This window comes from Cadophora gregata (assembly GCF_030347475.1).
Source record: "Cadophora gregata isolate MNR1 chromosome Unknown scaffold_9, whole genome shotgun sequence".
Lineage (NCBI taxonomy): Eukaryota > Fungi > Ascomycota > Leotiomycetes > Helotiales > Ploettnerulaceae > Cadophora > Cadophora gregata.
In genome coordinates this window covers 1,722,602-1,996,982 of record NW_026695932.1, presented here as the reverse complement: position 1 = coordinate 1,996,982, position 274,381 = coordinate 1,722,602, and the positions used below count along the sequence as shown (strand labels likewise).

At 45.0% G+C, this 274,381-nt stretch overlaps 62 protein-coding genes across 66 annotated transcripts; 24 read left to right on the top strand and 38 right to left on the bottom strand.

Moving 5' to 3' along the window:
* The first annotated feature begins 4,996 nt into the window (after positions 1–4,996).
* On the top strand, positions 4,997–10,298 carry CDC4 (SCF ubiquitin ligase complex subunit cdc4). The gene is made up of 3 exons (XM_058508590.1): positions 4,997–7,320; positions 7,381–10,068; positions 10,121–10,298. Exons 1-3 carry the CDS (start codon positions 6,874–6,876, stop codon positions 10,229–10,231), a joined length of 3,246 nt encoding a protein of 1,081 aa, XP_058356277.1. The 5' UTR covers positions 4,997–6,873; the 3' UTR covers positions 10,232–10,298.
* An 890-nt stretch (positions 10,299–11,188) lies between these two features.
* Positions 11,189–11,650, bottom strand: ONS95_014904 (uncharacterized protein; the record flags this gene model as incomplete). Its single annotated transcript, XM_058508589.1, has 1 exon — positions 11,189–11,650. One exon carries the CDS (start codon positions 11,648–11,650, stop codon positions 11,189–11,191), a length of 462 nt encoding a protein of 153 aa, XP_058356276.1.
* Positions 11,651–12,161: 511 nt separating this feature from the next.
* ONS95_014903 (uncharacterized protein) lies at positions 12,162–13,089 on the bottom strand (the record flags this gene model as incomplete). The annotated part of the gene is made up of 4 exons (XM_058508588.1): positions 12,162–12,336; positions 12,398–12,561; positions 12,610–12,860; positions 12,921–13,089. The coding sequence occupies 4 exons, from the start codon at positions 13,087–13,089 to the stop codon at positions 12,162–12,164; spliced, it is 759 nt and encodes a 252-aa protein (XP_058356275.1).
* A 1,745-nt stretch (positions 13,090–14,834) lies between these two features.
* Positions 14,835–15,613, bottom strand: ONS95_014902 (uncharacterized protein; the record flags this gene model as incomplete). The annotated part of the gene is made up of 3 exons (XM_058508587.1): positions 14,835–14,911; positions 14,957–15,307; positions 15,367–15,613. The coding sequence occupies 3 exons, from the start codon at positions 15,611–15,613 to the stop codon at positions 14,835–14,837; spliced, it is 675 nt and encodes a 224-aa protein (XP_058356274.1).
* Positions 15,614–17,501: 1,888 nt separating this feature from the next.
* ONS95_014901 (uncharacterized protein) lies at positions 17,502–17,822 on the top strand (the record flags this gene model as incomplete). The annotated part of the gene is made up of 1 exon (XM_058508586.1): positions 17,502–17,822. One exon carries the CDS (start codon positions 17,502–17,504, stop codon positions 17,820–17,822), a length of 321 nt encoding a protein of 106 aa, XP_058356273.1.
* A 765-nt stretch (positions 17,823–18,587) lies between these two features.
* ONS95_014900 (uncharacterized protein) lies at positions 18,588–19,051 on the bottom strand (the record flags this gene model as incomplete). Its single annotated transcript, XM_058508585.1, has 2 exons — positions 18,588–18,954; positions 19,008–19,051. The coding sequence occupies 2 exons, from the start codon at positions 19,049–19,051 to the stop codon at positions 18,588–18,590; spliced, it is 411 nt and encodes a 136-aa protein (XP_058356272.1).
* Positions 19,052–19,368: 317 nt separating this feature from the next.
* Positions 19,369–20,453, bottom strand: ONS95_014899 (uncharacterized protein; the record flags this gene model as incomplete). The annotated part of the gene is made up of 4 exons (XM_058508584.1): positions 19,369–19,448; positions 19,494–19,781; positions 19,832–20,269; positions 20,330–20,453. The coding sequence occupies 4 exons, from the start codon at positions 20,451–20,453 to the stop codon at positions 19,369–19,371; spliced, it is 930 nt and encodes a 309-aa protein (XP_058356271.1).
* Positions 20,454–20,596: 143 nt separating this feature from the next.
* SMD3 (small nuclear ribonucleoprotein Sm D3) lies at positions 20,597–21,474 on the bottom strand. Its single transcript, XM_058508583.1, has 4 exons — positions 21,328–21,474; positions 21,176–21,236; positions 20,948–21,077; positions 20,597–20,864 (listed from the first exon to the last, which is right to left on the bottom strand). The coding sequence occupies exons 1-4, from the start codon at positions 21,373–21,375 to the stop codon at positions 20,747–20,749; spliced, it is 357 nt and encodes a 118-aa protein (XP_058356270.1). The 5' UTR covers positions 21,376–21,474; the 3' UTR covers positions 20,597–20,746.
* A 96-nt stretch (positions 21,475–21,570) lies between these two features.
* On the top strand, positions 21,571–24,294 carry ONS95_014897 (uncharacterized protein). Of its 2 annotated transcripts, none has more exons than XM_058508582.1 (3): positions 21,571–21,840; positions 21,996–22,278; positions 22,401–24,294. In XM_058508582.1, the coding sequence occupies exons 1-3, from the start codon at positions 21,613–21,615 to the stop codon at positions 22,406–22,408; spliced, it is 519 nt and encodes a 172-aa protein (XP_058356269.1). In that variant the 5' UTR covers positions 21,571–21,612; the 3' UTR covers positions 22,409–24,294. The 2 variants fall into 2 exon arrangements, with proteins under 2 accessions (XP_058356269.1, XP_058356268.1); XM_058508581.1 differs by having other exon boundaries at positions 21,996–22,334.
* Positions 24,295–28,147: 3,853 nt separating this feature from the next.
* Positions 28,148–31,979, top strand: TRF2 (Transcription elongation factor SPT4). Its single transcript, XM_058508580.1, has 3 exons — positions 28,148–29,174; positions 29,224–29,435; positions 29,492–31,979. Exons 1-3 carry the CDS (start codon positions 28,858–28,860, stop codon positions 30,760–30,762), a joined length of 1,800 nt encoding a protein of 599 aa, XP_058356267.1. The 5' UTR covers positions 28,148–28,857; the 3' UTR covers positions 30,763–31,979.
* A 59-nt stretch (positions 31,980–32,038) lies between these two features.
* ONS95_014895 (uncharacterized protein) lies at positions 32,039–37,525 on the top strand (the record flags this gene model as incomplete). Its single annotated transcript, XM_058508579.1, has 5 exons — positions 32,039–34,166; positions 34,232–34,280; positions 34,367–35,632; positions 35,699–36,815; positions 36,874–37,525. The coding sequence occupies exons 1-5, from the start codon at positions 32,226–32,228 to the stop codon at positions 37,523–37,525; spliced, it is 5,025 nt and encodes a 1,674-aa protein (XP_058356266.1). The 5' UTR covers positions 32,039–32,225.
* On the bottom strand, positions 37,481–39,655 carry ONS95_014894 (uncharacterized protein). Its single transcript, XM_058508578.1, has 6 exons — positions 39,491–39,655; positions 39,026–39,291; positions 38,888–38,970; positions 38,186–38,832; positions 38,028–38,130; positions 37,481–37,957 (listed from the first exon to the last, which is right to left on the bottom strand). Exons 2-5 carry the CDS (start codon positions 39,243–39,245, stop codon positions 38,112–38,114), a joined length of 969 nt encoding a protein of 322 aa, XP_058356265.1. The 5' UTR covers positions 39,246–39,291; positions 39,491–39,655; the 3' UTR covers positions 37,481–37,957; positions 38,028–38,111.
* Positions 39,656–42,019: 2,364 nt separating this feature from the next.
* ONS95_014893 (uncharacterized protein) lies at positions 42,020–43,550 on the top strand (the record flags this gene model as incomplete). Its single annotated transcript, XM_058508577.1, has 3 exons — positions 42,020–42,214; positions 42,267–43,001; positions 43,047–43,550. The coding sequence occupies 3 exons, from the start codon at positions 42,020–42,022 to the stop codon at positions 43,548–43,550; spliced, it is 1,434 nt and encodes a 477-aa protein (XP_058356264.1).
* Positions 43,551–50,048: 6,498 nt separating this feature from the next.
* Positions 50,049–55,393, top strand: ONS95_014892 (uncharacterized protein). Of its 2 annotated transcripts, none has more exons than XM_058508576.1 (3): positions 50,049–50,547; positions 50,703–51,275; positions 51,336–55,393. In XM_058508576.1, the coding sequence occupies exons 2-3, from the start codon at positions 50,862–50,864 to the stop codon at positions 53,502–53,504; spliced, it is 2,583 nt and encodes an 860-aa protein (XP_058356263.1). In that variant the 5' UTR covers positions 50,049–50,547; positions 50,703–50,861; the 3' UTR covers positions 53,505–55,393. The 2 variants fall into 2 exon arrangements, with proteins under 2 accessions (XP_058356263.1, XP_058356262.1); XM_058508575.1 differs by lacking the exon at positions 50,049–50,547 and having other exon boundaries at positions 50,558–51,275; positions 51,336–53,500; positions 53,552–55,393.
* A 428-nt stretch (positions 55,394–55,821) lies between these two features.
* RIM21 (pH-response regulator protein palH/rim21) lies at positions 55,822–59,061 on the bottom strand. Its single transcript, XM_058508574.1, has one exon. The coding sequence runs from the start codon at positions 58,679–58,681 to the stop codon at positions 56,312–56,314; it is 2,370 nt and encodes a 789-aa protein (XP_058356261.1). The 5' UTR covers positions 58,682–59,061; the 3' UTR covers positions 55,822–56,311.
* Positions 59,062–63,018: 3,957 nt separating this feature from the next.
* PAC1_2 (protein with putative role during mitosis) lies at positions 63,019–65,523 on the top strand. The gene is made up of 3 exons (XM_058508573.1): positions 63,019–63,674; positions 63,762–63,849; positions 63,938–65,523. Exon 3 carries the CDS (start codon positions 63,976–63,978, stop codon positions 65,233–65,235), a length of 1,260 nt encoding a protein of 419 aa, XP_058356260.1. The 5' UTR covers positions 63,019–63,674; positions 63,762–63,849; positions 63,938–63,975; the 3' UTR covers positions 65,236–65,523.
* Positions 65,524–78,048: 12,525 nt separating this feature from the next.
* ONS95_014889 (uncharacterized protein) lies at positions 78,049–81,507 on the bottom strand. 2 transcript variants are annotated; one of them, XM_058508571.1, is made up of 3 exons: positions 81,272–81,507; positions 78,678–81,051; positions 78,049–78,623 (listed from the first exon to the last, which is right to left on the bottom strand). In XM_058508571.1, exons 1-3 carry the CDS (start codon positions 81,292–81,294, stop codon positions 78,480–78,482), a joined length of 2,541 nt encoding a protein of 846 aa, XP_058356258.1. In that variant the 5' UTR covers positions 81,295–81,507; the 3' UTR covers positions 78,049–78,479. The 2 variants fall into 2 exon arrangements, with proteins under 2 accessions (XP_058356258.1, XP_058356259.1); XM_058508572.1 differs by having other exon boundaries at positions 78,678–81,507.
* Positions 81,508–82,134: 627 nt separating this feature from the next.
* On the bottom strand, positions 82,135–83,347 carry ONS95_014888 (uncharacterized protein; the record flags this gene model as incomplete). The annotated part of the gene is made up of 4 exons (XM_058508570.1): positions 82,135–82,479; positions 82,584–82,916; positions 82,974–83,055; positions 83,106–83,347. 4 exons carry the CDS (start codon positions 83,345–83,347, stop codon positions 82,135–82,137), a joined length of 1,002 nt encoding a protein of 333 aa, XP_058356257.1.
* A 687-nt stretch (positions 83,348–84,034) lies between these two features.
* Positions 84,035–85,593, bottom strand: ONS95_014887 (uncharacterized protein; the record flags this gene model as incomplete). Its single annotated transcript, XM_058508569.1, has 3 exons — positions 84,035–84,815; positions 84,951–85,510; positions 85,579–85,593. The coding sequence occupies 3 exons, from the start codon at positions 85,591–85,593 to the stop codon at positions 84,035–84,037; spliced, it is 1,356 nt and encodes a 451-aa protein (XP_058356256.1).
* A 3,138-nt stretch (positions 85,594–88,731) lies between these two features.
* ONS95_014886 (uncharacterized protein) lies at positions 88,732–91,275 on the top strand (the record flags this gene model as incomplete). Its single annotated transcript, XM_058508568.1, has 3 exons — positions 88,732–90,480; positions 90,567–90,738; positions 90,868–91,275. Exons 2-3 carry the CDS (start codon positions 90,655–90,657, stop codon positions 91,273–91,275), a joined length of 492 nt encoding a protein of 163 aa, XP_058356255.1. The 5' UTR covers positions 88,732–90,480; positions 90,567–90,654.
* A 485-nt stretch (positions 91,276–91,760) lies between these two features.
* On the bottom strand, positions 91,761–94,146 carry MFS2 (MFS siderochrome iron transporter 1). Of its 2 annotated transcripts, XM_058508566.1 has the most exons (4): positions 93,690–94,146; positions 93,199–93,595; positions 92,375–93,139; positions 91,761–92,264 (listed from the first exon to the last, which is right to left on the bottom strand). In XM_058508566.1, exons 1-4 carry the CDS (start codon positions 93,972–93,974, stop codon positions 91,945–91,947), a joined length of 1,767 nt encoding a protein of 588 aa, XP_058356253.1. In that variant the 5' UTR covers positions 93,975–94,146; the 3' UTR covers positions 91,761–91,944. The 2 variants fall into 2 exon arrangements, with proteins under 2 accessions (XP_058356253.1, XP_058356254.1); XM_058508567.1 differs by having other exon boundaries at positions 93,199–94,146.
* Positions 94,147–97,094, bottom strand: ONS95_014884 (uncharacterized protein). Its single transcript, XM_058508565.1, has 2 exons — positions 97,042–97,094; positions 94,147–96,984 (listed from the first exon to the last, which is right to left on the bottom strand). Exon 2 carries the CDS (start codon positions 96,511–96,513, stop codon positions 95,074–95,076), a length of 1,440 nt encoding a protein of 479 aa, XP_058356252.1. The 5' UTR covers positions 96,514–96,984; positions 97,042–97,094; the 3' UTR covers positions 94,147–95,073.
* A 49-nt stretch (positions 97,095–97,143) lies between these two features.
* ONS95_014883 (uncharacterized protein) lies at positions 97,144–98,932 on the bottom strand (the record flags this gene model as incomplete). Its single annotated transcript, XM_058508564.1, has 2 exons — positions 97,144–98,850; positions 98,900–98,932. The coding sequence occupies 2 exons, from the start codon at positions 98,930–98,932 to the stop codon at positions 97,144–97,146; spliced, it is 1,740 nt and encodes a 579-aa protein (XP_058356251.1).
* A 1,387-nt stretch (positions 98,933–100,319) lies between these two features.
* Positions 100,320–100,844, bottom strand: ONS95_014882 (uncharacterized protein; the record flags this gene model as incomplete). Its single annotated transcript, XM_058508563.1, has 4 exons — positions 100,320–100,502; positions 100,555–100,610; positions 100,661–100,706; positions 100,758–100,844. The coding sequence occupies 4 exons, from the start codon at positions 100,842–100,844 to the stop codon at positions 100,320–100,322; spliced, it is 372 nt and encodes a 123-aa protein (XP_058356250.1).
* Positions 100,845–101,309: 465 nt separating this feature from the next.
* PRP18 (mRNA splicing protein prp18) lies at positions 101,310–102,388 on the bottom strand (the record flags this gene model as incomplete). Its single annotated transcript, XM_058508562.1, has 2 exons — positions 101,310–101,633; positions 101,681–102,388. 2 exons carry the CDS (start codon positions 102,386–102,388, stop codon positions 101,310–101,312), a joined length of 1,032 nt encoding a protein of 343 aa, XP_058356249.1.
* Positions 102,389–102,786: 398 nt separating this feature from the next.
* On the top strand, positions 102,787–103,621 carry ONS95_014880 (uncharacterized protein; the record flags this gene model as incomplete). Its single annotated transcript, XM_058508561.1, has 2 exons — positions 102,787–102,872; positions 102,925–103,621. 2 exons carry the CDS (start codon positions 102,787–102,789, stop codon positions 103,619–103,621), a joined length of 783 nt encoding a protein of 260 aa, XP_058356248.1.
* A 237-nt stretch (positions 103,622–103,858) lies between these two features.
* ONS95_014879 (uncharacterized protein) lies at positions 103,859–104,399 on the bottom strand. The gene is made up of 4 exons (XM_058508560.1): positions 104,328–104,399; positions 104,240–104,275; positions 104,022–104,137; positions 103,859–103,971 (listed from the first exon to the last, which is right to left on the bottom strand). The coding sequence occupies exons 1-4, from the start codon at positions 104,347–104,349 to the stop codon at positions 103,918–103,920; spliced, it is 228 nt and encodes a 75-aa protein (XP_058356247.1). The 5' UTR covers positions 104,350–104,399; the 3' UTR covers positions 103,859–103,917.
* Positions 104,400–104,431: 32 nt separating this feature from the next.
* Positions 104,432–106,093, top strand: ONS95_014878 (uncharacterized protein). The gene is made up of 3 exons (XM_058508559.1): positions 104,432–104,855; positions 104,986–105,273; positions 105,344–106,093. Exons 1-3 carry the CDS (start codon positions 104,705–104,707, stop codon positions 105,691–105,693), a joined length of 789 nt encoding a protein of 262 aa, XP_058356246.1. The 5' UTR covers positions 104,432–104,704; the 3' UTR covers positions 105,694–106,093.
* A 139-nt stretch (positions 106,094–106,232) lies between these two features.
* On the bottom strand, positions 106,233–109,269 carry ONS95_014877 (uncharacterized protein; the record flags this gene model as incomplete). The annotated part of the gene is made up of 3 exons (XM_058508558.1): positions 106,233–106,531; positions 106,611–107,374; positions 107,492–109,269. 3 exons carry the CDS (start codon positions 109,267–109,269, stop codon positions 106,233–106,235), a joined length of 2,841 nt encoding a protein of 946 aa, XP_058356245.1.
* Positions 109,270–111,075: 1,806 nt separating this feature from the next.
* Positions 111,076–111,805, bottom strand: ONS95_014876 (uncharacterized protein; the record flags this gene model as incomplete). The annotated part of the gene is made up of 3 exons (XM_058508557.1): positions 111,076–111,215; positions 111,278–111,636; positions 111,711–111,805. The coding sequence occupies 3 exons, from the start codon at positions 111,803–111,805 to the stop codon at positions 111,076–111,078; spliced, it is 594 nt and encodes a 197-aa protein (XP_058356244.1).
* A 3,686-nt stretch (positions 111,806–115,491) lies between these two features.
* On the bottom strand, positions 115,492–119,053 carry TFC4 (transcription factor TFIIIC subunit tfc4; the record flags this gene model as incomplete). The annotated part of the gene is made up of 6 exons (XM_058508556.1): positions 115,492–115,904; positions 115,956–116,312; positions 116,364–116,591; positions 116,645–117,455; positions 117,502–118,708; positions 118,761–119,053. 6 exons carry the CDS (start codon positions 119,051–119,053, stop codon positions 115,492–115,494), a joined length of 3,309 nt encoding a protein of 1,102 aa, XP_058356243.1.
* A 791-nt stretch (positions 119,054–119,844) lies between these two features.
* On the bottom strand, positions 119,845–121,777 carry VTS1 (Flap-structured DNA-binding and RNA-binding protein; the record flags this gene model as incomplete). The annotated part of the gene is made up of 3 exons (XM_058508555.1): positions 119,845–119,873; positions 119,926–121,221; positions 121,270–121,777. 3 exons carry the CDS (start codon positions 121,775–121,777, stop codon positions 119,845–119,847), a joined length of 1,833 nt encoding a protein of 610 aa, XP_058356242.1.
* A 1,727-nt stretch (positions 121,778–123,504) lies between these two features.
* RPL29 (60S ribosomal protein L29) lies at positions 123,505–123,926 on the bottom strand (the record flags this gene model as incomplete). The annotated part of the gene is made up of 3 exons (XM_058508554.1): positions 123,505–123,540; positions 123,595–123,749; positions 123,920–123,926. 3 exons carry the CDS (start codon positions 123,924–123,926, stop codon positions 123,505–123,507), a joined length of 198 nt encoding a protein of 65 aa, XP_058356241.1.
* A 2,164-nt stretch (positions 123,927–126,090) lies between these two features.
* On the bottom strand, positions 126,091–127,303 carry ANT1 (ADP/ATP carrier protein; the record flags this gene model as incomplete). Its single annotated transcript, XM_058508553.1, has 4 exons — positions 126,091–126,214; positions 126,263–126,500; positions 126,550–127,097; positions 127,200–127,303. 4 exons carry the CDS (start codon positions 127,301–127,303, stop codon positions 126,091–126,093), a joined length of 1,014 nt encoding a protein of 337 aa, XP_058356240.1.
* Positions 127,304–128,080: 777 nt separating this feature from the next.
* Positions 128,081–130,962, bottom strand: ONS95_014871 (uncharacterized protein). Its single transcript, XM_058508552.1, has 2 exons — positions 129,577–130,962; positions 128,081–129,527 (listed from the first exon to the last, which is right to left on the bottom strand). Exons 1-2 carry the CDS (start codon positions 130,789–130,791, stop codon positions 129,279–129,281), a joined length of 1,464 nt encoding a protein of 487 aa, XP_058356239.1. The 5' UTR covers positions 130,792–130,962; the 3' UTR covers positions 128,081–129,278.
* Positions 130,963–133,379: 2,417 nt separating this feature from the next.
* ONS95_014870 (uncharacterized protein) lies at positions 133,380–133,883 on the top strand (the record flags this gene model as incomplete). The annotated part of the gene is made up of 1 exon (XM_058508551.1): positions 133,380–133,883. One exon carries the CDS (start codon positions 133,380–133,382, stop codon positions 133,881–133,883), a length of 504 nt encoding a protein of 167 aa, XP_058356238.1.
* A 4,604-nt stretch (positions 133,884–138,487) lies between these two features.
* ONS95_014869 (uncharacterized protein) lies at positions 138,488–141,703 on the bottom strand. Its single transcript, XM_058508550.1, has 3 exons — positions 141,198–141,703; positions 140,218–141,146; positions 138,488–140,164 (listed from the first exon to the last, which is right to left on the bottom strand). The coding sequence occupies exons 1-3, from the start codon at positions 141,279–141,281 to the stop codon at positions 139,900–139,902; spliced, it is 1,278 nt and encodes a 425-aa protein (XP_058356237.1). The 5' UTR covers positions 141,282–141,703; the 3' UTR covers positions 138,488–139,899.
* ONS95_014868 (uncharacterized protein) lies at positions 141,704–143,914 on the bottom strand. The gene has a single exon (XM_058508549.1). It carries the CDS (start codon positions 143,463–143,465, stop codon positions 141,861–141,863), a length of 1,605 nt encoding a protein of 534 aa, XP_058356236.1. The 5' UTR covers positions 143,466–143,914; the 3' UTR covers positions 141,704–141,860.
* Positions 143,915–153,548: 9,634 nt separating this feature from the next.
* On the top strand, positions 153,549–154,124 carry ONS95_014867 (uncharacterized protein; the record flags this gene model as incomplete). Its single annotated transcript, XM_058508548.1, has 1 exon — positions 153,549–154,124. The coding sequence occupies one exon, from the start codon at positions 153,549–153,551 to the stop codon at positions 154,122–154,124; it is 576 nt and encodes a 191-aa protein (XP_058356235.1).
* A 1,541-nt stretch (positions 154,125–155,665) lies between these two features.
* Positions 155,666–156,117, bottom strand: ONS95_014866 (uncharacterized protein; the record flags this gene model as incomplete). The annotated part of the gene is made up of 2 exons (XM_058508547.1): positions 155,666–155,899; positions 156,019–156,117. 2 exons carry the CDS (start codon positions 156,115–156,117, stop codon positions 155,666–155,668), a joined length of 333 nt encoding a protein of 110 aa, XP_058356234.1.
* A 1,139-nt stretch (positions 156,118–157,256) lies between these two features.
* Positions 157,257–159,207, bottom strand: ONS95_014865 (uncharacterized protein; the record flags this gene model as incomplete). Its single annotated transcript, XM_058508546.1, has 4 exons — positions 157,257–157,721; positions 157,769–158,359; positions 158,405–158,626; positions 158,677–159,207. 4 exons carry the CDS (start codon positions 159,205–159,207, stop codon positions 157,257–157,259), a joined length of 1,809 nt encoding a protein of 602 aa, XP_058356233.1.
* A 1,938-nt stretch (positions 159,208–161,145) lies between these two features.
* On the bottom strand, positions 161,146–165,392 carry ONS95_014864 (uncharacterized protein). Its single transcript, XM_058508545.1, has 2 exons — positions 165,255–165,392; positions 161,146–165,198 (listed from the first exon to the last, which is right to left on the bottom strand). The coding sequence occupies exon 2, from the start codon at positions 165,190–165,192 to the stop codon at positions 162,349–162,351; it is 2,844 nt and encodes a 947-aa protein (XP_058356232.1). The 5' UTR covers positions 165,193–165,198; positions 165,255–165,392; the 3' UTR covers positions 161,146–162,348.
* Positions 165,393–165,697: 305 nt separating this feature from the next.
* CLU1 (Intracellular distribution of mitochondria) lies at positions 165,698–169,777 on the top strand (the record flags this gene model as incomplete). The annotated part of the gene is made up of 4 exons (XM_058508544.1): positions 165,698–165,734; positions 165,838–165,933; positions 166,010–166,065; positions 166,112–169,777. The coding sequence occupies 4 exons, from the start codon at positions 165,698–165,700 to the stop codon at positions 169,775–169,777; spliced, it is 3,855 nt and encodes a 1,284-aa protein (XP_058356231.1).
* A 1,792-nt stretch (positions 169,778–171,569) lies between these two features.
* FKH2 (transcription factor) lies at positions 171,570–173,700 on the top strand (the record flags this gene model as incomplete). Its single annotated transcript, XM_058508543.1, has 4 exons — positions 171,570–171,680; positions 171,732–172,742; positions 172,797–173,566; positions 173,625–173,700. The coding sequence occupies 4 exons, from the start codon at positions 171,570–171,572 to the stop codon at positions 173,698–173,700; spliced, it is 1,968 nt and encodes a 655-aa protein (XP_058356230.1).
* Positions 173,701–178,619: 4,919 nt separating this feature from the next.
* Positions 178,620–180,141, top strand: ONS95_014861 (uncharacterized protein; the record flags this gene model as incomplete). The annotated part of the gene is made up of 2 exons (XM_058508542.1): positions 178,620–179,049; positions 179,102–180,141. The coding sequence occupies 2 exons, from the start codon at positions 178,620–178,622 to the stop codon at positions 180,139–180,141; spliced, it is 1,470 nt and encodes a 489-aa protein (XP_058356229.1).
* Positions 180,142–182,330: 2,189 nt separating this feature from the next.
* On the bottom strand, positions 182,331–183,046 carry ONS95_014860 (uncharacterized protein; the record flags this gene model as incomplete). The annotated part of the gene is made up of 2 exons (XM_058508541.1): positions 182,331–182,830; positions 182,881–183,046. 2 exons carry the CDS (start codon positions 183,044–183,046, stop codon positions 182,418–182,420), a joined length of 579 nt encoding a protein of 192 aa, XP_058356228.1. The 3' UTR covers positions 182,331–182,417.
* Positions 183,047–183,688: 642 nt separating this feature from the next.
* Positions 183,689–185,573, top strand: DML1 (mtDNA inheritance, partitioning of the mitochondrial organelle; the record flags this gene model as incomplete). Its single annotated transcript, XM_058508540.1, has 5 exons — positions 183,689–183,760; positions 183,819–184,018; positions 184,065–184,506; positions 184,564–185,192; positions 185,312–185,573. 5 exons carry the CDS (start codon positions 183,689–183,691, stop codon positions 185,571–185,573), a joined length of 1,605 nt encoding a protein of 534 aa, XP_058356227.1.
* A 5,994-nt stretch (positions 185,574–191,567) lies between these two features.
* ONS95_014858 (uncharacterized protein) lies at positions 191,568–192,892 on the top strand (the record flags this gene model as incomplete). Its single annotated transcript, XM_058508539.1, has 7 exons — positions 191,568–191,698; positions 191,747–191,805; positions 191,860–192,052; positions 192,101–192,247; positions 192,298–192,349; positions 192,400–192,546; positions 192,602–192,892. 7 exons carry the CDS (start codon positions 191,568–191,570, stop codon positions 192,890–192,892), a joined length of 1,020 nt encoding a protein of 339 aa, XP_058356226.1.
* Positions 192,893–194,746: 1,854 nt separating this feature from the next.
* Positions 194,747–196,788, bottom strand: ONS95_014857 (uncharacterized protein; the record flags this gene model as incomplete). The annotated part of the gene is made up of 4 exons (XM_058508538.1): positions 194,747–194,979; positions 195,097–196,247; positions 196,298–196,471; positions 196,580–196,788. 4 exons carry the CDS (start codon positions 196,786–196,788, stop codon positions 194,747–194,749), a joined length of 1,767 nt encoding a protein of 588 aa, XP_058356225.1.
* A 1,451-nt stretch (positions 196,789–198,239) lies between these two features.
* ONS95_014856 (uncharacterized protein) lies at positions 198,240–199,010 on the top strand (the record flags this gene model as incomplete). The annotated part of the gene is made up of 1 exon (XM_058508537.1): positions 198,240–199,010. One exon carries the CDS (start codon positions 198,240–198,242, stop codon positions 199,008–199,010), a length of 771 nt encoding a protein of 256 aa, XP_058356224.1.
* A 2,894-nt stretch (positions 199,011–201,904) lies between these two features.
* ONS95_014855 (uncharacterized protein) lies at positions 201,905–203,931 on the top strand (the record flags this gene model as incomplete). The annotated part of the gene is made up of 4 exons (XM_058508536.1): positions 201,905–201,927; positions 201,984–202,330; positions 202,391–203,640; positions 203,701–203,931. 4 exons carry the CDS (start codon positions 201,905–201,907, stop codon positions 203,929–203,931), a joined length of 1,851 nt encoding a protein of 616 aa, XP_058356223.1.
* Positions 203,932–209,831: 5,900 nt separating this feature from the next.
* Positions 209,832–212,383, top strand: ONS95_014854 (uncharacterized protein; the record flags this gene model as incomplete). Its single annotated transcript, XM_058508535.1, has 4 exons — positions 209,832–209,857; positions 209,905–210,055; positions 210,252–211,407; positions 211,461–212,383. The coding sequence occupies 4 exons, from the start codon at positions 209,832–209,834 to the stop codon at positions 212,381–212,383; spliced, it is 2,256 nt and encodes a 751-aa protein (XP_058356222.1).
* Positions 212,384–213,656: 1,273 nt separating this feature from the next.
* LEU2_2 (3-isopropylmalate dehydrogenase) lies at positions 213,657–215,082 on the top strand (the record flags this gene model as incomplete). The annotated part of the gene is made up of 5 exons (XM_058508534.1): positions 213,657–213,707; positions 213,786–213,806; positions 213,936–214,007; positions 214,067–214,790; positions 214,841–215,082. 5 exons carry the CDS (start codon positions 213,657–213,659, stop codon positions 215,080–215,082), a joined length of 1,110 nt encoding a protein of 369 aa, XP_058356221.1.
* A 2,378-nt stretch (positions 215,083–217,460) lies between these two features.
* Positions 217,461–218,152, bottom strand: NUT2 (RNA polymerase II mediator complex subunit; the record flags this gene model as incomplete). Its single annotated transcript, XM_058508533.1, has 3 exons — positions 217,461–217,788; positions 217,884–217,986; positions 218,038–218,152. The coding sequence occupies 3 exons, from the start codon at positions 218,150–218,152 to the stop codon at positions 217,461–217,463; spliced, it is 546 nt and encodes a 181-aa protein (XP_058356220.1).
* Positions 218,153–218,653: 501 nt separating this feature from the next.
* Positions 218,654–220,480, bottom strand: ONS95_014851 (uncharacterized protein; the record flags this gene model as incomplete). Its single annotated transcript, XM_058508532.1, has 2 exons — positions 218,654–219,766; positions 219,815–220,480. The coding sequence occupies 2 exons, from the start codon at positions 220,478–220,480 to the stop codon at positions 218,654–218,656; spliced, it is 1,779 nt and encodes a 592-aa protein (XP_058356219.1).
* Positions 220,481–221,164: 684 nt separating this feature from the next.
* On the bottom strand, positions 221,165–223,215 carry ONS95_014850 (uncharacterized protein; the record flags this gene model as incomplete). The annotated part of the gene is made up of 2 exons (XM_058508531.1): positions 221,165–223,096; positions 223,171–223,215. 2 exons carry the CDS (start codon positions 223,213–223,215, stop codon positions 221,165–221,167), a joined length of 1,977 nt encoding a protein of 658 aa, XP_058356218.1.
* A 1,370-nt stretch (positions 223,216–224,585) lies between these two features.
* On the top strand, positions 224,586–225,937 carry ONS95_014849 (uncharacterized protein; the record flags this gene model as incomplete). Its single annotated transcript, XM_058508530.1, has 5 exons — positions 224,586–224,606; positions 224,732–224,750; positions 224,821–224,997; positions 225,087–225,255; positions 225,316–225,937. The coding sequence occupies 5 exons, from the start codon at positions 224,586–224,588 to the stop codon at positions 225,935–225,937; spliced, it is 1,008 nt and encodes a 335-aa protein (XP_058356217.1).
* A 6,839-nt stretch (positions 225,938–232,776) lies between these two features.
* Positions 232,777–233,277, bottom strand: ONS95_014848 (uncharacterized protein; the record flags this gene model as incomplete). Its single annotated transcript, XM_058508529.1, has 1 exon — positions 232,777–233,277. One exon carries the CDS (start codon positions 233,275–233,277, stop codon positions 232,777–232,779), a length of 501 nt encoding a protein of 166 aa, XP_058356216.1.
* An 8,665-nt stretch (positions 233,278–241,942) lies between these two features.
* On the top strand, positions 241,943–242,911 carry ONS95_014847 (uncharacterized protein; the record flags this gene model as incomplete). Its single annotated transcript, XM_058508528.1, has 1 exon — positions 241,943–242,911. One exon carries the CDS (start codon positions 241,943–241,945, stop codon positions 242,909–242,911), a length of 969 nt encoding a protein of 322 aa, XP_058356215.1.
* Positions 242,912–244,823: 1,912 nt separating this feature from the next.
* Positions 244,824–249,878, bottom strand: ONS95_014846 (uncharacterized protein; the record flags this gene model as incomplete). The annotated part of the gene is made up of 4 exons (XM_058508527.1): positions 244,824–245,459; positions 245,512–246,118; positions 246,171–248,183; positions 248,236–249,878. The coding sequence occupies 4 exons, from the start codon at positions 249,876–249,878 to the stop codon at positions 244,824–244,826; spliced, it is 4,899 nt and encodes a 1,632-aa protein (XP_058356214.1).
* A 1,269-nt stretch (positions 249,879–251,147) lies between these two features.
* Positions 251,148–251,868, bottom strand: RPL12 (60S ribosomal protein L12; the record flags this gene model as incomplete). Its single annotated transcript, XM_058508526.1, has 4 exons — positions 251,148–251,510; positions 251,572–251,692; positions 251,775–251,808; positions 251,865–251,868. 4 exons carry the CDS (start codon positions 251,866–251,868, stop codon positions 251,148–251,150), a joined length of 522 nt encoding a protein of 173 aa, XP_058356213.1.
* Positions 251,869–252,760: 892 nt separating this feature from the next.
* SEC23 (GTPase-activating protein S23) lies at positions 252,761–255,385 on the bottom strand (the record flags this gene model as incomplete). Its single annotated transcript, XM_058508525.1, has 7 exons — positions 252,761–252,785; positions 252,832–253,031; positions 253,079–254,176; positions 254,236–254,718; positions 254,770–255,064; positions 255,114–255,244; positions 255,293–255,385. 7 exons carry the CDS (start codon positions 255,383–255,385, stop codon positions 252,761–252,763), a joined length of 2,325 nt encoding a protein of 774 aa, XP_058356212.1.
* Positions 255,386–274,381: the final 18,996 nt, after the last annotated feature.

Below are 274,381 nucleotides of genomic sequence, written 5' to 3'. Positions count from 1 at the left end.
AATACTAGAATCTAATACTTAATAATATTAAAGCTCTAAATCTATATCTTAAGTAGTAGATAAATAACCTAAGAAGAGATCTATAATATATTTCTATAGACTTAAGTTCTATAAAGATCTACGCTTTTATTAATAGATCTTTTATAAATAATAAAGATCTTAGCTCTTAGATTAGTTTTATACTAATAATTAGAACTAAATTAAAGGAGTTTTAAGGGTTCTCTTTTTCTAGTAACTTAATTTATATAAGTTCTATAAAGTATAAGAGAGTTATTTAAGTAGTACTTACTTTAGAATTATATACTATAGTAGTAAGGATTAATATATTAATATCTCTAGTAATTATAGTTAATATAGTAACTAATAAGCTAGGTCTCCTAAGGCTTCCTACTATAGTTTATACTAATTCTCTATCTCTTTATAAATATATTATTAAACTTAGTACTATAAAGGAGAAACATTTAATAATTAATATTATAATAATTTGTTAATTATATAAGTATAAAGAACTAATAGAGATATAATAGATTAATAGAATAAGTAACTCTGCTAATACTATAATAAAAGCTAGTCTAAATAAAGCTCTTTAAGAGTTTATTAATACTAACTAGTTAATAATAAAAGTAGAGAGATAAGTAAAGAAGTTAAATAGAGTTAATTCAGACTTATAGTAGAGGTATTCTAATATATTCACTTATTTTTCCTATATTAATTTCCTTATAACTCTCTTTTATTACTTATTTATTTCTTTATAATTAAGTAAAATATTATAATAAGAATAACTTTTATTTTAAGATAATTACTCTCTAATTTAAAGCGCTAATAGGTAGCCTTATAATAATACCTTAATAGGGACTAATTACTAGTTTCACTATAGAGAGCTACTTTTATATAAAAGTATAAAGAAGATACTACTATAAAGAACTAACTATAAAACTAATTTAAAATAAAGCTAAAAAACCGTTACTTCTATATATTATTCTCTTTAAGATTACTATTAGTAGTTTCTCTTTTCTCTTAAGGAAGAGAAAGTAGAGAAGTTAAGTTAAGTACTAAAGTATTATTACTACTCTCTTTTACTTTAAAGAGCTAATTAATTATAGTAAAGCTAGAAAAGTAAGTACTTAAGCTACTTCTATTATTAGAACTACTACTAGAACTAGAACTATTAGAACTACTAGCTAAATTCTCCTTTAAATCGCTTTTAAAAGTCCTCTAAGTACTTATCCTTATATAATACTTTAATAGACTCGGATTATTTAGTAGAGTCTTCCGCTTCCTTAATATAATTCCTAACTTCTATAGCGTTATAAGTATTACTTATAATATAAGGTATTAGATTATATCTTATAAAGGAAAGTAAGAGGAGTTAGTTAAGGAAAAGGAAATACTTATAGTATTCTATTCTATAATTCTAGCTATCTTATTATATATAGTATAGACCTCTACTAATATAACTTCTATAGCTAATAGTATATCCCTTAGTATATTAGTTTTAGTAATAGAGATAATATTTTATAAAGTAGTTCTAGCTTCAAGGAGGTTAACTATATTTTTACTAGTAAGGGTATTAATAAAAGTGTAATACTTAAGGGCCGCGTATACTAAGATCTACTTCCGTTAGTTATAAAGAATTATTATTAGAGAGGTTATAGAAAGGACTTAGATTAAGGGATACTTATAAGTTTATATTTATCCTTATTCTTAGTATAATACTAGTATTTTAAGCTTATAAAACTCTAGAATTCATATAGTTTTAGATTACTTTTCTTCTAATAGTTAATATATCTATAGTACTATATACGGAATATAGCTGGAAAAGCACTAAGGGAGTAAGGAATTAGTACTAATTAGTATTAGTAAAAAGCTCTACTACTACGCTAGTGTCACGAACCAGGCTCAGTCTTAGTACAAGTCACGGGTTGGCACCATAATACTGATGGTACTACCAAGTGGATGGCACCAGTCGGTGTTTAGTACCAAAGGGTTGATGGTACCATTGAGAGAATAGCACCAACAAGAGAATGGTACGAATTAGCGAGTAGTACCATACTCCACGCTCATTGTCATAATAATAGTTATGTTGATCACGGTGGACATGGGTCACGTGATATGCTAGCTTGCTAGACGGGCTTGCGGGCTTGCGCGCCCTGCAAGACGTCTTGCACGGCTTGCACAGGAAGTCGGAAGTTCTATATAACGAGTAGGTAGTTTCCTAGATAGTAGAGCTTCGTGCTCAAATCAAATAGCAAGTTTACACCTAGTTTACCACTGCTTGTAACGTCTCAATTCCTATTGAGAATCGAGCGTCTTGTTACCTTACTTCATAGCTGATACCAACCGACGAGTCTGTACTCACGACACCGACCGAGTTAGAAACGTTACAGCTAGCTCTTAGAATAAGATATACTTACTTTTAAATTACTTAAATTATTTAATATCTTTTAAAGAAATCTTATAGTTAGTAAGAATCTCTAAGGTAAATACTATTAATTCTAAACTTATAGTTATTATTATTATTATTATTTAATAGAGAAAAGAAAAGGTTTTAAAAGGGAAGTTATCTTTATATAGATAGATATATACGATTCAGGCCTAATTCAGATATAATATAATATTATTTACTATTATCGCTTAGCTATTACTATTATCTTTTACCTCTATATTATTAATTACTACTAGATAAAATATTAACTTTCTAACTTCTTAGAACCTTATATTAACTTAATAATAATATTATTTAATTCTCTATAAGTTTATACGTATTCTCTATGTTCTAAGATATAGTTTAGTTATGAATTACGATTTATTTATATTCTTATATAATAGGAGAGGTGCTTTCAGATAGTAACTAGAGATATTCTAGCTACTAATATATATAAGTTAGATATTTATTATTTTATTATATCTTTAGTTCTTATTATTATATCTATATTCTCTCTTTTATTTCTTTTATAGTTATTAGAAACCTTTTATTTCTAAAAGAAGTTTTACTAGTATTAGTCTATAGACTTTTACTATAAAGATATAAGAGGAAATTAAGAGTACAGGTAATCTTAGTTAAGAGATAGACCTTTTTCGGATACGAACCGAGGGTTATTCGGAAGGTAGTATATATTCTAACTTATAAATACTCTTTATAAGATACTTTTTAAACACCTTTAAACTAAACCTTAGATTTTAATATATATTAATATATACGTATTATTTATTTACTAGTATAATACTAATAAATGTATAATCACTTCTACTTTATTTTTTTTTAATTATTTTATTACGCTTTTAGGCTTATAACTCGATTTTTTCAAAGAGGGGGGTGATATAAAGGTAGTGGTAACCACTTCTTTACTATACCCGATTAGGAAGAGTCTAGAGCTTAGTAAAGCTCGGTAAGACTCGGTAGAGCTCGGTTAACTCTAAAGGGGTTTACCGATAGTTACTCACTTAGTTATACGCAAAGGGAAATAGCTCTATAGTACTATAGGAGTTTACGTCAAGTTTTACATCAAGTGTAATTAGGCCTAATCGAGAATAGCCCGGGGAATTTGTCTATATAGGCTTAAGCGCCCTCCACGGAATCGAAGGCTCCTTAGCTTGATATTCGCGCTAATAGAGAGGTTATCACCTGATCCGTAGTTATTTCACTCACGTGCTAGCTAACGCTAAACCGTGCTATTACACCCTACTTTTAAACTGTTTAATACGCACCCGACAGATTTTTAATCTGTAGACGTGAAATCGTTCTAATTAGGTTTCTTATAAATACCTACTTTATAGCTTATTAATAAGTATTATAGTTGTAAAGTAATAAAGAGGTTTCTAGTTAAATTAATAGTTTTCTTTTAGAAATATCACCTAACCTTTCGTTTTGAAATACACACTTAACAGATTTCTAATCTATAAACGTGAGATTATTCTAATTAGGTCTCTTATAGATAGATAGTTTACTATTTATTAATAAGAGTTATAGTTATAAAATAATAAAGACGTTTCCAGTTGAACTTTTACTAAGTGCGAGTAAGAAATCAATACCTTAGTCTTCATCAGCAAAAAGATCTGGCTCCAGGTAGCCGCCGGCTGACCGCTGTAAGCGCTATTTTCGCTATTTCAGCCTAAGTTGCATATCGATTAATTTAACAGCTAGCGACCCCTATAGCTATATATAGTAATTTAAATTGACGACGTAGGCGCCTAAGGCGACCAAGGCGCTATAGGTGCTTATAAGCCTAATTAGGACTAGCGTATAAAATAAAAGTAGGTCCGATTTTTTATTTATTATATAAGATATATTAGTAAGCTTAGAAAGCTTAATAATACTAATCCTAAGGATATTAAAGGTACTTATAAAGGTATACCTTATAAGGGGGTATTATTAGGCTTATATCGCCCGATTAGGCAAGGCGGCGACTCACCCTTGCATAGAATTTACCCGAATCGAATTATAAGCTTATTAGCGATTTTTTAGCGTGGATATTTATAGCGTTAAAGGCTTAGCGAGACTAATTTTAAGGACGTGCGTAGAAAGTGCAGGTCTTTTTAAATTCTCAGTTAAAATCCACGCTAGTCTAACTGTTTTTAGTTAGTTTAAAATCTAAAAATAAACTTAACTTTTAATTTTTAATTCTAATTAAAAATATTATATCTTTCCTAATTAGGTCTAGCTTATATATAAAAGTGGGTCTTATAAAGGGCGCCTAGAGCGTATAAGGCGGCCTTTTATTATTTAAGGCCGACGTACGATAGCCTCTTATATTTTAAGGCGCCTTAAGCGTAAAAAGCGACTATTCGGCGAAAACAGCGAAAATAGCGGGTGGCACGTGCACCCGGCGTCAGAATTTTTTACTGATGTTAGCACGTGTACTTTATTATTAAAGAAATTAATACAAATAAAAAAAAATTAATCGATAGATAAATAGATTACCTACTATTTATAATATACCCGAAGTTATTTAAATAGTTATATATTAAGTTATTAGAAAGTAACTAAAGAATTAAAGTCAGCTCGAAATTAATCTCTATATAAATCGGCACTATTTTCCCTCAGACGCTTCGTAGCCTTTCAATCGTGGACGCACTGACTAAGCAGCCTAAAGCAGTTAGATCGGGAGTCCACGTAGAGAAGGCAAGCGAGGCGTTCTATCTGAGATAAATGAAAATGAGATATTTCCGATCAGCATACCGTGACCTCGGAGAAACGTCCAAGCAACAACCAATGCTATAATTTTGAGATGGCTTGTTTGACGAGCGGAGTCCTGGAGCAAACCTATAAGATATCGCAAACAAATGGATGGTCAAGCAGCAACAGAATTCGCTCTAAGGAAGTTGAGAATAAGAATACAAGCGGAAATTACAGAAGCAAGAATAGGCCACTCTTGACTTCTGTCTAAGCTAGACCGCTGAAAAGTTTTGACATTCGAGGCTCCAGAACTTGTTTTTGTCATATACCCGAGGTACTAGTACTTAACGATGTGATAAAAGTTTGTACTTCTGTACCTCAAAGGGTAAGGCATGCCAAGAGTGGAGCGAAAGTTCGCCGCTCAGTGGCAACCAAGGGCTGAAGCGACTGGGAAAGAACTAGTCATTGTGTCCTGAGAAGTTGTCTCGTCGTCGGAGGTAAAGCGTCATAAACTTCTGCGAGCCTTGTATACTAAACAAGCGGAACAAGCGATATCCAGTGCACGTTGGAATCCAGACAGTTGAGGTCTCCGTGTTTCAGGGGAAGGCTGAGGGAGGGAGGAGGCGGTATCGAGCACGCGAGGAGGGAGGGTTGAAGCAACAGGTAAAAAGAATCAAACGACACATAGTCTTCGGCTTCCCTTACCCTTACCCTTGCCCTTACCGGAATATATGTGGGTAGAATTACCTCCCTACTCTAGGCATGCATGTATTCGTAAGACTGTACTACGCTGCTGCACTGCACTGCACTGAACTGCATGGCGATAGAGAGTGAGTAAGATATTATACTTTTTCTCTCGCGCGGGCGGACCGAAGTGCTATGCACTGCAGTGCAGAAATATTATATTAATGAGGCCGAGTGAGCGTAAGGAGCGGCACAGCTTCGGGAACGGCAGGCGGGGGCGTAGCGAGCGGCGAGTGCCCTGGTTGGTGGCAGGGAGGCAGGCGGGGCAGGAGGCAGGAGGCAGGGCAGGAAAGAGAGAGGCAGAGAGCGAGAGGGAGGGAGACGGAGACGGAGACGGAGACGGAGAGGGAGAGGAGAGGGAGAGGAGAGGGAGAGGAGAGGGAGAGGAGAGGGAGAGGAGAGGGGAGGGACAGGCAACGCAGCCAAGCGAAGCGAGGCGAGGCGAGGCGAGGACGACCGAGAGGACTGGACTGGACTGGAACTGGAGAGGAGAGGGCGAGGAGACGAGAGAGGCTGACTTCGATCCATCGAGCATCCCCGTCGTCAACTTCTCCACGCCCACCTCCCTCCCTTTCCCATTACTCACCCTTGACGTGACGACACGACCCGACCCGGCCACCCTTTCGCAGGCGACTTCTACTTCCAAGATTTGTTCTGTTTCTTCGAGCTTTGCTTTTCTAGTTCCCACGATTTTTCTCGACGATCGCAGCCCACAGTGAAAGTCTCCTTTGCTTCGATATCCGGCAGTATTCGGCCTACCCGCCTACGATAGAAAACCGCCCCCGCACTGCCCAACACAACTTCTAATTGTCAACACGACTTGGCTATGGTGTGTCCGATAGCAGCCTAGGATAGCGGTGGAAGTGAATAGCTGTGAGCTTTCAACGCGTTCGTGGTCTCGTGTAGACGCGTCCTGCTGCACGAAAGGAGAGGGGCAGGCAATACATCAACTCGACCTTCTGAACCTATCTCGAAATCCTACCACGTCGATCCGTCATAACACAACCAAAGTCATGGATCCTCCGACACGTTCGTTTCCCAAGCGTCGTGCCTCTGCGCAGACTAGCACCATGGCACCACAGCAGAACTTCGGATCAGATGGCTCTCCGAGTCCCTTGCCCTCGAATCCCAGACACCTTCAAAGCCCTGCAGATGGCCAACCGTCTCGTCTGCGGAGTCAAACAGTCTCGGTCGGTTGGATAGAAGGAGATGACATAGTCTCTCGTCGGACTTCAAGACTACAGATAGAGCTAGCTGAGTGTGTGGAGACTAAAACAGTGACGACAACCACGACCACGAAACGATCATATCCGCCTCTCCTAATCCAACAACAATCGCTTGAGCAGCTTAACGCCAAGGAGTATCCCCTTGCAATGAAGCCTCCTCCAGCAGAGCTTATGAAGTTCTCATACGAGATTGGAAGAGAAGCAACTCCGGACCAGGTAGATAAAGTCCATGAGGTCAGAATCCCAACATCCACCTTACTAGCACAAAGATTACATGCTAATTGTTTGCTGTAGGACCTTCAGATTTCTACTCGCCCGCACACTAACACCATGAACGAATTGAACAATTATTCTAACGGCCGACCATACAAGGGCTCTTCAGTTGAGAAGGGAGGTTCTCAACGAAATTCCAGACGTGCCGACCGACTCAACCAGGAATTGGCTTCAGCGTTGCAGAAAAGATCGACTAGCCGCCTGCGAGAAATGCTTCCCGATTCCCCAATGTCGATGGGCGGGATACATAGATCTCATAACAAGGATGCTAAAAAGGCAGCAGGGTCCGATCTCGATATGCCCAACGGAGGACGTCGTCGACATAACCATGGACTAGGTATGCAAATATCTGGAGATCCTGCATTTCCTGCCACACCTGATATATCCGAACACGACGTTTCCACAGATCGCACTCAACCCCCCTTTTTTGAAAACACATACACTCCACAGTCTGGACTGAGTCAGAATGACTCTTTCGATGATGTACCAAGCCCATCTGAAGCATTAGACCAAGAATCATTTGCCAATGCAGTTGCTACGCCTCCTATTGCCGAGTCCGACCTTGAACCTGTTGAGGGTGCCAATGCCACCTTCAATCAAGGATCTGCACGACCAACTTTGAATACAGCAGCAGCTCAAAATGCAAGCCTACCGAGCCCTGGACTTTCACCAACGTTTGCTTCTGCTGAACTACACCAAGATCCATTTCCTGGCGCTGGATCAGCCGAAGATGACGAAGTTGCTGCAAGTCCTGGAACACAATCTGGAGACAGCCAAGAAGTTAATGAGGATGAAATATTGTGTCTTACGAATTCTCAGGCTCTTTCCGTTTTCCGACCTGACGCGGGCGAGCTCTCTGATGTCCGAGAGGCGCATACACCCTCAGTCATGGATACACACTCAATGCTCCATACCTTTGATGCTATGCCTCCCGAGATGCAATCTCTGATGATGTACCAACTGCTCCGACGGTGCTCCAGGAAGACCCTTCATATGATTGCCGACGTTGTTAATCCCGCATTAAAGTGCGATTTTTTGGACCAACTCCCGATGGAATTGAGTCTCCATGTTCTTAGCTTCCTGAACCACAGGGATCTATGCCGAGCAGCTCAAGTATCGAAACGCTGGAGAGACATTATCGATACCAACGAAACTGGCTGGAAGGAACTATTCGACCATGATGGTTTTCTTTTACCTGCTGGGGAGCTTGATAGAGCTATTCAACAAGGTTGGGGATGGCAGGATCCCGTTGGCCCAGATGGCTTTGAGCAGGACTTGAGCGTTGAGCGATCTCCAGATGGAGAATATGCCAACGCTCCTACCGTCAAAGTCGAGGCTGGCCCGGTTCGGAAGGGTCGCTCCGCTACGAAGAGAAAGCGGGCAACAGGAGGATCAGGTCTCGACCGATCGAAACGCAGAGCAATCAGCCATGAGTTCGCTGACAAGGCTCATGGAATGCTAGCGAAATACCCCCAATCAGCCAAGTTCCACAAATCAGAAGGCCCGATCAGTGCTGCCAGTGCTGCTGCTTTGGCAGTCCCAGATCCAGAATCGAGCTTACCAGGACTCCGGAAATTGCACCTGTTCAAATCGCTGTACCGCCGCCATTACATGCTGCAGAACAGCTGGATGAATGGCAAAGTTGCGCCTCATCATTTTGCATTTCCAGCTCATCCCGCACATGTCATTACCTGTCTCCAGTTCGATGATGACAAGATCTTAACAGGCTCTGATGATACACTTATCCATGTTTATGACACTAAGACTGGAGTTTTGAGAAAGAAGCTTGCTGGCCACGAAGGAGGCGTCTGGGCACTGCAATACGAAGGAAACGTTCTCGTTTCTGGATCTACAGACCGATCTGTTCGAGTCTGGGATATAGAGAAGGGTCTCTGTACCCAAGTATTCCATGGACATACCTCCACAGTTCGTTGCCTGCAGATTCTCATGCCTGAAATGACAGGAAAGTTGGATAATGGTAGACCGCTCATGGTTCCCGAAAAGCCACTTATCATCACAGGCTCTCGCGACTCCCAGCTCCGGGTATGGAGGCTGCCTGAGCAAGGATCGAAGCGATACATCCAAACCGGACCTCCAGCCAATGATGCCGACTGCCCTTACTTTGTTCGTACCTTGACTGGCCACCTTCACTCGGTGCGCGCCATCGCTGCTCATCAAGATACACTTGTCAGTGGCAGCTATGACAATACTGTCCGAGTTTGGAAGATCTCTACCGGAGAAACAGTTCATCGTCTTCAAGGACATGCCATGAAAGTCTACAGTGTTGTACTTGACCACCAGAGAAATCGTTGTATCAGTGGCTCCATGGACACCTTTGTCAAGATTTGGTCTCTAGACACTGGTGCGTGTCTTTTCACACTGGAAGGTCATACTTCTCTGGTAGGTTTGCTGGATCTTCGAGATGAACGACTTGTGTCTGCTGCAGCCGACTCAACTCTCAGAATCTGGGATCCTGAGAGTGGACAATGCAAGAGCACACTCAGCGCCCACACTGGTGCAATTACATGCTTTCAACATGATGGCCAGAAAGTTATATCCGGATCTGACAGAACTCTGAAGCTGTGGAACATTAAGACTGGCGAATGCATCAAGGACCTTTTGACCGATCTCAGTGGGGTTTGGCAAGTCAAATTCGACGAACGAAGATGTGTAGCTGCAGTCCAGCGGGACAATTTGACATATGTTGAGGTTAGTGGGCCCGCAATCACCCAGTGAGTATGTAGCTAAGTGTGTGTTGTAGGTTCTTGACTTTGGTGCTTCTCGTGATGGCATTCCTGCTTCCCAACGTGGTGCTCGGAGACTTCTGCCAGATAGCGAAGACCGTGTCATTATCGAAGAAGAAGACTCATGAGAGTTGAAACGTAATGCTAATGAGAACGACAAGGAAAGGGGACAATGCTTCCGGCGTTACTCCCGAGTAGCTTTTATTTGTAATTGATATGCTACGGCGTATACCCCGGGGACTTATTTTGCTCAAATGCATAGCGACGGATTTTGGTTTGGCTCACGGCCGGGTATTGTTTCATGTATACATCTCTATATTGGTGTTAGGATCAACTGCAATGAACCTACGGGAAAGGAGGTTCATTTGCATGGTGTGAAGGGCATTGCTGACGGACGACCTGGTTGTCGAATTTGGGCTGGCGTTGCTTACGCTGGACCAAACGGACTGCATAACTGACTGATAAGCGACAACTTGCTGAAATTTTGGTAGAAAGACATTTCTATACCAATCAACAGCAGTTACTCAGCATTCTCTGCTTATTCTTTTTGTTGACTGACAAGCGAACCATCCTCGCTTGGCTCCTAGGACCCCTTCCATATGTTGTCAAGCGAGATTCAGTTCGCATTCCCTGTCCTTTGCTGAACAAGCTCACCTTATTCCCCATCCCCAACCCCAATCCTACCTCACGTCACCTCATAACAGCATCCCTCTTCATCCACCTCCACGTATATATTCCCCATCCCCCCTTGCCCTTCCCACTGTCCGGATTCGGCACTCTTCGCCCATCGACCCCAATGGCAAACTCATTCAGATCCACCGCCAACCTCCCCACTTCCCTGAACCCAGCTTTCTCAAAAACAGGATACCCGCCATCAGATGAGCTAACCCAGCAGAATACACCGTGCCTATCAGCGATGCGTGTCCCCCAGTTTATGAGGATGGCGCCGAGGCCCTGGCCTTGGTGGAGGGGGTGGATCGTGAGGGCAATGAGTATTAGATGGGATGGAGGTTGGGGCGGTGCAGAGGAACTTGCTGGGGGTTTGGAAGAGGGATATGGGGTAGAGAAATGTGATGCCCAGAAGCTCATGGTGTTATCTGTGAGGGTTTCGAGGGCGAGGATTTGGGGTGAGGGCTTTGCCACCTCGGTTTCTTCTTCGACATGCTCTCCCTCGCCCTCGACTTCACTCTCTGCCTTCCGATTCTCATCCGTGTCTTCTCGATTCTCATTCGCATCCTCACCTTCCCAACAAGGTCAACACCTTTACCCGCCCATGCAGCCCAGCCTACAATCTCTCCACTCTCTTCTTGTACGGCTTGCAAGACGACGATTTTTCCTTTTGAACTGGATTTCCAGGATGAGAGGGCTGAGGCCATGGATGCGGCATGGCTACTGGTTCCGGACTGAGGTTTGGGGCTAGGTTTGCAGAGTTCTTTTAGTTGGGTGTGGGTATCGGTTTTGAATGCTGCATGGGATATGTGCGCGAGGGTTGGGATGGAGGAGGGTGGTGCGGGAGTGATTTTGTAGGTTTTGGTTGAGGGAGGCATGGTGAATGGGGAGTAGGTATGGAGATTTTGGTTATTAACCGAAAGGTAACCTGATGTTTTAGAAATGAATGATTATTCTTCCCATCAAACTCGGAGCGGCTGTCAGTTATATTTGTTTCTCGGCATAGCATATTAGCATTTGCTGAAGCTCTTCGGCATAGGAAAGTCTACAGGTGAACGGTCGAGTCACCGGCGAAGTATCATGCACTGAAGCGGGGAACTTAGGGAGGGGTGGCCAGTTAGCGCTGACGTACATATCATAATAGCCTTCTAAAATCCTTACGCTTGATTGGGAAAGATGCCCTTGTGGTTGGAGAGTTTTAGAGTTGTGAGATATTCGCATTTGCAATCTGGGTATCGTGAAAATAGCCAATACAAACTAGACAATGGGTATTGTACAGTCCTGTCTTCGCTCCTAAACGCTTAATAATGTTTCTTGATCAAGTCAAGAAACTCCTTAAACGCCTTGCAACAATACTTATGTGCCAGGGTATGGTTGGGTGTTCGAAGGTTATGAAGAATCTGGTGCTGGAGTAGCATCTGTCGCGCCATTGTTTACTGGGCTTGGAGCTTTTTGTGGGCCATCGATCCAAGCCTTTTCACCCGTCGGCTTTTTTGTTCTGTAGGCAGCTGCTTTGGGTCCGTGTATATCGTTGTGTTGAAGTGATTTCCACATTATATAAGTACTGAATGGGTTAGTATACTGAATATCATACCTTGTACGCAGTTCTGCTATTTACGACTTACCTTACAAATGATGCAATAACTCCCGGCCACAAGAGGACTACAGATCCAATATTATACGAGTAGTGTCGATACACTCTGTTCGGCTTTGGGTTGGAGCGGAACCAGTATGCAGCTTCTTCAGGTGATACACCTGAGATATGAGCGCTGTGGGTTGCAATGATGACCTGGAATCAATAAGCACTGGTCACTCTATATCTTAGACTCTTACTCACTGTCAATGCTAAGGCATCGGCTAAAGCCATGAATGTCACCACCACAGAACAGATTTTCCATGCCAATTTGACGGAGGGACTTTCACGTCGTTCGGGCCAAAAGAGGTCGAAGAAGAATCCTGAGCCGAAAATCGTAGCTACCGCGATGCCAACAAAGATGTTGTAACTAAAGATACCAATAATGTCATTATTGTGAACCATCGCTCGACCGCCACTACGAGTTGAGATGCCATCTTGTTGATCAACATAATCTGAAGTAGGAACCAGTTAGCAAATGTACGGCTTAATCTTCAATAGCCGTCTTAACATACCCGACAATGCCGCTGTCCCTACTGATTCTGAGCATACGCAAAGAATCATGGCGATTTGGTAGACGATCATTTTCGCTCTTCGCAGGTGGTAGACTTTGTTGAACATGTAGGAGCCCTTGAATTTACCCCACTGCATCTCCTTCAAATCCAAACCCCAGATCACAGCCATGCTGATTTCGAACTTTGCGTTGGTTGTATTGGTATCAAGCCCCAGGTGAGATTAGTGGAAAGTGAATCAATGGAATGGGCACTTCAAAGTACGGTATTGGTGGTGTAAATAGATGCAACGGCAGAGGGGCTATTCAAGCGGCAGGCAACGTTACGAAATGATTGAAGGACATGGAAGACAGCAAAGTTAAATACAATCGCGTGTTTTGGGCGAAACATCAGAATAAAAGCAATCTGATGACCGAGCCTGACACTAACACAGGTGTTGCTTAACTTTCCCTAGTCCTGTGTGTCAAAGGGAAAGAGCAGCCTGATCATACCGTATCAGATGCCGCCATCCCGGCTCGTTACGGAGCAGCATTACTGAGATAATAACGATCTGCTTAGACGTCCATCAGCCTCGCAGGCTGGACGTCATATTGCTTGTTGTGTGTAACGCAGGTGGCCACGGAGATATATCCCTTGACGAACCGGTGGCTAAGCCGGCTGTCCAGGAGCGGGAGTGGCGGCGATCTTCAATTGCTTGAAAGAGCTGACTGCAATTAGTAAGTCTTAGCTGGACTTCTACATCTCACGAACCGGCCAAAGCCCGACTTCCGGATGAGATGGATCGCCGATGCTGATGAGCATGGGATTTGCATTCTTCCATGCTTTCGAAGACGTTTCAGTTGGTATGAAAATGAGTATTGTACAGCCTCGCCTAGCAATTTGATTGGATTGCCGATATGACGTATGTTTTGCTAACATATTGAAATGAAGATATATCTAGGATCTACCTTGGCGACAAGCCGGCCTAGACGGGATCTTATAACCTTGGCGATCTTATACTTTCCAGTCTGGTAGCGACACGATAACGATACATCCACTGTGGCGCGTGACATTTTCTGCTATGGGCTTTCCATGACTTGTGCTACTTATTTTGCCAGTCTTCTGTTCTCCTCTCAGACGTAGAGCTATTCAGCAGGGAGTAGTAGGAATGCAGGTGCCGGTCTAGCCGAACAGCTCGGTCCCAAGAACCACCGTCACGCCAATCCGAAGCTATGAAAACATACAAGAAACAGACGATAGCCCCGCCGTATTATTACGAAGCATGTGCGAAGGACTGAGAAGTCCCTGCAGTAGTTTACTAGGGGAATTGTGGGAGCGATGGATCACGGCTGCTTCTTCATAGTTGAGCCGAATATTTTCTGGTTGAGTATTCGGCTCGAAGGCAACGTAGAAAAATGGGAAGGATCATGTATTTGCCGTAAGTGAACCATAACGTTGTTCCAACCCACGTTACTCGGCTCCATATACGTTGAGCGGGCATTCAAATCAAAATTACCTCCACAAGGGTGGGAATGACACCTGCCCACCGACGATTTCTCGGATGCCAGCAATGGTCCCTTCTACCGAAATACCTAGTAATGCAGCGACTGGCCCCTGGACTGGAGAAGGCAATGGGCAGTCAATGCTGATAGCTGCGAGGTTACTCTGAGTAGCTTGCTGCTAGCTTGCTTAGGACTATCGCAGAACACATATCTGAAGCCAGTATCCAGCTGTGCGAGTGTGGTTAGAGAGATATCATGGGTTTCCATACGGCCTATGAAACACCGTGGGCACTGGACTTTCGGAATCCAAGCTCTCGTTTTGCAAATCTTAAGAGCCGCTTCGACGGCTGGAAAAGGGGGTAACCTAACAGTTTTGCAACAGCATTCCGAATGTTCCACTATCCCAGGTCTAAGCCACACCTCAAGCATCTTCAAATTATTCCGCCTTCTGTTGCTTTCCCTTCATTACCTTGCGTCTCTGAGCCATCATATGTGTGAACAATATATACGATCCTATCGACCATCAGTGGAGCCCTCTCAACAGCACTAGTAAATTACCTGGAACATAGACGAAGAGAATCAGCTGCAGCAGCCACGCAAGCTCCTGGCGAATCTCCTTCGCAGGCTCAATAGCCTTGTATATCAGCCAGCATTCACTGCTGATACCCATCGGGTACAAAACGTAGAATAAGTTGTATCTCAACCATGAGATGAAGCCTGGGGAGTATCCGCTCAGTGTGAAGACAAAGTAAGAGTATCGCACCACCTCCGTGACGCTCCACGCAACCAACATGCTGGAATACCCAGCGCTTTTGGCCAGGAACGGGAATGTATCGACAACGCCCCAGACGAGGAGAATACGGCTAGCAACTTGCATGGCAGTTGTACCAATAGGAGCTCTGACGAGACCTGCAACATCCAGTCTTAGCTCACTGTTGAAAAAGAATGATGATAGCTGGGGAGCTCACCGACGGCAGCATGAACCACCTCCAATAATGCCAGCGTCTGTGTCCATTTGCAAAATCTTCCCACGCCCGGATACACTCTTCCAAATCCAACGAGTGGCACGAGAAGAAGGACACGCCCGAGTACGGTAAGCCAGAGCACAGCGTTCACGAAATTGTAGAGGATGAGGTATTGCGTTTTAGGTGAGCTGGACTGCAGAGGTTTGGTGCCTAGCTTTCGCGCTGCTCTGGCGTCTTCTTTGGGAGCCATCTTCGGAATTAGCTGGATATTGTTGATTTTCCGTAAGTTGCGTGGAGTTGCGTCAATTGAAGAAAGAAGTGCAGTTTAATTGTGTTGAGGTAGGAGGCCCAATAAATTCAAGCTTGGCGCTGAGAGCTTTGGCAACAGCAAGGTTAAGTTTTGTACCGAGGCTACGGCTCCGGGCAGCCTCTACTTGTACTCGTAGTGCCTCGAGCGTTCATCAGCAACATCAACAGCAAACAGCACAGGCAATACTTGCGAATCTGTCATCTGTCGTATTTCATCACCCGAAAGTTTTCCTCCCAAACTTCTACGATAGCGTTATATCATGTGGTCAAACGAGAATATCTCGTTCTTGAGTTGACGATCTGCGGATAGAACTGAATTTTCTCAGGCAAGGCTCCTGAAGCTCACCCTCTCAGTTTAGCTCCTGCTTGATCCGACACTCTTTGCTTTCGATCTCGTGCCTATTTATTGCACCTACTATAGGTACCTTACCTTACCTGTTGCATCGCTTCCGTCTCCATCCATGTCACAGCAAGTGCGCTATGCTATTTTCCGGCCTCGGAAATTCTGATGACAAGCAATCATTCCATTCCATGATCCTGCAGATTTCGAAATCGAGTAGGGTACTGTCCAAATATCTAGCTTCATAGACAAAGCTGAGTTATTTCTTCGGGTATTATCCTCAGTCATGTCGCAGTTATGAAGCTGTCCAGATCCAGCTCCTGCTTCCTTGCTCGGATGCCCATCTTTGCTGTTGGTTTCACAAATATGCATCCAAGATGCTCGCCCTGAGGGTCTTTCAGCTTCATATCACATTTCAGTATCAGCACCATGGTAGGCTTGCTCTTATATCGCGGCCAAGAATGGTCTGCTCGAGCTTCAGCTAGTCAGTTCCGGGGGAAACAGGAGACATGTGTTGGATAGTCCCTTCAGACGAAGTGGTGAACTGGGCGAAATTATGGACGTCTTCTCAAGGCTACGGCCATGAGAAAGCAAGGGTGCTCATGATTCCGGATCTGTACATCTGGCGCTATCGAACTGGCAAACAATGGCATTATATCCGACCGAGTTGAGAGCAGCTGCAACATGGCACTGCACAAGCTCGGCTGCCTCCCAGCACCATCAAACAACCACTTCGCGAGTCTCAGGTAAGACGATCTCGAAATTTCCCACCGATCAACATAATCATACCCATTTGTTCCCAACGGTGTAGATCGAACTTTTGCAAGCACATGTTTTCTCTCAAAATTCTCGATGCTAGTAGCATAGATCGATTGTAGGATTTGCGTGGTTTTACATCGATGTTCCCAGTATTAACTGTTTCCTTTGTTGTTCCAACCCTCCTCATACTTTTTGTGGCGGTGTAGACCCATGATCCTAGCCTCACGCTTTCACAAAGCGAATGAGATCCACCGCCCTCAGTAGGGCAGACCGCTCAATGTTTATCTTGACTTGATTCCCGTTTCCGTCCCATGCCCGATTGCTTGCGTGCAGCATCTGCCGCAAACATCAATCTGGGGGGCGTGAGCCCAATCAAGCGAGGATATTATGCCTGATGGGCAGGCGCAGCCCTTGCTCGACACCATCTTCAACTAGTGAAGAAATGAGCCGCAGCCCACTCTATATGTATATATGATCAGAATCTCTCCCCTGTCAAGTGAAACTCGGATGCCTTTACGTTCTTTCAGACAGCAAGTTTGCCCCTCAAAATTCGAGTAACTTCGTCACAAGGCTGCCAGCCTCACTACACCATCAGCACATGTTCCGAATGACCCAACGACATATAATTACCCCACTTCAGCCCAGTCCTATCTATCAATCTTCTCATAACAAGCAAAATTCAGACACGCATTCAGACTCTTCATCCAAAACCCATATCACTTCATCAAATATGGTCGGTTCCAAAACAGTTCTGCACATCGTCGAGATCCTAGGAGTCTTCTTCTGCGCCCATCATCTATGGCCAAAGGGAGTGACGTATGGCAAGCAAGAAGATTGGGAGAGGTCTTACCGTAAGCGACATGCGCACGGGTTTTCTCGTTCGAAGAACAGTCGGACAAACAGTGGAAGTTCGAGCAACGAAAGTGCTAGACATGGAGGTCGAAGCGAGAGGCGGCATCAGCATGAGCACGAGTTCGAGAGACCACGGCATGACGGTTACGAATACGATGATAGACCTCGACATGCTAGAAAGGCGAATTCGAGATACTGAAACGAAACACGGGTTCACGATGTTATGAATAACAGATATAATGAGCTATGGGCGTACGGCGCACACTTTAGGTTTGCTGGCAGTTTGGTGGATTGGACAGCATGATCATGTAAGAACTCTTACTAGAGGAGAGGACATATCTTTGTGAAGGCACCTTATGCAAATTCCATGACATTTTTCCTTTTTAACTTCTTGTTCTGTTGATCAAGCATTTGCAATTGTGAATATTTTCTTGTACCGAATCATAAATCTAGTAGCTCGAAAATACCAGACTATTGCATTCAATGTCGCACCTTTCCACTCGATAGTCACGACGTTCACAGAGGTACGACCGATTCCCGCTGAGCTGCGTTACTCGCTGACCCTCTGGTGTCACGCAAACCCGTAGGCACATGTAAGAATCTTACTACCGCACATAATCCTTCGGTTCGTCTGCAAAATCAACAGCCCCTTTGACTCCTTTTCCACTTGTCGATGGCACGTGTGGAAGTGGTGGAAAGATAGAAAATCAGGTTTAAAAACTGCTATGCCTGTTAAAGCTGCTAAGAACGTGTCTAGACGAGAACGACGCAGCCTTCTTGGAAGCCTCATTCAATTCGTATGGAACATGGTACGTGAATGGTCAAATGACTTCAACGTGAATCAATTGAACATCAGATAGCCTGAAGCCATGCCTAAATATTCAATGAGGAGTCAGAGACTGGAGACCACTACCATCTTCAGAAAATCAGCTTCACACCGCATCATACCAATAGCATCCACTCCCTACTCATAACACCTGTCGGTACCAAAAGCTCCATCAACACTCCTCTTGCACAATCCACAATACACCTGAATCTTTGCAGGACTGACAGCACTGCCGTTACATCGATACACATAGTTCGGTACGCAGTGACCGCTGAGCATGGCTGGCACGCCTGATGCTCCAGCTGCATCTTCCGTTCGGGAGCCGCAAAAGAGACCGTAATGAGTGGTTCGGCAGAAGCAGTGTTGGATTTGTGGCCGAGTTTTGGTGTACTTGGCTGCAGAGAAGGTAGTTGGGGAGCCAGTTGAGAGGGCAGATGCAAGTAGGAGGGCGAGGATGGTAGGGTTCAGTCTAGCCATGTGGAACCAGCAACTCGTGAGGCGTTTTCTGAAAGATGTTAACTTTCAACTGGGTAGTCATTCGTCATATGGGTTGCTTACCGAAACTTGTAGTGAAAGTCACGGATATGAAGAGTCTTTCCCATAGCAAGTCTTCTGGAACTCGACGTTGTTCATATATTGCCGTTGAGCTGTGTACTGATAGTATTGTACCCTGAGACCAAACTTAGCCGTCCAATTTGTCAGACCCTCAACCGTTTCTTGTGAAACTCTCATAACGAATCATGATAGCAGATTATCGGATCTAAGAATACAAACTTCATGGTTGTGGTGATTCACGGAATCGATACGTAATCCAACTTCCGCATCTGGTGGTATTCCAAAATCCTATTGGATCATAGCTTGAAAAATATGTCGCCTTCATGGGAACCTCTTGAAACGGCGAGATTGTAGGGACAAAATTCTATAACTTCTTCATGATATCTCTGACAGCCTTTGCCGCAAATTTCTTCCTCTCTACTTCAGGCATATCTGCTCCGAGATCTGTATCTTTTAGCTTGAATGCTTGGAAAGGAAGAGGTGACTCACCTCTTACGGCCTGCATCTTCAGCATGAGAGCTTGCAAGTCCTCAACATCTTTGTCGTTAGGCTCTTCCTCCTCACCATCATTACCGCTTCCATAGATAGCCTGCTTCATTCCACGCATCTCTTTTTCCATCTCCGCTTTGTCCGCAGCATCAAGACCGAACCCAACACTTCCCGCATCGTCACTACCATCCTCAAGACCATCAAGGTCAATAATTTCGCCAAGCTCATCATTGCCTTCCCAATCGTTAGCCTCTAAGGCTTCCTTCAACCGCTCCATGCCCATCGGTTCTGAGAGATCAGCACTTTGACATTCAAAATAGACTTTGGGGTTGAAGTACCTGAGTACTGATTTCTTCCCTTACTCTCGAAATCCACGAACTCGAACCCATACTCCTGACACAACTCCTCCCACTCGTCAAAGCTCTTCTCCAAATACGGCGTTGTAGACTGCGGCATCCCGACAGCCAAGCAAACTCCATCCCACATCAAGCCACAACCTTCCTTAACAACCTCCGCAACACCCTCCATCAAATTCTTCACTTCCCTCAAACCTTCCTCATTGATTGGCTTCCGAAAACAAACAACAAAGGCGCCCAGCACGGTGAGCACTTCCCTCGCCTCTGGCGCCAGGAAATCAGCTGACCAGACAGAAGCATCGGATATCTCGTCTAGCCAGATGGGAATAGTTGCGGTGTAGTAGCCCGTTGTGATGGGCCAGTTGTGCGTTGCTCCTGCTACGGTGTCTGTTGTCAGGGTTGGTGCTGAGCCTGTCAAACCTGCGTCATAAATCAACGAGTCAGACCATCTTCATGACATGCTGATCGTTGATGCCCTACCTTGAACTAGATCTAGTAGCCCAGAATCTGGCCGACTGACAGCAAGTATACGGCGGGGATGTGAGATTTCCATGTTTGATGTGTTGGTTGTTGAGAATGAAACCCGACGATTCATTGATGCCATTTAGTAAAATTAGAGATATCCACGTGATTGAATGTCAATCCCTAAAAAAGCATCCAGGGAGCTGTTTGTAATCACCATTTGCTACTAGATATGCCAGAATTGCATTTAGAAGTGAGGTCAACTAGAGTTAGAGTAGATTATGGTCTTGTAAAAGATTTTGCATTGATATTGTGGCATACGACTGCTCATGGTGTGTAGCCAATGGACCAAGCAAACGTGCCTGGCTTTTCCTCTAAACGCCGTATCAAATTGACCCAAGCCTTCATTTATACCCCCAATTCATGACCCATTCTTCAACCTGCTCTCGGTGCTCCACGTCCACTTGCTCTTGCCCTGCTGACCGTGGCTCTTCCTCGAGCCAGTCCGACACCTCTGCCCTTCACGCCTCTACTTCTGAACATAGGAGCATTTCTGCAGGCGGCAAGTTAGCATATAGATCACAGATATCCGTAGAGTATGATTATCTGTGATTTTTTGTAGGAATAGCCACGAACCTAAGCATGTCTGGCACAATGAAGAAGCGCACATGTGATCCGCGGATGTAGACCTGATCCAGATGACTGACACGGCCGTCGCGCGCAGTAACCGTAATATCCTTCAGTTGCACATTCATGTTGTCCTCCGCTATAAGCTATCAGCACCGGTCCACTCCGCATTCTACAGTCCTCGATTCGGGGGGCGGGTGGGGAAGGGGCTTGAGTTCGAGATGCGAAAAGACGAACCTTCAAGGAGCTTGCCACGGTAGACCTGGCCCGACGTGATCTCTAAAGTAACGACATGTCCCTAAGGGCGTAAACATTAGCCTGCCCATCTGCGAAGCCAACTGGAAACTGCGTGGGGTAGAAGACGGCGGGGTGGAGAAAAGGCAACGAACCTGCGCCTCGTTCAGCAGCTTGATTGGAATACCGATTGTGCTCGTCATTGTCGTTGATTATGTATCTGCGATCCCGTAGCTACCTCTCTTGATTGCGACGAATGGCTGCGGAGTGGGGTGGCTGTCGAGTTTGAGATCTGAGGTTGCCGTTGCTTGCAATCTCAAAATATTGACGCTAGCGATTTGAAGCTCTCGTCTCACTAGCGTCATTTTGAAGGTTATCTCAACGTTTACTTGCAGCCTTCTCATCTCAACTTAATAAAAGGTAATGTTACCACGAAGCTCATGGATATGAACGCTTTCAATGTCTCGGCTACGTTGAATCTCTTTCGGCTCATCACAAAGCCTTCTCTATGTCTTCCTCATGCCACTGTTTCAACGTTTAATCAGTTACCTGTTCCGTTGAACTCTGCCTTTGGAAAGTACAAAAATGTCGATATCAGAGCTGTAATTCTGGACAAGGATAATTGTTTTGCTGTTCCACATTCTAACACTGTCTATGAGCCTTATGAAGTGAGTTTCGATGACCGCTTTCTGCCTGTCTTCGAGTTAGTTTGGAAACTTTCACTCTCCAATTCTTTTGCCCCTTAGCTTCCAGAAGTAAATCGATCCACCTCTATCTCAACCATTCGTGGTAAATTATGAACCGACGTTCTAACGCAAATCAGGACAATTTCAAGCGTCTCCGCGAAGCTTACCCAGGCCGACGCCTTCTAATCGTGTCCAACACCTCAGGTGCTACATCCATCGACCCAAAAGGCAACCTCGCCAACTCAGTCACTCGAGCAACAGGTGTGACGGTCTTACCTCATAGTACGAAGAAGCCTGGCTGTGGTCCCGAGATCATGGAGTACTTCCGGCAGCATCCCGAGACAGGAGTCACGAGACCGGACCAGATAGCAGTTGTTGGTGACAGGCTGACGACGGATGTTATGTTGGCGAATCTGATGGGTAGCTATGCCGTTTTCATTAAAGATGGGGTAGTGCCGAGAGAGGAGACGAGCGTTGTGAGCCTTTATTTCACTTACGATTACTTGACTTGTACGCCTACCTTCGCTAACATTGCCCCTTAGTTTGCTAGAATAGAGCAGCGATTGGGCAATTTTCTTATCAGACGTGGATATGAAGCCCCAGACCCTTCAAGTCCGTTCGAGCGATAGAGAGATGGACGTCGGAGCGAACCCAACATCTGACAACCTTGATTCACCGGCTAAGCATTTTCAGAAAGCTACATGCATGCTTTTTCCCGTTCAGAATGAATATCTGGCATAGGCTAGCCACCACAGACCAGGGGCATATTTATCCGAACATACAGATCAGTTTTGGATCTATCAGTCGAGGGTTCTGAAGTTGTACATGTCCTGGGTTGGTGGACGAACATCCTTCATCCTCGACCTGAAACTGAAGCAACAATATCAATCAAGTTGCACCACCAGGAGCATGTCAGAAATTTTTCACCACCATATCGTGTCCTATTCATTTTCTCTCGAGTCCTCTTACCAAACTAGAAAAATTCGCCCTCCAAAACTCACCTCTCAAATCCCGCCACATGCAGAATGTACTGTACCGAATAGTGAAACTCCCCGTCACCACCCTGTATATAGCACAGTCTATTAATGTGCCTTGCCATATCCAGTACCCAGGCGTGGTAACTCCAAGCACTCGGCTCGAAATTCGATGGTTCTTTAACTTACTGCCCTTCTGATATTATGAAAAGGGGTGGCAGGCAGGGATATAACTACCCCGCCATGCCTGGCGTTTCTTTCTAGACCTTCGGAACGCATTGCGATATATATTAAGCGCGGGTCTCCCTTTTCCGTCCCCGCTCGACAGAATTTAGACTTTAGTGAGGAAACAAGTCTCTAACATTGGTATTCCTCTAGCCTGGGACCATGTTGTTCTGTGATTTTCTTGTGTTTTGGGCATGATGTTGTAGAGCAGTCGAAGTGTTGCGTTGCTCGGGTAGTCATATTCAGCAGGTGCGGTTCCAGCTTCGAAGTCTGTCGGCAGGAAGAAGACAATACACCCTCATCCGCGTCTTATGTGTTTCCTGTGTCGATTTCGCGATTCTAGGGTTGAGAATTGTGCTTCATCGAGCAATCGTTTTTAAAACACCAGGATAACTTCTAATGTTGAAGACTCATCAGCCTTTCGTGCATACACATAATCATATCTCTCATCCTCCACGTCAAGCAAGACTGACTTTAAACTCCCAGGATACTGCAATATGGTGACTCGATAACATTCTCTCTTCTACAATATAGAGAGCTGGGATATCTCCGCCTCGCCAAACTCGTGGTCCTCCGCGCATTCGAGCGTAGTCATCCCAGCAATTCGTGTAGTCTAGTCTTGGAAGCTTCTTGTAATTCCAGACCAGTCTCTTACGTTGCTGCTGGTTTCTGCAACGTTGCTAACAGTATACCAGAGATGGTGCTATCTTGAGCTTTCTCCGTCCCATTCCCTTCAATGCTGCATCATGACTACTTCTAACCTACCATTGGGGACTAGTCTAGTTGGCTTAAATAGGCAGATCCCTCTGTCGTTTTGCTATCTCTACCTACTTTCATCGTCTTTGACCATCATGCCAAAACGTCTCATATTTCCCTTCACTTAAAGTTTTACTATGATACTTCTTCAAATTCCTCGTCCCCAAAGAGCATATCTGTAAACGCATGCCAGATCGATACAACACCAGTCCTTAACTAGCGTTGGACAGAGCATGCAGATACTTTGTCAGACATCAATTGCCAAGATGACTTGTACAGAGAATTCGAAGGACCAGTCAAAGACAAGAACGATAGAATTATCGATGAATATATAGCTTGTAGTTGCAGGAAACTTCTGGTTTGAAGGCATTCAACTGAACGGTAGCAAAATGTGAAGCCACGGATTAGGAACAACTGATTTAGGTCCCACTTTATGTTGAGGAACGAAAAGCTTTAACCAGCTCATCAGGGAAAGAGAACAGACCCATATAGCCGACAAATCTGAGGCATAGATGGAGGTGCAGTACGTACTCAAGAATTCTGCCTATGATTCCAAGTCATAAACGACGAGGCATCAACAAAAAAACGACGATCTGATTTCCTCATCCAAAAACATCACTTGAGTTTCGCATTTACTCCACAACCCCACATCTCCAAAACACAACAAAACTAAATACAAACTGATCGCCAGTGTCAAGTGTCAAGTGTCAGTCGTTGACAATCGTTCAACACACATCCCTCCTCGCGGCATAAAGTTAAAGGTAAAAACGAAACTCGCAAGCACGCACACACATTCGGAGAATATCAAGCGAGGGGCTCCATCTGATCATCCAAGCTATATTCGGAGCTCTTAATATACAAGCATTAAAAAGCCCTTACCGAGTCCGCGAATCGTGCATTGACAAAGAATCCTCAGCCACTTAGCCCCTCCCGAAGTCCAGAGGAGGTTGAATTCTTACAGCCTGGTCTAGGCAAGGCGGTATCAGTTATTATGCGAATTTTGGAATGACTCGGGAGTGCAACCCAACTTAAAAGGAATATTTGTGATTGTTGGTCTTTGGGAATGCTATATTACTGGATTTTGTTAGGCGAGGAATCGGCATGTAGGGCGTGACAGCGTAGTATTTTTGTTGTTGGATTAATGCAGGGTTGTACTTTGCGATGGAGATCAAACGCGGAGCGTGGATTATGCCTTGCGTGAACCGTGGACGAGGAGTCTTGGGGAGCGTCAAGACGTCGGAGGAATTAACGCATTTTTTGGGTTGGGGTACGGTACAATGTCTTTCTAGGGTATCTTTTTCTTTTCTTTCCTTTTGGGGAGATGTGAGCCGCGTGCTGTGAGTAAGTAAGGATAGTAGCAAACATCTGGTCGGGATGGAGACGGGAAGCGACATGAAGTCCTGCCAACCTACAAAAAACCTAGCCGAACTGCAAGGTTATTGCCTAGCTGTACAAGCTCTGACTTTGGATGAAGGTCAGATAAATGAAGACCAGGCTGCATGAAAGAGGGCGTCTTACGGTGAGTTTATTCCATCCAACAGGCAAGGTACCCATAATGGGATGGTACCCTTAACGCCACTCTTCAAGTCGAGACATCCTGTTGGAGACATACCCTACCTCCGTATGTCTATGTCGACCGCGCATAAGGATCGATCTCAAGCCTAAACAATGGGAAGTATTTGTACGTGTGCGATATCTGTGCGCACAAGCTGGGAGGCCCTGCTCGGGAATCATGAGGCTGTTTCCATGAGAGGGTCGATGGGGCAAATCCATGCCGCGATCTGAATCGGGCGATACGGCGTATGGTTAATGGAGTGTTCTCAAACGACGCTCCGCGAACGTCATCGTATAAGGCTAACAGCTCAGCTGAGCAGCTCTCGGATTATGTCTATGGTTCGGAGATGTTGCTGCTTCTGTTCTCCCCGTTTGAAAGACAGCATCTTCTTCGTTGATTCTGGCGCTAGTTGTGAGATTGTAGCAGTTGACGGAGCGGTGACATGTGATGTCTCGATCGCGACAGGACTTTTGGATTTCGACGTGTTTGTCGGCTGGGCTGGCGGCGTGGTGGGCTCGGTGGGGTGTGATGGGATGGGACTCATGGGAGGTGTCCAGGTCCTGGGTCAACACGCCGATCTGATGGGCGGAAAAAAGGAAAGGGAGGGGAGGGGAGCAGCGCAGCGCAGCGAAAAGACGAAGCGGCCGCTTACCCCTATCTCGCCCGCATCTAAGGTAGTCACCGCACACCGCATTCGCTAGGTAGCGAATCAAGACCAAGATGACGCCCAAACTGGCTAGCCAGGCACAGAAACCGCACCGCAGCTTAGGGAGGGGAGGGGCGCTAGCCCAGGTACCCGTCTGGCGTTTGAACTTGAACTTGGGCTTGGGGAGCGAAGTGGGGACGCCGGACGCCGGACATCGCGTGTTCGCCGCTTCGACTGGCTGGCCTGGCCACCTCCACCTTGACCTTGACTTTGACCTTGACCTTGACCTTGACCAAGGAATACAAATACAGGCCAGGAATACAGTACAGTACGAAAGTACAGTACAGTACACCCCTGGTCCCCCTGGCTAACAGATCCAAGGCCAGGATAGTTGGCTGGAAAAATAGAAGCCGCGCAGAACAGAACAGAACAGAACATTGCCCTCGCCCTTCTTCTCGACGTCTCGCCCTTGCCCTTGCCCTTGCCCTTGCACTCGTCGTCAGGAGGCGTCGGCTTCAGCCTGTAGAATGCCTCGCATTGTGGACACGGCACCATGGCAGTCAGCCCCAACTTGCCCCAAGGATCAACTCTTCTGTGGGTGCTCGAATCGCTGACGGGATGTTGAGGGAGGGCAGCGTTCTATTTTCGTTCTGTCGGCTTCTTGAGCCCTTGTGCGAGCCCATTGGTCTGAAAGGCGGCAAGCAGAAGTCCAGGGATCTTCGTCCGAACTCTCGATTGGATGCCACTACTGTCCGTACAGTAGAAACTGAAACTAGAGAGGAACCAGCAGCTGCTCAGTCTGTGTTCGCCGTGGTGCGCCCTAACACAACCGCGCATCATCGCATCGTCAGCTTCTTGCTCGCTGACGACCAGTACTGTAGTAGGCAATAATTAGGCAGTCTTGGGAACAAAACATGGGAAGACATAGAGACCTGATCTAGCCATGGAGGTAGAATATCTTGTTGTCTCCTCCTGTACTTACAGACTCAGGATCTCCGCCACGACACATCCGACATGCAAGACACGGCCGGTTGATTATTGCAGCTGCTACGGCACGTCGGTATGTTGAGAACTTGCACTGAGGTAACAAGACAAGCCCTGAGCAGGAAAGTAACATACAGTACTATTATAGGAGCTTGAGGGAGTGGTGTGGCCTCTTCGATCTCGTGAACCATGAATTTTTCTTGGCCTCCAGAGCCCTGAGGCGCGCGCACACACAGCAGATCAGCACAGATCCAGGCGTTTAAATTCGTCTGTTGTTGGGCTGGCTAGGCTGGCTGGTCTGATGTTGGAGCCGCCAGCAAGTCCAGTCCCAGCCAGCAGTGTCGACTTCGTTCAGGGGCGGCTGCGATGCCAATGATGCCTGCGCTGCCATGCCATATCTGCCGGGATTCCTGAATCCATTGGGCCTGGGTGCGTGTCGGTCTGGTTGCGAGCCATGCACCAGCACCAGCGACGCGCGAACGTGCAAGGTTCAGGATAAAGGGCCAGGGCAAGGATGGCCAACAAGTCTCCCCTTTTCCTTCTGTGACTCTCCAGCGCTGCCGAGGGTGGGATGTGTTGTCTGTCAAGACGCAAGAGGCATCGTGGACCTGGGCGAGGCAGGCTCGCAGGTAAATTTATCTTCGTCGGAGTCCAAGTACAATAGCCATAAGGTATTGTTTCGAGACTTGAGACTTGAGACTTGAGACTTGTTGAGAGCTTCAAGGGCGCCTGTCGCCGATCGCAGACCACTCTCTACGGAGGTATTCTACTGAACCCTACTTTGCCTAGGTAGCGACAGCGGAGGTGTAAAAAGTTGAAGAAGACCAGCTGGTTCCAGTATGGACTGGAGCCACCAGGCTCACTACTGTACTGTACTGTACTGTACTGTACTGTGGTAAAGCAGGTAGGTAATTTAGGTTCTGTAGGCACTGGCAGGTACGGAGGGGAGGTACTGAGGTGCGCCAAAGCCAGGGCAGGTGCGGTGCAACATGCTGGACTTTGCAGTCCAGTAGTAGGTAGTACAGTAATAAAGCATGCGTGCTGCTGCTGCTGCCGTGCAGTACAGTAGTAGTGTGCAGCGCAGCGTGCAGAGAAGGAAGCTCCGGGCTAGCCCCCATCCCCATGCCCATGCCCATGCCCATGCCCAGGGCATGCCCATGTCCACGCCCCTGTCCCTCCTTCCATAATCCACATCCACATCGACATCGACATCGACAGCCACCCACTACACCCCCCTCCCCCTGTGCCTGCCCGCGACGAGGAACGGCGATGCTCTACTGCGCTGGTGCTCTGCTCTGCTCGCTCTGTGTGGGCAGCACAGACCACTGCGCTACTCAAACTCTTGGCATTTCTCCCTTCCCTTCCACCCTTCTTGCCTAACTAACTAACCTACCACCTACCTTACCCACCTTCGTTCCGTGATCCTCATCCTCTCCTCTTCTCTGCTCGTCCTCTCGCATCCTCACCACCGCTTGCCATCGACGCATCTACCTTGCCGTCAACTCTTCCTTTCTTTCACAGTCTTCCGGCTACAATCGGAGCCACAGTCCTTACACACCACGCTCCTTCGTCTACCTTACGAATTTCAATCTTCAACAACGATCACCCCGTTCCATTTTCAATACTTACCGTTCTCCTGTTCCTGCTAGTTCCAGCGACGCATTTCCACCACCATTGCATACACCACCCTTGATACAATCGATTTGATCACAACACCACCTCTCGACTCGCAAGTAGCGATTCGTCCACTCATTCAGTCCTTCGGAACAATTATTTGCATCCGAGGAGAGAAGGATCTAACACAGATATCACAGCAAGATAGTCTCACTTGGAAATCCGAGACACAATCGCAAGCAACGATGGATATGACTACAGAAGACCACAAGAGCATGTCGGAAATATCGCAGGAGGATGCGGCCACCAAGATGTCATCAACACCCAGTCCGACCGCGTCAAACTCGGCTGGCAGCACATCGGCATCCCGCAGACCACCCAGGAAGAGCACTCTAACCCAGCAACAGAAGAACCAGAAGAGACAACGTGCCACTCAAGATCAACTGGTGACTCTGGAGATGGAATTTAACAAGAATCCAACGCCAACTGCAACAGTCAGGGAGCGAATTGCCGAAGATATCAACATGACAGAGCGCTCCGTCCAGATCTGGTTCCAGAACAGGTGAGTTCAGCGCGGAGTTCTGCTCATGACTAGAAACTCACACTCTCAGGCGCGCAAAGATAAAATTGTTGGCCAAGAAGAGCATCGAGACGGGAGAGGATTGTGATGCCATTCCAGAATCAATGCGTCAATACCTTGCTATTCAAGCAATGGAGTCTGGGAAGTCGTTGGGAGGAAACTTCCTGGGTCGTTCAGGCCTGATGCCTTATGGTAGTGGCAGCCTCATGATGGGAGGCGATCAGGGCCCACAAGGGAAAGTCGGTAAGTGATAATAACATGCTGCATATCATGAACATCGCGTGCTAACTGATGTAAAGTTATTCACCATCTATCATGTCGATCTTTGAGCATCGGATCCTGGAGACGAGTAGGCCAAAATGCGATGGATCTCATCATCTTCTACTCACCAGAAAAGGGATGCATGACATATTACATTAACAACGATCAAGCTGGCTACAAGATTGAATACCCTTTCGCGTTCATCAAGAATATCTTCCTGGAAAATGGAGATATGGAGTCCGGAAAGCCCGGTGGATTGGTGGTTGAGCTGAATCGACCTCCTAACTTTTTCATGGACTCATCCGGATCCGGTGGTTTCTTCCAGTGTGGTGATTTTACAGAAGACCAACAGGCCTCGCAGCAAATGATTCATCATCTTGGAGGTCATCCCAAGGTTTTGAGTGGTCAACTTGCCAAGCTGGTTTCCCTCGAATCGTTCATGACCCGACACAACCCATTCGAACAGCAACAAATGTCCGTCTCGGCACCGGTCTCCCCTATTGGTCTGCGTCCAGCCTCTCAGCCAAACTATAATGCCCAGGCTCATGTTGGTATGTTCCAAGAGCAGTGGGGTGTCAATGTCAATCCAGGTCACCGCGGCGGACCTGGACATAAGAGACAGAGAAGTAGATCAGTGCCGATGGCTGTTGACTTTTCCATGTTCAACAACCCAATGCCATCCTTCCTCATTCAACATCCGAGCGAGAACCAACAACAGCACAACCCGAACATCTTTGCACCAGTCCCACAACAGCCAAATAATCTGGGGCCTCTGGGACCCAATCTCCGGATCGATACATCATCGGGATATGGAATGGACTTCAGACAGTACCCTATGTCTGCGGCTACAACCACTTCGCCATCAGAATTCGCCAGTCCTGGATTCTTCTCGCAAGGACCTGATACAGGCGCTCTTCCTGCATCTTCGTATAACAACACCCCGTTTACTGTCCCATACCTGTCACCGAATCCAATGGCGGACCAATCTGGACACATGATTCAGCCATCCGTCTCACCGCTGTCTTTCATGAGCCATGGTGACCCAGCCATCGTTGACCAATCCCCGCCTATGTCTATGATGCATCGAAGTGCATCTGCGGACGTGTATAACATGTCGCACGATCACTCGAACATCTCTGACGACGGCACTGGACTGAATGAGATGTACTCGAAACACACTCTCAACCTTCCGATGCATCCTCATTCCCCAGCATTTGCCGAGCAGTCGCAAGCAGATATGGACATGAACCAGCTCGTCTCGTTCGATGATAATCCAGCTAGCCTCTCGCCTGAAAACATCACTCAGTAGTCAATCAGGGCAGATTGCGTTCATTATTGTGGCTGGTCCAAACCCTCGGCTCCGTGTTTTATCGCACCCGGGTTTGGCTGCATTTAGCGGTGGAAGCCGAGGAAGATACCTGTCTCTTACCGAAGCTGGATTTGTTTGACGGAGCACAATATGGGAGGCGTTCTTGTGGATGGGTGTTTTGTTCAGTCGTACATAACTGACGGCCTGCGTGGACTTTTCGATTCTTGTCTGAATTATGCTCCGCCTAATTACTCGTGTCGCCACGGACACGAAGACCCTTTTTGGCCAACTTTTTTTTTTTCTGTTTAGTCTTATGCCACGAACCTACATGACGATAAATTCTATCTGGATCATGCTTGGCTGGCACAGCGATCGCTTCCTATTTTTTTTTCTTTTGGTTTTCCTGGCGCGTTTTGGGTGTTTTGTCTCTGTACCGAGGCGTATCTTCATCTTTTTTTTCTGTCTCCAGAGGAGATGCTGGTATGGAAAGGAAGTGGAGGGGGAGATAAATCTGGAAGTCTACAGGAGGGAGTGGAATTAACGTTTTTGTCAAAAATACTCGGGAGGAAGAGTTGCTGTTGCTTCGAACGGTTTGCTAGTTTGCGCGAGAGCATGATGATATCATGGTGGGCTTAATAAAGGAAAATTCATTATCGAGAACTGAGCCATGTCCTGCCAATTACACATACAATCTCGGCCTAACGTGGCTCAAATAAGCCAGCTAAGGTAGACGATATATCAGAAAAGGTCCGCACGTGAGGCGGCTACTGGTTGTGCTGGGAACGTGGGGTTTACTAGCCGGTAGGTAGGTAGGTATGTTCCGGATGAAAGTGTCACTGGGCCCCCATTGCGCGTTCGAACACGTCGTTTCGACTGTTAAGCTCTAGACCTGGTGATACTTCATATATGAGGTAAAAATGAGTTTGGAATTCTTCTACTTCCGCAGCTCGCTCCGATCTGGTTGTCAAGTGACGTCGTCGACTTTCAGATCAGACGATATAAAGGTTCGCTGTACAGTTTTCATGGGAAAGAGTTCCAAAGAGTCTGGGATCAATCCAAGGATTCCAACCAAAAGGGAGCAGTTATCACGTACAAGAATAATTAGACGGAAAAGGACTAAGTGAACAATTGATCTGGAGGAGTGGTAGTGTAGAATTCTAAAATAAAATGCTCCTTTGCACAGCCACTCTGCCGGTTGATTTAGAAGCGATCCAGAGACCACAACCATCGCTTGCGTATATACCTCAGCAATACGAGACCACCAAGCTCAATCCATTTCCCCCAGGATGATCTAGCTTATTTAAACTCCACCTCGAGAGAACGCATGATCGTTCATTCTACCAGTCGCATGGCCGCACAGTGACCTATCCGACTTGGCGGTCTCACCTAACCTCTCGGCGATTGCGCGGTAGAATCAACTTCTCGACTTCCCTTCGAATGCAGACATACAAGCCAGCATCGTCATGGCGGGCAATCTCGGTGGAGATTCGAGAACTACTCATGGTATTCGCAGGTCTGCGACAGATCCTGCGAGCGCTTCGGCCAGAACAATGGATTCGAGAGCTTCGCAAGACAGAGATGCCCACCGGGTTCGATTCTCGCAGGACGCGGAGAGGGAACTGGTAGTAATGTCTCCATCTATTCCGGAACAGGGAGCTGGAATGCCGAATTTGACGATCGATACTCAGGCGCTTCCTCAGAGGCCAGTCGAGGCTCCTAGACCCGCTGGTACCAACCCTCCGATTAGAGCCGCGAATCCAGCCTCACCCACTTCGCCTCGGACGAGAGATAGAGGGTACTCGCTGCGGCGATCGCTGTTTACGAGGGCGATAAACAGTAAACCAGACGACGGCCCATTCGAGCTTGTAGAAGCCAGCTCTTCCCAGGAGCAAAATGCGGCAGCGAGACATTTAGAGGAGGAGAAGGGCATGCGGCCATCTTCGGCTGTGACACCTATCGCTGAGGAGAATGATACGGCTGTGTCAAGAACTGAGGTATCTGGGAGCTGCACGGATTCATTACCTTCGAAGGGGAAAGAGAGGACGTTTGGGACTTTGAATTTGCCGAATTATGATGTCTGGGCAAGGAAACGGATAAGGGGGAATAAGCCCCTACAGAAGGCTAAAATGTGGAAGGATAAATTCACTATGACAGTGTTACGGCAGACGCCAATTCCTCCCTCGAAAGATGGGCGGCATATAGATCTCGATGCCTCGAGCACAAGACCTCCGCTGGATGAGAGGACTGGTAAGGATCACATCGGGAACTCGATCCGATCGAGTCGATATACAGTGTGGAATTTCCTGCCTCGACAATTGTTCTTTCAGTTTTCGAAGTTGGCAAATGCGTATTTTCTCCTGGTGTCTATTCTCCAGATGATTCCGGGTTTGAGTACGACAGGTACTTACACGACGATTGCTCCGCTATTGGTGTTCGTGGCTATTAGCATGGGCAAGGAAGGGTACGATGATTATCGACGGTACAAGCTAGACAAAGTCGAGAATAACAGGGAGACGCTGGTTCTACATTCGTTTCGTCCTGCTCATTTAGCTGGCCCGAAAGACCTCGGGAGCAAGTTGAAGGGTATGGTGCCGTCCAAAGGCCAGATGAAATCATCCTTGAAAGAGTTTTCCCGTGCTGAAGAATCTGAGGAGTCAAGGCATTGGATGATACTGAAATGGAGGGATATAAAGGTAGGAGACATCATCAAACTCCGCCGCGATGACCCCATACCTGCAGACGTGGTGCTCCTCAATGCTGATGGACCCAATGGTATCGCCTACATCGAAACTATGGCTCTAGATGGCGAGACCAATCTGAAGAGCAAGCAAGCCCCCCCTCCATTAGCCAAGCGTTGCACTACTGAAGAAGCAATCGCTGCTTGCCGAGCACACATCGTAGTTGAAGATCCCAACATCGATCTGTACAATTTCGACGGGAGAGTCACTGTCGATGGAGAGACGTTACCGCTCACGACCAACGAAGTCATTTTCCGAGGCAGTACACTGAGGAACACCTCAACAGCTATCGGTATGGTCATCAATACGGGCGAAGATTGCAAAATCCGCATGAACGCCAATAAGAACCCTCGAACCAAAGCCCCAGCCATCCAATTCGTCACCAACAAGATCGTCATCATGCTCGTAGTCTTCGTCGTCATCCTCGCGCTCTTCTGCACCATCGCCTACCAGATATGGTCGAATCAGACCGAGAGCAAGGCATGGTATCTCGAGGGTCTGCACGTCAATTTTGCACAGATTATTATTGGGTTTATTATTCTCTACAATACGCTAATTCCGCTGTCGTTGTATGTTAGTTTGGAAATCATCAAGGTGGGACAATTGGTGCTTATGAGTGATATTGAGATGTATGATCCGGTTTCCGATACGCCCATGACTTGCAACGTGAGTATGAGAGAGCTAAGATAGTGGATTCGCGTGTCACTGGGATAGTTGCTGACATTCTGTAGACTACTACTATTTTAGAAAACCTTGGTCAAGTCAATTACATATTCTCTGGTGCGTATCCCTGTGAATGTCCCTAGCTATCTTGATACTTTTAAGATTACTTCAAAGAGTCATCCTAGACTCACTTTTCATTCTAGACAAGACTGGAACCCTCACCGACAACATAATGAAATTCCGGAAGCTTAGCGTGGCTGGCTATGCGTGGTTGCACGATTTCGATTTACAAGAAGAAGCTGCAAAGCTTGAGGAGGAACGTGAAGGCGAAAAAAACCGCGCAGCCGAAAAGAGCGAAAAGAAGAAAGGCAAAGGCATTATGAAGCTGTCTTCCAAGAAGAAGACAACTATCCGGCCGGAAAATGTACGAAAAGAATCTGCCATGTCGAGCTCTACAGTCCGCCCATCGTTGTCCATTCGCCGATCTGGATCTATAAATCTATGGAAATCATCTGCCAGACCTTCCAAAGCGCAGCCAGAGATGCGAACTGAGGATTTACTCAACTTCATGCATCATAAGCCGCACAGTGTCTTCACGAAGAAAGCAAAATTCTTCCTTCTCTCACTGGCTCTTTGCCATACCTGCCTTCCCGAGGTGCAAGAGAATGGAGATATCGAATTCCAAGCTGCTTCTCCGGATGAATTGGCACTAGTCAAGGCAGCGCAGGAGCTTGGCTACCTGGTTATCGATCGACCTGCAAAGTCGATCACTTTATCGCATCCTGGTCCAGGCGGACCAGACTCTGGCGAACAAGTCACCGAAACCTATGATATTCTAGACGTTATTGAATTTTCAAGTAAACGGAAGCGCATGTCTATTGTCGTCCGCTTTCCAAATGGCAGGATATGCATTTTCTGCAAAGGAGCCGATTCGGCCATCATGCCACGTCTGAAGCTGGCCCCGTTGGCCCTTCAAAAGAAAAATGAAATCTCGAGACGGTCAAGTAAGAGGAAAAGCATTGAAGCTGAAGAAGCTTTACGGCGAATGAGCGAGAGTAGTCCTAGGAACAGCATGAGCTTGAACGGGCCCAGCATGACCGCTAACAGGAAAAGTATTGGTGGGAGGCCGAGTATGGCCAGTTCAAGGCTACAGCCTATCCGTGACGAGCTGGATACTTGGTTGAGGAGGCAAGAGAGTGATGTGGAATCCGTATCCGATGAATCTGGCGCCTATTCTCCCAGAGTATCTATGGCTAGACCGTCTTTTGGATCTGGTGACCGCAGGTTTTCGAGTATCAGCGGCATCTCGGCTATGGAAGGACGCTTGGATGATATGATTGAAGAGAGGTTGGTCCTGGATGACTCGGCTGTATTCGAACGCTGCTTCCAGCATATCGATGATTTTGCTTCCGAGGGTTTGAGGACTCTCTTGTATGGATACCGGTTCCTGGATGAGCAGGAATATCATGGTAAGCTTGTTGCTTTGCATAATTTTTAATCTAAATTTGGAGCATTGCATGCTGACAAGATCTTAGGCTGGAAGAAAATATACCTCGATGCTACAACTAGCCTTGTCGACCGCCAGGACCTGATCGAGAATGCTGGAGAGCTGATCGAGCAGAACTTTGATCTCGCTGGTGCCACTGCTATTGAGGATAAGTTGCAGAAAGGAGTTCCCGAAACAATTGACAAGCTGAGGCGAGCTAACATCAAAATCTGGATGTTGACTGGCGACAAGCGAGAAACTGCCATCAACATCGGCCACAGTGCTCGTATTTGCAAGAATTACTCGACGATTGTTGTTCTTGACTATACCACTGGTGAAGTTGAGCAACTCATGGCATCAACTTTACTTGACATCAGTAAAGGGGCAATACCTCATTCTGTAATTGTTGTTGATGGACAAACACTCTCCGAAATCGACAACAACGAGACTTTAGCTCTCCTATTCTTCGATCTGGTGGTTCTCGTAGACTCGGTCATTTGCTGTCGCGCCAGTCCAAGTCAGAAGGCTTCGCTAGTCAAGAGAGTCAGAACGAAGGTCAAGAAGTCTCTCACCCTGGCCATTGGAGACGGTGCCAATGACATCGCCATGATTACAGACGCTCACGTCGGTATTGGAATCAGCGGGAAAGAGGGACTGCAAGCCGCTAGAATTGCTGATTACTCCATCGCGCAGTTCCGCTTCCTCCAACGCCTCCTGTTTGTTCACGGCCGTTGGAACTACGTGAGAACAGCGAAATATATCTTAGCAACGTTCTGGAAAGAACTGCTCTTCTACCTCCTGCAAGCATTTTACCAGAAATGGGCTGGGTACACGGGCACATCGCTATTCGAATCCACGTCTTTGACTGTCTTCAACACGCTGTTCACGTCCCTTGCTGTTATCTTTCTCGGAATATTTGAGCAGGATCTAAACGCGTCGACGTTGCTAGCTGTACCAGAGCTTTATGTTTCTGGCCAGCGTAATGCTTCGTTCAATTTCAAAGTGTATATTGCCTGGATGTTCATGGCGACCTCAGAATCCGTCATTATTTACTTCTTGATGTTTGGGCTGTTTGGCGAAGCAATCTTCACAAGAGACGATGATTTACTTGCTATGGGAACGCTGGCATTCTCGGCAGCGGTGATTTTCATCAACACCAAATTACTGTATGTCCTTACATGCTGACAGAACTTTTCCCTTGATTCCTCTAACAATGTCTCACAGCCTCATCGAAAAACACAACAAAACTATAGTCTCCTTCCTCGGCTGGCTCATCTCAGTAGGTGGCTGGTTCTTTTGGACACTCCTGCTCTCCATCGTCTTCACGCCTGGCAAGACTTATCCGCTTTACGCCATCAAAGATGGTTTCCTGAAAGGCTACGGCCGAAATCTGCTCTGGTGGCTTGTGCTTATCCTCACACTCGCTGCACTCACTCTACTGGAGCTGGGAGTGAGTAGTGTGAGGAAGGCGTTCTGGCCTACGGATGTAGATCTGTTCCAAGAGTTGCAGAATGATCCTGCAATTCGACAGCGCTTCGAGGAGGCATTGAGGAGAGAGGAGGACGGTGTGGGTGGCGTTATGAATGGTAATACCTTGCTTGACGCAGGAAAGGAGAATATGAGTGTCGAGGATTCAGCGAGGAGGGAGGGCGAGGTCCAGGAGTTGCTGGAAAGACCGAGGGTGATGCATGTGCATACTCATGGGACGTTTGGTGATGAGCATGGCGATGTACTGAAAAGCCCGGTTGAAATGGGGGAGCAGCAGCATCTGACGAGGAGGAGGGTCTCGCTCGATCCTAATAATATCGGGGTGGGATCTGCTGGCAGGGATTCGCATGCTCGTGGGAGTTTGGACGGCGTGTCCTGCGGAGCTTAGTATCAGCACGGTCAATGCTTCATGTGGATGAGAAATGACTGCATAATACCGAGGCTAAGTCATTTGTCTTTCTTGCATATATGTATCTATATATATGTGTGTGTGCATGTGTGTGTATGTGCATTTTTGGGTACCAGGACGAGATTCGGCAAGCAGGATTGGGCTGGGCAGTATTTGTTTTACGATTCTGATTGGTATGGAGCACAAACGGTGTTTGTTGATATGGGATTTGTGGGATATTCAGGATCCGTCACGTCACCTACATTCTCGTACAAAGTGCGAGAGATAACTCATGATTCAAACCTGTGGACGTCAGTCCAGCCCTTGGCTTGGTAGTGAAAGTTTGGGTTTTCGAGATTTAGAGTTTAACAGAGTTCATCGACAGGTCAAAGTCTACTGGCGCTCTGAAGATCTCGGGTGACCCCTTGCGGGCTAAGTCAAATAAGTCTGACCGTGCAAATGCTTTCTATTCGATTGCTCTAATCTAGAACTGCACGCTTACCACCTGGACTTGATTTTGCATATCCTCATTTATGCCTCCGTCGTTATCTCATTTGTTCGTCACATCGCTCTTACCTCCACTACTTCAAAGAATTGTGCCGAAGCTGTATTTCAAATTAGTGAAAAGTTCTTCAAATGCTATACGAATAGGAAACCTACCCGAATGTCTGCTTGATGCTGCGGACGTAATACTCTCTCCAGTTACGCTTGGTAACTTCCTCTTGACCGACGGGAACACCACTCCAGCTGACACGCATGACGGTAACATTGTCTACGTCGTTCTGATCGAAATTGATCTCAAGGCGAGAGTAATGGTCCTTTGGCCATTGGTCCAATCTCCAACTCTGGACGATCTTCGTTGGCTCAACGAGCTCAAGATACTCTCCAGCAACATTGCCTCCAAACAGCTCGAACTTGCCGCCCTTCTTCGCGCCCTCAAAGAGCTTGGGTGCTGCGCGTGTGAAAGCTGAGATGCGTTGGGGGTCGGTGAAGGTTTGGTAGAGCTCTGTGGCTGGTGCGCGGAACTCTTCGGTGTCAGTGACGGTCGTAGTATTGATAGAGGAGCTGGTCTTGGTTGTCTGAGTCACAGAGGCTGCTGGGGCTGAGGTTGGAACATGCAACTTGGGAGTCGAAAATCCGCTGGATGGATTGGAGCCGGGAGCATGTTGAATATCCTTTCCGTGCTCAGCGATCAAGGCAGGGCCGAGCTTCGCAAACTCCTTTCTCAATTGTGGGAGGATCTTGGAGCGGACGAGGTCCTTAACAGGAGCTTTGGAATTGGCATCGGAGTAGATGTCTAGCTCGAACTGTGAGACTGTTAGTTTGGCCACACAAGGCGCCCATGGGGACGAAGAGACATACAACATACTCGTTTTCTTCGGTATCGTGCGCAACCTCGGGGACAGTGATTGTGCCGCTAACGTCCTCGTCGTCCTTGGTCTTGCCTGAATTGGTCAGCATTGCTCAGGGTTGGTTTTGCATTGATTCTTCCAAACATACCCGAGTATTCAAGGACAAGCTTAACATCGAAGATGGTAATGACCTTGCCCTTGCGTTGGTTGACATCGACATCTCCGTCCATGCTGATCAACTTATCCAATTGAGCAGTGACTCCATTCTCCTCGGCTTTGATACCTTTGATGTTCTGCTCCAGGTACTGCTTGGTCCAGCCCGAAGCATCCTTATTGACCCAATGCCAATTGTTCGGGTTGTGAAGCATGGTGGGCGAGGAGTATCGAAATCAGAGAGGTTTATGAACGATTTGGCTGTCCATTCAATTTGTCAGCGCAAAGAACCAGACACAGATTTGCAAGTCGGGATGGCATGTGGTTCTCGCGTCAGAGGGAAACCGAAGTCATAGCATTTTCCTCAAGAACTGAGTACAAAATCGTTCGATAGGACTGGTGCCAGCTTGTATATCATCATGAAAGAAGAGATCGGGGAATATGGGTATTATTGACATACCTTTGGTGGGGTCAGCGGTGACGAGCTAGCTTTGAAGCCTTTAGGGTTCCGACGGGAAAGCAGAGAGAGTAATCTGATATAAGGTGAGATTATGACCAGGCAGTGCCAACCTCACAATATGTAACCTGAAAACAGCAGTGGTGTGTTTGGGGAGGATTGTGAGGCTCGAGGGATGTGGAGGAATTTTGGAATGCTCGAGAAGCTGTTCAGTTTGTACGCGGATACGCCCCACCCCTCCGGAGCCGATGAAGTACCGACGCTAGTACTATTTAGCCCTTATCAACACGTGAGTCATTTAATAAACTACTTATGGCCGTCTACATGTATATGATTAATGTCTGTCCTGGCTATTTTATCAATAATAAACCAACAGATTTCATGACAGACATCACAGAATAGTCCAGACTTCTTTTCCGAGATTTCACTTTGCTAGGCTTACCAGGCGGTAGGGAAAAACTTCAATGGTGCCTATAAGTAGAGATGCATGTCAAGATCTCCCTAGTAATACTCATATGCCGTCGGATCATCTACGATGATAGACTTCTGTCTATTATTCGAACTTGAAAGGTGATGGGATAGTTGATGGGGTCGTGCGGTAAAGCTCAACTTCCATAAGTGAGACAGGGCTGGAATTAAAACATTGACATCAAAGTACATTCGGTCGTGTCATTGACACCCATCTTTGGTAGCAGAATATTACTCGTACCTTTACAGACGTGGTGTTTATTTTCCTCATATCCTTTGTCTGTCATACTAATGTCAAGATACATATATGACGACAATCGCAGGTCCTCCTGTCGTCCTTCATGCTATGCCGAACAGTATCTTAGCGGTCATGTTGTGCAACTGAAATGGAAGCTAATTCGCTGAAGACTTCCCAGTTATCTCTTACCAATGTGAGAGGAAGCGGATTTCTATAGCCAACAGCGGAGGGTTGCGTGGTTCGAGCTTAAGCACGCAAAGAGCACAATAACAACTAAGCGATTCTGCGGAAATGGAGTAGCCCACCAGCCGTTGAAGAAATACAATTCAATTCGAAAGGGGTTGAAAACATGGATCTCAACGACGGAGAAGGGTCTGACTCCATTGCTAGCGAAGAGGACCAGCCGGTCGTGGTGTTTGTACTGTTTCCATCGTCCCCCTGAATTGGCAAACGAGAACTGAAGATAAAGACCTGAGCATTTGTAGGCTCCCAAATACAGTAGGACTTCTTGCAATTCAAGAAAATAGGGCGCTTGGCACCCCACACTGCCTATTTTTGTAAGGATAAAGCGCGCCATGGTACTACATTCGCTAAAAACAGCAAGTAAACAATCTTATGACAGGCGAAGAATGAATACGAAATTGCGCAGATCCAAGATGAGTTGAAAGGCTGATATGCACTTCCGTGCCATTTCGCAAGCTTATTAGTGCGTTGCAATTTTGCGAATTGTAGCAATATTTGAAGGGAATGTGCTGGAAATACGCGCAAGGAGACAGAAACCAGAAATTCAAACAATGAATAATGTCAACGTAATATGTGTGCACAATATCAGACTTGACCACAGCTCCTGCTATCCACACCGGCCGACTCCGGTCCAACTCAATCCCGTTCGCAACGGCTATGAAATTCCAAGGAACGGGAGGTACTGGGACGGAAATTAAGGCCTCCATAGGCTCGTACTATTCAGCACCGAGATGTTCGAGTATCTTGTTGTTTCTTGCGTGAGTGCTGTGGGGAGTCGGTTGGCTGGTGAGGCATCTAGGAAACTCAAAACGGTTCAACGTGAATCATTTGCGGCCAAGTCAGACTGCCAGCTAGCCTACAGAAGGATTTGTACCGACTTTCGACGAATCAAAGATGTACTTGACTCGAGCTCGCCATTATGCCACAAATCGACTGGGAACTCCTGCTCGCTTAGTCCTAAGTTGCGTCAGATATGCTCATTGCCTACGGAGCGCTTCAAAACGGCATTGGACAAAATAAAATGCAGGAGAAGAATGTGACAAGCTTATACTGAAGCATACCATGAACAGCGATTATTCGAACAACGTCTCAGGAGCCAAACATGACATCAATTACGGCCCGTTTCGAATGATTATGTTGATCACGTGTATGTGTCGTGCTGCGCGATACCTACGCGCCAAAGGCGCCGTAGCCTCAATTCGGGGTACGAGAAGGCTGAGATGTCTTGCCGGTGCTTGGGAGGATGAGTAAGTCTACCTTATCCTTCAGGAAAAAACCCACTCTCATAGGACGGCAGACACGGCAACAGAGCCAGAGGGCAGGGGACTTGAGAGAGCCGGGTGGAGCTAAAATGGCGGACGCGGAACATTCAAGTCGGGATCCACCCCGGACGGTAATTAAAGTTGATCTCACTCTTTCTCACCCAGACTCCACCAAAAACTTGAAATCTCACAATCTTCGTATAAGTGCGTCCGCCAGCTGTCTAATTCCTTTGACCGTCTTCCGTCTTGGATACATCTTTCTATGGTATCAACGATCTGCTGAATTCTTTACTGGAGGAGGCAACCTAATTATCACGAAACATGACTGCCACAGAGGCTTTCCCGCTCTTGTCTACCGACGACAAATTGGCGCCCCTGGGAGGACACAACAGCCCCGAAAAGCCGCGGATTCGAAGACGGTCAAGTGGACTTGGGGGAGAGATCAGAGCTGGGGACACAGGTTCGCCAGCGTTAGCAACCTTAGACGTGAGACCGCCGTCTCCCGGAGCCATTAAAGTCGGCAGCCCCCTTTTGCCCCCTTCCCTTCGACACAACTGACATACAGCAGGCGCAAAAAGAGTCAGACCGCAAAAAACCATTCTCCAAACGACGGAAAGCGAAAACCCTCTTCCAGCAATGGAAACGATATGCGCTGAAGCACACCTGGGTCACCCCACTGGTGCTCCTTTCAATATTCCTCATCCTCTATGCGATTAACCCTACCGAGACGAATCCTATCCATCACTTCATCTTTCTGTCATATCCTCTCCCTCCAGATCCGAATGACCCACCAGGAACTCCGACACAATATGGAAAGGGCCGCTGGGATTTTGCTTTCGTATCTTTCTATGTTATTGTCCTCTCCTTCACTAGAGAGTTCATCATGCAGAAGTTCTTGCGACCTATGGCCAAAAACAGTGGGCTGAAAAGCAGGGCAAAACAATCCCGCTTTATGGAACAGATGTACACAGCCATCTACTTTGGGCTTCTGGGGCCCTGCGGACTGTTTGTTATGAGCCGCACACCACTTTGGTACTTCAACACAACTGCGATGTACGAGCTATTTCCACACAAGCATCATGAGGCTTACTTCAAGTTCTACTACCTCTTCCAAGCCGCATACTGGGCCCAACAAGCTATTGTGCTCATGCTAGGAATGGAGAAACCAAGAAAGGACTACAATGAATTGGTTGGACACCACGTAGTGTCCTTGTCCTTGATCTTCTTGAGCTACCGATTCCATTTTACATACATGGGTTTGGGAGTTTTTATTACCCACGATATCAGTGATTTCTTCCTCGCTGTAAGTATTTCACTTACTATTCCTAATCGGGTACTAACTTATTAGACCTCCAAAACTCTCAACTACCTGGACCACCCGCTCGTTGGACCCTATTTCGGATTCTTCGTTTGCGCCTGGATCTATCTTCGACACTACCTGAACCTTCGCATTCTCTGGTCTGAATTTAATGAATTCAAGACCGTTGGGCCCTATGGTCTGAACTGGGAAACCGAGCAATACAAGTGCGACTTGTCCTTCTATATCTCCACAGCTCTTCTAGCCAGTCTTCAGGGCTTGAATTTGTTCTGGCTATACTATATCTTACGAATCGCCTGGCGCTTTGTATTCCTCAAAACGGCAGAGGACGATCGCAGCGACAACGACGAGAACGAGTTCCAAGAAGAGCAGAGACTGGATGCTCTCGCCCGCCAGCGCAAAGAGCAGCCATCGAGCCCCAAGTTGTTGGTTAATGGACAAGCAGTGAGCAGCAATGGAAACGGAAAGACCTCCGCAACTGAGATCCGTACAAACAGCATAACGAACCGGAAGGAGAATGTCAGGAAGGCTTAAGTCGATGAACGTCCGATCCGTACTCAAAGTGGCGCACCCTTGTAGCGTTGGAGAGGCTGGTCGTGATGTAGGGAAAGCGACGTGCCTCTATTGAGGCTGTAATGTCGGAAACAAACAGTCGTTCGAGCAGCGTTCGAGATGAGCGCTGTCGTGTGAAGGATGACCGGGTTTTGCTACCTAGGACTGTCGCTTACTCTATCTATCTTGGATGATCATGAAATGGTATCATGCGCTCTCCCATATTTGGTAGTCGCCCTGAACAAGGTGTGGGCAGGTTGCGAAACTTATGTACAGTCGTTTTCACTTCTTGTATTGATTATACTGTAACGAAGTCTAATAATGAGAATGATTGTCAGTAGGATATGGCATGTCTTGGATCGATTCTTTCCTATTGCTTTCTGTAATGCTGGATCTGCTATGATATCTATTGTCTTCTGCTGTGGAATCATTTACTCATTGCTTCACACTCCAGCCAAGCATCTTACCTGCAGTATCTCATTAACCTCCCATACGATTTCAACCACTCAGTCATCCTCGGGGTCCTCTCTTCTCCGCTATCTTAACGGATCTCCCCTCCACACCACCTGTCCACATATGCACAGCGGCAGCTATCATCCCCACGATAACCTCACTGCGCTCTCCCGGGGGGGGGGAGTGGCCAGAAATCAGAGCTATCACATTTCCCCCTCTTCCCAGCACACTCACCTCGCCTTGCCATCCCGCAGATCACGGCACCCGCGTCTTCATCGGCTTTCGAGTAGCATCCGTGTGGGTTTGTGTTACGCCGCTTTGCTTAGGGAGGCTGGACGTACTGAGACGAGATGAGACCGAGCAGACCAGACCAGACCGGTGTACGGAGCGGGGGGTGTACGCGCTCGCCCTGCCCGTTATATGTAGGATCTGAATTGAGACTTTGCTTGACTTGGACGCAAGTTTTGTGGAACTGGGAACGTGGAGTTGGTAAGTGTTGGCATCTTGAGTTCTTGATTGATTGCTTTGGTGGTTTTGACTGGATAGGAATTGGAATTGGGTCAGGGAAGGCTCATGGTCACGGTTGGAGAGACACGGGTAGTGTAGTGTAGTGTTACATGGAACATCGTTGGTGCTTTTGTGCTTACTTATGTTTCCGATATCGTGTGGAGAGTGAGAGAGGAGTGGGTACCAAGTGGGAGCTGGAGGAACTTGAGCCGGCGATTGCCCTGAGCTGGAGAGGATCGCCAGATGGATCTGTCGTGCTTGCGTAAGCTGTGTTCAAACTTGCACCGGGTCTGTGGCTGTCTTTGAAGGCGATGTAGTATATATACCAGTCTCTGCATCCGTTCTTCTGGAATGTCGCCGCTGTTAGGTAGCTGGGTGCTAAAGGACAGTCCACATCGTGTGGGGTAGGATCAATGTAACTTTGGCTTTGGTGATGATATTAAGAGTTCTGAAGAAGAAAATGTTCTGGGCAGGGTGTTTTATTGCTTGTTTGTCAATTGTCATCGAGCCGAATGAAGCAATGCTTGCCTGGTAGTCCCAGATTGTTTGGAGTGGCTTGTTTTGGATGATGCCGTGGTACGACATTCTATCTCTTTTGGTTTGTTGGGCCACATAGGCAGGCAGCTTGGAAAGAAGTCTTTTACATTTGCCTTGTTCTTGACCTTCTGATTCCCCTACGCCGTTGAAGTATCTAGTAGTGTTTCAGGTGACGAGGGAAGATGGATTTAGGAGTGCGTTGCACTTGTCTCCCTTCTGCTTCTCCGTTTCGATTCCATTTTTGCTCTACTCGCTCTTGGAATTGCTGAGCGACATTTACTATCTTGTAAAACAATGACTGCCACACAGCTAGTTGCTGTGTGACTCGGAGTTGTTACTTCGCCGCTCTAGGGAGACAGCTTCTGTACTTTACGCTTCAACATATTTTTCCCACATGGAAGATCTACAATGTTCTTCTCTGATTATGAATTAACACTTGATCAAGGTTTCGACTATCAAACTCAATCATATACCACTGCTAGAGTGCCATGCCTCCGAGTCGTATCAATGAATTGATAGATACCCCACACTTCCTTCAAATGGACCGGGACTTTCCCACGCGATCCGGTATCACGTCTACTTCCCAAGGGTATATTTACTTCTCTAAGTATGGAGAATATGCAGAACAAGCTGTCGGAACTGACATCCCGCAAAACATATCCACTCTCCTCAAGATACGTCGATGCGGATCGTAACTCAAATCCCCAGCCTTCCCGTGGTAATGCTCCATTTCATCTCCAGAGTTCAGGAGGATGAAAGAACAAGATGTGGGAGGGTCAGTTGCCACTCCAAATGAAGACCTTGCAGGCTACTTACTGCACACAACGCATTGATCCTCTTCTTGTAAGTCTTTCCCCGTTCTGTGCTGGACTGAGATTGGCCCCCAAACGAATGGCAAATGGGTTCGCTGGCTGACTCGATTCTACGACCAATGTGACAAGTCTCGACTTAACCATCGATCTGATCCGCTCGATCCCTGGGTACGGCTGGTTTACAGTGGTGCGGTTTCCTATTCCTGAATGGCAAGTCCTCGGAGACCATCCGCACCGAGAGGCTTGCTTTTCGAGCCTGGAGATTGGCAAATAGGTTGGGCAAGCTCAAACCCCAGCTCTTGTACCGCTCTGTACCGTGACACGACTCTGATCATAGCTGTGGACGGTCGACGCCATGTGTGGCAAGAACGTACACTCGTCACTGCTCAAATTTATGGCCTTTGCCCAAAGACATACGTGTCAGGGGATCTGTTGATCTGAAAGCTCGCCAAAGGCAGAATGTTCAAATTTCGCGAGCAGACTAGCATCTGCAGTACAACATTGGGCAAAAATCGCATTGATGAACACGGCACGCAGGAAAGAACAGGCATGTACATCATCGCCGCCAAAAGGCAGGGAAGACAAATTGTGTGCTCGGTTGACTCATGGAAGGAGCTTGGGGGACTTCATGTTCGACCTCTGGTAACGGAGTGTAGATAACACCCCAACCATGAATGGCTGAAAGAATCCGAGAACTTGCTCTGATCCCTAACTCGATCCCGACGAGTGTGCTCTGGATAGACCAATAGCGGAGATTATGATTCGGCTACTGCTTATTCGCTCTTTGCAGTACATGTACATACGTACTGTAGGATTCCCGGGATCACAAGTTGAATCGAGGCAAGACGTGGACCATCACATCATTTTATGGAGACAACAGACTGAGCGGCGGCCCATCAGCAGCCTGCCATGCGAGCGAGGCATAGCATGGGGCAAGGGAGGGAGGGAAGGGACGGCACGTCGGGAGATGGGCTGTTGTGCTTCTTGACTTGAGGAATGGCTGGCTTGCTTTGTTTTGCGTTGCTGCTTGTTTGCCCTTCACCGCTAAATGTCAATTCTGGGAGCTCGGATATCAGACATGACAGTACGCCCCCCCAAGGCACGCCAATGGGTTGATCGCATATGCAACAGAGGGTACATCGTCACTCTTGGAGAGTGGAATATATGCATACGGACTGCGAGGTCGGACCGGAAGGCTTTTGGCTCTTTTCAAATGGCTTTCGAGGTGATCCAATTAAGGTTGGTCCCTACCGGCTGGAGATCGCTGGGATAACATAACGAACGGCGACCGTCCAGCGTCCGAGTGAAAAGCCGAGCAGACTCGCAGAGCAGGACGCATTGGACAGCAGTGCATGACGCAGGTTATGAAACTGCTGGCGTTGGCTGTAGCAGGAGATCGCTGATGTGAGGAGGCTGAGTTGAGTTAAGTATCTTTGAGCGGGTGGGAGAGTTTGTCATGTCATTTTGATGCTGCTGGCCGAAACGCCTTTTCTTAATCGCTTGAATCGACATGCCGACTGGCTGGCTGCTTGGTGGATCACATATTGATTGTCCTTTCCAGTAGCGACTCTGGGGAGCTCGGGGAAGGCCAACGAGTTCCGGACCTGCTGTTGCATTTCCTTGCAGCACGAAGTCAAGCTAGCAGACCCAGGACCCAATGCTGCGCTGCGACTGCGAGGCCTCGCGCTGCATTGCATGAGCAGCAACCTGAACACAGGCAGGTGTTTGGATAGGTAGGAGAGGTACTCCCTCCCAGTGGAGTTTGTTGATGGGGATGGGCCATTATTGAACAGAAATGGTTGCAGGCAAGCCCCGACCTCTCTCTCCCTGGCGGTGTTGGCGAAGTGCTTCTAGACCTTTGGCCGATCATGCCTTATGCCCAGGAAGCAAGAATCACACTCTCTGTTCGAGCTTGTCGTGTGCAGTTCTGAATCTGACACGCATTTGGTGACATCTGTTTGAGGTCGCTCCCAACGAATAATTGCGAGGCCAGCAGCTGCGTAGTTGTTATTGTGGCACAGGACGGACCAGCCTGAGGACGGAGCTAATAGTAATAAATGGTGCTCGAGAGTCAAGATGGACCAGTGACCGAACTTTGCGCATCCTGGCGCTCTCACATATCAACTTTCCCGGGGATTGGCGGCTGTCGAGCGAAGAGGCGTTGCATCTGGTGGAATTAGGTGGTTGCTGGCGGTTGGGTGGCCAAATCTTGGTGGCGTTCCTGATGGAGGGGGGAGGGGTCAGGATGGCGAACTGTTGTGGTTCGTATGGATGAGGATGAGGATGAGGGGCTTACCTGACCTGCCGTCACCAGCTGGAACATCGACGATGGAGAGACCTTTACGGTTCTATATATAAGAATGCGCGTGTGAGAAGCGAGTGATATGTGACCGATGTGAGACCCGGGACATAGACTCGTGGGAGGAAAGAACATACCTGGTGGGCTCGTACTCAGGTGCACGATGACGGTGTGTGCCTGAGAAGTGGAGAACCAGACAAAAGAGGCATGTCAGTGTGCCTGCGCAATTGGGGAGAGGGGGGGTGCCAGTTGGGTATGAAAATCCTGCAAATAAAGTGGTGTGGCTGGGTGGCAGTCAATAGTCCTTTCTAAATGGAGGCTTTCCAGCGACTGGAGGTATGTGGATATACGTGTACTATGATTCCTCTGAGTGTGGGTGGAGGAAGAGGTGTGTGAGAGTGTGCCATTATAGAAATATAGCTTTCTATATATTCTCCAGTGAGTACCTAAGTTTCGTATGTCTTCCCCGATGATGCATGACATCGCAGTATATCATCCAATATTTCACGGAAGAACTTGACTAGTAGCCAAGTCGTATTTCAACTTCAATAGTGCTCAACAAAATCCTGCATCTGGTCAATGATCAGGAACTGCAAAACAAACATAGCCACATTTTGGACCGACGATTCGCAGGTGAGAATACTCGGATCTCTAAGAGGTAATTCTGCGGAGCTGAAGAGAGGATTAGTAAACAACCTAGACCATCCATAATTGAAGATTGTTTGAGGGAATCGGCCAGAGTTTCCACTGACGGCCAGTATTTGGAAATAACAGGACCGAAAGGATATCTTATGCCCTTCTCAACAACAAGCGTAAAGCTCAGTACCGAGATTCCAAACTCCGACTCTCCGACTCTCCGACTGCACTTGAAGTCCAGATCTCTTGATAATAGGAGCCAGCAAGACGGGTAAGAAGAAAGCATCCACTGCAAGTCCGATAGCCATAACCAAAGGCTCATCAGACCAACATCCAACAAGACATAACAAGCCCCCATGAAACATTCGGTCTGAAGATTGGATCAAAGATCTTCGCCAAACACCAGGTATCCAAGCTCAAACATAAGAAACAGATTTATATCATAGAGTTTGGATCTAACTCTGGCACGACGCACCGGCTCCGCTTCCTGAACTTTGCTTGGCGTGGAATATACCCACTTCATCGCCCGGTACACTTACCTTACTTGTCTTGAGCCTTCCACTTCCAAGGTTTCCATTATTCTCAAGTTCCGGAAGAAGTGGGAACGACAAACACAAGTCATAGGAGATTCTAGCAACATCTCCGCCGCAGGTAATAATTTACCTGACTCTCCGGTCTGAGACGGTGAACTGGCGACTGTCCCTCATATATCCGGTAGTGTGTTCCGTAACGAAGTAAGTCAACCTAGTGGCAGAGGCGCTTGTGTTGATCAGAACTCGATTGATCCGGCTGCAGTGAATGAATCGGGTCCCGCGCGGAGCGAACAAGCGAGTCGAGTCGAGTCGAGTCGAGTCGAGTCGAATTGAGTCGGGCTTTGGATCAAGATCAAGATCGGGACTTGTCAAGTTGTCACCCAGTAGTGTCCAGTGGAGTGCAGCACTGCATTTACAGCCAAGCCAAGGCTTCTGGGTTATCTACAGTATCATAGTAGATTTACGAGTAGGTAACTTACAGTACAGTAAATACTGTACTGTACTGTACAGCACCACCACCGCCACGACCACCACCTGCAGCCTGTCTGTCTCGCCTGTCTCGCCTGTCTCGCCTGTCAATCAGACAAAACAGGGCCCCCTTGCGCCCTTGCCCTTGCCCTTGCCCTTGCCCTTGCCCCTGCTTGCTGCACGCTGCACGCTGCACGCTGCAAGACCAGAACAGAACCAGAACCCAGAGCCAGAGCCAGAACCAGAACCAGAACCAGAACCAGAACCAGAACCAGACCCAGTGAGCCAGCGAGCCAGCGAGCCAGCCCAGCACCAGGTCAGGGACGCGAAGGCGGTGAAGCAGCAGAATCCCCACCACCCACCTAGGTACCGTACCATACCTAGGTACCGAAGACTCTCTCTGGTCGCCTTCAAGCACCGCCGTACCTTACAATACTTACCTTCACTCTCTTCGAAAACTTCAAAGCCTTCGTGGAGAGGACGGTGGACGACTTGCAAATACCGGGCGCTCTCTTTGCTGTGCATTAACTGGTCGTGGCCTGCAGTCGCTGGGACTGATCGATCGATCGTTCGTTCGTTCGCTCGCTCGTTTGATTAATCTATTCTGCCCCGCGACTCTCTCTTCCTGTTCTTCCCTTTCCGTTCCTCACCTTTGCTCGATCGACCGAGGGGTCGATCTTCCACGCCGCTTTCACCCTACCACCACTTCAACTCAGTCTTCCGCATTTCTCGAGGTACCTCCCCCTTCTCCTTGCAGAACAACCCCAACACTCCTCCTGCAGAGCAATTGCAACTCGATACTCTCCACCGGTCACCGGAGCGAACTCCACATTGCCCCAGAGACATTTGTACAAGCCACACTAGCTGACACCATCTTGTGATCTTCTAGGTGGCGATTTTACCGAGGCTACAATTGCTTCGCGTTGACCTTGCACATTCTCAATTGCACCGTGTTGCACTCGAATGTGCCATGAGCTGTCTACAACCTCTTCACGAAACGGAAAACTGATGCGGGACGGAGGAATTGGGCGTATAATCAGCATTAATAATGGCGAGCGAGGAAGTTGAACTGAGTTTATTCTCAGGAATTAGTGAAGATGGCCCTCCCTCCTCAACGAAGCTTCTGGATCTGCTTCACTTCTACTATGCGTGGATTTTGTTTGCGGTCTTCCTAGTTGCATTCGTTACAAACACCTTCCTCACCGCTGAACCCTCAGCAGAAGCCAATGGTCCAGTCCGACTGGGTCCTGGCGGAAAACCTCTTCCACCTACTTCTGCTCGAAAGAACAAGAAGGCACTTGAGAAGAAGAAGAAGGACAAGGAGTTCAGTCAGAGAAAGAAGTGGCTGTTTTTTTACCTTTCTGCTGCACTTCTTTTGACATTTCTGGCCAACGGTGTCGAAATCATTGCTCATTCCCTTACCAAGAGCGAAAATGGTTGGTGGTGCGGCGAAGCTACAGCTGTAAGTGTTTAACTTTTCGAAGGATAGCCTTCAAAGGTCATACTAACTGGCTTCCCATAGATATACGTTTGTGCATCGGCATTCTTCTACAGCGTCTTTCTTATTTCCTTGGTCGACACAACTCCGTCACCCAACATCTCTCACCAAATTATATGGGGTCTTTCAGTCATCCTCGAGGTCATACTGCTTGGAGAAACCCTGGCACTCTACACTTCTCCACACAAGGAAATCAATTCTGTTCGAAAAGACATTGGGGGAAAGGTCTATCGGACACCTACAAACTGGGAGCTAGTTGAATTGGTAATCGACGTTGCACGGGTCATTGTTCTTTTGTCTCTATTTGGATTCTACGCCATCTTTTCAGTTGAACGGTTCCGCCTTGCTCGCAGTGCTTTTGAAGGCAGTTTTGATGAGCGAGCACCTCTCCTTACCAACGGCCACGCAAACTCAAACCTCCCTGTGTCTGCAAACGGATCTATTGCCAATGGAATTCCAGCTGGTCCCGAAAACGGTTCGATAGAGGGGGATCCAACCCCATCACGGAAGAACCTGGAGGAGAATGAAAATCCTGCTTTCTATAAGCCAACCACCGCTCCAGACAGGACTTGGTGGGAATATATCCGAGGATACTCCCTATTCTTCCCATATTTGTGGCCCAGCAACTCTACGAGGCTTCAAGTCGTTGTCCTATGCTGCTTCATTCTAGTTGTACTACAACGGGTCGTCAACATGTATGTGCCCGTTCAGCTTGGGCACCTGACCAACCAATTGGCAAACAGAAAGGAACATTCCGGCATGCCTTGGCTTTCCATATCTATCCTTATTGGGCTGAAGTTCTTGCAAGGCACATCTGGTATTCTGGGAGCCATCAGATCAGTACTTTGGATTCCAATTTCGCAGTACTCCTACAAGGCCTTAACTACAGCTTCATTCGAGCATGTACACAGCCTCAGCCTCGACTTCCACCTGGGAAAACGAACGGGAGAGGTCCTTTCTGCTTTGAGCAAGGGAACTGCAATCAACAACTTCTTGGAGCAAATCACCTTCTCGGTCCTTCCCATGGTGTTCGATCTAGGAGTTGCCATTGTTTACTTTGCTATCTATTACGATGCATACCATGCTCTTGTGGTTGGCATCATCACATTTGCCTACCTATATCTGACGGTCCGCATGGCCCAATGGCGATCCAAACAGCGACGACAGATGACGAATCTCAGTAGAGAAGAAGAAGCTGTCAAGAATGACTCGCTTACTTCATATGAGACTGTGAAGTATTTTAACGCTGAAGCTTACGAGTTCAACCGATATCGTAGCGCTGTCCAGGCATTCCAAAATATGGAATACCAGGTCACGATATCCTTGAATATCCTCAATATCTCCCAGAACATGGTATTCATGACTGGGCTTCTCATCACGTCTTTTATATCTGCGTACCAAGTCACAACAGGGACTCGCAAAGCCGGAGACTTCGTCACTTTATTGACCTATATGGCTCAACTCCAACAGCCGCTCAACTTCTTTGGCTCCTTTTATCGGAGCGTTCAAAACGCGATGATAAGCGGCGAGAGACTACTCGAGTTATTCAAAGAACAACCAACTGTTGTTGATGATTTCGGCGCAAAAGAAATGCCATCCTGTGAAGGTCAAATCAGCTTTCAGAATGTGAAATTTTCCTATGACGAGCGCAAGCCTGCACTGGAAAATCTCACCTTCACTTGTCGTCCAGGTACAACGACTGCTTTTGTTGGAGAGTCAGGCGGAGGAAAATCGACAGTATTCCGACTACTTTTCCGTTTTTACAACACTCAAGATGGCAGCATCCAAGTTGATAGCAACGATGTAAGAGATATCACCATCGACTCTCTAAGGCGTCACATTGGTGTGGTTCCCCAGGACACCGTTCTGTTCAACGAGACGCTCATGTACAACTTAAAGTATGCAAACCAGGATGCCACCGATGAAGACGTGTACGCTGCGTGCCGAGCTGCCTCCATCCATGACAAGATCATGGCATTTCCTGACAAATACAATACTAAAGTCGGCGAACGCGGTCTCCGTTTAAGTGGCGGCGAGAAGCAACGTGTGGCCATTGCTAGAACAATTATCAAGGATCCCCGCATCATCATGTTGGACGAAGCAACTGCAGCACTGGACTCCGAGACCGAGCAAAACATTCAACATGCTCTGACAACTTTGTCCAAGGGCAGAACTATGCTCGTTATTGCGTAAGTCACCTTGACGGTAGTATCCAGGTCCATAAGCTAAACTCTATCTAGTCACCGTTTGTCCACTATCACCAGCGCGGATCAAATCCTTGTACTACATGCCGGACAGGTTATTGAATCTGGAAACCACCATGAACTTCTTGCTAAGAAAGGTCGCTATGCCAGCATGTGGAAGAAACAGAGCAAAGCCGATAAGGCTGCCGAGCAAGCTGCTCATGCGGTCGCCAAAGCCAAAGCTCTTCAAGAAGCTGTCACAACTCGTCCTGGTAGCTCGGGCAACGAAGGCAGCCCAAGCGAGGACGTCAGTGAGAACGAGGGTGACAATCGAAGCAGTGCTACACTTGTTGGTATTGCATCCAAGTCTATGATGCGCGGTGCCAAGAATTATGGAGATGATAGTTCTTCAAGTGACGACTCCAATTACGGGGACGTCAGTACGCATGGAAAGAATGACGGCGACGATAAGTCGACTGACGGGAGGGTGGGCGAGGAGGCTTTGGCTGAGGCCGACAACGTCGATGCTCGGGACGAAGCCCAAGCAGAACAGGAGCGCCCCCGAGAAGGAGAACCGGCCAACAAGCCCACGATCTCTTAAATTTCGCTTTCAGCCCGATCCTTTTTCCTACGAAAATTTCGGTGAATTTCGATACCCAAACCGCCACAGCACGTTATCATGAAATCGAAACTCAACGACATTCATGGTCATTTGTGGCACGATACGGCGCAGCTTTGCTCATTTCTCATTTTCCTTTCTCCCTTAGATGATTCCGCAGACAACCAAACACTGGGTTGCCAATAATTGAACGACAGAAAAGATTCTCATGGCTTTACGAAAGTGGCATAAAACGGTGCATGATCGGTGGTTCAGCGTTGCTTTTTTAGTTTCCTTTTTCACATTCCGCTCTGCTTATGGTTCACAAGGGATAGAGGATGGAGCACATGGGTCTTTACTTTTATTCTTGCACTTTAATCCCACCCTCTTTTCTACTTTCTCTGTAATTACAAAAAGAAAGGCTGGCGCGCTGGTGGATGGATGGCTGGGACGGGGTGGTCTGCTCTGGCCCGCGCTGGGTTAATCGGCTGTCTATCAAGGCGTACTTAGAGCCTGGTCGATTGGTTTATGAATGCAATATGGGTGGGTGGCTGGATTGCTGATTTGAACTCTGGACAGATGTCTGGATGAATGGCTGGGCGGCTTGGGATTGATCAATGGAGTGTGCAATGGATGGATGGATGATTCGAAAGGTCGGATGAATGCCTGCCTCTCTTTAGATAGTCTGATGCAAATCAACTTCTGATCCTCTCGTTTTGATCTGCCCCGATCATGTGCAACATCTCAATGACCTTCCTTGGAAATTCTCATGTCCCAACCACGCCCCTCGCTCACATCTCTCGCAGGCGAATTCAACAACTCTGGAGAATGAGAACAGCAATACATGATTGATACCTGGCCTGACATTGTCACCCATGTTCCTTCTTCTTTGGGAAATACATGACTAGGTAATGGAAGAATAGTCCAAACCTTTGGCTCTGCTTTTTCAAACTGCAGGCATAAAAGCCTAAGCCTAGAACAAAGCTCGGGATAGAGATCCAGGCATCTCTCAGAGTCAAGAACAGACAAGTATGAGAAAATTTCTGCTAATCAAGGTTCCGTGACAGGGGGCTAAATCAGCGTGATCGAGTCAGTCAGGGTGGCTTGGGTGGGTATCAAGTGCATGAATACGCTACTCCATTCAATCAATCACTGTAGGTGGTGTTTTGCTGTTGAGCGTGGTCTAGGGGGGAAAGAGACAATAGAATGACTCTGTTTCGGGATCTGGTGAGAGATGATACATAGATGTGTTCAGTCAATCTATGTAAGCATCGGGTTTGCAATCATATAGAACACTCAAGGGGTTAAGAGGTCTGTCTTACTTTCTTACCACAGACACACTTACCTAGCACGCATAATGTAAATTTCCTTGCCTTTCTAAAAATGAAAACTTCCAGCTCACAGTGCGTGCTTCACTATGAAAATGTTGGGCTGATTCTTGAGGAGTAGCTGGCTTGTCCGCAGCCTGGTAACATGACCACCAGGAAAGGACGTAGGAGGCGTTAGTCTCCGAGAAACACCAGTTAGAAGTTTAACCACTGTTGTTGCTGAAATTTAAGATTAGGGGAACGAAGAATGGAGTTTGTGAAGTGGCTGGCTTGCGCGCTTGTAGTAGGGGTTCGCCAACAGAAAATTGAGGGCTGCTTTGTCTCGCTGTTTATCGGATGAGCGAAAGGGAGGCTGGTGAGTCTAAACATGGTTACATAGATCAAGAGGTTGAAGAGGACTGTTTACTTTTAACTTTTACTTTCTTTGTTTGAACTACAGCTTCTGCTCCGAATCGAATGGATTCCTCTCAGCATTACTGATTACTCAACTGGCTAGGTACAAGGATATCATTCCTTCCTGTCCAAACGGCGATGCAATCCGTCGTGAAGTCGTCATATTTTCTGTACAATATGCAAGTCCTGCGTATGTGCGCTTCGCCATAGGCAGAAGCCACCATCCATCTCAAGGCCCCTATATAACTTCCTCCACTATTTGCCGCAAGTCCGCCTCCTTTCCTTTCCTGTGTCGATGCAACTCTTCTATATGCAAGCCTTCCTGTACGCCGATATCCAAACAAAAACCTACTATCCAATAATCACCCTTTTCCTTTTCAACACCAATTATCCTAACCCCATTTTTGGGTTCCAGTGGTATTTTACACCCACGTGAACGCCTCGCTAAAGAAAAAACCCAGACTTAACCAGACCAGACGCCTCGCCCGCTGTACAGCACTAGTCATCTTCCTCAGGAGATCGTGGCCTTCGAGGCGGAGCTGGTATGCTCGTAACGGAAAGCCCGTCAGATCTTCGTTGTGATGTAGGTGACCGTGGTTGAACTGGGCTGTTGCGAGCGCTGTTGGTGAAGCTTAGAGGAGTTACTCTTTGTACCTCCAGTGGGGATACAGGTGAGACAGGCTCATTGGCTTCACGGTCCTGTGGTAGAGCAGTGACGAATTGAATGGCTCCACGCTGGTGAATGGAGTGTCCATTCAAGTCGTCTGGTCGGTATGGGTCGCTCAAGCGCTGCGACTGTGCGTGGCGTGAAATTTCGCCTTCCTCAACGACAGGGGAAACGGCCCTAGTTGCCACGCTCGTCGATCGCTCAGGAATCGGACGTTCTGCTGGCTGTTGTGGTAGTCTGTGCTGTTGTCTTCGCTCAGCGTCCTCAAGCTCTTCAAGGGTCGCGGCCAGATCCCTTCTGCGAGGGGGGGCTGGAATAACTGTGACAGGAAGAGGCCCTCCAGCTGCAGTGTTGACTCGATTTTTATCGCGGAGTTTCTCAGCTTGTGTTGCAGCGAAATCCTCAAGTCGTGCTCGTACATCCCATACGCTTGATGTGCCATGAGCATTGGCTGTCTCTTGGGTTTTGGCGGTGTGTGCAGACACCTGTGGCGGGGGTTCTCTGCCTCTTCTTCGAAATGGGTTGGCTTTAGCCAGAGTGTTCCATGCACTCTGTGGTTCTGGGGGCGGAGGCTCTGTGCCTAGCCCCTCTTCCATCAGCTCAATGATGGACTTCTTCTCAAGATCATCGCTGGAATCTCTGCGAAGAGGACTTGGAGGTCTGATTATTTCTGCACTGTTGTGCCTCGATGGCTCTGTCGGCCTCATACTTTCTCTGGTATTTTCTCTGACTGGTACAGCTGCTTCACTGATCGGGTGGTAGCGAATGGCATACACCGTACTTTCCGCACTTGCCGAGTCCGTTCTGCTGATCGGTGTTGCAGCAGCTGGTGGCCGTGTAGGCCACAGTGGAGGCCTGGGTCGTGGCCCCCTTTTATTTCTCGTAGTTCCTCCATCACCTCTTGCTTTGCCTCTCTCAACATCATGCTTGGCCCGTGGCCGATATCGATGTGCGAGGCCAGCGACAGTAGGCCACGATCTCCCATTGGAGCTGGTGATAGCTCCACTACCCCCGTCACGGTCTCCATCATCGTCTTTTCCGTTGGGGCTTCCGTTCTTCCAATGATCGTTCGATGGCGAATTGGCATCCAACATCTCATCACCGTCGAATACCTCTCGTCCCAGAACGCCATCTTTCTTGTCATCTCTCTCTAAAGCCTCAATTCGTTCCACCCATTCCCAAACTACAACACTGGCTGCCGCTGCTCCAACCCATCGTACATAGTCCCCCCATCCAGCCAGAGATGGCTGTGATATATCTAAGACGAAAAAGACTACCGGTATCAACACTGATGCCAATGACAAAAGTGAAACCAGACACATGTTCTTCATCTGAACATGATAGAAGGCGAATTGTTTCTTCGTAATCGAGTAATACATAACCCATGCAGCATACAGCAAACTTAGTGCCAGTTGAAAGAGGTATGCAAGTGCCGGAATCGCATCGACAAAACTTCGCGGTCGTGAGTTGCCGTTATATACGAAATTGTTGAGAATACTGAAAAGAACATCGAGACTGATAAGAGCAAAAGCGGTCCACTTGATGATGATCTTCTCTCTCTGTCGAGGAAAAAGTCTTATCAGAGTCTGGGCTTGGGCGAGCCATAGGAAGGTGTCCGAAATAACGCGTATAATCTTCAACTCCAGGCCATCTTCCACTTCACTTTGCAACGCAGCGGCATCCATGTAACCAACCTGATATTGTGCTTCGGCCACACGAAAGGTATCAGCGGTCGCAATGGTAAGGGATATCGCTACAGTCAGCGCTGCAACCTTCTGAAGCCACGGTCGTCCTCCAATTCCGATACCCGCATCACTTGCTGATGGGCCATTCGTGAAACCACGTCGACCCAAGACCACTGCACCCTCGCGTAAGAATGTCCTGGGAGTGATGAAGAGCATTATCACGAGCATATACGCAGTCACCGTCGCAGCTGCCAGCGCGTAGCATTCGGGGATCGTCGAGGCGTAAAATGGATCGCGGAAATCGGTATAACCCTTCCCGGTGAGAACCGTACCACTGAAACCGGTACATTCGGGCTGGAAAACGGCATCCGAGGTGAGGGTAATGATGTTGTCAACTGCGAGGGTAAGGACCCCATTTGAGGGAAGCGTAAAGGGAGTGCAGTGAGGCGTTGAAGTCGATGACGAGGTCCGGCTGGGCCTCGCGATGTTGATAAGCTGTCGTACTTCCATGTTCATCTTGTTGCGGCCCTGCCGCTGGTAGTCATCTACCGTTAATGGGACATTTCAATCGAGGTGGCGGAGGTCGTGAATCAGCGCGCGATCAACTGCAGTCGATGGAACGGAAGCAGACGGGCCTCTACGTGCGTACGAGAATCGGCTGGTAAATCGTTAAGAATGTTGCGGTGATGGGGAAATCGATATGGTATTCTGCTGTTTGTGTTGTATTGTGTTGAGTTGTGTTGTGTTGTGATGTATTCCTGTCGTCGTCTCCAGGAGCGGATGAGGGGATTTCGGGATTCAGATTCAGATTCAGATTTGATTGGGGGCAGGCAGGCAGGCAGGGAGGGAGGGAGAGGGAGGGCAAAAGGAGGGCAAGGAGGGCGAGGTGGGCAAGGTGGACAGCACAAGTGGTGCGGTGCGGTGGCGTGCACTGCAGTGCAGTGCAGTGCAGTGCGGCAGGCCCGGGGCTGGATTCATTATTGGCTGGGACTCTGGCTCTGGAACACGAGTGTAAGCTTTGCGCCAGACGCAGCGGCCAGTCGGCCACGACCAGATCCGATGGGCCAGGAGTCCAGCAGGACCAGCAGGACCAGCACTCCCAGAGTCCCAGTCCCAGGACCCCCAGCCAGGACTCTGCTCCCCTCTGGTCTGCTCGCACGATTAATGGGCGGGCGCGGGCGCAGGCCTCAGTAGTAGACTAGTAGTCAATGTTTCGCCTGGGAGCTGGGAGTCGGGAGTCTGGGACTGCGCTGGTGAATGATTAATCTATTATGCTTTGCGTTTTTGGAGCATCTGCGCAGATTATTATTACTGTATCATCATTGCTCCTCGAAAGCGACTCGAAAGCGAGTGTGCTCCTTCTCCTCAGTCCTCAGTCCTCAGTCCTCAGTATTCAGTACTCGGTGATCAATACAATGCCTAAGACCTCGGTGGCCTTGACTATACACAGCTGCGATGCACAGCATACTGCCTGCCACCACACTCAATCCACCATACCTTACTGTACAGTACAGTAGGTGTTGTGTTGTACCATGGCATGGGCTGACATCTGGTGACCGTTTGGGATGGATCAAACTGGTTTTGTGCAGCAAGCCTGCGGCACACCACCTCGACCAGCCCCTAAAAGGCTCGCCGGGGCAGGGCAGGGCAGGGAAGACTCCAAAGCTTCAATGGCACTTCACTTCCAAACACTCACTCCAAACACCCGCCAAGAGAGTCTTGGAATCCGCCTTGGAAAGCTTATTGCGCTTCAGCAAGCAATGAGACTGCTGCAAATCGCTGCAAATCGCTCGCGGGTCTTGGAACCACGAGGAGATCCTCTAGGCACTCTTATCGTGATGTTAATAAGTACAGACAGGACTGTGCAGTATGGAGCAAGGCCTGCAAAAGCTTGCATCAACAACCTCTGTTGAGACTTCTCTCCTGGCCTTCCCTATCTGCCTGTCTCCTCCGCGTGAGACCTCCACTACTCCAGGTCCAGGCTCTGCGCGGGAATTGTAGGTCTCTCGGGGATCGTCTCCCAGCTGGGTCATGCTTTGGACTGTTTGGGAATGGGCTCGTCAAACGCGAGATAGCCTCGGTTGGAAGGCAAATCACCTCCTCGATGCGACTGGTGGAAGAAGATGAGGAACCATGCACCTGCTTCCCGCACGACTGACTTGACATCTTGAGTCGTGTGTCCTCCCTGGCAGAGTCAACCACAACCACAACCACAACAACAACAACAAAGCTGCAATTAAATCATAGTCAACAGTCACCTATGAGACAGTTCCAATTGTGATATAGTGCACACGTATATCTCAGGCTGTTTGGGAGTTCTTCGGAATGATCTTTGGAACTCATTAAGTCTGGGTTGCATCTACTTGATTGAAGTCAAGAAAGTATGGGCGATTTGTGGCGTACAAGAACACCAAAAGTGAAGGTACTCAAGCATGATTTCAACAACGCACAACGATACAAATTACAATCGGTATTTGAAGCCACTTGATAAACAGTCTTTACGAATGGTTTTGATCCTTTTTTCTCAGACAATCTTGAACAGAAGGACGACAATTTCTTCGGTGTCCAGATCTACCGCCGAAATTTGCCTGTCTGCCTGTCCACTCTGAATCATGCTGCCTCATATGTCGGGCCGACGTAGGTATTCCCTGCAGAGATAGGCTCACGTGATTTAATCCCCTCGCTGGCGTACCTACCTACCTACCTCCCTCTTGAAGGAATGTGCTGTCCTGCCTACACTGTCCTAAAGCAATCAAGCTAAAATTGATAGGCAACAATTACCTAGAAACATATTGAGGGTAACTTGCAGTTATCATTGCCTGCGTCACAACTCTGGATATAATAGTGCCTTATACTGTGTCCCGCGCTCCGGTGCAAGGTTGGTAGAAGGCAACACAGGCAAAACAATAAATATCGCCTAAGCTCTTTATAATATCAAAATAGTGCTGTAACAAACTATGATTAGATCCATTGACTTGGAATAGTTTGATACAGAAAGTTTGCTTTTGCTTTATCAACATGAACAATACAGAAACTATTGTTTGACAAAGCTGCCTGTCAAAATGACGATATCTAGACCTGAGAGCTCTCGTTATCTTCCAATTCAAATGCAGCGAACCTGCGGGACGCAAGAAGCTTCTGACTCTGAAGCAAGTTCAAAATGATTCTGTATGGGTAGATGCAATACTAATTAGATAGCTGCGAAGAAAAATTTATCCTTCAAAACTTCTTCTAATGCCATTTATTGTAGGTACAACGTGGGTAATACTGACAGTCTATTGGGGACCTGCGGATAAGCACTCCTGATCTATCTTTGGGGGATGTGGAAAGTGTTTCTCAAACCTGAGCCTATGTTTTAACGGAGAGTCGAGTTCTCATCCCTTTGTGTTCTGTTTGTCCAGAGCCATAGAATCGTTGAGATCTTGTTTCAATGATTTGTTTAGCTGGTTAAGGACGATCGAGGAACAGGGGGACTGATGCTTTCTGAACGAAAACGATCGCGATCTGGCAGGCGAGCAACACTAAATGGAACCACCTTCTCTCTCAAGGACCTAATTCAAAGAGAACAGAACCTTCTTAACTCCGATCTTGTGCTTCGAATCCTGGAATAGTTGCTTGCTTTCTGCCTACGACTGGCCAGAAATTGCTTGTCAACATTGGCCTCTGTCATCTTACTTCCTTCAAGCATCCAAGGTGGATAAACCTGCTTCCCCGTTTTCCTTCTGTCATCAGACTCTTGGTGCTTCTTCCAATTATCCAAGATGCTCAGCCCAACCTTCCAAGCATTCCCCATCATTGGCGTCCCCAAGAGTTGTCAGCATCAAACGGCGTTGGGAGGGACGAGAGTCAAGAAATTCCACTGAGCGGAATAAAATTGGCAGAGCCAAGGGCTGGGCAAGTTCTCATCGTCGTAATGGTGCATGGCGCTTCCGGGTGGGATTGGAGTGGATTGTCTTGTCCTTTCCATTCAACGAGCCTTCTGGGGCAGGTGGTTAAATCCGATATGATCACACGGCAGAAGAAGGGTAGAACAGCTTCTTCGATGGTACAATCTATTGATAATTGTTGATAATTAGCAGTCTTGGGATGCGTTGATTGTCATGGCACAGGAGGGGAGAAGCGGCCCCCTCCTGCGTCTTCGAGAAATGGGCTCTGATAGCAGCCGAGTTCTCAACTCCTTTAGAGTTCATCTGTTACTCCCTCATGGGAGGTGGCATCCTTTACGTGACCCGATAACGAACGAGACCAGAGGAATTCTTGCAACAGACTTTCATTGGAGACGTTTCTTGTTGTCTATATTTATTTCCAGCGTTCCAAGTGTTTCCCCAGCGCTCCGATCCCTCCCTCGCACAACCGTCTCCTCTCTCCAGGCGCAACCGCCTCGACTCGTCCCTCTCCTGACCTCTTCCCCAAACGTGCAAAGACTGAGAACCGCCCCAGCCAAGTAACTCCGGTTTTCTTGGACGACGGAGGAACCAAGAAAATGCGCTGTCGGGCTAAGAATTCCGCAATTCACAGCAATTGGTAGAGACTCGGACCATGCTGGGCAGTGCTTCTTGGCAACATCTTGGCATGACACAAGACCTGTTAAATGCACGCCTGAAAGTGTGATGGTAGTCATGCCGCTTGACCGTATGGGGACGTCGCGTCTCTGCCGTATCCAGCCGCAGCCAATCCTGTGCGCCAAGGTCACCCGTATTTTATAAGTACACAGTTTCCTCTCCCCTAACCGCAGACTAGAATATCGCCAAGCCTCTAAGACTTTTAGCGCATCTTGGCAGCGAAAGCGATTCCGCCGCCCAAGTCTACAAGTATGCGAGCGTCGCGCACTTTCCCTTGGGCATTGTTCTTGACTCTGAAAGCCTCTTCTCTTCTCTTCTTTTTGCGATTCCCTCACTCTTGTCTTTCATTGACGAAGAGCAAGCGACTTTGAGCAAGCAAAACTTGAGCTCGAGTACCTTATCTACAAGATATCGACAAACACACCAGCCCACTAGTTTTCGCGCGGACCCAACCCCGACTCTTCATTCGAGTCGCGCTTGATTGGCTTACCACCTTTTACATAACCACAACCATAAACCAACCCACCCGCCATGTCTGCTGCCCCCGCCCAAGAAACGCAGCCAGAGACTGCTACTGCTCCTGCTCCTGCTGCTGAGGCTCCTCGTCCAGCCATCGCCGCTGACGATAACTTGTCCTGCCAGTGGGACAAGTGCTCTGAGCGATGCCCTTCGGCTGAAGCTCTTTTTGTAAGTATTCTATCTATTTTGCCGCTTCCTTCCAACACAAGCTAACTCTCCGTTAGGAGCATATATGTGAGAAGCATGTTGGTCGGAAAAGCACAAACAACCTCAACCTCACATGTGGTTGGAATCAGTGCCGCACCACTACTGTGAAGCGTGACCACATCACCTCTCACATCCGAGTGCATGTCCCTCTCAAGCCTCACAAATGTGACTTCTGTGGCAAAGCCTTCAAGCGCCCGCAGGATTTGAAGAAGCATGTCAAGGTACGTACCCAAACCTTCGATCGCACAGGTTGTCCTTGGGCGTTTGATGACTTTCTCTCTCTTAATCACATGCTAATCACCTGACAGACACATGCCGACGACTCCGTTCTCCTTCGCTCCCCTGAACAGCACGGTCATGCAGGTCAAAGCTCTGGATACAGGCAGGGTGGTAAAGGTATGTAGAGCAACATCAATGGTTGTTCCCCCAACATGCCCACATCTGACGTAGGAAGTAGTGATTGCTGACCTGCAAAACCTTGCAGCTACCGCCGGAGGCTACTATGATCACCATGGTGCCCAGATGCATCCCGGCCCTGCCAGTTACGGCCACCACCCCGCCCATAATGGCTATTACGCTCCTCAACAGCCAGCTTCCTACGGTCCAGTTTACTATCCCGTCAGCCATGGAGGTGACATCGGCCAGCATGCAGCTTATGACAACCGAAAGCGAAATTACGATGCCTTGAACGAGTTCTTCGGTGATGCCAAGCGCCGTCAAATCGACCCTACTTCCTATGCCCAAGTTGGCCAGCGCTTGATGGCTCTCGCCGGACTCCCAATCCACGGTGGTGGCATCGCAGACTACATGCATGCTCCCTCTATGGTCCCCGTTGATGGTCATCACGGAGGTCACGGCGGTCCAATGCCACAACACCAATACGCCCTGCCCTTGCCCAACTTGAGAACCAAGAATGATTTGATGAACATCGACCAATTCTTGGAGCAGATGCAATCAACCGTCTATGAGAACTCCAATGCCGCAGCTGCAGCCGGAATCCAGCAACCAGGTACTCACTACACTCACTCTGGGGTTAACTTCCGTCAAAGCCACTCTCCTCCTCAGACTGCTCTGCACGGTCTTGGCCACATGGGTTCTCATGTGTCCTCGTCTCACGTCACTGCTCCCATGATGGCTACCCATTCATCTCAATCCACCTCATCTGGCACCCCGGCATTGACTCCACCATCAAGCTCTGTCTCTTACACGTCAGGCCACTCTCCTGTGTCCTCTCACGGCATGTCTCCTACCTCCAGACACAGTTCAACCTCAGCAGCCTACCCGAGCCTGCCAGCTGTCTCAATCGGATACTCGCCACACTCTACCACCGCTCCTACCTCTACCCTGGGACCAAACTTTGATAGTGACCCTCGCCGTCGTTACTCTGGTGGCATGCTTCAACGCAGTGCTGTGCCCAAGTCAGAGATGATGGATACTTCAGACAACGATTCAACCCCATCACCAAAGGAAATGACACCAACCATTCGTACCTCCGTTGTTTCCAGCAATATCGATCCTGCTCTCTCCGGTGTCACTTCTCCAAGCGCCCAGTCCGAGAGCGGTGAATCTGCTAAGGACCGCGCCGAGGAAGCCTGGATCGAGAATATCCGCGTAGTTGAGGCACTTCGCAAGCTCATCCAAGATAAGCTTGAGCGTCGTGAGTACGTTGATGAGGAAGATGTCTCGATGAGCGGTACCGAGGGTGCTGAGAGTGCAGAGGTCAAGCAAGAGGAGAAGAGTTCAGAGAGCCTGTACCCAGTCCTACGTGCCGACGAGGAGTAGTTTGATGATGTTGATGATGGATGATACCTGGACGTGTGTATATGATGGAATGGTTTATGGCGTTACGGACTTGGCTTGGTTGGTGCTTATTTTGATTTGATCAATACCACCCTACGGAACATAGGCTTTCGCTTTGGCTTTTGATTTGCATGCATGCGAGTCGTCGTCTACTTTTATGGTTTTCGAGATGTGCTCTTGGCTGGAGCTAGCTCGCTACCTTATCTTCTTTGTCTGTACATGACTTCCAAAAATTTCAAACAACGTTACTGCTTCCACGATCATACCTGTATATACAAATGAATCGTGACGTGAAAATTAATTATCGCATCGACCTTCTTGAGTGTTTGCCAACAGGTCTTAAGTGATGTGGTATGTCCATCATCATAGATGTGAAACCAGTCGAAGCCGTCGCAAGAGCGCCGTGGAATCTTTGAAGAGTTAGGTAAATTCTACGTAGCATTGTTCTCCACATCCCTTGTCTCTCATCGGCATAGGATTACGATTGGGGATTCAACTACAGTGTGAATGACAAAACTACATTGACTGCATGCTTGGCTTGGGAGACCTTGAGCAAGCGGGCAAGAAAACGTGTAGAGTATTTCAAAATCTTAAACAGAGCAACAGCAGTCGAGCTACAAAGTCATTTATAGTTATTTAACTCTCTCTATAAGTACAGAGCAGTGAATCGAAGTAATAATGTATATAGTATAGCACTTTGCAAGATTAACATCCTTGCTTCAAATCTCCTTCTAGTACGGCCACATCGATTCGGCTATATTAAGCTACATGTACACAGGACCATTCTCTCTACGTATTGAGAACGTTCTAGATAGTGAGGCTTCTTTAATATAGACTTCTACTCTGTACTACGTAATAAGAACTAGGTAGAATTCTATAAGAGAGGTATATTTAGAGTGGAAAAGGTTACGTTCTATGTTTATATTCTAGAGTAAAGGAGACTACTTAAGTAGGGTTAGTACGTAAGTGTTATAAGCTAAGCTGAAAGTAGTAAGCTCTTCTCTCTTATCACGTAGCTACTTTATTCTCCTGTTAGATCGTCTTAGTAAAACAAATATAATAACCTTATATTAGTTTTACTCTTATCTTCTAATATAACCTAGTAGTCTTCGATTTACTCTAGTAATAAAGATTTTTATTATTATATATTAATTAGTGTTTTAATTAGTAACTCTTATTACTAGGTTTCTTATATCCTTAATCTATAATAAACGTAATTTTCGTGTAAGTGCTAAATTCGCTATTTTCTCTAATTTTAGTATTATCCCCTATTTATTAGATACTTCTAATCTAGCGGTCTTAGTAGTAGTAATACTAGGTAATAAGGTATTTCTCTAGTTATTATTATCTGTGTTAGTTTAATAAATAGTACCTAGGGATTAGGCGGTACTATTAATCTCTTTATTAACTTCTTTTTCTAATTCGAACTAGGATTTTACTTTTATATTATATCCTTCTAAAATACTAAGTTAGTTTAAATTTCCCTTAGGTGATATCTTAGGTATTAAGGTCTTTATAGGTGTATTTATAAGTATTTTCGTAAGTGCCTTATTAGTAAGATGTAGTGCCTCTAGCTATATCAGGGAGAAGTTGCCCTTAATACTTAGGATTTGTCCTAAGGACTTAAATACCTTATATCTAGCTTTTATTATAGTAGTAATATACTTATAAGGTTAAGCCTTATTATTATAAGTAAAAAGTAATAATCTGCTATTTAGTGACTAGGTTACTTCCGGGGGGTAGTAGATTACTAAGGTCTCTCTTAGTATTCTTTTAACTAAGGTCGTATAAGCTTAATAGAGGTAGATCTATAGTTAGTCTTTTACTTCTACTTAGGTAAAGTAAGATAAGTTATCTTCTTATAGCTTCGATACTATCCGGAGTCCTATAGCTATAAACTATAAGTAGAAAGTATCTCTTTATAGTCTAACTCGTAGATCTTCTTCTTTATATCTAACTTTCTTCTTAATAATTCTTATTACTTTATTATAACTTTCGACTTAGGACGTTCTTAGCTTAAATTATCTTTTAGTAACTTCTTTAATAAGGAGAAAAAGTTAGTATAACTAGGTATGAATATCCTTTTTTATTAATTACTTATAGGTAGGGATATCTCTGTTCTTTAAGTAGTTATATAATACTACTAGGTTTTTATATAGTAAAGTATATTCTCTGTTATTAAATATCGAGCTAAACTTAGCTATATGTAAGTTAATCTTATTAAGCGTGTCTTTATTTTCTAATAAGGTACTTAAATCTAAGTTAATAATAGTTTTAAATCTAGCTCTTTTAAGGATCCTGTTCTTACACTGATAGTAATTAGAGTTAAGATTTAAGTTAGTATCCTTAGCTATCTAAGAATCTATATCCTTAGATAATTCTGATACTTAGTCTAATATCTCTCTTAAGGCTTAAGAGACTTTATATACTACTAGTACTTCTTTATCTCTTATGTCCGGATTCTTATAGCTCTTAGTTCCTTTATATATACTATACTAGTCCTACTTATAGTAAAAGAATTAGAATTATCTTAGGTTATCTTTTATCTACTAAGTATAACTTTCTAAGTTATATATTATCTTAGGATTTAGGTTAAGCGGAAATAGTTAAGCTAGAGTTCTAAATAAGCTACTTAGTTATTATACTTTATCTGAGAACTTTTTAGGCTAGTTAACTTTAGGTATATTAACTGTCTTTAATACCTTATTAATTATCTTAGTAAGATATTTATTAATAAATTAATCTAGCTTTAATTCTTAGAACTAACTTAGACCTTATACTAAGAGTAAGTAAGTAGAAAGTTCTGCTAATAAGGTATTATCTTCTTTAGGTAGGGCTTTGTTAAGTATTACTAAGTATACTATATTAACTTTATTAATAGTACGGGACTTAGTATCTACGATCTATTAGAAGCCTCCGTCCTTATTATTAGTAATTATATTAGTCTACTAATTAACTCTTAGCTAAAGGGGGATCTCCTTCTTACTTACTTTATTAGACTAAGGAGTCTGCCCTCTTTTGTTTTACTTTTCCTTAACTTAGTTCTTTACTATACTCGGAATATATAGATTTCGTACTATAGGTAGTATCTTAAAGGTCTTTTTAATAGTATTATCTTTAGTGAATTATCTCTATTAAACTTAGTTTATCTTAGAATACTTCTTTAGATAGTATACTTCTAATTCCTCTAAAGTAGATAGTTTAATAGTATTACTAAATATAGGGATTTAGCTATACTCTACTAGTTGTTTTCCTTATTTAGTAGTATTTTATTCTTTCCGGGTTTATTAAGCTACTCCTTATTTTTAAATCTCGCGATCTTCTAATTCTACTAGGTGTTTCTTTACTATATAGAAATTAGTTTTATTTACTTATGCTTCTTAGATTAGGATATTATATAAAGTACTAGTATCGATCTTAACTAAGTTGAACTAAGCTAAGTATATACTTAGGGCGCTATTATTAAGGTATATATAGCTTTTTATATATTTATACTTTATATTATTTTCTATTATAAAGTCTATGTAATCTAGATAACTAGAGGTTAGGCTATCCTCTTATAAGGTTAATAAATCTATAACTATCTTAACTAGTCTTACGTAAAGGTATAAGGATTTCTTAAAGTTATAGTCCTTAGCTTATCTAACTAGGTATAACCCTCTCTTATAAGCTCGTTAGATCTGCTAGTAGTACTTATTAGTCTTTATTATTAAGTCGTAATTACGTAAGTTGAATTTTTTATTAACTATTAAGTCCTATTTATAGCTTTTTATTTCTAGAAGGTTTTCAGATCGAATAAGTAAGAAACTAATCTTTAGTATATCTTTTAATAGATAAAAGAACTTAATACTAACTTCGCTTTACTATTAAGCTATTAAGTGCTTAATAGTTATTATATCTACTTAGTTAAATAGGGTATTACGAGCTTTTTCCTTATTCTTAAGGGGTTTTCTCTGAGGGTACTTAGCTTATAATTAAGGGACTTTAGGAGTCGTATTACTTAGTAGATTAATCTCTATTCTACTTCCTTTATTTCCTTTATCTCTTTCTTTTACTTTCTTTACTAGCTTTATTACTTAGTTAGTTATATTAATAGAAAGTTTTCTTTTACTTAAGAAAAGAGTATATAATTATTTAGATAGTTTTATATCTAAGTTTAGTAATAGTCTTAGTTCTACTTCGGGTAAGTACTTCTTACTAGCTAATACTTCTAGAATATCTAATATAAAGTAATATAGTTAAATATTTTCTAGTCCTAGTCTTTACTACTTAAGGCTATTGAATCTATTCTAGATAATACTCTGCTCTTTTTTTATATCTTTAGTTATTATCTTACTACTATTACCCTCTTAGTTGTATTTCTTATACGGAGTATATATAGAGATATTTACTATAATTTTTAGCTAAGTCTATAATCCTACTAGATAGGTGAATCCTTCTAGGTAGACTCTATTCTTTTCGAATAAGATTATAAACTAAGATACCTTTACTTAGTAGTTAGTAAAGTTTACGAATAATATAATAACGATTTATTTAAAAGTTCTATCTTTATCTTAATTATAATTTCCTACTTATATATTCTATAACTTTCTATCTATATATAGTTCTTTCGGACTTACTAAGGCAGATAGTAACTTTCCTAGTGTATTTAAGGAGATTTAGGTACGTAGAAGATCGTATTTAAATTCTAGAAATAATATAGTAAGTTCCTTCTTATTCTTAATATTTAACTTACCTTTCTTTACTTCGAATATAGTGTTTAGGATATAATATATAAAGGAGGGTGCCTTTAAGTATTCCTTACTATTTTCTTTAGTAAAGTATCTCTTATACTTAGTGTCTAGGTAGTTACCTTCGTAGTATATACCTGCGCGATATTATTATCCTTATAATATTTCTTACTTTATATGAAGGTAGGCTTAAGCTAATAAGGCACTAATATACCTAGTCTCTCCTTCGTATATCTTATTATTAGCTAGGTATTTTAAGGCTATAACTTTTACTGCCTTAATTATATTTTAATAATAGGCTTTATAGTTGTCTATACACCCGGTACGCGTAAGTAATTCGGTATGAAAGATTTTAAACTTATTTACTTTCTTAGTCGCGAGATCGAATAATATATTCTAGTCTACTTTATTTAATTAATAAGGGCCTTTATATATAGTAGGGATTAGGACTTAGTATAATAAAGGGAAAGGTAAGCTAGCTATTTATATAGTTGATCCTTTTCCTCTCTTAATTATCTAGTCTTAAGTAAAATAGTTGAACTAAGTGACTGGTATTGTAGGTATTTTATATACTTATCTAAGAAATACTTACGTAAATACTAATAGTTTATAGTTAATAAAATCTAGTAAGATCTCTAGTAGTTTAGGTATTAGACCGAGTACTTTAAGTAGGTAGGCTTAATAAGCTCGTTCTTATTAGATCTCTATTATAACTTAGTTCTGAATAAACTATTTGTTAATTCTTTATTTATTCCTCTCTCTTTTATATTTCTTAATTACTACTTTCTACCTAGTTAAGTAGGTTTTATTTAGGACTATCCCAGGTGTTATTAATTTTAATAGGGTAGTATTTAGTGTGTTCTAGCCTAGTATATAACTACTTATTAGTTTTAGCTATTTATAGTCTTACTTAATATATAGTAGTTTTTAAGAATTAGGTTAATATACTACTAGGTAAGGTTAGTATAAGGTAAGCGCGCGGCTCCGCGCTTTTATATATAAGAAAAGTTTGAATAAGAAAGAGGAAGGAATTTATAAGCGTAGAGTAGAGGGAGCTTTTATAATTAGCGTAGTAGATTAATTCTTACTTAGAGCGGGAGTACTTACCTCTACTTATTATATACTTACTAGACACGGAAACTTAGTACACTATTCTTAAAATAGTTTATATATCGAAAGGAACTATTACTAGGTTTAAGCTACTAGGTTCCTTATAAGTATAGTCTTAAGGTTATTATTCGCTAGGTCTTCGAAAATCTTATTAAGTCCTTTCTTAACTCTTAATCTTAAAGTTTAGTCTTAAGATCGTACTAAGTATTATTATAATATTTTACTAGGTAGTGCTTTCCTAGTTTTTCTTTTTAATATATATATATATATATTTATTATAATAGTATATAATAGTGTAATATATTTAGCTAGTAGTGCTTAGTTTACTAGATAGCTCTTGTTTAATAGCTATTTAGTATAAAGGCGCGCTATCTAGGGAACCTTACGTATACTATAGCCTCTTATTCTACTATCTAATCTTATATTACTTCTCTCTTATATTTGTTAGGTCTTAAGTACTTATCTTATCTGAAATACTTTTTAATATTATTAATATAGTACTTCTTCTTATAGTTACTATATAGTTCCTTAATATACCTTACTATCTTAGATTAATTAAGCTTAACTAGGTAATAAGGCTCTTACTATCTCTTATCTAGCTTTCTTCTATAGTGTTTTTCTCTCTTAGTATCTTATATAAGTACTACGTCCTTTAGTCTTAATAGCCTTCCTATCTTAGGTCTATTTAGTTTATATTCCTCCGAGCTTTTATCTCTATTAACTATAACTATGAAGTTAGCTTATCTATGATCTTCTTCTACTAGTACTTAATAAAGTTCTATAATTCTCTTTAGGACTTAGCTAAGCTTATCTAGCTAAGTAAGTTGTTCCTTATTAGTAATAGTATAGTTATTAATTCTAGGAGTATAACCTAGTATTAATATAAATAAGGTATATCCGTGAGTTTTTACGAACTTAGTGTTAATTACTAATAATATAAGGTGAACCTACTAGGTCTAATTTCTTATACTCCCTGTTTTAATATATTTAGCTCTAATAAATACAATTACTATTTGTATTAATCTCTTAACTAACCTAGTAAACGATAAATAACTTATTAGCCTCGTAATTTAATATACTTAATATTTATAAAATATTATAGTAGTTTCTAACCTAGTAAAATAGGACCTATTATTGTAGTAATAAGCTATAAGTTACTTAAATATCGGAACTAAGTACTTATTAAAGAACTCAATTACCTCCTTCTATTTATAATTTTTATAACTCCTTCCTTAGTTGAACTTAGTAAAGTAGTCGATAGCTACTAGGATATATTTATACCTTATCCTTAAATATCCTAGTATAATTAGTCTTATAAAGTTAAGTCCTATTATTCTTATTAAGGTAAATTCTTAAATCGACCTAGTTTCCCGAGGCTTTAAGTGCTTTAAGATAAATTAGTAAGCTTTATAAGAGATTACTTAGATATATATATTATAAGTCCTAGTTAGCTAGTACGCTTAGCTTTTTAGCTTATAGAGAGTTAGTTCTGTTAAAAAATATCTATAATCTTTATAAGTATATTATAAATACACGGTTATTTTATCTTTAATAATACACTTTAATAGCGAGCTATTTTTCTTAATATATATAAGGCTTGGAATAGTACTTAATAGTAGTCGGAATCTCTTCGATTATAATCTTAGCACTCGGATCTCTCTTTGCTCTAAGCTTCTAAGTCCTTTTAATCTATAGTATAAAAGTGCTAATATCTTATAATACTAAGGACTAGTTATAAACTTTTCCTATCGCGGGTCTTCTAGCTATTTCTTATAGATTATATTTACTAGTACTATATTAGATCTTATAGTTACTAATAGTTAAAACTGAAGTCTTTCCGAGTCTTTAGCTTAGTAAATTATTAAATACTTAGTAAGTATTCGACTAAGTTTATCCGCGATTCTGATAATATATTCTCTTGAAGATATATATCTTACTATTATATTATATTTACTTAGTTAGTCCTACTACCTCGCGATTCTACCTTAAGATTCTGACTTATTATTTATTACTAATTGAAGTACTAAGTAGTTTATATAGATTATTACTAGGTATTTATTACTTAGTACTAACTACCTTACTTCTACTAAATACTTAACTATTACTAGTGCTTCCCTTTCTATTATATTATACTAAGTCTTAGTATTATTTAATCTGAAAGATATAAATATAATAATTCACTTATTTAGTTAGTCCTTAGGCGTAAAGGTAGTACCTAGTATAAAGTTTAGTACTTAGAATAATATCTCCCTTATAGATCGTTAACTGTAGTTAGTAGCTAAGTGAAATTAGAGTTCTTAGTCCGCCTCTACTATTATATTATTAATAATTTAGTCCTTAATATACTGAAATAATTATTCTTATAGATCTATCTAGTTAAAGTCTTTCTCTATTTACTTAGTCTGAATCGTAAGTTTCTTTAGGCGGACCTTCTTATTTTATTTTATTTTATCTTAGTTAAATTTTTCTAAGTCTTCTAGCTTCTTTTTAAGCGGGATAGGATCTACTAGTACTTAGTATAAATATAATATTTTTATATTTATAATATACTCTACCTTTCTAAATATAAATATCCTTAAGAACAAGGTTAATTATAAGAACCTATCTACTTTATCCTAGTTCTTTAGGGTAAGCTAGTTATTAATTTTATCCTAGTACTTTACTAATAGTCTTATTTTATCTGCTAACCTAGTAAATCTTAATATATCTAGTAAGTTAATAAAGAAATATGATTTATAGGGACTTAAGTATATAAGCTTAAACGCTACTTGTAGGAAGTATTTCTTATATAATATTCGGAATATTTTATTAAAAGTAGTTATAGATCTTATGTAGTTATCTATAAATAGAGAGAAGAACTAAGTGCTATAATTCCTTATAATTATTAGATATAAACTATCTCCTTACCTCTTTTTTTATTATTCCGTACTTAAGTAATCTATACTTAGTGCTAGGATAGGTCCGAATATTAGGTTAATGAATTATATATATATATATATAGCGCTCCTTTAAGACCTTATCTTATTCTTAGATAGATGTATTACTTATAAGGCGTAATAATCTTAGTCTTATATTTATGTCCCTGCTTTATCTTAATAGCTTAGTAACTATTCGAAGTATTAGTACTAAAGTAATAAGTATATTTATTCTTTATTATAGTATTGAGTACTTCTTTAAGCTAGTATATAAGATAGACTAACTTTATTATCTATCAGTTGATTAGAATAAAATTATAAACTATTTTAAGATCTTATAATCCTTTTTTCCTAGGTAGGAATAATATTTTCGCCCCTTAGTCTAATACTATTCTAGCTAGTATTCTAGCCTCTACTATCTATAGGAATACCTTATTAGTATGTTTATATTCTTTTACTAAGTAAAGTTTACTTTTACTAATTACTAGTTTTACTCTTAGTTTAAAGTCTATTATATATTTAATAAGATCCGTTAGTTCTATGTCTCGTATATTAGTAATAAAGAACTCTCTCTAGGTATAGTATAACTTTTATACCTTTTTAATTCTTTTAGTAGTATTAGCTATTTTTTCTATTATAATCCTTAATAACTTAAACTAAGTATCGATTAGTTCTTACGAGTTAGTTAATAGTAGTTATCCGACTAGCTTATAATAAGTTGGAAATTTACCTACTATTCGTATACTAAACAAGATTAATATTACTATAAATATAGTCTTGTTATTAATTTTAACAGGTACTTAATATAGATTTCTACTTAGTACTTTTCTCTAGGTAGTGTTATTAATAGTAGATAAGATAGTATTTATAAACACTAAGTCTTTAATATCTAGTTAGTCGAGGTATTTTTATACTCCTATGTTATATTGTAAGTTCCTTCCTATATTCTCTAGAGCTCTGTCTAAGTATTTAGTTATTAATATTCTAAGTAGGTTCTTACGACTTTTAGCTTTATAATAGAGTTCAGTTGAATACTCTACTACGTAGCTTTTCCCTCTTTTAACTCGTCTTAGTTATTATTCTAATTCTCTAATTTATCTATTACTTTATTTAGTATCTTATTTATATCTTTATCCTTACTATTCTCCTTAACTACGTCCTTATCTAGAGCTTTTAGTATATTATATATAATCTTAGCTAGCGTATACCTAAATAGTATAGTAATTAGTATTCCATTTTGCTCCTTGATTATAATATTATAAGAATAATAAGAGATATTTAAATAAACTAGGTGTACCTATAGTAATCCTAAAAGTAGGTTATACGATTACTAACTAGGTAAGATATATACTTTTATTACTACTGCTATTCCTAATATATTAACTTCGAGATATATATAGTTAGTAAGCTTTACTAGCTAGTTATTTATTATTCTTACGTGTAGTATTTTATCTTAACGAATCTTGTAGTTACTTAACCTTTTAACTATATTCTCGCTGATTAGCTCGACTATTAACCTGCTATCTAATAAGGTGTTTTCTAGCTTTATATTATATATCTACGAGGTTATATAGATAGGGTTTACTATTAGAAACTCGATAGTTTTAGCTACTACTTTAGAGATCAGGGTTAAAATAAGAGATAGCTTATAAACTAAATTAGTTACTAACCTTATGATAAGTAGGCTTATTTTTCTTATTCGTTTATATGTAGTCTTAGAAGATTATATACTTAGTGCTAGTCCCTTACAGGCTTACTTAGAGGTATTAAGGAACTAACTTATAGTTATTATAATATTAGTACTTAGTAGCTGATTAATAGTGAACTTATTCTTATTTTCTATTCCTCGGATAAGTAGTATTAGCTTAAGTTATCTTTTTAGGACTACTACTTTTCCTAGTTATTATTTAGGAGTAATAAATTGTACTTATTATTACTCTATGATCTGAGAATTTTATAGCACTTAGTATAATATTTCTTTTATATCTTCTCTAATCTTAGTATAACTTAGTTGGAGTTCTTAGTTAACAATATTTAGCTCTTTAGATAAGGTCCGGGATCAGTTATTAATTTAACTTAGAATCTCCTCTTAATACGCTTAGGCTCTTCTTTCTTAAGTAGTTTATAATATAGGTTTTCTAATAGCTGACTTAGATAGTCTAACTAGAGACTTCTCTTATTTTCTCTTATTTAAATCTCGTATATTTATTATTAAGAATTCTTCTATGATATTTATTATTATAAGAGGGTTAGTAAAGTTCTTATTACTTACTAGTACTCTATAAGTAATCTTAGGGGTATTTAGACTATAGATATATTCTTTGATAACGTTAGTAATAGCACTAGATATGATAGCTAGTGGATTTCCCTTTAATAGTAGAGATAAGCTAATACTCAGTTATCCTAACTAGGTAGGAATATAAGATTAACTTGGTTCTTATATTCCGTTTCTCTTACCTTAGTTAGTATTTATCTAGTCCTAGTTCCTTTACTATTATTCGAATAGGAGTTAGGGTTTTAAGTAATCCGAACTATAATAACTTAGTTTAAGATAATTTCTATAAGTGATATTTAGTCGAGCCCCTTAGAATCTCTGTTCTTAGTACTATATTACTAAGGGAGGAGGGTTATAGTTCTTAGTTCCGTAGGTAAAGTTACTACTAGGTCTATTACTTATAAGTCGTAGGTTCTAGTATAGTGCTATTATTCTTTATTCTTAAGCTATATGAACTCTTATAGAGACTTCTAAGGCTAATAGTAACCTAGTAAGCACTTATCCTTTAAGTACTTCCTCTGAGTAATCGTCCGCTAGCTTAGGTTATACCTTATATAGCTATTTAACTTTTCTTTTTATATCTACAAAAGTAAGCTTCTTTATATCTATTTCTATTAGCTTATAGTAGTTAGTTAATACTAACTTCTACTTATAGAGTTAGAGGCCTATTAAAAATCTAATAGCTAAAGTTGCCTTAATTATACTCTCTTAAGTGTGGATTAGCTTAGCTTAACTGATATATACTTCAATTAACTTAGTCTTACTCTACTTTAATATAGCTAGATTTATAATACTCTAAAGTATTCTTTCCGACTTAGTAAAGTTAACTACTTTATATTCTAATATAAATTCTTCTAAGATCTTTATCTAGTTATCTTAAATTTCTTAGTCCTTATTATTATACTAGTTTAGAGTTATACCTTGAAAGTTACTTTTAAATAGTTATTTATAGTATACCTCTACCTTATCTCTTAAAACACTTAGGTAGTCTATTTTCACTTTAAATTAAATATCTTAAATAAAGTATTCTAGTCGTTCCTAGTTATCTCTTTTTCTAAGAAACTTCCTAATTTTAATTCTTATTATATTTCTTAGTCGGTATTCCTATCTATTATTAGTTTAGATCTTCTAATTAATTTATTCGACTGGAGTTAGTATATATCCTAACTAAGTATTTAGCTACTTTTAGGAGCTCTCCTCTAATAAGGTAAGTTATATACTATTCTTATCTAACGTATCTTATAGATTAGGATCGATCGTGTAGCTCTAAATCGTTCTAGCTTCGTTAATAATTCTTTATCCTCTAGTGATCTTAGATTCGAACTAAGTATCTTTTCTTAGGGAATTAGGTATAGTTTATAAGTCCGAGTCCTTAGGATCTATAATACTTAATTTTCTTAGTTTTACTTCGATTAATACTACTAAGTCGGATTATCTTAATACTAGTATAAGTTCGTTTTATAGATTCTCTAACGCTTATTCTAGTTACCTCTTATATAGTTAGGAGCTACTCCTAAAGTCCTTACGCGGGGTTATCTCTAGTTTACTATATAATATAGTACTTTTTAAGCTAGTCCTAGTAGTTACTATCCGCGGTATCTCCACTAACCTAAGAATATTCTAGATAGTAAGGCTTCTTTAATATAGACTTCTACTCTATACTATATAATAGGAACTAAGTAGAATTCTATAAGGGAGGTATATTTAAAGTAGAAAAGGTTACGTTCTATATTTATATTCTAAAGTAAAGGAGACCACTTAAGTAGGGTCAGTGCTTAAGTGTTATAGGCTAAGCCGAAAGTAGTAAGCTCCCCCCTCTCATCACGTGGCTACTTTATCCCCCTGTCAGTATTCTGCCAGAAAAATAAGCGTACAAACATAGAACACATCGTCGTCTTCCCAAGAGACTTCAAATAAATATGCGATGCTAGCCTCTACCCGATTGAATATATCGTACATGATAATCCATACAGTACATAATCCATACAGCTCCGCCGATCCTAACACCCTGCACGTTCGAAGCAAAAACGTAAAAGCTAAAAAGTCATATCTGAGCGCCAAGCTGCGAAGCCTATCTGCCTGCCTGCTTATTTCACGTCCCAGATTCAATTTCCGCAACAGTGAAACAGCCTGTTCCTCCTGCCCAATCCATGATACCGTCTCCCATTAGTCCATTTGCTTCGTGGCAGGGAGAATTCACTTCTTCTTTCCGCGTGCTGTAACTTCGCCTTTCTCACCGATACCAAGCGTGACTCTGCATTCGGGACAATACCACTTTGTAGTCCGGGGTGGGATATCTGTCAAGGCGACGCATTCAAGATGGAACCATTCCTTCTCGCACTATATGCTGATTAGAGATTGCTTTCTGCTATAATCAGACTGTACAAAACTTACATCATTGTTCTCACAACCAATCATGGTCCCAAAACTAACTCGGTTGCATAGGCAATAACGAGGCTCCTTTGGATCAATAACATTGCCCTCATCATCGACCTCATCAAGGATTTCCTGAACGGCACTGCCTTCACGGCCGTCTTTCTTTTCCTTCTTGGTGCTCGCCTTCTTGCGCGTTGCTGCTTTCCTCTTGCCGACGCTGACAGAGGCCGAGCCTTCGGAACCTGCAGTGACAACTCCTGGGGCTGGACGTTTGGCGCGTTTGCTGGTCTGACGAGGATCAGCAGGAGCTGGCGTGTTGCGAGCTGTACTAGCACGACGAGGTCGATCAACGGCCGATGAGCCCGTCAGAGGAGCTGGCTCGACGCTTGGTGCTTTACTTCGAGATGAAGTCGGGCGCTTCAAGGGAAGTGGCTCGGGAATATTAAGAGGGGCAGCTGCTACATCGGCCAGTGAACTTCTTCGGGGTCTGGTATTTGTAGCTGTCTCAGTGGTCTTCTTGTTCTCCTTCTTGATGGCCTTCTTTGGCTCTCTTCCAGGAGGTAAGATAGGCGTCGAAGACTTCTTGGGAGAAGGGGCAGGGATTGGAAGAGACATTGGATCTGTAGGCACTTCGAGCGGCGTTGAGAGCGGGGCTGCCTCGGATGTTACTGACGCAGCGGATTCTGGTGGCAGGATAGGCGACTGTTTTGTAGTTATAGGTTGAGGAGCAGGAACTGGCGTTTCTGTCTTGTTTCTCTTGAGTGGTGGTCTCGTTGGCTTCGTGTCCCCTTCCGTAGGCTTTTCGCTCTCGGGTTCTCCGTCAGGTGGACTCTCCCTCTTGCGTTTCCGGGCAGGGGTTCTGCTCTTACTAGGCGTCTTTACAGTAGATTTCTTATCGTCACTTTGCGGTGCTTTGAACAGACCCTTCATAGCCTCGGCAGCTTGAGCCATCTTACGAGCAGACTGCTCTGCCTCTTCAGCGGCTAATTTCGCAAGCTCCTTCGCCTGGTTTTCTTTCTTCAATTTCTTGGCTTCATTCAACTTCATACCCCGATTGCTGAGTTGCGGGTCAGACGAGCGCAATGCTTCAACACTGATAGCTCCTTCGGCATGAACCGTTTCTCCTCTCAATTGAGGCGGCTCGGGCTTATCATAGGGAATTCCAGAAGCTTCAGCTTCAGCTCTTGCTGCTCTGTATGCCTCGATACCACGGCCCAGGACTTTCAACTCGCGGGCAATCATGGTGTCGCTTGGGCTCCATATTGCATTCTTCTTCATCCTCTTCCTGAGGATAGCTAGCTCCCAATCATTCAGCTGCAGCCATGGGAGGGCTTCGTCGCCCTTCACTGCATCTGCTGGAGGTGGACGAAGCATAGCTAGAGCATTGCTTGTAGAGATACCAGCAACAGCACTATGAACATTGGTACCCATCACTCCTGGTGGTCGAGGCTGACGGGGAGGCTTCTGAGTCTTTTCTTTCTTCACAGCTGGTTTGGGAATCTTCAGCTTGATCTTGCCTGTACCTAGATGAAGTGACACTCCAGGTGTAGCTCGTGGTGTAATAGGCTCAATATCCTCAGAGTCGCTACCATCCGAATCCGATCCGTACGATTCATAGTCAAGCTCATACGGCGCAAGAACCTCTCCCGGGACTGTGATTCGTGGGGCACGATGCTTGCGGATACGAGCTGGAACCTGTTGTTCACTTCCTACACGTAGCATTATCTTCGGCGGGCGTGCCACAGCTGGAGATTTCGCCTTTTGGGGGACTGGACTGGGCTCTCGCGAAGGTGGGTAGTTTTCAGCCATGGCTTGTAGCTTCGCCAGAATATTCTTCGCACGATTGTAGTGGCGGTCAACATTCTCGGCCATGCGACTTGCCTCCGCATGTGCCAATGTGCGGGCAGTCACAGCCTGCTCGAGATTCTGCGATATCTCCCCACGAAGCTTCACGGGATCCGGTTTCTTGTCTGGCGCGATGTTTGGAAGATCTCCATATTTCTTGGTGAGGTCGTTCACTATGCTAGAGGCATCGGTATAGGTCTCGTCGAGATTTCGTATGAGAGTAAGGGAGCGGATCATGTCGGCAGGAAGATACTCTGTGAAGTCGAGGAAGTCGGTAACAGTGGCCTGGGCATCCGGGTCGGTAGGCAGATCAAGTGCCTCCATACTGGCATTTAAATTTGACATCGACTGGATAGCCTCTGCGATCTTGCCTTTGTTGCGCCGGGAGCTTGGGCTGCCATTCTCCAGCGCGACGTCCATAGCTGTTGGGGTAACTATGTGTGATGAGGAGTCGTTCGTCTGGCTCTGATCGAGAGCTCGAGAAGCGTCGGGTTGGGACTGAGGGATCTTGATTCTACAGCTCCAAATTCCCGAACCGTCGAGCCATCTAAAAGCAACCGTGAGTTAGCAATTGCAGAAGGTCGCAGCGCGAATTGTGGAGGACGTGTAAATCTAGTGCTGCCAAATCCTTGCTGCCTTAGCGGCCGTGGAGCAGCCTCACGCTTCCCCGTCGCCGTCGCCGTCCCCGTCCCCGTCCCCGTCCTCCACCTCCAAACAAAGCACGTGCAGGCAAGGGGACGAGAGGTCAGTGAGTCCATGAGAATTACCTTCGAGACGCATCGGAGGCCATCTTGCGGCCCACAAAACCACGCGGAGGCAGCGTTGACAAACACGAGACGAGAAGGATGCTGCTGTGATGTGCTGTGTTGTGTTGTGTTGTGTTGTGGTTGCAAGAAGCCTAATAGGTAGGTAAGGTAAGGTACCTCCTACCTACCTACTACGTATTTGGTCCTCTGTCAATCTTAAGGAGTCGCGCTTGTTGTTTTGGTCACAAGATCCCGCCGTCAGAAAGGGCAGGCGTGGTGGGTGAGGCGAGGCGAGGCGAGGGCGCGGGCGAGGGCGAAGGCGCGTCTCCTCGTTCCTGCCAGCCAGCCAGCCAGCCCAGATCAACTCTCTCGCTTCGCGTGACTTGCTACCTTACGAGCTTACCTATATTAGTACCTTCCTTAGGTAAATTTACCTTAAACGCAGCCAGGCTCTGTCTGTTTCAGCAAAGGCGAAGTATGCAAATCTCCTGTCGGGTTCTTGGTTGGTCTATTCGCCGTGTTCATTCATTATCAGTACATTCACCCCTTCCATCTGAATCTCTCATCCGTATCCTGCCGCCATGAGATTGACCCCTCAGCATAAACTCCACCACTCGACCAAACAAGAAGCCCAGGACGCACACATCCACTAGTCTCCTGGAGGACCTCCCAAAAGCAGTAACAACAAAAACAAGGTTGCGAACTCCATATTACCATATTATCCGTCTCAGTCCCATCTTGATCTTACCCACGTGCATGCTCGCTATCGCTTACCTACCTAGGTATGCCGTCCATTGTATTCGGCTCCCTGGGGCAGATACCGGAGTCAACAGGCGTGCTTGCCAGGGGCGCAGGCAGGCGTTCACACTTAATCCACAGCCTAACTAAACGTCTGCAACTACACCCAACGTAAGTCCAGTGATTAGAGCAGCAGCTACCCAAACACCAGAGTAAACAACAGCTCCAGCCGCCTCGACACCCTCGATCGTGACGAAAGTCTGCACAAAGGTGTTGATCCCAGTGGCCAGCATCAGTGTGGCAGTTCTCTTAATGACCACTTTCTTGCGGCTGCTGTATCCCCAAACATTGTACCAGAAGGTCTCGCCGAATGTAGCGGTTTCTGGGTGGAAAGCAGCATTCTTTGCATCTTCCGTAGTTGGCGCAGCTGTTACGGTAGGAGTGAAGATGAATGACTTGGCTGCAAGGCCAAGGAGAAAGGTGGTTGGAAACTAGGGAGATTTGAGTTAACAAATGCCACATGAACAAAGGATAAGGCATTGACGTTATAAATATATTGAATAAGTCTGGAGGTTTATGGTTCTCAACTACTTACGAGGGCAATTGGCGAAGAGGCATGAGCGGCAGCAATCGAATGAATACCGTCGAAGTACGTGACCAGGTAGACAGGTAAGAAAGTGCTATATGACGTGAATAGAGTCACTGCGTATATCGCGCCACCTAAAATTACAGTATATGCCTGGATACTGTTGGATGTGATGATGTCCTTATTCCGAACAGAGACCGAGTATTTCGAACTGGAAGCTGAATGTGCCAGAGATAGAGGTCGAAGTAGTCTGAATGGAATGTAGGTAGTCAGGGAATCGATAACGAGAGAGGATATGACAGAGGCAGGGCTAATTTCATAGAAGCTCCCGAGTAAATACAGCTATGGTGATGTTAGTAGATACCTTCTACGAGCAAACGCGCAAACAGTTCAACTTACAGGAGGCCCATGTGAAAGCAAACTCAGAGAAACTAAATCATAGCCATCGTAGTCCCCAAACCATCCAAGGCCGAGTTCAAAGCTACGAAATCGCGTCAGTACACGCGCATAGATGGATCCTCTACTACTCACGTCCTCCAGCCCACCAGCACGCTGACCTGCCACCACTGATCCAAAGTTCTTGAAACTTTTGCCAGATCGCCCGATGTGTATTCCGCCGCGAAGGAGTAAAGCAAAGCTGACAGGGTCAAGCTCAGCGTATTGACGAGGGGAAATCGTAGGACCGCGGGGATTTTGGAAGGTCGAATAACTGCGTCGCCCTGTGCAAATACCGCAGTGGCCTTGTTACTAGCTCTAGCTCTTGATGTAGACATTTTGAAATTGCTCAATGTCGAAGTGTGCGTCGAGCGTGAAGATTTGCTGCAGCGCACTTGTGCAGTTGCATTTGTTGATTCTGGATATGATCGATTGGCGGGCAAGCTTGGAAGCTTCACGATGTTTACGACTAGTGACGTCGTTCTGACAACAGAGGGGCGGTCAACCCTAGCAAAGGAAAATATGTGGAAAAGTTTGCCTCCCCAGATTTCTCTACTTTCTCAATCAATCACAGTACATTTACAATCAACAGCCACTATCCGAGACGCCGCGTTTCATACGTAATGATCTCAGAGGAATCGATCCTTGATAGCTTTACAGATTACCAGCTTCCTTTTGCACAGATTTCTTGCAGATCGCGATGTCTATCAGTGGATTCCCGGTATCAAGTTGATACCTCGATCAAGATCACATCTACTCATCAACGTGTTCATACATGATATATATCGACTATATGACATGTCCTATGCCTCGGAAAAATAAACCCCTACAAATGCTGTGGCGTTTTCTCGACGCTTCAAGAACGAACAATCAGCTTTAACCTCGTGGACCACTGCCAATCCACAGGTGCTGAATGTCGACCGCGGAGACATGCTCGCCGAAGGTATACATCAAAATGTTACAAAGGAAATGCTATCATTATAGACCAAAGGACATGTGGCCAGTTCGAATTCTTTCGCGATGCTTCATTCTTCCATGCGACCAAAGACGCCTTCTTCGTCTTCATCGCTGCGACCTCTGGAACGTCTATCATACTCTTCGTCATCAGCGACACTGTCCTCGCTCTCCTCCATTTTGATATCACCGTCATTGACTTGGTGACGAGTGTGGCTCTCCGTGTGACGAGGCTGCTGGCTGGGAGTCAAAGTGCTGCCCGAGAAGCTCTGGTTCAAATATCTGGCAGGGATATGAGGCACTGGGGGAGCGTCTTCCGGGAGAGTAACTGGAATGCTCCTTGGAGTCCCGGTGCTGCCGAAGCTGCAAGAGAGAAGTTCGACGGCCGCCGCCAAACCATCATCTTCTTGGTTACGGCTGATACCGGATGATGGTGGACGCCTTTCTTGACTTGGTTGACGATGATGGCCAAATCCAGAATGACTGGGGACACTTCCGACACCGAGGTGATTTGCAGAAGGTGCAGATTGGTACGACCTGGAGAAACTCTGCCCACTGCTGTATCTCTTGTGCCGGCCGGTATAAGAGCCAGTGTTGTAGGCATTGAACATGTCTGCCTGTGGTGGAGGGGTGGTATCAGCAGAGCTCGTCCCGTCGCGCTGTTCAGAGGAACCAGATGCAGCGGGGGAAGCGGAATCTTGGTCGCTTTGGAAGTCCTTAGCAGAATCTGGAGGTGTAGTGCCATCCTGATTCATGGCGACGAGTACCGAGGCCGCTTCCAGAAGCTGAACCTGTTGATGCTTAGAAATAAGCAGCTTTGAAGTCAAAGACCATTCTGGAGTATGCTCCCATCTGCAGTCAAAAGTTAACACTATTCTTCCCAAAACCCGTGGATGCTAATCTCGATAGCTCTCAATTCATCTGGCAGACAAGATTCGCGGGGCCAGGTCCCGTTGGAGCACGCAGGAAAGGAAGATGGGCACGAACAAATGCTTGGACAAGCAACTGCTGTGCTTGTATCCCTTTCCACACTTCTCACACTTGAGGTCGTTGGACTTCTTGCCATCCTTTGTGAGGTGTTGGCCTTCACTTGCTCGGCGCATGCGAGCTAGTTTTGCGTCTTTCTCTTCATCGTCATCCATCTCATCGAGTTGATCGTCTTCAATTGCGCTTTCACCCCGATCCATTTTGCCGTTAGTGCTCAAACGGAATCTGTGACCGGGCAAGCTCGCAGGTGGTGATGGCAGGCTTCCCAGAGCAGTAGGTCTAGCAGACCCGTTCTTTGACATTGTGTTTCTACGGCTTGAAATGGCAATGCCAACTGTGGTGTCTCCAGCTTCTCTTACAGCTGCTACCATTGCTGCGACATTGCTCGCCGCGTTCGATGACACGCTCTTCCGACGTGTAACTCGGTTGTTTGTAATAAGGGAACCAGAGGATACTGAGTGTGAATGGTTTCGTGCATGAGCTTTGGGGAGCGAACTGGAGTGTGTAGACATGGACAGGCGATGTTGACTGAGAGGTCTGGAGGAATGCTGCTGGATTTCCTGAGAGAGTCCATGATCAGCATTGTTCTATTAATACATTTGAGGTTGGCATGCGGGGACCGGACTACCTTTGAAGAAGCCATGGTTGGGAGAGAAATGGGGTCGAGACAGCCCTCAATCCTCGAAGCTCTGAGAAGCTGCGTATGAGGGCCGAGGAATTCTTCAGGCACAAGATTGTTGGATGTTTCGGTGGGTATAATCGTGGAAGCTCAAGCTACCTGCATGAACACGCGAGACAAGCGCTTGGGTGATCCTGGGGATATTCGTGCGCAAGGTACGGACTGTATGGGAATCGCAGATAGCGAGAAATGGACTTTACTTTCTGTGTCGTGCGGTTTGGTTTGAGAGATTTCGAATTGGAAGCGAGGAAATGCAGAGGTGCGACAGTTACTGAAATAATTTCCAGCAGGAACGACGGGTTCAGGTGAGACGGGCGGGTTTCGCAGAGAGGGATGCCTTGCGCCGGAGCAGAGCAGGAACGGCCAATGCAATGCAGACAGGCAGAATTGAGAACCAGTGAAGCGCCGAACGGCTGGCGTAGGGCGGGCAGACTTGTCAATAGAGGGCACTGCAGCGTAATTCAGTGCATCGAAGAAGAATTCCAGATATGGCGTTGCGTTGTCGTGGACGTGTGAGGGGAGAAATAGTAATAAAAATAATAATAATTCTGGAGCGTTGTGTTGGATGGGGAAGGGAGGGGAGGGGAGGGGAGCCAAAGCGGCAACGCAAGTTCCTTGGTATGGAATAGCCTGGATGGCTGGCGGGCTGGCTGGCGGGCTGGCTGGGTACGATCGGTATGAAATAATAATGGGAGTGAGTGCTGAATGGGATGGGATGGGATGGGATGGGGATGCAGATGGAATGTCCAGCTACAGTAGGTATCGGTGGACTCGGATTCGGACGCCCTGGCCTGGGTTGGGGTGGCGGAAAGGGAGCGGAAGTCGAAGTCTGCGGTCGCCGGTGATAGGGATACACCACTGGAGCGCCAGCCGTGGCGTGGTCTGGCCTTCACGAGCGTAGTGGGAGGTGTGGGTGTGGGTGTGGGTGTGGATGTGGATGTGGATATGTGGGTGGATGTGCATGTGGATAGGTATGGATGTGGCGGGAGGGAGGCAGGGAGACGATTCCGGAGACAGATAAATTATGTGCTTTCGTCTTCGTCTTTGGCGGTTTGACCGATTTTGACATATCCATCCATCCCACCCCAACTGCAGGAACAAAGAGAAGAGAAGGGAAAGGAGTCGACACGACGGACGGACACCCGTCCACGTCCACGGGAAGAACCTCACTCGCGCATCTTGTCTTATGTCAGCCACGAGGTGTAATTTTGGGTCACTTGCCTCCTCTTCCTTCCTACCCTACCCTTCCCTCTACGGTACTGTACTCTACCCTAGCTTGTAATTCATTACTGTGGAGGCAATTTACAGCCTTCAGAGAAACTGAATCGGTTCAGCCAATTATTGAGACCATCTTTGGCAGAATAATACTTTCGCCCTCCAGCGCAACACAAGGCACGCCATGCTCTTCCCCTTCTTTCTGGCCCCACGTTGCGCACACATTCATCATCACAAGAACAGCGACCTGAATGAACTAACCACATAGAGGCCGCCTCGTGATTGTCTAGGCTGTGGACTCAAACAGCCAATAATCTGTGTCACGCTGTCCTTTACCTAGGCACTGTAATGCGCTGCAAGTTGCGCTGCTGGATGAATGAAAGGCTGGGGTAGCCCATTCTTCGTCGGGGTCCCGACCAGAGGACAGCCTCGTGGCGAGGGACGAGAACCTTGAAGAGAACGAACACCGCGACCATACCCCCGTCAAAGCATGATGTGATACTGTACGAAAGTACAGTATGGCGAAGGATATCGAATTTGATGGGGCTCGGGGCTCGGGAGGAGAGGGGAAGCACCCAGGCCAGTGCTCTTGTGGATCGCATACAGTGGAGTGGCACACAGGGGGCAGCTTGATAAGGTAACGAGAAGCACCCCACCAGCCTTTCCCAAATGCACCGGCTCCAGCCTCCAGCCCTTCCTCGCTGCGTTGGGTACCCCGCAGCTGGACAGATGGTGGAAGAGTCAATCAACCGAATCAACATGACAACCAGTACCTTTCGTACCTTTCGTACCTTTCGTACATCGCCAGCCGCAAGGTACGAGGAGACTTTCATTTGATCTTGTCCTATCAGGCCCCTCCCTCTCCATGCATGTCCTGTTCCTGAGCTCGTCGATATCCATCAGGAGACAGCGGGCAGTCCAGGCAGTCTCTCGACGCAGGACAGTTCTAGGCCAGGCCTTTTATTCCAAAGGCTCCGAAGGATCATCGCTGCTTATTTTTCTGATCAGCACTGCTGCCACATAAGCTCATGGACAGTCGATTCGCCCATGATGGCCAAGATCAAAATTGAGGGACACAAAGTGCTGCTCTTGAATCCCACCAAACGTGATCCGGTGATCGATGCCCTTCTGAGAACTTCTCACAGCGGCTGTAGCATGAAGCGGGGGGCCCTGCCCTTGCATTTGATTGGACACAACCGAAACCACCTCCCCAATTTGGGAACCGGGATACTGTCCCTGTCCATTAATATTGCCCAGGATTCTTCGCGGTATGAGACAGACCTGGAGACTGCAAAAGAATCGATGTGGAAGGAAGGTGTTAATTGAGTTACATGTGTCCAACAACAGCCACTGTACTGATGTTGCTGTTGACGCTGTTGTACGAATCAGCAATGCCTGGACTTTAGGGAGCCAGAAAAGTCTGGGGTTTCCAGCTTTCCTTGAACTCGAGTTGTAAGTTATGCATGCAGCTACAGTACAGTATCAATGCCCAGACTTTATCCGTGGATCGAAAAGCTCTGGCGATGCCAGTTTTCTTTAACCTTGAGTTCGCGTGTTCACGAGAGCATGTATTGATTGACAGATTCTCCGAGCTGCGCAGGGTGCGCCTCTGATGCTATCCCAGCTTGTCTGATCTGTTCTGTTCTGTTCTGTTCTGTTCAGCGAATAATGCCCGTGCTGGCTAGGGGAGTTCCATTTCGCACTGGTTCTAGGCCTTGCGATGCCCATCATCTCTCAATCCGGAGGCCATCTTCCAATTGAGTGACAGGGCCAGGGCCCCTCCCCTTTTAACTTTTTCTGTAACACACGCACGCACACCAGGTTCTCCAAAAGTCTGTACAGTACTGTATGAAGATTGTTTCCCGAAACACACTTTTTGAACAGGCATGTTTCTTGATCTGGGGCTCGGATGAGGGAGGGAGGGCGAGGGAGGGGTACTGGGCTGGTTGCATCGTGACCTGCATGCTGAGACGCTGAGACACTGCTGGACTTGATAATAATTTACTTCTAATCCCTCGTCCGGGACGCTGCCTTACCACAGTGAGCATTCGGCTGCCGAACAGGTAATCCGATACCGAACCCAGGTTTCCAGGAAGCATCGCACCGCACCTGCAAAAATACTTCGTACTGTACGACAAGCAACTCCAAGAGCCTGGCTCACACAAGCAGATACCCATCACTAAAGCAGTGCAACAACACACCACACCACACCACAGTCTCGGTACCAAAGGCGCCAGAGGCCTTTCCACCTAGGTAAAATTATACCTCAAGGTAAAACTAGTCGTCGAGCAACGTAGGATGTCACAAGATCTGGTGTCCGAAAATCAACGTAATGGCCTTCCCTGGAGGGACTCCAGCTTGCCTGTGGCTGTGTAGGTAACCACACCTTGGACAGTCAGCTGCTGCCCAGTAGTCCCTCATTATCGAATTTACCTTACCTGCCTCAAGAGTCAAGAGGCCAACAATGAAAAAAAAAAAAGTGATGGTGCGGCAGCAGGGTGCGCGTGGCTTGGTCAGAAGGATGCCCGTCTCCACGATGACGTCTGGCAGGTCTCGCAAGAATACAGTACAGTACTGTAGGAAAGCTAATCTACATCGTGCCAAGTCCGGGAGAGCCGGAACCTTTTTCTCTTTGATTTGGTGCCATTGGTGGGAGAGACGCGTTTTATGGGACAGGGACGACTTGGGCCCGCCTAGGTACGAGAACGTGGAGAATAGCTGGGTTGGTCCTGAAAAAAAGGCGCGGATGGAAAGTACCTTATTACGAAGTTATGTCCTGGAAATGTGCCGGCACTTCTGAACACTGGCCCTGGCCCTGCTCTAGGATAATTCTATGCTAGGCAATGCAATGCAATGCAATGCAATTCAATTCAATGCTGGCATGACAGTCCTAAATACTTGTCTGCATGCAATATGCCAGCTCGTCGGACAAGAGAAGAACTCGGCGACGAGCGTAGAAATCTCAATCTCTCTCTCTCTCTCTCTCTCTCCACTTTGATGGCAGAGCAGACTCTCCAACAGCGCATCTTCTGTACTACAGGTACAGTATGTGTCCCTCATTCGGACTGACGCGGCCTGACTGGAAACGAAGCCCGCGAATATAAGTACCTAGGTACCTAGTACGTACTGTACTACTGTACCTTACAGTACAGTAGCGACACTCCATGGTGTGTGTGACGTTTACCTACTGCTTGGCTGTAACGATATAGCAATAGTGCTATTTCAGCAAGAGCACTCTGCCCAGTGCGTCCCTAAGGTAGGTAAAGAAGTAGAGTACCTTAGTACCGGAACTCTTGTACTATTCACGTAAACTAAAGTGGCATCGAACTGCAACCCGGCCGGCATCGGTAGAAGAGGGGTCGGAGGGGTCGAAGATGCAACTTGGAACGCCTGCTTGCCAACAAAGGTAGAGGAGAGGTAAGCAGAGTTCTAGGAAAACTCTACGATCCCAGGGAGAGGGGAGACGCAATACCTTCCCACCGAGCGGACCACTTGCAGATTCTTCCCATCGAAGGAGAGAACCGCAAATGAGGCAATTGCACGGTGAGGCTTTTTTTTCTATCTTATCGCGCTCGCTGCGGACCTAGCCTGCCTCGGGACTGGAAAATGCACTTCGAGCTGGGGCGCATTCTGTAGGTAAGAACAAGCAGCCAAGCAGCCTTGTTTCTGTTCGAGAGACTCTATATTCAACTAAAAGCACGACATTCGTCTCCTCTTCATAGCTCCTTATACCATCAGATATCTATCGACATACTTCGAGCAGCAAAATAATTGCATACCTTAAAAGAGAAAGTAGCATTTACAGCAGCCATGAGCGACATCTACAGGAAGGTTGGACGAGGAGGAGCTGGTAACTACTACAGCAAGAAGGATATTGCAGATGCTACAAAGAACGTATGTTGTAACCTTTTCTCAAATCCGAAGTCCTTCCATCACTTTGAGCCGTATTCCAATCATCCTCCTCTCACGTCATTTTCTTGTACGAACTATTTGACTGAAACGACTTACTAACACCCATTCCAGAGCAGCGACCTCGAATCGCAAACCTCCTCGCACACCAAGGGGCCCAATACCACCTCTCACGGCCACGCCCCCGAATACCAACACACAGGCCGCGGCGGCGCAGGAAACTGGGTCCAACCAGCCGAACTTCAATCCCACGGCCTAGCCCAACAGTCAGAAGACATACACTCCACCGAAACCACGCGGCCAGCCGAAGCGCCAGTACAGCGCGTAATGGGCTCGTCGAAGCCGACGTATCGTGGGGGGAGGGGCGGGGCGGGCAACTACTTCGATGATGGGGAGGAGGCAAGGAGACTTGAGGAAGAGAAGGTCGAGGAAGAGAGGAGGAAGAGGGAGGTTCAAGGTAAGGTGGAGGAAGATGTGGAGAGGGGGTTGAAAAAGCCAGAGAGGGCTTATAGTGGGAATTGAGCCGTAAAGTGGGAGGATATCTGGAGTAAAATGTCTCGTGACTGTGTATATATTTCCTGATGATGTGTCTGGTACGGCTTCGCAGTGTATATAATAGGTCAAGTTGGGGTGCTGAAAAAGAGGGTCTACGTCGAGCTTCATTCTGGTTCGGAAATGCGTATATGGCACCAAGAAATATGAAGAGAGAATGACTCAACCTTTGACTTACCAATTAGCCATGTCCGTCTTTGCCACAAAAGAGAGCCGAGAGCAGCATGCCAGAGTCACGAAATAAGTCCACAACTAGCATAGGCGAAATGCCGTCGAATGGACATCACTGATCTCTCACATGTCACCAATTTCTTGGGTTCTAGTATTCTGCATCAAATGTCATTCAGCTCCGATGTTTCATCTGCTTGTTTTTATCGTGTACTCAATATCTCAACTCCCAGCATATCCTCGGTCTCGAAATAGTACGATTCGGTCATAGGACTTGGGACCTTGATTTAGCTGTTTCAGGATGCGAATAACTCTCTATGATTATTTCCTGAATGTAAATACTAGCTATATACAATCTATGAACAGAAAAAGAAAAGTAATATGCCGCTCTAACGCCAGACATGCATCGCTAAACAGAGTCTTGGGAGAAAACCCTCACCATACTGCCTACCTCGAAAAGTTTAGAGCATCTTACAGCTTCCTCGACTCTCCCCTCTCCAGATCCATCTCCTGCTCATCATCATTCTCTGCGCTCCTATCAACCTCAATATCTTTCCTAGTCTTCTTCTCCATCCTGTCATCGGTCAACTCCTCATTCTCCCTCTCCTGGCTTCGCGCCCCCTGTCCACCCTTCATCTGCTCCAAAAAGGCTGCAGCCTCTGCAGCATATTTACACTTCAAGCGAATGCCCTTGCCGTACCTGTAAAAGAGGAACGGGAACGGTACGCAAGCAAGTGCAAGAAAGGCAGGGATAGTGGATGCCCAGTGGATGCCGAGATTCTGGTACATATCTGTGGAAATCATCGTCAGCGTGTGATCAAATTTATCCAGAATGCTGGTGATAAAAGAAAGGAGGTGGGTAAGCGAGAAAGTGTATTCGAAAGAAGCGAGGTCAGCTTACATGTTGTAAATAAAGGAAATGCCGCACCAAACAGCGACCGTAATACCGAGTTGGCAGCTAAGACCGAGGCTGCATATATAACGTATGAATCAATAAGGTAATTCATGATACTCAAGAACACGAGAACCATTCCAAACCCGAAAGGCGCCGTCCCGATGATGGAGACGCTCCAATGGATAGAAGGGTAGTTGGTCCACGCAAACCAGAAAAGACCTATGGGGAGGGCAATACTTCCGATAAGCGCTGGTGGTAGTCGTGCTTCAGGTGGTGCGTTGCCATTGTGTTTCGCTTCAACTTTAATGTAGCGTTTGTTGTCAAAGATGGAATAGCAGACAGCAGCAATCATGCCCACTGCTACACCAATGAAACTCAACCCACCAATTCCAGCGCTCCATCCACGCTGTTGCTGGTACACGATTGGGAAGGCGCCGAACATCATGTAAAGCGTACCGTAAATGATAGCCATGTATATGCTGAGTAGGAGGACGATCGGTTCGCTAAAGAGGAGGATCCATGGTCGAGAGAGCGCAGTCTTAAATTCTTGGCTGATAGTCTTGGTTCCATGGCTGACTTCCGTTGCGGATCTGTACACTTTGCCCGTCATCTTGGAGAGCTTTGCTGCACGCCGGCGGAGAATGACAGGAGTGTAGGTTTCTGGGATCGTGAGGGCGCCAATGATCCACAGAGCGCCGGTAAATATCGCCATGAGACCTTCCACCCATCGCCATCCTTTTGTCTGCCCGAGAAATCCACCAACAATAGGGCCTAGGTTATGTTAGTTGAATACATAGGATGCGCATTCCTGGGAACATTTGGTGACTTACCAATGACAGGTCCAAGGAACGGTGCAGCAGCAAAAATACTCATCGCCAGTCCTCGCTCAGAGGCAGGGAACATATCCGCAATAACGCCACCAGCATTCGTCAATGGAGACGACCCAAAGGCACCCGCAAAGAAACGCAAGATAATAAGCGTCTCGATGTTCTGTGCGCCAGCTGCACCAGCATTGAAAGCTGTGAGCATAGCATAGGTGCCAAAGAAGAGGACTTGTCGGCCATATAATTCGGAGAGAGGAGCCCAGAGGAGGGGACCGATGGCAAATCCGAGGACGAAGAGAGATATCCCGAGAGTGGCTACTTCGGTGCTGATGTGGAATGTAGCAAGGATTTCTTCTATTCCACCGCTGTATGCTGAGGATACAAATGCGACTGCTAAAGTTGCCTACATGTCATAAAATTAATAATGAAACATTGCATGAGCGATCATAGCCCTTCATATCCATGCCCGTCTCAAATCTTTAGCAGGATATACTCACAAATGCAACAAGTAGAGTGATCATCCACTTCTTCCACTGTGGGAAGAGCATAGGATTCCGCCTATCATTTTCGATATATTCCACCACATATGGGTCATCCTCAGTCCCTGAACCTTTATAAGGCCAATTCAACACTTCGGGCGTGACATGTGTCTGATCGAAAACAAGTTCCCAATGCGTTGCCTTTTCCTGCGTCGACCTCTTTTGAGCTTCGATATCTGCTTCTGGAGACGCCTCGGTTGCCGTTCGCGATGACGCAGATGAGGAGGGTGGATGGGGCGCCATATTTAAAGCCAAGCACTTGCTGAAGAGAACAAGAGACGTGAAATAAAGAGTTCAAAAGATTACCTCGAGAAATGTATGTTCAAGGGAGAAAGGCTTCTATTTAGGTAAAATGAAAAAAGGGATGGAGCATCTTCCTGGCAGAGATTTCTGGCCGTGACGACTCAGAAGAGTGAGCCTTCATAACTCTCATCATGGAAGCAAAGCTCCCGGATATAATCACCAACTCCCCTGCCGCGCATCCACAATCCCGTTTTCTGGAAGAACTCTTATGAAGCCCCGCTGACTTGTGAACAGCATAAGCATGCATAACAATGCATAATATGTACAGACTAGGTATAAGTCGGGTCTGGAGGGGCGTTTGGAGCCTCAAATGAACCTTGCTGTGCCGTCATGCCGAGTTGGCGTCAAATCCGATTTCTACCTCCGTAAGAACTCATAACCTTAACTTAAAACGCCGACCCCGACTCCTAATAGATCCAATCACGTCCAGGGAAATTAGCAGACGAATATGTGGCCCAAAGAGGATTCGAAAAGGTTGCGCGCCAATGACGCAGAATGCAAGAACATCGGACGGTGCAATGATATCTCTGAAGCCTGTTCTGCTCATTTCTTTGCATAATTTTGGCTCGCGGAAGGTTGCGTGGACTTAAGCGGTAATACCGCTTGGTACCTTTGTTGACTTTCTGCACAACTCTTGCCAGCCAAATGTAGCAGGCTTGTGCTGGCTAACGATCAAGGATGCATTTATCTGCTGCCCGCCAGATATATATTCGCGCAGGCATGCAGACAAGCAATTTTGAATATGGCCTAGACAACCATTTTCAACAAGCAAAGTCGGGAGACTGACTATGAGAGTGGCTGCGTGTCGGGGTGCCGGCCAACTAAATGTGATCCGCGAAGACGTTGTACCAGAAAGAATCTACAGCCTCAGCTCATCTGGTATCCTTGAATCTCATAAACAATACGGGAACTAGCGATAGAGAGAATGGAGAATTGCTAATCACGAACAGCAATGCGCAAAGATTGTCTGTAGCGGCGACTTTTAGCTGGCATGAGAAGTCGCGGAAACTTGCTCAAATTTTGAAGGACCATGGACCGGTCATTGACCTGGGATATGAAAGAAAACCACCTGCACCGTGATGTCGTCCCGTATACTTCTAGAGAAAGGAGTACTGTATGCTAATCGCCCTGCAATCATTTCGTGGTGGTTTCCGCCTAGAGCATTGCGCACCAGGTGCACTGCGGCATTCTGATCCTGAACCGTAGTCCTCCTCTCATCAAATTCTTCCCTCCATTCATAATCAGTGAAGTCGTATGATTCATACTTCAGCTCTGTGGTGTCTGTCTTTGATTTTGAAGGGGTTTCCAGCCACTTGGCAATAAGATCAACGGCTTGCTGACTTGACATATTATCCCATAGTCCATCTGTCGCCATGATCAAGAACGAAGGCTTGTCAGGATCAATCTTTGTGCTCATTACAACCGGTTCCGCGGTCAAGTATGGCGGTGTCAGAATTTTATACTTCGGCGCCAAGATCGAAGGGCCATCGAATTTCTTCTTCAGTTCCTTTTGCAAGTCGACCGGCCACTTCCACCGACTGTCTCCAAATGCTCTTGAGACCATAATCCCCAGAACTCTCCCACCACTGACGATGTCATCTTCGCCCGGGTGCTCCTTCTTGAGCCGAGCAATCTCTTCTTGGTTGTCTCCTGTCTGGTCAACTGACAGAGGCATGGCTTCCCACTTTCCCTCAGCATTCTTCTGTCCCAGGACAGCTCTAGAGTCGCCAGTACAAGCTACATGTAACTTGTATGTAGATGGATCGTAAATCGACAACAGAGCACATGAACCTGCAAATGCTGGTGCCAAATTTGCAAGCTTATCTTGAAGAGGCAATTTTCCTTGCGAGACATCTACTGCTGTCTTCAGAATCGACTCGTCAAGGTTGACAAATGCTCTCTTGATAGCTTTGCCAACCTTGTCGTCAGTAACCTGATCCGATTGAGACATAATCTGGTCCAGTCCGTGCCGCACGAAAGGAACCAATTGGTTTTCAAGGATATCTGCAGCCTGCCATCCTGCGTGGCCATCTAACACCGCCCATGCCATCCACTTATGCCCATCCTTCCACGGCGAGGGAAACGTTCCGTGAATATACCGATCCTCGCTTGGAGAATTCGATGCAACTCTCGCACCATCATATCTGTTGACACTACCATACTTGAGTCGATGCGAGTATGCCTCTCGCGATATCATGCGAGTCACTTCGTCTTTCGAGGGTCCGTGACTGGCCACCAATTTCCCCTCAACCAGATTCCCTGGATCCAGGCTTGGTGGCATTTCAGCACGCTCAGTGGTCAACCCCCAAAGGCCTGTTGCCCCAACAAAACTGGCACCAGCAACATACTTAGCGACTCTGGTGATATTTGAACCCGACTTTGCTGCTTTGGTAGAGTATAGTGTCCTTGTCGATGGCTGTGCAAAGGTCACCTGACTGGCACGGGCAGAAGCCTTGTGAAGGGATGACCTTGCTGACATGTCGACTTCGTGAGGAAAAGCAAAAAAGCAATACTCCCAAGTTCTGTTGCCTTATGAGATACCTCGTCGGACTTTGGGGGTGTTGGTACAAGGAAGCCGGAAGAAGTGGAAGTTGAGGTGGAGTTGTTGAGACCCGTCGAATGCTGACACTTTTATGTGGCTGGAAAATTATAAATGCAAGACCCGGGGCACAGCAGACTAGTAGCGCAGGATTTTCCAGTTTTCTATTAGCAGCCTCCAAGGAGCCCTCAAAGGTGAACGAAATATTGTCAGTTGCCGTTGGCCAAATCGATGGATCTTACGGGAGTCGTGAATAATCCAGGCCAATAATAACAGGCGAGGTCGCTTCTCGGCTTCGCTGGGGTTTCTCAACACTACAGCTTTAAAGGAAGGAAATACGTTGCTGCCAGATATACTGTTTTTGGCGCTGTCCAGGCGAGATATTGATACACAGAAGGGGAGACATGAGTTCTGCGATAGATGATCAGTACCACGGAACAAGTGGTGAAACTACGGAAACTCAATCACCAATGATAATATCCGAGGAGAGCGGCATTGGATAAACAAAATTGATCAGTTTAATCATGATTTGTGTCTTCTTGATGACATTTTTTTTTACTTCTTTCCATGCTACTTTGCTTTCTTTCTCTTTTTGTCTGGCCTGACAAGCTGCGTGCGCTTCTTCAGGGCACTATGAGCGTGTTTGTTTACAGGGGCTTTCGTGGGTTTTGAGGACTTCTCCGCTGATGGAGCGGGTAACTTATTTGCCTTAGCATGTGTGATCGTTTTTGAGTTCTCTTCCTCCTCCTCAAAGCCGACCCACTCATGGTCTCCCTCAGGGACCTCAACCTCCGGGCCTTCTTCGAAACCTACCATCTCCATATCCTGCGAATCCTCTAGGACAGGGAAGCCCATAACATCTCGGATAAGATGACCACGCTCATCCCGAAGGAGCTTAGTGTGTATCTCGACCGTTGAGCTCGAATCTCTAATGAACCCTGCCAGAAAGAATCCCATTGTGCCATGCTCGTCATCTTTGTTCGCTCTGATGCAGCTCTCTGCCAGCTCTTGATTGACCGCACAGGCTTCTCGAGATCCTCGAACAGGCCACTCCTTCATACCTCTGATCTGCTCGTCACGCTTAAGAATTCGCCAGCCAGCTTGCTTAGCAACTGGGTGCTCCAGGGCTTTCTGAACGACATTCTCGTTCTCCTCGGCATGGAGCGAACAGGTTGAGTACGTAATCTTCTGGGCTGCTGGAAATTTGAATGCATGAAGAAGAAGCTCCAGTTGAAAATTGGAAAGAGCTTCCAAGCGATTCTTCAGCTCATCCTCCGAATTAATAGCTGTAACTTCTCCATCATCGTCGACCATGACATCCATTGAGGCATCGTGGTCCTCACGCTTTCTCTTCCTCGTCTCGGCTGTTGTTTCCGGTGCCTTTGTAGATGAGGGCTTCGCACTTCTTTTAGGAGGGCGTGATCCATGTTTTGGTGCTGCTTGTTTAAGGACAGGGAGGTGTAGTTCTGGCATATCGTCTCGGCCGATAATTCCGCTTCCAGAGCAACTGGGATCGAGGAGAAGAGCTCCTACCTTCTTGAAGGCGGAGGACTTTGGGTCTGATTTCAAAAAATCATGTCCCGGGTGAAGCTTGGTGAAAGTGTGTGAACCGGCCAGGTTGATCATCTTCTCCAGCGTTTCGGCTCTTCCTTTATTCTTCTCAAAGGCGTGGATAGTTTGTGAGCACTCGTCGGGCTCTGAGCTATGTTCCATGACAATTGCAGCAAGATGTGTTGTCTTGTTGCCCGGAGCGGAGCATGTGTCGATAATGTTGCCATCTTGAGGTAGAGGATCGAGCAAATACGCTGGAAAGCAAGATGCCTTATCTTGAAATATGATGCACCCAGCTTTGTATGCATCGCTCTTGGAAAGATCAACATTTGGTGAAACAGCAACCAAATTTGGGATATTGCCATCTATGAATAGCCGCTTAGCTCCCCGCTTTCGTACGGCCGCAATTGATGTAGCACGCTCCATTCCAGCAAAAGTCGTCTCCAGTTGTTCCTCCAGTGATGTCTTTAAGGTGTTGATCCGGACCCAGCGTGGATATGGCGCATCCGAAGTATCTGAACCATTCTCCAACCCTCCCTCGACAAAAGCCTTGAACGCTTCCACGGAGCTGACCTTCCTCCTGACCCGAGCCTTCACAAACTCGGCGTGAAGTCTACCCTTATGCCGCTCGACGCTGGTCCGCAATCCATGGGTCGCTGGAAGAGCGATACCTCGTTTCGCCAATAGAAGATCGTGAACGAGAAGAATTGAGAGGATCGGTGTCAACTAGAGTGCCTTAACTCAGCCCAGGTACATGAGTAGTGTAGTGAAATACTTGCTTTGTGCTCAAGACGTAGTATTTCCGCATTCTCAACAATTTCCTTCAGAACCGAGCTCCATTTGCATGTTTCAATTGCGAGCGCATATATTTGCGCAGGCTGGGACTTCAAGTCCTTCTTGCTGAATATCCTTGACTTCAAACTTCCACCTGCGTTAGTCGGAGCTGTGAGAAGGTCAGCGGCCTCATAATATAAAGACATAGCACCACACAGGATCCAATCAGTGGTGTGGATTTGTCCGAGATTCGAATCACTTCCACTTCCACTTCCTTTTCGACGCCGCTGTTCTTTTGCAGCAGGTGCGGAGAATGTAATGAAGGTCAGTGAGACGTGGTTCCGAGATATTTTATTGACAGGAAAATTCAGGTGTCTGCAGGGAAGGTTTGCCGAGGCGCGCTAGTAGCCTATTATCCGGGGTAAATGGCTTCGAGGTCTTCCATTACCTACCCATGGCTCGAAACTCTCACTTGACTTGTATTTCCAGTCCTGAACAGAATCCCTACGATGATGTTTTTGGGCAGATCCCAAAAGACTCCCAGCTTTAACAAACCAAAAAAAGCTATCCTATGTGATTATCCAGGGGCAGTCTCATCACTAAGCCCACCATTCATCTAGAGTTGCATGACTCTTACACTGTTCCTTATATCGCTCGCTTCAATAATCGTGCATGCTGCTGAATAATACGCCTACTACTTGTTGTTGATTAGTAGTTTCAAAATTGTATATATATCCTTGAGATGAAGGAGCTGCCTTCCTACCTAGCTGAACAACCACTACCAAATGGTCAATATGTCTTCAACTAACACAGATTTGCCCGAAATTATTTACGGAGCTTGCAACTGTGGCAAGATCATTATTTCACTCCCTCGCACGTCACTACCCAGCAGTAGTTCTCTGTGTCATTGCTCAAATTGTCGCGCATCAAGTGGCTCGTTGTAAGTGCTTGTTGATTCCCAATCAGTAACAATGTACTTATAGCCTCAGATTCGCGGTGAATTTGCCCACTTCGACAGCAGACATCAAAGTTGAAGGGACTCCGAAGATTCATGTCGACATTGCAGCATCTGGCAATGCTGTAAATCGGCACTTCTGCGGCGATTGTGGATCGTGTGTTTGTCAATTGCTGTGAATGCTCCTTTACTTATTGCAAGCAGTGCCATTATGTCTGTGGTGGCTATTCGCCCTGAAAAGAGCTTTTTAAAGGGCGGTTTGTTTGTCAAATCTGCCGTTGGGCTTCCAGCACCAGGCAGAGAGCAGTTCTGGAGACGTTCAGAGCGGTGGGAACGTGGGTACCCTGGACTCATGCCAATTGATTGACAATGGAGCTGGATAGTCTGTATCAGAGGACAATGCGAGACACATATTCTTATATGACGATGTAGCTTTTAGTTTAATTGAGTATGCTCTAAGCTTGGATCAAGTTCTCATTGGGAGACCCAGTCCAAGAAATTGCTCCTTCAAAAATCCTACTACCGCACCTCCTCCCCGCAATGCATTGAGACCCGGAGGAATCGCAACAGTTTTCAGACCTGGAATCAACGTCTTTGCAAGTTTCTGGACTTCTTCTTGCTGTGTGGTGTTCCATTGGCTTGAGCAGATCTGGAAATTGCCTATCAGTCAAGCTAATTTGAACTGAGAGAATGAGACATACAAGGACCTGTGGCAAAACAATTAGGGACTCCAAAATCGCCTTGACCCCAAAGATAGCTACGTGGAGCTTGTAAGCATCAATTATGCTTCAAAGAATGGCTACTTACAGTCCATGTTGGCGACATGGATCAAGTTGTACTCCATTCTAAGCTCCTGGGCTGCGAATCAGCGGTCTGTAGGTTCTCCAAAAAGACCTGTACTTACATCGACGAGGATAGCAACTAGCTCTTTGGCTCTTTGTGGAGTGTTATTTACGGAAACAATGTAGATAGGATGAACTTGAGTAGACATTCTGAAGATGGAAATTTCGACACCAAAAGGGTCGATGATATGGAATACTTACTTCTTTTCGATAAATACTTCTCCCCCTAGACATTAAACGCCACCCGTGCAGAAACGGACTACTCTCTATGCATCTCAGGCTTGTTATCACCGACCTTAAAGAGGTTGGCTCGACTCAAGAAAGCAAGCTTGTGGAGATTCTGTTGATAGAAACCCAACTGCGTATTTACCGGGCTTAATGCAAGTCCTCAAGAGTGAACTGGGATTGAAGCCCCAAATGGATGCAATGGCGTTCAAAGAGCACTATCGCCGATACAAATGAGAATTTAGCGAATCGTAGAGAGTTGGCCTGCAGCCCTGAGCTTTATCACAGCTTGATGAGTGTGTGGGATTACTAACCAGTCCAACCCAACGATGTACTGCGACTGCGGGAGTATTAACGCGAACAGTTGGATATAATCGGCATGTAACCCATCAACCCATAAGCTGTCTAATGTCCTCCGGAGGCCAGCGGACCTGAGCAAAGCTCAAGCATCGCTTAATACTCTGCAAAAACTTCCGAGTAACCTCATCTCCCATGACATGTCCCTTATCACTCTCATGCAACTTCTCTCGGGCACTTCGCTCGTGGATACCAACCATAGTGACTCCAATAGGCCACGCTGCTTTGCCAATACTGAGTCTCAGGTATCCATCATTTGCATCCACATAACGACGTTCTTGAGCTGCCTTGACAATCTCGACGATGGGTTCGAGGACACCTTCGTCAACGTCGCCTTTCTCGAATTTGCGGAATAACTACCAGGTATTAGTCTTGGATGTGTGAGGAGAGGGTTGGATCTTACGGGCGTCATGTTCTCCTTGCTCTGTGCCATAGCATTATATGCCGCCTTGCTTGCAAATGTATCTCGCTTTTCCTGCTCGAGCGCCGTTTCCCACTCTTTCAGAATCATGGTGAAGTATGAAGCCAGTTGCCTAAACAAGAACTTCCTCTCGGCTTCTCCTTTTGGCACAATGTTGACCTTCATATCTTTCTCCTCCACCAGCTCCAAAGATGTCGGAATAGGTCCAGTGGTCATAACGACTCCCAGCTTCCGAAACCTCCGCAGCCTCTGTTTATGACTCTCCCCAAACAAGGTGATGGGCTGGCCCATCTCCCTCAAGTTCTTCACAAGCTCCTCATCTTTGACATCATCAATCTCAACCTCCTCACTGGCTTCCTCGACCAACTCCGGCAGACCCAGCCTCTTCCTCCTTGCTCTCTCCTCTTCAGCCTCCTGTTCTTCTCTCCGTCGCCTAGATTCCTCTGCGAGTTTCCTACGCTTCTCCTCTCGTGCCTGCTTTGCCTCCGCCTCCTCTTCTTCTCTTTTGCGCTTCAGCTTCAGCTTCGCTTCTTTCTCTGCTTCCAAGGCTCGTTGTTCAGCAAGGTATTTTTGACGTCGTTCTTCCTCCAACTCGGCGCGCTTCAAGTATTTCTTGGATGGCTCGGGCTCTGAGGATGAGTTCGGGTTGGCTTTTGAAATCGCCTGGTTCATGAGTGCGGCAAAATCCATGGTTGCGGTGCTTGTCGACGAGAGGTTTATGGTGAGGCAAGATCAACACGGGAGGTTGTCGAACTGCGAAGCATTAAAGCTCCTTGTAATTGGTTGCGCTGACAGGCGACTTAACACAACCTATTCCCAGGTAGATGAAGAAAAATTCGAGAGCAGAGTATCTGCAGTTTGATACAGATCCTTAGATTTACTGTCTTAATTCGCTGTGCAGTATGCTTTCGGAGGTGAACTAATGACTGAATCAAACAACAAATTTCTTGGCGAGTTTGCATCTCGAACTTGACTTGACTGTAGAGCATTGCGAAGAGCCACTTGCGCCGAAGCTGCGAACACAACCTCAAGAACCCAGAATGCTCATATAAACGTCCCATACTTATCTAGTTCGATATTTCGTTGCCATGGCTTCTCCTCTGGCAAAAAGCGACCGCCAAACTACAACGCCATTTCACTTGAAGCTCTTCTACAGAAATGGGTCCTTCAACAGGTTAGTTCAGCCTTGTCCTCGAACTGGTGTGAAGCTGACAACGCGATCCAAGGCTTGATGAATTCTCTCTGAATTCCGAACTCCCTCCTCATGTCCAGATCTACACATGGCAATCATGCACCCTCCGCGAGCTCTCTCACCTACTCACATCTGCACTCCCATCTCTCCTCCCAGATCCAGCAATTGGCACGCGTCTTTCGTACCGGCTCATCTTTCCCGACACGCGCACTTCTAATCAAGCATCAGGGCCAGGACGATATATGACAAAAGACTTGGGCAGTGTGATCATTGGAGAAGGCGGTCCAGGAATTCTACCAGATGAGGAAGAGGCAGCTATTGTGAGGGGTGGGCAAATGGCGGGGCCACTTGGAGGAGAGCCGGAGAAGACGTTACAAGATGCTAGATTCGTGATTGGGGACTACATATGCTGTGCCATTACACCGCCCCCAGAGAACGGCGGTGCTGCACCTCCTCCATCGGGTCCTTCGCGGAGTGGCTTCGGCTCTAGCAGAGGTGATTATGGAGGACGAGGCGGAGGTATGGGTGCGCGAGAGAATGGATTTGGTGGTGGTTTTAGGGGAAGAGGTGGTCCTAGAGGGGGGGTGAATTTTGGTGGACAAGGCTTTGTTCCTAACGGAGAGTGGCGTAGAGGGGAGCAAGTACCAGATGGTCCTGGAGGGGGCAGAGGACGGGGATTCGGAGGAGTTTTTGGGGGCAGTAGAGGGGGCAGTAGAGGGGGCAGATGGTGAGCAATAAGGGAACAAACGATACCATTGTAGGGACTGGATTGATCTCTATATGAAGATTTGCGGTCATAAGGGCGTACGGCGTTACATATCGAAGCAATCAAAAGTCGTGAAAGATATGTGGAACTGTTTCGACTTCCATCATATCCGCTAAGCTTGCCGTGATAGATACTACTGAGATATTGAGGTCTCCGGACAAGAACGGAGGTTCTAATCACAAAGCATGCTTCGATAGACTTTCTAGTATTTGATCCATTCCGTTCCTATCATATGTACATCCCAAATCCTACGGTGACATCCTAGTACTCCACAATGGTATCTCCCCTCCGCTTGCCCCTCATGTCCCATTTGCCCTACTAGAATCAGCAATTGGACCCTCGTCAGTTCCTCCAAGCACACTTACGTCTGTCGTGTATGCCAAGTAGCCGATCAAGGCTGGGAAAGCAACGACGTAGGCAAAGGTAATTCTTGCAGTTCGTCCAGTCCATCTGAAATACTTGTGTCGATTGATCCACATGTCTAACTTGCATTAGTATGTATGTTATTGCCTGTTTCCACAGTTTCAAAAGGAGGGTTGGAAGCTGTGGTAGCTCTGGTATCGGGGGGTGGAAATGTGCGTACTGTTGTATTTGACCAACGCCGGGTCAAGCGCGATCGCTACAGAACATTGTCAGCTCTTGAAGTACAATTGGCTCTTGAATAAGCTTACGGTGATTGTGGTGGCCCGCCATGATGAGTGCTGTGGACGTCGCCGTCGATTGAATTGATGGGTTGAGATCTGGAGCTTCAAGACTGAGGTTCGAGGCTGGCTGGCTGGATGGAATAACAGTTTATCCGGGAGGGCAGTCGGCAGAGCAAAAGCGGGATGCACGGGATAGTGGATCCATCCCGTTTGCAGCGGCGGCTTGAGACAGCCTCGGCCTCGCAGACTCGTCATGTCGGAGAAATTCATATCTCCTTGCCTGGCTTGCTTTTCCTTTCTAAAAGCATCATTTTGTCTATAAATCAGTTATTCCTCACATAACTCCGTTTTTTGTATATATTCAACGCACCTCACGCTTGTGCACACACATACATACAGTCACCATGGCATCAGCAAACGCAACTTCTACGGAAAAGCCGAAAGTCATTTTATACTGGCTTGAACAGTCTCGTTCACAACGTATTCTTTGGCTGCTCGAGGAGTTGAAGGTTGAATATGAATTGAAAATATTTCACCGCCACCCCAAAACTCATCGTGCGTTATACCCTTGTTTATATTCCTTCCCGAAGCCCCCAGTCGAGGAAAGCTTGGCACTTCACAGAATTCTATTTCTTTCAGTACAGTACTTGTCATATTGTGACAGTCACCGCTAATCTTTATGAAGTGGCACCTCCCGAACTCAAGCAAGTCCACGCTCTTGGAAAGTCTCCAGTCATCTCTGTTCTCTCGCCTGGCGCGACTGAGCCTGTAATTATTGCTGAGAGTGGGTTCATTACCGAGTACTTGCTTGATCACTTCTCCGAAGGGACCAACTTGTTGCCTAAGAGGTACAAGGATGGCCAGGAAGGAAAGGTCGGTGGTGAGACCGAGGAATGGTTGAGATTCAAATTCTACATGCATTATGCAGAAGGCAGTCTTATGACTTTCATGCTGCTTGCTCTCGTATCTGGAGGTGAGTTCTGTTCCTCATTCCATGTGTCCACATTCCGAGGACCATATATGGACTAACATTATCTCGTCAGAAATCAAAAATTCACCCGTGCCTTTCTTCATCAAGCCGATCACTGGTGCTGTGTCAGGCAAAATAAACACCAATTTCCTGGACCCAAACTTCAAGACGCACTTCAGCTTCCTGGAATCACAACTCACTTCCTCTCCCAATGGAGGCAAGTATCTTTGCGGTCCGAACCTGACTGGTGCCGATATTCTTCTCAGCTTCCCACTGCTTGCCGGAAGAAGTCGAACTGGTTTGACGAAGGAGAAGTACCCGACGCTGTCTAGCTACATTGATATGCTTGAAACAGAACCAGGTTACAAGAAGTCGGTAGAAAAGATTGTTGAGATCGATGGGAAATTTGAGACAACACTTTAGTCTTTAAGAGGCAGGCCGACATCATTTCATCACATAGTCTTCGTATAAGGTTCTTGCGCTATTGGATTAACTGCACTGCTCTATTTTCTTGAATATTTTTGCTCACTTGTTGATGTGTCTCGGTAATCACAGCAGCAATTGGCTCGCATGATCTTCCATGGATTTGTAGTGGGATGACATCGCATGACAGTTGATCTTTTTTTTAAAAAAAAGAATCTGTGTTTGACACACAGCAATGGACAATCGACACCATTTCAGTAACGTTTAATACTCTGTCTGATTGCTATAAGGCCTTGCGTTCTCAACAGTGCTCTAATACTGGGCAATTTTGAGAAGTTGAAAGACTACTATTGGCTATTGTACATTCTAAGACAACTCTATGCTATGCATCAAGCGCTACTTTGTGCACTTTTCAACGCCCCGTCGCAATGCAATCGTCCATTCATAATTTCATTTTCACACGATGCCGCATCAGCTTCTCTTACCCTCTTTCAAAGCTTGCCCTCTTCTAAAGCGAAATAGAGTGGCTATGCAACGACTCAATTCGTTGCGCCACTTAGCCTGTTCCCCTTTCCGATACCCTTGGCCCTTCCCTTCTGGACTGCCTCTATGGCTCGTCCCACTGCATTCAAGTCTCCTAATAAAGTGACATGACCACGATCGCTCGATATCCGTCCACCATAAGCTGCTTTGTATCCCTCTGGTAACATAGCTTCCTTTGCTAAGCATACTCCATCGCCACTTGCAAATGCCAGATTATCATACACATCTGCGCAGGGAATGGAATCTCGACCATCAACCTTAGCTCCAGCACACGTCGGAATAGCTTTGCCATAGACTTCAAGAATGTTAGCGCTGAGAGACACAAACCACTAGGATCGAGATCTTGAGGGTCACGGGGGAGGAAGAGTACATACTTAATGCAAGAGGAGGGTAAACATTAACAGCAGCGTGCTTAGGATTGAAGTGTAGTTCTTGCTTGAATTGTTTTGTTTCTCTTAGTGTTCGTTCCAGGTATGCAATTGCCTTGTCGCGAGGAATGGTGACTGCCGTTGAGACGGACGAGTTCACGCTTTGACCTTTGCTAACTGGGTTGGACTTGCTGCCCATCCCGGCCAATTGCGGTGCCAAAGTTCGATCAGTGCCACCCTCCATGCCTCGGATGGCGTCTGCTGCGCGAGTGGTCTTACTATGGGGCGAATGTAATGGCGAGCATGGAACTGCGTCTGATTCAATGTCACTGTCCGTATTAGTAATATTGGGGGTCGACGACCCCGAGATCGATTTCTTATTGGGTAGGGGAAGATTCAGTAAGCTGCCAGGCATGTTGAGGAGCCCTCCCAAGGCACTTGAAGCTGGATTTTTTGGCGGTAACGGCGGGTCAGTACAGGGAGACCAACGATACTTGATCCAGTCGTCAATGCTGAAGAAGTCGACGGGATACTTTTCCTTGGTTTTGATGTCGATAAAGCATCCTCCGTCTTCAGGAAGCAAAACAAAACTCGTCCGAAGTGTGAAGTTTACTTGAGCGGTGAGAACTCGCGAACTCAGTAGGACTGCGTCTCCGTTTCTTAGAGGTCCCAGGATATTTACACAAGCTTGTGGCACGCCCGCGTAGATGACACCGGAGAACAGCTCTGGTCGATTGTTGACGACATGACGGGTGATGAGACCTCCCAGACTGAAGATAATAAGGGCGTTAGCAATCGCCAGGTCTGGATTGTTCTGGAAGACGGTGGGACTCCAGAATATTAGGAGTCCCTCTAGAGGAGGAAATAATAAATATCCCACAACCTACCTGTGAGCGATGACAAGCGCACCATGCTCAACGCCTGTAGGTGGACATTCGCCTAAATTATTTGACGGAAGCGTCTCAAGAAATCTCTGTAGTTGACGGCTTAGAAGATGAGGGCTTAGGCGCCAGTCATAGCCATAATCCCAAACTCGCAATCTTCCACTGCGGGCATTCTTACTCTCTGCCAAACGTTTGAAAAGACGCTTACTTATATCAACGGGTCCGATGTTCTGAAGCATACCGGACGGATAAATTGTCTCCTGCATACGATTTTCATCCTCAGGTTCGAGTCCAACCTCCAGATCTACTTTTCGAATATTTAACCCAACCTTCACAGGCACCCAAACCTGACGATGAGTCTTAATCGAGCGAAGGATCGAGCCTCGGTAGCCACCCATTATTACTACATCTCCTGTTAGATGTTCCATAGCTCGGTCCAGGTAGGTTGAATTTGGACCGTCCTGCGCGGTTCGAGCTGTCTCGAATGCTGATTCTGGCCTCGACACTGCTGCACCGACCAGTCCAGGTGCAACAGTAGGAGTGGCTATATTTTTTTTCTTGGCCAAAGTGCCTGGAAGAATGTCTGACGTGTAATTAGTCTCTGTTCTCCATTTGGCAGGAGTACTCGTGGTATTCAAAAAGTTCATGTTGAAACCAAAACTGGAGACACGAGGCATACTGGGCATACTGGGCATACTTGGCATGCTAGGCATACTCGGCATCTGAGGCATCCTGAAGCTGGACCGATCTTGCAGAGAATCTCTGATGGCTTTGACACGTGAATTGACTTGCTCCCTATGATTTTCGAAGCGAGTGTCGTCGCCCAAAGATGATGCTCGGGACAGAGAATGGTAGAGCAAGGAATCATCCGAGGTGGATCTACGGATAGTAGCGGGTCGTTCTTGTCCAGCTGGTGTCCTTTGTCTTGTAACTTGAGGACGAGCAGCTATGATTGGCTCGAATGTTCTCGCCCCGGGAGATAACATAGGAGATCCTGGGCCGAAAGAACTTGTTGATCGACCGGCAGTCGAGCGGGATGGTTCTCTTGGAAAGCTTAAAGAGCCTCCCGATCTAGGCTTCGTACTACCGCTTGAAGAAGACCCGAACATGTTTCCAACTTGAGCCATTGACGGGAGTCCTTTGGGTAAAAGCTTCCTCAATGCCTCCGCGCCACCTGACAGAGATCTCGTCCTCGAACTGTTGCCAGTAAAGACACCAGCCAGAGACGATTGCTGAGTAGCATCTTTGGGCTGGATAGCGAATTGCTTGGGTCCTGGATGCCATGGAGTCGGAAGAAGGGGCTCTTCGAAATTTGGCGATGGTAGATTTCCGAGTGATAGTCCCGCCATTGGTTTAGAAACTACAGATGTCTCTTGTTCAGAGGACACCGGCGCATCGATGACTCCATGCAGTCTTGGCGTCGAAGACTCCCCCGAGGAATCGTTTGCTGGAGGAGTCTCGACTTCGCTGGCAAAATAGCCATCTCCTTCCTCCAGTGCAGCTGCCCTTTCGATTGCTGGTGTCCTAGCAGATTTGAGGCGGGTGGCGACCCTGCTCATTGATAATTCAATAAGCGATTGAGCGTCCTCGTTTGACATAGGTGATACCGCCATGGCTTCTGTGTCTTCTTCTTCTTCTTCTTCTTCTTCGTAGTCATCAGAGGCTTCATAGAGGTGGTTCGTTGAAGAAGTGAGGACTGAAGGCTGAGGCTCAGGCCCAGCTGTTGCACTGCTGTCATCCTCCGATGTGACCGGACCGCCATTCCCGGAATCCGAAAGCATGTCGTGAGCCTGAAAGCGGGCACGAGTGAGGTGGAAGTCTACGTATGCGGTACGTGTCCACGCCTTACGAGTTACGAAGTTGCCAGAGGCAGAGTTTGTGTGGGATCTAAAACTTGGTGTTGGTGAGCAACCGGATGCCCGGGAACGAGATGGACCGATAGGGTTCTCAGCCACCTGTCTCTCATATTCTCGAGCTTGGGATGACTTACTGTATGTGTTGCTAGTACTATCTGTCATGTGCTTGACACAGCGTAATACTTCTGGATTGCCAAATCACGCAGTTCTTTGGGGATGTTCTGGCGGCGCAGCCTTCTTCACGATCATTAGGAGTACTCATACCCCAGGATCAGGACCGCAAGCGTACTTGTTGACGTCAACGCAGAACGTCCCTTCCAACATCGACTTCGCAACTTCGTGAACCTTTAGACTATACAAAGAAACATGATGCGACGCAAGCTTTTTGCACAGCAAGGCTGTGGCAGAGAAGAAAACCCATGCGAGACGGCTTAAATCGAACCTCGAGACATGGCAAGGCTGATATAAGTATTGGCGGTGCTGAAACCAAGGCCTCGGTCAGTGCCTTGCATTGCGCCAGTTCAAAGCACCAATCAGGCATTTTCATTTTTCGACATATGCTGGAATGGATTTTATGCGACAGCATTGATTTTTTTTAGACATCTTTTCCATCTGTATTCTTGGTAAGGGTTTCACGCCCCAGCTCGGTGTGATTCTCTGGCGTCTTCTGAGGACAATGCTGCTTAGATACCGTGTTTTGCGCCTTGCACGTCACGAATTATACGCACAATCGAAAGATCTGAATTTTGACGACAAGGGTTCTGATTGCTTGTGTCTTAACTCCGTAAAAGTCTTGCTGATATGTGAATGCAAGTAGGAAGTGTAGATAGGTATCATCGACAGAGCTAGTCAACTGAACCATGGCACACTTTAGGTATTTATTGCTCATACTCAGACTCGTTTGCTCAGTTCTTCACTCTGGACCGAGCTCTGAGCTCTGAGGTCTGAGCCAAAAATTAGTGAGCGCCTCAAGATTGTGTAAAGCATGTCGACAAGCTGGTTTCCACATCAGTCTGCCCTTCTGGACCTTACTTATCTAGCTAGGCACTGTACTTCCTGGTTTAGTTGCCGTACCTACCTAGGTACGCTACACTTCATACCTTCCAGAATGAACCACATGCACGTGAACCCGCCGCACCTTGTTCTGTTCCGCTCTTTCAAAGTCTCATCATCTCCGGCTTCCGCTGCATTAATATTCCCGTTTGGGTTATCCATGTTGCGCCGCCACTTTACCCAGTTTAGCCTGTTTCGAAGTTCAGACGCAGAGATGAGATGGCAGGCTACCCTGGGAGATCTGCGAACAACGCAATCTCAAGTCGTGGGACATCGAGTCGACTGAGTATTGAGCCGAACGATGGCGAAATTAGTCAAATTAGTTCCAAGTGCAATGCTACGAGTCACGGTAATGACTTTGCAAGTGCAACAGTATTGGATGTTCAGAAAATTGAATTTCGGACCGATTCATGCTAAAGCTACCTCAGGCGGAAGGATCGAATCATATCTCCTATTGTCGGACAAAATCTCGATTGATGCTTGACCCCAACCCAGTGTGCTAGAAGTACAGCCAAAACCATCTACGATCCAGAATTAAGAAATTACAGAGTATGTAATTCAGAGACCACAAGTCGTGCTCCAAATCTAAGGTATATAAACGCGCGAATCCCAATTTTCGTTAAGCCATAGCCTGAGCTCGAAGACCGGTTGAGTCAGGCTTCAAATGCAAGCGATGACTTATGCGAAGATGAAAGCAGCGAGACCAGCGAAGGCGACCACAACGATCGAGCCTTGGACGTTGGAAGCAGCTCCAGTGAAAGCAGTTGGGGTGGCAGTGGCAGCTGGGTAGGTGACGTTGTGGGGGTATGAGATGACACCTAGAAGAACGAGCGTCAGTTCAAAAATCTTGAAAGTTCCACCGAAATCGATTTCAACATACCAGTGGCAGATGGGGCTGGGCTGTAGGTCACAGCTGGGGCCGTAGGAGTAACAGTAACAGTTGAGTAAAGCACAGTAGGCACGCATGTGGAGATAGTGATGGTGCTCAGAACTGGCTTGGATGATGCGGGGTAAGATGGCACACCAATAGCGCTGGAAGTGGAGTACACTGGGACGGAGACAGAGGCAGAAGCAGTCTCAGCTGGGTAGGTAGCCGGGTAGGTTGGGACTGCAGGGCTAGATACGTTTGCGTAGGTGGTGGGGTAGACTGCTGGGGCAGAGCTGGATGCGGTCACGACCGGGTAAGAGGTGAGGGAGGTAACAGTAGACTTGGCAGGGCAGTCGGTGACAGTTGCGGCGCTATGGTACCGGTTAGCATTTGCGCTTTCCGAACAATGTAGCAAGATATCTTGCTCGAATAGAATATAGCATACCAGGAAGTGATTGTGACCTCCTCAGTCAAGTAAACGACGCTACCGGCGGAAGCAGCGGTGGCCATGAAGGCGGCGGCGGCGATGGAGAAACGCATTTTGATTTTGTTTGGTTGGTTGGGGGGAGTTTGGGAGGAGTTTTTGTGAGTTGCTGAAGAGCGGTATTATTGAGCTGGTTCTGTAAAAGAATGGACGACCGAAGTCAAAAGTATCAAGAAGATGATGTGAGTTGAAGATTGGCTGTTGGGCTGAGGAGAAAAGAAACAGACTCGAAGGGTGAGAAAGCTATATAAGAGTGTTTGGGGAGATTAAGCCCTCACTGGTCTTGCAAGGAAGAGCTTGCCTGTCACTTAATTTAGCCACCTATGCTGGGCCCCATGGTGATGGGGATGAAGATCGAAATGAAAGTAGTCCAATCCGACTCCAATCGGCGGTGGGTCGCACGGCGGCAATCCTGCAACGCCGGAGCAAAGCAAAGCAAAACAACTGAGGAGAGAGGAGAGAGGAGAGAGTCAGGAAAGGAGGTGATGTGATGACCAGTGCCTGCCTAAGCGAGATAGCTAGTCAGGGGCGGCGGGCGGTCGCAGCCACCCGGAGCGAAGAACAGGGCCGCTGTAGAAGCAGAAGCAGAAGTAGAAGAACCCTGGACACCTACTACTGTACTGTACGGAGAGATTGTGGCCGCCGAGATTGGGCACTTTTGCTGACATGACAGGGTGGCAGACGAGGGACCTCGAGCCACTAACGCAGGAACCACGCACGCTGCAAACTACTTGTACTCGTACTCCCCCGGCTGGCCACTCACAGGCTCACAGCAGCGCTGTCGCCCGTTATCATGATCATGATCCATCAGAGCCGACGATCAGGATGCCAGGATGCCAGGATGCCAGGATGCCTCAGATTCTCAGAAACACCCGCCAGCCAGCGGGCCAGGGCTAGCATGGGCAAGAGCATGAGCATGGGCAATCGGCATGGGCGTCGGCATGGCCAAGAGAAACATTAATTCATGGAAAGGAAACAAACTGGGTGGGCCAGGGCAATAATAATAGCAGTACTGTACTGGTGTAGTGAGGATGGCGGAGGAACCAGACCGCTGGCCCGTTTGTTGTGCTGTTGCTGTTGTAACCCCTGCGTATCCCATTATTATTCCATCTCATTTCATCTCATCTCATCTCATCTGCAGCCTGTGGGCCACTCCCGCCGGTGCGTGCCTGTTCTTGTCAGACACTATTCAGAGGCCAACATCGAGAAGCCTCAGCTGCAGTCTCCGTACCTTGGACTTGTTTGTCACTGCCTTAAGTTACCGGACTGGCTGTGGGTAGGGCATGCCAGTCTTTGCCAGTGCGTCCGATTCCAAGATCCGCTCCCCTTATCTTACATTTACCGTAGGGCACGCGCGGTCTGAGGGGCCAGCCGTGGAGACAGTGAGGAGACTGAGCCAGTGAGCAGTGAGCAGTGAGCACTGAGCACTGAGCACTAAGCACTGAGCAGGAGTGAGGACGAGGTTCACAGATTGACCCAGACTCCAAGCCACAAGAGGAAAGGAAAGACGGGACGCAAGAGATCTGCTGGGGCCCTGGCGCCGTGGGGACGTCAAATCTCGGCAAGGCAGGAACTGGCCCACCCTCTCTCTATTTCTATCTCTTCAGAGATTGCACCGCATCATCAGTTCTAGTTCCTGTAAATTAAATTACATGAAACTTATGGCCGATTTCATTCCTGTATTCGAAGTTCGGGGAGAGTGGACCGGGACTTTTGTGTGATGCGGAAATGCGATGCAGCCACAACGGGGCTTGTCGCTTTATCCAATATTCCATTGTTTCATTCCATTCCATTCCATTCCATTCCATCCAAGGCGGCCGGTCCGTCAAGCAACATCAAGCTCAGGCCAAGACGTCTCTTTTGAGGCGAATATTGGCTGGGTCCAGGCCGATGGACAATTACGCAGGCAAGATTGCCAAATCAGCATTTCATGGTGGCGATAAGTATGGGAGTGGCTGAGGAGAGTTGCGGTGGTCGGAGTGTGCTGTGGGGTGGGGGCACCGAGATTTGCCTGCCATGAGATCTGTTGATTGCCATATGATATGCATGAGCTTCTTCACTTCTGCTGGACTTTGACCTTGAAGTAGTTGAATCGGCTGTCTGCATCTGTTCTCTTGCAAAGTCACCGACATTATTGAACCCGACAAGAGACGAGATACGCCGTCTGGAAGCCGTGCAAATCCCGACCTTTACGATCCCGACCTTTACGAAGTTAATAGAATAGGTAAGGTATTCTGTAAGGTTCCTAGTCTGTTCCCCAGGTCCCTTCCTGCGGCGCTACTCGCTTACAATCACCGACTGTAGGTAGATTTAACTTGAAGGAGAAGGCAAGGCAGGTTTTGCCCGACCATGGAAGGGGCACTTTCCTGAAGGAATCCTTATTACCTTATCAATTGACCGTTTGTTGATTGTCCATGAACCGAACCGCTCATGACTTACAGTGCCAGTGCCCCTCCAGTGCCTGTCCAGCGGTTCTTGGAAGCCAGCCTTCGCCTTCAAGGTGACTGACTGCCTATGCGAATGCATGCAGACTTACACAGTGGAACCGACTACACCTCACAAGTACTGTAGTGCTCCTTTCATCATTTACGAGTCTCTTCTTCCGCAGGATTGCCATTTCCCCTCAAGTTGTCACTGTTCAAGCTCCTTTGCATTCTTTCCGTCTCCAAATTAATGGCCCGGAACTCATTCAAATATGTCCTCGCAACCCTTTAGATTTGCTATTACATCACACCGCCTGATGGAGGTGTCACCTCCACCATAAACATGCTTAACGTTCATCCTCGGTCAGAATACAACGTAGGGGACATCATTTCGCCATGGACGCTCGATCAATAACGACTCTCTCGATCATATTGCTGATACAACAATACTGCTCTCGGCCCCCCATTTCCATCATCAGCGTCAGAACACCCTCCGTTTAGCTACGAATAAGACTCGTGAGCCTAACATGTACCTGACCTATCTTCTCACTGTGCTAGGGTTTTAGATATGATGAAGTGGTAACTCGGTATTGATTTTCTACACAGGTTGATAAAGGCACATGGATCCAAGGACCAGTCAGCTCATTCAGTGGTTGGGCTGCACTGAATGGGCGGCTTGGATCTTGTGGTTGCAGGTGTGCAAGTGGGTGAAGCATAAGATCATTATTCGCCCACTTTCAGAGGTGTTGGGGAAGGAAATGCCACCTGTTGGTATCATCATCTCTGTGGAATTTAATGGTTTGTCTTGGGTACCTTCCGAGCGCTCAACTCACCGTGAAGGTTAACTAATGTTGATTCATGCTTTTATGCCACCCAGAAGTTGACGATATGAGAATTTCGCATTCCAAATGACTTCTTCAACATATACAGCACACTTTGATGGCACCGCGCAACTCGGGATACTAATTCAAGATAGCATTTGACTCATCTGCTATGTGTACATTGTGCCATTGAATCCTGCTCCGGCATTGGATCTGCTTTCTCCGGGATAGCTTACATTCGTCGCCATCGTGCCATTTTGGTCAGCCTTTGTATCAGAAGATCTGGCAGTTGCCAGAACGGCAACTTGCATGTCACAAAGGTTCCACTTCCACAGCGTTGCCGGTACTTGGGCTGCAATTGCTTGAGCTCATAATGGACAAGCGCCACTAGGTCTGGGTGCATGCTGAATTTTCAGTTCGAGACTATCCGAAAATAATTTCCTGATGATTGGTAAGGTAATGAGGCCTCGAAAAAGGGCCGCAGTGCAGGTTACGGCATCATATCACCAACCAACGCTTCGTGATCTGCCTCGCCAACTCAAGATTACCCGCTGTTGTATACATAAGCTGCAGGTTATAAGCAGTATCAACAACAATGTCCTCACGCATGGACCGTGGCGTTCCGTGGGAAACTTCATCCAGTACTTTCTGGTAGTATGGAAGAGCTAAGTGTGGGAGGCCAAGCATGTGATAGGCTCTGGCCATATTATAATGAGCTTCTTGTCGCTCTTCAAGGTGCTTGGAATTTTTGCGGGTTTCATAGTAGGCAAGCATGAATGTTGTGCCTTGGAGAACGCTGTACTGTCTGTTTTCGGTTTGCCGCTTCAGGCAGTCGGAGATATAAGCGAGACCTATCATGAGGTTGATGACTGCATTTTGGGGATCAAGTGCATAGCACCGGAAAAAGTAATCTGTAGCTCTGATTAGAGGATTCCATTGCTGGCAGCGATGCTTTAGCTTACTGAGAGCCAGCGAGTAACTATTACTGGAGTACAGAATATAGCCGTACATCATCAGCAGATTGATATCCATGTCTGTATTGACAATGGGGCGGCCATGTTCATCCACGGCAAAATAGGACCCTTTCTCTGTGATCTTCTTCTTGCCTTCTTCGTCAACCAAGGAATAATCCATCAGTTTGATCTGTCGAAGGATGTATTTTTGCATTGGGCCGCCGCAGTACCACGAGAGGGGCGAGTGAACCACTCTTGCAAGCGCAGAAGTCAAACGATAAGAGTCGGTCGTGAACTGAAATTTCTTCGTGAAGTGTTTGGAGGCGTCTAAAGCGGTGCGTTCGTCATTTGCAAAAATGCTACACACTTGTATCGCGTCAATGTGCCTGTTATGAGGACGAATGGAGAAAAACTTACTGCACATGCAGAGATGTATGACGAAGGTGTCATCCTGTGAATGCGACCATACGATCGAGTCGGCGGCTGCTTGACACGTCGCATACGCTTTCTTCAAATCGCCCTTCCGTGCATGGAACATTGCGAATTCCATGAAGAAGTCTAACCATGTGGCAAATGGGATGCCTCGATATTTGTCGGAAACTTCGAACTGAGATTCAATGCTGCCTTCAAGGCCCGCAGTAACGTCTGTAAGTGCCAGTCAGCATGGCTTTACCAAGGACGAAATTTTTATACCATACCTTTATCGTTGGACAATCGCTCTGCCATGGCACTCAAGTCCTCAGTTAATGATGCATAGCCCTCCACAAAATTTGCTTTGCTGTACCCTGTAAATCTAACATATTTTTCCCACGGATAGAAAGCCTTGAACCGCTTGAAGTCATTTATAAGCTCTTCTGTCGCCTCCATCCATTTGGCTGTGGCTCCTGGATCACCCGCTCTCATGAGATCTCTGTTCTTCTCCGCGGTCTTGAACTCCTCTTGCAGGCGCTGTGCTTTTAGTATTGCATAGCCATAACCCCATCTATCCTTGACACTGGAATCCTCTGGCTTTTTTCGCCCTTTAGTTTTTCTTACCACTGCAGGCTGCAGGAAAGACTCTGCTCCCGACTCTTCTAAGGCCCGAATGGTTTCACTGGTTGGAAGCTTTGGATTTTGGCGCCGAAATCCTTCGGGGAGAAGTGCGGTGTTCCTGTTGAGCAATACGATTTCGTTGATCATATTAAATGCACTTTGCTTATCTCCTAGAGCATCGTAGATTCTTGCCAGTGCCGATCGAGACTCCACGTCATCCGCATCAAGTGCTGCAGCTAGATGGTACTCCTCGGCTTCGCTAAGCGATCCTAACTCATGTGCGCATTTGCCCATGCTATTCAGCATTTTTGTGTCGACTATCTCAGGAACTTGTCTTAGAGGCTTGTAGAAAACCAAGGCTTCCTCATAATAAGTAGCTTCAAACAAGGAATCTGCCACTTCACGGAAAAGCTGCGGATATTCAACAACCCGTTGCTGTCCACGTTCGTCGTGTGGATCCAGATAAGAAAAGTGCAACTATGCTGTGTCAGAAAGGGCAAATCACGCCTTAGGAGTCACTGACCATTGCCTCCTCAAAGTGACCAAGGTTCAATCGATTGATCCCAAGCCTAACTCGAAGTTCGAGAATCAGACTGGCACCATAAGTTGACAAAGGATAGCTGAGAGGATTGAATTCTAAGATCTCCTTCCTCCTGGAGTCATCAACATCCCATTCGCAATCGTTGTCAGTGACATCGTCCCAGAAAACCTCGTCTTCCCGACCCAAAAGCCAACGAGAAATTGATCTGATCTCCTTGATCGCCTCCTCCCACCGATCATCGTACTCGAGGAGTGAGACGTATAGTACCGTGTCTTCCCATGAGAACTGAGCACCGGTCTCATCAGGAACTGACCGTAGGTGAGAAATCGTCTTTTGGTACTGGCCAATGCCATCAGTAGCTAAGCCGTATTCAAAGCAAGCATTCGCGAGCTCTCTGAGAACCTCTCTGTCATGAGGCCGAAGCTTGAGCGCTTTGTTGAAATCTGATACTGCCACCTGGTACTTGCCCCGGATGAAATTGAGTCTGGCTTTCTTGATGCGAGGTTCATAAGAGTTGGGGATCTGCCTGAGAGCAAAAGATAGACATTGGCTTGCAGTGGGATAGAACGATTCCTTAGCATTTCCTGTGCGCTCTAGGCAATAATTCGCCGCTGTCATCCACGCTTCCAAGTGTTTTGGTCGAAGATGCGCGGCATAGAACAGTGCATTGGCAGCTTTGGCTAATTTCCCCTCATCATCCCAGATAGTGGCCAGCAAGATCCATGCTTGGTAGGTCTCGGCATTGATACGAATGACGTCCAAAGCAACTTCAACGGCACGTTCGAAATCCCCTGCCATCCAATGGTTGTTGGCCTCCCCCATTCTCTTGGCAACATCGGGGGCCATTGGGGCGGCCTTTCGTGGACCTCTTTTGGTACCTGTTCCAGGACCTCTAGGGCCTAACCATCGTCTTTTCTTTCGAGGCGGTTGACCATCCTCTCCTTCGCCCATGGCTGATATCCGTTCATCGTTATCATCTTCACTCCCGTCATCGTCGTCGTCATCTTCGACTTCGTCGTCAAGATCTCGCATCCCGAGCATGCTTTGGCGCGTCAAAGTGGGAACTTTCCTTCTGAACGAAGGCTTCTTGGATTGCAGAATATTCCTCTCGAAGTTCATCAAGGCTGTAGGACGAATCATGATATCTGGTCGCTCGGCATCTCCATGCTCCTCGTCAGAATTCACATCGCTACAAACTGCTCAGTATATGCTCGCTTCGGAGAGGGAGCTATTAAACGTACCCAGCTCCTCCCATAAAAATGGTATCTTCGGGCTCCGGATCACCTTCTGGGGTCCTCTCCCTATCGTCTTCATTCCCTCCTTCATAGCTCGGATGTTGGTCTCCTTGAGCGTCAACTTTTGCTCGGCCATGATCCGCTGTATCCTCCGCCGGAGCATTCTGGTTTGGACTTTTGTAGATTGGTTCGTATCGGAGGTGAGAATCGGCCGAAGATGTCGGATTCTTCAACCAAGCTGACTGGATAGCGAAATAATCAGGCTGCCATGCCTTACCTTGTCCATTCTGTTGGCTCATCTTTGGGCTCACTTGCTGGTTTTGGTGTGTCACCCCAGTCGTCTGCCGTCATGAACGAGTTGCGCGTGAAAGAGAGGCCGCACCACTTAGATCCACCCACAAATTCTCTGCAATTCATACGCACTCAAGTAGTTGGTGAGTAGTAGCTGCACATCCTCGCATGGCGAGAGGGTGAAGTTATTTTGCTCTGGATTGAAGGTCGCCTGCAATTGACGAGGCGAAATTAGAGCCTCGCGCTCGCGACCCAGACCGCAAGGCTAAGGTAGTGGGGTCAACTTTCTGGGCAATGTGATTGGATTGGAAGCCAAGACACACCTGAGGTACCTTACTCACTTATAGATAGCTCGGCACCTCTTGCGATTCATTGTCATGGGCTCTGGACATTCAAGTGCATACGGAAGTATGCATAGAGGGGCTTAGACAGCAAATAGTAAGTGAACGCTTCGGCTTTGGAAATACCAAATAGGTAGGATTGCCCAAGGAAGGGCTCGTGATTCAATGTCACTGCTAGGGTACATGCTGTAAGACTTTGACGTTTTACCACAAATACATTCATAATATTCCATGAAAACCTGATGATTACCCGTTTCCAATGTCCTTGCTCAAGCCGCGAAGAGCATCTTGGACCATGCAAATCATTCTAGTATATCATGCAACATGTTACAGGGGCGTATGTATATGTAGGCATACCAGCGCCATATCCTGTCGATGTTTGCATATCCTCTATTTCACAGCACAACCTGTAACCCAACGATTTTCCCAATGTTTCGACGATTTACTGACAGCCAACATCACGCAAGTTTTCCCTCCGCCTTGGCTTCTATTTATTTATTAGCATCGAATGGCATACGGTTATAAAGCATTATTCTTACCCTTGACTTGCTCGAAGACCTTCAGCATCTTTCTCCGGGCACCGAGAGCATTCACGCCTCTCTCCTCCAAAGCCTTCTCATCCAACTCCACTAGCTCAGTCCAGTTCATATCCTTGAGATTTTCAGTATACTTATGGAGTCTCAAACTTCTCAGCCAGCTGGGGATGTCTTGAAGCAAGCTGGGGTCAGTTGGATCCTCCGGAGGTTTCGAGCTACCACGTCTACCGCGTGGAGATCTACCCCTATTCATATCACTGTGATCGGAAACGTAGCCCTCATGCCCTCCACCCATACCGAAAGTGCCAACATTAAGAGATCCCATGCCGTTATTCATGAGCGGCGAAGTGCCGTCATAAGCCGCGAGGAAACCATTATTCTGAGGCGAAGCAAAGCCCATCTGGCCGAAACCACCACCTTGCATCGCCAAACCTGGCGAACTGGGTCGAGATCGTCGGCCGAAAGCGGCGTTTTGCTGAGCTTGAAGTGCAATGATCTGTTCTCTTGATAGGACTTGACCATGCTCGTTGATCATAACAACATTGGCACCTGGCATGTTGCTCTGAAGACCTGGGGAGAGGGGACCCTGTCCGCCATCATTCGACCTAGCACGGCGATACTTGCGAACGTCATCTAAAGCGAATCGGTTGTTGACTGTTGAGAGAGCAGCCAACTTCATAGCAGTAGCATTTGCAACCATGTCAGCCTGTGACGAACCACCCTGGTTGAAACTCGGAACCATTGGAGTGTTGACCATCGAAGCCCAGTTACCATTCCCGGCGTTGTAAGGGGAAAGAAGCGGCATATCTTGCCCCTGGTTGTCTGGAGCAGAGATCGTCGTGTTTTGTAAATTAGTGTTTCCCGTGATCTTGCCTCCAGAAGGCGAACGAAGAGCAGCGGATGGAGCTGGTTGCATGAATTGGCCCATAGGTGGTTGTCCGGACGAAGACTTGGGCCTAGAAGCCTGGTCGTTGCTACGAGAACCCCATGGGGAAGGTGGAACTCCACTGTTGTCACCATCGGCTGGGGCAGAGATTGTAGGTGCTGTGAGGGACGATCGAGGGTCATAGGCAGCACTGTTCCGGTTGGACGATGGTGGAGCGCCAGTTTGCTGGGTGAATTTCGCCTTTTCGGTAGCAATAGCGGCTGCAGCATCAGGGAACATAGCGTTGATTGTAGATGGGTCAAGTCCAGAATGTCTTTTCGCAGCGGGAGTTGGGGGAGGTCGGGTCAAAGAGTTCCTCGAGCCATCAACACTGAGCTTGCCCATAGCGTCGCTGAGGCGGTTCGACATAGGATCTATTCATGATGTTAGCTACGACTCGGCTTGAAAGGGTCAGTATTAACCTTTGTCAAAGTTTGCAGGGGACAGAACTCCCGACATTGGATGATTTTTCCCCATTTGCTGCAGGACCTGGATGAAGAAGCGGATTTGGACTTGAGTTGTCTGTTGAAGGAGAGCATAAAGAGCAGCAGTACGTTCAGCTTCGCTCAGCACTCGGAACCACTGCTCGATGGCGCTCAACTCATCCTTGAAGTCTTGATCAAGAGTTGCAGCGGCCATCTCCTCTAATGTGGTTTCATACTGGTCAATGTCCGCAATCCACTGTTGAGCTATCTTGTCTGACGCATCATTGTCTCCTCCTTGTCCCTGGCCTTGTTGAGTTCCATAGAAGTCTGACGATGGTCGGATTGGTCTCGAGGAAGGAGCGGCAGAGAAGGCAGCCATGTCTGCAGATGCACGAAGATGATGGTTGTTAGAACCTATGGCACCAGTGCGTGGAGGTCGAAGGGAGGAGCTGTTCGACTCGACAGGAGTGCTGTTTCTATTGCCCACGGCAGACATATTGAGCATGATAGCGCTGAAGCTGTGGAAGCTGGAGAAGCTGATGCTGTGTAGAAAGGTGAGTTCAGAGAAAGGTGTCTCGGGAATTTCTGAAACGAGGCTTCAGATCTAACGCGGTGTCAAGTGTCAGTGCACCGGCGAGGAATTAAACAGCACTCGGGGCAGTTTGCGGCCTGTGGATGCGGCGTTTCGTAACGAGGGTATCAAGGACCCCGATCAATGCATCCAAGAATAGTGACTGCAAAAGTAAAGGAGCGGCGTATGGGGGTTGTAGATCCAATTCGATCTCGCGGGAAATAAAGCAGCCTGCTGCAGGTGTCTGGTGGGGAAGCTGTCAGCTTCAGGAGGTCAACTCAGCTTGGTGAAGAGTAAAGTGGGTTCAGAGTCGGGCTCCGTCGGAAAGGCTGCGGACAAGTTGACAGGACAATCCAAGGGTGAGCGACTTACAGCAGAATGGAATGAAGGGGATGCGTCTAGCGATAGAACTGGGTTGATGTCGTGTGTGAGGCTTTGAGATTGCAAAAGAATGGGCTGTCTTTTAGTAGATAGCCTAGGAAGGTCGATGCTGTAAGCCGTCCTTGTCCTAAAGTGAAACTGAAGGGTGACCGGATTCGAGGCTAGTTTCTTTGTTCAGCCCTGATTATTCTATGCCAAACAATCAATCACTACCAGTGCTATTGGTAAATTTCAAAGTCATGGAACGGCTGTCTTCAATATGCTCAGGCAAGTCTCGTCCTCGGTCTCGGTGTCGCCATTGTAAACTTTCCGCGGAAGTTCGGATCATAAAGGCGTCGTCCACCAGCCTTACTGTCGTATGGGGTCCCCAGCATACGGTTGGGAACAGACAAGGAGGACGTATCAATGCAGTTGTTACCTTAGTGTGAAGATCTCGTGGGATAATATGTCATTGTATCAGGAAGACCGCAGAAAGGCCATCAATTCATATGTTTTTGGATTACATTTTATCTCCCAAGGTCGCATGTGTAACTGGCCTGAGGACTCAGCGATGCATGCAAACCAAGCACACCAAATCGGAATTCCGGCCAGGCGCTGAGCCGCGCAGATATGCGAGTCTCAGGTGAAGAAGAAATCCGACATAACACTCTTGCCCGTAGGAGATGTGGCGAGCCTTTGGTGCATCCCGTCGTAGAATCCTATGTAGTAATCGAAACTTCCCAGGCTATAGTTGCCTACATTTGTCTGTACCCAGAAGACTCCTCACTCGTATTTGCGTCTCACTAAAAGCCGCCTTTGTCAGTAATAAGCTTGACGAACGCCTGCCACTTGGCTGCAGCAAAAATTCGACGCATTTCCCAACGAGCCCACAAGTAATATATGTAACCCAATCTTCATGCACCATTGCCTCATGGAAGTATGGAGGAAGAGGTGTTTGGTAATGAAGGGGTTTGGAAGATGATCTTGCCACGAAGATAAAAACCTTCAGCTGAGGAACATTGAAAGAGTTCTTAAAGCTGTACACACAGATGGCTGTTATTCTGTACTCTCTCATCGCTCACGCTTCACCGCGGTATGGGTAGGATATGGGGTATAGTAAAAGAGGCGACTGTCGAAGAATGTCGTGGTTTGGTACGATATTGCTCATGCTGATTCGTGAGTCTGATCTACCCGCCCTGAGCACCTTGTTGCTCATGTCGATTCGCCCCAAAGTACAATGCGACCTTGCCAATGCGATTCCACAGCCAAATCCCGTAAAGAAAGAACCTTCGTTATGAAATTCATGCCGTCTCCCGCTTTCCCTCCTTCAACTCCTTCTATGTTATTCGTAAGTATGGTTCGATGCTGCGCGCGCAGATATGTAAACGTACCAAGGCCTTCATTGTTCCGTGCAGAGCATGTCTGTGGTTTCTTCGGAACTTGGGGTCGGTACCCTTCAGTGATGGATATCTCGAGGTCTTTGGCTTCTTGATACCATTGCGGTGGGCCTTCTTGGACTGGTTATGTTGACTGCTATTCTTAGACTCTATCAGGTAATCAGTAAAGATCAAGTCGAGAAAAGTGAACTCCTGATTCAAGGTCGACACCGTCCGTCCATCTTCACGAGCTGGAAGCAATGCTACGGAACTGCTAGCAATTTTGTCGACGGCGCTCGCAGATCGAACTTAATCGATTTGGAAGACTGGGATAACTTACTCGCCATTGTGCCGGTTCTCAAGGAGTTGACTCGAGGTTTGGTTGTAGTGTCGTGAAGTTGAGAGTCGGACGTTGAATTGGCTGATTTGCAGCAGTGTGCGGATGCCGTGCTTAGCGAGACAAGTGGACCAGAAAAGTTCCAGCTGCTGATGTTCACGTGCGGTCACGTGAGATGAATTCACACTTCTCATCACCTAGAGGTACCTAGGTACGTCACTACCTATGTACGTTTCCTTGCTCATGGTTATATGCTCACAAATATGCTGTTCATTCCTTCTCTAGTTGACCTCAATGTTCCTAGTTGGATTTAGACCTTGCACGGCGAGTGGCTGCATGCTCGCAGGTACTTGCTAGCTAGGGCCCTAGCTCAGTCCTAGCCACCCAACATGGACTCACATACGGAGGCTGTCTTACAAAGCTTGCTCTGCTGGCTGTGGGTATTTCTTCAAAGTTAGCAAAATTACCAAAGTTACCAACGTAACCAATGCTAGTGGCTGATTTTGGACAAGTGTCATTCTGAAAAATCGGTCTACAACGAGCTATCCCCTATCAGAAGTTTGTGCAGTACAAGTATCGGATGAAAGTTTATTATTTTAGCACTGGTCCCTTCCTGTTCAAAAAGCGCCATTGAAATAGTAGTAATGATCGAGGGCATGAGTGTCATAGAAATTTATTAAACCCTCAGAAAGCCTGCAGAGGTGAGTGAAATCGGAGAATATCCTCTACTTTGTGTGAAAATAGTTTTTCAGAGATATAAGGAACGCTTAATCTCATAAATACTGAGAGCATCTTATATCCTTCATTGAATGATTATTTACAAGTTTGTACAGGTTCCCTCCAGCTAGCTAGAAGGCTTTGGAGTAGCATTCACGTCGTAAGCGACACGTTTGTTGACACCACACGTCAACCGAGCTGCCATCCTGAAGAAGAGACTCAGGCTCTACTGCCAGTAATCGCATCTTCAAACATACTTATATCTTTAGTAGATATGCTTTTAATCCAAGACAGAGTGTGGGCGGAACGATATGGGCTGCACTTAGCAGATCTTATTCCAAAGAGGCACTGGCTTCCAGTATACAGACCGGGATAATCTCGCCACTTCAGCTTCACTGTCTTCGGATTTGCAATCACTTCGAAGGCTTCCCAACCACATCAGTAGAGTTTCCTGTACTTTGATTCAGTGTCGTGACTTTTCTCCTTCGCAAGTAGAGATACTGAAGAACTTGCTCCCTAGTACCTTCGCAAATCTGAAATCAGGGTCACGGTACCGTTCTACATTTTCAAATGTGACTACAAAGGCTACTGGATTCTACAAAAGTAGAAAAAAGTCAAGATCAGAGCCATTACCTGCTCTGGGAAAACAGAATTGAGAAATGCTGCAGATTTGTAACAAAGCATTGAAAGTAAATTTATCAGAGCAATTCCATGCACTGGCAAAAGAAGGTGAGAGGAGTGAATGCCTCCAAAGCGTCAACAATAAATAAATTACCAGAGCCATTTCTCTGCATTTGCCAATCTAGAGCGTGCCTATAATACACAATGTCATCTGGTGACCCTTCATACTCACATCTTCTTTAACGAATTCTTTGAGACGAGGTCTACCAAGCACCGGTGGCATCCGAAGACACTTGACATAGGTGAATTCCTGTCACCCACACAGGAAATCAATATTTTAGAGCTCATTCCGAGACTGGATCTGCGATACCAGAGGCCACGGCACCATCTTCACCCTGGTGAGGAAGGCTGCGTTTTTTTAGTATAATACACCAACCATGCCTGAATGCAGTTGTTACTGACCTGACAGCTCTTGACAAGCATAATTATGACTTTGGAGGAGATTCATTCTACTTGCCTGGTAGTTGACAATGAAGCATTCAAAGCCCAGTTGTATTAAAAGCTCAATATACGTCTCCAGCACTGATATGATATACCCATGCTGATGTACGGAACCATTGATGGAAGAAATATATAAACAGCAAGCAAACCCATCCACAGATCCCAAACACAACTCACTCAAATATCGAGTCATGAATTCGTACATACTTCCTTCTCCTATCGCACCTATCTACAAAACTCCAGGCCAGCTCTATCAACCAAGAAGCAAGCCTACCCAGACCAGCCCGGAAACCAGCCAAATAGCCATAAAGAAACCCGCTCTAAACGTCTAGCTTCTACTTTGTGACCAAAGGCAGCGTCTCTTTTGCCTTTGCTGCTGCCATATCTGCAACCTTTTTGAGCTTCTCATCCCGGATCTTCCGCATGTAGCGGAATAGAATGATAAACATGAGTTCCATGCTGATATAAGTTAGTGGTCGTCTTTCTTGGATTCAAGCTGTTGCTTACCGTTCCTTGGTCATCATGAGAAGACCTTGCACCAAGAGACCCTTTGTGATCTGAGGGGCAATTCCCTTAAAGAGTCCTAATAGACCTTCATTCTGAATAATAAATTGCATGACTTCAATAAAGCTCTTGAATGGCTTCCCCTGCCTGGATGGCGGTGGCTTTGACTGAAGCCCAACCTTGGCAACGATCAGAGGTTGTGTGGCAATGGTTGCAAGAGATTTGGACATGGCTCCCAGTACTAGATAAACAGTTAGCGGGCTTCTATAGATCACCTCAAGTCCACTTACGGAAGGCCTCCGCTGGTCTCAAATTCAGCTTTCCAGGAAACATAATTTCTCTCAGTCTCTGGTATGCGCCATATGTAATAGCGGGGTTGACCACCAGCACCAAACTAGCCTTCAGCCCTCTCCAAAGCCCCGACAATCCATCTTCACTATTAATCACATCCTTGGCCGTATCGATCATTCCCTTCCTCTCACCCTTCTTCTGCGTCTGTTGACGGGTAGTCACCACTGCCACCGGGATCGTAAACACCTGTGCAACAGCACCTGCAACCGCACCGAGAGACAGCTCGACTATTGTGCTTGGAGGGGTCGGTAGTTTCTGCTGTGCGAGGTACAGCGTCCGGACGACCGAATACCAGTAGAAGTATGCAAAATTTGTAGATGCAACACCGATGAGAGCACCGTTCATTCCATTATAGAGCCCCATGATCCCATCATCTGCTACTATCTTCGAGATCGCATCCCAGGTTGAAGTATAATGAACATCATCGCTGGCAGTCACAATATCGGTGGGCTTTCGTTTCTCCTGAACTTGAAGACGGGTCTTAACTCTGAAATGGGTGACGTATTAGCTACTGGACTTCTATCTCACAGAGTCGCAGACACAGAAGCAAGGTTTGGAGCTCTTTCAGCTGAGATGATGCCAAACTTACATGTCCAAGGGATACACCATAGCATTGGCAATAACGGCACCTGTGGCCCCAGCAACTGCCAGACCCCACGGAGGAATCACTGCTTCCTTCGACTGTCCAGCCATTTTGGTTTGCGGAAAGAGGAATCTCGACGCTGATTTCCTCGACGCTGGGAGAGATTCAACCTTCCCTGGCTGCCGGGTAGCTGAAGCCGAGATATCGCCTCAGGTGAGGGGTGTTTTGGCTGTTCAAAATTGCGGTAGCATGTGGATTTGAGGATATACAAGGTGCACAGAAAGAAGAGCAAGAAAGCGCCAATTCGAAAAATCGTGTATCAGCAAAAATGGGAGTTGGCGAAGGAGAAAGGCATGAGAGTTAAGGCCGGAAGCATCACGGCTTGATACCGAAGGATGTTGCGAACCTCGGCTGTGACGCATGGATACTGTACACCGGCGTGGGCGTGGCTGGAGGCGGCACCGACGCAATGAGGTGCAGGCGTGCGCTGTGGGGCTGCAGCTGGCCCCACGAGACAGTAAGGTAGGTATTTATCAATTTCCAGGCTGCTATCAGATGGTTGCATTGCCTTGACTGTACCATCAACCGTGGAGAGTCGATGTTTCTTTGCTTTTCCACGCCTTCTACATTGATAGACTGGAGGTATTGTACAGACATACCTTGGTAGAAGAAGCCTGGCATCCCGAGTCCTGTCATGTCCGTCCCCAGATGTTGAGCAACGCCTGCAGTTGTGACCATCGTTGTTTGCATGTGCAGCCGTGATCCAGATTCCGCCTAAGACGCTATCACCCTCTTATGTCTAAGGTACGTCTACTTTCTTTCTTGCGTCGATCACTCGAACATATGAGGGACGAGACCCCCAACATACTTCAAATTACCTAGGTAGGTAGGTAGGTACCTTAGCTCTTTATTATCTCTATCACGTTACTACTAGAACTCCAATACTCCGAAACTTACACTAGCAAGCGCCACTGTGCCTTCTCGCCGCCTTTGGTATTCTAAAACAGTACGGATCTGACCTAGCTGTGGCCCGTGATCATATAGGAAGTAACTTACACCTTGACTTACCTCTTCACAACAGAAGCTGAGGAACTCGTAGTCTAGATGTCTCACTGGCTGCCCATGCAGCCGAGCTTAGCTTCCTCATTGGGTCGCTTATCGTCGGTAGCCTCCTGCCATCATACATGACAGCCCTGGAGGACAGCTAAGAAAGATGGACATGGAGAGGATAGCGTTTGCTCTTTTCACCTTCCAAGCGTTCTCATCTCATCTCATCTCAGCTTATGTCGTTTCATCTCATCTTATTCAAAATCGTTCAAGGTACGTAAGTGGCCAATGTATGGACAAGAAATCCAGTTCCAACTTTCAGCAAACCAAATGAAAACCCAGTGTCCGCTTAGTGAACGACAGTGGTTTGTTGTTTGGCTGCGAGCTCAACACACACACAAACACACGACACCACCCATACCAGCCCGATCCATCTCAGTAGTCTGGCCTTATCGCTCATCAGCACCGCTCAGGTGCCTTAAGAAGAAAGAAACAGGTAACAACCCTCCACGCCCACTCAGCCCAGCACACAGATACCCTTGCTATTGATAGCATCACATCTCTGGTATAAATCGAACCTCGGGGGAATCCACCTATAAAATCCAAGCGCCGTAAAACTCCACTTCGGGGACGAAGAAGCAATCAATTAGTCACTGCACATCCCCAAAAGCCTTTCCTTCCTGCCGTTCACTCTTAACGCCAATCAAAAAATCGCACATGCCCCAGACATCAGTCTCCGATTCGGAACATGTCAGTAAATCTCAGGTTATCACAGATGATCCTGTTTTATCCCAAATGTTTTCATTGGATGACGCACTTTCACCATGTTTCAACATCAGACACTGATGTTAATGCTACTCGGTTTGACAGTTGGACGCATGCCTGTTGAATCCAAGTAGCATACGGATGGTCATGAAGTGCCGCCTCGTCGCCGGCGGCCTCTGCTAGGACCTTCTGGTCGCTGTGACAAGACATCACGGAGCTGAGCGTCGTCTTTGTCTTTGTCTACATGATGGACTCTAACATGTCTGCTTAGAGTTAGATTGTAATAAAGTCCATTAAGCAGGAAACAACTTGCCTTTGAAGATTGTCTGGTCGGGGATATTTGTGTTCCCTATCAGGACAGAAAGGGCAAACGTATCCGGGAGAATCGTGAACCAGGCCGTGTCTGATCATTTCGTTCTTCCGCTTGAATCCCTTCCCACCCTCGCTTCGGGGACATCCCTTCACACTGCAGTAGTGAGGTCGATTTTGAGAATGTACATTCGCGTGAGAATTCAAGAGGTACTTGACTTTGTTAGATTAGGAATGCAACAGAGGCCGATTTCATGCTTACCTGTGTCTGAAATGGTGGGGCGGTACAGCCTTGGTAATTGCACTGGTAACCTCCGATCTGGGGGTTTGTAATCCCCTCGATACTCATACGGTTCGTTACTGACACACCAGGAGTTGAGCCTGACTGGTCTGATGCTGGAGTTTCTGTGTTACTTCCGCTATGGTCGGTTGGACTCTGGTACTGTGAAGGTTCACCATTGCTCTGGGAATGTCTCCGGTTGGCGTACGCGGGGTAGTAGCGACCAGGCGAAGGTAGTTGATTCCGTTGGAATATATCGTTCGGAGATTTTGGTGGGGATCCATGGCTTGGCACAGGTGGAAATCGGTGTTGTGGTGGTCTTCCAGGTGGAGATTGAGAAAACGCACTCTCGCCGGTTGGAACTGGCTCTGGAAGATGATTTATATCTCCTAGCTGGTCAGAAATCGACGGCAACGTAATCTGACTAGGCCCATTTCCATTTGTCAAGCTAGATTGAGGCGAGTGATGTAATATTGGTGGTAATTCTCCCACTGCGACGGGTGAAGACACAACCGCATCATGTCTCCTGTCGGGTGATAAGTGTGAGGCTGGCGATAGTCTATCCACGTAGAGTTTTGGAATTGACGGCACCGACGTTGCCTTGACACCTTCCATAGGTTCCGACTCAGTCTGAGGCTGCTCGACCTTCAATTTCGGACTTTCCGGTTGCTCGACCCTTTGCGCCTCCTCTGGGCTATGTCGCGCGGTTTCTCTCAATGCGTCCGCAGCCAGAGTTTGCATAGCAGCCAATATATCGGAAGTGATTGCAGTCTTCTGCGCGACAGGTTCTTCCACCACGGCCATAGTATCGTCATTTTCCCCCACGTTCGAGACCACGACTTCTGTACCCCTCTTCATCGGCAATTCGTCCTCCTCAATTTCTGATGCCAACGGTTTTTCTCCAGCGTCGCGCGCAATATCAACATGTTTTCCGTCCGCCATGAATGATATTAATACAGCATCGCCGTGACTCGGACGTGGCTTCGATCGTGTAGGGGGTTTGCGACAACCTTCCTCCGCTGGTTCGGGAGTGGACTCTGCACTGAGTGGTGGGAGAGGGACAGCGGGCGGCGGACTCGGAGATGGCATGTAGTTTATTTTCATGGGTTTGAGCTGTGGAGAGTCTCGCGGACCAACATCGTCTGGGTCGTAGAATTCGTGGCGAGTAGAAGGTCGTATGGACTCGACAGAATTCATACTTAGGGTTCAAATGGCCATCGGAAGCACCCCAGAAGAGGATTGCGGCGGTGATTGTGAACCGAGGCGGATAAGTTCAGAGCATAATCAGCCAGCGGGGACCATGCAACCGCGGGAAGGGAAGGAAGGCAGGAGGCAGGAGGCAGGAGGCAGGAGGCCGGAGGCCGGAGGAGAGCAACTGCTGTGGGAAGGAAAGGAAAGGAAAGGAAAGGATGCTGGACAGAACGCGACGCAGCGAAGCGCAGCGGGCGCAGTGCAGTGCAGTGCAGTGTAGCGGAGGGGAAGAGGGTGATGGGATGGGCAGGAAGTTTGTTAGGGCAGACCAGCAGCAGCGCAGGCAAGGATTGTTCCCTGACTTCCTGACTTGATGCTGCCCCCCGAGCCCCTTCCTTTCTGTTCTAGGTAACTTAACTTCTGAGTTGTGGGAAAGGCGGGGGAAACACTAGAGAGGTCCAGAACAGGGCCCTGAGGCTGGAGTGATTGGCGTAGGGGAGGGCAGAGGGCAGGGCAGGGCAGGGCAGCGTAGCGTAGCGTGGTGTCACTGGTCTGGTGTGGTGTACCTATGGTGTGTGGTGTGGTGTGCTAGGTAGGGTAGGGCCCAGGGCGTGGAGGATGTTTGGGTTAGACTGGGTCAGGTTTGCTGGGTTTGTGTGTGGGTTTGTGGGTTTGTCCCTCTCGCGGCGTCGGGACGGTGAGCGATATGGCGGGGCGCACGATGCTGCCAGTAGCGCACGATTGTGCGGCGAAAGTCAGTCGACAGCGGGAAGCCGAAAGTCTGATCGGATCAGGGTGATTGAGGTGCCTTGGGCTGGGCTGGGCTGGGCTGGTCTGAGATGGGACGAGGTGAGGGGAGGGGAGGAGAGGGGAGGGGAGGTGGGGATGAAGATTTTTAAGAGTGAAGGTTGTGAAGTTCGGTGGATAGATAGATAGGTCGAGATAGGTAGGCAGGTAGGTGCGGTGTGTAGATGGTACAGTAGGTAGTCTACTAATGAAATGAGAAGATAGCAGAGCAGGAAGAGATGGGACGGGAGAGGACAGGATTATGATAGGATAGGATAGGATAGGACAGGACAAGTTGAGGAGGTAAAATTACCCTACGGAAGTAAATTATGTACAGTACTCTATTGTACTGTAAATTAGGTACCTAGTGGAAAGAAGAAAAGGCACAGCGGGGCAAAATGAAACGATGCGGCGATACGGCGATACTTCTGAGTGAATGAATGGCGACGCGACACTGACTGCACTGCAATAATGTCCTGCACAGCCAGCAAGCTTGCGATTCGGAGTCCTGTCCTGTCCTGTCCTGTCCTCTGCCACTGAAGCCAGGAAGAACTCCTTCCCACCTGAGGTAATTAACCTGCCTACATGAAGTACAGTACAGAGAAGAGTGGATGAGAGAGGCACGTCGTTCACCTGCGCTGGCTGCACCTGCACCTGCACCTGCACCTGCACCTCTCAAGTCGTCCCATGGCATGGCATAGCGGAGCAGAGCCAGCCAGTCAAAGGTCCCCTCGTCGTCCCTCCACCCCTCGCAATACAGTAAGGGTATTAAATTTACCAGGAGGTATCTTACTGTATCAAATACGCGTGGGGAAACCCCTGCTGTAGCGCTTGCCTTCACTACAGTACTGTACAGTACAGTAGTACTTGTACAAGTAGTACTCTACCAGTACAGCACTGCTCTGCTCTGCTCACAGCCTCACTCGCCTCACTCACCTCTCACCTCGCTTCGCCTCACCAAGCAGGGATTCAGGGTCGCGTCAAGCTACCTTAGGTAAGATCCATGAGGACGTCCAATCAGCCGTGGTCCAGCTCGTCTGTCCTGGGACCCCTGGCCCGCCTTGAAAGTGCCGCACGCTGCACTGCGCTCACTGCACTCGTGGTCTCTTCCCACCAGTAGTAGAGCCTCTCCCCTTCCCCTTCCCCTTCCCCTTCCCCTTCCCCTTCCCCTTCCCCCTCCCTCCCCCGCCCTTCCCTTCATAGACTTGGCCTCCTCTCTCTCCTCTGCTCATACATTCTCCGCCGCTAGCTTTTAAAAACCTTCTTCTTTACCAGCTTTTTCGGTGTCAACAAGGTATCACAAAGGTAGGAACAGTATCGTACCCTTCCCTTCCCTTCCCTTCTTATCTACCCATGTGATGAGATGAGATGAGCTTCTTTCCCTCTTCAAATTCTAATCCCGGGAATCCATCCAGCAGCACCGTACTCGTAACCTTCTTCTAGCATGAGAATGAGAATAAGACGGAGAAGTAAGATGAGTCCGAGGTGTGCAGCAGCGCCAGCGATCGACCAACCATAAATTGGCCTCCTCCACCTTGGCAGTGAACCATCTCAGTTCAGCCTCTCTGCTTAGCATGCCCGTTTGTGTCCCCTTCACTAGCTGACTTCATGTCAGATTTGAAAGCCGTTGCGAGACACAAGGACGGCTGTGGCCCTGTGGGGTCGTGGCGGTGAGCTAGCTATTGACAAGAATCTTCAAAACCTCTCTGTTCTGTTGGACTTATTACCCGTACACTGCACTTTGCATCCCCATCTCATCGTAGCTCTGATTGAGACCTCTGGAACGCCCTCACTGGCGACGCCATGGCATGTCATGGGGACGACTACCTACCGATGCCCACTCTATCGAGGCGGCACTGTCAGGCGGCCTGCATCTCAGACTGGGTCCCTCTCCGCACACCGTTACTTGTCCAAGAAGCATGGCCGCTGTGAGGTCAAGATATCTGTCGGCACGGTCTCTCGCCCATTATTGCAGGTCTGCATTGCGGCCGCCGTTCAATGCAGGAGCAGAATCAGCCCCACGCCACAATGCTCCAAAGCCGCGGGCATCAGAAGCAGTAAACAGCCTCTTCATGCTGATAATCTCTTGCCATCACCTTCTCTCTGCAATCGCTCGCTCGCTCTCATCATCGCTCCCTCTCTTCTCGTACCGGCAACCTTCTCGCTCTGCTCTTCCACCTGCTGCTCCTGGCCTGGCTTGCAAGTCAAATCTGCAAGAAGACGGATTCAGCAGCCTCCAGCCGTGGTTGGTGTCCAGTGAAAATGTTGCGCCGCAATCGGCGATTGGTGCTCGATATCAACCGTCAAGCTAAGCCATCGAGCCGCATCAGCGCAACTGGCTCGCCTACCAGACTCGAACGCCTCCTTCTCCAGCCCAAGACTTGCAGGGCCGTGACTGGCGTTTTGGAGCTATCGGGTGACCAGAAACTCTATTGCCAAACCCAGTTCATTTGCCGCACTTGACAGGTAAATTTAAAAGCTCTACGCTTGTCGCGAGTACCGTTCCGCCAGTGGAATATATCGGGAAAGAAGAAGCATGTTCAAAGCATTCTGGCGGGCGGTGTATGGGAAGCAGCCAAACGAACGAGCGAACGAAAGCACGCCTCAAAACTTCTCTCCTGTCGGCAACATCCGACTAAGATGAACAAGAGCAACCAGGAACCTCGTGCTCGTCTTTTTAGTATCTTTAGGCTATTTTGGTACCGTGCCTACACTTGCTCAGTCGGCTTTCGGAGGCTTTGACTGTCTCACGTGATATAGCGCTGCCTCCGTTCAGCCAAAGGCGCTTCCGATCGTTCAAAGGGTTGAAGCCTTAGTCGCATGTCTCAATATAATCTTTGAGACTTCTATTCTGGCTTGCTGAGGATGACACCGTGGTTTCCTCAAAAGTAAGGCGTCATCACTTTTGCTTTTTTCGCTCGTTGTCACTTTGTTTTCGTGCTATCTGGATCCAGTCATGATACCCTTTCCTAGTTACCGATCACGGATGAAATCCCTTGTCGCTATCAGAAGTTGCACTTTCAAGTGTTTGTCATGGTCATGGTTCCAATATCGGCCTACGAGACTGCCTCAACCCCTTTGGCCCCTTCGTGTCCCGCTTATCTAACCTCGAAATTCGGCTGGCCAATGTTTGGGTGTGGCGGAATTAGTGCTCCTTTGCATGTGCTGTCATTGCACAGCTAGAGGCTCAACAAAGCTATCTAAATTTCTGGAATGATCCCAGCAACTTTCTTGTTTCAAAGATCTTGGGAATGGACGGGAACTGCAACTTGATGGATCAGGCCGCTCTGAGCGACATGAGAGGCAGGTCTCTTTTCCGTGAATCTGAAGTCGTCACTCGACAGAGCGACGTGTTACCTGCAGCGAGCTATACGACCACCAATATCCAAGAGAAAGCGTTGGAAGCAGACACTAATGTCCAATCACACCAGTCTTAATCGAAATTATTGTGGATGTTTCGCCTGACCTTGGTATTCCCTGGAATTGAATGCAACGCCAAGAATGTGTTCCTAGTGACTCTCTTCTTCGTTCATCGAGGCCGCCTCGCAACAGTCCTCCAGTCGAGTGCATGTTGATGGGAAAGTCCTCTGGCAACAGCATTGGACCCTCTGCTTCCTTGAGCGAGCCTAATGGAGCAGCGCGAGATTATGAAAAATAATCAGCCTATACTTGACAAACTCAAGTCCTGAAAGATTCAGCTTGCATGGAGCTCTTCCGTCGGCTTACTCTTGTTTTTCTTTCTCTTCCTTCCGTCATATGGTGATGGTGGGCGTTGCACGTCGATACCGCTAGAGGGTGGCGAGATAGCACTGTCTTATATGAATTTTGACCTTTTTGATCCCTTCCCACTTTTACTTCTGACAACATGAACACGCCAGCTGCTAAAATGGGAGTAGCTTGTGCCGTCTCAGTCTAACGTAAAGGATTGATCCCACTATCTGTGTTATTAACTTGAAGCTGAAATCAATTGCAAATTCCAACACCGGACAGCAACTGTTCAGCGATTATCAATTGCCCCCTCCGCCTGGTTTCCTAGCTCTCAGCTTCCAGATAGCACAGTGCACGCTATTTTACAATCAACCCGTGGCTTCTACACTCTTGAAAAACCGATCAGTGGGTAGCCTTGGAATGAGTAATAAACTGTTATTCAGTAGCAGTGCAAAGCTTAGTTCCCAAGTCCCAATAAATTCTCATCTTTGAAGGCACTCGGTCTACACTTCGTTGGAGAAGAGAGGTATTTAACATATAACCGAAAACCGCTTACATGGAATATTTGCTGCTTGTTTACTAATGCTCTAACGATCGTTTATAAATCAGCTATTGTAGAATATGTCCTAATACTCCTGGCAAAATGCGGGCCATGGCTTCCAAGACTTACACGCCACCACGTGGGAATAGCTAACAATAGATTGAAGACAGGCAACCAACATCATCTCGCTGGTTTGTATGAAGAGCACCATTACTGTCTTTATTCCGGTCTTGTAAGTTAAAATCACCATCATCATAAAGAGAGTCTGTGGATGCTGCCTGAGGCCCTCTATACTATCTTCCACATCCGGCTAATTGACGCATCCAGTAACCGATTGAGTTCCCCTTTGGAAATAAGATGATTGTAACTCGTAGAAAACGTGGGATTCGCCATCATGCAATGTGAGTTCTTGCTGCCAAGAGAAGTCCAGCTTTCAATCTCATATTTTCTAACCGGTGGGTACGTCTCTTCTACTGCTATCGCTCGGTCTTAGGCTCGTGCTAGGAAGGTGGATGAGAGTGCCACATCCACACAGGCATTGATTGAACGTCGAATAGCTTCAAAGGAAGGCAAACCATTCTCACTTGCCATCTTGCTCCCTGCAACCGCAGCCCGAATCATGCTTCAACCTTGAAAACTTCTATATCTGCCACAAATACCGATTTAATTGCTTTCTTAAGATACCGCAGCTCTCAAGATCCATCTTCCAGTTTCGTTTCCGCAGCACCTAGCCTTGTTCGTTTCTAACTTCCCTCCCACTTTCTAAGTTATTGCCAACTGGCATCCTTGAAAATATGAGCACGAAGTTATTCATGAATAGAAAAAACAACAACGAAGTCCTCGCGCCATACCTAGTCAAAGCAGTTTTCCATACGTTTAAGGCATTTGTTTACCATGCTATGTTGCACGCCTCGCTTAAAATGACAACCAAAGCACGAAAAACGTGTAACAGCACCATCTACACACCTGCTTCAGGAATGGTATCCATAAGAAAGAAAAACAAGATCTAAAATAATTCTTCTACATCCTATTCGCTCTATAATCAATGGTCAAGCTCGATGAACGGCCTGGTAGCTTGAGCCTCCAGATTATGAACCACAATCTCAGACAGTTCACTGCGTGTTTAATGTTTAAGGGTTCGTGCACCCACATCAGTCTGAGTGAATTCAACAAATTTTATGGAAGCTCAACTTTCTAAGAATTCTCTGTCCATCGCGATGGTGGCACGTGGATCGAAGGTCCGAAATATTGTAGATCGTCTGATCTATCGTGTGGGTATAGTTCATGGGATTTGGCTGGACATCGATTGAAATTCCGAAAGTCACTCTCGCTTTGCATTAGATTGAAGCCACTGGACATGAGTCCTGGCGTTCGAGGGCGATACCGCCCTCGCTTTGGCCTAAAAAGACCCAAAGACTAATCGTCATGTAAACACGATAGAACTCCTACCCAAATCGTTTCAGATCCCGGGGACATCGGATCTCAACATTCAAAGTTTATTTCATGAATTAGATCTCACATTCCTAGATTCTTATAATGAACTGCCCGAGGTGATCTCAGCAGAACAAAGCCATAGCCTTTCACCATGTAGGAACGCCGCGTCCAGCACGTGTGCTGTACATTAGATTTGTACACGTCAAGGAAATATACTATACTACGATTTAGATGACTGAAATCTGTTGCAAACATTCAGTTTGGTATACGAGACCCAGCAGTGTACTAGTTGCGCGATGTAATGCTGCTAAGATTTTCTCTGCACTTCTAGTTTTTCATCGAGCTTGGGACGGTAGATGCTACTCTTCTGGTAGACTGCTCGAATTGCACCACAGCATAACCAAAAGTGAGGGAGATTCCGTTCTTTAGGGTCCTCAGCAAGCATGTAAACCGTGGCGGCAAGCCCATCTAGTTAGCCAGGTGATAAGGGTGTGAAAGTCTGAAACAAGATGCTATTCTTTGAGCTTCGTCTGGATGTTCTCGGCGCATTCAAAGGTCTGTTTCAATGCCGCGTGAGTTGCATCGGTATGTTCCGAGCCCTGAGAACAGAAGTCCCCAAACTCATGAAGATCATGTCCTGAGAAAATCGTAAACATTTCGATGAGAACACATCCCATTGAGAAGACGCCGGCTGCTCATCCATGAAGGTCTTGGAACCAAACTTCCGGGGCACAATGCTTAGGCATCCGAAGGGATCCCGGTATCAGTCTGGCTATAGTCCAGAACTAGAAAGTTTCTCGATATCCCAAAGTTAGCATTATACGCTCGATAACCGTGGAGGTAAGAGTCGTGCTTTTTAACAAGAATATGACCAGGTTTGATATTCCAGAGCTTAGTAGAGCAAGAGTGTATAAAAAGCATTCACGAGATACTTGAAAAACTGCCAGAAACAGTACACAATTCATCGAGTCTCGGTATACTTGGATGAGATTGTAATCAACTCCTAATCTCTCGCATTGCCTACCTCCCTGGCACCTTGCACCTTCGCATCAGATCCCTGATCATAGAAGGACTTCATTCCGCAATCAGCTACTGAGTAGAGAAGAACAGAGAAATTCTGCCTTCCAAATGCACACGAGCTGGATGATGTGGACATGCCTGGGCTTTTGCAAGTGTTTGACCTCACGCAATGCTTTATGGATGGACAACCGCCTGTAATAAGTCATAGTCTTTCTTGCCAATAGGACACGTCTGCACTTAGGCTTGTTAAAATACCACCGAGACTCATTCCAAGCAGATCTAACACTTGAAAAGGCAATTGTTCCCCATGAGCGAATTCGACGTGTTGACAACCTTACTTGCCAGCCTAATGTAGCTTTGATCAAGCAGAGAATACGACTTTTTAACTCTACTGAACCATGTACTCAGGGGCCTGCTGATTTGCCGCATGCTCCGTCTTGTAATTAATAGATGGTGAGAGTCGTGGTAATTGATGGACTTGAGCTCCGCCATTATGTTGCCAATATGATGGATGTGGCCTGAAATGTACCGAGCCTCACTAACGATTGAAAATATTGGTTACCAGTTTGGGGATGTCTAGGCGGTCCAAAACATCGGTGAAGCCGTAGTTGAAGCCTGCGACCACATAGAGGATTGTGCGCGGTAGTGGAATGGTTATCCATGATTCCAGTTTGAAGACCCACGAGCTAGATGCTCTGGAATACAGGACATGCCTGTCGAAAACACAGTGTCACTGAGAATGATGCTGGTTCAAATTGAAGATAGATTTGGCGGTACTGTTGAAATGGTTCTGTCAGAAAGAGTTGTTTGTTGTCGCGAGTTCTGTTGCAACTAATTGCACAAAGTCAGGAGGACCAGCCCCTGGGCCACGACAAGTTGTTGTAAATTCATGTTCACCTCTCATTCTACTTCCAAGTCATTTACTTTCTCGATCAAAGGAAGAGCAAAGCAGGCCTGCTCTTTCACTCCATGTCTTCACCTGGTACGGCCCAATCCCATGAGATGTACTCCGTTCATTCGTGGTGAGCATAGCAACATTATGTTGTCAACTAGCGACGCAAACCATATTTCTCAACACGAATCAAGGTTATCTGGTGATTTGGCTGCCCGGAGTGACCACAGATCAGGCACTAAGTGGGCACAGAGACAAGGCAGAGGCAGGCCACCAAGAGCTTAACGTTTCCCATGGTAGGTGGTTGCACGGGCTGGATCGGCCAGGGTAACAGAGAACTCAGACAAGCTGATGCTAGATTTGAAATGTTGAAGTGCTGCGACTGAATTGATGGTGCAGAGAAGAAGCTAGCACGAGAGAAATGTTGGGAGTGAAAGCAAAACTGCGTCACAGGAACGCGCAGCTTAGGCGGATGTACCGCTTCAGGAAGTTGCAAGCAGTAAGCACACGCACGCGACAAGTTTGGTATTCTCGGGTGGATGTGAATGGGCAAATGCTAAGCTGAACTTTCTCACCGACATGAACCAACAAAAATGGAATAGACAAGTGGGGAGGGCTGAAGAGACAAGTCATGGAAATTTAGAACGAGCCGCCTAAGTAAACAAACGCCACCCCATGCTCCAAAGTCCACTCCCATGCCTAAAACTTGCTCTAGACGCATTGTCGCTCATGATTACTGATGCTCAATCGGCTCCTCAGGCAAGAGCTCTTCATAGTCTCTGACCACACACCGCTGAAGTGGTGGACGAACCAGCCCATTGAAAAGGAAAGTTCCGTATACTAATAAAGCAAAACCGAGGACCTGTAGCCACTTGAACGATTCCCATCCCAAGAAGAGGGAGACAATCCAGATGAATAGCGTTCTGCAGGTATCAATGGTTGAACGAGCAGTGGCGCTTACAGTCCGGGTGACCGAGAGACCGAAAAAGTTAAAGCCACTGTTATGGATTAGCACTTGAAAGAGGAAGTAATATTTGGGGGGACTACTTACCCGATGCTGATCATAATCAGGATACTTGATGTCCTGATATCTGGATAGTGAGAGACCTGTCTCCAACCCTCAACAAGATCAAAATATCCATACTTTCCCTTTGCTGTCCTTCCAACAGCCAGATGCATAACTAGCATGCCTAGGACCGTGACCGAGAAGCCAAACAGGCCTTCCCAGCCAACAACTTTCAATGGCTCTAGAGCGTACTTCTCCAGAATGTACTCCTCGAGTACGAATTGAGAAGCAGTAAAAATTTGTGCTCCAGCGATTAAAAACACGCCAATGATTGCCTGTAGAGCCTCTGGTGTTCTCGCCGTGGTGCTAATAGCAACTATTGCCTCCCTAGCCATCAATATAGCAGCCTTGGCGGCTTTGTCGTCCTTGTACAGTGCTCCAGCCAGCCCAACGATAGCAACACCAATGACGACCGTGAATAGCGCAAACCACTGGAAGAGATGCAGTCTTCTCCTCAAGAAGATAACACTAAATAGCCCTACGAAGAGCACCAATGCTCCTCTCGTCATCTGGTAGATCGACGGAACCACAAAGAGGAGTCCGACATTCATAAGAGTCGTCCCACAGATATCACAGATAGCAGGCAAGCTGAGCAATATAACCCTCCAGCCTTTCAACGGCAGTCGATCTTCCTTTATCGACATCGCCTTCAATGCGGGGTTTATGGGTGTAGTAGAGTGCACGCTCGAGGCATCGTTATCGGCTCCATGATCATGCGTGTTCACTGGAGCATAGCCATTCTCTTCTGCAGTTGCATTCTTCGTGATGTATCGGCGGTAGAGGGAGAATCCACCGACGAAGAGCCACGAGCCCATCTCGCCAATGAACATTTGCATAGTCTGAATGACTGGTTGTTCGAAGTGCTTGCGTTTCTTGGGGTCAGGGCTATCGCAATCTCGTACGCAAATGTTGTCCTATTAATCTATTAGAATTATCCATAGCTTGCTCTATCAGGATCAGCTTGCCTGGTACTTGGTGAGCAGCGTATTACAGACGCCGGTGAGTAACATCAAGGCTACCAACAATGGGATGAGGAATTTGAACGCCATATTGATGGTTACTGGTACTCTGCGCTCCAGAGATAGTAAAGTGTTGTCCAGCAGAAGATACAGCTCGAGACAGCACGGAGGACGCGCTATGATACACTGCTCCTTTATCACAATGTCGAGGTTGAAGTGGTTGTGGTCCCTTTGTTCCGGTCGGGATCAATGCCAAGGCGAATTGCCGAGTCATGTCAGCCTCCCAGGTACACCCCGTGCCACAAATAAATAGGATGAGCTTGTAATACGCGGTTAATTCAGACACTAAAAGATGGGGGAAGCGGGGTGGTCGGAGCAACCCATGGATGCTGACATCAAACAACTTCTGGCCGTTGCTGCTTTGCTCCCATGTGTCCCCCGTTTTTAAGAGCCAATAGGGATGTACAGACAATGGAGTGATTCAAAATAAGACATGTCACATCTGAAGTCCTAGAGGTTCTATCCAAATGATTAAAACAATGATATTGTTATTGCCAGAGGCAAATTCATGTCACGCCATTCCTTCATATATACTTTTGAACAGAAACAGTGACCAAAGCCAAATTATACAGAAGACGTCTCTCATACAAAAGCCCAAAAGCCATCTCACTACTTGGCAGTCTGTGAAGATCCCTCACCTATCGAGCTGTCCACCTGAGCGACTTTAGGGTCCTTTTGCTTTCTCTTGAAGAGTCCACCTGTTTCTCCTTTCCCCTTCTTCTCTTTCGGCTTCTCAGCCTTGATGTTGTTATAGTGAGTGATCCCCATCTCTCTGTCACGTCTCAGCCGCTCTCGGTCAGCCTCAGAAACCGGCACACCTTCGATAGCTTTGACATGCTTTCCTTCGATGAAGCTCATGATTCCACCACATGCTGCTACTATACAGGCAAGGGCGACGAAAAGACCAGTACTCCAGGACGGTCGGTCATATCGATTCAAACCCCACATGAATCCAGAGAGGACGGCCTGGAGAAAGGTATTCCAGACCATGGACCAGATAACAAAATCCAATTTCCAGAGGGCGGTGGGTGGTGCTCGATTGCCAGTAAGCGGTGCATCCGGAACTTTGGAGACCGGGAACGGAATGCAGCTCTCTGGTGTATTGGGAAGCTCGTTGTCAATTTCTGCTGGGCCAAGAGTAATTGGGAGTTCCTGTGAACCACCAAGTCTGAACCATCCGCGGTTGATACCAGCCAATCTGCGGAGACCGAGTTCCTTCTTCTGAATGCGATATTGCATCAAGTAGTAGAGATCACGGAATCTCCACGGGATGGTTCCAAAACCAGTAACACAGAAAAGAGCATTCAGAATCTGGGAGTCGATTTCAATCCAGATACGACGAGGAGAGTTAATATCATTGCAGGTCGGTTTGCACATAGCTGGGGCGGCATTGCATAGAAGCAAGAACAGCATTCCACCCCATGCTACAATGTTGAGACCGTATATGACGACGAGAAATCCAATTGGCGTAATAAAAAACCCCCATGCTGCCTTGAGGAAGATCACGGTAGACTCGGTCCACTTGTGCTTTGGAGGAAATTCGTAGCCATTTTCGAATGGCGTTGTTCTATATTGAACGCCCTCTTTCGAAGGGACGGGCTTCGTGATACTGGTATCGTTGCTCCCCCGCTGTTCCAAGGGTTTGTCCTCCACCCGTTTCGCTGTCCCATTTGACATCGAAGTGCTCTGGATTGGGCCGCTGGTTTGCTGCTCGGACTCTTCTGAAGCCTCTGGTACAGTCTGCGGGATCACGTCTTGACCCGATGCTTCTCGAGCACTTTCGATGTTGTTCGAGCTCCTCCTTCGTGGCAAACTCTGTCCGGTCTGCGAACTCCCTCGTCTGGTGAGGCTTTCACGTCTCTGCTTTTCAACAATCTGCCCCTCTCCTGACCAGCCTTCACTGCCGTAGCTGCCTCTCCTGATCTCAGACAGTGTTGGAATTGATGATGCAATTTGTCCGCTGGCGATCATAAACCCAGTAGGGGGACTCGATTCTTGGAACGTCTTTGAAGCGCTTCGTAAACGACCTTGAAGTGTCGATGTGGAGGATTCCTGGCGAATACGAGTCTGCTCGATTCCTGCACTTGGTCGATGAGGCGTAACCACTGCTGCTGCTACTGCTGTTGCTGTTGTTGGAGAAGGCGGATTGCTCAAGTCAGGAAAAGGCTCTGAAGCATGAGATTGCCCTGGCGCAGGGTTCGTGGGAGAAGTCATCTTGTTGAGAAAGACGCTTGGTTTCGGTCTGGGCAAGGTTCGCTCGCTGGCTGGGCTCTGTTGACGGGGGCGAATACAGTACGTCGTCGTTTAAGATTGAATGCCAAGCTGGTCAGACTCAAAGCATAGCATAGCAACCGCTACGTCAGGAGCCAGGAATGTCGCAGTCGCAAGAAAAGGAAAGAATAGGGAGGTAAGGACGAGTATGACGCTGACGCGGATGGTGAAGAGGGATGGCTGTAAGTAATAGTGTGGCAGATGCGGGCGACGCACTGCACTGTGCCTACCTGGGTCTAGGTACAGGCTACGGAGGTAGGTAAGGTAGGTAGGTGGTATTTATGCCAGGTATTTATGTTGATCGTGCTTCTGGGCCTCCACTCCTCTCCTCTCCTCTCCTCTCCTCTCCTCTCCTCTCCTCTCCTCTCCTCTCCTCTCCTCTCCTCTCCTCTTCTCCAGACTTGTCTTAGGCTGGATTGGATATAGTTACATAGGTGTTTTTCCTACCTAGCCTGGAGTGACCTGACCCGGGACCCCGAGGTGCGAAAAGCTGGTGCAGATGAGTGGACCAGGCCAGGCCAGGTTCGCCAGGCTCACCTACTTCGTAAATCCTCGGCGTCGCGCTGGGCTGCGCTGGGCTGGGGACTACGGGAAGCCAAATGAATCACTTGTACGGAACGTCTACTTTCGCGATTTTAGGGAATACTACCTAGCGCAGTTGCCCCTCGCTACTGCACTACCTTTTGATACTCTTATAACCTTTACAGAATATAAATATAGTATTTAAAATACAGCGGATTTTTCTATTAAGTCAGAATTAGTATTAGAGGTATAGCTATAGAGCTAAAGATAAGTACTTTAAAGAGAGATAGGATACTAAAGTATAGGAGCCTAAGGCTAGATCTATATAATATTTAGGAAAGAATAAGAACTTAATATATAAAGAATACTAAGAGTATATAAGATAGTATAAGACTAATAGAAGATATAACTATACTTTATTAGTATAATAATATAAGAAGTAAGGAGTTAAGATAGTAGGAAGTTTCCTAAGCTAAATATAAAGTAAAGTTATATAATTTAGATAAAGATAGTAAGGACTAGTAGTATAGCTTAGTAGCTATACTAATCAGCTGATATATTACTATAATAAATAAACCTAAGGTTAAAGAGCTAATATTTCGAGCTTACTTACTTAGCTTACCTTACTTATAAGTATAAGATAGACTTATTAATAAGTTTAAAATTCTAAGTAATATATATTCTTTTTTAGTGTTTTTAAGTAGATTTCTATTATATATAAGTAAGCTGAAATACAAGGGTAGATACGATATATAGGGCGGTTTATAGCTAGTAGCTATATAAAATATAATTTTTAAAGTAATATATCTTTATAATAAAAAATAATATAAGTATAATTTTTTAACTAAGAAATACGAAAAGAGCTGAAATATTTAATTCTAGAAATTTCTATAATATAATATAGTAGAAACTTAGTAGAGAGAGAATATTAAAGAAGTAGTAGATATAAGAGATATAGAGCTAGGGCTATAAATAGAAGTAAAGGCTTTAGATATAACAGCTGAAATAGTGATATCTCTATAACGTAATCTACTATAAATATAATTTCTTAACTAAGAGATATAGAATAACGTGAAATAATTAATTCTAGAGTTCTTTATAATACAATAATATAGAAAATTAGTAGAGAGAGAAAATATAAAATAGTAGTAGATACAGGAGTTATAAAGTATAGATAGAAGTAAAAGGTTTAGATATAATAGCTAAAATAGCGATATCTCTATAATATAATATACTATAGATATGATTTTTTAACTAAGAAATATAGAATAGCCTGAAATAATTAATTCTAAAGGTTACACTAGTACGATATACTAGAAAATAGTATTATATAGCTTTCTTAATATAAGTAAGTGTTTTACAGGTAGTACTTTATAGTTTACGATAATATAAAAGCACATAAGTATTTAATAACTTATTAAATAAGGCTGACTTAATAATTATAGCTGAAGCGACTTTATAAATAACTCCCTTAGATAAGCTAGTCCTATATATTTAATAACTCTGTACTCTAATAACAGAAAAAGGTAATATTTATATTAAATAAAAGCTAAATACTACAGGTATATATAAATAAGTTTTCTGTTATTATATATAAAGGAATTTAAGTATTATAAGTAATTTAACTGAGTTTACCTTAAGTTAGAGATATCTTCACTTTAGCGAGTTATAGTTGTAAGTTCAGTTATTTACTACCTTACTAGCGCTAAAGTAGTAGCTTTACTGCCTCTACGATTATATAAAGACCTCCCCTACTTTCTTCTTTAACCTTTATTCCTTCCTTTAATAATACCTTAACCTTATAATTAATCTCTACCTCTACCTCCTTCTCCCTTTTCTACTATAGCTTTAAACCTTTAGTATTCTATTCTACTTTCCTTCTTACCCTTACTATCGTCTAAATAGTATTCCTATGCGTTTAGTACTTATTTTACTATTATTTTTAACTTTAACTCTAACTTTAACTTTAACTCTAACTTTAACTTTAACTTTAAGAATACCTATAAGTAAGCTCCCTTACCTTTAGTACTTTAACTTAGCTAACTTTAAGCTAGCCCTTAGTCTTTCCTTATAATAGTCTCTTATATTATAAACCTCAGCCTTATATATAGTTAAAGAGATTTAACTCTTACCTTAGTATAGAATTAACTCTAAAAAGCTAAGTACTTTCTTCCTTTAATTTATACTTCCCTTAGTTTACCTCTCTTCTACTTAGCTTCTTTAGGCTAGTTAGTTAGTAGTTCTCCTCCTTATCTACTTAAGCTCTTATACTAAATAAAAGTACTAATAGATCTTCTTTAATACTTAATTCTCTTACTACTCTCTAGTAAATAGTTAACTCTACTATTAGAAGCCTTATATTATTATGTCCTAAAGGTAGTATAAAGAGATACTATACTTTATATATTAACGTCGAGTAACTTTATCTTCCTTATAGTCTTTTTATATTACTAGAAGATAAGTAAAAGAGTAAAAGCCTCTTAGGAATATTCCTATTTAGCTCTATTGCGCTATAAACTACTAACTTAACGGCCTTAGCCTACTTAGGAAGTTCTCTCTTACTACTTATTAATTAAACTAACTACTATCTTAGGCTATTAATTTAAGGCTACCTTACTAGCTTTATTGTTTAAGGCTACCTCGCCGGCTTTATAACTCTATAACTTAAGGGGAGGATAAGAAATACCTTAGGAGGCTAGGAAATATCTTAGCTATAGCTATTCCGAGAAGTACTCTCTCGCTTTACTTTTTAACTAAGCTAACTACTATTTTAAGTTTATATATTTCCTTAATTTAAGGCTACTTCGTAAGCTCCTCTATTATTATTTAACTTAAAGCCTCTTTACTAGCTCTATAACTTAATATAATTAACCTAGCTATAGTTACTTCATGTAGTAATCTCCTACTTTAACCTAATACTAAGCTAACTACTCTTATAAGTTTACCTCTCTTATTAACTTAAGACTACTTCGCCGGCTCTATTGTTTAAGGCTACCTCGCTAGCTCTATAACTATATAATATAAGAGAGAAGAGCAAGAAAAGGAGGAAAGTAATTACTTTAGCTATAGTTATTTCAGGAAGTACTCTCTTATATTACCTCCTAATTAAGCTAACTATTATTTAAAGTAGCTTCTTCCTCTATCTAAGGCTACTTCACCGGCTTCCTTCGTTAATAACTTATAAGGCTTATTTATAATAACGCTAGAGGTGTTACCTTTTATTATCCTTTTATAAAGTACTATAGATAACCTTAACCTCTTACTACTACAAAGAGGTTACCTAACCTTACAAAGGAGTATTAATAGCCTCTTTCGCTATTACTTACTTGCCTTATAAGCTTTATCTATCTAGCTAAGTATTATTATTTACTTTTAACTTATATTAAGAACAGCTAATAAGCCTTAGATAAGATCAGCTTATATAACAGGCTTACGCTAGAGATTAACTAAGTTAGGTTAATCGCATTATAAGATATATCACTATAATATAACTACTTACTACTTATTATAACTTTACTATTACTATTACCTTCGCTATTGCTTTTACTATCGCCTTTATTATCCCTATCTATTATTATAATTATATACTAACCTTCTAACTTGCTAACCTTCTAACTTCAAATAGCTTTAAGGGGCAGCTAAGGAGCCTAGTTACCTAGTAAAGAAGTAGGCCCTTACTCCTCTATAGACTACTAACACTCGACTTCAACTTCGACTATATAGACTAGTTCTATCGATAGCTTAAGTAGTTAGGCGGACTAGTCCTATCTAAGGCTAAATATACTTAAGGCTTTATTAATATACTTAAGTACTTATTAATTCTTTGGTAACTCTAATATAATAGCTACGTTAAGCTTACTTTCCTTAGAGAGTAGGTAATCCTATTGAAGTTATAGCGAGAGAGGGCTACTACAGTAGTCTGAATAAGCGGAGCTCTACGCTCTTTTTTCTAGTAACTCTAATATAATAGCTGCGTTAAGCTTACTCTCCTTTAGGGAGTAGGTGATCCTGTTGAAGTTATAGTAAGGGAGGGCTACTATAGTAATCTAAACAAGCGGAGCTCTGCGCCCTTTTTTCTAGCAACTCTAACATAATAGCTATATTAAGCTTACTCTCCTTTAGGGAGTAGGTAATCCTATTAAAGTTATAGCAAAGGAGAGCTACTATAGTAGTCTGAATAAGCAGAGCTTTACGCCCCTTTAATACTCTACTAGAACTATCGGAAAAGTATTAACTAAGTTCGGTATTAGCTAAGATTATATTTAAATCAGATAGTCGTAACTATAATCCTAATACTAGCCTTAGTATATTAGTTTTAGTAACACCTACTACTTCTCTCTTTATAAATTAGTTCCTTGAAAGGGCTTCTTTCCTACTATAGATTAGTTCCTTAAGAGAGCTTCCTTATAAAGAGAGAGGAAATAAGTAGTTAATTAGATATCTATTATATTAGGTATCTTTAAACTCTTAGAATTTTTTAATAGAAGTATACTTTATAACTGAACTATAACTAAGCTTAGTTACTATTACTACTATTAGTATTAGAAGAATCGCTAATAGAAGATATAGAAGATATAGAAGATATAGAAGATATAGAAGATATAGAAGATATAGAAGATATAGAAGATAAGTCTTTAGAGTTACTTTCTCCTACTCTATAAAATAGTAAGATAAGTACCTTATCTTCTCTCTTAGAGTTAGAACTAGAATCTGTACTTATACTTAAACTACTATTACTATCTTCTAGTTAACTTAAGTCTAGTTCTTCTTTATCTTTATTCTTATAGTATTAATACTCTTATTCTATATAGTATACTTTTATAATATCGATCTACTTTTACTCTTTACGAGGTTTAGGGTATTCTTTTATATTAGTCCTAGTCTCTTAAATCTAATAAAGACACTCTTAGAGATATTAGTATATAAGAATATATAGTTAGTTTAAGCTAGAGAAGAATATCTAAGCCTTTAAGTCGAATTCTATACTTTCCTACTTAAGGATAAACTTATAAAGAGCTTCTATTTCGAGATATAAGTATATCTCTAAATTATAGTCTTCAACTTCCTTTTCTATCTCTACTAGTAATAGACTATAATCTGAAGAGTGTAAATTAGTACTAATTTTATAGCTATAATTCCGGAATTATTTTCCTAAGTACTAAAACATCTTATCTAGCTTTCCGTTTTAATAATAACTAGCTTGTTTTTTATCTTAACGTATATATCTAGTGTTCTAGTTCTTAATATACTATATAATTTACTTTCGTATAATATATATATATATATAAATTAAAGAGCTATCTTATTAATCTTTAAGCTATTAAAAAAGCTAGCCTTATATAAACTCTTAAAGTAAGCTTTCTATTCTCTTATTTATCCTTAAACTAGAAGATCCTACTAACGCTTAATACGAATATTTTTTAATTAAAACTCTGTAATAGTACGCTTCTTTCTATAATATACTTAGTTTATTTTATTTAAGTTATAGACCTACTTAATAGTTAGTAATTAATTAAGTCTCTAATCCCTTATTAGATCTAATACACTTTAGAAAGCTAAATCTCTTTATAGTATAGATATATTAAGCTTAATTCGCGACTTCAGTTCTATTAGATAACCTAATATATAGATTAGCTAGTAGCTAAAGCTTTACAGATTATAGCTTCTACTTTAGTAACTACTTTAGGATTATCCCTTTTCGACTTTTATCGTAAATCGTATTATTTATATACTTTTTTATAGATATAATTCGATAAGTTAGGATATCTATAGTATTCTTATAGAGCTTCTTTTATTTCTATATATTAGTAATTTCTTCACTAGAGTATTTTATATAACTCTATAAGATTTAGATCCTCTTATTCGCGCTTTCTCTTATCTAGCTACTTCTATTTTAAAAACTAATTATAGAAAGTACATCTCCTAGGAGTAAAATCAAGGTACTGAATACAGATCTATTTATAGGTCTAATTAAGTATCAAGTCCTATACTATATAAAGATTCTAAAGCTCCCTTTAAAAAGTAGCTTAACATACTAGCAGATACCCTTAAAGTATAATAAACGTCTCCTTTATAAGTAGTTACTTCAAGTATTATAAGATAAACAGAAGAGTAAGAATATAAAGTATAATTAAAGGTAAGATAATATAAGTATTTTCGCTTAATAAGGTATACCTTACTGTAACGGTCCGGTATTTACTCGCTGTAAATACAGAAGGCTGCAGTTGATCTCTGATGATCGAGAGGTAGGTGTATCACGTAGACGGGAAGACAGTTACTAAGTATCAGAATACTATTTGAAGTTGAGCACGAAGCTCCTATCTAATGGCAGACGTGCCAGTCTTATATAGAACCTTCGTTCTCCTTGGATCCCACAGGTCCCTTGGGATCCTTCACGACATAGTCGTACTGGATCCCTTGGGATCCCCTGGGATCCGTCACGTGACCCGACCGCGGAAGGCCGCTGCCAGATCACCGTGACCTGCAATACTACTATAATGTAATGCTATGTGATACATGTTCCTTAGACCTTATTGGTTCCTGTGAGCTTTACTCCTAGGAGCCGTCCGACTCCCAGGAGTACGCCTGCTCTGAGGATATTTCCTCCTGGGACCCAGCGGGCTCCCAGGAGCGTCCGTAACACTTACCTAGAGTAATTATAGTAAAGACTTCATAGAAAATAAAGTATAATTAAAGGAAAATCTATTTAATTAGCTAGCTAATAACCCTTAGAGCTACTATTAAGTTACTTAAACTTTATATATACCTTTCTTACGCTTACCCCGGTATCTTATACTTCGCGAAGTTAAAGTTATAAGTAGAATTACACTTATTAGATAAGTCTACCTAGTACTTAGTTAAGATCTAAAAGACTAGTATTAGTAAAGAAACTAACCTCATCTTTAGTAATAAGGTTAAATTAGTTAATTAGAAATTCACTATCTTTTCAAAATATAGTAGTAATATCTACTTATAGTATTTCAGCTACTCAAAGTATATATTCCATAGATTACAAGGCCTTAGTAATATTATTAATAATAATATTAGATCAGCGTAACTTTCTAGTTATATATATCTTTATATATAAGTTAATCGACTTTACTTTAATCTCCTTTTTAATCTCTGCCTTAATTATAGTATTAGTCGTATCCTTATTATCTAATAATAATAAAGATAATAACTCCTTTTCTTCCTCTTTAATAGTTTCTAGCTTAATTTAGATACTTACTTCTATAATAGTAGTACTAATAGAATTAATACTTTTACTTCTCTTAATCTTAAATATAGTTAGAAAGATAATAGGAGAGATAGAATTAGATCTCCCTTGCTTTAGAGCCTTCTTTTTCAGTTAACCTTTTAGCTTTAGAGCTAGAGGAGGTAAGAGACTTAGTATAGTATTTTCAATAGGAACAACTATTATATACTTATTAGGTACACTAAGTCTAAGGTAGTAGAAGTCTCGCTATTACTTTCTATTAAATTTCCTTAAGCTGTTAATAATATAGAGAAATTTACTTAGTAACTATCCTAAAGGCTAATGTTAGATAGTGATTTTCCGTTTAAAATTAATACTAAACTTAGATAGCGATTCTATCTATAAGTCTAATTCTTTTACTTAAGTATAAAGCTAGTCCTAGATAGTTAGTTATAATACTATATTCTTAAAGATCTTAAAAAGACGATTTAATACCTTAACTTTAACTAAAGCAGGGAACTTAAGGTTATCTAGGAATAATATAGCTTAAAAAGATATCTTAAGATTATCTTTTAGATTAATACTAAACTATTAGAGGAGCCTTAAGGTAAGTGCCTTATTATCTATATCCTAATCTCTAGTATATTTCTTTTTCTTTACTATTTAATAAGTAAGTTCCTCTCTATTAACACGATAAGTTAATATAGGTATAGATCTAGTTATAGAGATCTACGAAAGTTCTTCCCCTTAAGCTAGTTTATACTATCCTTCCTTAGCTACCTTCTCCTGCTTCTTTACTTTCTGTTTCTCTTATCTCTACTCCTCCTTAATATCTATAGTACTTTTTATACCTATAAAGATAATACTATTATTATTACTATTATTATCTAGAGATCTTATTACCCTAGTATATTCTAGTAGTAGTATAGCTAAGAGTCCTAGTAGATTCGACCCTTAAAACTTAGCGCAGCTAATTAGAGTATAAAAGTTAGCTAAATCGTTCTTAATAATATTACTATAAAAGATATATATTTTAGCTATAATATCTAACTATATAAAAGAGTAGCTAATATAAGAAAGTACTTCTTATATATTAGGAAACATAGGAAATATATATATAGATATATTAAGTTCTAAAAGTAGAAGGAAGTGAAGTAATAGTAAAGTAATAGAAAATTCAATAATCTATATCTTAATAACTACTAATAGAGATAAAAGGAAACCTATATTAATAAAATTATTATAATTAATAATCTAGATTCCGAGAGTATTATAAAGATTATTATATAAAGAGGTAGCTATATATTTAGTGTTTATAAAACTGCGGAGTAAGTGGGATCTATCTGATATTCTATATAATAAAATATCTTACTACTACTTGTATTAAGAGAGATATCTACTTATAAGGTAATAGAATAATAAAGTATATTATTACTAAGTAAGTAAGTGTATATTAGATAGGTCTTTAGTAATAAAGAGAAGGTAAGTAAGTAGAATAGTAGTATAATTATACTTTCGTACCTAATACTAACTAGTCCTTACGCTACACCTATTAATACACGTCGGTTAGCTTTATAAGTAGTATTAAAAAAATTCCTATACCTTAATTAGATTTTAATAAGACTATTATATATTATTAGGGTTAATATTAAGGTGTAATAAATAGTAGAAGTTAATAAATAGCGAAATATATAAAATCGCGAAATTGGAGGTTCCGCACAAGTGATTCATTTGGCTTCCCGTAGGGGACTCGGCACACCGGCACTGATTGATGCCGAACCGAACATGCCTTGCAGGCTTCCAGCCTTCCAGACTTCCAGCCTTCCAGACTTCCAGCCTTCCAGCCTTCCAGACGAGGCCAACACTGAACCAACTACCTTACTACTGAATGTTTCCATTCCGTTCAATTCGGTACCGTACCTGTCTGCCTGTACCTGTACCCGCTGGAGTCGACTCACAGCTGGATCAACTCTTCTCTTCCAGACAGGCCTCGAATAAGGTATCTAGCTAACCTCAAAGCGCCGAGACTCTTGACATTCGCAATTGCCGCTTGCGCTCCGAAGTCCTGGCACTAGTACTGAGGTGGTTGTCGTACGGTATCATGCATGGCATGCGCTCCACTCCCATTTAAACCTCGTTAGTGTTTACTTTCACTTTTCTCGCGCCGAGCTTTCGCGAGTACGACGACTCCAAAAAAATACTACGAGTTGCGAGACCGAGCTCAGGACAAACGCAGGTCTGCAAGCCAATTCTCTGTCTGCCAGACACAGCACGCAAACCATTCAGCACCCCAACGAACCTGCAAGGACATGGCTTCCTCAACAACAACAGATCCACCACCTGCATCAGCCCTCTGCGACATCCTGCAAGCCTCCAAGCCAAATGTCTTGTCCTCGCCTCACCCAGCGCACCTCTACAATCTAGCTACTCAAGTCGTCCATGATCTTCAATACCAGCACGACTGGCGTGCCATATCTATACACACGCATTCACCGCTCACCAACGATCCTCTACCGCGACTCCTTATTTCAGGATTGCCCCCAAAGAGAGCATACACGCATCCAGATGAGCAAGTGGAGATTCTGAAGGTGGAACATAAGGCTGGGGAGCGCATCGAGCAGAAACCAGAGAGGGAATGGGTGTTGCCTACGCAATTGCAGGAGAAGATGAGCTTGAAGAAGTTTGCGGCAGTCTTTGATGCGCTGAGTACTGTGCCACCTGGTGGTGAGCACGAAGAGCGAGACGGAGAATACCAGAAGAATGTGGGATGGCAATGGCAGGGAACGAACAGACAGAAGAGAATACTACTAGCTACGTTGCATGATGATAGCACGGTTGTTTACTATATAATGCATGATGGCATTGTTAAGCCGAGACAGAATTGAGAGGGCACAGCACGAAGCAAAGGAAAACCTACAGGGCCCAGAAGCACTTCTTCCATATCAAGGATTGCAAAGAGCTTGCAGAATCTGGAGCTGGTAGCAGGCATTCTCACAACTGAGAATATACTGGTTGGTGATATGCTCAACACGGCATGGCTTTGTGCTGACCAGATCAGAATTCACTCCTTTCAGGCATATTTGAGCAGCACGGGAAACAGAGCAGACGAAAGACTTGTGAACCTGCAACCTAACCAACGGCAGGAGCAGCAGCAAAGGAACATGAATTTCCAGAGACTTCCCAGAGACTGTCAAAGATGTAAGCTACTGCAAACAGTATACGTCTGCATCCAATACCTTCAGCAAATGTTCCATCTCTTGGTCAAAAGATCGGACAGATGGAAAAAAGAATGTATTTGACTTGATGTCCTCCAGAGATAAATTCATCCATTTATGTTCAATCGACCTTCCTTCCGTGCCAGAAATAACTATGAACTTTGAGTGCTCACTCCAAGTTCATTGACCAGTTCGGTTCCATAGCACTCATTGTGATGTTGCGATTTCGATGATGTAGATTGTTTTAGCATTGATTCTTTTGATTACAGTGTCAGTGTCTGCTAATGTCAATGTTACAGATATAAGAATGTTGATTGTGACCGTTCGAAGTAGTTAGGACATTGAGGGCATTGAGGATAGTGGCGATCTCAAACATATTCAAGATCTCAATGCGTTCGCAGCATAGTAAGCTGCTGATGGATCACTACGTCACTGATATGCTTCTTCAAGCATAATTTAGTACAAACATCTGATAGTCGCGATAAGTATTTTTCGTCGGCATCACTATGAACCTGGGGTGCATTATCAATTTCGCGGGTTGAGAGTTGACCCCGCTATACAGTTACGGCAAGTATTTAAATTAAATTTTTTTGCGAAGCGTTTAGAAGATCGAGGTCCATGACCGTATCGAGTTGAGAGTATCTGAAGAAAACTAATGCATCTTACAGCGAGAAACGTTTATATCGGCGTCAAGTGAATTTACTTGTACATCCCTAATGTCTCGGAACGCATGCTGGCTATTCTTCTCCCACCACTACTTACAGATCACTGGGGCGGAGAAATAGACTCGTAAGCGGCGGGTTCTTGGAAGCTTTCATTACACTGCGAAGCATAGCTCTCCGTACAGTGCCTAAAATTTCATGCATGCTTGCAACCGGCTCATCGAACGGAAGATCTTCAAGTAGTATCAAAGCAGTAGATTCAATATCCTAGTGACCCATCCCAAACCAACCAAGCAAGGAAAACAGATCAAAGCAGATGGAAGCATCATGATAAACACCTCGATCACCTGGTTGTCCACTTAATCATATACTCGTAAGTCCAGAGTGCTGAGCGCTGTAATGCCATGAAGGAACGCCAGCCACCCACTTGAATGCAAACTCCTAACCCGCACCCTTTCCACATTAACTCCATAAGCCATAGCCCACCTCAGAAAACCATAAAAATAGCCAGAGCAAAAAAGAACGAAGCAGAATCACGCCATGCTCTCCCTAGGTGACATTGCAAAGCAACTCAGCCTCTAGAATGAACTTGCCCTCCTTGTACTTCTCACTAGCTTCATACGCCTTATCGTACTTCCAGCCAACTGTCTCACTGCACTGTCTGCACGCAATGTCGCGGACGATGTGGCGGCCTGTGGTCATATTACGCTCCGAGGCATCGCCGGCTACAACATTGACGACATTGTTGAAGAGGTAGGCTTTGCCATGTTGGCCACGGAAGTTCTGAAAAGAGGTTTTTAGTCCGTGCTAGTCTGGGTGGGAGTAGAAAGATGGGATAAGGGTAGCCAGTAGGCTTTGAATAGTGGAGTGACGAAGGGATGAGAGGGGAAAGGACGACTTACTCGGCTGATGATATCCTCATGGTTGGAAAGATGAGCCTTACAATTCTTGCAGCCGTAGATCTTGTGGCTATTCAGGTACACATTATAGGAGAGGCCCATATTGTCCTGCTTCCTTGCTCTCTTGCCGAACCGCACTTTGGCTGTTCTGTCCGGTCTTGTCCAGACTCACTAATCCAGTCTTTCTTGTTCCCCTCGTTTTTGAAACTCGGAATCTGGAATGAGACGTGCGAAGTATATGGGCTGGCAGATCCCTCTGAGTTGAGATCTCTTCAGGTATGCAGGTAATTGCTAGTAGGCTGAGGGTTGAAGGAAGATCAAGCAAGTGACGTGTCGATCCGGCGTGAACGTTGTTCTCGCAGGACAGGTAGCTCGGGGTGGAGTGGACGTCTCGAAGTGAAGTGAGCTAGGCAGCGATGACAGGCTTATTTGGTTGTCGTTTATCCAGCATTTGAAGAGGCGTATCTAGGGAAAAGAGGGAGAGGGAAGAGAAGGGTCGAAGAGTAAGCAGAGGCAGGTAAGCAGTGGGTTTGGGCTGTAGGTCTTGGGGTGAGGTCTAGGCTGGAGCATTCAGCAGAGGTTATGCGCGATAACCGGAACGAGTCTCGATTGCAGCCGATAAGGGAGGGGCAGCGCTTGGCGTTAGCGTTAGCAGAGGAGATTTGTGGGATCTCTCTGACATCAGTCAGTACTGATTGAAGAGTTGATGTTGATGGAGACAGGAGATGATCTCTTGAGAAGCTAATCCTTGCATTATTGAGAGTTACAAAGGACTTGCCATAATGTCTGCACAAAGTAAAGCTATAATTTTGACTTGGAGGATCACTGTCCAGGCACTGTTCCGCGAACAGCGACCGACAACAACACGATATCAGGAGTTGAAGTTGGCACAAAACTGTACTCAAGAGAAAGAGATTGTGGTGGGATGTATGATCTGATACATAGCTGCTCAGCAAGCCGTGTCATTTCGTCATCTCATATCAGATCTAAGCTGTCTCCTTCATTCTTCGGCCATTCTTACCCTGGCCCACTCTAGAAAATACCCTATCATGTACAAAGAAAGTCTGCCTTGTGCTGTTTCGTGTTATTTGTCCCTCCCCTGTCCCCACCAAGTGAGAATGGGTGAACATGAGGGTGTTGTGAAGAAGCCGAAATGTCACAGAAGCTGACAACGTCTATCCCAAAATTCCCTACCATCTACCTTCTCAAGTCACCGGAACTTTTGTTGGTATTGGAGATCTCTACCAAGAAAATGCCTCCTCCACGAAATCGATATTGCTCACCAGTTGTCGGGCTCTTACTGCACTTCTCACATCATCGCTCAATGCACCAGATCCACAGACGGAGACGCCCATAGCACCGATTTGGTTCTCGATCTCGAGGTCCATGAGAGTCTCGATATTTGGTCTTCCGGGAAACATTTGGACGGTTGCAGAAGGGCTGTGAATTTCCTTAGTCGAGCGAGGTCGGGAGATGAAGAGCATGATACGGAGAACATCACGTCGCTTGTCCATGGCGAGTATGGACGTCATCCACGGTCGAATCCACTCAAGATGCTCGGGAGACTGGATTATCCAAACGAGAACGATCTTGCGAGCAGCAACTGACCCGTTGGCATACCCGGCTACTAGATTACGAACGTGAGGTACTTGATGGGTGATTCCAACACCTCCGGCAAATAGCATTACTGTTCCATACGAAGTCATCTTACCACCGTTAGTCGCTGAAGATCCGACAAAATGGAGGAACTTACCATGTGCTTTCCACCGTAAGGGCCCTCGGCGAAACACTTAGTATAGAACTTTCCATCGGGAGAACCTTCGGCCTTCTGGAACAACTTCTTGGTGAAGCCTGTTCTTTGTCGAATGACGTATGACATGGAAGTCTTCTTCATAGCCAGTATATCCTGTCGATTCATTGCGAGCTTCTCACCTTCTAAGTTTTCCGCCTCTTCTGACCACGCAACCGAGAACGGATGCGAGGTGAACAAGCCAACCGATGGCATGTATAGGTATGCGTGTTGGCCGGCCTTGAAAGTCCATGGTCGAGGCATGTCGACGGTAACGCGGACAGCATTACCTGGGAGGGCTTCGACGAGGGCCTTGGAGCCAGTTCCATTTCTCCATGCCAATTTGACAAGTCGCGTACCACGCTCGGCTGCCCAAATACCGATGACGCCGTAAAGCAGGGTAAGCTGTGGAACCTCTGCAAGCTTAAGATGATACCATAGTCCGACAATGCTGAGGATGGCGAGAGCGATGTGGATATATTTGAAGGTTTCGTAAAATGCATGACGGAAGATTGAGCTGGCTTGGATGGAGATTGCTACAAACGCGACAGTAGCCTAGAAAATTAGAATCGAGTGTGCTAACTTTGGCAAGCAACTTACAACAAAACCATACGTAATGAAAGGAGTTCCAGTGATAGACGCCTGAATAGCAGCCCAGCCACCTCTTGAATATGACGAAATGGCCCATGCTACCGTATGGGCAACTGCCTCGAGAACCACGATACGGCCAAACCATCTGTGAAGCAAGTTGAACGTGTCGAATGAGATATTAAGCCAGTTAATCAGAATGTTATTTCGTCCGGCCATGATGAACAGAGGGATCTAGAATAGAAGAGTAAATAATGGCCCTCACGTGATGACAAATGATTTACCATGTTGACAACGGAAAGGATACCAGTACGGTTCCTCAATTGCTTGAGAGTATCAGCATATGCTAGATCCCAGTTGATGCTCACAACGCAGAAGGCGACGTTCGTGCCAATATATCCAACCAGAAACGCGAGCTGAAGACGAGTGGGAAGTGTTCCCATGTTGACTGCTGAGGACAATTGGAATTCCCTGTTATGTCTCTTGCTGACCACTGGAGCATAGAGAAGATGCTTCTTGAAGCGGGCAAAATTCTCAGAAGGAGCGATGAAGTATGATTGCGTGTCGTTGTTGAGAGAAGTCAATTGGCGAACATATTTGACCAGTTCTGTGCTCATCCTCCACATGATCATCGCTACCACTAGAGAACCGCAAATGATGAAAAGGTAATTATAGAAGTCCTGATTCAATACGTTTGCTTTGGCTGCTTCAGCTTTTGCTGCCACGGCCGCGGCCCCAGTAGGGGCTGGTGGTGCTGCTCCGAAAGCTATCCGTGCCAAAGCCATCACGGCCAGGAGCCGAGTCGAAGAAGACATAACTGTTTCTTCCTTTGCTGGCGAAATACCGCGACTGTTAAGGGAAACTTTTCGAAAAGTGACGTCGAGATCTGCTTTTGCTTTGACGTTGGAAACGAGTACTGTGGGGAGTTGCAAGATCCAAGCCCGGGTAGCGTCGAAGATCTCAATATGATTTAGGATTGAAGATCGAGGAATATCCCAGCCTCAAGTCCGAGTGAACTTCGTGAAAGTATTCTGAAGAATGTCCAGCAGCAAACAGAATATCTGGTGAATGAGAAGTTGAGTTTGAAGGGTTGAGCGGTTTAAGGAATGTGGAACCCAAATCGAGGGGTGTCTGTCGTCTAATAAAGCGGTCCTCTAACTCAGAGGGATCTTTGAAATGAAGGAGAGTACAATCAATATGGATCTGTAGGCGAAGAGAAGAGACCTTGAGTGTTCTCGTCCAGGACCGAAGTCAGAAAAGGATGATCGCGCAAGCACGAGTGGAAGGGAAGAAGATTTGCCTGTCGTCAGTTGAGGCACACGAGAATCCGAGGAAAAGAAAAGGTTGGTGGTGAGAAGGAGGAATGGAAGAAGAAAGGGGTGGAAAGTGGTTGGTGGAACGGGACGAGAACTTCTTAAGATCTGCCCCCAGAGGAGCGGAGGCCAGGGGGGTGAGGAGGGGGGCCGTTGGCATCTTGTTAGAATGTGCCCGATCCCCACGACAAGCAAGCAAGCAAGCAAGCCACTTCGACTAGACAACCTAGGTTTGAGGAAACAGATTTCAGTGGAACCTGACTACTATTGTACTCAAGCCGCTTGAGCTGCAGGAGCAATAATAGTAATAATAATGGAGCATAGCAGCATAGAAGTGGAGATGGAGGTGGAACGGGTTGGAGACAAGACGCCATGGCACGCCAGGCTTACCCACCCATCTATGTTTTCGTTGGGTCTCTTATCTCCCTACCCTTGTCTCTACTCTTATTTCTCTACCTACCTACCTACCTACCTACCTACCTACCTACATAGGTACTCTTCTCGTTTCCATGTCACGAGACTGGAGAGGAGCGTGTAAATTGGTAGATAGGTAGGTACCTTAGGTAGTTACTGACCTTGTACTGTGACCTTGTACTGTGCGTTGATTGAGCCGTCGGCCTGTCGTTGCAAGAATAAAAGGAGGGCCGAGGCAGGGGCAGAAGGCAGAGGGCACTGGCGGGCGTGGATAAATTTAAACTTACGACGGTTGTTGCGTGTTGATAAGCCACGACGCCTGGGCATCAATCGAAATCGACGAATCGACAGGCTCCCGGCGCAGGTACAGTGGTACACTGGTACAGAGTCTCGAGAGTGCACGTTCTTCCCTGCCATTAATAATTATCCTTGCCTTCCGCTGCTTCTCTACCCTACTGTACTGTATGCTGTGGGGTGAGGGGGTCAACGATGAGATGCCCAGCCCGCCGGGCGACAGGGGACAGGGGACAGGGCTCAGGCCTTGGCGTTCGGGGCTGGGGGCTAACCCGGCTAAGGGAGGGATGGCGGACGGGGGACGAGGACGAGGGCGAGGGCGAGGAGGGCGAGGAGGGGAGGGGCCCAGGTATGCCAACGTCGGTAGGCGCGAGGCTAAGGTAAAGTTCCTAGGTTGTGGCCGTTTCACCACTGAGGTGCCCAGTGCCCAGTGCCCAGTGCCCACTGGCCACTGGCCACTGCCCAGGTGATATCCCGACCGACGGGACGGCGCTGCTCAGGGGTTCAGGGGATCCACTCTGCTACTGTACCGCACCCCTGACATTACCTACAGTAGCAGTCTCTCAAGAGTCTGCAACTCCTGCCGAGCACTCGACTAAAACAACAGCTGCCGGTTCGGAGATGTGCTGTATCACCTGCATCGAAAGCATGTATTTCCATACCGCCAATCTACCCAAGAATAAATCTGTAAATATCATACAATCAGGCTTGGTTCGCCTGCCCACTCTCATTCCGGTAACTACTCCCCACGAAACGCCAATCTCGATCCCAGATTTAAAATATACATCAATCTATTTGAGTCCACAAGCACCGAGAAACCCCTTGCTGAACCTAGCCTAGTCTCTTGTGAATCAAACGAGCGCTAATCCTTTCCTCTCTCAAAGCCTCTCCACAAACCAATCTCGCAGGCCTGCCAAATAATTAATCTGTGGTGACGCATGTGGGGAGAATTTAAGGAGCATGTTTATTGTCAGTTCGGCACGATCATAAACAAAATACTATCCCTTCGACACGCCGAGACAGCGAGCAACAAGGCAGGGGAAATTGTGAGGAGGTCAATCCGCTCTCTAACTTTTCGTAATATTGTTTCATTTCGCAAGAAACATCGAGTATGAGGAAATACCAACAGAGATTTCTCACAGCACACAGTTCACAACACCTTGTAGTCTCGTTAGTAGGTGCTCCGGTCTTCGAACACCGGATTTCTCGCTCTTTCAGGTCCGGCGTGCTTCCTCCGAGTGAGCATTCCTAAGGGGTTGAAGCTGTCGTGGAAGATAGATTGGGGTGTTGATCAGGCTGTTGATTAAACCAGGTGCAAAAATGTCACAACTTCATTGATTGGTTTCATTGGCTTGATTGGCTTGTAAGTTACTGAGCTCCATTGGCCGTGTTGAAACCGAACAAACATATGATAAGAGCAGAGTCGTTTCACTTGGTCGGACGGCAACTTCAGCCGATTTATCAAAGCACGTGAGACCAACCCGCCAAGTCTTTCAATTAAGCAGAACATGAGATGACTTTTGCATGCACGCATTCGTCAGGCGGGGAATTGTGCTCGAGTTGCTCTATTCACGTATCAATCCCGAAGCGACAAGTAGGGATGGGTGCAGTGGTGATGCAGACATCGTGGCAGGGCTGTGCAAAGAAGTGCTTGAACTACCAATAGAAAATTACGAGGAAGCAAGAATAGACGTTTCTCGGCACCCTTCACATCTTTCGGTCGACGGTTAGACATTCGTCTCGCTATTCGAGGGATGCTGACGTCGGCTTGCAATCCCATCTTTCACCCGGCCCAACCAGATCGAACTTGACTCCTAATCCTATCGGTCCGTAGATGGTGTGTACGCGAAGACCATACTCCAATTTCAACGTCAAGCATCCTGTGTCCGCGTCTTTAGGCGTTGTATGTTTTGATGCTGAGGGAACACTGCGGATTTAAATGCACAACTCATCTTCGCTGTCGCTGAGAGGAGCGATGCTCAGGGAACTGGACTTTGGTGGGATTGCTTCCGTCACCTGACGTGGACGCCGAGCATTAGACTTTCCTGAGCTTGTGGCATCCCTCAATGCTTGATCGCTACGAGATGATCCGGAGAGGATACTCAGCTCATCATCGCTGTCTTCGAACAACTTCCACGCTTGGCTCGGGCGAAGCGCCCTCCGCCCTAGCCTTGGTGCTCGATCAACGTGCTCACGATATCCTGTAGATCCGCCACCCTCATTCGAACATGCGGCTGTCGCGGTAGAAACGAATGAGTCTTCGAGATTTTGCCACTCATGACTGTTGCGAAGTAACTTTCTCTTCAGCCTTGGTCCTCTGTCAATTGGCCGTCGCTCAGGAGACGCCATGCTTGCCAATGATGTCGTGGAACCATTCCAGATAAGTGAATAATCGGGGACTGAAACGTCCATCTCACTTAAGTCAGCCTCATCTTCGGAGTCAGCCTTTCCTAGGAATACAGCAGAGTCAAGCTCATCATAACTGTTAGTCAATATTGTTATGTCGTTGTGGGCAGGCTTGTCATCCTCAGATGCAATGTCCGTTACAGCGCCTACTGATCCGCTTCGAGAACTCAAAGACTGAACTCGTACTGAATCGTCAAAATTCGGACTGCTGAATGGCGAAGCATTTCGATACATAACTGCTGCTACCTGGCTTTCCAATCTTCGCAATTTTGGCGGAGGCCGATAGGGGGTATCAAACTCGGAATAGCCGCAGAAAGCTTTGGCAGCAACGGCCTTTGTCTTAGCAACGCCAGCAGGCGTCGCAGTTACCCACTCGCCAATCCCTTCCTCCCAACGGAATCCACTCAGGTCCTCGTCGCAATCCTTACCTGTGGTTTCATGCAGGCCGATTTCAACGTCGAGTCTTCTAGCAGAATATCGTTCGTCCACGATGGCGGCATAGTCGATATGCTCGCGATCCGGGACTTTCTGGGCAAAGGCAAAGGCGCTGTCGACGATCAATCCCTGAACAATACTAGTTTCGTCTTTCTCAGCAGCTGCTGCGAACATGAGAAGGTGTATTTGTTCGAGATGCGCCAGCCCTGGGCTAGTGGATGCTCTGCCACAACATCTAGCGACCTGACAAATGAGATTAACAGCTTGAAAGTATGAAGGTGAAGCTGCCGAGATGCTCTTGTGTTGCAGTCGAGCCAGGAGTAAATCGACCAAAGAGCAATTTTGATCTTCCTGTTTGACAATGTCACCCTGGATGATCAGATTCGACAGGAGCAATAATATCTGCTTATCAGCAGATCCGCATTCGACCAAACACCCGCCCAGAATTGCGGTGATGTGATCATATTGGGTAGATTGATGTGCGATCTTGTAGTTGTCCTTTCGCTGCGCCTCCTTGCTCAGGATAACAATCGACGAGAGAGTAGTAAGCAGACTCGAAAAAGTGTTCTTAACTGCTTCAGTGACTGCGTTGCTTCCAGATGTCGACGGACTTGGCCCAGCAGAAGAGAGTAGAGATAGGGCATTATCCAGGAACGCTATGGCGTCATCATCAATTTGCCCAGGAGAGATGCGCTGCATGGCTTTAGTCCAGATAGATCCAAACTCTTTGGTAGCGAGCCATTCAAGCGGCAATAATCCGCTGGCCATTATACTTGACAGTTCCCTGAACTGGAAGGAGGCGAGGCTGGTAAAGTCGGTGAAGTTTGACAGCATTCTCAATGGTCGGCTAGGCGTATCATATAGAGTCCTCGGACTCGGGTATTCCCGCGAAGATACAAGTGCTGAAAGAATGGATTGTGCTTCTTCAATAGCAAATGTGTTAACGCAAAGAGCAATCAAGACGCCACAGAAAGAATCTTCGAATAAGCCCGAGTGGACAGATTCACGGATGACCTGAATTCCGTGGGATCGAACTACGTCCTTCAAACATTTCCAACCATATCTGGATGGTCCAAATGACTCTAGTTCGTCATATATCTCGGTTGAGATATCTCTTTGGTCAAGAGCTTTTCTGCTACCAGTTGCTTCCATGTGTGCCTCTATCAATCCTTCTTGTTGGGTAATATATCGCGGAACAGCATGGAGCGTCATTGAAAGCAAAGACCTGGCTCCTTTTGGCTTTGTGGTTGCCGCTGTTCCATCCTTGGTTGTGGCGCGAAGCAATGCTTCCAGTCCATTGTATATGCCCTCATATATCGTATATCGTGATGCAGGAATCTTCTGCCGCAATTCTCGTAATGTTTCGGATTGGTGGAATTGGCCATCTCCGTCATTGGCTGGGTACCGTGTTCTAGGACGCTTGTTTGCTCGGACAACTTCTGCACGTGGCTCATCGTGTGCCGACCATGGTGCTTGGAACACAGGAGGTTTGTTGCCCCTAGCTCGAGCAAGTATAGGCGTTGGTATTGTGATTTCACCAGGAAGTATTGAACCCCTCTCTCTTTTTGGTGCTGCACTTCGAAGACCTCGTTTCGTAGCTTGTGGGTTACTCCCACTTCTTCCTCCTCTGCTAGAATATGTTTGTCTGATCCTTCTTTTCGTTTTGGTCCATTCTGCATCGGCACTTCTCGAATCCTGTGGGATGGTTGCCCTTTCATTCCGAATATTCTCTTTTGCTGTGTCCTGAAGCCACAAAATATCCTTTTTGAGAATGGCAACTCTCGAGGTCAAGGCTCGGAGGAGTCGGTGGCAACGTGCAGCTGTCCACTCCTGCTCCTGATCCGCATCGAATACTCTGGTATTAATGGTGGATTCGCGCCGTCTAACTGGCGTAAAGGCATGCGAATTGCTGCTCGAAAGAGGTACTGCAATGTCCATAGTGGACTTTCTTCCACAATGTAAACAGACTTTACATTCTAACTCGGGTAGAGATGACTTACTACTGATTATCCAAGAGGGAGGTAATTTCCATAGCAAGAATAATGTGTTGTCAATCGCAAAGAAGTAATGCAAGCTGTAAGTTTGGCCTGTGAAGAGCAAAGCGACGGAATCAAACCACCAATAGACCTGGATGTTGGGTCATTGGATGTTGTAAATAAACAAACCCGCCCGGTTGGGTTTGCGCCGATTGGTCGAAGCACAAGGCTGTTTTGCCTCCCGTCTACCCTACCAAAGCCGGTCTCCGAAGTGTCCCGTGCATCTCGATTTTTTTTTGATCCCTACTGGAATGCCTCTCTCCTGAAAAGCATCCTCATCCTCTCTTTCCAATAACCCTTCTACCATTTTCTTGTACCACCAATAACTGTTTCTCCTTCGCCTGCATATACCTGGGGTTTCTTTTGGAATTGATGCACTGTACTTTATCTTTGAGCGCTTCAACACCATGGCAGAAAACAATGACGCAAAGATCGTTGTCTCTGGTAAGTCAATTGGCTAAGTCAACACCACTTTGTGAACATTCGAATGATCTTGAGCCACTCGAATATTGCATACTTACATTGGACTAACCTATTCCCCTATTAGAACCTCCAGCCGGCGCTGCAGAGAGCTCTAATACCACAACCGACCTTGATCATACGACAGCCAATGGAGAGGCGGATGGGGAGGATCAAGTCGAAAGTAAAGACCAAAATCAGACAAGAGTGACAGGAGTGTTACGTATTTTTGAGGACAAGTTGTGCTGATTAGCTGTTAGCCATCTTTCAACTGACTGTCAACCTCCCCCACGCACCCAAGAAGATTCAGATCATGGTAAGGCATCATTTTAAAACTTACAGTCCAGTTCTCACACGGATAGGTATCATCGCAAGAAGCAATCCATGATGTACGCCAATCGGTCATTGAGACACCGGGGACTTTCCAGTACTCGTGTTTTCATCTCGAACACAAGGGACAACGAATCAACGACTTCATCCAGCTGTCCGAAGTCGATGACATTACATCCGATTCCGAACTGACTCTTGTCGAGGACCCATACAATGAGAAAGAGGCAAGATTACATGTTGTTAGAGTGAGGGAGCTCATTGGTGCAGCTGGGGATCGAACGGACACTTTGCATGGCGTGTTGTCGGGCCTCTCACTTCACGACTCTGTCACAGCTAGCGAAACCTCAACAGACGGTGCACCAGCCCACCCTATGACTGGGTACAAATTTGATGCTCCTGGCGTGCTGTCGAACCTCTTGCCACAAGCCCATGATTCGGCTCCCAAGACCATCAAGTCAATATCAGTATCTCCTTGGAACCCGCCTCCATACCACTTGAGACAGAAAGGCCACCTGCTGTACATTCAGGTAACAACCAATGAAGGGGAGCAGTATCAGATCACATCACACGTTTCTGGGTTTTTCGTGAACAAGTCTTCGAATGCCAAGTTCGACCCTTTCCCCCGAGGTGCTCCAAAAGCTCATGCGGCACACTCATTACTGAGCTTGCTTTCGGAGCTTTCTCCAGGATTCGATGGTTCATTCAAGAAACTACAGGAGCACAACAATCTAAAAGAACCTCTGGGAACCTTTCAGATCACAAATGCTACCCCTGCGAGTCCATGGGTTGTGCCAAACTCAATATCGCCTCTCGTTGCCCACCAGCCAGATATAACTCGGACTCAAGAGAGCTACTTAATTTCAGGGATCGAGAATACCGAGACCCTGAGAGATTGGAATGAGGAGTTTCAATCCACAAGGGAATTGCCAAAGGAGACTGTCCAGGATCGTGTCTTCCGGGAAAGATTAACCTCGAAGCTCTTTGCTGATTATAACGAGGCAGCTGCTAGAGGGGCTATCCTCGTTGCTCGAGGTGAAGTTGCGCCTCTGAACCCTACTGAGGGAAGAGACGCCCAAATATTCGTGTACAACAATGTATTCTTCTCCTTTGGTGCGGATGGAGTGGGTACATTCGCATCTGAAGGCGGAGACGAGGCTGCAAGAGTTGCGACCGGCAAGGACGTTATGGGTGTTCGGATGGTAAACCAACTAGACATTGAAGGACTTTTCACTCCTGGAACCGTCGTCATTGATTACATGGGTAAGCGCCTGGTCGGCCAGAGTATTGTTCCCGGCATCTTCAAACAACGAGACCCTGGAGAAAATCAGATCGATTATGGTGCGGTCGATGGCAAGGAAGTCGTCGCCTCCGATGAACGATTTGTACCTGCCTTCGCAAAGCTTTCAAAGGCCTTGAAGGTTAAGAAACATGCGGTTTGGGACAAGGCTGGCAAGAGGCACGAACTTGAAGGCAGCGTGGAAACCAAGGGTTTGCTAGGCACGGATGGCCGAAAGTATGTTCTTGATCTGTACAGAATCACACCTCTGGATATTTCTTGGATGGAGGAATTCGGGACTGCTGTCGGCAGCCCCGAGCAAGTGAATGGTACGAGCAAGAATGCATACCCTCACAGGATGACAGTCTTGAGACCCGAACTTGTTGAGGCTTACTCAAAGTCTAAGCTTCGAGAATGGGTAAATGGGGAGTTAGAGAAAAGACGTGCAACATCACCCGAAAAGTCAGACGCTAAAGCAATGGAGAGTGATGCCGGTGATGATGCTGCGAAGAGTACATCCGAGGACGAAAAAACCATTGCAACAACCGAAGAGGCTCAGGACTTTGATAAGGAGCGCATCGACATCTCCAACTTCAGCTTCTCACTGAACCCTGACGCGTTCAGCGGACAGGCACCAGAGACCGACTCCGACAAAGAAGAGTTGGCCAAGGATGAGCAAGATGTCAGACATGCATGCGAGTTTCTGCGCGGCACAGTGCTTCCAGAGTTGATCAGCGATCTTAAGGAGGGTGATGTCGGCTTCCCAATGGATGGTCAATCATTGAGCCGACTTTTGCACAAGAGAGGTATCAATATCAGATACTTGGGTAGGCTTGCTGGGCTTGCCGAAGGCAAGAGACTCGAATGCCTGCGAGCTCTTACTCTGCAAGAGATGATTTCAAGAGCTTTCAAGCACATTGCCAGTAAATACCTTCGATACCTGCCTACGCCTTTGACTGCTTCTTGTATCGCTCATCTTCTCAACTGCTTACTTGGGGCTGGTCTCAATGCCAAGCCAAAGGCCGACATTGACGAAAGTATGGCTACACTGTACCCAGAAATCGCATTGGACTTCCAAAAGGTGTCTCCCGAGAGCTTGCAAGCGGAAATTGAAACAGAGATCCTTAGACGTTACCAGTACGCCATAGAAACTTCTTGGGCTGACAACATTAAACCTGTTCAACTCCTTCGAGAAGTGTCCTTGAAGCTTGGGTTGCAGCTGGAACTAAAAGATTATCACTTCACTCCTCAACCACACAACGGCTCTGTCGAATCTGCTGTCAATGGGCACGCCAAAGACAATGCTCCAAACGGTGAGAAGACCAGCAAGAAGAAGAAAAAGGCTCGTGATGGATCTCCTGCTTCTATTGCCTCGGTCAAGATTTCAACACCTCATACCTTTGTCCCAGACGATATCGTCAATATTGTTCCCGTCATCAAGGAGGCATCGCCTCGAAGCTCACTTGCGGAGGAAGCTCTTGAGGCTGGTCGAATATCAATCATGCAGAATCAGAAGAAGCTCGGTCAAGACTTACTCCTCGAGTCGCTTTCCTTACATGAGCAAATTTATGGTATCATCCATCCTGAAGTCGCTCGGGTTTACAACACATTGTCTATGTTGTATTACCAACTAGAAGAGAAGGAGGCTGCTGTGGAGCTTGCACGCAAAGCGGTCATTGTGTCCGAGAGAACACTTGGCATTGACAACGCAGAGACACTCCTGAGCTATCTCAACTTGGGACTATTCGGCCACGCCAATGGCGACACCAAGCAAGCTTTGATCTACATAAAGCATGCACTGGAACTCTGGAAAGTCATCTATGGTCCCAACCATCCTGACTCCATCACCACGATCAACAATGCAGCCGTCATGCTCCAACATCTGAAGGAGTACCACGAGTCTCGTCTCTGGTTCGAGGCTTCGCTGGCAGTCTGCGAGTCCGTCTTTGGTAAAGACTCGATTAATGCTGCTACCCTCCTCTTCCAACTTGCCCAAGCTCTCGCTCTCGACCAAGACCCCAAGGCAGCTGTAAACCGCATGCGTCAATCCTATAATATATTTCTAAATGCTCTTGGCCCCGCCGACAAAAACACCAAGGAAGCCGAGAGCTGGCTCGAACAGCTTACTCAAAATGCCGTGTCGATCGCTAAACATGAGAAGGATGTCGAGGCCCGCCGTCTTCGTGCAGGAATTCAAGTCTCACCGCGTGTAACACTTGGTCGAACTCGACCTCAACCTCAGGTCGGCCAGACCGCCGAGGCCACTACTGGTCGCGATCCTCGTAAGGGACTCGATTCTCGTAGCATCGACGAGCTGCTCAAATTCATTGAAGGTGACTCGAAGACCAGCACACCGAAGAAGCGTCCTGGCCGCAACACGAATCCCAAGCGGCGTGGCGGCTCCAGTGCTCCTGTATCATAGAAACACAAAGGCATGAAAAAGCGGAGGTAGGGACTCAAAATACAAAGGCAGGTGGGTAGGAAGCATTTGGGTGGCGTATAAGCTCGATCCGGGAGCTTTTGGTGATAGATTGTACTGTACTGAAGACCATTTGGCGATGGTCTGTACTTTATGTGTTCGTCTATGTGTACACAACGCGAGATTTTGGCATCTACTCTCGCGACTGATGAGTAAGATTTTGCATACTTGTACTCTAATACCAGTGCTGTGCTAGATACTTAGCACTCTTGTAATTGGATAAACATCTCTCCTCATATCAAGAATCTAGTGATACATTTTAGGTGGTCCAATAACAATGAATGCCAGTGAGCGTGAGCGCCATTGCATGTATCACATCATGGGAAAATGACAGAACGCATGTAATAGCACACGAATAGCCCTCAGCCTAGTGTCCTGTATCTTACTGGCTACGATACATGAAGTCAACCCCCCAAGTTAATATTCTCTACTGTTACGAATCCATTGAATCGATCTACGTGGCCCAAGGCTGAGAAATGAATCCGCGGCCGTGCGTTTTCATCATCTGATTCTGTGTAAGAATCACCAGTCTTGGACTTTTCAAAATGATATATCTAGTAGCACCGGAGGCCCGCTACATAGTATTCTTAATAGAGCGCTTCTCTTTCTTTTCTGTGCTGCAACTCATGCTACATTGTGGGCAGGTTAGCACACTCTCGGCTCGTTGGAGGAAAACGGTGGTAAACTAATCTGAAAGCAAACCAAACACAAGCCACCAAAATCACTAGATCTAGACCGCAAATCTGGCCATCATATGACGATGACCGTGCGCCAAACGGACACGTCTTCATGCTGAAGCCCACAAACCTCCGGAATCTGTCCAAAACACCAGGCAAAGGTCAACAATGCTCTCCTTGCCATCACATCACGTGGCGCAAGCGATGTTTGTCTTCGTCGGGCTTGGCAAGAAGATGCAGCACCGCCCAGACAGGGCAAGGCAAGGCAAATCTTCATCAAATGCAGAAAGCCAGAGTAAAGAATGATTTGGGATTCGAGCCTCAACGAGCGTCGAGGGGCATGATCACGATGGCGTGCAGTTGCGGGCTGAGGTAGCAGTACGTTGTACAGGCAGGGCATTTATTCCGTGTGAATGGCCTGTGACGGTGACTGTTGTTTTTGCGAGCCCCAACCAATGAAAATCGCGCTAGGGGGCTCTAGCCGGACTAGAAACCCTCGTCTCTCGTCTCGCCGCTCGAGATCGAAATCAATCAATACTCACTCACCCACCGCAGAAATTGACGAACCCGCCTTGCATCGCGCACGCCACTCCAGGGAATCACCGCCTCGACATAACACAACAATTCGCAATCCCTTTTGCGCCTGCGATTCCTGCGACCAGCCCTGCTCGTCTACGAGTCCTCCCTTCCCCCAGGCTCCCGTTCGGCGCTCTGATAAAGTTTGTCATAGCGATAGCGAGACGACGCGAAGCAAACACCTCGTCGCGGCAATCGCGAACTACGAAGCCGCAAATAAGGACCTCAACATCGACCAAGATCACAACCACGGCCATCACTGCAGGATTCCTCTGGCCATCGATTGCTACTTCGTGTAGCGTGCTCATACATAACCCCAACTCGCTTGCGCTGCTGCTCATTGAGGTTCGTCCAAGGAATGACACCTTGTCGCAATTCTGTTCCCCCGTCCCTATTTTGCCTACCAACAAAGACACTGACGCCCATTGCTACTTCCAGACCATCATCGAGTGCCTCTCTGCACAGAAGGTACCACCGATACGATGCCTGTCTCGACCAAGCGCTCGGCGCGCGCCCGCAAGGAAGTCAACAAAGATGTCGAGGTTCCCGACTCTTCTCCCTCCCGCCCCGCAAAGCGAAGAAAGAAGGACAAGGTGAGTTGACGTACCATCACATTCTTAGAACAATTCTGATATGGTTTGAAGGTCGAAGAAACAGTCGAGGAGCCTGGTCCAGACCCCAAGCAGGAGGAACTCGAGCCACTTCCCACCAACCGCGCCGATATTCCGATGGATGATGACAAGTTAATTGAGACCGTCATCCCCTTCCTCGCCATGCCTCCTCGCTTCGTTCAGGTTGCGAAGGATCACTCGAATGACAAGTTCAAAGAAGCCCCGAATCAATCAGTTACGGCTTATGCTAAGCTCGCCGGTAAGGACTGGTCGTTTTATGTGACTGTGGTGAAGGTTGCTATTGGCCGACCACCAGAGGGAGATCCTGCAGCACCATCCGGCGAGGGCTCTGGTCAATCAGCCTCAGCTCCTCCTAAGGAGAATACAATACATATCGATCTTGGACCAAACAAGGTTGTCTCCCGTTCCCATTCCGAGATATACTACGACAGCGAGACAGAGAGTTGGATTCTGCTTGTTCAAGGACGCAACGGTGTCAAGATTGATAATGCAAATCTTCGCAGAGGAGATCGACATATCTTGATCAATGGAGAAGTCATTGAAATTGGTGGCGTTGAGATGATGTGGGTAATGCCTACACCTAATGGAACACTACAAGTCCACGATAGGTACCTACAGAGAGCTGGATTAATCCAGGTCGTGGACGACGACAAGACGCAAGATGGATCCAATGGTTCATCCACATCCGGACACCTCCAGATGCCCTCGAACGGCCAGATGCCAATTGCCCCCGCTCCTCCAAATTACCGACGCCCAGGAACTCCAGTCAGTGCCAGAAGTAAGGCTCCTTACTCATTAGGGAAGTCTCCCGGATATCCTGGCGGGACTATGCTCATGAACTCCGAAGATATTGACTACAGTCTTGATGCCAATGGCCACTTGAAACCTTCGTACAGTTATGCCCAACTGATCAGCCAAGCTATTCTACAAGCCGAAGGTGAAAAGCTCACGCTCGCTGGGATCTACAACTACATCACGGACAAGTACGCTTATTATCGCCAGCAGCTTCCTAGTGGATGGCAGGTAAGCTCGGGACATCGAATAGCAAATTCCATGGGCTTGCTGATCGATCTATAGAACTCCATCCGCCATAATCTATCTCTGAATAAGGCCTTCGCCAAGGTAGCTCGCGAGACCGATGAGCCTGGCAAGGGTATGAAGTGGCATATCGTACCTGAGATGCGCGATGATATGGCCAGAAGTTGTTTCCGAGGCGGTCGAGGAGGCCACCGAGGCTCACCTGGCACTGGTTCACCAGCTGCTTTCGTAGCTCGAATTCCCAAGGACTCAACTCAAAAGCTGAAGCCATCTCCTGCCTCGCCTGGTTTGAGTTCATTCAAGTCAAATGATCCCCAGCAGACGCCCGACCGAGGAGGACAATTGTCGCGATCGATGGAAGATGTTCCTGGCGATGGAAGTCCACTTCCACGCCACAAGAGACAGCAGGGGAATTCGTTTGGTCTTTCTGATGATACTCCGGGATCTCCACCTACTCTTCCGTCTTCTATGGTGCATGAAGAAAGCTCGTTCGTAACCCCCGCTCCTCATCGTGTTCATCCCCGTCTTGCTCCTCCAAGCACAGCTCAACGACCGAGTCAGCATATGCCAACCAGTTCTCCAGCTCCCTTTTGGAAATACGCGGACATCGGTAACACGCCAATGAAGGGACCGTCGTTTGACTTGAGTCCTGTCAAGGGCTCAGCTGGCGGTCCTGCTCTCCCTCCAAGCAGCAGTCCTGCCCCAGTCCGTCGATCGTCTGCCGCCAGTCCTACTCGAAATACTTTACCTACACAGCAGGAAGAGCCAGAGGAAATCGAGGAGGAGAATCAAGGTTTTGATCTTACCAGGTAAGATTCTTGTACAAGGAGAGATGTACAAAATGTACCTGCTGATCATAATCAATAGAGGCTTCCAAAGTATTGGTTCCTACCATGCTCCTGCTGCTACTGGTGTGACTGTTGCTGGAGCCGGTCAACAATGAGTTACTCTTCCTTGTCTAATTTCGCGTTTCTATCAGTGTGTGTGCGTGCTCTTTATCACAAAAATTGGCGGTCTGTCTCTTGAAAAGTTTCCTGTGGTGACAAGGTGTGGGAGGTTTTCATTGCAGTCTCTATTTCTTGCCACGATACTGCATAGCGAAGGCGGTCATTTGATGGTTGTTCTAACGGCCACAGCTTGTAACAAAAGATGCATGGAGTAATGGAAATGGTTGTGTTTTGGGGGGTTGGTGGGGCTTGCGTGGCTTGCTTTTGCAGGTACCAATTGATTGATCACACTTTGCGCATGACTTTGAATGAGACGTTGCAGTGCCTGCTTTGACTCCTTACAATCTCTTGCCAAGTTTGTTTTCGCTCACATTTGTTAAACGGTCCTGTTTATGATCTTTTCTTTCTTTACCTTTTCATACCTATAAAACCAACCCGTTCTTCGGATCGTTAGTTGTTAATCCTAGAGCAGGTACCATCCTTATAACTCTAGGAATGCTACGCCTGCCCACTACAGCGTACTCTTACCATTCCTCTGTCGCAGTATCAACGTCATTTCGTAAAGGACCATATCACAAGACAGAAAGTCAATTAGGGCTGTAGCTACCAGCGACTGGTTCACTCGTTCTGCAATCAACTCAATACCGTACATATTCGCTCTTGGTGTCGTAAATATTGAACCTCGTCCTTCGTATTATCTGGCTGAACAAGTCACGTCATTCATACATGGTCTTACACGCAGTAGAAAGGGGCCTACTTTCGATTATCTAGGACAAATCACCGTCTGGGTTGATGCTTCTGTGAAAATTAACAACGCATAAAACAATTATCTGCTTTAGGAGGAGCGGAAGGGGATGAAGCCTATATGGTATCATTAAGATTCTCTATTGATTTCTGGATGGAACAGAGATATTGACATATTTAGAGGCTGTAGATTGACGAGTATCATCTAGCCGCCAGTGGCGGGAAGGCTCGGTCCGCTGCAGTTGGTTGTTTACGATTTCTATGCTGCAAGTCTAGGCTCAGATTCAGGCAGAAGGTGATTGGACTTGCTGAAAGGACCACACATTGCATGATGCATGCGGGCGATCGAAGGCCTATTCTTCTCTCCTTCCACATGCCCTGTCTGTCGCCATTCGCGTGTCCACGTTATGTGTTATTTATGATACTTTGCCGAGAGTGGGGGTCAGAGAGCCCCCGACGGTATCTCCAGATCATTGATGAATTTGGCCGTGTACATAATCTGCTATTGCAGGAAGCATGTGGAAATCGAGAAGAATTAATATTAATGCTGACAGATAACGGCATCCAAAAGGCTCTCCCCCCACACGGCACATCCGAGTGGTGCAAACGTCACATCATTCAACACAACCTGAACAGTGTTGGACGACGAACCACTTATTACACGTAGAGTTTCCGGCCTGTAAATTACGTGTGAAAATGAGAGCATTGTTTATACCTGAGAGAAAAGTGTGTCGCACCCTGCCGAGATGCACATACCTTGTCAAGATAAACACTTCTTATCGACGATGCAGGAGACGATACACGAGCCAACGCCTCTAGGGTGAAAACCAATGTTGAGAGGTCGGGACACCGTTCACCAGTGAAAACGGACATTGATTGAAATTGATTCCTCGAGGCAGCCCACCAGACCTATCTTCACGACCGCTCCAAGGTCACAGCGAATTGTACTTGCAGTCAACAGCTTCCTTGCTCGAGATATCATGTATGATTCGCGTAGGGATCCAATCATATAATTAGAAGATCCCCCTGCAATATGTACTGTGGAACTTTGACATTCCGCCACCGAATACCCCCAGAACCACTTCCCGGAAGTCTGGATGAATAGTTGTCGTTGGCTGTAAAGCAGACCTTGAGAGGCAGCGGCCTCGGGCAAGATTGATGATCTATACTTAGCAACATCAATATAGGTTTCTGTGAGCATTCGGCAATAAACAAATATCGCACCACGGCTCCTGGTATACATCTCGGCAAGACCTTTGACGAGCTCGGGATGCCGAAAGCTGGGAGTCGGCATCAATGGGACATTGGCTCTAGTGCTCCCCGACACGACAAACCAAATAACAAAAACAGCATGAAACCCCTTCAAGATATCGACGGCAGAGAGAAATCCGAACATGGAACATTCAAGGAGTACCTGGGCCACTCTGAAGTAGCTGCTTCTACTCGCTGATTGCTGGAATAAAACAAACTCTCTGCACACTACTGTCGCTGGAAGTAAAATTACTTGCTCTCTGGGAAGGCCATTGTCAAGTCCCAGCTCAGGTCATTTCCTTTTTTATGTCGGCTGAGTTCTAGGTAAGAGGTTCACACCGAGCAAAGTAAGGTACCAAGCACGGTCGAGTCTTCCAGCTTTCTTCACGACTTTCACTCTATTTCCACTTCCGGCGCATGCGCGTGATGTTACCGTAATGCACGAGATTAAGGATGCCTCTGCGTTATGAGAAGCCTCCGGCAGCCGTGATAAGATGAGAAAGATGGGACGAGGATTCGTAAATTCAACCAGTATAAGTATCGTTTGACCACCTGGTAAAGTAATGAGTGGAACCAGGCGGCTATACTGTCCAGCATGTCCTCCCAATCGACCTTCGGGGTCTTTGAAGAGACTTGGTACTTCTTCTGCCTTGCCTACCCATGATCAGCACCTTGAAGCGCCACAGGGTTACGAAGTTTACCCCTCTCAGCTTCGGTAGTTGAATGCGCAGGGTTTTGCGGTCAATGGAAAGACATCCCTGGCTCCTGGTTACCAGAAGCGTGTGGAGCTGGATGCGACGGATCGCTGCATATAAATGGGATGATCAGAGTGGTCGGAGTGCGTTTGACTTGGTCTTCTATTCATCCCGTATGTTGCAACTATCCAAAAACAGACCTATACTAGGTTTCTGACAGCAGCTAGGAGCAGAGGGGAGGGGCATTTCGGGCAGCGGCATGCTATGTCCGAGGTACAATACAGTACAGTACAGTACAGTACAGGGAACAGCCCTTGTACTTGTTCATGTCGCATGGCGCTTGCACTGGACGGATGGCATCGATCTGCTGCCGCTGCAAAGGATACAGTACCAGCACCGGATTGGCCAAGCAAGCCCAAATAAGCGGCGAATCTGGTCAAATCGATTCCCGGGACAGCCGTTGAAGATTGAAGATTGAAGATTGAAGATAACAGGCAGCAAGTGAGCGGGAGGAAAGCGATGAGCCTAGTTATCCGCTTCTAATCCGGAACACGCTGTTCGGTCTCACGCCGACCTGAGTCATTGGTGAATAAGTTACTCTCTCCCTCGGTATTCGTGGTCCCCGTATTCGACCTGTGTCGGATCAGCAGGAACACCGCCCTCAACATCGGTAAATGGGGTCCGAGGCGTTGAACCTTCCGCCACCCGATATTGTATGTGCTCTAGGTTCCGGGTAATAGATAAATTAGGACGGAGAAGTAGAAAGAGGCAGCCGGCATGCGATATGAGGCGAGGCGAGGCGAGGCGAGGCGAGGCGATGCGATGCGATGTGATGCGATGTGATCCATGCCGGGACGGCAGCACATGTGGCCGCCCAGTCCAGCATGTCTTCTTCTCTTCATCCTCCTGCCTGGGAGTGTAACGGCACTCGGTTACTTATACAGGACTTAGCTTCTGCACAACGGGGCAGAGCATTCCATTGGCACTGGCAGATGCTCGTGCTTCCGTGCGGAGGGAGCAAGGGGTCCTGGAAAGCACAACACTGGAGCACAAGCAAAGGTCTGGTGGGTGGGAAGCCAGAGAGAATACTCGTGGGGCAGGAGACGGCTCTCGCTCTCGCTCTCGCTCTCACTCTCACAATACTTATCGACGTCCATGCCGCCTTGTCGGCCGGCCAAGGACGTGGACCCAGGTGATGTGAGGTGAGCGAGTCGTGTCATCCCGAATGGACGCCGACGACGGTGGGAACATTCTCCATCAGAGTCGTAACAACTTCGGCCAGACTACTATCCCGATACCTTAGGTACACCAGAATCAGACCCAAACCCTAGATCGGGACTAATAGTCTAGTCCTGGACTCCTGGACCCTGGACCCGGTCCCCCTTTGTGTTCCCCACCGATTTCCATTTCTGGGGCTCCACGTCTGTCAGAGAACTCCCGAGCCAGATGAGATACTCAGAGAGATACAAACAAAAGCAGGATAGTCAGTAGCCTACCAGTAGAAGCATTTAGCACTATTCTGAATATGTTTTTCTAACCTAGGTAGGTAGAAAGGTGTGCACACCTGGCCACTAGCATGCCGGCTTTCAGAGCTCGCTATTCCTCTCGATTAATATATTTCCTAACGTCGGAATATCGCGACTCATAGAACACTATAACAACAAATCAAGCACCCTTGACATATACTAGTTTGATTCCCAGCTGATCACGCTGCCACACCTCTAAGAACACACTAGGTGCAGCTGCTCTGTTTACCTAGATATTATTATTCAGGAAGGCGTTAAATGCTTCTAGTAGTAGTCCCGGACTTGACTGAACCTAGTCTAATCCCACTCTAGGAACCTTATTATGGTCCAGTCCTCAATCTAGCCGCCGATCAAGCCGCCAATCTAGCCGCTGCCATATTCACATCCATCAGCTGTGGCCTACTTGCTGCCGATGGCTCGCCCTGCTACTATCCGTCTTGCTCTCTCCTTATATGAGGGTCCAACGCATTCTCCTCCTACGTGTCTAGAGGCGACAGCAAAATACAAGACTCTTGGTCCTTCCCTCGAATGCTCATTTCTTCATTGTGTCCATGATCACTTTCGTCTGCGAAGGCTATCTACTCTACTTGATCCTTCTCTTTGATTGACTTTCTTCAGAATAGTTGTGCTTGCGAATTCCTTGGTAGTCAGGCGCCTCTCTTGTCACTTGCATTTGTAGCTTGAAAGCGCACATCCAACATGGCTCCTTCCACAGTTACTGATCTCCCACATCATGAAACCTCACCTACAGTCTCCCTGAAAGGTGGTCGATTCAGAGATCACTCTGCAATGTCGACCAGCTCTACCTCTCCAGACGCTCGGAAGAAAACCGAATTTCTACTTGATAGAAACCTACACAAGTCCTTTCCAATCGTTAAGAGTGCCAAAGGCAACTATCTTTACCTCACTGATGGACGGGCCATCTTCGATGCCAGTTCTGGTGCTGCAGTGTCCTGCTTAGGTCATGGCAATCATCAAAGAGTCATTGATGCCATCACAGCTCAGCTAAATACTGGTGCCCCCTACGTCGCGTCAACCTTTTGGGGCTCTGAGGTTGTGGAGAAGCTCTGCAAGGAATTAATTGATGGCACCGAAGGAAAGCTGGCTCGAGTTTATTTGACTGGCTCAGGTGAGCCCCATGATACCATGACTACTTGTACTGTGTGTTGATGCATTGCTAGGCTCGGAGGCAATGGAAGCGGCTGTCAAACTTGCTCGGCAATACTTCTACGAGAACGACAGGCAGACTTCACGTGTGAACTTCATTGCCCGCGAACATTCTTACCATGGCAATACTGTTGGCGCTTTGGGCGTATCTGGGCATGTGGCCAGGAGAGCGCCGTACGCACCTTTCTTGATGGGCAATGTCCATCGTGTGTCGTCCTGCAATGTGTATCGGCAACGCCAAGATGGAGAATCTGATGCCGAGTTCGTGGCTAGGAAGGCGGCTGAGTTAGAGGCGAAATTCCAACAGCTAGGTCCGGAGACTGTTATCGGTTTCATTGCAGAGCCAGTTGTGGGAGGCTCCTTAGGCTGCGTTCCATCTGTCCCCGGCTACTTAAAGGCCATGAGAGACGTCTGCCACAAGCATGGAGCACTCTTCATTCTCGATGAGGTCATGAGTGGTATGGGTCGTTGCGGTACTTTGCATGCTTGGCAGCATGAGGGTGTTGTTCCTGATCTTCAAACAATTGGTAAAGGGATGGGTGGCGGTTACCAGCCCATTGCTGCAGTATTGATCTCTCACAAGGTTATCAATGCACTGTTGAATGGTGGTGGCCAATTCATCCACGGACAGACTTATCAAGGAATGCCCGTTCAAGCAGCCGCGGCTTTAGAGGTTCAAAGAATCAAACGGGAGGACAAACTGACCGAGAATGTTCGGATCCAAGGCGCATACCTTGAGAAACGCCTGAAGGCCCTCTTGGGCACTCATCCAAACGTTGGTGACATCCGAGGACGAGGTCTTTTCTGGGGCATCGAATTCGTCCAGGATAAGGTGACCAAAGAGCCATTTCCCTTGAAGCTGGGCATTGCCCAAAGGGTTCATGAAACTGCAATCTCGGCCCCATTCAATATATGCATGTATCCGGGCACTGGGACTTCTGATGGAGTCTCAGGAGATCATGTCATTTTGGCGCCACCGTACACCATCACACAGGCCGATGCAGAGTACATCGCCCAGGTCACATCTGATGTCATCCACCACGTCTTTCAGTAGATTCATCTCACAGGACAACTTCCTACGCGTCTTGGAGACGTAGCTTTCCCACACGCTCTGATATACTATACGCTCTACATGAGAACTATATGCATTTGCATTCCATCTAGTAATCGATGATTATCTTGATTTCTTCCCAACACCGAGACTGTGACGCATAGTGTGAACACATTGCGAAAACGTTGATAAGAGTTCTTTGACCATCTTATGCATAACCATCTTCGTGACTATTACTCAGCTCGTAATGTCTATTGTTGCGACGGCTGCTAAGTGCTCAAATGCCTGTAGTGATGTTGGCCAGTGAGTTTGTTTTTATTGTGCCTCGTGAAATCAAGATTCCTGAGCTCGTTGCACTTGTGCCCTTCAAGGACACGCACCCAATTACTATTGCATGTCCACTCCAAACACGTCGTCCCACTGAACTTCTAATGGATCCTATGTCAGTCGTCAACCTGTTTCTCGACGCAGTGAACGCCATGAATCCCAACGGCGAAATACTTCGGCTGGGGGAAGGTCGAGTGTTTTGCGAATGGTATACCCAGCAAGGTTGGCACTGTCTACATACATTAATTCCCATTACGCACTTCGAAAGAGTGGAGTATAAATATGGCGTGCTATCCTTACTAACGTCTCCGTAGCTTGAGGACAACTTCAGATAGAGTCACCTAAGCCGTGCTAGGCGTTACTGTAAAAGCCAAACGCTCAAAGCTCGTTTCGAAATCCAACTACGTCTGATAGGAGCCCTCTCAATACAGTCATCTACTTGAAGTTTCGCGAGATCCATGGAATAGGAGGAGAAAATACTTGCAATTTCTGCGGCCGCTCGCCTAAGGAGTGTTCGGGTCATGCCTTTACCTACCGAAAGTAATCTTCAGGTTTTCTTTTTATCTATAGGATGGTGATAGAGCAAGACTATCTCACTGCAGATGACCTCATCGTGAAGAGCAGTGAGCAGATCTGGATGTCATCCTACCAGCTGTTGTCTTCGTTCTCAGGTTGTGACTAGGACTTCCGGCAGATTGCAGTGCATTCATCCACAAGTCGAATTTTCAAATCTACTTGGAGATTCTCGCTGAGCATTAGCTCAAAAGTGTTCTCGGGGCACAGATAGCCAGTTCCGAAATACACTTGGAAGTTCTTCGAAATTAAGAGCAAAGGACAGATAAGAGCCCGTAAACAGAAGATAAAACAGTACACAACTTTCATGGGTCCAAAGTAACGCGTGAAAAACAAGACAAGTCCTTGTCTTCAAGCAACTCGAGTATCTAAAGATTCGGATGAAGAAGATGGCATTAAGTCGACTTTCGACCAGACTTCTGTTATTGAGAGTACAAGAGCGGAGTATCTAAAGATTCGGATGAAGAAGATGACATTAAGTCGGCTTTCGACCAGACTTCTGTTATTGAAAAAACAAGAGCGAAGATCACAAGATAGTTGAGAGGGGAGACGTTGCGGACAAGGAGGTGATTGGCGCTGATTCTGAAGGTGTAATGTTTGTTTCAGAAGATGACAACCGCCACACTTCATTCAACGGTAATTGCAAGGATATACGGTCTCCGGATACTAGCAAGATGAATGATATGCCTGCTCTTCTCATGTCCGATCGGATCACTACGACCAGCCGCAAGGCTTCGCAATGTGTCAAATCCTGGTTGAACAGTATGGTCGAAGCAGCTGTCCGCCACAACGATATCCTTCTAGTGAAGGACCATGCAAGAAGTCTCCATAATAGGATCGCCATTGAAAGCCCAGACCCAGTGAGGAGTTGCGGGTCCGAGAGATGGTCGAATTGTACGAAAGTGCTCACAACCACTATTCACCTACACATGTAAAAATTGTAAACTTTTGTCCCAGATTTGCAGATTTGTGGAAGGGTAGGCGTACATCCAAGATTTAAAATATTAGGTAGTGACCAGTGACAGGTATCGGAACTTGGTGTTTGGGATTCATTACCACGATTGGAATCTCGACAGGGGAATAGGATTCTCACAATACCTCACGCCTCTAGACTCAAGTGTGACTTTTGGGACTCTGAAATGTGCTGAAGCCCCAAATCCACATCCATGCCCCTTCTGACTTCAGGAGAATAGGCGAATTTCCTTATCATCATACGGCAGGTTCACTACACAGCATAAGACTGACTTGAAAGCAGAGTATGTTGCCAAAATATAGGTTCTTAAGCAAAATAGCCGATAGGACCATTTTCGACCTGATTAATGCCTCTGGGGCAATAGAGTCTTCACGTTCATACACGTAACCCTCAGTTGCGGTACATGTCAAGCACCACTCACTGCATACACTGCCTCCTCAAAGTCTGGTAGGTTATCCGCAGCCTTGGAAACTGCAACCCATTTAATTGTGCCAGCCTCACTTATAGCAAAGCTACCGCTCGTTTGCCATCTTGTCCCGCTCTCGGTAGGCTTGTTCCAGATTCCTTCCTTCTTCCCAAGCGCATAGACCGCGTATAAAGACCACGGATTTAAGACATGCCATGTACTAGACACACCCAAGCCCCAGTCCCCGTACAGCTCTCGTTCCTCATCGACGACAACTCGCACATTGCCTTTGCCGCCTACGGATTCGAGCCAGGTCATGGTCGCAGAGTTGGATGAGTGAGACACTGCTATGTATTTCTTCGATGTATCTCTCAAGGAGAGGTCGCGGAGGCTGAGGAATGTCTTTTCGGCAACTGACAACCGATTAGCGAGCTCGATGTCAGGAGAGGACTAGGGAGTGTACAGGGACAGCCACAATGTCGAAGGAATGTAATTATTGTTGGTTTTCCATCCGTACCTGACAAGGAGAGCTCCGATGTCGAAGGTGCTTTGGTCCCGAGTTCAGGGACTGGAGATGTACTGACAGAGCTGGGAAACGCCCAGCTGCCGAGTTCTTGTCGGAACGTCATAGAAGTTACCAAGAGAGGGTTGGGCACATAAAGATTTTTACGACAATGAAATATATTGGGCCTAACGGGGCGGGTACTAAAGGAAATACAGAGATAACAACGATGTCTAAGAACCTTGGATTCGAGCTCAAGGTAGACGACGGATGAAATGAATCCATGCGGGGTTCGATATGAGAGCGAGCTACTACGTACTAGGGAACGGGACCATTGAGAGCACGGAACTGACGAGACTGGACATATACTCAGGATTGCCTAGCAGCTCTCCGATTGACTTCAGCCCATTGCTGGGTCTGTCGATGTTGAGAACCCCGAAACTCTGAGGAGCGAAAGGCAGAATTCACGTGACCCATTTCAATTTCTCATCGTCGTTTGGCTTGGTTGTGGTCGCCGGGTGCTCCGCTTTGCCACACAGCCGAGAAACAGGAGCACAACAGAAGCACCTCCTGTTATTCCGCGACACTCGCGAAGCGTAATCTGCTCCAATTCACCAAAGTGACAGCAGCCTGCCATCCATGAACAGGTCCTACAGATTGGGAAAGAAGAAGAAGAAAGCACTTACGCTGATGTAGTTACTGGTGTGGTAGCTAGTGGTCCGTTCGACGTTGACAGAGAATCTGGCTGGTGCTCAAACCCATCCTAAGAATGCACGAAATCATAACCCTTCAACTCGGGCAGAGGAGTAACTACCTCGCTACACATTTCTGGAACACCCAGGTGAGGGATGTTTTTGTGAACCTATACTGACACTATCACTGACGGTGACACATTCCAGGAATCATACTTCACCTACTCCGAAAGCGAAGAGTCCTTGGTTGATCATGATATCCATTTCAGACCTGGCTTAGGAGCTGATGGTAGTGAGACTTTCACTCCAAGGACGCTCATTTATGATCTCAAGGGGGGGTTTGGCTCCCTACGAAAGGTCAATGCTCTGTACGAGATAGAGGAGCCAGCAGGTCCGCAAGGACTGTGGTAAGACTGCTCTTAAGCTAGACTATCAGACGCTGACATTGATGAGGAATGGGCCAACGATTATCCAGCGTCAGGCTGCAATCGAACAAAGCGTTTATCAGCAAAGCCTCGACCAAGGGTTGGAGCCGCCATTGTTGACCACCGACTCCGTGAGATACTGGTCCGATTTCAACCGTGTGTACTTTCATCCAAAATCAGTCATTCAGCTCAATGAATATGAACTGGGTTCAGCGCTTATGCCCTTCGAGAAATGGAGTGTGGGAGAAGATCTCTTTAATTCACTCGACAAAGAGCATGATATTTTGGATCGTGATTTGAGGTCTTTTGTCGAAGAGGCAGATTGTATGCAAGGTATCCAAATGATAGCTAGTGTTGATGACGCATGGGGAGGATTTGCCGCTAGGTACATGGATCGAATCAGAGACGAATTTGGGAAAACGACTGTTTATTTTTGGGGATTGGAAGCTGGATTCGGGTCTGTTCCTAGGGTAAGGAACAACCATCTGTGAGATATCGCATCGTTTACTGCCACTGACATGCCATAGGAAAAACGTTTTAACCAGCTGTCGAATACAGCCAAATCTACGTCGGAGATTGCTCAGCAGGTATCACTTTTCGTTCCCATGACAATACCACAAGCGATGCTACCTAGCTATGTCATGCTCGATCCGAAGTCCCGATGGCATGTCGGTGGTCTACTTTCCACAGCATATGAGACCATGACTTTACTATCCAGATTACGATTAGGCAGTGCCAGCCGGAGATCTTTAGATGAGCTCGTCAGTGTTTTGAACGTCAACGGGAACCAAAATATTGCGAAGTGTCGGATGAGTATTGGTCAGAAGGACGCACAAAACGAACATCTCAAGTCAGCAAGACTAGAGGAACGAGTACGAAGCCGGGATACGAGAGCGCCATCTCAGGAGAGGCGGGGTGAGGAAGGACCCTTCTCTCAAAAATACCAAGATTTGAAACCTTTGGATATGGACTTCTTTCCTACAGAAACAGACGAACGAGGCCGAGGCCAAAAAGTAACCAAGGAGACTCATGTATTTGCTCGAGCCGAGATATTTCGGGCTGATGACCAGAAGGAGAATGAGCTTGAGGAAACCGATGAGAACGTGGGCCATGAAAGAGCAAGGCGTCGAGCGGCTGGTCTTCCAATCATCCAAAAGTCAGTAAGCCCGTTTCCCCATTCCCGTGTCCAGTCCGACCTCGTATCCCCGCGCCAACCCAATGATCTCACTGGTTTACCTGATTTTGATCCTCAGTGCTTACCATTTACATCTGCAGGAGTAGAGTATCCTTGTCGTATCCTCTGCTTGACAGCTTCCCCCACATCTTTGCTCATAGTAGCACGGCATCTTCGTTGAGGGTTAGCACATCTCTATCAACTGATACAACAGTAGCTATGAGAATGAAGAATCTCCAAAACATCGTTAGCAGAGCTGTGGGTGTTGATGAGCGAGAGGCACTCGGCAACTCATTGGGCGATCTAGCCGAAGCTTATCAGGAAGGCTGGGATAGCGGTACAGAGGACGATGATGATGATTGATGGGAATTGAACGAGGCTGATGCCAGGCTAGCAAGCTTTTATTGGCTCAAATCCAGCCCGCGAGCACCATATGTAGTGAGCTTGGTACAACCTGTGCACCCAGCCGAAGAAGATGGCTCAAACGGAGGTACTCTGTCACGCAATGCCCTTTCGGGCGGCAGGACTTGCTTCCTTGCGAGAATGAGATGTGATCTTCCCCCGCGCTGAGCCAAAAAATATCAATCAGGCTGTCATTCGGCGCCGACTTCCATGGGGTGCCATGCCACGCCGCAGATAGGTAACTAGCTTCAAGGAACGAGCCGCCGAGAGACAGTAAATCCGCCAACAACACACTCATGCAGTATGGTCTGGGCTGCATGTTGGGGTGAGTTTATTTGCGCAAGGATGCAAGCTTTAGATCCTCGATCTGTTCAAGTTCACCGAAGCAGCCGATCGCGATAATGATGCAGGAGATATGGTAATTTACTGTAGGCGTTGCACGTTCGGCCTGCTCGCTGCGGTCCCGTCGCCCTCTCCTCTTTTATCCATGTGCCCCCCCGCACCCGCTCTGATAAGACTACAGTAAAAACTGGTACTGTAAGGTAAGCGAATAGCAAGCCGAGCAAGCCTTGGTACCTACCTAAGGCCCCTAAGCTTACTTCAAGGTGCATGAAGGACAGGACAGGACAGGCACACTACTACTGTACTGGCACAGTTCGAGGGCGGGCAGCACAAACGGCAGGGGTGTTTCTATTTTCGTGCCACAACGCACCATACAGTAGGGTACGGTAGGGTAGGTAATGGGCTGCTCAAAAGCGCAAGTAAATTAGGTAAAATTTACTTTCTGTAAGAGTAGATTGGATTGGATTGGATTGGATTGGATTTACCCATGAACCCCAATTTGACGTCAGTCAGCCAGTCCCGTTAGTCAGTCAATCCGTCACTCCGTCACTCCGTCAGTGCTCATGAAACACAATACAAGTCTCCCCTCCTCGTCACGACCTTTGGGGGACATACGAAGATAATTTACCTACCTAACGGTACATTAGGTACATGACCCACACCTCATGTACCTACTGTACCTAGGTACCTTATTTATTCTTGCCATGCCATTTCCCCTGGCTCGGTCAGGTGCTAAACTACCTATACCTGTTACGGCCCACATTTTAGACTTAACTCAAGTGGAGGTGCAAGTGAGATGGATTCTACGTAACGAAGTAAGGTAATAATGTTACTATTACCGTATGCTGCGTACAGTACAGTAAGTACCTTACTGAGGGAATCGCTTTTTAGTGCGAGGTACCGCTCGCTTCCCCTCCCTCCCCACCCCATCCCGCTCCCCCTCCCTAGGACGTAGTACTGGTAATGCTCTTCCGAGCTACCTTAGTGTACAGTAGTAGTACAGTACCTAGAGTACATTCTCGTATTCCCTGAGCTGGAGACTTCGAAAAATAAAGGCCGCGGAAAAGTGAGCTGTCTCACAAAACTGTCGCGAGCCAGCTATCGGACAGTTCGCCTGTTCTGTTCTGTTCTGTTCTGTTATGTGGTGCTGTGCTGTGCTGTGCTGTGCTGTGCTGTGCTGTGCTGTGCTGTGCTGTACCGTGCCGCAACAAGGTCTTCCAATGTGCTGTACCGTGCTCGTTCAAGTTCATGGAGTACAAGGGATCTGAGGTGAAGTTCCTTAGGGCCCGTTTGGATCGGAAGTGACACTTGGGAAGTGACACTAAAACTCGAAATAACAAAATCGTCACTTCTGTTACTTTGAGAAATAACAAATAAGTGACGATTCTGTTTAGCTCGATTTTGTTACTTCTAGAAATATCTGTTATTTCTGTCAACTTTAGTTATTCGCTGTAGTTCTTACTAAAAGTAGAAATCCTGTAAAAAGTGTCACTTCACTACTTTATACGGCTCTACGGCTCTATAGCTCTACCCCTTTTACTACTACTACTACTACTACTACTACTACTACTACTACTATTATATGCGCTATGTTACTATTAATTGCCTTATTAACACGGCACTAGCGTAGGAACTAAAGAATCGCTTATTTTACTAGTATTTTAGCTGTATCTGCGATATCTATTTACTACTAGAATAACTTTGAATAGTAATAATAACACGATTCTAAGCTCTCTAGGAAGGAATAGATAGAGGAGCTTTTAAGGGGCTATAACGCACGTATTCGAGATAATTTAGGCGTTTCTAAAGACGGCTTTTACTATATTAAAGACTTCCTGATTTAGAAAGGTAGCTTATAATGCACACGTTATATAAGGACTACAGAATAGCTAGGAATCTTCCTATACGCGGTAGTTACGGATTTATTAATAAGGAAGCTTACAGAACGATTTTAATATAGTACAGAGATAATTAATTGAACTTATTATAAGATTATATGTTGTTTTTATTATAAAGATATATTTGAATTAATAGTTCTGTTAGTAACTAATATAATACCTGTTCTATCTTAGATACTCTATAACTACTGATATAAAGACTATTTTAAGTATTACGTAGGAGTAATTAATAGTATATATATTCTGATATCTCTACTATCTAGTGAAAGAGCTTCTTTTAGAGATAGGTCTAGAAACCTTACTTAAAACGTACTTGTTGTATATAACTTTAATATAAGGTTTACCGATCTTTTAACTAGCTGGGAAGGTAGTACGGTAGATTTAGTACTATAGATTAAGGCTTAACGTAGTAATACTATAAAGATTCTAATAGAGAGATATACTCTTAGAGATACTAGTTTTGTAAATTGCGACTTAATATTAATACTATATCGAGCGGTTTGATATCACTTAAAGAAATAGGAGAGAGCGAATCGTTATCTTTAAAATAAAGAAGAGCTCTTTAACTTACGTTATTTAGCCTTAAGGAACGTTATTAAACGTACTTTTAGAGTACTTAAAGCTCGGTTTAAAATCCTTATAAGACTAAGAGCTTTTAAGGTTATAGTATAAGTTCGAGTTATTACTATATTATATATATTATATAATATCTTTTTAGATATTAGAGAGATTAAAGAGGTAGTTAAGAAAGAAACCTGTGAGCTAGAATCACGAGTTAAGGGTTATAGTTTAAGATTAGGTTATTATATTTCTAGAAGGGAAACTATAAGAGTCAACTAACGTAGAGATAATATTGCTACTTAAATGTAAGAGGATTATATATTATATATAACTAAAGACTAGAGATCTACTTTAGCTAAGATAATTCTTAATTAATCTAATACTATTTAATTATATCTTCTGAACTACTAAAGCTTAACTGAATCTCACGCTCTAGCTACTTGATATAAAGCTTATCTGCCTTTAAAGTAAGATACGTTTAAGCGGTATTTTTAATAGTCTTAAAAACAGTAATAAAATAAAAGATTCCCTCCTTTGTAAAGTATATTTCCTTTTATACTTTTACAATTGCCTAGCTAAGAATTAACGATTCTACTATCTCTTTCAGAATAGTATTCTCTATGTTAAGGCTTAAAGATAATACTATTACTTTAGCTATTTAAGTAATAGCCTCTCCTATTCTATCTATTATACTAAGGCTACTTGTTTTTAGTTTCTTAGCGTCACGAAGTGATAGAGCCGGCGAGTCGATATAGCGCTTTCGTGCTATTATAGGTGTTAATATTATAAGAGCTACGATATTCGTTGATTCCGAAGCTTTAGGAGCCTCTTAAGAGTCTGCGGCTTGAGGTGTAGCTTAAGAGGTATCTTAAGGATCAGTAGATACTGAATCTAATCGCTAGGTTCGCAGATCTAGGTGTATATTACTCTTATTTTATATATCTAACTCTCTATTAATATTATCTATAAAGTCTCTATAGCCTCTGTAAAAGCTATATTTATTAACTAATAAGCTATCTCCTGTAATTTTCAAGAGGTTATCAAACTAAGGGAAAGGTTCCGTCCGCTAACGTAGCTTCTCAGGATAAACCTATTATAGTTAGATATTATAATAACTTATAAAGACTTACTAATACCGTAGAAATTTACTCCTAGACCTCTGGTCTTACAGTCGGAATATATAAGCTATTATTCTATCTAAAGCTAGAGAGCTCTTAGAGTGTTTTTACCTCTTTATAGGCCTTCTTTAGACGACTCTATTTCGACCGGTAGATTTAAAGCTTTAATAGAGGCTTAAATAACTTTCTAATAGCTGTAAATACTAAGTCTTTAAAGCCTCCCTCTAAGGAGGCTCTATTAACTATTACTTAGATAAGTTATAATACTATTGAATCGATATCTTACCTTTTCTATTCTGTATTAGGTGCACGTGTTTATACTATAGTACTAGCTTCTCCTGAAGAATTAGTAAGTAGAGCTCTCTTTAGTAGTATAGGAGGTAGCTAAGGTACTTAAATTAGGGTAGTTTGTTAATAATTATACTTAGATACAGCTCTTAATAATAATAACAGCTTCTTTATTTTTTTCTCCACCTAATTTTAGGAGGGAGCTTAAATCTTAGCGTCACTTCTGTATCTCGCTTAGAAATCCGATATAGCTGGACCGTGCGTTGTTACTTTAGGAAGTAACACGAAGTGTCACTTCCGATCTAAACGGGCCCTTAGCCAATAAACAACCTTCAACCTTGCCACCAGAAAGCCCGCCACAACATGCAGGTAATCATGCCATGCCATGCCGTGCCATGCCATGCCACTCTGTGCGACCCTTGCGCGAGCCCCGCTGTTGCTGTCGGTACCGGGCCCAATCCCTGACAATGATGTCGACAGTGCAGTACTCACCTACTGTATGATATGGCCATGGGCCAGGGAGGGCTGGCTGGACTGACTGGATTGCCAATCACAACCGTCATTGTTATTGCTTAACAGTACTTATATATGTAAATTTTATAGTTATGCCTGACAGTAGCAACTGAGCTCCCAGCTCAAGTGGCTGGTGAAGCGTTTTGGCTCCCCCACTCGCACGCACTAGCCAACTTTTTTGTTGATGTCCGTGGACGACAACAACACAGAACCAGTAGTGACACCAATAGTGGACTCGCCAGTACAGGGAACTCACAAAAGAGGCTGGAGATTGTGTAATCCGTAGCCCACGCAAGTTTGCTTCATGGAGGAAAACCCAAGCGGCAGATTTACCGTTGTCGAGGACATGTTCTCGAGGCCGTTTTCGACTTTCGACTGGACTGCGCAAGTGCAGCAAGTGTATCCCGAGCAGAAGGCTTCTTCCCTCTCTTTCATTTGCCCAACGCCACAAGCCTTTAGTCCATAGTCGAGAAACTTTCCTGGATGAAGTTTAAATCGCCTGAAAACTTGCTTCCTGTCTGGCTTGCAAGAAAGAGCCGGATTACCGGACAACATGAGAGGCTGGAGAGTTGCAACCCCCTGCCGTCTGTTTGGCAGCAAAAGGATTGGCGAGCAGGGAAGTTGTTTGTTGCCGCATCAATCCATAGGGCACGGCAGGGAGTTTGCTGCAGCCCCCTGGCGAGCTTCCCATAGAAAAGCCAATCGATATCAGATGTGTGCTTGGACCGCAGCGACGTGGATCATTCATTCAGCCATCACTATTGCCATTCCAACGAGCAAATCCTGCAATACTTCCCTGTCTACTCCTCTCACCCGCGACCCGGCCAGCAGCAAAAGCATGCTGCAATCATCGCGCAGTCGCCTGCATCTCCCAGCCCGAGCCGGATTCCTATCTATGTTGGTGACATTGATCACTGATGGCCCGAATGCTGGCCTGTATCATGTGAGGGTCCCGATGTAGCAATATATCATCCCAGCGCCAGACCTAGCTCTGTTTGGGGAAGTGTCACCGGCGTGTGTTCCCTTCATGATTCTTAAGAGACAAGGTTTCCCGCCTGTTTCTTTTCCTCTACTCCTTCACGCAGACCAGCCTTCTTCAAACCAGACTTTCCCAACCTCCAACAACAGTAACTCCTTCGCTACGGTTACTTAACACCTTCGCTATTCTGCTCTAGATATCTCATTCGTTCTCATCCAAACGTCACTCACTATCAGTGTGCCTCAAATCAGTCATAATGAAGTCGTCCTCAATCGTCTCTCTCGTAGCCTTTGCTACCTCAGTCGTTGCCACTTGGCCCAAGGAATACACCACAACGACAGAGGTATACGTAACTTATACTTCGTTGTGTCCGGTTACTCAAACGACGTAAGTAGCTCCTCTTGCAATGCAAGATCAAGGCTGATGGTTGTCTAGCACTGAAACTGGCAAGGTCTACACAAAGACCTACACCACGACCTCCACAGTTGTTGATCGTCAGTAAATCTCAATCCATACTGCAAATTTGTTGAGCTAATCCAGCATCTCAGATGTCCCAACCACCATTGTCGAGACTGTGGAGCTTCCTGACAGCACGGCATATACTGGAGTCGGAGTGACTTCAACGATTACAAGTCTATGCCCGATTACAGAAACGAAAACTATAGCTGGAGATGTCGTTACTGCTACATGGACCTCGACTTCGCTCATCTATACCGTTTTGCCGACCAAAGTGGATGTTTAGTGTGTAAACTGATCATGGTTATTTGTTCTCGGCTAACAGACTTGTAGCACCACACTTGCACCCACCACCAAATACATCGAGACTTACGTCTACCAAACCTCGACATCGCTTTGCCCAGTAACTGAGACCAAGACAATCTCTGGCAAACCAGTGGAGGTCATTTACACGTCAACCAGCTTGGTCGTTGAGAAAATGTGAATATTTCCTCATATTTGAACACGGCCTAGACTGACAAGTAGCTTAGCCCCACCACGATCTACGAGACAACCACGTTGTTGACTACCTGCTACGCCACTGTACGTAAGGACCAATATTCATGGGATGAACATACTAACTTTCCTGACAGGAGGATGTGTACACCACACTTTCCAAATTCGAGACTTACTATGTTACGGAGAGTGCTGGGTCTACGATTTCAGTTTATATCACTGAGACCAACACAATCCTCTTAACTTCTTCCTACACAATCACCAAGACACTGGAGCCACCCACTGTAAGTTTGACCTTCCTGAGCAAGCTGGTTTAATTAGAAGCTGACACTTATGCAGACCAAGGCTACCATCTACGTTCCAATCACTCTTGGGACATCTGTCGGCATTACTGAAGTAGTAACCATACCTTCAGAAGTCACGGCCACTCTCCCGGGATCTTCGGTCTTCACCACGATTCCCGTAGTCACGCAAAGCACTGTTACTGCTCCTCCAGTCACTGTCACCCCAGTTCCAACACCATCTCCAACATCCTCCGCACCTCTGGAGATTTCCAGCAACGCGGCACCCACCAATGGACCACTAGCTTTCGCGATCGCTGGTGCCATGGCAATGATTGCCCTAGCCTAAAATCTATGTTGACTGGAGAAAAATAGATGCATGAGATGAGATTTGGCTCTCGGGATTGCACACACACATACGAATTACGACCTTATGGGCACTACACTCCTTTTTAGCGCAGCATTGATACACACTCCGGATTGGGAGTCTACGAACATGAAATGATGGGAAGGATGGTCATGAAACTTGGGGCAGGAATGAGGAACGGTGCACCCGTAATTAATAAATGGTGTTTAATGGGCAAGAGATAGTAATATGTGCCGCAGAATCACTTAAATTTCATGTACATATTAAATACTTGGCCTCCTGCTAATGATACTATGTCGCCCTCCAATGGTTTCAAATTTCTTCGTTGCTTTTCTCCTCTCTGATATGGGCTAGGCGCTGCGTCAACATTAATTGCACAGCTCCCTGAACGATGTCAAAGCACTCCTGAGCTTGGTAGGTTGTTATAGATGTCTGTCAGGTTTTGCGCAAATCTCCTCGGTGTTGCTGGCCAGAGTCAATCAAGGTTGATTCGGATCGGCTAAGGGAGTACACGATGTGCTACGCGAGTAGAGGCTGGAGCTCCAAGTCCACAAATTCAGGACGGGGAGTACTACTTCTCCCCAGGGATATTATGCTGCCTGCAGTGTCGCCGCTCCTCCGAACTACCACTCTATTTGAGTTAGCGGCAACAAATGCGGCCAGCTACGCAAGTCCGAGCCGGAGACGTTTGTCAAAGTGTCAGCCCGCTGATATGCCCCAGCGTCGTGAGATGCGTGAGCCTTGCTCTCTACGCTGGATTGTATACTTTGTTGCATCGGACTAGGCAATGAAGTTGATATTTCGTGCCGGCTCCTCAACACGTGTCGGTATTATAATCGATGACTTGTAAACTCTCACATTTGCATCCAGCCAATTTAACCTGCAACTTTGAAGTTGAATGGTTGGTTGCACCACAAGAAGCACTGCCAGACTCCAGTCTAACCATAGGTGGCTGATATGAACGCCAATAAAAGAGGGGTGACCTGGGCCCGGAACACGGCAAAGAATAGTGTCCCAGAAGAGGACTCTCCTGATGATTGGAAGTGTTAAAAGTCATCATCCGAAGTTGGGAACTTATAAGATCCCGGCGGATTCGGGGATCCAATGCTGACTCCCACCTCTACCAAAGAGCCGTAACATATCGGAGAAGCAACGACAGATGCAGCAAAATATCTTATAACAGCTGCGCTGAGGGCAAAGATAGCCGAGTTTGCAGCTGTTGAAGCTATTTTTGATCCAGCACGTGAAATTCAGTACGGCTCCGTTCCAGATGACTCCATTGTGGTAGATTCCTCGAGTCTCGTCTCCCCAACTGGTCGAGTACCACGCAAGACGCCGAGCGAGTCGTCACTGTGCTCAATTGCTGCGATTTCTGTCAAAGTAGACAATACAACATGCTATTTGGACACAGAAGCAGACCTGCGTACCAGCCAAGCAGCCGAATTGGAGAAGAGAGGGGGTTAAGACACGATGCTAAAACCTCAAACTGCTAGGCCACTACTAGGCCGCAAGCATGGCAAAGCTCGCAGTTCTTCTTCGCCAGCATCGAGTGGGCTGAGATAACTGGATTCATCAGATTTTGAAGATCTCCGATCCTCTTCTCTCTCGTCAGATGTCTCGTTGAGTACACGTGGTGTGATGAGTAAGTTACGTGAACGATATCATGTATACTTTCCTCCCAGACCCCCCAAGTCTCATGACACGTGTGAAATGCGAACCTTTATTTGAGTAGTTCAGCCAACAAACAGGTTGTGAATAGCAGAGTGATATATATGAATGCGCTAGCTTCAATGAACCAAGAAAGCTTTAAATGAGTTTTCATACAGGTTGATAGGTCTAACTTTTTATCGTTCTGATCTCTCTGTAAACGCCTGCAACAAGTCCAATGGCAAGTAAAACACCGTTGAAAATAGCCATCATGTAGAATGGCGCCCCAACTGACAGCCTATCAAAGAGAATACCCCCAAGCTTCGTGAGCAAGAGAATGGCTGCTCCGCCTGATAGGGAATAGATACCCGCAATAGAACCCTTGAGATGGCTCCTTGCATTTGATTGCTTGGGAAAGGGTACTGGGTGGCAGGAAAGTTAGCAGTTGCTATGCTATGTGCGTGATTGAGGGAGTGGGATTGTGTCGAGAAGAACTTGGGACTGCTCGGACTGGAAATTGTAAGATTTCCCAAACTTACAAGATGCAACAAGGGGAGCTGTCTCAACAGCATCAGCCGGTACTTGTATGACACCGCTACGAGCGCCATGTAGCTGCCCAGAAAGATTGTAGCCCCCTTCAGCTCCAAGGACGCCCCGCCCAAGTAGTCCAAGGCTACATACAATGGCACCAATCTGACTGATTCCAATCAGAGAAACGACCAGGAATATCACAGGACTTCCTCCTCTGCCATTGACATCTGAAGGCTCGGGGCTTTCCAAATTAGCAAAAGCTGTATACCCCACAATGCCGAAAACGCTTGCAGCTAAGAGTGGTAAATTAAATCGGCGATACTTGTCGGATAGATAGCCGAACAAAGGAGCACAAAGGAGTGCAACAAGTTGCGACACGCCCGTCAGTTCCGCCGCCAATACATACGCTGCTCTGCATTCCTTCTTAAGCTCTGGAGATGGATCATTGGGAGATCCTTGGCAGAACCCTTCTCGAATGAAATATGCATTCACATAGAGCGGGATGAAGAGGGAAATGCCCACTGAGGATGCCCTTGCAACAAATCCTCCGAGATAACCGAGGCCAATCTGGGCATCTTTGTATCCCAAGATCGTGGAATCCAACAGCAATCTCCAGTAAGGCAGGAAAGTTGTCGTTGGACTCCTCTGGTTTTCATCCGAGCCCAGCGGGCTGTAGTCTGGGGAGGGCGACTTCCCCAGCAACAAACGCCAACCCTTCCCCTCCTCTCCCTGCAGTCCGCGAAGTCCGAAGTAACAAAATCCTGCTACAACAAGCGATATGCTTCCCACGACGTAAAAACTGTCCGCGACCGCCTGGCCCGGTGTAATTCCTCGCGTACGAGAGAACTGAGCCGGCAGTGGCAGAAATATGGACAATGCCACAAGAGCTCCACATCCTGTGAACACACCGACCAGGCCCGCCAGGCGCGGCGGGCTTGAGGACGGCTTCTCCGGGGACCTCATGGTATGGTCATTTATGGCCGATGACCTATTGCTGTATGTTGCGGGAGTTATAGTAGCTTCGGAATCGACAGATGCAGACATGCTACGCCGTATAGCAGATCTCCGTGTGGGATTGATGTCGTGGTTTCCGTCTGTACTGTGGGGTTCCTGACTACTTCCAGTCATAGAAGGTAGAATGGCGGTGACCATGGTAGCACTATCATGGTTATCAGTTGCAAGAATCGACCGAGGCTTTGAATAATTTACGTAGCAGCTCCTCCCACACTGAAAAGTACCCTTGCGAGCAGAAGCTGGGGGTAAACATTCCGGGCTTGAACGAATATGAAGAGAGCCAGTCCAACGATTGTATACCCCGCCACGCACACCAGACGCACACCCAACCTGTCAGACACGATCCCCCAAATTGGGCACCAGAACAACCTGCGACATTTGGGAGATTAGCAATCACTGACGATTCAAGTTTTCGGGGCACATCTTGCAATGGAAGTACTCGATCGGGGAAAGTATGGCACTGCCAGAACAACATACGCTACCAGTTCGTCCACGAATCCCAATGTTCCAACCAAGTCCCCTACTCCATCTTTGACTCCTATGAGATCGGTAATGACGAATGAGACACTGCTGTTCAGGAACACGAGGAAGGATATCGAGAAAAGGCATACTGCGAATAGGTAGGAGCACGCTTGTGTGGTCGTCGTGGAAGAAGCGAAGGGCAGGTGTTTGGAAATCCTAAACATGCTGGGCCCGGTATGAATAATTACTGCACTTTTGGAGACTCAATTGGAGCTCCTTGTCATGTTTGGCGCGCTCGATTCAGAATGCGCTTCGGTGACGTGCATATTAAGTCGGATCTAGGGTCCCGCAATTTAGCCGATGGAGGTCCATCAATGTTGATGGGGGACTTTCGAGTACAATACATTGAGCAAGCAGCAAGTGCTCGTTTCAACAAGGTAGCATTGGTATGGCGCTCAGTACGGCGTGGAATGTTTCGGTACTGTATTCCCTTGGTTTCCAACGTCCGATAATCGAATGTAATAATCACGGCATCTGGTTCCTTACACCCAGCAAAACTTGCTTTGCAAGGTTGTTGAGGGCTTACATGGCTCGGTCGGGAGTACTTGAAGCTCTTCTCTAATCGTCATCCAAGGCTATCAGCTATTTTTACCCAATCTCACTGCGACCTCATGTTATTTGTAGATTTAGAAATTCGTCGGGCCCCCTTTGCTATTTCCTCACACTTGCTTCCTTCGGAGAGCAAATCCAGGGACCACCCTCCTGCCTTTCAAACGCCTTCAAACATGTATGTATGCCTATACAGAGTTCGTCTCAGCTAGCAAGAATTTTCTGTTAGCTAGCCAAAAGTCAGTAACTGCCAAGAATGTCATGTCGACAATCTGGGAGGTGTTCTTCGCTTTCATGTCGTAAAATTCTAGCTCTTGGTCTTCCCTCTGGAGTTTATTTGAGTCAAAGTCATAGGCAGTTCTGTCAAACAAGATCCAGACGGCTCCGGATGCATACATTTGCTTTAGTGCTGGGAACTTTCCGCCCATTTCCAAGTAATACACGCAGGTATTGTAGCCTTGCACGAGCAGTACTCGGCATGGGCAAAGTCTTTACAAGTATGAAGTGCATTACTTCGAAAGCATAGCACTCGCTACTGGAAGCAACGAAGCAACGGAGAGGCTATGCAGAAAAATAAGTTGAATTGACTAAGATGAGAAGGGGTTTGTGGAAGAGAGTGCAGCTGCAACATCGAGAAGCTTGGGGGCAGATTCTCCAGGAGTCCAGGACGTTGCATCGTTTCGCTCACCAGCTCGCGCCATTGCAAATATGCCCAGTATACAACAACAATGCCACTCTCCGGCACGGCTGTGATCAACTGCTTCTGTTTAGAGCATAGATAGCCTCTCAAGCGGACACTCATTCATTCCTTTCGCATCACCTCAGACCTGTTAAAATTACACGTGACCAGTGACGTCAGGCGCAGCGAGGGGCGTGGATGTCAACCACAAACAGTACAATACCTACCTGGCTCGCCTAGGTAGGTATGTACTTCCCGTACTTGAGGGACTTATGTGAGGCAAGGGACGGCGTTCCTGTCAATAGTCAGCTGCAGCCTCGACGACAACCTCAAAGCAAACAGTAACAGCAACGCTAATCTGGAGCATTCGATCTCTCGGTCTCCAACATGTCGGGCATCCCGGTCTACACTTCCAGTCCTATCAAAGCATCGAAGCCAACTGCTACCACTCCACAGACTGTCAATCCGGAGGCTCTACACTCACCTCTTGTTCCAAACCCAGCTTCTGCCACCACTACAGCTTCGGTATCATCCACGTCATGCCCCCCAGCTCGAACAGACATGAAAGCATTTCCCACTCCAACTTCTGCAGCGCAACCACTTTATGCACCCATTCGACCAACGCCCACGGCCAAGACTGACTCTGAACCTCCAGCACCCCAGCCTGGAGCTATACCTACGCCTTTTGAGAAAAGTGCTGTCCCGCCTCCCCCAAAACTGGGCGAAAACTACCATCCCCAACAGACAGAAGCTCCGGCGCCGTCCAGCACTTACTCATACCCACCTCAAATGGCCTATTCTCCGCCGACAACGACATACGATCCACAAACTTCAAGTTCATCAACAAGCGCGGCAAACATACCGTCAGTGCCTTGCCCTGTTGCCATTCCTCCTGGTGAGAGTCTTAGGCGAAGTTTAGAGCATCCTCCGGGATATCACCAAAATGTTTATACATCAGAGCTCACCAGCGACCAGAGACGTGCCCAACAAACGGAACAGGCAACGAACTTCTCTGGTATGGGGACTCGGGATACAGGAAATGCAGGCGGCTATGACCCTGAGGGCGTTTGGAATGCAGCCAAAAAATGGGCACAGACTGCTGGAGAAAAGATATCTGTAGCCGAAGCAGAAATGTGGAAGAAGATCAACAAGGAGTGAGCTCATTAGTGTGGAAGGAATTATCAAGACTTCGATTCCGCTCAACATCCAGGACTTAAAAGGAGCAAGGAAAACAAAGTTCATCAATAGTAGAATTCCAACTTTGGCTTAGACGATTAAAATATGTGCGAGCGCTACGACTACTTTTGTGAACCCCTTTTATGGTGTTGAGGAATTCCTCGACCGCGAAATGATATCTCTAAGGACATATGATTCACGCAAGTCTCCAAAGGTGCTTACTAAGGATCGTGAGGTGACGAGGGGCTTCTATCCCCACTGCCTTTCGAGAATAGATTCCAAGCTCTCAGGGGAGCCGTTTTCGTAAAGCGAATCCATGTCTTTTCTTCTTTCGGTGTTTGCATGAAACATGGCGCAGGACTGGGCTGAACATATCGCGTCATTAGCCAAACATGATTCAAGATAAGATGGACCTCGAGGCCCTATCCTTGAGTGCTGGGCGTTCGGTCACGTCGGCATGGCACAGAGAGCTGGACGCGTGGAACATTGCTTATCAGAAAACAGCCGAATGGGTCCGGATTGGCACCCATGATCCTCATAAGAGCAATGATATTGAACAGAGATCTTACCATTAGGCAGGAGTCAATCAGCCCAATCGAGAAACAAATTCATGCAAACTCCTTCCCTTACGCACTGCACTCTTCCCTGCCATGCTGGCGACATGGACAAGCCCCGACGCACACCGAGCATCCCCCGCACGAGTGGAACCGGCAGAAGGGCAAACGTCCTGCCGACACTTTGGATGATCGAAAGAAGAAGCTCTGGTTGAGTGGCAATTTCATCTCATTTCGATCTTTATGGGGCAGGGACCGCGCGCTGAAGGCCACACACAAGACCAACGGTCCGAACTCTTGTATCCTGTCACTTCATCCAGTCGGTCTAACTCGGACGAGGCGCGGCTAGTGCTCGCTCTTGAGTTCTGGTGGATCTAGTGCTGGCACCGATGCCGAGGCGCAGTCTGTCTTGTGTTGTCTCGCTGCGAGAGCATTTGAAATACCTTATTCTGCCATCATGTCGGTTTGATCTCATGACTTCGCGACAACCGTATCAGATCTTGGCCGAGCAACACGCAGCTGCGACGTTGAGTTTGGGAACTCGGGCTCGGGTCTGCAGGCAGGCAAGGCTTCTGGTTCTGCTCGCCACAAACGAGACGAGGCTGGCCCGGATGCTGATAGAGGGGTCAACAATCCCTGTCGTCTCGTTTCACACTGGATCCTCAAACTCGCTTAAGTAGCCCCTAACCCGAACTCCACAAATAACAACCAACCTCACCACATCTTCAGCGCAGCTACAAGACAACCTGAAACCCCATCACAAGAAGAGCTTGAAGTCGTATCTTGCCCTTTTGTTGATTCTCCCTTCCACCAGGCTTCCAGGGAGCTTGTGAATGCTTTGGCCGTTGTTGATGGCTGTTAGTTTTGCCCGCCGGCAAGCTCCTCAAAGACTCGTCGACCGCTCCCGCTAACGCTCTTAACGGGGCTGATATGGAGCGAACAACAAGTCGCAAGCTCCAGGGACACCCCAGACATCGTGGAAGATCCTCAAACGGGCCAGATCTTGCAACCGAATATGATCCTTGCGGGTGATGTTAGTTGGCGTCCAGATGGCTGGCGACAGACACACGCAATCGTCCCATTGGGCAACCTTTTGTTTCCAGGTGCTGAGTAAAGATCAGTCAGTCCCACAGACTCCGATGTGCTTGTTACGAACCCCCGTCGTGAAGCTTGTCTGCCAAGTTGCCAACCCAGAGTGGAAGACAAACGGTTTTGTGTGCCTTCTTCTGTGCCTGGCAGGCATCGGCCAGATGCATCACAATCGCCCTCAGCATGCCCTTCGAAGCTGGCCTACCCCGGATAAGGTTGGAGATTCGTGCAGTGGCCTTACCTTGAGACGAGAACAAGCCACCCCCTTCCAGATACTAGTACTCCTGCTGGCTGGATGAACACATCGCAGGTTCTGTTCCATGCAATGCCTGTATGTTGCGATTTCTGGGAGGCCCAGGAAAGCCATCCCTGGTAAGCTTGCCTCGGATTTCCATACCGCACACACTCTCGCTCCCTCACACCTGAACTGACTCCGTCCGCTGTGCAGCTCTGCTGCCCTGCTCTCCCCACCCCAGCAGCCCTGCAAGCCAAGGTGTCTCTGCCAAGCATGCTTCTTGCCTTCACCATACAAGCTTGCAAGTTTGGCTTGTATCAGAACACCCGCAGGGGTGAAGAAAGACATCCCGATCCCGGACTGACCAGTTAACTGGAGCATGTCGCCGCAGGCCTTCCTGACCTTCGAATACTTCTTTTCTCTTATACTCTAGGGTCACTGCACTGCCCCTCTTCCACCTTTTCGCGTACTCCCAATCGCTGCTCTTTACTTTCTATTCGACAGTCACTCCTTTGCGGCCGATATTTTAATTTCGCTTTTCTTTGCTCTATAAACTGGGAGCTGGCTCTCATCTACTTCAAGCCAGGCTGCGCCGATCATCACACGAGTCTTGTTCTATACTTCTGCATAGTCAACTCAACCACACTCATTTCCGCCGCCACCCCACCTACCATTTCAGTAATTCATATCCACACATCCTCAGCGCGAGGCATCGTTGTCCAATTTCGTTTCAAAGAGAGCGCCGGAAAACTCTACGCATTCCTTACCATCCGGGAGCAGCAGTATAACATTTTGAGTTGCACATCCTCCGATCATATTACGTCTGGTATGTTACATGAATTCAGTTACATTTTCCCCGAGGCCCCCCGTCTGGTGGGTCAGTCGTCGAATGCTTTGCCTTCATAACTCTTCATAAGTCTATCGTACCTGACGACAACTCATCCAGGCCTTACTTATCGGCCGTGAAGCCTAATCGATAGAAGTGGACGATCTCCGTCATGGACTCCAACCAGGCGCATCTGTGAGCCCTTCCTCTTTGGACCACTCATGAGAAGCATTACTTACATCCATCTTTAGCCGCCACCAAATACAAACTCCCTCCTTTCAATTCAACCCTAACAACAAGTTCAGAAGGGACCACCCTCCTCGCTCATTCCCTGCGGGTTCTATGAATCCGAACGAGATGTCGATGAAGACTGAGGCTGTTGGGCTTGGAATGTGGTCAGCACCAACACCACAGCACGTAACAAGGCCTCGACCAGCAACGATACATGAGACCGGATTCTCGTATTGCATGCCAGAAGAGTATACGTCATTGCCAGCCTGGGACTCCTCTACAATGCCTATGCAACCTCTCAATGATGGACTACCGCAGACGTACACAGTACAACAAGACTTTTACCCCACGACGTCCAATGGCGAAAGTAAGTATGAGAATCAGAGGGCAGGGCCTTATGACAATCCATATCTGACTCGAGTTTCAGACGGCTGGCATACTAAGCCTTGTGATGATGGACTTGACCTTCACGGGCTCGATACAGATATGAATATGGGACAAACGTACACTTCGGATGAGAGTGCACCGATTCTTGATTTACGATACCCTGGGCCTGGAATGGACAGTGACCGTCTGAGTCTCGAGCAGTCCTACAACTCTCGCCGTATGTCTGGCTCGTCCTTCACGATGTCGACCACAGGAGCACTTTCAGAAATGCCTTCGTACGAAGATTTCTCTGCGACGTTGTCAGAAGCGCCATCATTTAGTTCAGATTTCCCGCCACCATCCAACAGAAACTCGTTAATGTCGTCCACACAGCTTTCACCCGTCGCATCACCGAGAATGACTCCTCAAAACCGTTCTGAGCTTGTTCGAACTCAAAGCCGGGGACGCGCTTCTCCTTCACCAAGACCCAGCATGCGATCAGCACCATACACCATGGAGAGTACCCGCAGTAAGAGATGGTCGACTGGATCTTATGCCCCATTGCCAAACAGGCGTCCTTCTCCTTTTGTCTATCATCAAGGTCATGAGGTTTTTACACCGCATCCTCCCAGGATGTCTTCCCGGCATTCCTCGCCAACACTGCCAAACACACAGCTCCCTTTGAATCTTAGCAACCTACAACAAACGCAACAGCAACACCCGTTCATATTGGCAAATAATACTGGCTTTCACCGAAACAGCATGCTTCTTCCATCCCACAACTACCACGAAGCCCATCAATTCGAGACACCACCGCCGTTGCTGTCCCACGGACTATTCCGCATGCTGCAAAGCAACGCTGACCCACATTCGTTACACTCCCACTACACCGACTTGAGCGATCCTCCCGATCTCTATGCCTCGCTGCACGAAGAGCAGGTACCACCTCCACCTGAAGATATGAACCCAAGTGATCCAGACCTCATCCCACACGAGCAAGAACTTCGCTTCGATGGTGATCTCTATACACCTCGTTGGGTGCGAGGTCACGGGAACAAGCGTGAAGGGTGGTGTGGGATTTGCAAGCCAGGACGATGGCTCGTATTGAAGAACAGCGCATTCTGGTACGATAAGAGTTTCACACATGGCATCAGCGCTGCAACCGGAAGCCCATTTCAAGAGCCCCAAGAAACTCGTCGAATGGATGGAAATCCAGATGTGTGGGAGGGTCTGTGCGGAAGCTGTAACGAGTGGGTTGCGCTGGTCAGCAGCAAGAAAAAAGGCACCACTTGGTTCAGACATGCCTACAAGGTAAGTCCCGCGAAAACTTCCAATCATCTAAAGACTTGACTTTTGCTAACAAATTCACAGTGCCATACGCACCCAAAAATCAAGGATGCGCCAAAACGTCGACGAGAAAGCAGTCACACTCGGGCGCTGGGTGCTTCCACCATGGCTAAGCCGAAGAATGAGACACCTATGACACCACAAATGACTCCCAGAAACGATTCTTCCATTAGTAACACACCCGCAACAGGCATGCTATCGCAGCACCAACGAAAACCAATTAGTCCCCTGGACGGTCTGTCCACAATGATATAGCACCAACCTATTTCTTTGGTTAGCGACCTAATCACCTCGCAATGATGGACTAACGGCATGTGGCAGGTGGGTAAAATGACGGACGCTCTTCAAGAAGATAAATCTAGTTAGGGCTCGGTTGGAAGGAAATTCGTATGAAAATATTCTAGAAGGGGACAGAGCCAGGAGAAACCGCTGTCAGCCACGGAGCAACCTATGCCGACAAGACAACATATCCAGTTCGGCTAGGGCTAAAAGCTACGGGTGGGTATACTATGTGTGTATGTTCGTTGCGTGGTTGAAGTTATACTGCAGGCGAGTTCAGTATTTTTCCTGATGATTTTACGACATGTGTTTGCGGGGCACGGATGCAAGCATTGGGGGGCGCGCAAGAGGATGGAAAGCCCGAAAAGCATCTTTACCTACCATCTAATTAGTCAATTCACGCGGTATATATGTACGTGGTTTGTATAGACATGGCAGAGTAGTTTCCTGTCATGTGGATTGCGGGAAGATCTCTCGATAGTGAGTTTACTAGTTAGTACCTGTAATAACCACCAGAATGTGGAGAAGATGGACTATCTCTATTACAATTTCTTGCTTGCTTTCGCGCCACATACTTCTTGTAGTGTATATTCCCGAATTCTCGACAACTTGGCTCTCGCGTTTTCATGAAGTGAACCGATCCGGACAAACTGTTTCCCAGTTGCTGATCGGTGATCTTCAACCCCGGATGATCATGCCTCTCGAGATCATGCCTATGACGGACCATGGTGGACGAAGAAGCTGAAGAAAGGAAGCGTGACTTGCCGGTCTCCAGATGCTCTTGACACACGTCTCAAAATCGTTTGGATGGCCAGGGGAGAGGGTTGCTGTGGTTTGGAATTGTGGATCTCGACCTCGGCGGATACTGAGACCATGCTGAAACACGATAGGAATCGGGTGGGTTCTAGAAGGATAGAAGAAAGCGTAAGAGTATGTCGTGAGACAAGACAGAGGCGTTTGGATCTGTGGTGGTCTGCTGTAGGGCTCTGGAAGAAGGGGTTGGAAATGTGAGAGGTGAGTAGTGCTTGCCTGATCGTGCTGCGATAGAGGGCTTGGCGAAGCTGTAGAAAGGTTTGTGCGGCGTAACTTGGAAGTGGATTAAGTCGTCAATTTTGATACAGATGGAGGCGATTGGATCTTCTCTGACACAATATGCAGAGATTTTACAGCAGAGTTTGTCTGCTGAGTCGTTCAGGGTAGCCGGGCGGACTGGCAGCTGTCAATGAGGTCGGAATCTGAACTCAACACTTTCCTACCGATAGAAAAAGGTCGTGAGCGTCCCACGAACAAAGTCCTCGAAATTTTGAGTTTCGCGGGAGAAAGACACAACACCCAGTTCAATTGGCAGCTGTTGGGTGCAGTGATAGAATGAACGTATGTTTGAATGGGGTGAATGCGGTTCAGACCAACCATTTGAGGATACCTGATTCAAGCTTCCTCTTCCCGTCTCCGTTTGAGATTACTTTAGAGTGAGATGTGCTATGACACTTATAAGTTCCAGATGCTGTTTGATTGTTGAAGGCGGAGTCGGGAGTCGGTTCTTTGGGGTTTGGCTTCGTTGTTGTATGATGTACTGGAGCAGATATTGAGGACACTTGTTTGCCCAACGACTAGAAATTTAGCGATTTCAGGCCAGTAGCTATAGAACCAGTGGCAGGTATTTGACTGAATCACGGATGAGTGAAAGAGAAACAGATTCTCGAGTCCTCCGATTCCATTACACGTCCCACGAGTATCTCAAGGGTACGAATACTACCTACCCATGGATATTGCCTCGTCCGAAGATGCTTGTGGTCTCTTCATGGATCCAGATGTATGTGAGGTGCTCTCACCAGATAATTCGTCAAATTGCAACAACAATATTAGCGATGAGGTGCTCTTCGCAAAAACATGCTTTGATACCATGCCTCAATGAAGGCGGTCCATTGGCTACGATAAAGATAGCAGGCTCATTCCCGGGTACGTAGTTAGTGAAAACCCATTACTTGACACTCACACTTGCGCTCTGATACCGAGTCTTGCAAGTCTCGCTTCTAGCTACAGCATCTGAGAAGGGTGGATCTGTGAGCATTTAACTTTCGGAGCAAAAATCAATGAGACACAGTAATCCAACGGGGATAAGTAGCAACATTCTCCTCGCTTTCAAAAGATGCTAGACTATCAATCGATCCACGACTGCAGACGGTCGGCAACTTCTCATACACTTGTCACGATTGAGGATCGATAAGGCAAGCGGCGGTATCCGCGCCGTATCTGTCACCGTAGCAAAGTGCGAAAGGAACTTTCTGGCAAAAGAAGGGATCAGTACCGCAACAGACCACCTTCATCAGCCAGGTGACTGGGTAGGTGACCGGGTACACTGTCCTAAAGTAGTCAAATCAAAATTGATAGGCGACGATTACCTCCTCTCCGTAGAAAGATACTGACAGTCCTAAGACGGTAACTTAACTATCGCCTACGCAACAACTCTGGGTATAACAGTTTACTCAGTCCCACACTCCCTTGATTCATATACTCCGTAATCGCGCCGCTCAGAAAGACCAACAGCGATTCACCAGAGTGAGAAAAAGCATGGATTGACGTGAAGTCCCAGCCGACTTCGGTTGAGTCAGGTGAGAACAAAGCACGTGTCGGGCTAGCACACTACCTGAGGTAGGTAGGTACGGAAGGTACCTCTAGGGTCAAGGTTACCTGTATACTTGGGATTTCGAGTCTCGAAGGGCCAGTTCAGGATGACAGTAAACGTCGCCGGGAATCCTTTCGGCCGGCTATCCGTGTTAACGTACAGTAGTTAGATGCAAGTTTGATTAAAACTCGGATCAAAATCCAATAGTCCTGTCCCATATTTTGGCCCTGGCGGAAGCTGTCTTTGACGTACTGACGGTGACGAATGACTGGCTGAAAGAGCGCAATATTTCATGCGTCAACGAAGTAGTGGTTGACCTTGACCGCTAACCCGATAATTGATAAGTAAGCGACGTACAGCACAGAACCTGGAGCGTGGCTCGCCTGGCTGGGAATTGGCGCATGGATCGGGGGCTGAAAGCTTCGCTCGACTTCAACTTCCGTTTGCCTCTTCCAGAGACTAGCCATTCCATTCGCCGAAAGAATGGCGTTTGTGGTGGTGGTGGTGTGCATCCCTGTTCCGTGCATGAACCTGGAGAAAACAGCCATAGCAACGCATCTCTTGATTTGAACTGGCACAGGGTTGTCCTTGAATGCTAGTGGCAATGTGCATTGGGTGGTTCGTTCGCTGAACGCCAGTCAACATCAGTGCTTTCAGATCTCCTGTAACGCCTGTCCTCACTCGGAGAGGAAAAGCAGAAATGGGGTGGTTGACGCCAGCCTCGTATGACTACCTGCATGACAGATGACTCTGAATACCTTTCCATAGGGACCGCGGTATCATTGTTAACATTGATACCATAGCTGCGCAGTTGAGCTTGTGCCTTCGCAGGATACGGGGAAGTTGTATGGCAAGTCCATGCCTGGTAACTTGGGTAAAACGACGGTCCTTCTGCTTAGCAGGCGACTCACGATCAACGCAGCAGTTTGACTCCGGCGAAATCTGAAGGGGACGAGGGGAGGGGATAATGGAATTGGAACACCCGTCCCATCGCTGTCTGCTGTGGGGCAAGACAGTTGTGGGTTGCCATAGCCCTGGACCATGGAGGACATCTGCAGATATCTATGTAAGTAACTACATGGCAGTGGCTAATTTCCAGATAATTTTGCTTCATCAGCCTGGGCGAGGCTGGATATTTGGAACGGAATTGTGACAGAGATTGATGGAGAGACGAGGTATAGGGAATCTACCGAGTCAAGTACAGCTCGGCCTTCCAAGTTGGCAATGAATTGATTACAAATGACGTTCTGGGTACAAGTACTGTACTGGTCGCCTAGGTGCTTTAAGGTTACTCAGAGAAGTGCTTTGGAATAGCTACCTACTTAGTATTATACCTACTCGAGCACCTCAGAAACGCAAGGAACTCCATTGTTGACGTGTCACCACATGCATATGCACATGCACCTGCAGGTCCAGTGAGATCTGTGATCCAGAAAACCAGGGACTTCCAATTGCAAGGCTCTTGTACCTGCCTCAAGTTTCCCTCGCCCTTCTATGCTGTGCTGTGCTGTCCCTGCATCTGTCACAATCATAAATACCGACGTGAAAGTAGGACCGGTTGCCTCACCTATTAATCATGTTACCTCTCGTGTCCTTCGGGCTGGCTGACGCTGACCTCCATAGGATAACAGTTGTACTGCAGATTGGCAAAGCAGAGATATGTGCCTTGCAAAGTGGCCATGCCCGCAGACGCAGGTACCGTCGCATCACTCACACCGGGACGGGGAACGATGAGATGATTTGATGGTTTGAATGATGAAATAATCAAGGGACAGTGAGCGGTCGTTTTATAAGTTTGGAGACATGACATGACATGATAGAAGAGAAGGTAAGGTACTTCTAAGCAGCATAAATCGCTCGCCTCCCACTGCACGGCAGGAAGCGCGGAACAGCCGAAATGTGATGTTGACAATATTATAAGTTACAACCTGAAGACAATCCGGTTGGCGATGGAGAGAAGCCATGCTTTGCCACACAGCAGTTCGTCTGTTATCTCGGACTCTACACACACTCTTCCCTGCAATGGACCTCACTCACTTCATTTGGTTTGGTTTCCTTTGTGCCAGCGTTCTCCCAAATGTGTGGTTGGTTGGTTGGTTGCCGTCTTCTACTGCGGCCTGGAGGGGCCAGCAGGGCTACTACTACTGTAGCTTCCAGCTTCTGGATGTCCATGGGCACAGTCCAACTCGGTGTTCTAACCTCAAAGAAGTAACCCTCCTCCTGAGCCCTGCTGAGCCGTCCTGAGCCCTCCTTTCGTTAACGAGCGTAAGCCACCCCAGCTTCCTCCTCTGGACCTCCTCAGACCCTCACTGCAATGCACTGCACTGCACTGCTTCCGCCCAAAACCACGCCGTCTTCCCACTACCTCTACGCATTTTGACCAGACGCAATCCCGAAATGAAATGAGCATTCCTCGATAGACCCCGCCGAGCCTGGGTATTTCATTTCATTTCATTGTTGTATCTCAGTACCAGCAGATTCCCTTCGCTTTTGCTCCGGATTTACGTTGCGTTTGCTCTCTTCTCTTGCCTGAGGTAATGTACCTACCTACCTACCTACTTAAGGTACCTATTAACGAGACCCGCTGCGACCTCAATCAACCCTGGTACTTTTCTGCGTTACTCCTCATGCCATTCCGCAAATTGTTGCAAATCCCACTGTACTGTGATCGTATGCCCCAACATCAACAATCCTCGAAGCCGCCTGAGTACTTCTACCTTCGCATTGCCAACTAGCTGTACCTGGAATAATCGTCCGTGGACCAGCTTGTCCAGCATCCTGGTCCGCCTCGTCTGTGCCTGTTGCTGCGCTGCACTGCTCTCCACCCTCTGCTTACACCTAGACCGACATCGATTTTGGAACGGCATCAAAGTGTTGTTGGTATAGTTCAATGGATTGTGCTTCTATTGCATGCAGAGACTAACTCCCGACTTTATAGAGCCCGAATATTACCTCTATCACATCCCTTGCTCCAGCTGCCATGCTGTGAATATCTTCAAGTGCTTCGAACCTCATTTCCGCTCCCGCATCCCTCGCCAATCCAAGTGGGACCAAAATATACGCACTCCATATATACTGAGGACTCAGTAGAAGGCAGGAAACATTCTGGGTGTACCAGAGGGTGGATGTTGGTTGATAGAATTCGAGGATCGCACACCTCGAAATTGAGGCTGCCGACATCATCTGCACAGAGCAGGCGGCATTCCTCGTGCCTTGGATCTTAACCGCAAGCTAGCTAGTCAACTTTGCTATGAGTTGGGATCAACAGGCATACAGGCATGCGAGCATCTTTTGAAGCTTGTCCGTTTGCTAATGTTCTACAGCTTTGGGAACCCAAACGCTCAACCACCTACACCCACACAAACCCCAACGTCTGGCCAATTCCCAAGTCCAACCGCTTTTCAGACTCCAAGGAATAGCTCGAATTCTGAGCTCAGAGGTGGATGGACTCCAACATTTGCCGAAGAATACTCTGTGAGCTATTTTTGGACCTCTGTTATGAGCTTTGAACGCTACTATTATCTTTGGAGAAGCTCTATAGTCGCCTCGGCGATGTATAACGCTGTGTTAAGAGACTTGTTTAAACTTGTTACTACTTTCTTTGGAGGCTTCTCTGGATTCCCATTGCAGTGCAAAACAACATGGGAATTCTAAAGCTAACTTCACTCAGGTCTTCAACGCCACTCCAGGCCGGTTGACAAGTGCTCCACCACACTTCGTCGAAACGTCTACCCCGAGACCGTCCACCGCTTCCCTTCAGAACCGGGCTCTTTCACAAGGAGATTTTGCTGCTGAACTTGCAACCCACGTCCATCATCTATCACCAAACCCCAATCTCTCATTGCCACCCGTCGGACCCCCGAACCAGCTCCCTTCATCACCAGGCCCATACTCTGCTACGCAAAGCCATTTCGATGACATTACCAATAACCAAGTGACACCAAGAAAACCTAGGAAACGCCTGGAGGACGCCTTCAGCGGACAGACTGCGACACCCCCAGCAACAAGGCCCAAAGGATCGAGGAAATTGGCCCCGAAACTGGACACGGATACAATGCAGAATGAGTCGCAAGACAGCCACTATGGCGCCTCGCAAACCCCGACCCACCAGCAAAGCCTAATGTCGTTCCCCTCAAGCTCATCGGAGTTCTTCTACCCGATGTCGGCCCCAGCAACAGCTCCAGTGTTTACCAGCACGAGGCCGTTTTGGGAGCCAGATGCCAGCATGGGCGGCATGGACCTCGATTTCAGTCCCGAGGATTCTTCAATGTTTAACGCTCCTTCACACAGAATGAGCAACTCCTTTGACTGGGGAAGAAGCAACCAGATCTTCCAAGAGACGATGAATGTGCCGACCTCCAAATCAAACGTTGCAGCCAAAGGTGAACTAAGCACAATCAAGCGACAACGCCCTTTAGCCCCAAAACTGCCAGCATCAGCGACAGAACTTCTACCGTCGACAATGGCTCCTTTTGACTTCAGCAACGTGTCGGCTTCAGAGGACCCGTTTTCTCCTTCTGCTCTTGGGGGTGTTGATCCAGGTCTGCTATTTGGTCGCCACAACCCAATTCCTATGCCTTCCGAGTTCCAAGATGTTCCGTTACCTCCTGCGCGTCCCGTTACAAGCCATTTGGAATTCAAACCATATCAACACCAGTTTCGGGAGTCAATGCGAGATCAGGAGGAGATGTGTTGGTCTCGCGGTCCGAGAGAAAGTAGCAGACCGCGCCGATTCGAGCTAGGAACAGCGAGCTCACCTGTAAAAGGCTCCGCACGGCCAGGTTTACAACGGAGTATAAGTGATAGCCGAGGGAGGCGACCCCAAGGTAAGAGTACGCTTGCCCTTATCCCTCAAGATTCAAACTAAACCCATGCCAAGACCGACTTTTGTCTCGTACCAGCACAGGCAGAATGTCACCAATTAAGCATCAGCGCTCGAGCAACCTCATGTCTATACCTGAGGCGGAACGGCTCCGAACCCGAACGGAGGTGAAGTTCACTATAGACGCCAGCGGAAGAGCTAAGACGGAGACCATACTTGTGGCAGACGATCTTCAGACAGGGCGTGGAGGTCCGTCGGTCCGCAGCGAAGAATGGGAGTCTTCTCAGTATGACGAGTCTTCTTCCGATGATGAGCCAATTCTAGTTCCAAGCCGAGATACATCGTTTTCTCTGCCACAACAACAGCCACCAAAAATTGGGAAATTTGACGCCTCTAGTCGAGCCCATGGTGTACAGCGACGCAGCTCTGCTGGATACAGTCAATCTGAATCTTCAAGTCAGAGATCGGTTCGGCGTGATAGTTTGGGAAGCGAGGCGGAAACCGTTATCAACGAGGATAACCGTTCAGGCGATGCAGCACAAGCCTTACGCAAAGTCATGAAGTCTCGTAAGAAGGGTCAAGTCAAGCCAAGGAATCCACAGCAGAATCGCTATTCCGACTCCGCCCCCCGTCGCAACTCGCAATACGGCAGTTACAGCTCATCCACCAACATGTCACCGACTACAATCACCGATCCTGATGGAGGAGCGACACCATCGAGTACGAGAAGTGGCACAACTCGATGCGTGTGTGGAAATTCCGACAGCGAAGGCTTGATGATTCTCTGTGAATCTTGCGACAATTGGCTCCATGCTGATTGCGTGGGCGTTGACCATAGAAGTCTTCCCCCGGTCTATGTATGTGCCTTCTGTGCTCAGACTCCAAATCTTCGTGGCGGCCGGATTCGCGAGCCAGCCAAAGGAGTCTCGAGGGTGGGCTTGTCTCCTTTAGCACACAAGTCTTTCAAGTCATTCCGATGAGGCCAATATGATGCCTGGACGAGTATGATATATGGGATGAGCATCGAAGAAGCTTCTGACAATGGAAAGGCGGAGGCCACCCGCTTCATGCCCTACCGGCACCTGCAAGCGTCGCGGCCAGCAAATATGGAAGGTAGCCTCTGCTGCCCCTCGCCTAGAGTTCATCGAGGTTGTATCAGGGTAAGACCGACACATATGGCTGGAGGATTATCCAACCTAGGGCCTCTTTCTTTTTGTCTCGATACCCTTCTAAGTAGATATAATGGACAATTTCCACGGTGCTGCATCTTCATGCACTGGCAAGCAAATTAGGAAGAACTACCTACGCGGTCATAATCTACATCGCGATATATAATGATATCCGTCACTACCTACCTATGCTTCAAGTTCTTTCCTCCCCTTCCTCCTTTCCTTGCCTGGGGGAAGCGAAGCAACGACCTGTGTGTTGTGTAGTGATTCCCGCCTTCTCCTACCAAGGTACGCTGCCTCGCTACGTAGGTAGGCAGCGAGGTAGCCGCACGGCACTGCACGGACCACCACCAGCACAGCGCCCCCCTCGGCCCTCGCCCTCGCCCGCCCACCCTTGCGGGTGCCCACTGCCCAGTACTGTCTGTACCTTTCGTACTGTCCACAATGCCACGGTGCCACGGTGCCACCCCAGTGACCCCACCAACAACACTTACCCGACTACCTTACCTATACCCAAGGTACCCGACGGCACTTACCTAAGTTCCTTCGTTACCTGGTGCCTTACCTACTCGACTAACGAACTAGGTGGCATAAGTCTGTGCGCTACAGGCTTCCTTACTTGTGTGAGGAACTATACCTTAAACATAATATCCTCTACTTTACGTTTTTAGCTCACTACTAATATATAGTTTAAAGAAAATGTATTATAACTAACTGAACTTATTAGTCAAAGGAGAGTTCTTCCAACTAATAAATTTGAATTTAATATTAAGACTTTGTTAAAACTCATATTTAATGTTTTCAAGCCTGTAGCGCACAGACTTATGCCACCCAGTTTATAACCTCCACTCGCTAACTTCCTACCTAAATTACCTCCTCGTACTTAGGTACGAGTACCTTGGTTCCTGGTTCCGTTATCGGAAGTGCGGGGCAGACAACAGAAAACGCCTACACCTCATCCTTCCAATTTCCATTCTGGCGTATCTCAACCCGAACTTCACCTCATTTGTCTCCGTCGAAATACCTCTACATTCTCACCCTCCCCCTCCTCCTCCCCCTCTCCCTCATCACAAGTCAACTCAACATGACAACTCACAATATCGTGGTCTTCGGAGGAGATCACTGCGGCCCTGAGGTGAGCGCAATCGTGCCAACTGAGATTAGAGGCATGACTATGGCATGGCATGGCACGGCAAGCTAACAGACCAAATAGGTAGTCGCCGAAGCTGTGAAGGTATTCCTTGTTTCTTCTCTTCTCTTCTCTTTTCTTTTCCTCCCCCGTCTTCCCTTCCATTCTCCTCTCCAGAATGCAGGCTTGTCTAAACGTACACGAAGGGTGGAGCTTACAAACTTCTCTCTGTAGATCCTCAAGATTATCGAGGCTGAGCGCCCAAGCGCCGGAAAGTTCAGTTTTCAGGAGCACCTTCTGGGAGGCGTAAGTAGCATTATCTCCCCACTCCAATCTCAGAGAAACTCATCTCACACAATATCCAGTGCTCGATCGATGCCACTGGCGTGCCTCTCACCACTCAAGCTCTTGAAGCTGCCAAAGCCGCAGACGCAGTCCTCCTAGGTGCAATTGGTGGTCCAAAATGGGGCACAGGAAAGGTGCGTCCTGAGCAGGGTATTCTTGCTCTCCGCAAGCAGATGGGCACGTATGGCAACCTTCGACCATGCAATTTCGCCTCGGAATCTCTGGTCGATATCTCTCCTCTCAAGGCCGAAGTCTGCCGAGGGACGAACTTCAACATCATCCGTGAGCTTACTGGGGGCATCTACTTTGGTGACCGGAAGGAGGACGACGGGGATGGAACAGCCTGGGATACGGAGCCATACTCCCGCCCGGAGATTGAACGTATCACCAGACTGGCAGCCCATTTGGCACTTCAGGAAGATCCACCCTTGCCAGTTTGGAGTTTGGACAAAGCGAATGTTTTGGCGACAAGTCGGCTGTGGAGGAAGGTTGTAACGGAGGTTATGGCCAACGAGTTCCCACAGCTGCAAATCGGACATCACCTCATTGATAGTGCAGCGATGTTGATGGTGAAGAACCCAAGAGCGCTGAATGGTGTCGTGGTGACCAGCAATCTTTTCGGTGATATTATCAGTGACGAGGCGAGTGTTATTCCAGGTAGCATTGGCCTTTTGCCTTCTGCAAGTTTGAGCGGGGTACCAGATGGTAAGAGTCGATGCAATGGTATTTATGAGCCAATTCATGGTATGTACTGCTGTATTCCAAGTATCGCATTTAGCATTGACAATTCTCAGGTTCTGCTCCCGACATTTCTGGCCAAGGCATAGTCAATCCCGTAGGAACTATTCTCTCGGTCGCCATGATGCTGAAGTACTCTCTCCATCTCCCCGTTGAATCCAAGGCCGTTGAAGATGCCGTTCGAATTGTTATTGAAAAGGGCATCAGAACGAAGGATATCGGAGGGTCAAACAGCACAGTTGAGGTTGGAGATGCGGTTGCGGAGACACTTAAAGGCGTCCTCAAGGAACTTGACTAAGGGCAATGTAGGTAAGCAAAAGTAGAAACCGTTGACCTGACAGCCTGCATTTTGATGCTCTAAATGCTATTGTCGTGCTGCGAGATCTAAATAGTGCCAGATTTGTTAGATGCAATGAGCGGCTTGTGGTTCTTAAGTAAGTTTTCAATCTGGAAGTGATATTCTTTACAGCATCCATTTTTTCAATACTGGGCCACTTGCCACTACCAACAAGTATTAGGTCTCACTGACGGGATTTGCTAAAGGGTCTAGTGGTATCAGGACCGCATCTTGATACCACACTTCCCATGGACAGAAAGGATATGTCACAGAAAGTTCGAAATTCTCGCCCTTCTTTTGACAGGATGCTAGCTATGCCCAGCCAACTCGCGTCCCAAATTCACAATCGAACCCAGTTTCATAGTATCGCTCCAAGAAGGGCGACTTCTACTGTCCCACGCGCATCCACTTGGTGACAACAACGTCGCATACGACGGTAATCCAATCTCCTCCACGCTTCCACATAGCGATTGCCAGAATTCCGTGTATCCGGACGGCTTGGCCCATCCTGCCCAGGGGACTTCATATCTGGCAGAGGCGCATACGATGCTGGTTATTACAACACAAGCACCTGTTATTGATGAGCAAGTGCTGGGTGAAGAAGCGGAAAAGAAATTAGTCGATGGAGATGCTCGGCAGAATGACGCAGATCGTGATTGAATTCGTAACAACAGTAGCGAATGGGGCAACTTTTCAATGGTTCTGCGCAGCCAGAACATGATCTCCAAATATTTGGTGGTAGCGAAAAGGAAAGTGGAAATTGAAATGCAATCATCAGCACGGAAATCGACTGGCGTCGGAGAGGAAGGTGGGCAGCTAGGTAGTTTGAGAGCTGGTGTCGGGACTTGTTCACTGCGTGCGTGTCTAGGAGCACTTGATATTCTTGTCCCGGCCTGGAAATTGGAACATATGGCAAGCATGCCTTATACCAGAGTCTCTGGGTACATTCTCGCCCACGAGTACTTGAGCCTGCTGGAAGGGAGCAAAGTGGCACAATTGGTCCAGATCCCGCAGCGGTACTTCTTCATTGGAAATCAAGTCTTGCTGCACTGAAGCTATATGAACCAAAGTGTTTCCAAGAGTGTATACGTAGACTTCAGGTTCCCAGTTCTCCACAGAGCATTAGGTTAGATGCGAATTTGAGGTAGTGCGGACGGCGGCAAATGTGTGGATGGTCACGCTGGCTGCAAGCATTCTCGCGAAATCTGAGCATCGCAACGCCCGCCAAGGTATTGCTTTCTCAATAAAAAGAGCTAGGCACCCAGCCCTGCCATTCGGCGTGGATAAACTTCGTGTATAACCTAGGACATCTGATAAATGGAAGGATAATATACATATCCATTAGAATAAATGTGAGAATGTCTTCCGAATATGATCTCGTGCAATGAAATGGACTTGACCTTGTGCAATGACTGTCCCCCATGACAACATGAACGTTCTGTCAAAACGAACACGCTAAGTCCTCTCCTTTGTTGGCATACGCGCGGATTGCTGTGAGGTTTTTTCTTCGCCCTTTTTCTTTGGTTAAAGAGAAAAGAAATACGTCAATGTTGGTGTCCTTTTTGCCCCAGAATTTTAGAAGAGTGTCTGCGCTTCAAGATTGGTTAGACAAAATTCTTCATACTTTGCGATATCGTTGCTTTGCAATGTCGTTGTAGCAGTACAACTATCTTCTAGGAAACGAACGTCTTCATACTCTGCTCCAGAAGCATCCACACAGACACCGGCGCATCCAACATAGTAGCTCGAGGCATCGAGCACCAAACAGGAAGAGCTCTCTGACATGACGACTGCAGTGCCACTGCCCGAGGTACAAGTACAGCAACGCTAATGAGAGCCAGGAACGGGCACAAAAGAACTTGGCTGCAGTACTGACGATTCTTCTCTCGGAGAAGGTTGTGGAGTTGACATCGTACTTCGAGAGGTGGAAAGTTTTGTCGAGATGAATGAGGTGTGTATCCGCTTTTTGGTGCAAGCAAGCTGGTATGTCCCTTGTTCCCACTTGCCACGCACCATGGATTAGTGAGCCAAAACCATTGGTGCACGCCTCTAACAAACCAGTTCAATATATTGTTCATAGGCAATATGCCATATACTTTGGAGGGCAAGGACTTGTGTGGCTGTGTTGGATTTACTAGGGGACGTTGTGGTGGGAATGAGCTGTAATGACTTGCCTAATAAGCGCTCCCTATTTAGACATATGTTCCAAGGAATAATCTGCGCCCTTTGCATTTCTCTTCAGCGAATAGTTCAGACGCTTACGCATTGCCTCCGGGCTTGCCAGCCCTTGAACCATCCGACCAGATCCATAACGCCATCGATGTATCGATTTCCATCCATCACTGACGCTCACCTTCACCTTTCTCCCTCTCCACAACCTCATCCTTCCCGCCGGTAGCCAGCACAACCTTCACAACATCGTCTCTAATCTCCGGCATCGTATCTCCCATCTCACAAGCCAAAACATCACGGAAGCTAGAAAAGGCATCCATCTTGCCCTTCATCAATTGATTGCCCTTGCGTGCCAGCTCCACAAATTCGCGGGTATAGATATCAGGATTCCGGCCATTATCGACGTATTGGATGAGTTCGGGAGGTATGGAAGGAAGGTTTATCGCGTGTGAGGCCGTGTTGTGGAGTTTGAGGAGCTGGCTGTCGAGTTGTTTACTGGTGGAGGGGGGAGTCAGCTAGGGCGCCACCTCTGCACAAATCCAATCGTGACATAATTATGGCTGAAGCGGGAACATTGAACGCTTGCTTACAATGCAGCTTCAAGAACTTGATTCGAAGGGCGACTCGTCAGGTCATACGCGTTCGTCTGGACCATGATCTGGTACAGATCCTGGATTGCTTCCTTGACCTGCTCTGCACGTTCTTAATAATTCTGTCCGTGCCGAAGACATCGGATGGTCTTACTCTCCACAACATCATGATCTGAGGCAGGCGCCATGATATTTAGGCGCAGGCGTAGGCGCGGTTGCTTCGCACTCTGTCGTGGTGTTGAGGTTCCATCTTGGTTCGAAGTCAACATCTTTGTGCCAAGGTGCAGGTGACCAATCGCGCTGTGGGGTGAATTCACGGATAATGAGTTCGCCGAAAACGAACTCGGAAGGGTGGTTTCCCATGTCTTGTTTAAATAGGCTTATCAGACATGTAATTCGCTTTCTGAATGCAAGCCTTAGAATCTATTCACAGTACCTTAGATGTAAGCGCGTATAGAGCTCTGTATTGAATGTTCGGACTGTGCCATTGCACGAACCCATCGTTTCGGCTATTTGATCGAAACCAAACAACAAGCACCAACAACAAAAGGGCGATTAATTAATGATTCAGAATCTGCAGTCTCAAGCCCGCGGGTAAAAATGCGATCACTGGATGTGACTGTATTTTTTGTACAGTGCATTTCTCGGATGAGAAGCTCATGGGCCCTACCAGTACATAGGTCCAGTTGGATTGTTCAATCTGAAGGCCAATACACACATATCTCTATGCTCAGTCTCATCTTACCACTGCCAAGCGTCACATCACTAATTTATTCCTCACAAAACAGATTTCTCAACTCCTTATTCAAGTCCTCTCGCCTAGGATCAAGTCCGAAATCCCAGTTGGGAAGCTCCTTTCCTTTACCTTTGCCCTTATCGTCGGTACTTTCCTCCTTGTCTTCCTCGTTGTCCCTAAACACGGTCTTTTGTCTCTTGATCTTCTGTAAGATATGCTCCACTTCGCCAGTAACATAGTTCCCACACCTTGTGTCGACAGATGTATTTGGGTGGTATCTTTTCTGGTACTCAGAAGACCGAGATGGGGGTGAGAATTCGAACCCCATGTCCGGAGTGCTGGAGGCGCTCTCGATGGGATGGATCGCCTGATAGGAACCAGATGCCGTTCGTTGGGATTTTAGGGTACAGCAAGACTCACTCATGGATTTATCAACGACAACGGCGCTCCGTCTGTCCGAGAAAGCTCGACTTGCTTCATCCCGAGCTACAGATGGACGACTTGGAGACGAACTTGGACTTCGTAGATATGGTTTTTGTGGTTGAGATGTCGGATAGTAAGAGCTTATTTCTGCTGTTGAGATATCCAAATCGACAATCTGGGAGGGAAACACTACGGCGTCTCCCTTCGGTTTGGGGTCAGACGCAGTAGTCGGTGGTTCTTGAATCAGAGTAACCTCGGAAGTTTTATAGTTTGCTTCCTGCTGCTTGCCGTTTCTTGTTGCAGCTGCTGCCCATGATCCGGGAACAGGCATATCGGCATCGATATCATCTAAACCATTACTGCCGCAACCGTACAACCCGCTCATTTGTTCCATTTCGAGTGATTGTCGTGTGGATTCTGCGACAAACTCTGACCTTCTATCGTGTTCTCTGTGGACGTTGCTTGGAAGCAGGGCCATCCACTTGGGCAGTGGTTTGGTCTTGCTCGGTCTGAATGCAGGCTCGCTGACGGGGTCCAAGACTGAGACGTAGACAACACGGCCAGCTTTTTCTTCGTCTGGAAAGGTCTGGGTAGATTCTAAGTCATACAACTCACCATCGTCGTGTGAGCTAGAGCCATCTATACAGCTATTGTCCGATATCCCCATTTCAGCAGCGTTTTCCAATAACGATGACATATCCTCTCCATTGGCAGGATCAATGTTCTAGATGTCTCTTAGCCCCTTGCACAACAGATTTTTATCATCACTCACATGACAATGTGACCGGCAAAGAGAGCTTCTCGAGCTCTCCTCAGTCCGAACTGCATTACTTTTGATCCTAGGGATCTTGGCCTCAGACAACATGTCCAATCTGTTGCAGCTTAATCCGCCATCGAGCCTGGTCACAGTCTCAAGACCCTTCTGTAATACACGATCGGTGCTCTCTCCTGCAGCTTCAATTTCGCAGACATTACATAACGGGATCTCCTCCAATTCGACCCCGATGAATCTCCTCCCTTGTTTCTCTGCCGCGAAACTCCCATCGCCATCCCGTCGGCCCCAATCTTCTGTGTTGTTTGTTCCTCTTTCTTCACTCTCGTTGCCTATGCTGCTTGCAACCGTAGCTGGAACGTCCAATCTTGTGCCACAAATCAAGCAGCCAAAACACCCACGGTGCCAGAAACACCAACCCAAGCTTACCACCTCGTCACCCCTCACAATACATTCCCCACACACCCAGCATATGCTCAAATCCAAGACCGTACGCCAGCAGGGTTTGCAGACGATTCGTGCCGATGAACCAAGTAATTTGCATTGTGATCCGCGTGCCTGACGCTGCCAGCAAATCGTACAAATGTAGGCAGGATGAGGATCAATGGGTCCGCACTGGTTGAATCTGGGTGACGATACAGTGGGCCGGTTTGTGCTCTCTGGCATTGTGCGGGTGCTGTTAAAGAGTCGAGGTAGGCATCAGGGTCTCTCAGAACGTCAAGAAGTCGTTTACAAGAACGAAAGACTAAGAATATAGTTGATCTCTGCACTGTTGTGCCTGGAGCTGAAAACGAGCGTGACCGAAAACAAGTGTAATGCCTAAATGCTGTAAAATATAGTCTCAGCCCGGGGAGCTTCATCTGAAAATGTGGTAGGTGTGATGTTGTGATGCGATGAACTTCTGCGATTCTGCGGCTGTTACCTACATTATGTTTTACCCAACAACAATAACAACAACAACAACAACAAAAGGAAAGGGCGAAGGTAGTAGGTATCAGAATGCTTTTATTTACCCCTCGCCACTTCCTCCAGTCACAGAGGAAGGAGCTACTTCCATGAGTACTCAAACACAAATAGAAGAAGATAAACTGTCACTTTATACAGGAACAGAAAGTGTTCTGCCATAGAAAGTGTTCGTATGTCCACGGTGGCAGTATGCAATGGCAAAGAAAGGGAGATAAAAACATCAAACCATCAAACCCCCTTTCACGGGCCAAGTGTTCTCACCTAATGTGCAACATCAAAGCAATGTAAAGTGTTGTACAGCAGCCGCCTAACACCAGTATAAAGTCAAAGAGGCGCCATCCTGCCAGGCACGATCGACGAGTCAATTCATCGGTAATGTGGTACTTACTTGCGCATTTTTGGTCGAGCAAGCATGTTCAGACGACTAAGACTCAAAACACCCTTTTTTTTAACGGGGCTTGGAGTCTTGGTTTTAGCTGTTGTCTGGAGCTTGGGTGCAAGGAGCATGTGACCTTCCGCAACAGTCTTGGTCTTCTTGGGGGACCGGTCGATCTCGTCTTCAGCTTCATCGTCCGATTCGACCCGACGGCGCTTCTTGTTGGCCATGCCATGAGGAACAGAAGGAATTGGTGCGGCATTCTCTTTATCACCACTGGGGAGTGAGCCAGGCATGACATTGGGAAGGACACTGGGGCGGACCTGTCGAAGACTGGCCTGGCCTGGAGAAGATCCGAAATCCTTTGGAGATGATTCAAAACGAATGGTATGGTCGCTGCGGAATGTGAATGTGCCAGGAACTGATGGCGGTTCAACTTGGCGTGGTGGCTCGGGGTGTGGACGAACACCGGCGAGAGAGGGATACTCGACTGTGTTAGAGGACTCTCCAAGCTTGGGCAAACAGGCAATCGAAGGATACTCAATCTCCGTCGCATCTGACTTGGCTCCACTGGTTGGTTTAATTTGGCGTCTTGAATCAAAGTTGACCTTTGAAGCTGAACGGGGAATGCCTGATTTTATTGGTGATGGAGAGTGCGGTACCAGAGCAGAGTCCTTGTGCACAGTATCCAGAGTGAAAGTCAGATGCCTGGCGGTCTTACCAACATTAACACCGGGGGTGGAAGGAATTGAAGGAAGTGGCTTTTCAAGATTGGGCCGACTAGGGCTTCTCGTCAAGGAAGGAATCGATGACGACTTTGTAATTGGCTTTCTAGCACCAAAGCTTGGATGTCGGAGAATGGACTTGACACGATCAAACTTGCCGGGACTGCGTATCGAGCTCTGGGTATCGGATCTCGCAATGCTGCTGTAGTTGATGGTGGTTGCGGAGTTGGTTAAGGCACGAGGCATGCCAGCAATCGACAAGTTCGGCTTGGATGGCGATCTGGAAATAGTTGGAAGATGTGTTTTCTTCGTACTTGCAACCTGAACTGAGGAAGTTCGTGTCGGTGTTGTTACAGTCGTAATTATACTTGACTGAGAGCGTAAGACGGTTGGAGTAGATACTACGGCCTTGCTGTCACTCCGAGAGACTGGCCGAGCAGTCGAAGTATCTTCTGAGACATGCTTCCGAGCCCGTTTGAAAGGTGCCATGCTCTCCAGTTGCTCGCTGTGGCTCACATTCTCGGTGACCTGCTCGTTCTTCTTATGGACTTGCTCCCAGTTGTCCAATTGTGCCTTCGACTGCGTTCTCTTGAGGCTATTCGAAACTGGGGTGGTGCGCCCGCGCCCTGGGTGGGCTCGGAAAGAAGAAGGGTGTCCCGCGATCGAGTCCATTTTTCTGAATTCTGCCATGTGGGCATCACTGAACCTGCCAGCTTTTCCCTTTGGTTGTGCGAACTTTCGTCCTCTGATTGTTCCTCCATCAGACCCGACTTCCTTGCGCTTTTCTTCTTCTCGCGCAGCAGCCAGCTTAGCCTTGATCCGAAGAGCCTCTTCACGTAGTTCATCCATCATCCGCTGAGCTTCGGGGCCAAGTTGGGGGCCAGGACGAGCAAACCTAAAGTCAAAAGCTGGGGATGATATGCCGGCTTTTGTAGGGGTTTGTTGGGTAAGGCCTGAAGGTTGGTTGGTTTTGTTTCCTGTGTCTATATCGGTGAAACCCAGCCGCAGCCCAGAGTCGGGTTCCTGGGTCGTACTTTGGTGAGCCTTGCTGGGGTGCATCTCTGACAGAGGTGGCTTAATTCGACCAGCTGTAGCTGGAGTGCGAGGTGGGAGGGGGGAAGAGGCAACAGCAACCAGATTCGATTGAGAGCCTGAGACTGGTGTCTCGTTACGCTCCGCGAGGGATTCGAGGTGGTCGGAAGCATTGTTCAGCGCCTGCAGAGAACCAATATCAGCGGCGATGTATTTGAATAACGAATGCACTCAGACACGGGGATTTATGTACCTACCTTTGGTGGCCGAAGCCTGGACGAACGTCGGCGCGGAGCAGACATTTTTGGGGGTTGTTGAAGACCGAGCTCTCTGAGGCTATGCCTGGTTCTCAGAGCGATAGCAATTCCACGTCAATGCAAGCGCAAGGGAAGGTTGTTTAGTCCAGTGCAGTGCTGTGCAGCGTCGTGTTGTGTTATCTGCAAGAGAGTAGAGTGGATCCACGAGCTCCAGGTTCCATTGTTGACATTCCGCGAGAGTTTGTGTAAACAAGTCTTGGCACTCGTCACGCTACTGTAATGGCTCTGGCGTGCCTCACAAGGCCACCAGGCTCCAGGATGCAAGCGTCCAAGCGAGGCTTCATCCAGTTTTGTCAATTGGAAAACATTGTCTCGTTCATTGTCTTACTTTGACATGGACATTGAATGAAATAGGTCAAGACTTACTTGTGCCTCCCTTGTATCAACTTATAATATCTAGCAGGGTAGAGAATTACATTTTGTACTAAACTCTTAATTCAAGAGACAATCCGAATCAACTTCCATGCTTTCTGTATGTCTCTGACAGGTTATGTTGCAATGTGAGAATGTGAGAATGGCAGAGTTTGAGAGCCTTCGCCATGACTATTGCACTGATTTGCGAGTGAGACACAGTGGGAGGTTGGGTACACGCAACAAAAGTTTCTATGATTTCATCAGGGGCATTGTTAGAGGGGCTGTTGCCTCCGAAACCAAAAGTACCTCCTCCTTGGCTGTCTGTCTTCTCCACTAGCCGAGGCTGCCCCAGGACCTCGCCTTCTCAAGGTTGCCAGCCGATGGTGGTTTCATAAGGCATACACTCAGCTACCTATGAATTGCATTACCTTGCCACTGTTTCTTTATGCGCGCCCCAATTTACTACCATTCGGATTCAGGGTAGTCCTCACAAGTATTTCATGTACCCCACAATGAAGTGGCGTTTGCACAGTTGCATTTTGTGGTCCATCGTAGGTTTGGGCGGCCATTTCGGACTATAGCCATCTCTTTTACAGGCCAATAGCTTCTTGTAAATAATTCAGACCTTTGATGGCACCACTGCCATAGTCTATGTCCCTTCAAGAAGGTCTATTCGTAGCAGAGGCTGAAGATCTCGAATTTGCAAAAGTGAAAGTAGCCCTGATGAATTAGGCGAAAAGGAAAGCCCTAAGAAGAAAATTGCACTAAGCCTGATTGGGTCCTTAGTCCCATAGCGAAGGACAATTTTAGTTTCAACCTCAGAATTGTCGACAGGACAAACCTCTCCTCTCCTCTCCAAGCAGCCCACTCACCCACAACTTCTCGAGAGACAGCTTCCTAGCACATAGGAACCTGTCCATCTCGATCTTCCGGCATAGTCTCTCCGAGTTGTTCCCTCGATAGCACGGCCTTCTTCGGAGGCGCTCGATTTGGCGGACAAGATGTCGGCAGTTGCATCAAAAGTGAGCTTCCATTCCCATGCGTGATTGTCCCACAGCATCCAAAGCATCAAGAGACCCTGTTCAGACACCTCGCAGCCGATATACCACAGTCATTGAGACATCCCAGCTAACTCTTTTGAATGTAGAATCTCTACGAGCTTCTCGGTATGCTAAAAACCCATCTCCAGTTAACGCCGTGCCTAGGGACCACGCGACTGATGAAAGTGACAAACAGGCAATAACCACGATGAAGACTCCGACAAGGAACCCGAGCCACCAGTGAAAGTCATTGACAAGACTCCTGCGAGAACCACCAAGCGCAATGCTCCAGCTGAGGCCCCGGCTTCCAAAGCTCCAGCAGCAACTGATGGTCGCGGTGGTCGTCGTGGAGGATTCAACGGCAACGAAGGAGGTCAGTCTATATTATGCGCACCCTGTTACAAGCTGAATGCTTATATGGACGTGCGCAAATGGACATCTGTTTCTGACAACATTATCTAGCTTTCCGTGACCGCAATGCTGGCAGTGCCAACAACCGAACAAAGCCTACAGAGGACGGCCGACAAGATCGACCAGCTCGTGCTCAAGGCACTTATGATGGACGTGGAGGAGCCCGCCGCGGTGGCGCCCGTGGTGGTAATATGGATCGTCACAGCAGAACCGTAGGGGGGTAAGAATTCCGCTTCGCTAGCCATGGCCTATAAGGAGTATTCACTTACATAATTGACAGCGAGTTTGAGAAGCAAGCTGGCCATGGCTGGGGAGCTAACAAAGGCGGAGCTGAGCTTGCTGACGAGCAAGCTGGCGAAGCTATCGCCAACGCCGAAGCCAAGGAGGCTCTCGGTGGTGATGCTGCTCCAACTGACAGTACTGTTGCCGAAGCGGAGGCTGAGCCAGAGGACAACCACAAGAGCTACGAAGATTACTTGGCTGACCTTGCCGAGAAGAAGCTCGCACTCGGTGCTGGTATCCCTGAAGCTCGTAAGCCAAACGAGGGCAGCAAGCAGGACAAGAAGTGGGCAAATGCCAAGGCAATTGCGAAGGAGGATGAAGAGGACTTCGTTGCTGCTGCCGCTGGAAAGGCCAAGCGTGAGCGTGAGCGCAAGCAGAAGCAGACCATCGAGCTCGATCAACGCTTTGTCGAAGCCCCCGACCAGCGCAGCGGACGTGGGGGCGGATTCCGTGGCGGACCATCCCGTGGTGGACGAGGTGAATTCCGAGGTGGACGTGGCGAAGGCCGAGGAGGACGCGGTGGACGTGGTGACGGCCCTTCAAGAGGGGGTCGTGGTGGCCCTGCTCGAGCACCCATCAACACCAATGACACCAGTGCCTTCCCAAGCCTGGGTGCATAAAGCGTCTTCCCGAGGGCCAAAATGTTTCCGAACGATCGTCTATGTGGTGCGAATTCTTTGCGATGAGTCCTTACCTACGAACTATCGCGAGCAAAATCTGTGTGCATGGGTGGTCGCAAAATGGAGAGTTGGTTCTTTGAGAATGGACAACTCAATGGAAATGGCGATCCAGTATTTATTGCCAATCACGTTGGTTCTTCCTTGCGCGCGTGTTCTCTTTCATGTTTTTCGTCAAATAAAAATCAAACTTCAAAAGCATGTGGATGATGGGCTCCTTCTGCTGTAGAATTGTCCCGGTTTCTAGGTTGTGCACAAGTACTTGGGGGGCTCGCATAATTCAGCTCGGTGTAGGGGAACATCGCCGTATTTCTTCTTTTCATCGGTAAGGTTGTGTCCTTCTCTCGCATGGCTTATGGCTTGTAACGGTAGATTATTTACATGCGGCACTGTTGAATCAGCTGCTAGGTGGTCAAAAAGTCAAATTCATGCTTTGTTCTATCAAGTCGACCAGAGAGGTGGATGTTTATGTGATTTAGGAGAAATTCCAGGTAGGTTTGTTGCCTGAACAGGGCCAATCAAATTTTGTCAAGATCCCTTGATATTTGCCATATTCAGCACCTGTTGTTGCCGATTTAATCTTGCCAGTCCGTTTTCGTTTGCTGGCTTCAACCAGATCGCACCCCTTATTCTTCAACACTGCAAAATGTCTGGCTCGTACCATACTTTCCTTTCAATATCTCTTATGTTGCTGCCGTACACTTCTCGGTTTTTGAGTGGCCGTGCTTATGCCATTAGTTTTGGTGTAGAAATTTCAGATGGATGAGAATAGAAAAGCCACACAAACCTTCCATGATTTCAACAGTCAAGTGCAAATCTGTACATAATGGTGCCGTGCTCAATCCAGTCTGGTTGACTTCGGTCTTGAATTGTTCACGATGTAATCACGAGGCACCTGGCGCACACAATTCTCTGTTCCAACATCGGTGAAGCTCAAATTCCTTTACAGTAGGCTATGAGCAAGTCTCACGGCAATTGAAATTTCCTGTCTGTTAACAATTAACTGCAAACACAAAGCAGCTTAGCAACACTAGTGGGATGTCGTTGGCGGCTTCCGGCAAGTGCAATTCAGGCTCTCTGTGGTGCTCTACCTGTGTTTCGGTGGTCAGCTGGGTTTGAGTGGACAGTACGGGATTGCATTGTCTTTGGGAATTTACAGAGCCAGTCTCTGTTGATGCTCAATCACAGCTACCAAGCCAGTAGATCTGCAAAGAGGGCTCGGCCTGGCATGTACAAAGAAGATGGTGCCACCGGAGCCTATAAGATGATTTATATTGCATTTCTTGACGAGGCTTTGCTATTAGGGCTGTTTTCTTTCCCTTGCTTTGTGAAGTTTCTTTGTCTTTCTCGGTACGGCGGTAACGGTGTATATAAGCATGGAGATTTACTCCATGATTAAAGACGAGATTTACCACCCCCAAAGTACACAAAAGACCATGGTTATAGAGCAAGTTTCTACTATCCTTATGGAAAGTGTTTCTATAATCATGATCTTATGCTATGCAAAATACAATATTGGAAACCCTCAATAATCATAGATATTGGTAGCATCCTCGACTGGAGGCCTGAGGCCTCGCCTCGAGGGCATTTACGTTTACAACTAGCTACTTTACCTTACTGTGGTCGTGTCCTCCCACCCCCTCATCGCTGGCCCCCATGCGATCGACCCTTTGCTATCGTTTCTCTCGTTATTGCCTTACCTCATACCTCAGGATTATTTAACCCTCTCCTCATAGCCTTGAGAATATCATATTCTTCGACATGATAAGAGATAGCGTACCATTAACGCACTTACAGTCAAAACCCGCAGTCGAAGGAATTCTTGTTGAATGACTTGTATTTGTTGAAAGAATGGAGATGTGGGAGACGTAGAAGGGGGTAGAGGTTCAGAAAATTAAAGACTGAGGTGTGGTTTTAACCTTAGATCGCTGTTACAGTGTATTCCTACACGAAACACTCTCTTAACTTACACATCTACTGTCATAATAAGCGGAACTCTCAGAATGTCGAGAAATTTCCATACTTTTGATGTGAATCTTCGTGGATATGGGGCTGTTGCCACCGTACTAGTGCTTTTGCAAGCTGAAAACTCCTGCTTGTATTAGGCCAGCTCCCTCATCGAGTGGCCGCCATTTTCTATATTTACTGTAGTTAGAAACAACGATTGCTTATCCAATACTCTCGTTGCTATATCTGATTTTGTTCGGTCTGCCCACGGTAATGGTCTAAACCAAGCCGATGCGAGATAAGCTACCCAACTGAGCGTGCGCACGTGTATACTGGTGCCTGCCCTGCATGAATGTGCTGCAATTAGATCTCCCTTATACACTTTTGTCCCTTCAAATTGCTCTAGTTTGAACACAGATGAGTCCCAGGAAATTTGGACCGGGTTGTGCCTGGATTTCACCCAGAATCTGCTTCCATTCTTGAGAGCCTAGGCCATTCTTGCTACCTCGATCAAAATGACAGCTTCTTCATCCAGCTAATTGATATATCGAGAGAAAATGGTAAATATTTCGCGGCCAGGAAATCGTGGAGCCTGAACTACAGTCACAATCAAGCCGGCACATCAACGATCCATTCCGGTAGTTGATTTGGATATCCGCCTTTCAATAGCTTTCAACACGACACGATCGAGGCTGTGACTGGTTAGAAGCTGGAGACTTGCATGTGCTAGTAATGATTGAATATTGATAAGGCTTGTTTCTTGACCTGCGTTACATCCACCACCCTGGTAGTACCTCCTTTCCTTTATATGGTATCGTCCACGATATCACCTCTGTTATTCAACAACACTTTTGCGAAAAAGTTTCCTGAAATTCACGCCGCCTAACAGCTGGGGGTGGTGTAATAACAGGGCATGTAAGATTTTCCTGTTGTCTAGGCTTGGGGCAGTCAGTTCTGCTAAATGAGTTGGAACCATTACAAGGAAGAAGAAGCACCTATTTGAGAAATTCGAAAAGTTGTGTGCTTCAGGTTGACTTAAGCCATTGAAGCTATCCTTTTACATTGCTATACATGTCGTGCTAAGCATTTCGTACTCCTTCTTTGACGAACCAGACCCCGATACAGGTTCACAATAAATGCAGAAGATTTCAGAAGCCAGAAGCCATAAACAAGCATTCTAGGGGGTACTTTCTTCTCAAGTCCGAGAATCTTATACTAGGAAGCTGGGGGCGTATTGCCAGGCAATGGGAGTCACATGCAAGCGCGCTAATATGATGCGCCATAGTGTCTTTCCACACGAGGTAGCAGAGGTTGGGATGATTTTGGGTGGCGTCTACCGTGAGAGTTCGCCAATCTCAACTGCTTGCGGCGTTGTTATTCTCCAAGAGCCTCGTCTATATTATTATATCAAGTAGTCTGCACTGGTGATCACAAAACCATTCAGTAAGGTGATACTCGAAGTCGAAGCATCTCAGAGGCTTTGTAAGCGTTCTGCGGATCCTTCGTGCTGCTTCCCCGTCGCTCATTCACCCTCTCCACCATAGATAACACTCTTCTTCTTCGTTGACAGTCTGCTATCCGTACTCGATCCTTCATCGCCGATCTCGATGACTTCAAATTACGACAGCGACCACAGATCTCGATTGATTGGAATCTCCATCAGTTAGGTTCTGTTCCTCATCCAAATAAGTCCTCGTAGTGCCTGTCCGACCATAATCGCATGCAACAGACTTGCTCGCGCCCAAACACCCGAACACAGGGATCGCAAGATGCATACAGAGAAGTTATGAAGTGACTTTATGCTTCACATCCGGAGGATATAGCAGATAGCTGCAAATTTCAGAACAAATGTCAAGGCACATGTTGAAGATGTACACAGATCATAGGCAAGGTGCGATCCAATTTCGGCCAGTCAGACCACTGAAACCCCACCGAGGAATTTCAGGCTCTTCTGCACTTGGTGGTTGGTGGCTGATACAAGAAGAAGGTTTCTTGTCACAAACCTCCGTTGGCATAAATTCCAACCCTTCTCAACAGTATTCTCCACAGGAAACTCGGCCGGAAAACCCAGAGGAAGGTTAAGCTTTAGAGAAATGACTAAGAGGACGTCTCTGCTTTTTCAAGAGGTTAATGACGTGTAACATCTCACTCCACGAAACCATTGGAAGTCCATACTTTGTCAAATTTGACATCGAAACTCGACAATCAGCTCCATAAATCCACAAATGAACTCTGAATCTTGGAAGACGGGCTGCTTGCACCGAAAGTACCAGTTACGGTATGGGGCTGCTGATGAGAATATACCAAATACTGTCTGGGCCCACCAGCTGAAGGTTATGCATTCACACTTTCTGCCGAGGACTATTAAAATTGAAATTCCACGAAAGATCAGATTCCGCCCTTGGATCACCGGGCGGTTTCTGCGGCGGATTCAACAAATATGGCTGTCCGGAGCTGTTATATCGTGGGGCTCCCTGGCGCTAAAGGGTGCTATGGCCGGCTTGAACTGTTGCCTCTGCCAGAAGGAGGATTATGACGCTTGGACAGCTCTACTCCCAAGCCGAGGATGACAAGTCGCCAATATAATGGCTGACGAGGAAGACACTGCCTGAACCTCATTCGCAAATACAATGCTACGAACCTTCACCAATGCATGTGTTGTCCACGCTGGAAACCACAATATACCCCTCCAGTCAGAGGGGAATTTGCGTTGAATCCGTGCAAATCTGCTAACAACAGTCAATGATCCGTGACGTGTCTCTTTCCCACATCATCAACGGTGTGATATGGAGTGACTGTGGATATCCAAGAAAGTTGTCACATACTCTTAGACGACTCATTTTAAAAGGCCTGCATGAGAAGGGTCTGGTTGGCATCGGGAAGACAGTGGTACACGGATCCCACCATAGGAAAGCATTTAAGGAAGGTTGCTAGGGAGATGGTCGCTGCGGATCAGTTCCAAGACACGAAGCTGATGTGATTCGGAGAACAATAGGCTGTATCACCTGTCACCTGAGTCTAGATCGGACCGGAGTTGCAACACACGTCATGGTGGAAGTAGTTCTGCGTGTGCGTTGCTTTACCATAGGCAGATTAGTTACTTGTGGAGCTCTCCTATGTATTTATATTGGAAGAGGTTCCTATCAACATGATCGGCCTCTCTCTTCTTTCTCTCCTTCTTTCTTGGTTGCTGCACCCGGGGTTCTCACAAAGCATTCGTTGTCACGTATCGATTGAAGTGTATGTAAGCACTTCGCCGTTCTCAAGTGATCAAGTGGAAAAGAAGAGGGTCTTCTTCATTACGCTTTATTTATAGGAATCTCCTAACAGAGCCATGACGCGGTTGTCCTGGAAACTCCACTGAACTGGTGCCCAGTTATCTAGGAGTTTGGAATTAACTAGTTAAAAGGCCAGTTACATACCACCCGCCGGGATATATGCTCGCTTGGTCGCATACCAAAAGTAAATATTAATAACCTGGGACTTTATCGGCAGTGGCGCCAAATATACATGAAGTTAATATTGGACGAAGGGTGGTAAGTCCGAGTCCCATTGGAGGTAAGGGAGTGAGGTCCTCCATTGATGACTGAAAATGTTCCCACTACTGAAACGAGCGGTAGAATTGCACCATGGATTTCAATATACTAGATAACCTCCAACTTTTCAGAACATGGCGAAACCATCCCCAGAGGTGACTGAATTGGTGGCCCTGAAGTTACAATAATCTCTATACAGAGCCGTACCCCCCCTGGAAACCCTGGTTTGTTTAAAGGTCAGATGCGAGTTATAAACCTTGAAAGTACCCCATTACAATCTCAATTGCCTCATCTCACCTTAAACCAAGAATTGAGCCTATGTTCGAATACTGCTACACCATTCACTGCGAAGTGTTCCTCCCTTCTTGGCGTACAGGCACGCCGCTTTCACTACATGAGGTAGGCTTTGGCAGTACAAGATCTTTAAGTACGGTTCTTATTCAGGAACCAATGCAGCGTTGCCTGAACAGTAGAGAAGCCATAAAAAGGTCGATCCGAAGACGCCTACGGGAAATACAACGCTATAACCAAGTAAGACAGAGCTCGAGCTGATTGAGCTGGTTGGGAGCAATAACTGCATAATGAATACAGGTTGGATAGCCTGTTGTGTAGCTGCTCGGTGCTGGTTCTTATAAGTATCCCACGGGCTTGCACAAGCCAGTACTATCAGAAGATCTTCCGTGATTGTACAGATTCCGCCACGTTCCACATCTAGAGCGAGTGTATCAGGTATTAATCACTCTGGCCGATCTTGAGGGCTCAGGGCCGCTCAGCATGCGGTTGAATGAATCTGGTTAAATGCCTGTTGTAAAGACCCTTTCATGGATACATCACCTGTACAGCCGAGGGGAAGAGGTGGTCCTTAGTCGGCATGACTGAACGGGTCTCACTTATTGACGATCTCTCAAGGAAGCGTTCGGGCCTGTTGGTGAATATGCCGCTCCTATCTGTCGAGTTTCTGCTACGAGGAAGACAGCACAGTAAGTTGGCGCACTTGATCGAAATGGCAGATTGATTCCAATAAACAAGCCATTGAGATAGAAAAGGGCACGGAAGAAAGGTACACGCCAACACCAGAGGGAGCCACAAAGCGTACGCTGCGTAGAGTTGTCCTTGACAAGGACACGACGTTCACTTGCAGCCTCGATAATCGACTTGAATTATCCGTACATACGATTTGAGACGAGAATGAACAAGCCTGGGCAGTACGTCAGCTCGAGAAGGCCACTTGAGGCTCTGCGGACAATGGTTCTAATCTGAAGTGAAACAACAGGGTGATTATTCTCGTAAGTCAGCCTATCAAAAGATTTCCGATACACTTTCCCAGCAGTGACCGAGTCTGTCTTCGTCCCTACATAAGTCGGTCGCAACAGTGGTGCAAATGTAGAAGCGACTGAGGACCTGTAATGTGAGGGTAGTGGCATGGGTTGATTGGGATTCGATGAGGTGGCTTTGCAGGGGTTGGGTATATCCGGCGAACAGAAGTGCAAATTGTATGTCCAGCATTTCCAGGTCCAGACCATTTTGGTTATTTTGATTATTTCGCCTATCTGCTCTCCCTACATACTCTGATGAACGTGTACTCTCAATCATTGTTCCAATCTCTCCGTTCAGGGTACGATCAGGCAGATAAGATAATTCCTTCCCTCCAGAAGTCTCGACGGATTCTGACAAGCGAGACAATCTTGTATTTCTGCACGAACAGCGTAGGCAACAACACGTATAGTCCGAAGGTAAAGCATGCCTTTCTGGACTATGTTCACGAGCTCGAAATTGAACAATAATCAAGTCAGCGCGCATGATCGGGGCACGCACCGGTGCGGTATGGCTCAACCCAATCGGGCTGTTCGCTGGTTCATGCGTCACCTGCAATGTGGGCACTGGGCAGGGCAGGGCAGGGCAGGGCAGGGCAAATAACCGACTACAGTACGAACCCACAATCGGTAGAAGACCTGCATTGGCTTTATCTCTTTGCTCCTTCCAGTGGGACCCGGAGATCAGACTTGTTCGCAATTCGGATCGACACTTGTGGTACTTTTGCAACTCTTGAAATCACAATACTGCAGCTTCGAGGAATAATCTGCGATGAGCCGAATCACGATTATCATGATGATACAGAACCAAATAAACCAGCACAGAACAGAACGGAACGGAACAGAACATAACAGAACAGAACAGACCGGAAAGTCGCCAGGGTGGCGGCAGAGCTTGTAACCTGTGACCGGCAAGCTTTGCGTACAATATCCAAAGGCTGTAGCCGTTCCATTTCTGGTAGAATTGTAACTCGACTTCAACATCTCGCGTCAGCGGCACGTGTTTTGCGCTGTCGACTTTGAAGAAAGAAGGTCTACTGTAGGAGGAAACGAAGCATGGCGCCACCCAGTCTTGGAGGGGCCAGGTGTGCCACTTTCTGCATTGTTTAGCAGTGCAGCAGCCATGGTATAGAGTCGATCGACAAGTCTGGGTCGTTGAAGGACAGAACCCCTCTTATCTCAGCTCTGATAGGGGGGTCTATTCTCGGATTTCAGGGGTTCCCTCTGCTCGCCCAGCCGACGCAATAATCCTGGAGGTTCCGCTGCATTATTGTGACGCAAGTCCCAGCGAGCGGATGAGCCCGCGTTTTAAAGAGGCGCAAGCCACAAAGCGGTTTTCCTTGCAGGCGTCGTCAATTATCGCCAGTTGGGGTCAAGACATGCTGTTACGGAGGACGAAGGGACAAGGACAAGGACAAGGACAAGTATGGTGGTCGGGGCAGTGGGTGCGGGCGGTCTGCGGGTTCAGGAGTGATATCTGATCGGTGAGAACGAGCACCGAGAATTCAGAGCTATCCAAGCTTCACTACTTTACGGAGCTAACAAACACCCTATGGACGACGTGATTTACAGTAGTCGCCAAATGGATGACTGGAGTACCGAAGCATTTCCCAGGTTCCCCTGGGAGATGTCGCCTTGATAATGAATGAAAACAATATCGTCCGCCTCTACGGAGCGGGGATGTGATGCTTAAGATTGACTGCAGCATGTTCAGCACAAAGGTCTCTTGTAGCCCCTATCATGGGGTTGGCCACTTTGGTACTTTGATGGACCGCTAAGTCGATTTATGATGAAGAATGTCCATTCCCATATCCAGATCATCCGTAGCTACTGTCTCCCTTTTTATGCAGCTTAGCCATATCTCATTGGCCACTGGTTTCTGCCATTGCGAGTGTGTAGGGACATTGGACAAGCACAACCTCTGGCTGCGCAATCGCCTTGTGGTCCAAGGAGTACAGCGTTACATCGCGTCCGACTTTCAATGCAGCGTACACTTGCCGTGTCTCACTGTGGTCTCCGCTACTCCTCCACTACCTCACTGAGCTCTCCTTCTGGGGTGAGGAATAAAGCTAACGGTCCGCTCGTGCCCGCCTTTCCTTCCCGCAGATTCAAATCCCATGTCGCTGGATCAGGACCTAAGGTTTGGAGGGACTGTTCGGAGGTACAGTCCCTTAGCTATGCTCAGGCGATGCAGAGCACGAAGCGCTGGCACACCGTTGCAGTGTTCCTTCTTGAAGCACAGGTGAGGTAGAGTAAATTATTATAGTTACCTATCTTCGCTCTTTCTCACAGGCTTGAACCGGCGTATTTGTCTAAGAAAATCGCAGTGGCGGCTACGAAGGTGCTCGGGACAAATAGCCCTTGGCAACACTAGGATGCCATAACCATGACCTTGTTGATGTTCGACCGAGAAAAGAAACTTTGATCTGTCCCAGCTTGTGGGGCGATCGATCATGTCTGAGATGTGATTTGAGATCCACAAAAAGCAAGTGCTTGTAGATTTGTCTAATCATCCTAACGCAATATCGATACCCTGATACGCCGAGACGCTGAAATGTACGAGTAGTAGCAAACTAATAATGGGCGTTTAGCCGGTGTCTTGAAGTCGACGACGAGAGAAGGGGACAGCATCTTGTGAGGAGCAACACTAGGCATGGGACATGCTTCGAGGACCAATTCCAAACAGTCGCGAAGCTCAATAATATGCTCGGATGCCTCTGTGACAAGCCGGAGGACGGAGCTTGACTGCAAGCCTACAGCAGTCGGGGTTGAGTCGTAATGGTGCATGCCAGCTCGTTCCCTCCCCGCAGAATTGTTACAATAATAGAGTTGGGTATGCTGAACAACTTCTTCATGTGCACTTGAATTCAGCAGAAGTTTGGGGTTGTGGTAAGGGAGCGCTACAGAAAGCCATTGTTTTGGTACAACAAATGTTCCTCGCCGTAATCCTGGGACGAGTAGGCTGCATGGACCTGGTACAAGGCATCTGCATTGATGGTTCTGACCCAAACATAGAAACCCAGCTGAACGGTCAAGTTCACGGTACATACATACTTACTGGCTTCGCTTTTGATTGTTCAGGAATCTGCGAACTAAGACTTGATCACGAAATTTTCTGACATATCAGCTTCGAACGCTGTGTCGAATCAGGAATGCAGGGGGTTGTGGACGAGAACAGTTATTTTTCAAGAAACTGTCCGAAAGCGTTCCATAACCACAGATCCGTAAAACAAGAATCCTGTGTTAATGCGTGCCATGTGGGAGGAAAACCTTGAGAAACAGGTGTACCCATTCGCAATCTTCCCCGTGTCACCCAGGCTTGCCTGCCTGAGCCCCTTTGAGATCCATGCCCCATTTCCAGTCTGACTGTTAATGGTCCGCAATTTGGAGCGAAGATCATATCATATGGATGTGCACAGTCAGGAGGTAGAGAGCAAGGTTCGAGGCAGCAAATTATGCCTGGAGAGCCATTTTAGAAAAGCAAATTTGAGTGTTGACCTACATTACAGTAAACATTGCTTTGTGATGCACATGTATTATGTGTTCTTCATGCTGCTTGTTTGCCATTGTCTGTCCGTTCCCCACAGGAGGTCAGCCGTCAGCCGTTTCTTGATAATGCCGGGGCGAAAGCGAACTACCTTGGTACCTAGGAGTGGCATTTTCAACCAGTCTCGCCAGTCACCCCGTACGAGTCACGAGGCGCGAGTCATGATCAGTCACAGGAAGAGAAGGCCAGAATCAGGAAGGCGAAGACGACAAGGCGGAACAAGAAAAAAGGGGTGTCGGACCCAACTTCCAACATGCTGCAGATCAAAACGCACTGGTCGAGTCCAACGCGCTGGTGGCTTGCATTAGTCGTCTGGAAGTCGCCGACCTCAACCCAGCGGACTGGGCCAGCTCTCAACAACGACTGGGCACAGCGGCAAGACAGTAAGCGAGTTGCCGTCTGCACAACATCGAGCATCATGTCGCCTACAGGCCAGCTTAGAGAAGAATAAGAGCAGTTCATCCGTCGCGACAATAATGCATCAGCCATCTCGACACCTGATAGGTCTTGAGACAGTCCCAACCTGTGCGTGTACTGACGGTCTCTTGACGGTCACATAGTATATTTCGTGCTCCATTATTATTGCTTGATGGTGAGGTAGGTTGAAGTTAATACGACCCGAGGCAGCGCAACCTCCCTCGTGAGCCTAATCAAGCGAGACTCACACAATGGTGCTGTAGTAGTAACTAATACCTTGACAACACAGAAAACATCTCGTGGCAGGGGTCCCCAAAGCTTGTTGAATTATCCTCCGGGAAAGATCATCATCAATATCTCGCTAAGTCAACAACCCCTTCTGTCCAGTGGTCGGTCTGAGTTGTTGAGATCTGGCGTCATGGTGAATTCCATTGAGAAACCTGGAACATGCGTCCTCCGCACCCGCACCCGCAGACTATCCGTGTGCTGAGGGGTTGATTTGGCATAGACTCTTATTCTGTGGACCTGACAAAGATTCAGGACAGTAATTTACTAGATTCTGAGACGAAGAAAGAGCAACGTATTGCAAATCTACGGCTGAAATTTGGCGCGAGCAAGTGATATTGTCTGATGCCATGACCTTGAGATGGCTGAACTCTGGCAGGTGAATTTAATCCTTAGTTAGAGACGTGGCGCAACGTCTGTCGCGCGTTGGAAAAGAGGCTTTGACCGATTTTCCTCGCTCAGGGCGGGAAGTCCACGGTAGCGCAGTAAAACGGTCCTTTCGATGGTCAGATAGTCTGAGCCAAAGTGGTCCAAGCCGTCCCTGAATCAGGAAACGGTCGGGACCGCCTTTCTAGTATGCGAGTAGTCTCGATCTGATCGGATCGTCAGCAAACTCAAAAATCTTAGATCCATTATTCTCAGCAAGTATGGTTGAGTTCTCTCCCCCCCCCCACCGCTTCCGTGGAACTCTTCCACTGGACTCTGGGTTCGTGATAACCTCGACCGAGGTATCATGGTTCATCCCAGCGGTGCTATGGCTAAGAAGTGTGAGATTGACAGTGCAGATCTGTTTCTCCTGTTACCGGAAGCCGTGCTGATCTGCTGCACCCTGTTCAGATCAGGGCAAATCATTGCAGGGGTGCCCCGTATTGTCATGCGGAGGATCTGTTGTGACTCTTGGCTTTCGTCTGTCTCTTTGCTGCCATGATCCGGCACACATGGCACCATCGGCAAGAACCATACAAATTCATACATAGAGAGGTGTGACTCTGTACAATAGAAACATTGAATCGCAATTTGCAGCAGCTCGGAAAAGAGTAGATGAATAGCGCTTGATTTGATTGGTCGCTTTTGCTTCTTTTGAGAAGTCCTGGTCTCAGCATTCACAATCCATACCAAGGGCCAGCAGCTGCATGTAAAAATGCACTTCTGTGTTAGTGTTAAGGAAAGTGAGGCGGCCGTCCATAGTTGGCAGAATCCTGCGACACCCCTCGATTGAACAGGGCATGCATGCCATGTCCCTGTTGTTCCAGTCGTGTCTTCCCAAGCATTGGGATAGCAAACGCTCGATGTGGTCCATGCTGGGTTTTGCGATTGGGGTTCGGCTCCCTAGGCGAGGTAGATTTAAGTCGTCAGGCATAATGAGCGCGGGTAAATTATATTTCCATCCGGAGTCTAGGAAAGACCTTATATTTCCCGAAAAGAATGTAGACAGATAGTAGAAATGTCTGATCAGTTTGTTTTGGGCGACCTCTTCACCGCCAGTCCATACCACCATGCTTCGGCATCTCACAAAGTGAATGAAGCATTCGCCTGGTCCAGTATTGAAATGCCGGGTGCATGATTTTCGCAGCGTAGAATTCATATACTTTTTCTTGACAAGGACAGGGAGCCTAGTCAAGGCGGGTAAGGGGGCATCATGAGATTTTCAGACGGGCGATCCTCTTAATGATCTCGTCTTGCTTCGCACACTAGCAATTAAAGGTCCTGTACATGAACACCTGGAAGGGGAGGAAGGAGGGAAGCTTTAGGTACTTAGTGCCAATTCAAGTAGCCTGAACAGAAGAGAGAGAATATTTTGTGCACCGCATGGATCTTGGACCGAGTCCTATCGTGATTTCAGCTTGCTCTCATGCACAAGTGGTCGATGTACCAGGGGCTGCCTGAACAGTCTCCTCGCTGTATTATTCCCACCGTTGGTGTCGTCGTTCGAGCTGAGTCTAGATTTTTCGAGACAGTAGCATCTACCAATCTACCAATTCACCCTGAATGATAGACCCGTGTTTACTTTCGTCACCCCATCCCATCTTGTCTTATCTCGGTTTCCTTCTTCTCTGTCCTCAATCTGCCTCTGCATCGCCATCCTGCGCATCTACTCTACTGTATGCCCTCGGATTCTCCATGGGATGCATATGACTCGTGTAAAATATACTACCATATCATATCTTCTGTTACATACACAATAGCACTCAGTGTGGCGTATATCTGTACAATACGTATGCAATATCCTCGGCTCGACCCATATTGCTTGCTTCTGTCCAGTCTATCGGGCTTGATGTTGCCGGTCTTACACTGTGACTAGCGTATACTAGCGTATGCTGCATCACGAGAGATGCTCCGATCCAGCCTGTTGGGATTCTTGGGAATGAGTTGTCTTTGGTGTGTGCATATTATATATTGGCATGCCACCAGCATTCTTGCGAACATGAGCATGGCCAGTAAAGTAACAAGGCAGCCAGGTACGGATACGCAACAGCATTTTTCAACCGTCCATGGCGAGCATGGGTCCGCACATACTACTATTTTGGTGCCCAATAGAGACAATCGGCCGGCATGTTTCAGACCCGGCTCAGATCTTCAGCCGTTTGTGGGAACGGGCCTTGTGCTTCTTCTGTCTGGTAACGCCCATTGGGGAATCTATGGCTAGCCTGGAGTGGACACTGTCGTTTCCTCGATTTCCAATTGTGGCTTCGCCTAGCATTTCGCAGAGAGCGATTGATCCCATGACGGCGGAGCAGGACTGTCAGTGTACGAAGTACCTCCTTAGTAAGCGAGGAAACTCGCACTTGCCCTCGAGGCGCAGATATCGAAAGGATGTAATGTAATTTATTGTAAGTTTAAATACCGCTCTACTCCATCTCCTGGGATAAGAACCACAAGATCCAATCTACGCCCGATGGGGAAAATACACGGAGTTGGTAAGTCACTGTCACTACGGAGTAGGTATGGAGGTTACTTCGTTAGGCTGTGTCAATATTGGGTAAGCTCGTAAGGTATTATTGTCCCAGCTGAAAGGACAGTGGAGGGAAGCCACCCGCCGTGGGCGATCAGCGATGCGATGCCATGCGCATCGAATACCCTGTCCCTGTCCCTGTCAGCGTCGGATCCTGGCCTGTCCTGTCCTGTCCTGCCCTGATCCTGTCTTCTCTTGTGCCCTTCCGTGCCCGCACCCGTGCCCGCCCGCCCTGGGTCCGTCCCTCCATCCCATCCCTACTAGCCGGACTTCATCTTTCCCCTGTTCAACTTGAACTTGATCTTGAACTTGAATCTGAATCTCAAAAATCCGAACCTCAAAGGGCCAGACCCCTACGACTAACGTCAAGGTATTTACTTACTTTCCTTTAAATTTACTTGCCTTTGCTTGCCTTGCCTTGCCTTGCCTTGCCTTGCCTTGCATAACCACGTAGGTAAAGTGCAGTACCTGTAAGTCTTTCTAGGTAAGCTGGAATTTCCCATGCCCGCCTGTGTGCCCGCCCGTTGTACCCAGTCGAGATCAATCACGAGAGACTCTCTCACTTAAGTTAAGGTACTCACTCAGTCACTCACAACCATGGCTGCTCCTTTGAGCCCAGCCTGCTACTTTTCTCCCACGTATCCTCATCATCACAACGTCTCTCTCTCATCATCCCTGCCACACGCTGATCTGCGTCCACCCCTACAGTATATTACTTGAGAGCACTCTCTCCTCTTCTCCTCCCTCTTCTCGTCCTCCTCTCTTCCTCTCCTCCCTTCCCCTGCCCGTGGCCAGCCACCTGGCCCACCTCACCTCCACCCACCTCAACCTCTAGTGTCCCCTCCCCCTCCCCCCTACCCCTACCGTGCCCATGCCCATGCCCATGCCCCCGGCTGATCAGCGGGTCCAGCTTGGTTGAGTCGAAGATCACATATCCATATCCATATCCATATCCATATCCATATTCATCTCCAAAGCTCCATCCACTAAGAGTCCCGACATGGCACCAACGTCCCAGCAATCAGGACGCCTCATGTCTCCCCAGCACTAATCCCGGACGCCCTGGTTAATGCCTGCTCGGCTCGTTGCCTTTGCTTGTTGAACGCCCACTACTACTGCTGCTGTAACAACACTCTTGTACTTCTCCTGATGCTTCTCTTGCTCGATCTCTTCAATCACCTGTGACTGGCTACCTACTAGCTCACCCAGCCTGGATCCAACCTGCGAGCCTCTGATCTTCTTCTCTTCTTTTCACCACTTCTCGACCGCACAGCCAGACACCCCCTCCTCCCCGATCTTAACTGACCATCGAAGCCCTGCCGTGAGACCTTTTTACCCATCAAGAACTCGTCAACCTCGTGTATTCTTTGAAACGACTGTTATCACCACCTCGAGCCGGGAGGGATACTCGAAACTGGATTCACCTGCATCAAAAACCACTTCCAGCCAAGCAACCAAAATCTCCCTTGCCTAGACTATTCCAGGTCCGACAACTCCCTCGAACGAGATCTCCCCCGCAGCTGCTGCCACATCTTGGTTACCGATCAGACAACGCGAGCTACTGCTAAAGCAGACGCCAGAGGTTTCTAGCACCAGATCAAGTGCTGAGCTTCTCAACTACTATTTAGTGGCTGGAAGCTAGCCTCACCCTATCCCAAAGCCTCCAATTACCCTGGCGCCTGAGAGCAAAGCGGCTCAGCATCTCTCGATTTGATTCGAAACTGTCATATCGACCTCCAAACTTCAGATCTCGACTACTACATTAGTCGCATAGCTAATTCGGACAATATTCATCGCGCCGGAGATCTGAAATCGGGGCTATATCTAACCGCTCATCTCCCAACGGCTATTAGTATTTGTTGGTTTATCCAAATCCTGTTGTCAGACTCGAAGAAAACATTCCGTGTTTTATACTTATTCAGTCGCCTGTCTCAATATTAAAACTCGGCCATGTCCTCACCACATCGAAGGGGACCTTGGTCTCAAGCAGAGGACGCCTACCTCGTTCAACTGGTGCACACCCAAGGAGCATTGAATTGGGTGCGCATTGCCCAACTCATCGGTTCGAGATCACCTAAACAGTGCCGGGAACGATACCACCAAAATCTCAAGCCAACGCTTAATCATGAGCCAATCAGTCCAGAAGAAGGACTACAGATCGAGCGTATGGTCGGCGAGATGGGAAAGCGCTGGGCAGAGATCGCTCGAAGGCTGCATGGTCGGAGCGATAATGCAGTAAAGAATTGGTGGAATGGCAGCATGAATCGACGAAGGCGCCTTGATATTCGACGGAGGATATCAACGCAGCACGCCAACAGCACGGATGAGAGGTCGCACCCAGTGTCGTACGCTAGGCCAGCTTCGAGCTACACCTTGTCCATCACATCGACCAACTTCTCATCGAGGCTAGGCGATGGGCCACTGCCATCCCCCGCAGTCTCGGAAGCCTCGAGAGCAGAGTCGGTAGAGGTGGGTGCGCCGTCACTCATCTCGGACGCCAGCTCTGCATTCTCGGTATCTCCTCGTCTCGCGCAGTCACCAGGCCTAGATTTGCCTCCATTGAACTCTTTCTCTCGAGATCAAAGACGCCCGAGTCTGCCAGCCATTCCATTCAGATCAAACAACACCTTCCTTTCAGATGGGGATAGTCAAGGGTACACGTTCAAGCATCGCGCCGTTAGTGACTCGAAGAAGAACATCTCGACTACACATTCGTCCTCTGTACAGCGGCCTGACCAGTTCTATCAGATGCCATCGCACCCCCCCCGAATATATCACCCAGAATCTCGAACACAGCTGCTCACAGCCCCATCAACGCCTGTGCAGCTTCCACCTATCCAATTCAGCACTCGGTACGAGAACCTGGAGCGATTAACAGAGCGAGACACGAGGATGCATCTTTCTTCACTGTTGGGATAATGTCGGAAGGATTCTGCACGGAAGATGGAATTCAAAACGTTGGGTTCTTGTCTTTTGTCACAAATGATTCGGTCTTTTTCAAGTGTCTCTGTAATTCCGCCGTACAGAAGGGCCAACGAAATAGCACACACCTACAAATGGGGTTCATGAGCAACGTCTTTCTTTGTAATGATGAACAGGGACATATCTCCCATAATATCATGTATATTTGTTAGTCCGATACCCACACAACGTGCCTAGTCAGATCAGATCCTGTATATATAAATCGAGCAAGGTCAAATCACCATCCTAATTCGGTTCTAGAAAAAGGTGCGGTGGATTTGTCACCTCTTAGGCTCTAAATGGACTTTGCTCTCATGACTCTCGTATTACACCGATACTCCCTGGTGCGAGACAGGTTCTCGCTCTGCCCTTCAGAATACACTATTCACCACTGCTACCAATCACTGTAAGGTGAGGGCCGAATCGAGTTGTCGTAGGATCTCGTTGCAGTGTGTTACGGAAATGGCATCTTAATACGCCATAGAGACAACCTCAGGCTATTGCTGGCTTTCCCGGCTCACGTATAACGCATAGAGATACCACTCCCTGGCGATTACCTTCGGAGCCATCTAGGCAGTGCGTTATGTTTCCAGTCCAAATCGGGAGCCTGATCCGAACAGTGTCGCTGCCGAGGACAGATAGCCCCATCTGCCAAAAGATGGGAAGGTGTAACCGGCCTGTAAAATGCCTACCACATCACCGCCAAGCCACGATACAGATCATCCGATGGTGTATATGGGGAGCCTATGCAGATTTCTTGGATGATGCCAGAAAGAACACCATCCAAGAACTAGGCAAAACAATGATTCAGAGTAGGACGTGAAAAGTAGCCCGGCTGATCCAGTGTATTTAGCAGCACCGTCGTATGTTCTCAGAGGATGAGGCATGTTATTTCATTCAAAATGTTCGGCCAACGGAAGAGACGAAAGTCCTTCGGCTGAAAGACCGAAACCGCTTCACCGTGCATCTCGTTGCTTTTGCTTTCTAGGAGCTGATATACTGCATAGCCGAGCTCAGTGGCTATGCTGGAATATATTTGGAAGTAACACACTGTGGTATTGTTGGTGCACACTCCGGCACGAATTCCCTGTGTTCGTAAACCTGTGCCGTGGTACAGCAAAAAGTAAATTTACGTTCCTACCTGGTAAGCAATCGACGACAGAAATATACGACCGTTCGAGGCACGTGCGGAATACTAAAGTTAAGGTAAACAAAAAGTAGATTTTCATATGAACAAAAAGTGCAAATCATTTTCCGTCTTTAAGATTACCTACCTTTGAAATACTAGATTTGTTATTCACTGAGGTTTACTCTAGCTTTTATTTGTATACCGTGAAGAAAAACACGACAATCCCGCCCTCAGGCACAGCGTCTTAATAGGCCACATTAATTTGTCGTCGATAGGTAGGTAAGCTGGTACGGTAGGTAAACACCTGATTGCTCCAATGTTTGAGGCCACAGCCGAGCGAATCAGCGACCGTCCCTATTTAGCCGAATTTGTTTGTTTTCTTCTAACCCTGTTGTCTCCTCGTCAAAAATCAATGCGGTACATCTTCATGCGAAACTAACCCCATGATCAGTTCCGTTGAGAGCATCCCACTGATTCTTAAGAAGACCCGAGGCTTGCTGCAATCAAGAAGTGGACTGATATTGAATAGAAGATTCCTTGCATTATATCTTGCGAAATACAGCTCGGGGTATATACCTAGGAAACATGCTTGCGTGATGAGCCAGTGACTCCAATTTCTTTCCAAATTCACATCGACATGCCATGTAACTCCATCGCTATAGCACTAGCAGTGAGTTTGCACCCGTGTCCTTATGAATGCCCCATTCCCAAATGTCTACGCTGTCTAAGTTCCACAAAGTATTATAAATATATATCACCGCCTTCGTTTGCAACCCATCGTCGCCACGCCTCATCATAAGCACTTTCAAGGTCTGAAACCCATCTCTTTGTGTCAAAGAGTGCACACGTCCATCTGCTTTCATAAAGAAGCTTACGGAGCTCTGCAAGTCTTCCAACGCCGTTTCCGTAACCAGAGGAATGCAGCTCGTACGAAAGGCCACTGGCAAGCTTAATCGCAAACTCTTCGTACTGCGCATCATCCTTGGCAATGAGATCCTCTGCTGCTTTGCGGCCCTCTTTACTCTTGGGAAGTGCTCCTTTGAGAATGGAAGCAGCCATTCGTGAGCACATCTTGTACGTGTAGCGGGGCAAGGTCAATAATGGGGTGCTTGACCACAACACATCCGCTGCTGTTGTGTGAGCATTACACTCTGGCGTATCCAGGAACAGATCACAAACGCGAGCTCTAGAAATATGTTGATGTTTTGGGGCTACGTCGGTGAACCATATCCGGGAAGCTACGTTTTCACCGGCCCATTCCTGGGCAGTACGTTTCAGATTACTTTCCCCCAGATCGGGGAAACGGAGTAGCCACAAGATTGCTTTCGGAACCTTGTCTAGTATTCTCAGCCATGTGCGAAACGTTGTAGGCTCAATCTAGCAGCTATCAGCAAGTAAATTACTCAACCACTCCGAAGGGCTGGCGTACCTTGTACAGTTGATTGAAATTTCCGAGGATGATGGCATCGTCGGAAAGACTAGGGAACAACTCCTTACGCATCTTCCACCGTCGTAACTGCTCTTCGCCCCATGAAAGTTGGGTTTCCCGCGGTTCCGACTGAGCATGATCGCAGCAAAAGAATGTATCCCTGCAGAAAATGATGTTTTCCGAATAGACCCAGTCCTCTTCCTCATGAGACTGGTGATCCAACAGTTGATCCTCCAGGTCGATATTCCTTCTCCAAGGCCGTAAAGTGTCTGGTGGAACTGCTGTTTTGTCTGCCAGGATGTAATCACACCACTCGGCCCCAAGAGTACCTGCAAAGCCCATGAACGACATCTGGATTGGTGCTGGCCGAGCTGCAAATATCTCGTTCCTTGCCCCCCGCGTGTAGCCATTGAGGTTAACGAGTATATGAATTTCGTCCTGAATGATTCGTTGCACCAAACGATCCGCTGACCATGCACTAGCATCTCGAAAGACAGGTGCCTCACGCTCGATCTGCTGGCGGTGGACGGAATTATCACTCGAGGTAGTGGCATAGCAAAAAGCCTTGGCCCTTTCCGGATTGTGCAGTCCGAAGACAGATTGCATACTAAGTAATCAGTCACGAACTACAGCAGTATATAGAATCTACGATTACTCACAGATGAGCCAAAGGGTGGTTATTGAAATCGGATGATACATAGCCAACATTCAGATATGGTGAAGGCGGTGGTGGCGGAGAGAAAACAGACTCTTGCATCCATGGGGCCTTGAGTGTAGAGCACGATATCCTCAAAGCATTTCGTTGAGAAATCATTCGAATGTCCTTGGCAGACAAAGGGCAAGTGAATGTATGGAAAGGCAGTACGGTAGGTGCAGTTGGGACTGTCAAACTACCTGGTACTCGGGGCCTAGGATAGTGCGATGGAGGCAGCTGTCGATTCAGCACATGTTTATCGCGATACCATCGATGCATGGCGCGCTTGATGGCTCGTTCAATCATTCGAACAATTCGCGCACCTTCCCAACGCTGTCCTGCCCATGAGCTTAGTGTGATCTGCATGCTTTCTCTTTTCTCTGCTGGCCACTGCTCCCCTGAGTCGGCCACCTCCAGTTGGCGAAGGAAAGGGAGAAGCGCTTGGTCCACGAGAACTCCCCGGCCCCAGAGAGAACCATCTTTGAGCTGCTGTGCAACTATGTCAACAACACGTTTCATCCACCCGCCGCCTTCCCCGTTTGTTCTTGCGTCGGTTATCATGCCGGTTTCGTCAACGTGCCATCTGTCCTGTCTGCCGCTGTCTAATATCACCCCTCCACGTCCAGCCCAGTCACACACAGAGTTGAGGGCATTTGCAAGACCGCAGACAGCTTCTGCAAAATCTGGACTCGACGCAACGGCGCGTCGGTAGTATTGGATAGCATCGCTCGTGCGGCCCTGGTCTTTGACAGCATTTGCCAAGTTGGCCAAAGCAATATCAAACGTGCTATCACAGGCCACTGCCTTTTCATACATCGTGATAGCAGCTGCAAGCTGGCCGATATCCTTCAACAGACTGCCAAGATTTGTGTATATGTGTGCATGCCGAGAATCAAGATTAAGTCCGTAATTATAGTATGCAAGTGCCAGAGCAATTCCACTACCGGGCACTACACCTGGTATTGTGGGCTGACTGGAGGATTTCCTTGGATGGAGAGGACGGTGTGAAGCAGGTTGCTGAACGCTGGCGAGGAGAATGCCGACGTTGTTGGCAGTTGAGGGGCTAGGTTGAAGCGATAGAGACAGGTAGTACAATGCTAAAATATCTCCTACACCTGTCGGCATCCTCGCTTTTTTCTGGCGAGAGCTGTTATTAGACATGGCATCCTGGAAAATCTTGGCCAAAGATAGGAGCGAATTGCTTGTCGTTGAAATTGCAGCTCGTCGAGCGAGCCCTTCAGGCACGTGTCGAAGTCCGGGAAGCTCACCATTCCTTGTGAACACAAGTCGTGCTGTTTGGAGAGCCTTATCCGGAGGAAGCAAAAGTGGTGACGAGCTAGCTTGCAGCGGAGGAGATCTGAAGTCGGCTCGCAACGGGTGGATCTCATCCAGCGACAGAACATTCACAATCCTTCTGATAAGATCCTGAATCCCATGGTAACTTCGGCCTGAGCTCATGAGAACTGCTTCCTCAAATGCCTTTGAGGCTCCGTTGATGTCTCCAAGAGCATACAGCATATTGCCTTTAGCATGAACCAATGCAAGAATTCGCCCGTTTTCCGAGCCGGGGACAGAGAAACCACTGGAACCAAAACCGGCTTGCATTGAGAGATCATCGTTCTCTCGTGTTCGGGGGGAGGAGAACATCTTATGGCTATCAATGTCATATTCAAGGGCGATGATCTCTGTACCTGTCCCAGTGGATTCACATGACTCGCGATCAGCGTTGCTTGAAGTTTCACTGAAATGATCTGATGGCTCTTCAGGCTTCGGGAGCCTTAGAGAACGCTCCACAAAATCGATGATACTGACAGCTTCAGTCCCTCTATGGTCGCCGCAAAGCAAGCCGATGAGGTGCTCAACGGCTTCAAAATAGCTTGGCCGAAGCTTGACTGACTGCAGCCAGTACTGTTCCGCTTCTTCGCGTCTATTCAAGCAGAGTAACGTGGCTGCGAGATTTGATATTGCTTCAACGTGCCTAGCGAAAATTGTTAGTCAAAATATGGCACGGCATTCACGTGCACTCTTACCTTGGATCTAGAGCGATGATCTTGGAATACCAATCAAGTGCTTTATGGTACTCCTCAAGACCATATGCAAGACACCCTCCTAATAACATGCCATCAATCCAACACCAGCCGCTCTCATTGCATAGGGTATTGAGCATCTCCAAAGCCTCTTTCGCCTTGCTTAATGGCGAGATGGGAAGTTGGGGAGATGTTTGAAAAGGAGACATGTAATGGGGTACATCTTGGTTGAATGATCTGGCAGGACGTGGCGCATCCATATTCGACATTCCTTGCCAGCCCATGAAGCTCGCACTAAATGATGGTTGGCAATGTCCTGGCGCTGCGGCAGCGTGTTGAGGTGCTTTCATTGCGCTGCCATTGCGGTCCGGCTGCGACCAGTGGGTTGAAGCTAGGTGGGATGCAGGTTGACGGGGTGGCTTTGGATATATGCTATTCTTCGAGTATGTTTCGGATCCATGGTTATGTCTTGACTTTTTTGCTTCCTTCCTGGTCTGATGGAGATATGCTAGAAGATCAACATAGATACTGTGGGCCCATCCGAGAGTCTTCTCTCTAAATCTGGAAATACTGGGCTTGCTTGGCGATTGTACTGTGGGAGTTCGACAATCGTCGGACATTTCATATAGAACGGTATTGCCATCAGTAGCCTGGGATGCCATTGGTGGTTTATACGGGACCGCTGGAATGGGCATTTGAAGAGAGAAGCTTGCCTGTCCCGAACGATTCGCTAAACTCGGATCCTCGCTGAAAGCTAGATGTCGGAATGGTGGTAAAGGCTCTGCCGAGATGAGATACTGCTGTCCAAACCCATAGTTCGGGGTCAGAGACGGGACCGGCCCTTGTTGGCTATTACCCCCCTGATCTCTGACAGCAGCAGGACGATAAGGCACGAATCGCCCATCTGGCCAGTATGGACCATAGAGGCCACCATCATCGGACGCAGTTGGTCCGGGAGCTGGCTGATACAATGGTTGGAGGACGGTCGGGACGTTCACGGCGCTGTTTGGGTAAATGCTAGACGCTTCTTGGTGTCGAATGTGATCCCACACATTCTGGGATGAGTCTACTGGAAAGTGCGACTGGAGCCAGGGTGTACCTCTATGGCTGCGTCGAAACCCTTTTTCGTGAACATTGGATCGTTGCATCTGTCCTGTTTGCTGAGAGGCTCCTCTCAGACTGTCAGTTCTCCCTCTTGTCCGGGAGTTGTCCAATGCTGTAGGGGTACATGTGTTATTGGTAGTCGAGTGGCCGTTCGAGACTGGAAGTACAAGGTGTTTCAAAGCAGGCGCCTTGCTGGACCATTGAACAGGCGTTCCATCATAGCCAGCAGCCAGAGTACCGTTGGGTGTTTTCCTTCGCAACATATGCTCGGCCGGGTCATGGTATTGCCCAGCGAGGCTATGACTGGGAGCGGCCTTGCCCTGTACAAGGCTAGGATTCAGGACCCCATCATTCTCGATCGGGTATGCGCGGTATGGAGGGGCCAGTGAAGATCCACTATTTCTGGAGCTTCGAAGGGGAAGTGGCGCGAAGGTATCCGGGCTTCTGAGTTGTTGGAGGGGATCAAATGAAGGGGTACCAAGTCCTTGATGTTCAAACTGCTTCGATGGATGTTGAGCGTGGTAGGCAACTTGAGGAATCATATTCTCTCGACTGCCTTGGAATCTGGTTCTATTTATATTGCTCAACACATTGATAAGAGTGTATTTTCGAGTCGAGTCTTAAAATCCAAGGGAGTGCCGATGCCTGCACGAAGGAGGGGAATGTCTCCTCTGTTGATCATCTCGAGCTCGTAGACCACCACGGCCCAGTCGGGCGTTCTCGGTATACTTTCCACCAACTGTTCGAGCACGATAGAGCAGTTTTGGAAATTCGCAGATGTCTTTGGGCGTGAGCGTCGTCGATGTTGTCGTTTAAACGTGGGGGCAAACAGGGCAGGGTTGGCTCGCTGGCAGCTTGTTCACAACGCGGTGCAGTGAAGCACTCAGCGCCGCAGGGAGCAGTGAAGTGGGGCTTGAATATCGCGGAAAGAGAAGAAGGCGAAAACACAGATAGCTTTCATGTCAGAGAAGATGTTGTCGCAGCCAGAAGGAGATGTAAGGAGGTTGATAAGGTAACTGAAGGGAGAACAGGGCCAGGGCGGGTGAAGGCGCAGCTAAAATTGCAGGGATCGACGCCTTGTAGCGTTTGGAGCATGCGTGGGCAAGTAGCGGGCGAATGACATCTCGTCAGCCGTCAGACAGTCAGCAAAGCCCGTATCGTCCTTACGTCGTCTGCAAGTGTCGGAGCATTCAATCGTAGGCTGGGAGATGGATACGAGAAAGAGTAGGAAGCAATAGGAATAGAAAAGCAAGTCACTATCAAGGTCATAGCCACATCGTTGCCAACTATAGGGTTGCATGGTGCTGTCTGGCACGCGAATTTGTAACTGGCACACGGATTGAAGATGGAGAAAGCTTCCAAGTCGCACGATGGCTCTGCAGCGGCACCAACATGAGCACGTCCAAGCGCTGACGGCCCTACAATCTGCCTAGGTGGAGTGTCACTCATTCTATTTCCACGGTTGGCTTTCCTGGCTTGCTCTCACAACTCCATCACAATTTTGTTGCGTCATCTATTTGCGAGAGATAGACCGCCACATCTACAGCAGAGGTAAAACATGTTATAGTGAATAATCGAAGAGCTGATCGTCTGGCTCCAAGGATAGGCCGATACCATGAAGTGCGCCGTCCTGAGAGGAAGGAAGCAGGGCCAGGGTTTTGGCAGGTATTCACACTACGATCGTCACAGAGGAACCTGGCGCCGGTTTTGATTCAATGCCATTGCTTGCACAGCCTATTGTGAAGTATGGAGTCCAGAATACACGCAAAGAAAGCCGCTGATCGTTTACTCGTCCGGAACTGGCCTTTGTGTCAGCAATATATCAACGGTTGGTTTGGGGAAATCCTACTCTCAATCTCGCCACTCTCGATATCATCACTGACATCCTTAGGACTCCTTCCATCAACCTGGCAGCCTACACTGAATGCAGTACCCAGAATTTCCTTAACACCGCCCTTGAGCTCCTTCGACAAAGACTTGAATCTCATCGTCCGGGCAATCTCAATAACCTCATCGAGTGTGATCGACTTGCTGTGCTTAATGTTCTTCTCCTTTTTTCGGTCGCGGGGGGGCTCCTTCAGGGCCTTGATGACGAGGGATGAGGCAGATGGAACGACAGAAACGGCAGCTTGACGGTTTTGGATGGTGAGCTTGACGGTGACACGGAGTCCTTTCTGTGATTCCAGATTATTAGGCCAAGGTCCATCTTCTAGAATATTTTCCAAAGTAGCATACCCAATCACCCGTAGCCTTCGCGATATCTTCTCCGACCTTCTTTGGTGACAACCCGAGCGGACCAATTTTGGGAGCCAGTGCAGACGAGGCACCGACTTCACCACCAGTAGCTCTTAGGTGGCTAAATAAACAAGTCAGTACACAAATTATTCTACGATGGACGCGGTTCTCCTTGAGGGGTATGTATCAATTTCCTTGCTTACATCACCTTGATCTCATTGGGGTCGACCTTTGGAGCTACACGGTCAAGTTAGCTGCATGCCTCATTTCGTATTAGGCAGAGGGGTTCCTACGCATTTTTGCAGTTGATGTTGTTGATCGTGAAGAACTGGCCGGTGATGGTGAACTTTGGGATTTTCCAAGTCGCCTTGTGGGCGTCGCTTAACTTAGCGTAAAAATCCTTAGCGCGAGGCTGTCCCCCGCTACCTAGCCTGACCGTTACAAACTGGTCACACTTCCCAGCATCCAGGTCGCAACCCAAGGAGATACCACGACCTAGTGCCTTTGAGTTGGAATTCACTAGCAGTAAATCATTACTTGGTAGCCATATTGCCTCGGATAATTCATTGCTTGTGAGGTATGTGGCCTGGGCTTCTGGGTTCTGAACAGCCAATACCCAAACTTTCAGCCTCGCCTCCACAGCTGGGATCCGAACTAGGTAGCAACGACGCAAGAACCAAGGCTGTAGTGAAACGGCGATTCCAATGTGAGATGACCTCTCCGTCCAGATGGCTTACTACCTATACATGCTCATCAATTCTCTTCAAACTCATTTACTGCCTAAGTATGAGTACTTCAGTGGCACTTCGCCAAGTCCAGCTCGTTAAATGATGATTGTAGTAGCATCGTAGCTTTCACATTGGCAAGGTAACTTGAAATGCTCCCGGATTAAAACTGTTCGGGATCTTCCAATATGAAAAAACCGAAACTCCTATCGGTATGGTCTCAAATATACATTCGACGCTTTGGCCATTAGCTGCTGGACTACAATGACTACATGGGATTATTATCAAGATTCTTGGCATTATGCTCGTAATAGGTATCAACAAGCCTTATACTGGTACCACCCAACCGGTCTGCGCCGAGTCTATTGTCACCAGAGATCTGCCGTCTCAACCCTGACCAATCCGACACTTGTTCATAGTCTGGTCTCATCCGAGGCAGCTTCTTGTAGGAAAGCCTTGCTGCCTCAATTTGTGCCACTGACCGCAAGTCTAAAGCCGTCAGCACTTGCAGGAGGATAGGAATTGCTGTACTTACTTCATCAGGTGGTCCATGAACGTTTGCAGGGACACGTCATCTGTGAAAATGGTTTGCGCGGTCTGAGCCCCCACTCCACCATAAGCACCTGTTGTATGTGTTGTTGAAGGATTGAGCTTTGAAAGCAAGAAACGTGCTTGCGATCCTCCAGCATCACAAACGATAAAACGCGGTAGGGGAAATCTATCAGTGATAAGATCCTACACCGTGTTAGCGGATCGAAGGGCCTGTTTATTTCTGTACATACCCTGGCGTCCTCTTTTGGCTGTTCCAAAAGTGCTGCAAAGTTCTCATAGCCCTCTTGGTCCTGGTATCCAGCTTTCCTCCACTCCGCAGCTGTTTCGCCATGAAAGATCAGGATATGAAAGAAGGTGTCCAGCAGAAGAATGTGCGTTGGCTGGATAGAAGTAGAGTCGAGAAGGACTGGTTGACTTCCGTCTTGGTCGAATGTGTAAGAGTCCAGGGTAGGCTGAATCATGATTAGGGAATTGCTGACATCTTCGTGGTTGAGCACATGTCTGTAGAATGCAGTCTCGTCTGGGGAGTTATTGAAAACCTGAAGAAATTGGCTCCTCCTCAAGTGGAACATGAACTGAGGATAAAGAGTGAAATTTTTCTCCAGCCGGAATGATGATGGATCGTCTTTTCGATAGTCGGCAAATCGAGAACAGAGGCGAATAAGCATACGGTCCACCCACCGAAGAACATCCGGGCCATCGTCAACTTCGGCTTTAAAGACAGCAATTCTTGACATGAGCACAGCGGCAGCCTCCTGGTCAAATGACTGCGCAATGGCAGGGTCTCCAGCTGGTCCACTCAGATTACGGGAAACTGTTGTAACTCGAAGATGAAACTGGCCAGACGAATGCTGATAATATGTGAGGAACTGCATCATACCCTTTTGAGGGGTTTGCTGGTGCTGTGCTGGGCCACCTTGACTGGCAATCTCGAAGTAGATGCCGTAGCTTGCGTTGGGATCGATGCCACACATTTTCCAAGAACAAGTGTTTCCAATCCCACACTCCGTCTCACCTACAGATGTCGATTTCTTGTTCAACGATACTGCATGTCCTATCAAGCCAGTCACTTTCAACTCCTTGGTGGTGAGCACTTCTAGGGATGCATTGAAGCCCATCAGAAGGTTGTCATCGGCATCCTTCTCAAACACGCGAACAAATGACTGTTTAAACATGGATGACGTGAAGCTGTCGGTCAAGACCATGTGACCTCCGGTTGAGTTTGAGAGCCCCTTCATCTCTAACAGTCCTACCTGGTCTAAACAGCCAGCGAAGATGTCGATGATGTGACCATTGTGTGCCGTTCTCTTGGCAAGGTTGTCGTAGAACTATTCTGTCAACCTCCATCTTGGCCAACACATGGACTAACGGTAGGAATAGTGCTTACCTTCAATGCCTTCTTGTAGTATTTGATGTTGTCTCGATCGATGTCGTGATGTGATCTGATAGGCTCCCTGAGTTCTGGGCCAACAACCAAGCCTGGTCCCTCCGTTGCAGGTCCACCAGCAAAGAGCATGATTCGACCTCCAGCATTCTGAAATGAAGACTCAAGAAGTCCAACAGAAACGCTCAAGGCAACTCCCGTACACCTCAGGTTCCTGCGGTCGTTTGCGACGGGCCAAGGGTCTTTCTGCAATTGTTCTAGAGCTTTCGTGAGCTGGAATTCGCACTGCTGGACTGGCAAGAGAAATCTGGCAGCAGGTCCCATAGGGGGCATTGCGCGGCCTGGTTGCTGCTGCTGCATCCCGGGTCGGAGACCGGGAGATGACAGGCCAAGCATCTCTTGAACTTGTTTTGCAGTGTAGTCCTTGCTACCACGAAAAACATATGACTTGGGGCACTCGGTGTAACCTATTTCGTGGACTTGAGCCTACATTTCTGTTAGCAGGCATGTTCCATGCCCTACAGAAAAATGACCTACCAAAGTACCAAATGTCACTAAACCAACCAGAGCATTCTCCGGGAGAAGGCTCAGGCTCATAACTAGGGAGTCCTTCAATGCAGACAGGCTCTCCTCTTCTTGGCATGTGTCCACGACATAAAGAAATATAGGCGGACTTGGCGCAGGTCGAGACAGTCTGTACTCAATGGTAGTGTTATTCGGGTGGAGCTCGGGAGGGATAGCATTCGCCGTGATGTCCTTATAGTGAGCTGGGAGCGGATTTCGAGACAAGCAAAAAGGGCAGATCCAAAGTCTGGCGCGAACGTCTACCTGGCTGCTTGTCGTTAGGAAAAATTAACGTATTCCCTTGGTGAGACACCTACCAGTATGGATTCAAGACAGATCGGCACGGTTGCTTGCAGATGACGGGTTCGAATTGCAATAATGGGGAATCGGTCTTCTCTTTGAGTGGCGTGTAGAGCGCGCCGATGGGAACTACGAGCCGCGAGGCTTCCTGTCACAGTTCAGCGCACTTCGAGGTTTGGGTACCATGCTGGCATACCATTCGAGAGCTTGGGAAGACATTCCAGCTGAGACGGAGACCATCGCGGTCCTCAATTTCTGACCATTGTTCTTTAAGCGCCTCAATATCCATGCTGAGTGAGGTTCTGGTGCCAGGTCCGCGCCGACTTGCTTGCTTGCGTGATGCTGTTGCCGAGGGCGGTGTCGTATTTTGGGCCCAGGGAGAAGACAAATGTTCCGCTGAGAGGTTTGGGCGATGTGAATTCGGTCGCGGCAAGCCGAACTATGCTATTGCGTGCTCGGTGGAGAGATGTAGAACTAGAGTCGCTCGAAGGTAACAGATTGATGCACTGCGCTGGGAAGGCCACATTGAATTGATTCTAGCCTAGCCAGCTTAGCCAATGTCAATCTGGCTAAAGTTCTGGGCTGCCTTAGCATTCCGTCCCTCGTCCTCAGGCCACAGTTCCACTTTAACTAGCGCCGTATGGTCCATATAAAACTCGAGACGCCTGGAACATTTTCTTTTTCTCTTCCCTTCTCTCTTCTTATCATCGCCAGTTTTCAGAAGAAAAATTACTTAACAGACAGCTTCTGTTGCTATCTACAACGAAGCTGTTTTCGCGCTGCGCGAAGACGAATCACCCGTTGCTGGGCGCCTGGGTTTGAGATGTTATTTCAACCTTTGTGAAAACCTGGGAATCAGCTGAGGTTATATTTCAGATACAAACCAACGTCGAGTGTATAGTAGCCGGCCCACCTCTGTTTTGCTTGGGGCTCACGTACAGTCAGGGCAAGCAAGTGTCACAGGCAATAGAGTAAACGTATTATACATAGAATACGCTAAGCTTTCTTTTTATATATTCTTATAGTAATTACTAGTATACTAAGGTGACTTTGATATATTAAGAATTACTACTTACCTTAAAGGTAAAGGTAGAGGTAAAAGAATAGTCTTAGGATTATTTACAAATAGTTCTTTTTTTAAAAAAGCGTTTCTTTTTATAAATGTTTCTATTAGTCTATAGACTTATACTATAGAAATATAAAGAGTAATTAATTATTAGCTAACTAGTCGGTAGGCCTTTTAAAATCGCTTTTACTCTTAGTTAGAATAAGTAAATATAAATTAAAAGTAAATATAAATTTTTATGATTTTATATATAATTTCTATTAAATCTTTATCTTTTTTATATTACTTCTAGATATACTTTTTCTTACTTTTTATAATAAGTTATAAGTGAATTTATCTAATTTAAAAGCTCTAGCTTTTATACTCTTTAAAGTATATATTAGTATTATACTAGTAAATAAATAATAAGTGTATATTAATATATATTAAAATCTAAGGTTTAGTTTAAAGGTATTTAAAAGTATATATTATAAAAAGTATTTAAAAGTTAGAATATATATTACTTTTTAAATAACCTCTAGTTTATATTTAAAAAGGATCTATTCTTTAACTAAGATTACTTATATCTCCTAATTACTTCTTATATCCTTATAATATAAGTATATATATTAATACTAGTAAAACTTCTTTTAAAAACAAAAGGTTTCTAATAATTATAAAAAGAATAAAATAAAGAATATAAATATAATAAAAATAACTAAAAATATAGTAAAGTAATAAATATCTAACTTATATAAATTAATAAATAGAATATCTCTAATTATTATCTAAAAGTATTTCTTTTAATAATTAAGGATATAAATAAATGATAATTTACTATTAAATAATATCTTAAAATATAAGGAATATATATAAACTTATAAAGAATTAAATAATATTATTATTAAATTAATACAAGGTTTTAAAAAGTTAAAGAGTTAATATTTCACTTAGTAGTAATTAATGATATAAAAGTAAAAGATAATAATAATAACTAAGTAATAATAATAAATAATATTATATTATATTATATTTAAATTATACTTAAATCTTATTAGTCTATAGACTTATACTATAGAAATATAAGAGGCAGTTAAGGAGTATAGATAATTCTAGTTAAAGGATAGACCTCTTTTAGATATAAACTAAGAGTTATCTATAAGTAGTATATATTCTAAGCCTTAGATACTTTTTATAATATATACTTTTAAATACCTTTAAACTAAACTTTAGATTTTAATATATATTAATATATACTTATTATTTATTTACTAGTATAATATTAATACTAATTAGTAGTTACCTTATATTATAAAATAAATAAGTTAAATATAATAGAGTTAACTCTTAGGATATAATACTAAATTAATATTAGTAGGCTCTTATTAAAACTAAGTAAAGTAAGTCTTATAAAGTAACTAGAGAACTCTTATTAAATTTAAGTAAAGTAAGTTCTATATTACTAAAGAGTAATAGCTACTCTCTAATAGTTATTAAGATATTTCTAAAGCTATTAAGTTAGATATTTCTAAAATATAAAAGATATATCTAAAATACTTATAAATTACTTCTAATATAATAATAACTTTAATAAACTAAGTTATAAAATAACTTGAAGTAAAAGTTAGAAGTAATATAACCTTAATATAAGATAAAACACTAATACCTAGAGTACTTTTAGTAGATCTTATAAAAGCTAATATTAATAGTCTAGTTTAAGGATTTATAAACTATTCTATAAGAAAAGATATCTAAGAGGAGATACTATTTTAGAATCTTTAAAAGTATTTTTCTAATTAAATAGTAGATAATTTTAGGAAGATAATAAGTAAGTAATAATAAAAGCTATTAAATACTAGCGCTATATGAGCTTATCCTAGGTTTAGTATATACTTAGTAAGTATACTATATATATATAGTATACTCTTAGCTCTTAATTCTAAGAGGTAATACTCTTTTAAATATATCTTTTAATACTATAACTTTTATTTAATCGAGTAAGCTTTTTATTATATAAAAGCTTACTTTACTACTATATAATAGTTAAGAGCTATATTTATCTCCTAAGTACTTAGTATATATATAGTTCTATTACTTTAATTAAGCTTTTAACTAGAACTTCTTAATTATTTCTTAATTCTTAAATCTTTATAACTCTTTTATAATTATATTTACTTTCTTAATAGATTTAGAATCTAAATAATTACTTAGTACTAATACTATATACTTAAAACTAGAAGATTTCCTTACTTAAATAAAATACTTAATATTAAGTATAAATATTTTAAGACTTTAACTTTATATTAATCTAGAAGCTCTAGATACTCTTTCTCTTACTTAAATCCTTAATAAGCTCTCTTAGATTATAAAGTAAATTATAGCTAATATAATAGCTTATAAGATAAAATTATATAAAATCTCTTATATTAAGTATAAGATAGAGCTTATAAGCTAGGTAATAGTATAAGATTTAAGAACTCTATAGAGCTCTTTAAGTAAGAACTCTAGATCTCTTTAAACTATTCTAAAAGCTCTAATATAAGTTATATTAATAAAAGCTTTAAATTATAAAGTAGTAATAAAAGCTAAGTAAGAGCTATAGAAGATAAATACTAAGATCTAGTAACTTTAAATAACTTAGTACTAAAAGCTTTACGAATAAATTAAGAAGATAATAACTAAGTAATACTTTAAGATTATAAGTATAGAAATTATTACTAATAGAAGCTTTAATATCTAAGTACTCCTTCGATTACTTAAATATATCTTAAATTAAATAGATAATACTATCTAAACCTTAATTAGAAATAAATACTAATTATTACTTAAGTTAGTAAATAAAGCTAAGCTTAACTCTAAGACTTAGATTATATCTTACTAGGAGCTTATATATAAGAGTATCTTATATTATATTCTAAATATAAATAAAATACTTAGAATTATAGACTTTCTAATTACTATAAGTAACTTTAATTATATATAATCTTATAAGTATTACTTTTAATTTAAAGAAGTTAATAATCTTAGAAAAAAGTAGTTATATACTTTTTTATAGCTTATATAACTATTTTATATAAAGAAAATTAATATATAATATTATAAGCTTATAAGTAGTAAAAGTAAAAGATATAGTTATTTTATTACTTTTAAAGGAAGAAGTAATAAAGAATAAGGTCCTCTTACTTTAAAATCTAGTAGTAAAGTAAATTAAATACTTAGAAAAAAGTACTTATACTTTTATAATAGAATATATAAGTAAGCTCTTAAAGATTATAATAAGCTTTAGTTAGTAGTATATAAAAAGCTCTTTACTAATACTAGTAAGTATAAACTAAACTTAAGTAAGAAGAAATTAGAAGAGATCTATAAGTACTTTATAAGTAAATACTAGAAGCTACTTAAAGTAAAGTTTAAGAAAAGTATTAACTTATTACTTCTATTAGAAATTAAAAGTATTCTATAAAAGTAAGGATTAAGTGAATCTTTAAATAAGCTAAAAAGCTCCTTCTCTAGAAACCTAATAGATAAGAGAGAAAGATAACTTAGTAATAACTATATTATTATACTCTTAGATTTAAACTAAGTATTCTAGCTTAAGGTCTACTTTACTTAAGAAGCTTATAAGTATTACTTATTATTAGTAAGTACTTTTCTAGATAACTATAAAACTACTAATCTTATTAATAATAGTTTCTTATTAGAATTAAGCTTATTTATAAAAGCGGATCTATATAATACTATAGAATATAAAAGCTCCTAATTACTAATTATTAGATATAGTACTTACTTACTTAGAAATATACTTATTAGAATAAATAAGAATACTTTTAACTTTATACTTATAAATATAGCTATAGTTAAGGGATTATATATAAATATTATTTTAGAAGCTTATCTTTAAAATATAAGCTTATAGTACTATAAGATAGATTATATACTTAGATAGCGTAATAATAGTTAGCTTATAAGAGATTATCTAGTAGTCCGATAGCTTATTTATAAACTTAATCTTATATTCTTTAAATATAATAAGTATTTAAACTACTCTTCTAACTTCTATAAGATCTTATTTAGTAAAGCTAGTATTATAGTATTTATAAGTGTAAATTATCTAAGGAATTAAGTATTCCGCTTATTTTATAATTATAGTAAATCCTGCTTAAATTCGGAAATAGTATAGTATTTATAATTAGGATACTTAAGTTTAAATACTCTTTAAAAGCTAATAAGAGCCTTAAGAGAAGTAAGAATAACTAATACTATAAGATACTTAAAGTATAAGTACTATATACTAGTATATATTACTTAAGTTATATCCTATTACTTATTAGAATAAAAATTAGTAAAGCTATTATAAAGGATTAGTTAAGATTTATTTAATTTTCTAAAATACCTTAGAAACTACTCTTAGCTCTTAGTATTTAAATATAAGCATAGTAAACTACTTATTAGCTATATACTTTAATTAAAATCTTATAATAAAGTATTTAAAAGTATTAAAAGCTTTAAGTACTAAGTATATACTTAGTTTAAACTCTTAATTTATAAATTTAAGTATAATTAAGAGAAAGTAGTTATTATAATTTAAGGATTTATAAAGTATAAGATATAAGTAGATAAGCTTAGTATTAAGCTTAAGCTCTCTCCTACTATTATATATAAACTAAATAATATAATAGAATAAGTTAGCTAAGAAGTAATTATATAAGTAGTAAAAATATAGCTATTTATAAATTTCTCTAAAGAACTTAGATTAGAATATACTTTAGTAAGTATCTACTTTTATAATAGGTACTTTAGTAAAGTATAAAATTAGAGATTACTACTAGAGGTTAATAACTAGTAGTTTTATAACTACTTTTAATAGTATAATCCTATAATTATAACTTATATAACTATAGATTTTAAACTTAACTAAAATAGAATCTATATATATAAATATAAATTATACTTACTAATAGTAGAATAAGTACTTAAAAAAGAAAAGAGAGTATTTAAAGTTAATATATATATATATATATAAGCTACTTTATAAGTTTCTATACTTCTAATATTTATAAGATCTAAGTACTATAGCTTAATTATATTATTATTATATAAAATATTTACTTTAATAAAAGAAGCTTTTATATCTCTAAAGAAGAAGAAGTAAAGATCCTTATTTAAGATACTTAATCGCTTATTAAGCTCTTATAAGAAAATAAGTAGATAGAATATATTTTAAGTAATATAAAAAGTATTTCTAATAATAAATAAACTAAGTATATAGTTATATTAGATAAAGGAATTCTACTTAGTTTCTATAAGCTCTTAAAGTAAGCTTTATTTATAATTATTAGTAATAAGAGTTAGAACTTAGAAGTAAAAAATTATATTAAAAATCTAAGTACTATAATTAAACTTTTAACTTTAGAAGATACTTTTAAACTAGAATTTATACTTAGTAATTAAAGAGATAATAAGTAGTTATTAATAGATATATTTAATCTAAGACTTACTCTAAGTATAAAGTAGAATCTTAAGAAGTTAAGCTAAAGTAAGTATAAGTAATTTATAGATCTAGAAATAAATATATTATAAGATTAAGCGAGAAGTCTACTTTATTTAATAAGAATTAAGATATAAATTCTAATTAGATTACCTTTAATAATAATAGAAGAACTTATATTAGTACTAGCTATAATAAGAGTACTAAGAGAATAATTATAAGCTAAAATAATAGAAATATTAAGAGCTAATATATATATATAAGAATATATTAAGAGCTTATTAAATAATAGTTTACTAAGCTTAAATACTATAAGTAATATAAAAGTAAGATAAAAATGTAAAAGAAAGAATAAAGAAGAAGTATTTATAATACTTAATATTATCTTTTAAGAAATATATAGAAGTAATTTAAATATTAAGAGTAACTTAAACCTTAAGAGTAATTCTTTTAAAGATATATATATAAATCTATTATATAAGCTAGATTAGCTTCTTACTACTTTTATACTTAATTAATATAAGATAATTAAAAAATAAAAAGAGCTTAAATATATAATATAAATAATATACTTAATAGTTATAGTAATAATCTAAGTAAGCTATTTAGTACTAAATAAGAAGATCCTACTTCCTAAAGTTAAAGTTTAAGACTTATTACTAAAGCTAAGATAATAGATAAATCTTAAGAATCATCTAATAGAAAAATAGTTTATTTAAGATATATATTTAAAAATAAAGAATATAAATAAATATAGATATTAGAAACTAGAAGTATATAACTTTAAGTTAATAAGCTTACTTATTCCCTTAATATAAGTATTTAAGTATAAAGTAGATAATAATAGATATATAAGTAGATATTAATCTTATATTATTATTTATAAAGATCTCTAGAATAAGAATATAATTATATTAATATATATAAGTATACTCTTAGTAAAGTTATTCTATATAGCTATAGTACTTATAATAAAATTTAACTTAGAAATTAAGTACTTTAATATAATTAATACTTTTATTAATACTCTTAGAGATATTAATAGTAAAATTATATACTATTAGTTCTCTCTTAAGTTCTAAAAGCTTAGCTTTATATTACGAGTTAATTAAGCTCTTTATAAAATAAGAAACTTACTATACTTTTAGTATAAGTATATTAATAGTACTTTAATAGATCTAGAGCTTTTTCTATACTTAGAAGAACCTTATATATTTATAAATAAGAAGTATAAAATATTTATCTTATTTTATATAGATAATATCTAAGTACTTTACTATTATAATAATTATCTACTTAATAAGTAGATTATTAATAAGCTAAAGAAAGTATATAATATATATAATCTTAAAAATATTTAGTAATTCCTTAGAATTAAAGTAGTATAAGATAGAAAGTATAAGATAATTACTTTTATTTATAATTAATATATTAAAAAGATTACTTATAAGTTTAAGTTAATAGATAGAAAATACTTAAGTATATTACTTCTACTTATTAATCTTTAAAAGTATATAAGATAAGCTACTAAGAAGTAAATTAAGGCGTTTTAAGAGTATATAAGCTTAGTCTTATATATAATAATTATTATAAGATTAGATATAGCTTTTACTACTATTATATTCTTAAGGTTTATAATAAACTTAGGACTTAAGTATTTTACTACTATTTATTAGCTTATATATTACCTCTTTAGAATATATTTCCTAAGTATTATATATAATAGAAAATATAAAAGCTTTCTTATATATATATCTGATATATCTTTTACTAATAATATAGAAATATAATACTTATTATAAAAATATATAATTATAATATTTAGTAGTTTAGTAATTTAGAAAGTAAGCTTAAAAGCTATAGTAACTACTTTAATAATAGAAGCTAAATTACTTTTATTAAAGTATATAAGTAAAGAAGTAATAGCTTTATAATAGTTCTTTAAAGATCTAGTACTTAAAATTAGTAAGATATAAAAGATCTTTTATAATAATTAATAGATAATTAAATTAGTTATAAGTAAGAATAAAAGGATTATAATAAAACTTTATTATATAGATATTTAAAATATATAATTAAAATAAGAATATACTTATAGATTATTTAAAGTAACTTATATTCTAACTACTAATATACTTACTAATAAGCTTATAAAAAATCTATTTTATTAGAAATTTAAATACTTTAAAGCTTTTCTTAACTTTAAAGATTATATATTAATAATAAAAGAGCTTTAATTATAATTATTTTAAGCTATAGTTTAAAAGAGTTATATAAACTTTTTATTTATACTTTAAATAAAATAAGTATCTTTCCTTTAGAATACTAAAAGATCTACTTAATTCTACTATAAGCTTAAGTAAATCTACTTAGAGCTTAATAGAAATCTAATAAAAGTCTATTAATTTAGTATAAAAATCTATTATAAATTCTATAAAATAAAGAAAAGATCTAATAAAAAACTAAAGGAAATCTATACTCTAGCTTATATAAGCTTAGCTATCTACTAGTTAATAAAGATATAAAAGTACTAAAAGTATCTATAATATACTTCTAATCTAATATAAATAGCTTATTAAATCTACTAAATCTATTATTATTATTATTATCTTTCTTATACTTATAAAAAAAATATCTAAGATATATTAAGATCTTATTAAATAAATTATTATCTTTCTTATTCTCTTTAAAGCACTTAGTCTTAAAAGTAACTTATAAAGCTTAATAGTATTATACTTAGTCTTATTATATATTAGTTATAAGATCCTAAAACTAGAAAAACTTTAGCTTATAATCTTATTATTCTTATTAATAGTAGTAATTAGATACGTAGTAATAGAAGTAATTATATTAGATATAAAAGTATATATATAACTAAACATATAATTATAATAATAATTACTACTTAAAGTAGTATTAATATAGTAGTAACTTTTATTACTTTTACTAGAGAGCGCGAACTAGATATATTTAAGATATAAGTAAGTAAACTTATTTCTTATAAGTATTATTAATATATATTAATAATATAGATTCTAAGAAATAATCACTTAAGAAGTAAATAGAATAATTACTTACTTTTAACTCTTTTTATAAGATTAGTTTTCTTATATAACTCTAACTTTATTAGAAGATTAATAGAAGTAAAAGTAATTATAGATTTATAAGATAACTTTAAAGTAATAATAGTTCTTTTTTTTTTACTAAACTTAAATATAATAATTAATAAGAGATTGTTAATAAGGGAAAAATAGCGTGAATAACTTAATAAGAGAGTAGATAAATAAGTATAAGTATAAGATATAACTTTAAAAGAAGAAAGAAGCTTATTATTATTCTTATTATTATTATAGGTATTATTATTAGCTTTATTAAGATTATCCTAAGGAGAACTAGAATATAAAAGTAAAGTAGGAATAAGAGTAGAGAGCTTATTATTATCTTCTTAATTAGATTATATAATAACCTCTTTATTAGAAATAGAATTTTTATACTTTTTATTAGCTTTCTATATATAAGTTAGCTAAATTAAACTCTATATATATATAAGAAATATATATCTTTACTAATAATAATTATATAAGGAAGTAAATATTAAAGAATAAAGATAAAATATAAATTACTTACTTAGCTAGTTAAATAATCTCTAATTCTCTTAGTTAAAGCGGAAATAGTAAAGAAACACTTAGTAGAAAGTCTTTTTAGCGTAGACTCTTCTTAAAAGATTTAGAAGTAAGTTAATAAAATATAATAATATAATAAAGAGATTAATTACTTAAAAAAGTATTAGAAATAAGTAATAAAAAAAAGAAAGAGAAAGAAAGTAAAAGTAAAATATAAGCGCGAGTATATAGTATATAATAAGCTTAAAGTTATAAAATTATAAAAAGAAGACTATATATATATATATATATAAGTATATAATATAATTATAATTACTTAACTTATAAGTAAATTATTAACTAGATTACTTAAACTAGTTAATTAAGAAGCTCCTTTAAATATAATAATAATTACTTATTACTATACTTTCTAAACTTATATATAATTACTTAATCTAGCTAATTAGTATACTTATAATAGCTATAGAGCCTTACTTTAAATTTAATAATACTTTATATATAGAATATATATATATTACTTAGATTTAGATATTAGAATAATTTCTATTAAGAATCTTATACTTAGATCTTTATATATTTACTTAATTTAATTAAACTATATATAGCTTTAAAGTATATCTTAATATTTAGATTTTATTTATTTATAAACTTACTTAATTAAGTAATACTTTACTTCTAAGCGCGTTTACTATTATATATAACTATAATATATTTCTTTTATTACTAAGTATATAAGTAGCTAGATATAGAATAATTACTATTATACTTATTTAAAAAGTATAATTACTATATAGAATACTTATTATATTAGACTTAATCTTATATTTAGTATATTTAATAATAAGCTCTTATAGATTTAAATATACTATAGAAGTATATTAAATACTAGTGCTATATAAGCTTATCTTAGGTTTAGTATATACTTAGTAAGTATATTATATATATATAGTATACTCTTAGCTTCTAATTCTAGAAAGTAATACTCTTTTAAATATATCTTTTAATATTATAACTTCTATTTAATTAAGTAAGCTCTCTACTATATGAAAGCCTGCTTCACTACTATACGATAAAAGCTTTAAGACTATCTCTTAAAAAATCAGGTCTATATTTAATATTAAAAGAGATTATAAATTTCCTAGACTCTTATAATAATAGTTTAAGCGTAAGAGAATACTTAACTAGATAAATAAAAAACTAAACTACTACTAGACTTATTATTTAGCCTCTTTTTAAATAAGATTTAAGGTAGTAATTTAAAAGGGAACTAAGTATAATAAATACTTTATTAGAACTTACCTAATATATTATCTTTATTTATAGAGATTATAGCTCCTAATAATATAGAAATAAGGTATTAAGATAACTAAGGGAGGATATAAATAAGCGATCCCTTAAAAAGCTAAGTTTTATTTTAGTATCTAGACTACTAAGAACTTTTATATATTAAACCCTTTATAGAAAGTAAGAATCTCTATAGAGCCTCTTTACTTATTAATATTAAGAGAGAGGAATTATTTCTAATAAGACTAAAAAGATAGTATATTAGTAAAAAGTTCTAGGTTCAGGTAGTAGCTAGTAGTCCGCCCTTAGTGCTATTTCTGCTATTTCAGCTAAAGTTATATATTAAAAAATTTAGAAATATATTAGTAAAAAGTTCTAACGCCGGGTATATATACTACCTGCTATTTTCACTATTTTCACTAAATAATCGCTTTTTACACTTAAAGCGCTTTAAAATATAAGAAGCTATTATATATTAGCTTTAAATAATAAAAGGCCGCCTTATATACCTTAAGCGTCTTTTATAAGACTTACTTTTATATATAAGCTAAACTTAATTAAGAAAGATATAATATTTTTAATTAAAATTAAAAATTAAAAGTTAAGTTTATTTTTAGATTTTAAATTAACTAAAAATAATTAGGCTAGCGTAGATTTTAACTAAGAATTTAAAAAAACCTATACTTTCTATATATATCCTTAAAACTAATCTTACTAAGCTTTTAATACTATAAATATCTACGCTAAAAAATCGCTAATAAGCTTATAATTTAATTTAAGTAAATTTTATATAAGAGTAAGCCGCCGCTTTACCTAATCAGGTGATATAAGCTTAATAATACTTCTTATAAAGTATCCTTATTAGTATCCTTAGTATCCTTAGTATCTTTAGTATCCTTAGTATTCTTAGTATTATTAAAGCTTTTAGTAAGCTTACTAATATATTTTATATACTTTAAGCTATATAATAGCTACTACTTCCTTAGAAAATTAAATAAGAAACTCTTAGAATAGTAAGTAGGCTTATTCCGGATCCTTTACTACGTAAGAAAGCTTACTTATAAGCTAGAATTTCTCCTTTAATAGAAGATACACTTAGTAATTTTAGTTACTTACTTTATTCCTACTCTAAAGATACCGGACTTATATACTAAGGTAGTAATACTAAGATAAGAGCTAATCTAGGATATACTAAGCGATATATTAGAATAGAAGAGTTAAAAGCTAGAGCGTATAGTTAATAAGAGAATTACGCGCTATAACTAAAAGAATAATATAAAGTACCTTATTAAGTATTTGAGTTAAGGAAATAAATATAACGACTAGTAGCTAGTAAAACTCTTAACTAACGCGATAGAACTTATATAGGACTATAAGAATAGAGTAATAAGTGTTCTTATACGCGAGAAATTAACACGTAATAAAGTAGCTCTTCAGCCTTGCTATCGTAGTAAACTACTTAAATAATAGTAACTAAAGTAGTATTCTTATCCTTACTACTTTCGCCTTAGCGCTAAAATATCACTTATAAGTTACGTAAATAATACTATTTATTTTATTTTTAAATATAATACTACTTTTACTTTATAATACTATAGCTTTTTATCTTCGCCTAGCTAGTTATACTATTATATATCGCCTATTATAGTACTTAAAATAGTGAAGCTTACTATAGTAGTATTAAAGACTCTCTTAAGTAAGAAAATAAGCGACTTTAAAGCGTTTAAGTTAATCTTGAACTTCTTTAAAAATAGTAATATTCTAGCGCTTTCTAAGCTCTAAGAGTTCTATAACAAAACTTATAAAGACTCTCTATACTATAAGGTATTATACGATAAGTTTAAAAATAACTTACTTATACTAACGGAGATATAAAAGTAGTAAGTCTTAGCTAGCCTTAATACTATTATAATACCTTAGCTATTAAGCTATACTAACGACGCTTAAGATAGTATTTATATCTACCTTAAGATCTTCTCTCTTTAAGTCTAAGTATTAGCTTCTTACGAGCTTACTCTTTCTAACTAATAAGTACTTATAAAAATATATCGCCTTTTAGATACTTTATTAGAATTACCTTGAGTATTAGCTAGTAAGTGTTATATTACTAGATCTACTACTAACGCTATACTAAAAGCTAGTATTATTATAAGCGAAGCTTAGGCTCCTAAGAAACGTAGCTACTTATATACTAAGCTAGTGGTATAAGAATAGTCTAATAAAGAAGCTAGTCTATTGAAGAAAGCTAAAAAAAAAGCAGATAATATAGATATAGAGTTAATTCTATAACTATATAAGCTTACGCTAGAGCTAAGTAAAGAGAAGTTAAGTAAATAACTCCAAGTAAGAGTTAATAGTAAGGATAATATTATACTAGATAGATTCTGAGAATTACTTAGTACTATTCTTACTTTAACTATCCTTAGTATTAATAGCGCAGATTATACTCGCCTTATCTAGTTTAATAGCCTTTATATAGCTAACTTAGCTTATACTTTATATAAAGACCTTCTTTATACTACTATAGTAATCTAAGGTATCTTTCTTCGTAATATATAAGAAAACGCGTTTCTAAAATAAGTCGACGTAGCTAATTATCTTATATAACTCCCAGATATTAAATACCTTTATACTATAGCGTATTTACTAGACTGCCTCCTATTAGTTATAGTAGTATAAACTAGCGGTAATTGAGATAAGATCTATATTATTACTAATACTATATGATATACTACTAGTATTATATATAGCGATATATCTTATAATACTAATAATATCTCTATTTTATTATTACGCTATTATAAAATAACCTATAGCAGATATCTACTTAACTATAATTATTAGAATACTACTAACTTCGTCTCTGCTATAAATAGTAATAACGCTAAGAGAGCTTACTTTACTTATAATATATATAATAGTAAGCTTAATAAGAGTAATAATAAAGTAATAGCTACTTTACTTATATTAGCTAAAGTAACTTTAATCTATAATAAAGTAAAGTATAAGAAGTAATTACTAAAAAGCGAGATTATTAAAACTACTTATACTATACCTCCTAACTAAGTCCGTCGCTTAAATAGCTAATAGTATTATAAACTAGATAAGCTAAGATAATACTACGACGCTCTTTAAGGATATAATATAAATAACGAAGGAATATATATTTCTGAGTCGGAGAAGGATAAGTAGTTATAGCACGGTAGTTATTTAGAAGAGCTATGGCTTGTATTTCAATTTTCCTTATTACGTTATTACTATATACTTATAGCACGCTTTTAAAGCGTTATTATATTTTCCTTTATTATTATTATTTATTATTTATTCCTTAAGAGTAAGAAACGTCTTAAGGGAGACTATTATTATAGTTATAACACTAGTATAGCGTTATACTAGCACCTTCCCTATTAGATAGCGACTACCTTAAGTAGTACGCTTATTTCATAAGAAGAATATATCCTTTTACAACCTCACTTACCGTATTATAACAGTTATATAAAGACTTAATCTAATCTTCTACTTTTTAAATAAAGATACTACTATTTCTATCTAAACTAATATAGCTTATAAGTATTTCCTAATTAGTCTTCTTTATAATCTTAAATCGATTTTTATCTAGAAGAACTAAATCAGAGCTAACTTACTTAGCTTTAATAATTATAGCTTTAATAGTAAGAGAGTTTAGAACTATATCTTATATATATTAATTAATCTATCTTATTTACTTATAAATAGTCTAGTACTTACTTTTTTTTATTACTTTCTTTCCTCTTACTAATAGCTTAATATTAGTTAAAATAATATAAATATTAAGTATATAACTTACTAATTTATTTACTAGTATAAAGTAAAGAATCCTTAAAAAGCTATTTTTAATTAGCTTTAATATTATCTCTTTTAAAATATACTTATTATATCTAATATATACTTTATAAACTAAGCTTAACTTATAATAGTATCTTTTACTACTATTATAGCTTTAAGCTATTTTCTTAATATATTTTAGAAAAGAATATTGATAAACTTTAATAAACTCTTTAAGTTTAGATTAATTATATTTTCTTAGTAATCTTTATTAAAAAGCTTTAAGTCCTCTGCTTTTCTTATTATCTTTTTACTTCTAAACTATTTTAAGTAATAAAAGTAGTAAAGAAGAATATAAGTTATTATTTTACTTATAATATAGTATAAATTAATATTTACTTTTAATATAATATATACTTATATATTTTATTTCCTTATATTATTAGTAAGATTATTAATATTTAAATCTCTAATTTATTTACTTTATATTAAAAAATATATACTACTTATTTCTATAAAAATATACTTTTATAAAATCCGAGTTATCTAATAAATTATTTAGATTAGTATTAAAAGAAGTCTTAATAAGTTTCTTTACTACTTTAGTATAAGTAACTTTAACTACTTTAATAACTTTCTTATAAAGCTTAGTAAGAATTACTCTTTATCTTTTATTATTTATCTCTTATTAATTTATATAAATAGAACGAAATAAAGCTATTATACCTTAGTATTAGCTAGTAACTATTACTTATATCTAAACTTATAATTATTATTTATAAGAGTATATAATACTACTTTAGTATTATAACTCTATTTATAATAAGCTAATATAATTATAATACTAATTACTACTATAATAGAACTATTAATAGAGGTAAACTAAGATTTAATTATATTATATATTATATTAATAAAGTGTTTCTTTTATTAGTAAAGTAAAGTTAAATACTTTATTATAACTTCACTTATCTATTTTATTTAACTTAGCTTATTTAGATATTAGCTATAGCTTTTACTTAGTAATTTAGAAAATATATTTTTAAGATCTAATAATAATATAATATAATTTTATATTAATCTCTTTTAGAATTTTACTTAAGTATTAAGATCTTTTATCTTAGTATAACTACTAAATACTTATTAAATTATTTATTTAATAAACTAAAGTAAATCTAATCTACGATTATTAATATAATCTCTTATTTATCTCCTATTAGTTTTATTTCTTATATTTAGTAGATAATAGACTTATTTTTTATATTATAATATCTTCTAACTTATATAATTTAAAACTATTAGTATATTTCTATTAATAGATTAATTCTTAGTATATTATAATTACTTAACTTAGTTTCTACTTATTTTCTTTAAGCTAGAATATATATTTAATCTTATATATCCTTATAATCTACGCTAAGCATATTAATACTAATACTACTTAGATCTCTTATTTACTATATATTATAAATCCTTAGATAACTAGATTACCTCTCTCTTAATAGTATTTTATAGCGCCCTAAGGGAAAAATATACTATTTCTTAGTAATAATCTTTATATTTATATCTAAACTTAAGTTATCTAATTATATAATTATCTAAGAGTTTAGTTACTTGAATAATAGAAAGAAAAGTAGCTTTTATAATTAAAGTCGATTTAGATCTCTTATTATTATCTCTAATTGCTATAAAAGTTAATATAAAGTTTAAGGAATTAGTAATAAGAATCTTATAGTAATTAATATATAGAAAGAGCTATAATTTCCTATAAGTTATTATAAAATAAGTTACTCTTCTTTCTAGCTATAAAAATAAGTATAATAATTTTACTATTTAAGCTTATTTTTAATATAGTTAACTTAAGAAATTCTTTATTTATTAATTTAAAAAGCTACTTTATTTTAAGATTAATTATTTTAGTAAAGAAAAGAAATATTATATAAATATAAGACTAATAATATATATTACTTACTAGAATAGAAGTATATCTATCTATTATCTTAAATTTCTTAATATACTTCTACTTAGTATTTTTATTTAGTTTATACTATAGTTTATAATTAGTAAGAGCTATATTAGAAGCGATTTACTACTACTCTTTAAAGTAAATATATTTATAAGTTAAGAATTTATTTAAAGGTAATTTAATAACTATATAACTAAAGAACTTACTTTTTATTATAAAGTATAAAAAGAGTCTTTTAATAAGAGAAGTAATAGAAGTAATAATTACTATAAAGACTTCTATATAATAATAACTAGCTTTTAAATTCTTATTCTATTAATTTCTAAGTACTTTAAGCTTATCTTCTATTTAATTATATAAGATAAGATCTACTATTTACTTATTTTATATTATTAATTTAATAAACTTAATAATATCTAAAGAATTAGATATTAATAAGGTACTAGATATCTAAATATAAGATATTTTATAGAAAGTTTAATTAAGGAATTACTATTAGAATATAAATTACTTTAGTTTATAGTTTTAAATAGAGATTATAGCTTTAATTTTAGTTATATAAGGACTTATATATTAGAAAAGTAAGCTTATATACTTAATAAGTTTAGAATTAATAATCTTATAAGTACTATCCTTTTCTTTTTTTTCCTTATATAGCTTAATATATTATAAATAAGAATAGATATTCTCTTTAGATTCTAAGAAGTGTACTTTAACTAAATTACTTATAAATAGAATAAAGATCTTAGAATTCTATAAGTATAATATAACTATTAATATATCTAGTAGTTATTTACTACTTATAAGTTTATCTTCTAGATAATTAAGTGCCTTAAGATAGTATATCTTTATTCCTTAAGGATTCTACTATTATTTTAGAGTTATAGTATCTAAGTAATAGTATTATATAATTAAATATCTTTATTTATTTTAATATCTTCTTAGTATAATAGTAATATTACTTTTATTTAAATTTAAGTAAGCTTTAAACTTAGTTTCTTATATCTTAAGTAAAGCTATTAGTACTAATACGATTATTATATCTAATCTCTACTTTATAAAGCAGCTAAGTAAGCTATAATAGTAAGTCCTTTTTAGTTAATATACTTATCTAAGAAATATAAAATATACTTTTATATATAGTTATATATATAATAGTAATAAAACTTAATAAATAATATAGTTATCTTTCTTATACTTATACTTAGTATTATAAAATATCTACTCTTAACTTTATCTCTAAATTTAAGACTTATAAAAGATAAATATATTTATATAAGTAGTAGTATCTAAGTAAAACTATAAATAAAGATTTATTACTTAGATTCTTTTCGCTTTAGATTATAATAGAAAAATTTATAACTATTAAGCTAAATCTAACTTATTAGATATATAGTATAATTAAAATCTATAAGATTATCTATTATTTTATATAAAAAGGTTAGATAATAAATACTTAATAATATAGAATTGAATATACTACTATATATATTATATTAACTAATACTTTTTAAAATCTTAATAAGTAGTAGTATATAACTTCTTATTAAGGAAATCTTCTTATAATAGTTTATATTTTTTTTATATCTACTAGATCTGTATTATTAATATTAATATTATTATCTTTATTTATTTCTAGCTTTTTAGTATATCTATTTTCCTTTAATTCGAATATTAAAAGCTTTTTTTCAGAATTCTTCGAGTTATTAGAGTTATTAGAGTCTTTTATTTTAGTATTAATAGAAGCTCTTTTATTAGAATTATCTTTAGAATCTTCTTTTCTAAGTAATTCTAATATATTAAGTTTTATTAGAGTAAGCTAAGCTAAGTTTATAATTAAAGAAAGCTTTATAAGTTACTAAGAGCTAGCTATAATACTTTAATTTTATAGTATATAATTATAGTTTATAAAAGTGATAATTTAATACTTTTTAATAATAAGTATAATAGACCTTTTAGTTTTCTTAAGTAAGATATTATAAGAAGAAAGGCGCTATAAGTAAAAGTCTAAGAAAAAGATATAATTATATAGTTATATATTATTAAATAAGATACTAATAGTAAAATAGAAAGGA

Excerpts from the sequence above, each read along its gene's own strand:
- CDC4 (XM_058508590.1), top strand. The coding sequence starts at position 6,874 with ATGGATCCTCCGACACGTTCGTTTCCCAAGCGTCGTGCCTCTGCGCAG. Across the intron at positions 7,321-7,380 it reads AGGTAGATAAAGTCCATGAG|GACCTTCAGATTTCTACTCG; the intron begins GTCAGAATCCCA and ends TGTTTGCTGTAG. Across the intron at positions 10,069-10,120 it reads ACAATTTGACATATGTTGAG|GTTCTTGACTTTGGTGCTTC; the intron begins GTTAGTGGGCCC and ends TGTGTGTTGTAG.
- SMD3 (XM_058508583.1), bottom strand. The coding sequence starts at position 21,375 with ATGACGAGCACAATCGGTATTCCAATCAAGCTGCTGAACGAGGCGCAG. Across the intron at positions 21,237-21,327 it reads AGCTGCTGAACGAGGCGCAG|GGACATGTCGTTACTTTAGA; the intron begins GTTCGTTGCCTT and ends TTACGCCCTTAG. Across the intron at positions 20,865-20,947 it reads ATTGTGCCAGACATGCTTAG|AAATGCTCCTATGTTCAGAA; the intron begins GTTCGTGGCTAT and ends TGCCGCCTGCAG.
- ONS95_014897 (XM_058508581.1), top strand. The coding sequence starts at position 21,613 with ATGGATATGAACGCTTTCAATGTCTCGGCTACGTTGAATCTCTTTCGG. Across the intron at positions 21,841-21,995 it reads CTGTCTATGAGCCTTATGAA|GACAATTTCAAGCGTCTCCG; the intron begins GTGAGTTTCGAT and ends AACGCAAATCAG. Across the intron at positions 22,335-22,400 it reads CGAGAGAGGAGACGAGCGTT|TTTGCTAGAATAGAGCAGCG; the intron begins GTGAGCCTTTAT and ends ATTGCCCCTTAG.
- TRF2 (XM_058508580.1), top strand. The coding sequence starts at position 28,858 with ATGGATATGACTACAGAAGACCACAAGAGCATGTCGGAAATATCGCAG. Across the intron at positions 29,175-29,223 it reads CAGATCTGGTTCCAGAACAG|GCGCGCAAAGATAAAATTGT; the intron begins GTGAGTTCAGCG and ends TCACACTCTCAG. Across the intron at positions 29,436-29,491 it reads GGGCCCACAAGGGAAAGTCG|TTATTCACCATCTATCATGT; the intron begins GTAAGTGATAAT and ends ACTGATGTAAAG.
- ONS95_014894 (XM_058508578.1), bottom strand. The coding sequence starts at position 39,245 with ATGCTTCACAACCCGAACAATTGGCATTGGGTCAATAAGGATGCTTCG. Across the intron at positions 38,971-39,025 it reads GCTTGTCCTTGAATACTCGG|GCAAGACCAAGGACGACGAG; the intron begins GTATGTTTGGAA and ends TGACCAATTCAG. Across the intron at positions 38,833-38,887 it reads CCGAAGAAAACGAGTATGTT|TTCGAGCTAGACATCTACTC; the intron begins GTATGTCTCTTC and ends ACAGTCTCACAG.
- ONS95_014892 (XM_058508575.1), top strand. The coding sequence starts at position 50,862 with ATGGCGAGCGAGGAAGTTGAACTGAGTTTATTCTCAGGAATTAGTGAA. Across the intron at positions 51,276-51,335 it reads GGTGCGGCGAAGCTACAGCT|ATATACGTTTGTGCATCGGC; the intron begins GTAAGTGTTTAA and ends GGCTTCCCATAG. Across the intron at positions 53,501-53,551 it reads AGAACTATGCTCGTTATTGC|TCACCGTTTGTCCACTATCA; the intron begins GTAAGTCACCTT and ends AACTCTATCTAG.
- RIM21 (XM_058508574.1), bottom strand. The coding sequence starts at position 58,681 with ATGAACATGGAAGTACGACAGCTTATCAACATCGCGAGGCCCAGCCGG.
- PAC1_2 (XM_058508573.1), top strand. The coding sequence starts at position 63,976 with ATGCATCCCGGCCCTGCCAGTTACGGCCACCACCCCGCCCATAATGGC.
- ONS95_014889 (XM_058508571.1), bottom strand. The coding sequence starts at position 81,294 with ATGGCCTCCGATGCGTCTCGAAG. Across the intron at positions 81,052-81,271 it reads GCCTCCGATGCGTCTCGAAG|ATGGCTCGACGGTTCGGGAA; the intron begins GTAATTCTCATG and ends GGTTGCTTTTAG. Across the intron at positions 78,624-78,677 it reads TTGGTTGTGAGAACAATGAT|TGCGAGAAGGAATGGTTCCA; the intron begins GTAAGTTTTGTA and ends ATCAGCATATAG.
- MFS2 (XM_058508566.1), bottom strand. The coding sequence starts at position 93,974 with ATGGCGCCCCATCCACCCTCCTCATCTGCGTCATCGCGAACGGCAACC. Across the intron at positions 93,140-93,198 it reads GTTCCTTGGACCTGTCATTG|GCCCTATTGTTGGTGGATTT; the intron begins GTAAGTCACCAA and ends AACATAACCTAG. Across the intron at positions 92,265-92,374 it reads ATTTCCTTTATTTACAACAT|ATATGTACCAGAATCTCGGC; the intron begins GTAAGCTGACCT and ends TGATTTCCACAG.
- ONS95_014884 (XM_058508565.1), bottom strand. The coding sequence starts at position 96,513 with ATGTCAGCAAGGTCATCCCTTCACAAGGCTTCTGCCCGTGCCAGTCAG.
- ONS95_014879 (XM_058508560.1), bottom strand. The coding sequence starts at position 104,349 with ATGGCGGGCCACCACAATCACC. Across the intron at positions 104,138-104,239 it reads GGCGTTGGTCAAATACAACA|ACATGTGGATCAATCGACAC; the intron begins GTACGCACATTT and ends AATGCAAGTTAG. Across the intron at positions 103,972-104,021 it reads ACTTGGCATACACGACAGAC|GGCAAATGGGACATGAGGGG; the intron begins GTAAGTGTGCTT and ends TGATTCTAGTAG.
- ONS95_014878 (XM_058508559.1), top strand. The coding sequence starts at position 104,705 with ATGGCATCAGCAAACGCAACTTCTACGGAAAAGCCGAAAGTCATTTTA. Across the intron at positions 104,856-104,985 it reads CCGCCACCCCAAAACTCATC|TGGCACCTCCCGAACTCAAG; the intron begins GTGCGTTATACC and ends ATCTTTATGAAG. Across the intron at positions 105,274-105,343 it reads GCTTGCTCTCGTATCTGGAG|AAATCAAAAATTCACCCGTG; the intron begins GTGAGTTCTGTT and ends TTATCTCGTCAG.
- ONS95_014871 (XM_058508552.1), bottom strand. The coding sequence starts at position 130,791 with ATGAATTCTGTCGAGTCCATACGACCTTCTACTCGCCACGAATTCTAC. Across the intron at positions 129,528-129,576 it reads CCCCACCATTTCAGACACAG|TACCTCTTGAATTCTCACGC; the intron begins GTAAGCATGAAA and ends AACAAAGTCAAG.
- ONS95_014869 (XM_058508550.1), bottom strand. The coding sequence starts at position 141,281 with ATGGCGTTCAAATTCCTCATCCCATTGTTGGTAGCCTTGATGTTACTC. Across the intron at positions 141,147-141,197 it reads CGCTGCTCACCAAGTACCAG|GACAACATTTGCGTACGAGA; the intron begins GCAAGCTGATCC and ends ATAGATTAATAG. Across the intron at positions 140,165-140,217 it reads CTGATTATGATCAGCATCGG|TGGCTTTAACTTTTTCGGTC; the intron begins GTAAGTAGTCCC and ends AATCCATAACAG.
- ONS95_014868 (XM_058508549.1), bottom strand. The coding sequence starts at position 143,465 with ATGACTTCTCCCACGAACCCTGCGCCAGGGCAATCTCATGCTTCAGAG.
- ONS95_014864 (XM_058508545.1), bottom strand. The coding sequence starts at position 165,192 with ATGGACATTGCAGTACCTCTTTCGAGCAGCAATTCGCATGCCTTTACG.